Source organism: Euleptes europaea, chromosome 8 (assembly GCF_029931775.1).
Source record: "Euleptes europaea isolate rEulEur1 chromosome 8, rEulEur1.hap1, whole genome shotgun sequence".
In the NCBI taxonomy this organism is placed as follows: domain Eukaryota; kingdom Metazoa; phylum Chordata; class Lepidosauria; order Squamata; family Sphaerodactylidae; genus Euleptes; species Euleptes europaea.
In genome coordinates, this window is record NC_079319.1 from 37,503,503 (window position 1) to 37,791,860 (window position 288,358).

General features: G+C 42.1%; 2 protein-coding genes across 6 annotated transcripts; one reads left to right on the forward strand and one right to left on the reverse strand.

Moving 5' to 3' along the window:
* The first annotated feature begins 40,186 nt into the window (after positions 1–40,186).
* Positions 40,187–92,805, forward strand: SLCO5A1 (solute carrier organic anion transporter family member 5A1). Of its 2 annotated transcripts, XM_056854063.1 has the most exons (9): positions 40,187–41,148; positions 69,654–69,786; positions 72,131–72,354; positions 80,638–80,802; positions 83,359–83,557; positions 86,849–87,008; positions 89,221–89,462; positions 91,303–91,367; positions 92,351–92,805. In XM_056854063.1, the coding sequence occupies exons 1-9, from the start codon at positions 40,221–40,223 to the stop codon at positions 92,803–92,805; spliced, it is 2,571 nt and encodes an 856-aa protein (XP_056710041.1). In that variant the 5' UTR covers positions 40,187–40,220. The 2 variants fall into 2 exon arrangements, with proteins under 2 accessions (XP_056710041.1, XP_056710042.1); XM_056854064.1 differs by lacking the exon at positions 80,638–80,802.
* Positions 92,806–99,425: 6,620 nt separating this feature from the next.
* Positions 99,426–210,397, reverse strand: SULF1 (sulfatase 1). Of its 4 annotated transcripts, XM_056854062.1 has the most exons (21): positions 210,316–210,330; positions 188,791–189,064; positions 158,007–158,249; positions 155,006–155,245; positions 146,085–146,236; positions 140,759–140,928; positions 131,489–131,639; positions 130,234–130,409; positions 129,529–129,657; positions 129,189–129,245; positions 127,956–128,085; positions 114,455–114,671; positions 111,619–111,865; positions 111,318–111,414; positions 110,928–111,022; positions 110,156–110,221; positions 108,834–109,006; positions 108,281–108,423; positions 106,465–106,588; positions 105,279–105,312; positions 100,138–100,308 (listed from the first exon to the last, which is right to left on the reverse strand). In XM_056854062.1, the coding sequence occupies exons 3-21, from the start codon at positions 158,176–158,178 to the stop codon at positions 100,278–100,280; spliced, it is 2,604 nt and encodes an 867-aa protein (XP_056710040.1). In that variant the 5' UTR covers positions 158,179–158,249; positions 188,791–189,064; positions 210,316–210,330; the 3' UTR covers positions 100,138–100,277. The 4 variants fall into 4 exon arrangements, with proteins under 4 accessions (XP_056710037.1, XP_056710038.1, XP_056710039.1 ...); XM_056854059.1 differs by lacking the exon at positions 105,279–105,312 and having other exon boundaries at positions 99,426–100,308; XM_056854060.1 differs by lacking the exons at positions 105,279–105,312; positions 188,791–189,064 and having other exon boundaries at positions 99,426–100,308; positions 210,316–210,397.
* Positions 210,398–288,358: the final 77,961 nt, after the last annotated feature.

The following is a 288,358-nucleotide window of genomic DNA, read 5'->3' on the forward strand; positions in this document are numbered from 1 at the left end:
TTTTAGAAAGAATAGTTCAGCACAATATCTCTGCAGAAATTCTCTTCTTCCTGAGAGCACTGGACCTTTTTTAAGGCAATTGGGAATCTTCTTGAGACATGCAAGGCTGATGAAGCCTCGTTTGGTGAAACACAATAATTACCTGGGATTTGCGTCCTTTTCTACGCGGTCCTGAACATCCGACTTGTGGGTCCCACCAGGAATAAGAAGTTACCCTTTTCAAGTGATTTTTTTGACCTTGGTACCACTAGCGAAATGGAATACAACCGTCGCATTCGTGAGATTGTTCAAGCCGGTTTTGTGGTTTTTGGCTTTGGACTGTGTGTACCTATGATCACTATCAGTACATTGTGGGACCATTTTGACCATCTTGACCATTTTGGCTAATTTGGCCACGTTGTCTTTTGTATATATTGTACCTAGTTGCTGTTCAGTACCTCTTGTGTGTTTAGTCATATCTTTGCATGTTACCATATAGGTTAGTTAGTCATGTTCTATAGTATGATTCATTTTCTATAAACTGTGCATGTTTAAATATTGAGAGTGCTGTGATTTGTTTTGCTTTGAAGTTCCCATTACAGCACCGGGTGATTCTTATTTTGTACTTGTAACCTCCAGGTAATAGCAGAAGATCTCCTGCTATTACAACTTATCTCTAGCCGACAGAGATCAGTTTGCCTGGAGAAAATGGCTGCTTTGGCAATTTAACTCTATGGCATTTAAGTCCCTTCCCTCCCAAACCCCACCCTCCTTAGGCTCCATCCCCAAAATCTCCCACTGATGGCAAAGAGGGACCTGGCAGCCCTACTTAGCGAGCTTCATATCATATCATCACAACAGATGGGGATTTGAACATGGGTCTACCAGATCATAGTGTGGCACCCTAACATGAGAATCACACCGGCTCTTTTGTGCAAGCTCCTGTTTTGATGGTATACGAGCTCAAGCAAGAGTATTGGCCACTGTGTGATCAGACTGCTGGACTTGATGGGGCTTGGTCTGATCCAGCAGGGCCTTTCTTATGTTCTTATTGTGAAGATCTCCTGAACCTCAAGAGCAGCCTTTTGGGGAAAGCCAGGGGTCTCCAGAGGAAAGGGCAAAAATCCCTTCTGTGGACTCCAATCCACTGAGGAGGTCTGGGGATCCAGCACCCATGCAAATTCAGGGATCTCTTCCCCTATTGGAGTTGTATCATGGATGTAAGGGCTTTGTTTATAGTTCTTAGTGTCCAAAGCTGGTGATTCATTTAGGTGCCCACTTTAGTACTTGCCTGTATTGTACGGTGCTCCAACACAACAGTCAGCCGTGTGCCTTTTCTTCATGAAATCTGATTGGCTCACGCTGACTCGGACCAGATTGTTAGTGGGAGATAACATTCCAGGCTAATTTCAGCATTCTCTTCCTTTGAAACTATGATTTATATGCTGCTTTGAGCCTAGAGGAAAGGCAGGATATAACTGTTTTGATTCCTGCATTCTGCCCTTCGGAACAGATGCTCTCATTTGGCCTTGACCTGCTTCTTAGTTAAATCATTGTAATACTCAATGTTTGTTTGTGCAAGTTGCTGGGGGGACTGGTAGACGGTTTGTAACCTCTCCTCTCCACTGTTTGGTGCATTATTTCAGGCTTCTTTGCAACTGTTCCCCTTTAAGAGGCTATCCCAGAATACCTTAGTCCAAACAGGTTATAGTGTGAGAGCTGGAGGGGAACAGTTTCATTTGCTTGGTCCTTAATACCCTGTACTAAGCTGGGCTTACACAAAATCAAGCCAGGACTAACCTTGGACAGAGCAGCTTCTAGTTAAGTATCGTCATGTTTCCTTTTCAGACCAGTCATGGGTCAAAGTATGTGCGACCCATGATTGGATACCTGATTTTGTAGTTTAGCCTCTCAAAGCAGGTATTGGGGGGGGGGATCCAAACAGGGTTGCCAACCTCCAGGTACTAGCTGGAGATCTCCTGCTATTACAACTGATCTCCAGCCAATAGAGATGTTCACCTGGAGAAAATGGCCGCTTTGGCAATTGGACTCTATGGCATTGACGTCCCTCCCCAAACCCCACCCAAAAACCTCCAGCCAGTGGCGAAGAGGGACCTGGAAACCCTAAGTCCAAAGTTCTGGATGGTGGTGGCAGTGTTTAATATTTTGTTCCTGTGCCTCTCCCCAAATTAAAATGGACCCCTTTTGGCTTCTTTAAACACTGGAAGGGGAAAATAGACACACAGAACAGGCAACATTTGCAGGTCAGCTGTCAAAGTTGGTTAGGAGTGATGGCAGGAAAGTCTCGTTCACAGAGTACAGAAGGCAGAAAGGAGTGGGGAACATGTGGCCGGCATTGGATCATGCCCTGTGTGCAAGTGTGTGCGACACATCCTGTCTCAGATATTACATTTATTCTGTCAGCAGTACCAACTCATTGATATCAGCCAAGAAGTTGAATGTACAGTCCATTGTGGTACTCATGACCCACAGACCTGCAAATCATTAATATTGTCATTGTGAATGTCATTAGTGTTTTAGCCAAATGTTATAATTAGTCAAATGAGTGCTTCTAATTGAAGTAGGAGATGACTGTTTTGTGTTTATCAGTCGATAGAAGTGTAAACGCAGAGCCTATAAATCATGGATTTAATCATCATCAGTGTTTGACATGTGCAGTATGTTGGCCTAAGTGATACATTAGCATTCGGAAGAATCTGACATGTTTTATCCATAATGATGGGTTTATCACAGAGATCATTGATCATTTCGGCAGCCCTGCTTCTGCAGTCAAGCACAACATGTTGGTTTGATTCAGAATAATGAAGCGACCACAAAAATCCTTTCATATCTTTCCTTCTCATATCAGGTATGTCTTACGCTTTTAATGATAAACATTTTGCAAAATAATTCTGTCTTTGGAGACTACACCGTTGGTGACATTCATATTTCAGAGCTTTAGATTTTTTTAGTGGTAATGTAGAAGATGAAATATTCTGCTCCAATAGGGTATGTACACATAAAAATGTGTTCTCTATGTTAGAATCCAGCTATATCCAACATATCCCACAATATTCAATGTGCTTAATGGGAGTGGCTTCGCCCTACTTAACAAAATGTTTATAGCTCATGAAGGTTGTTGTCTTTAAAAACACACACACACAAAAGTGTCTTGAGAAAACCAAGTATGCTGATTCTTTCTGAAAACAAAGTAACAATTACCATCCAAGCCACTAACTAACATTCTTTATTTAGAGGCAGAAACAATACTTGGGAGACCACTGCACCTAATCAGCCTCCTTCAGTATTACCTAGGGGAAAATAATTTCTGATACACAAGAACTGAGATCATTTTGCTAATGACCCAACCAGATTGAGATGATGCTATTAGTAAAAATAGACTACCTATCCTCAAGCCCAGCCCAATCCCAATGGATGAATTAGATGTGGTTGCCAACCTCCAAGTGGAGCCTGGAGTTCTCCTGGAATTACAGTTGATCTCAGGACTGCAGAGATCCATCCCTCTGGAGAAAATGGCTGTTTGAGAAGGTGGGCTCTGGCATTGCACCCTGCTAAGGCCTTTTCCCTCCACAAAGCCCGCCCTCCCAAGCTCCACCCCTAAATCACAAGGTATTTCCTAATCTGGATTTGACAACCCTAGTTAGAGGAAACGTTGAGGGCAGCAGGAAAAGAGGAAGACCCAACAAGAGATGGATTGACTCAATAAAGGAAGCTATAGCCTTCAATTTGGAAGATCTGAGCAAGGATGTCAAAGATAGGACATTTTGGAGGACTTTCATTCATAGGGTCGCCATGAGTCAGAAGCGATGGCACTTAACACACAGTTAGAGGAAGGAGGGATGTGGGGTTGGGGGCAACTGGGGCATTGAGGGAAAGGGGTATGTTCATCCCTTTGATACCCTTACTCCCCCCACAATTCTAATTGGGAGTCTTTTTCCTGACATATACTCAACATCTACCATCCTAAAGATTCATTTGAGTAATATTGGACATCAGCTATATTATTTGGGGCATAGGTAGGTTAGCGAGTTTTGCTTCAGCTCCATTGGAAGTACATATCTCAAGTATAATAATGCTGACTACTGTAGTCCCAAAGCATTGTTTTAGGCAAGTTCACAAGCTTGTATGCATCTAGAAGGCTTAAAAAAAAAAAAAAAAACATTTGTTGTCCCGGAATAGATGAACCCACCCCCCTTTGAAACTCTGATATGTTTGCCAGGGAGCATTCATTGGTTGTTGCTAGTTGAGAAGAGGGGTGCAAATCTCCTTTCAGGCAAATGGAACCTGCTGCACATTTCTTTGGGACCCATCTTTAAGAGGCACTGATCTGGCCAAATTGAAGCAAGTTGAAGATCCTTCGATGTAAACTAGAGAATTAAACTCTTGCTCTCTTCTTTCCCTTTAAAACCACACCATTGCTCGGTTTGTTTGCTTGGAAGACCCACACCTCAATGACTGATGGAAACAATTATTGGGATGACATCTCAAAGACCAGTTTGTGGATTTTTTTCTTGATTTTCCCTGTATGCATTGATATATAATTAACTGTTATCAAGCAGGTATTTCAGTCCGTCAGTAAGACACATTTATTATATGGTGGTGAATTTCAAAAAGGAATCTTTTTGCCCTTAGGAATTGATGCTTATTAACCTTGGTCTAATTGTGCTCTTGAGCTGTCATTCATTTATTATTTATTGTCATACCCTCTAACCTAGTTCTCTATCTGTTTCAACAAAATGAGGCCTCCTTTCAAAATTCCTTATGGTTTAGAGACATTGATGGTTTAGAGACACTGATATCTCTAAACCTTGCCCAAATGGCCAAGGATGCTTCAGACCTTTGGACCGTTCTGGGAAAAGTTCAATTAGAAGCACAGCAGTTAAAAAAGGAGCCAAATGTTGTAGGTTTATGTCTGCCTGTTCATGCAGAAACTTCAAATCTGGTACTTTCTCTGCTATACACATGATTATATTGTGTCTGTGAAATAAGATAGGCACCATGTAAAGGTGCCCTTTTATTTTTAAAATGATGACATGTGGCTCCATGAGAAAGCGAGGAAATGTCTGTCTGTTGTCTACTTCTACAGTTAAAATTGACTTGAAATAATCTTTTGGTATAGGAGATTCAGTTGACTTGTTAACATGGGTACCAGGCCTTCATTTTTTCTTCACATTTTGGGCTGAAGTTAATTATCACAAAATTTTAAAGAATATTTTAATTAGAGTGGTCAGGTCTCCTGAGAAAAGATGGTTGATAGTACTGCTGGTTCTCAACAAATCTGGCGAGGCACATACTAACTACATAGTTATGTGGCTCATTCATCCATGGGATTGTCACTTCCATCTGCTTACTACCCTTTGAAATGTTTTTAACACAACTATTCCAAATTTCAGTTAGTAAGCTGCACGGCAAGGTTTCCCTTCATTTCTAGTAATAGTCTGCTTGTATTGTGTCATTTACTCCAACAGAGTCTTTGAGGCAGATTCATGCTAAAGGCCTGAAAGTCATAAAAGAGCAGCCCTTAAAAATGTACTTCTTGGTTAGTATCATTGAAATTGACTGAGTAACAGGTAGAATAATGAGCCCTGTGGTGCAGAGTGGTAAGCTGCAGTACTGCAGTCCAAGCTCTGCTCACAACCTGAGTTCGATCCCAATGGAAGTTGGTTTCAGGTAGCCGGCTCAAGGTTGAATCAGCCTTCCATCCTTCCGAGGTCGGTAAAATGAGTACCCAGCTTACTGGGGGTAAAGGGAAGATGACTGGGGAAGGCACTGGTAAACAAAAGTCTGCCTGGTAAACGTCAGGATGTGATGTCACCCCATGGGTCAGGAATGACCCAGTGCTTGCACAGGGGACCTTTACCTTTTTAATAGGTAGAATGGTGGTGGTGGGGAATTCACATACTGATGACACAAAGCGAGCAGAGGAGGGGTGGCTCTGCAAATTACACTCTTTGCAAGTGACAGCCTTATCCCATTCTCTATATTCTGACTACATCCTGACTATGTGGTATTTGCCCAATAGCATCTTATTTATATATATCCTGTGAGATACTCTAACCTCTACACCACATTTGCACTGATTTCCCTCCTTCCCCCCCCCCCCGCCAGCCTCTGCCTGGGGAAAGATTGGACAAGTGTGGTAGCAAGTTGCCACTGTTGGGCCCGACCATTTCACCCAAGTTGTGTGGAGGCTGCTGTGCCCAAGTGAACTGCCTGGCATCAAGTAATTTGGTAGCCACTGCCGCAACTGGGTCAATTGTGCAAATTGCATGGTAGCATGGACCCCCAGTGCATCCTTCCTCCAGAGCAGGAGGGAGGGGTGCAAAGGTAGACTGGCAGTCTAAAATAGCTGTGGAAAGGACCCTACCCGCCTTTTAATAACAGACTCCTAGGTTTGAAGGCTGGCAAGAATGCTGCAGTTGCCTAGTACCCCCCCCCCCACAATAGCCATTGAGACCTCAGAGGTCATCAATTTCTTAAAGGTACAGGTGCTTCTTCTATACTTTGAGGGGTGGGTTAACATCCAATTTTTTAATATATATTTCAGATTTTTCAGCAAACCTGGAGCCTTTTCAGGTTTGTAGAAAGATCTGTCATGTCTGTTTATAGCTCCAGTCTCTTCATTGACGTATTTACAGATGGGGCTATGTTTTAAATTGATGATGTCACCAGGACACAAGGCATCAAAAACAGGTTTGTATGATGACACCATCATTTTTCCATACAGATTCTCTTTACCACAGGGAGAGTCTCCCAGCACTGCTTGCTGCCAAGAATATATGTTACTGCCATAGAGAATCACTGTGCGATAGAGAGGATTAAGGTGCACAATAGAAATACATGGGGAGCTGCTAACATGCAGAAGTGTTTTTGAACATTCACATTATATAGATCCTTAAGATACAAAAAGTAAGAGTCTTGTCTTTATTACAGGTTCACTAATACCCATTAGACCAGGAGTCCCCAACCTTTTTGGGCCTATGGCCACATTTGGAATTTTGACAAGTCATGGTGGGCACAGCTTACAGCAACATGGTGGTCACAGCTTAACTTCTGTAATACAGTGTAGATCCTTGTGCTGTGGTGGCAGCTGCTGCCAAAGCAACTTAAAAAAAAATCTGCACAGCCAATCAAATTTTCAATACTCAATCAGAGGCCTTGCTGGGCAAAAGCCCTACCTGGCCCCACCCACTTCCTAAAAACACTTGGTGGGAGCCAGGAAAGGTATCAGCAGGTGCCATGGTGCCCATGGGTACTATGTTGGGGACTCTGCATTACTCTGTTCAGATACTTCTTATCATTTGTGGGGCAAAAAAAAAAAGAATGTTAGCACTGGAAGCTTTTAAATGGTCTGCTCTGCAAGAGGGGATGTTTGTGATCAAGCTGCTTGGTGTTAGAAGTGTTTTATCAGCTGGTAGTTATCAGTTGAGCCAATGACTGGAAACAAATGGATCAATTAGCCATTGATCCACTTGGTCCTATAGGGAGCTATTTGGAGAGTGAGTATCTGAATGATCCAATATTTTAAGGTAACCCAGCTTGGCTGACATTATGAGAGCTAATAAAACTCATTATCTTCCAGTTTTTAAGTTTCCTTCTGGCTACAAAGAGGGTGTTAATTTACCATTGTGGAATTCTTGTAATTAACTAATTCTGATTGTGGTCTAAGCTGATTGTACAAATACCCACAAAACGTAGAAAGAAGAGTAAGTGATACTTCCCATGATTTTACTGTGTCACAACAGTATTTAAATTTCAAACTAAGATGATTCAAAGCCATTCATGGGTTGTAGATAGTTTAGTACTGTAGACTGTCTTTCCGGTTATTCCTTCTATTGATACAACTATGGATTTATTGTCCATTGAGTGGAAATTAATTTTGTTTTAAATCCTTCTGCTTCTAGGGCTCACAATACAGTAGTGTCAAATAAAATATGTAATAAAACATTTAAACTACTGAATACTGAAGCCAACCCAACTAGAATGATTATATAATCCTTCTATCTAGATGACACCCTTGATTAGGCTTCAGAAAATTGAATTTCACAAATGTGGCATTATGTTCAAACATGGGCCAGACATTTTGCCTATTTCAAAGTTCTACCAGTCATTTAACTGCTGAGGAATGAGAAATTGAGAGTTTAAAACAGGAAGACCTTTTCTTATCAGAAACAAGTGTACGATGGTCTCCCATAACAGGGAAACATCTTTCAAATGCTCTTTGTTAGAGGAACCCTATATGAATCAAGGGCTAACTGTATTCCTCCCAAATGTTCACGCTTATCCTTCCATCTGTCAGAGAAGTGTGTCCACCTTGGTCCAAACCTAGGGTTTCTTGGTTACTGTTACTGTTACCCCTTCCTAGATGTTCTGTCTACATGACTCCATCTTAGCTCAATTCACCATGGCAGCCATTTTAGGAACTAGCAATGCCTTGCTTTTCAGAAGATAATGTCAAGGATCTGTTTGGGTTATGCTAACAAATGGCTGAAATCTTGGATTAACTGATGGGACATCTGCACGCCTCCCCATTGTCATAGGGGGCTTGGTCTATCAAGGTAATGTCATCAACAAATGGAAGTTTTCCTGAGTGCAAAATCTAATTACTGTCAAGTAGCCAGGTGAGCTTGATTACTTTTTCTGACCTTTCCTGAATCTCTTGCCAAACAGCCTCTGATATGATACCTAGCCTCCTGCACAATGCAGCTTGACTCTCTTTCACCTTCTCTTTATCTCCTAACTATTACATACATCCTTCTGAATGCAACAATTTCACTGTTCTAATGCTTAAGTACCTTTTCAATTCCTGTACCTCTATATTTCCCTAAACAAACTCTAAACCTTGTTTTGGAAGGTTGTTTCATGGTTACTGTTGGTAGCAGTGTCAGTTTTCCTTGCTAGCCAGGCTGTGAAAGTGGGAAGAGGTTTTCCCCTGACACCAAGCTTAATTTCCTCAAATTGGTTGTGGTTCTGGGTGAGTGTGGTTCTGTAATATAGCGTACATCAGGGGTGGGGAACCTTTTTCCTGCCAAGGGCCATTTGCGCATTTATAACATTATTTGGGGGCCATAACCAGGTGTAGATCTCCCGGGGGGGAGACTACGGTTTCCAGGTCTCCAGCCACCACCTGGAGGTTGGCAACCCCAGGGGAGACCACACAGAGAAGGCCTGGAGGGCACCCCCGCTCCCTTGTCCTCCCCCCCTCACAGGCGGGAGGGCAGCCAGCGGTAGGCCTGAGCAAACGAGGCGCCAGGAGGCAGCCGATCCACAGGGAAGGAAGGGAGGAAGGAAAGAAAACAGAGAAAGAGGAAAATGGAGGGAGGGGGAAAGAGAGAGAAAGGGAGAAAGAAATGGAGGGAGGGGGAGAAAGAAAGAAAAGGACGGAGGGAGACAGACAAAGAGACAGAAAAAGAGGGAGAGTGGGAGAGAAAGGAGAGTGACAGAAAAAGAAGAAAAGAAAGAAAAGCCTTCCCCCCCACACACACACCTGTGCACGCCGGCCCCACGCGACCAGGCCCCAACCTCCACGCCTCCCCCCCCACACCCCCGGCCCCAGAGCTCCCAAGGGCCGCAGAAAATGTCTTCGGGGGCCGCATATGGCCCCCGGGCCTGAGGTTCCCCATCCCTGGTGTATATAATCTAGTGATATAGTGCACGTAATGATTAATCCAGGCCTGGGCAAGGAACAAGGATTAAATCAGTGTTCAGGATAGCAGTATTGCTTAAGTAACTGCATGTGGACAATATGCTTTGTGAATTAAAAAAAGATCAAGTGGGCTATGAAAAATGCATCCCTCCCAACACTGCAGGCATGGCTTCCTATAACTAGGGCTACCAGGTCCCCCCTCTCCTCCGATGGAGGCTATGGGGCTGAGGTCGGGATTGCATGCATGTGTGCACATCACTTCCGGTTTACAACAGGAAGTGCTGCCTCGCGTGGGCCTTATACCTCTTAGTTTGAGTGGTAAAGTGGCCCTTTACCACTCAAACTAAGAATTTGGGTGATATCAGAACCCTCGCGAGGCGGCACTTCCGGTTGTAAACTGAAAGTGACGTGCGCGTGGTGTGTACGCGCATGTGCACGTTTGCCCACTGACCCTCAGGTGGTCGGCGGGCAGAGGGGTGAATTGCTGGGGGTTTGCCTGCCACCACCGGGCATCTGGCAACCCTACCTATAACACCAAAATAAACTTTAGAAAAACGAGTTGTCACCTTCAGCCATAATTTCCTTTGATTCTACTTAACGTGGTCTTGCAGTGAACTCTTCATTTTCATTAGGCCATATAATAAACAACATTGAAGCTAATTGAGGCCTGTAGCTGGGTTCCCAGAGGGGAACTGAAATAACTCTAGTGCTTGGGGATTATTTTTTATAACACATTTTCCTAGTGTAGACAGAGCATCTAAATTTACTTATAAAAAAAACAATTAACTGTGCTACAGTTGCACCAGCTTGCCCAGCAGAGAAAACCCTTGTGAATACAAGATGTGTTTCTCAGACTTTAAATAATGCTAAGTAGCAAAGCACGTAACAGACATTGAATATTACATGTAGATGCCTACTCCAGCAAGTGAGATCATGTGCTGAAACAAAACAGAGGTAGATGTGCCTCTGGCAATCAGTTGTAATCCCAGGAAATCTTCAGCTACCACCTGGAGGTTGGCAACCCTAGGTCTTCACCATTTGTGTCTGCAACCAGTAGATTTCATGTTTAACTGTTCCTTCCCATATAATACTCGCAGGTGTTGTTTATTTCATTTGTACCCTGCCTTTCTTTTTCAAAGGGGATCTAAAGCAGCATCATTCTCCTTTGTTCCATTTTTATTCTTACAACAACCCTGTGAGGTAGGTTAGGTTGAAACTGTGTGACTGTCCTGAGGTCACCCAGTGAGCTTTCATGGCAGAGTGAGAATTCAAACCTGGGTTCCCCGGATCCTAGCCTGACTCCGTTCATGAGAAACAGAAGACTAGCACAGCATAGGGAAGAATTCAGTCTCTCTCTCACACACACATGTGTGGTAATGCACAAAATGCAGAAGGGTAATTTTAAAAAAATACACTGGGTAAGGGGAGTGAATACGGTTGCCTATTCCTCTTAGCCACTGGCGGGAGGTTTTTTGGGGCGGAGCCTGATGAGGGCAGGTTTTGGGGAGGGGAGGGACTTCAATGCCATAGAGTCCAATTGCCAAAGCGGCCATTTTCTCCAGGGGAACTGATCTCTATTGGCTGGAGATCAGTTGTAATAGCAGGAGATATCCAGCTAGTACCTGGAGGTTGGCAACCCTAGGAGTGAAAGAGAACAAAACCAACAAAACCTCGGGAGGTGGTAAGTGCTCCTTCCCTGGAGGTTTTTAAACCTTCCCTGGAGGTTTTTAAGCAGAGGCTAGATGGCCATCTGTCAGCAATGCTGATTCTATCACCTTAGGCAGTTCATGAGAGGGAGGGCATCTTGGCCACCTTCTGGGCATGCAGTAGGGGTCGCTGGGGGTGTGTGGGGGAGGTAGTTGTGAATTTCCTGCATTTTGCAGGGGGTTGGACTAGATGACCCTGGTGGACCCTTCCAACTCTATGATTCTATGAAAACTGTGGAGGCAGCTGTCACTGGAACAATGTTTCTAATAATCTGCATAGTTGTATAGGTCTTATTTTAGCTGTATAATTATTCTTAATATTATTATCCTTTCCAAGCATGTACAAATATTGCAGGGGGAAAAACCCTCTGAAACCGTGTTATTTTTCTTGATAGTTGCAATCAGGTGGATTAAGAAAATATCCCAATAATGTGGAAGGTCTGAAACACTGCAATAGGTATACTGTTGCTTTCCCCCCTCATTTTTGTATAAAAGTAGCTGTCTTATTATAAGCTATTGTTTTATTAGTATCTAAAGACTGATATAACATTTGGAGAACTTTCATTCATAGGGTCGCCATGAGTTGGAAGTGACTTGACGGCACTTAACACACACACAAAGACTGATGTTAGTATTAATTTAGCAATAGATTGTGAAGTTATTATTAGGACTGTTGTTATTTCTTTTCTTCCTTTGCCACAATTTATCTCATTGCAAAAAATCATGAAACATACAATGAGAATAAGACACAGTAGTGACTAGTGACCTCAACAATTTCATATATGGGCTAGGATTTGTAGGTAGTATGCAGGGGAGTCCTAAGCAGGGTTATACCCTTCTAAACCATTGACTTCAATTGACTGAGAAGGGTGTAACTCTACTTAGGACTCCATTGCTTGTATCACAAAAGGTAAAGGTATTATATCAGTTTGTCTCCATTGATGTTCTGGTCACCTGATATTTGAATGTGTGCTTTAGCTACAAATGTTGGCTGTTGACATCAAATTTGCCTTAAAAATCACAACATTGGAAGAAGTGCATGCAGTTGCAAACTTTGGTCTCATGTAGGTATATTTTTAAAGCTTCCTTTGGGTTGCTCTCTTAAGCACATTTACCCAGATGTAAGTTTAACTGAAATCACTGGGATTTACTTTCCTGTAAATGTGTTTAGTATTGGGGTATAAGTCATTCTGTTAACTGGATGACTGATCTTCATTTATTCCTTGGGAGGTGTCTCATGAGGTTTAGCCCTTGCTATGACCTACAACTCCACTAATAAATCTAGTTCTCAGAGTGTGTTGCCTATACTACCTCTGTGAATGTCAGGCACTGTTCACAGAATAAAATTATTACCTAGCATATACACAGAGATTGGTATCTAATGACTTAGAATGAGTTTGTTAATCAAAACAAATCCAACAGACATTAGAGCCAGCATAGTGTAGTGGTTAACAGCAGTGGTTTGGAGCAGTAGATTCTAATCTGGAGAACCAGGTTTGATTCCTCACTCCTCCACATGAGCGGTGGATGTTAATCTGGTGAACCAGGTTTTTGTCTCCCCACTCCTACATATGAAGACAGCTGGGTGACCTTGGGCTAGTCACAGCTCTCTTAGAGCTCTCTCAGCCTCACCTACCTCACAGGGTGTCTGTTGTGGGGAGGGGAAGGGAAGGTGATTGTAAGCCGGGTTGATTCTTCCTTAAGTGGTGGAGAAAGTCGGCATATAAAATCCATCTCTTCTTTTTACATAGTTTTTCTGGGCTTTAACAAATCCCGATCAGTTTCAATTGCTCAGAGCAGTTTTTGTGAGTTGTGATTAGCCTATTTAGTACCTGCTATTGTCCAGGTTCTAGTTGAAGCAAAAAGTCTACATCTCTCTCTCTCTCTCTCTCTCTCTCTCTCTCTCTCTCTCTCTCTCTCTCTCTCTGTGATTTTGCCATCAAGTCACAGCTGATTTATGGCAATCCCGTAGGGTTTTCAAGGCAAAAAATGTTCAGAGGTGGTTTGCCATTGCCTGCCTCTGCATGGGCTAAGAGAGTTCTGAAAGAACTGTGACTGGATCAAGGTCACCCAGCAGGCTTCATGTGGAGTGGGGAATCCAGATTAGAGTCCACTCTTAACCACTATGCCATGCTGGCTGTCATCTACATACCTATCAGATCTTTAAAACAAAGCACTGTAGATCTAGCCCCATACCTTAACCTGCTGAGCTATTATCTGGTTTCAAGTACATCCTGTATTTACCTCTACCATTTTTGTTAGATCTATGCAAATGTAGCCTCCAGACTTTTTTTGTTAAGTAAATAGAGGAATCTAAAGAAGTCCATTTTACACAAAGCAATTTCATTACCATAACAAAAACTCCCACATCTCCTGTTTTTTCATTCCTGGTCTATACAATATACTTTTAAAATCTGTGTCAAGTTTCTAAGTGTTTAATCCTGACATCTTCTCTCTCCCCCTTTATCTATTTTATATATTCCACTACTACTTATTTTACTTCATTTTTATATTGGATATCCCTTCATTATGAGCATACAGGGTGATTGGTATGGCACGGAGTTGCTACTTGTCCATAGTAAGTTCCCATGCACTCTTTTTACAACACTGCTCCTGGGCCCTTAAATGTGAGAAACACTCATATCATCTAGCCATTTCATAGTCTCCTGTTCCAAAGCTGCCACCTGGAAATGATAATCATGTCACAATGGTAACATGACAAAACCCCAGAGAGTTTGATGTGTGTGTTAGTGATTCACATAGCTCTTTTATGTATGGAAGAGGATATGTGCTTTTGATGCTCATACAAATCTAATGGTTTACCGGGAGTTCATGTAATTGTTGAGTCTGTAATTGAGTGGAGCTAATTTACAAAAATTTGTCACATGGTTACCAGCAATTTTGCTCTGCGCCACTCATGTGCCACATATGAAGTCACATGTGTACAACGGCTCCCATCCTAACATTTCAAGATGTCTGTGTGACATCAGGCATACATCCTGTTTGTTTATTTGCTTCCATGTTCTCTATCAGTTTCCAACCTTCCTCCAGAGAGTTCAAAGCAGCGTAAATTGTATTTATTTCTTTATTTTACTATTCAGGTGCGCTGTTGACTGATTGAACTCTCAGGTTCCTGCTCCTTCTGAAGGAAGACAGTGTGTAAGTAATGAATCACAGGGGTAAAGGGGGAAAAGAGCAGTCTGCTTGCTTCCATGCCTTCTCCTTAAGGATGCCAGCCTCCAGGTGGGACCTGGAGATCCCCCAAAATTACAGCTCATCTCCCGGCTACAGAGATCAGTGTCTCTTGAGAAAATGGCTGCTTTGGAGAGTGGCATTGTACCCCACCGAAGTCCCTTTCCTCCCCAGGCTCCATCCACAAATTTCTAGGCATTTCCTAACCTGAATCTGGCAGCCCTACTTCTCCTTTTAGTGCCTGGGCCAAGGCTCAGCTTTCTCGCTGGAGTGGGTGAGTAAATGGTAGTGCAGTAAAGAGAACCAGCAGCTGCCTCCTGCTTGCTCACTTTCCTTCTCTCATTCTGAGCAGGGTCCCTATCCATTCTTTAGCTTCAACCCAGATGGAAAAGATGAACACATAAGCAGTGCCAGGGCAGTAAGAAGAAGGTGGGCACACAAAGGAAGAAGACTTGCTCTGATGAAGTAGGCCTCATGGAGTGTCCTGCCTGAGAGCCTCTCAAAACCTCAAGCCAGAACTGATGAAATGGGCAGTGAAGTTGATGGATATTGATGTGTTAATTGTATTATCTCACCCCTCCTATGAGAAACTCAGGTGCATGGTTCCTCACACCTCAAAACAACCTGTAAAATAGGTACCTTTTAAGGTAGGTTAGCCATGCACCAATGCATACATCTACACATTACTCACACAGATACACTGAATTTTGTTCAGCTTTCTCAGTAGAAAAAGCCATTTTTCTTTGGCAGAATAGCAGTCAGTGCCCAAGACATTGATAACTTTCTCTCATTTTCATTTGTTAACACCAGTACATTGTCAGAAAAACTATTTTGGAGGGAAGTCCTTCCTCCTAGCTGCCTAAAATGTAGTGCCAAGCCCTGTGTGCATGCTAAAATTAGTGAGATTCAGAAGTTGGATCATGATCCTGGTTCACAGCTTCATTCAACCTCCACCAGATATTCTCATCTTGCTGGCCGTGAAATATCCGACTGATAAATGCCCTTGCTGAGAAACACTATCTCTGTTCAATTAATGGACTGTGAAAAGACAAGCTTACCAAAGTGCCATCAGAAAACCCGATCAAAGAATGCGAATACTATCTGATTTCATAAAACTCATGGGTTTAAAAGGTTTAGGAAGTATCCAAGATTTAGAGGAAACTGGAAACCAGAGAAGGGAATGTGCTGTTAACGTAGACTACATGCACAAAATGAGTTTTTGCAAACATATATTGTCACATTCTCTCAGAGTTCTGAATTTTGCAGCTATTTATTTACAGAATTTGTGACCACCTTGCCACCCTTACAAGGGCCAACAAGGTGACTAACTTCCACCAGAGCTTGATAACATGTTATTGCCCACATAATAATAATAGAATTATGAAGAAATAAAAGACAATACGTCTGCCTTGACAAGAAGAAAGTATTTTTCTTTTAGAATTGATTTTTATTGACCTAAATAATTAGAAATATTATATCAGAAAACATTGCCCTGGCAATGTCGGGGGGGGGGGGGATGTGGCTCAGTGGTAGAGCATCTGCTTGGCATGCAGGAGGTCCCAGGTTCTATCCCCGGCCTCTCCAGTGAAAGGTACTTAGGCAAGTAGGTGATGTGAAAGTCCTCTGCCTGAGACCCTGGAGAGCCGCTGCCAGTCTGAGTAGACAATACTGACTTTGATGGACCAAGGGTCTGATTCAGTATAAGGCAGCTTCATGTGTTCATGTGGCATCCCTGACATAAGGTAAAAGTTTTCAAATGTTGTACATAAAAAAAGCTCTACTTTTAAGTTAAATTGGACTCTCTTTTATCTTGCCATTGCCTGTGTGAAAAGTGCCCAAACACCTCTGATTGTCTCTTGCCTAAAAAACCCTACAGGGTTGCCATAAATCAGCTGGAACTTGACAGTGTGTGCATGTGTGTGCGTACACACACACACACACAAAGTGCCCAACCCCAGTAGGGTTTTCAAGGCCAGAGATTACGAGAGGTGGTTTTCTATTGCCTTGCTCTGCACAACAATCCTAGCATTCCTTGGTGGCCTCCCATCCAATTACTAATCAGGGCTGCCATTGCCTAGAGCCAGCTTAAACCTCCACCAGAGCTTGATAACATGTTCATAAAGGTAGCCCTGTCTCTCTGTCTGTAGCAGCAGAAAACAGCAAGAGTCCAGTGGCACCTTAAAGACTAAATTTCTGGCAGGGTATGAGCTTTAGTGAGTCACAGCTCACTTCTTCAGATAAAGGTGATATGTGGTTGCCACCTGCTGGTCAGAAGAAAAATGACTGTTAAAACCATATATTTACATGAACCTGAAGTCCCAGCCATAATGGAGAGATGATATTTCTACTCAATAAACAACTCTGGTAGTAAATAACATTATTCTTCCCTATACACGTGCATTTGTGCTTCTATATATGACACGATGCCACAATTCTGCAGAGAAAAGGCAATTGTCAAGGAAGTCCAGATTTCTTTTTTGGGGAGCTATAGCATATGGAGGCCCCTGACCTGGATGGCCCAGGCTAGCCTGATCTCATCAGATCTCAGAAACTACACAGAGTTGGTCCTGGTTAGTAACTGGATAGGAGACCACCAAGGAATACCAGGGTTGCTATGCAGAGGAAGGCCATGGCAAACCACTTCTGTAAGTCTCTTGCCTTGAAAACCCTACCATAAGTCAGCTGTGACTTGATGGCACTTTACACACACATAGCATATGGAGAGACCCAGTGTGGCGTACTGGTTAAGGACCTGTTGGACTAGGACCTGGGAAACCCAGGTTCAAATCCCCACTTGAGCCATGGAAGCTGGGTGAACTTGGGCCAGTCACATACTCTCAGCTCTAACTCTGGCTAATATTTGGATGGGAGTCCTCCAAGGAATACCAGGGTTGTGACACAATGGCAAACACTTATGAACATCTCTTGCCTTGAAAACCCTATGGGGTCACCATAAGTCAGCTGTGACTCGACAGCAAAAAAACAAACATACATATGGGGTGTGTGGAATGGTATAGTATATCCCGAGATCTTGGAAGCTAAGCTGGGCTGACACTTGGATAGGGTTGCCAGGTCCCTCTTCGCCACCGGCGGGAGATTTTTGGGGCGGAGCCTGATAGGGTGGGGTTTGGGGAGGGGAGGGACTTCAATGCCATAGAGTTCAATTGCCAAAGCGGCCATGTTTCTCCAGGTGATGTGATCTCTCTCGGCTGGAGATAAGTTGAATTAGCAGGAGATCTCCTGCTACTACCTGGCAGTTGGCAACCCTACACTTGGGTGGGAGACCATCAAGGAAGACTTTGCATATGGGAGATCCACAGGACATCTCCCCTCACAGACATCCGAGATCCAATTCCAGTGTTACCTTTAGTGGTGTGGGAGCTACAGGGTAATGTTAGAAATCCAAGACCACATAACAAAAGTCCATGCTGTTGCTCCTTCCCACAAAAGCACTGGCTCTCTGGGGAACTGTGGTTATGCTGATGTGGAAGAACCTGAGGCACAGAGTTGTTCCACATAATACAGATGCCAGTGAATATTTCTCACATTACCAAGCATTGTGGGAAAGAGCTGTAGCCGCTCCCACACCACAAAATGTAACTTTGGAATGGGGACCTGAGACGATGGGAAGCTCATTGTTCCTGGACCATGCACATTGAAAATTGTTATGTTCACTCTCAAATATTACCAACTTTTGTCAAAGGCTTTCACGGTCAGAGTTCATTGGTTCTTGTAGGTTATCCGGGCTGTGTAACCATGATCTTGGAATTTTCCAAAATTCCAAGACCACGGTTACACAGCCCGGATAACCTACAAGAACCAATTACCAACTTTTATTTGTACATGTATTTTTTTAGTGAATGTAGGCCTCCAAGGAGAGACCATAATGGATTTGCCTAACTCTGGATTTATGCAACACTTTTTCTTTCACTATAATAAGTGGTGATTGTTTAAGGAGTGAGATTTTGCATAAACACAGACATGCAAGAATTTTTTTGATTTTGTCCTTTCAACCATGAACAGATTTGCTACCGTACTTCAAGAGACGGAACCTTCAGAAACAAGTTCAGTAATATTGCCCTCTTCTGGACAAATTGTAAAATAGCTCAGAAATGTCAATCCTCTGAAAATATCCTTCATGTATCTATGTTATTTTTAAAAATTATAACCAGCTCAGACTTACTTGTTTAATTATCTTCTTTCCAATAGCTCAGTTCAGCATACACATGTCGTCTCCCACCCCCCTTCCCAATCTGTATCATAACTATAAAGCAGGTTTAGGGTGTGAAAGAGTAACTGTCCCACAGTCACCAAGTAAACTTTATGATGTTTGAACCAGGGTGCCTCCAGCACTAACCACTATACACATTGGTTATTCTCCCATTTCCTGTGATCCATGGGATACAGCTTTGATGACTATGCAGACATCACAAATGAACCTCCATTTCCATGACAGGAATGTGCCAAGAAGTCCTTGATTTCATGCACTTACTCCTCTCACTTGCGGTGTGAAGGTGGAACAAACAGCAGTGTTTCCAGATTAGAGACAACAATTAATTGTGGGGTTTTTTCCTCTCTCTCCTATACATACGATTTTAAAGCACAATTTGATCTGGATTGGAATCCTGGTTTGCAGACAAGAAAATAAAGTGCGCCATTTTGCCAGATTCAGATGTTGTGATGGTTTGCATGTGCAAGAACTTGCTGGGTTGTTCCTGTTATGGACAAACTGAGGCTTGTTTGTCATGTCTGGATGTAGTATATGTTGTTTGAATAATTTGTATGTTTTATAGATCAAAATTGCAAGAAAAAGACTTTATGGAGATACTTTTCTAGTTAAAATTATTACATTATAAACACATCTGTTATAACTATTTACTCATTAACTAATATAATCTACATGTACATATAATTTCTAATCTTATAATCGGCAGAATGATTAACAGTTAATAAGAGGGGTATCATAATTCTCAAATGCCAGAATTGCTTGAGGTATCATGTTGTTCTAAGCACTTGTATGCAGGATAGGCATTGCAGGTGACTAATTCTTATGATTAGAGTGTAGATTTTATTTTATTAGTTTGCCATCTTTCATTTTCAGTAACTTTCTCAGGAGACTTACTGCATTCTCAGTTGTGGGTTCATTTCTGTCCCGATTATAGTGCATTATCCAGTATCCTCATTTCACACGTTCAGGTATAACTGTGGAGGTAAAGCAAAGTAAACCAGCAATAAGTACCAGAGACCAGAATCACTATATCTAATTCTCAACATGGCCAAATCTATGGATACTTAAATCCAGAGACTGGAGCCACTAACAGACAAGACTTTGCTCTACAAACCTGGAAAAAAGCTCCCGGTTTGCAGAAAAAACAACCCTGAAATATATTTAAAAAGTAATAGAAGCAGTGATTGTACCTTCAAGAAACAAATGCCCTCTATACTCATGATTGTGGGGGTTGCTAGGCAACCACAACAGTACTGCCAGACTTCAAGCATTTCTTTCTGTCAGTAAAAGGTTCTTTTAAGGGTGTTTTCACCTTTGAAGGAGGACATATCGAGGCCTGGCCTAGCAGGAACCAATGGACAACTTGATACCTCACAACTTGCATGACTCACCTAAAACTGGCTGCTCCTGCTGCTCAACAGCAGGCAGTCCATGAGGGGCAGTGCGGTGTAGTGGTTAGAGTTTTGAACTAGGTTCAGGGAGACCCAGTTTTGAATCACCACTCTGCCATGGAAGCTCACTGAGTAACCTTGTGTGTGTGTGTGTGTAAAGTGCCATCAAGTCGCAGCCGACTTATGGCGACCCCTTTTTGGGGTTTTCATGGCAAGAGAGTAAACTTGAGCCAGTTACAAATTCTCATCCTAACCTACTTCACAGTTTTGATGTAAGGATAAAATGGGGGAAAGGAGAATGATGTAAGCTTTTTGGGTTCCCATTGAGGAGAAAGGCACTGTATAGTTGAAATAAATAAATAAATAATAAATGTAGCTGAAGATGAGGAGCAGCTAAAAGGTTGCTTGGTGGGAAGGAGGAGATAGTGTGGGGAAGGGGATATGGGGTAATGAGGTACCCCCTCATAAGTCATTGCCATTTCTCCATTATGGAACTGGACTCGGCCCAACCACTGGCACTGCACAGCTAGCTTCAAGCTGGAGGCCAGCACTTTACAACTGAGCTATAGTTTTGCCAGGTAGAGGCTGCCGGGGTGGGGTGTGGGGAGAGGATAGTTAAAGACAGGGTTGGTTGGTGGGTGGAAAGGAGAGAAGGAAGCAGAAAAAGGGAAGAGGCTATGGGGGTTTTTAGGGAAGAAAAGAGGAAACAGTGGGGGAAGGGGAAATGAGATATACCCAGCAAGTCTTCACTTGTCAATATATCTAATTCTCAATGTGGCTCCATCTGTGGATATTTAAAAACAAAAACTGGGGCCATGGACAAACAAGACTGATCTTTCTATAAACCTGAGAAAGGTTTGCAGAAAAAGTCTGAAATTAAAAAGAAAAAAAAGGTGGGGGGAGAGAAAGAGAATGGGGAGTTAAAACCCTCCAAAATGATTGAAGCAATGCTTGTATCTTTAAGAAACAAATGCTCCCCAGGCACTTTGGTGACACCCCCCCCCCCAAAGGTGAAGCTGCTGGCTGGTGGGTCTCAGGCATGGCTTGAGTTCCTGAGCTGGAGGGCTGAGGGCATGGTGCCACAGCTTCTTCCCTGGGCTGGGACTGACCTCTTCTACCTCTTCTACCTCCTCCTCATCTGAGAAGATGTCAGCAGGCTGACCCATGACAGCCAGACTAGATGGGATGGTGTCCCTGGGGATGCAGCCACCATCTGAAAGCCTAATGAGGATGATTTTAAAATGCCATAAGTACCCTACCCTGATTGTGTCAGCAGCACAGCAGGATCAGGTGCTCTTGTTTCCTGAACCTTTTCAAGTGCCATAATGGTTGTGCCCGCACGGCTGTTTTGGCACTTGAAATGATGCAGGCGGGGAAAACAAGAGCTCCGTGTCTCACTGTGCTGTGGGCCTGATCAGGATTGGGCTCTCGCAGCATTTTTAAATCGCCTGCATTAAGCTTTAAAATTGTGATGGCATCCCCTGGTCAGATCTGGGGATGCCGTCATGTCTAGTTTGGCCCATAGAGATGCCAGGGATTGACCCGAATGCAAAATGCATACATTGCCACTTTGTTATTGGCTCCCTGCTATCTAATTCTGAATGTGGCTGACTGAGTGATTAGAATGCATATTTAACACCAATTATTTAATAATGATTAATCTAGCAATATTTTAGTCACAGAAGTCACAAAAAATTAATTTGCTCACATAAGCAAAATGTTGAGAACGCTCCCCGATTGTATGTATCTATCTGGTGAAATTTGCTGCAGAGTTATACATTTTCGGGGGCGGGGGGCAGAGAGAACTGATTTTCTGCTCTAGTTCAAAAGGCCATGATGTGCATTTTACCATGTTTTTGCTGAGTGGTAAGAAACAATGACAACCCACTTTACAGAGGAGCAAAGTGGTAGGATCCCATTAAAACACTTTCCCCTTCCCATGTACCCAGAGTGCCAGCAGTCTATGCCAAATGTATAAACAGTTTCTGACTCACAGGCACTTCAAAAGAAAGAAAGGGTGGGGGGGGAATATGATGGGCAAATTATCTGGCTGATTTCACTCTCTTCTTTATGCACTCAGATTGCCTGATGACCAAATGCATTTGTGAAATATTTGCAAATGTCAGATGTTTCACTGTTTAAAACAACAACAACAAAATCTGACTGGCCTTTCCCGTGATGAAAGAAAGGAAGGAGGGACACTTTTTGACAACTGACAAGGCTATTGCTGTGAATCATAGGACCACATGGACAAAAGCCATGTGGGATTGGGACAAACAATCCTTCATTCTGTGTTTCTGGAGTATTTCATCACAGTGGGGCAAAAATTCACAGCAGATGGGAGATCTGTAATTGGATCACCTGATATTTCTATTTTTTTTTTTTTTTTTAGAAGCATCTTCAAGGACTCCAGTTTGGAACAGTGTCACAGGAGCAGGAGGTTAGTTGTCCCTGCTCCCAGTAAGGAAAAAGACACAGGCTGAAAGATTTCTTCCTCCAACAGAGCCTGGGGGAAGGACATTTTAACTGGAAAAATGCCAGGAGGGGAAAAGTTAAACCACCTTCCTTTACTCTATGGCCTTGCTTTTTTTTTTTGGTGAAAGTTTACTTTGAGGTTTGATTCCACAAATTCCTCTACATTAAAAACCCACGAACCTTAATGGTAGTGATCTTTTAGTGATCTTTTTCAGGATGAGGTTTTCTAAGTAGCAATGTCTGTATATATTGCTAGAAAGGGTATTTTCATGTGTTTATTTATAGCAGATTATATAAGGAGTGGAGATGCAGAGTGTTGTTCCTTTGGATGATAAAAACATTCTTTTGTGGATATACAGCTAAAATGCAAATTAAATATAGCAGTCATCTAAATATGGAATTGTTTCCCAGAGAAGGCAGAAGATGGTTAAAATAGTTATATTTAATATTTGTTACATTTATATCCTGCCTCTTTCCATCATTGAGCTTAAACTAGCTTCCGTGGAATTCCCAGACTTGGACCCAGACCTATTTCATTTCAGCAAAGCTGTTGCATCAAGCTCTCGCAAACTAGTCCCTGAGACCAATTATGTTGGCATAGCAAGCAAAAGTTATGAAAATAATTGCAAGGACATTTAGATGATCTTGTGCAGGGAACTAATGTAAGTAAGGCATGTTCTCTCCTTAGGTTGGAAAAAAGCATCCATCACTTCTATACGCTTAAACTCAGCAGGGAATAATGATAACCTAGCACTCTCCAGTCCTAGTCTAACCACTACACGACTCTGATTTTCATTAGATTTCGCCTGCCCAGGGAGGTGGTATTCAGTACGTGCTACATTAAGTTATAGTACCCCTATCTGAAGATTCTGAAGTATCTGAAGTGAGCTGTGACTCACAAAAGCTCATACCCTGCCAGAAATTTTTGTCAGTCTTTAAGGTGCTACTGGACTCTTGCTCTTTTCTACTGCTACAGACAGATTAACACTGCTACCCACTGTGATCTATTCCCCTAAAGGATCAAGGACATAGCTTGGTGGTACTTTTAGATCTGTCCTTATCTTGAGATGCACAAGTAGCTTCTTTGGCTCAAAGCACCATTTACCCACTTCAGTTTTTACACCATTGTACCTCTTCTTGGAAAGGAATGATCTTGCCATGGTTATCCATGCTCTAGTCATGGCTTACCTAATCTAAGGCTATCTGTGAGTTCACAGCAGTGGTGAGGTTGATCTTAGGGACATTCTGATTTTATTTCAACTTGCTTGTCCAAATGTGCACTAAGCTCTTCTATTATTGATTTTCTGGCCTCCCAAAAAGGTGCTGATTCTCAGTACCGGTGAGTATCATCATAAAAATAAAAGCCTTGGACATACATATCTGGTTTGTCACCAGCTCCTATGTGAATCAGCCTGTCCACTCAGATCTTCATCAAAGGTCCTTCTCCAGCGAGTTTCCTGGGTTTCCAGTGTAGAGACAAGATTTGAATTGGAGACCACCCAAATCACAGTTCATTCTCTTAGCCACTACACACCAAGACCTTATATTATTTATATCCTGCATCCTAGACAAAAAAAAAAGCTCCTCAAGTAGCTTAGTTGCCAGCTGAAATGAAGTAGGGTTTTTTTTAGTCCACAAACACTGAAAACAGATTCGGAAGAAAAGTCATATGAGTCCATCCTTTGTTTTCTTTAGTCATAAAATGGCATGTGACAGCATCATTAGCTCATCTTTCATCTTCTGTCTCGTTCCGCTGAAGGTCAGCTGTGGTCAGAACCTGAGTGCCTTCTGGATATGATGTAAGATGTTATTTAGATGGGTCCAATTTACTGTGACATTATTTTAGCCACACCACTTATATTTTTAGTACCCGATGTATCTTTTAAAATCATTGTTAAGAGATGCATAGTGCTGTGCTCCTGAGGAATTAAGTAGTATACTTTTAATTTTATCAAGCAGCATAAATAATACCAGTTTTACTAGACTACTTGTCCTATGGCTGGTTGCATACAACTTTTCCTTTACTGATGAGTTTGTCTTGGCTTTTTCTCTTCTAGAGAGAGAGAATTGTAGGCATTACATGCCTCAGTTGTGAAATTTGACTCTAGCGTCATTTGTCTGTTTACATCTGCCTGTTTCACTTGTCACACGGCAGAAGACAATATGCAAAGAGCTCTGATGAATATAAGCATTCTGTAAACAGTGTGTGTAGAAAGTGTTATTTACAAATCCTGTTATTGTCACTTGTATCCACACATCCTTCTCAAGAGGCAGCAACTTAAAACATAGCCTTGTGTAAAAAACCTTCTACAGCACATGATTTATAGCGAAATGCATAAAATCCCCTTGATAGGATTAAACTACATTATTTGTTCCTCTAATCCCCCACCAATTAAAAAATCTAGATGTATCCTTTTGGCCATTAAATGAACAGACATATACAGATACAGTGATGTGCAAATTCATTCATAAATATTACTTGCTAAGTACAATTTGGGTGGTGCTAAAGGCATGACACCACTGCTGTTTTTTGGATTTTTTGTAATGGTCCCAAATGACTAGCTGAAACTTTTGGTCTATAGATGTAGTAGGTCCCCCCGCCAAAGCCTATAGAGGGGTGGGAGGGACTCTTAAGTATACTTTATTCCTGTGCATGCCAAAACTATCATGCTTGGGTTTTTAAAGTATACTTTCATCCTCTCTGAACATTATATGCAAATAAAACCGTTAGGTTTTTATTCTTTCAGGGTTGGGATTACACTCTTTTTCAATAGGTTTACCCAGATATTTTAATATGGATTTTCTGTCACATGCTGCAGTGAATATCTCCTTGGATGAGGGAAAGATATTATTTAGCATCACCTTTATTTGAATCAACCCAGGAATATTTTCTTTTCTCTAAAAATAACACAGCCATTGGTGACCAGATTTGTAAGTTTATTTTATATTTGTTTCCAGCAGTTAAGAGACTCAATATTCAGGAAAATCTTATAAAATGCATGAAACTGCATACCCAGTGTTACACAAAATGCATTTCCAAAGGGGTTAATCTCTTTGGCAACTAAATTTATTTTCTAGGAATCTTCAAACTTCTCCCCCTCCCTTTCACCTGCTTTCAATTTACATTGGAACATGTACATCGAGGAGCAGAAATGAGGTCAGCCCTCAGATATGAGGCGGGGGAAACATAATCCCTTGCTACTTGCTGATATGATGTTAAGGGATCCTTGCGCAGGCAAGACTACTGCCAGGTATACATGTGCTTTACTAAAATGTGTCAAAGCCTAACAGATCCAACAGTCTATAGAGGTAAATTAGACTCAAGTTAACATGTGTCTAATGAGCATGTGTGGATGGCAGAGTTGCTTCATTCTGGCCCATGTGCATTTCCAAACTCTTTTGGGGCGGGTAACTGATACCTTGGCTTCCAAGTGCAATATAGAACCACAAAAAAATAATAATCACAAAATCACACAATGTTGGAAGAGACCACAAGGGCCATCCAGTCCAACCCCCTGCCATGCAGGATCCCACAATCAAAGCACTCCCGACAGATGGCCAACAAAAAAATATTTTTACTTGTAGTAGTAAACTGTAATGCTCACTGCATACAAGGAACTACTCCACAGAAGATCTTATGAAGAAGAAGCAGAAGAAGAGTAGTAGTAGTAGTTGGTTTTTATATGCCGACTTTCTCTACCAGTTAAGGCAGAATCAAACCAGCTTACCAGTTTACAATCACCTTCCCTCCCCCTCCCCACAACAGACACCCTGTGGGGTAGGTGGGGCTGAAAGAGCTCTAAGAGAGCTGTGACTAGTCCAAGGTCACCCAGCTGGCTTCATGTGTAGGAGTGGGGAAACAAATCCAGTTCATCAGATTAGCCTTCACCGCTCATGTGGAGGAGTGGGGAATCAAACCCGGTTCTCCAGATCAGACTCCACCGCTCCAAACCACCACTCTTATCTACTACACCACACTGCCTCTGCGCTATTAGCACTGTTAACTTTGACAGCAGCAAGGAAGGATGACCTACCTGGCATCACTATTCCCCTGCCTCCCAGACTGTAGGGCAGTATAAGGGATGGGATAATTTCCCCCCTTAAATATGATTTTTAAAATTAGAATGTGGATGAATATTTCAGCAACAGATTTGCATCCAAAGCCAATGGGTTAAATTCAGCCAACTTTTTCATTCAATATCACCTAATCCCTACTCTTTATTAGTGGGATCCCATCCACTGAAAAGCCTTTTCCTACTATATTAACAATAGAAAGTGTTTGGTGGATGCTTCAGAAAAGACAATTGCTTCCACCCACAATCAGACACTCAATTCGCCTGGGCATTTCAATCTTTAGTTAAACATTTGAGGTTCTGAAAGCAAACTAGTCGTACCGCTCCCTCTCCTACTTATTAAGTGTACAAAGAATGAGGAGTTGTCATATGCCCATATGCAACAAGTAAATTTCTCTTAAGAAGAGATCTAGTGCTTTTTCTTCCATATTATGTGATCACATGATTCCCTGATTGGCACTCCTAATTACATTTCAGCCCAATCCTGATGGGAGGGAAGATGCGTGGAGGCTGGGAATGGTGCAGCCGCGCCTCCTTCTCAGAGGCTTCCTGGCCACTGCAGAGGCAAAAAAAGGCTTTTGTAAAAATAAAAATAGAGAAAAAGGTGGAAATCCTCCATTGCCTTCAAAGGAGCTGCACCACCAAAAAGGTGATGCAGCAGGGGGGCGTTCCAGGGGTGCACTAGCAGCAGGGGCTGGTGGTGCCCGGACACCGGCATGTTTGCCCCCATGCCGGCGCAGGTGCCACCTTATTCCATGAAAAGGTGGCACCTACGCCAGTGCGGGGTCACACTGGCTCCTAAAGAGCTCCCTCCCTTCAAGAATGGGCTCTTAGTGAGTTTCCTTAGATAGCTCTGAATGCATGCAGTGGCTTCTCTCACAATGCACATATTAAAGAAGATCAACAAAGAGGTATATTTTAAGAATAGCTTTAATCCTTACACTCAAAAGCTTTGATGTAGTTTGGAGGGTAATTTGGTACTCTTCTAAACAGAACACTGCTAGAGAATGAATAGACATCTTTCGACAGCAGAGGAAATTAGGCACAAATCTTGAAAAGCTGTCTAAGAATATATTTAACGGAAGGGTGAGAATAATTCAAATAACTATTTTTGTGATTATCATGTAAAATTATATGATCATTTTAAAGAGACAACCAGACTGTTTAAATGCTACCCCCTCCATGAGTTTCGAGCCTCTTAAACAATAAAGGCCCAGGGTACATTTCAGTGAAACCATGGAAACAGCAGGAATCATTTCTCATAAAGTGATGAAGCAACATGTGGAAACTTTTAGTTATGAATTACATTGATATTTTAGGTGAACACAGTCGTAGATTAGCATTTATAATGTCAATTAGGTAAAATATTCAAAAGTGTCCAACTGGTTTAGAATGGCAATGATGTGGGATGTTGAAACATTTAATGCTATTAGATTTTGTTTTCGTTTTGTTTTTAAATGTAGAAAAAAAGGGGGCTGCACCAAGGCAAAATGAAGGCAAGGAAACAAATGGTACAGAGGAAAATGAATTTTTAAATAATATTTATAACTCCAACGTGTTTCGTGTACAGCTTTGCCAGAAGAATCTTTCAGATTCTTTTTTGGAACGTCCCCATTCTTACATCAAGGCAAAAAAAATAATAAAAAAAAATGGGGACATTACAAAAAAGAATTTGAAAGATTCCTCCTGGCAAAGCTGTACACAAAACGTGTTGGAATTATAAATATTATTAAAGAATTTGTTTCCCTCTGCACCATTTGTTTCCTTGTCTTTGTTTTAAAATGTAACACTGGTTCTTTTCAATAGTTTTAATACAAAGGGAATATATAATTCATTTTCAGTAATAATGGTGATTTTTTTTTTTGCCCTGTTCCTATGTTATCAACATCTATGCAGTAGGAGCCAAAGGACAATTTACTGAATATGGCAACACCTGACAGTGGTTTAGCTTTAGAAATTTTTTTTAAAAAAAATTGTGTTCCCTCCTCTCAGTTCTTCTTTGTGATAGACCACATACATGAGAAAGTAGCAGGTGAGGATGAGTGGCATGCAAAAACAGTGGAAGTGACTCCAACCAAAATCAGGAATGGAAACAGCTCCTTTTTCTTCTGCCTTCCTTTATTGGTGAAATGATGATGGGCAAGCAGAACACCTGGCTTGTTACTCTTCCTCTCTCTATAACCAGATGTTGGGGCTAATCTCTTTTTTCTCTATTTATATCAAATCAATGGAAAAGAGGCTTTCCCACCTTTTGTCATTGGTTTGATTATTAAAGAAAGTAGTACCCCCTTCTCTAAAAAAATTAGGGTTTTTTGTCTTGCTTTATTGGTTTCAGCACTTACTTTAGTTGGCTGATCACAAGGAAGAGATACCAGCATTTTTCAGATGCAAGACTGGCTGTAGATAGGACAATGGCATTGGAATAAGGTGGGATGGATTTCCCAAAATGTTGTGTCCTGTGATACCAAAGAGGCAATCTCTGTCAAGAGGTTTTTAAAAAGAAAAAAATTGAAAATATGTTATTAGACCAATCTCCACCCCTTGCATTTTGACTCCCCAAAAGGTTATTTTCTGAGGTTGTAGAACCTGTGTGGACCCACTCGAGTTGCGGGGGTGGGTACAGCGAGGAGGAGGAAACACAATGCTCTACTGATGGAAGAAGGGGTGGATTCACTCCTCCCCCCTCATCACTTCCCCTGTTCCCCCGGACTCACACATCCATGCAGATCTTGCTTTCCCGGAAATAATAATTCCAGGCCTTGAAAGGAACTGCACAGTTGTAGAGGAATATAGGGGAAATCCATGCACGTTCCATGGACGTGGTTGGATTCAAGTCATAATTGTGGTGCCCCACAAGGGTTGTGGGGGGGGGGCCTCACAGGTCTACTCGTCAACCTCTACAGAGATGTGGGGCCTTTGTCTGCATATAATAGGCACCCAGCTGCCCAACGGAGCTCACCTTCTCACCAGCCCAGATAGTCTTTTTAATATGTCATGCAGGTGCTAAACCATCCCTTCCTATTGCATGTTAGTGAAACAGTATTAGCTTCCTTGCAAATTTTTCCAACCAAGGCCTGAAGACTTTATCTCCTCCACTATTGCCTACACCCATACAACTCGGAACGTCCCCATTCTTACATCACAGCTTTTCTCAAGGACCTTTTCTATACATGGGGGGGGGGAGGCATTTATCCACCTGGCTCTCATGGACTTGTGGGGGGTGATTTCAAAACCACTTGTTCCACTGTGTGTGTGTGTAAAGTGCCGTCAAGTCGCAGCCGACTTATGGCGACCCCTTATGGGGTTTTCAAGGCAAGAGACTAACAGAGGTGGTTTGCCAGTGCCTTCCTCTGTATAGCAACCCTGGACTTCCTTGGTGGTCTCCCATCCAAATACTAACCAGGGCTGACCCTGCTTAGCTTCTGAGATCTGACGAGATCAGGCTAGCCTGGGCCATCCAGGTCCACTAGAGAACCTCAATTGTTGAGATTCTCCCATCTTCGACATTTTGTATATATATTGAAATCATTGGATCCCCTTTGTTACTTTAGCTGTTGACTCTCACATTTTGTACTCACTGTTTTAATTTGTGTACCATCGTTTATTTCTTAGGTTGTTGTGATTAGATTTTTGTAGCTTATTGTTGTATTAGTTCCTGCTTTGCTTTGTAGTTAGATATTGCCATTAGATTTTTTTTAGACAGTTGGGTGTAATCAGGTAGCTCATTCCTTGCTGTATTTATTAGCATATAGTCCCCTTTATTTAGATTATGCATTTACTTGCCCCAAACAGCTTCCCAGTTAACTATTTGCATTCCCTTTTTTGGTTTAATAAATAATAATAATTTTTAAAAATTCAAAAATAATGAGGTACAACTTTATTTATTTAAATACTTATATCCTTTCTTTCCTTGTGGATCAAGGCAGCTTACACAGTTAAGACATTACAATTTACAACCAACAGAATAAAACCCAGTTACCCCTCCCCCCCATAAAGATGCCTGCAGTTTATACCACATTAAAAGCCCTGGCAAATAAAATGGACTTGCAGAGGTTCCTGAAGGTTTCTACTGATGGTGCTCCCCTCACCTCCTCAGGGAGTCCTTTCCACAGAGTGAGAGCTACAATGGAATATAAGATAATACATATAATAAACAGCGCAATAAACTACAGCCATATTCCCTTTCCTTGGTATGTCATTGTTGGAATAGGCAATGCCTGAAGACCCACAGAGAACAGCAAAAAGACAGATAGGATAGTGAGGTCAGCACCTTCTCTCCTGTTTAGTGTCATTTCTTGTCTGTCTCCAGATTGCTACTCCTAGGGCAATATCCTCCTTCTTGGAAGTTCCACTCAGTTTCTCTCTCTTTCTCACCTAGTGATGTAGTTAGGACCCTTTCTCTGACTCTTTACTATCAAGTATGTTAGTTCCTGAATAAAGCTTCATCTACACTTTAATCAGGTTGTGCATCTTTGCTGTGATAATTACTCCGCCAATAGTCATCACATTTGTACTTACCTATATACAGCACAACAAATATTGAATATTTTAGTTTAAAATGTTTCCAGTTATTACTTTTTTTCCTGAGTGCAACTCAAGAGTGTTGGTATTAACCTATAAAGTTCCTAAACTGTCTAACATGTTATTGTCAACACTCACTCAGTTAATCCACCAATTGAAAGCCCTTCTGGAAAAAAAATGTCTTCAGAAATCTCTTGCAGACCTGCAAAGATGGTGCCCCTTTCACTTGGTGTTCCACATACTGGGGGATGGTGTTCCACATTCTGGGAGTGGCAGGAGAAAAGGCCCTCCAATTAGTTCCTGACAACCTCACTTCCAACAAGGGAGGTTCATGCAAAAAAGCCCCCACCAATGATCTTAGCCATAGCCAGCTTTGTCCTTTATGGCTGTAGTTCTCTGTACATTTACAAAGAACTTTGGAGTTTCTGTGGAATTCAAACCTAGAAATAGAGAACAGGTGATCTGCCAAATTCCGTCTGATGTCATAATAACTACAATCTACTGATCTAACTGAATGTAGGTACATTTTAGGGGGGGGAAATCATACCTAAACCAATACAGCTTTGTATCCCTTTGATAGCTTTCTTGGGTATTTAATTTATCCACTACCAGTGTGGTTAACCTGTATCTAAGGCTGTATCACGGACTCAGCCTAATGTACTGTGTTTTTAAGCTGTCTCCATCTCTGCTCAACTTACAATATGCAGCAATACCAGAGACAGCGCTATCTCAACAAGGCTGAAGCATGCTGGGAGAAACCTCTGGAGTAGAAACCTCTGTGGAGCACTTGCTCACAAGTAGAAAACAGTGTTTCACTTACCTGTAACTGTTGTTTGTCCAAGGTCTTCTGTGCAGGCACACATTGGGGACTGCGCAGGCCTGCCGCCGGGAAGATTCTATAACTTCTAAAGGCTAGAATAGGGGGCGCCGCTCCCTTTGTGCATGTGTCCACTTTCCCGCCGAAACGGAGACCTCTAGGGGTGGCGCCCCCGTATTCCCTCAGTTCTTTCTCCTGCCAAGTGTATCTGTAAGCAAGCATAAAGACTAAGAAGCTCACCGCGGGGCAGGAGGGAGGGAATGTGTGCCTGCACAGAAGACCTTGGACGAACAACAGTTACAGGTAAGTGAAACACTGTTTTCGTCTACAGGCTTCTGTGCAGTCCCCGTGCTCAATCGTGACTGATTGGCCAGAAGAAGACCCTGCTTGGCCACCGATTGGCCGCAGGAGAATGCTGCTTACTAACTGACGGTTATGCTGCTGTGCCGAACCCCGAATTTGCTGAATTTATTCGCCGAACACCCCGAACTCGCCGAATTTGGCTCCCCGTTTTCCAGCCTTTTTTGAGTTCGGTTCCATCCGAACTAAAAACCACCGAATCGGGGGAAATTCAGCTGTTTTTCGGTTCGGGACAAACCGAATCGACAGCCCTAATTTAAAATATCTATAGCTAACTTTTGCTGCTAGTTAATGTGTAAAATTGACTAAAGAAACAGTTTGATCAGAAACATTTTAGTATAAGTAGTAGAGGGAACATTATTTCCTGATTAAAGCCCTCTTGGAAGCACATTTTGGGATGCAGTAACTGTAATCACAATAGTCCTGTCTGTAGCATATCAGAAAATAGCCTCAATCAACTTATTGACATAAATGGCTTCATGTAACTGGTTTTCAGAGACAGGGCACTTTATTTGTACAGCCTTTCCTAACAAAATTGTCATATCACAACTGAATTGGTTAGATCTACGTTGCCCCAGATTCTATGCTGGGTAAGTGGGTAAGGTTATGTTAGAGACAAAATCAAAAGTGGTAGAATAGTCCTGGTAGGATAATCATGGCTCCAGCCTCCAAGATATGTTATAGTTTATTAGACCCTCAAAAGTCATTGTCTCCGTGTATTAACACCTGAATAATGAGCTAAAATTCCAGCATAGTGGTTTTAAGGTAGCAGATCTTCTTTGGTGGAATTTCCTGGAATGTATTGCACTGAATGCAACATTTTCTAACTGTGGTCACTGAGACCATCTGTGGAAAACTGTGCAGTGTGGGAGATCCCCCCCCAGTGATCTGTGTATGTGCAAAGTTCCACCAAGTTGCAGCCAACATGGCAACCCAGTATGGTTTTCAAGGCAAGAGACTAACAGACGTGGTTTGCCATTGCCTTCCTCTGCATAATATTCATTGGTGGTCTCCCATCCAAGTACTGGTCAGGATCAACCCTGCTTAGCTTCTGAGGTCTGATGAGATCAGGCTAGCCTGGACCATACAGGTCAGGGCTAATGCATCAAAGAACTCCATGTGATACATTAGTATATAATAATCATATGAAAACGTTTGTGGGGACTGGCTTCTGCCATCTATATACCTCAAGACCAAAAACATAGACTTTGTGACATGCCAGACTTCCTTTCTTGTCTCTTGAGTCTAAAACTAATATCTGGCTGATCTACAAAACATGGAATTTATTAGTAATTCACTGGATGCCTGATGTTTCAAGGAATTTGTTGACCTACAGATTGGTTGAGACATCATTAAGTTGTATCATTCCTAGCATTTTGCTTTCCCAGGCTGTTAGTGAGGTGAGATGGATGAAGTAAGAGGACAGGTGAGCAGTACAGAAGTCATGCTAAAACTCTGCTGATGCTGACCAATGGCAGCATAGATCATTAGAACTATGTTACAGTAGGGGCTGTACTGGATATTTCCCCCTTTCTCATATATAGGTTCTCAGCTACATAGACACAATATTAAGAGGGAGTTCCTGCTCAATCTTAGGATGCAATCTTAGTATTCTCAGTTGCAACTCATCAGCTGTGGAACTCATCAACATCTGCAAGTAAGTACTTTATAGAAGTGCTGGAAGATCAAAGATAGTTTCAATGGGCATTCCACCTAACCATAGTAATGCTAATTAATATTAATACTCCCACTTTGTAAGCCACTTTGAGAACTTGTAAGGTTGAAAAAAGGTACAAATGAAATGATTAAATAAACAACCAGTTGGCTTGTCCCTGGTTATTTTGCAATATAGCCTTTGGGGTTAATATTTTAGCTGGGTTTATTGAATTGCTGTTTTAGACTGATTACCTGCAAGTCCCGAGAATAGGTTTCTAAATACACAAATGCCTGATTGTGAGGAGAAGCACACAGGACAATGATTAGCACATTACCTTTGATACTTTTTGCAGGACAATGATTCAGCTCAAACCCAACCCCTTTCTGACTATATATTACTCTTCCTACACACTTGACACTGAGAGACACTGCCCTTCAGTGTTACTCCTCTGAAGATGCCTGCCACAGCTGCTGGCGAAACGTCAGGAAAGAAAATACCAAGACCACGGTCTCACAGCCCGGATAACCTACAAGAACCAAAGAAGCACACATGTTTCTGTTTCTCAATGACAATCACATGACCAGCATAATGTCTGAAACTGGATCGTGCTTTAAAAAGTACAAGAAGACAGGTCCCTGCTTATATTCTAAAATTTTACGAAAGGGAGACAGTAAAGAGAAATGAGGGAGGTGGGGACAGGAATACATAGGGAAAGAATATGCATTCATCCCAGTCACACATACTTAGGCTTAGCTTCTGTAGAGCAAGAGGACTAAGGATTGGGCCAAAGGCATCACTGAAAAAGTGGCCTTTGAAGAGGGATTTGACGTGATATGAGGCCACATGGGGCCAGTTTCCAGCATCACAATGAAAGCTCACTGGCAGTAGGTCTTTGTTGCGGTAGAACCAGTTCTTGCCAACGATCCCCGCCTTTTTTTTTTCTCTTGTTGAAGTCCGTTTTATTCTTCAGGTGCTTTTTAGGGAAAACCCAATGCTGTTTCCTTTCTCCCAACCCCTTAACAAACTGCTTAAACCAGCTTTTAGTTATCTGATGCTGTTTTATTGCCCTGTACGAGCAACCTTCGCTTTTTATTATATTCTCCCAGGCGTCCCAAGGGCTACCTGACTGGAGAGGACAATGGCTGTTTTCATTACTTACTGCTTCTACCAAAACATGCCACAATCCCAAACCTGTTTCCTCAGTAGTAAGACCCACTAAACCGAATTGGGTGGTGGTGGAAATTATCCCCAGGAAAGTGTGCCCGGGGTTGCCCACTTTCCATTACCATGGAAAGAGCCAGCTTGGTGTAGTGGCTAAGAGTGGTGGTTTGGAGCGGCGGACTCTGATCCGGAGAACCGGGTTCGATTCTCAAGAAGAACAAATGGCGAAGCCCAATCCTAAACGGGGAAATAAATCTCCTTACGTTGCAATGGATGCTGCTTTGGAGTGCGGATCACGCCCTTTGGAGTGCGGATCATGCCCTTTCGAAGGCTTTATTGGGGCCTTTTAGCGCTGCCTAGCCGGCGTGCGTCTACTCACAAGTAAGCCCCAATATGATCAGTAGGACTTAGCCAGGTAAAGGCAGCACCCGAACCTAAGGGGAGAAGGCTGATGAGTGCAGTTTACCTGGGGGGGGGGGGCGACCTGAGCTGCAAGCCATAATACCTGTTACGTTTTCAAAAATAAGAGAGAGGTGTGCTGTTTTCCCCTGACTCCTGCCCTATGCATGGGATGGATTTGTGTCGGTCAACCCTTGCCACTATACAGTCCTAAAGCCAGCGTGGCATAGTGGTTAAGAGCAGTGGTTTGGAGCAGTGGACTCTGATCTGGAGGGCTGTGGCTTGGTGGTAGAGCATCTGCTTGGCATGCAGAAGGTCCCAAGTTCAATCCCTGGCATCTCCAGTTAAGGGACTAGGCAAGTAGGTGATGGTAAAGACCTCTGCCTGAGACCCTGGAGAGCCACTGCCGGTCTGAGTAGACAATACTGACTTTGAGGGACCAAGGGTCTGATTCAGTATAAGGCAGCTTCCTGTGTTCATGTATTCAACCGGGTTCGATTCCCCACTCCTCCACATGAGTGGCGGAGGCGAATCTGGCGAACTGGATTTGTTTCCCCGCTCCTCCACATGAAGCCAGCTGGGTGACTTTGGGCTAGTCACAGCTCTCTTCGAGCTCTCTCAGCCCCACCCACCTCACAGGGTGTCTGTTGCGGGGAGGTGATTGCAAGCTGGTTTGATTCGGCCTCAAGTGGCAGAGAAAGTCAGCATATAAAAACCAACTCTTCTTCTTCTTCCTCTTCTTCTTCTTCTTCTTCTATTCTCGTCATCCTCCCCATCTGCGGAGTAAACCCCGCTTGAATGTGTGAGGCATTTTGGGCTGCAAGCGAGAGGACGAAGAGCTCTGGGGCCAGTGTGAGGGAATTCTGTTGGTCGGTTGGGAGCAGTTTGTGATCCCTTCGGGCAAAACACACACACAAACTTTAGACGGAAGAGGGAGAGGGGAAGTCTTTATTTTGTTCATTACTTGTCTTTTTTATTATTATTATTAATTTTAGTATTGGATATTGTTTTTATGTTAACAGTAGAAAATAATTTTAAAAAACACACACACACAACAACTTTAGACGGAAGAGGGAGAGGGGGAAGTCATTATATTGTTAATTACTTGTCTTTTTATTATTATCATTTTAGTATTGGATATTGTTTTTATGTTGTTATGTTAACTGTAGAAAATATTTTTTTTAAAAACACACACACACACAACAACTTTAGACGGAAGAGGGAGAGGGGGAAGTCATTATATTGATAATTACTTGTTTTATTATTATTATTAATTTTAGTATTGGATATTGTTTTTATGTTGTTATGTTAACTGTAGAAAATAAAAAATATATTAAAAAACACATAACTTTAGACGGAAGAGGGAGAGGGGGAAGTCATTATATTTTTAATTACTTGTCTTTTTATTATTATTATTATTATTATTATTATTAACTTTAGTATTGGATATTGTTTTTATGTTGTTGTTAATTGTAGAAAATATTTAAAAAAAATATATATATTTTTTTAAAAACACACACAACTTTAGACGGGACAGGGGGAAGTCATTATATTGTTAATTACTTGTCTGTATTATTATTATTATTATTATTATTATTAATTTTAGTATTGGATATTGTTTTTATGTTGTTATGTTAACTGTAGAAAATAATAAAAAAATATTTTTTAAAGCACACACCCAACAACGCCCCCTCCCCCTCCTCCTTCTCCTGTGTTCCCAGCAGGCTCCTCTCTTGTCTCCCGAGCAGCCGCCCTGCGGCCGCCGGCGAGGCAGGGGCAGGTGGGAACCCCCTGCGGCGATTCGCGTCGCTTCCCCTCACAAAGGAGAGGGGGCCAGTGCGCCTGCGCGCCGCTCTCCGTCTCCAGGAGGGCGGCGGGGATCCCGCGGCGAGTGTCAGGCCGGGTGAGGAAGGCAAAATTGAAGGGGGCGGGGGAGCGGAGGGGTCGGCCGCTCGCTTTCCCTCCGCCCCAGCTCGGACGGGCGCCGCCGGCTCTCTGCCCCCTGCCGCCGTCCCGTCCTCCTTCCAGTCAGCAGAGTGAGTAAGAGGCTGTTATCTCCATCCCGGGAAGGGGCTGCTGCTCGTTGGGGTTCCTTCCCTCTCCCCCCCCCCCCCCACGCACCCCACTCCCCCCTCTCTCTCCTGGGTTTCCTTGGACTTCCAGACCGGCCTTCCCCGTGTAAAAGTTTTGGCTATTGGCGTTGCACCGGACACGTGTCTCCCCCTCGCCCCCTCCCCAGCCCCTGAAGGCGACAAAAGCAAAAACGAAGGCAGTTTTCTCATTGCTCCTCACGCAGCCAACAGTTTCTTGCGTAGGAATCGGCGGCTGCAGCTCAGGCAGAGAGGCGGGCTTGAGGCGACTGATATGATCACCATCTTCAAGTACTTGAGGGTCTGTCCCATAGAGGAGGGGGCCCGGTGGTTTTCTGTTGCCCCAGAAGGTCGGACCAGAACCAACGGGTTGACATTAAATCAAAAGAGTTTTCCGTCTAGACATTAGGAAGAATTTTCTGCCAGTTAGAGCGGTTCCTCAGTGGAACAGGCTTCCTCGGGAGGTGGTGAGCTCTCCTTCCCTGGAGGTTTTTAAGAAGAGGCTAGATGGCCATCTGTCAGCAATGCTGAGTCTATAACCTTAAGCAGATGATGAGAGGGAATGCATCTTGGTCATCTTCTGGGCATGTAGTAGGGGGTCACTGGGTGTGTGGTGGGGAGGTAGTTGTGAATTTCCTGCATTGTGCAGGGGGTTGGACTTGATGACCCTGGTGGTCCCTTCCAACTCTACGATTCTATGAGAGAAGTCCTCTGGGTGCTCTCTGTGGCTGCGGTTCCAGAAGCCTCTCCTACCAGTGAATTCAGTAGGACTCACCTTATGGGTAGAGATGCTTAGGGATTCTCCTGGAGGCATCAGATGCCTGGGGATCCGAGGTGCGCATGCAGGCTAACATATGCAGAGCTGTACGACAACCTGCTATTGAGATGCTTTTGGCTCTTTGGGGAGGCACTGCACATGCTGAGTATGTGAAACTTATTGAGCAGGCTGCTGCCTGCTACTGGCAGCTCTCTAGTTAATCTGGTCCACCCCCCCCACCTATTTTTCTCCCTTTCAGCATGTGGCAATGCCTTTATCAGTTTGCACAAAGCACAGGCAGACAGTCAACAAAGCCAATTGCTTCCAAAGAAATGCTCAGTCTAGTTACTCTTCCAGATGGAGAAGCAGATGGACATTCTTCTCTGTCTAAACACAGGGATGTAAGCAGATAGCAGCTGCAAATGCCCCCCGCCCAAAATATGTCTGCATTGAGTGTGTGGTGTGAACATGAATGAATTTATATGTGCTTGATGTTAATTGTATGTACCAAGTGCATCTAAGTAATGCCGTTGCGTCTTCTATGTATCTTGTCAGTTGCCATGTGTCCATCAAGATACATGTTAAGAGGCTCTTTGTTTCCTGTGTCTATTTGTTTCTTGTCTGGGGCGGGAGCTTCCTATGAAACTCCACTCTCTGTTATCAGGAAAGCAAACTGCATGAGGTCCAAACTGTCTGCAATATCCCTGCTATTTGTAGATGAATATTTATGCCTATTTATTTTTAGCCATGAAAATAAAGGAGTTGGTATGTTGACCTTTTACTATTGCATCGGGAGGAGTTATAATGTCTGCATACAGGACTTATGCCTTATGCATGTGCTCTTTTTGTGCATTCCTGTTTGCACAAAGAACAAATTGGAAAGGGATGTGTGTGCGCACTGCAAGGGACCTGGTCTTGTCTTCAGATATCTCATTTCTCTTTATAGGAGAAATTAAAACCGTGGAAGTGCTTTGATTGTTTCCTGTGTATTTAAATAAATGATATATCTGATGGGTTAGTGTTAAGATCATTAAAATTACTTCCGCCTTAGGGTGCACAGAAAGGGGAGGGGAGGCTTGTAGTGAAGGGCAAGAGGGATCCCAAGCATTCTGCTTTCCTTGTTCAAGGCAGAGAGCTGTATAATAGAGCGCCAGCCTTCTTTTCTAGCCCCAGGCAGCAGCAGCAGCTGTGTGAAGCAGGACAAAAGCAGTATGCTGACCTTCTTTGCTTGATCTCTCTCTCCCCCTGCATTACAGATTGGTAGAATTGCCATCAGGACGTTTTGAAGCAGAGGCTGGGGGACGTTCTCTCCCTGTCTGCAGCGGGGCTGCCAGTGATGTAGGCAGTGAAGGACTCTAGGTGGCTGGGCTTCAGTGAGAGCTCTGGCACTTCTCCGTTGCCAAACTTGGCTGACTAATCCACGTGGGAATGTTTCTGTAAAGGGGGAGAAGCCCAGCCCAGTCTGTTTATAAATTCTCCTGTTGGGTGAGCGGACAGGTCCCCAAGTGGCACGAAGAGTGATGGAGCCACCAAAGAAGCTGCTGGACATGTGCTCGGAAGCTTTGCTGTGACACTCTCCGGGATTATAGGCTCCTTATTCCAGAGAGGCTGCAATTGGCTCTGAAAGCCACAAGGAATGCTGGCACACTGTTGGGATGGAAAAGGCAGCTACGGCGGTGGTTTTCAACACGGCCATGCCTCTGAACTAGGAGCTGGTAGTTGAGCCCAAATCAGACTTGCTTTCAGAATGTTTTTGACAGGAATAACAAAGCACCAGCGCCCCTGTTCTCTTGAGGGACGGAAGCCAGAAAAGCAAGACGGGAGTTTAAGGTCTAAGAGTCTGCCGGTCCTGCATGGATCTTCTTTGCGGATTACCATCACCCAAAGTGCTCTCGTTACAACCAAGAAGTCCTTCTTGCAGAGTTTCCAGGGGGGCTCTGATCAGAAAGGTTGCCTTGATCCTGACCCTGCTGTTTCTGGGCCTGTGATGTCTTGTACACCTTCTAGCTTTTCAAGAATTGGAAGTTTAAATGAAAGAACAGATGTCAATAACTGTGCTAGCACTAGTCAAGGGGTTTCCCCAGCTTCCACGCTCCTAGTGATACCCGGTAGAAAATTTGTCAGCAAAGTATTGACAGATTCCCGGTTCTTCTTGGTTTGCATGAGCTTCCTGACGTTTATTCAGTCCCTCATGGTGTCTGGCTATCTGAGCAGTGTCATCACTACCATCGAGAGGAGGTACAGTCTGAAAAGCTCTGAGTCTGGGCTGCTGGTCAGTTGTTTTGATATCGGCAGCCTGATGGTGGTGGTGTTCATCAGTTACTTTGGGGGGCGAGGGCGAAGGCCTCTCTGGCTTGCTGTAGGCGGGTTCTTTATTGCTCTCGGGGCTGCCATATTTTCTTTACCTCATTTCATCTCTCCGCCATATCAGATCCAGGAACTGAACTCCTCTGTCTCTAATGATGGCTTGTGCATTACTGGCAATACAACAGGCAAAGACCAAGTGGAGTCACCAGCCTGTGCTGAGGATTCTGGGGGAAAAGACCACTCACTCTACGTATCTTTATTTATTTGTGCCCAAATTCTTATTGGCATGGGCTCCACACCCATCTATACCTTAGGACCAACCTACTTGGACGACAATGTCAAGAAAGAAAACTCTTCACTCTACTTAGGTAAGGTGGCTGTGTGGGGTGAAAGCGTTCCTGGGGTGTACCAGGAAATGACCATGACTCTTTTTAAAAACGTTTCGTAAGAACTGTGGCAGTTGTTACTAAATCCACTGAACATTTTAAGTGAAATATAGGTGCAATCTATCTAAAGTTAAGCTCTTTCAAACAGGCTTAAAAGCATTTAACTTCCATTCATTTTAGTATGAAACTTAAAAAGCTTCAGTTCAGTTGGATTGTGCCATAGTTCATATGTTTTTGATTTTCAAAATATAGTTACTAGGTTGTTAATGTTCTTGATAGTCTTGAGGCTGCAAACTTTAGTAAAGAATTCTACTAATTTGGTCACCTTACTTTAAAGATGTTTGAGCAGGGCTTATCCATGGTCCAGTATGATAATATTGGTGACATCTCTTGTGCATGCTAATTGCCCTTGGAACGTGTGGTGCCTCATTGCCATTGCTCCATAGAGCTGGAAACAACTGGGACATTTTATTGCATGTATAGACCTAAGTGTACATCTTCTATGCATACAGTAAAATGTCACAATCTTTATCCTGCAGCTATCGGGCTGATGCTTACTAGAATAAAGTTTAACCAAAAGTACGCCTTTTCCTGTTCCAGCAGTCTTCTGTAAGCATAGACTGATGTGCTTCTTAGTTGGCATTTAACTTAACATTTGTGTGTCGAAGACTATTTTTCACTCAACCTCAAAGTTTGTTGGCATGGTCTGAAAGTTGGACTGCCAACTTGAAAAATTAAATTCATCTTGAAATTCAGATGTTGATATTCGGAATTTTGGATATTTGTATTCTGTTTCTTAACATCTGTAACCTTCAAGAGCATACCTTAGAACAAGACCAGTTAAGGCATGTTTAGAGGTGAGGAAGAGAAGACTGTAGGTTTGCATCTTTTCTTTGTATTCCTTGCTCGATTGGTTGCTGTTTAGAGTATGTGCATGGACTCCCCACCCATAAATCCTTTTCTGTTTTAAATGCTAGGGGTTCATCTCCATACCAGGGGCAGCCCATTCCTGAAGGGGGGAGCAGATCCGTGGCGGCCGGGAGCGGTGTAGCTGCGCTGCCTCCTCAGAGGCTTCCCGGCCGCTGTGGAGAAAATAAAGGTATTTAATAAAAAAAGAAAAATGGAGAAAGGGGGGAAATGCCCCATTGTAAAAGTCGAGGCTGCACCACCCAAAAAAAAAAGGCAGCGTAGCCATTTCAAAGCTTGAGGGGGAGTTCCCAGGGTGAAAGGGGTTTGGAATCTGACTAATGTCTGCTCCACCCGCTGGAACGCTTTCACCCCACACTTATGCCTCTTCTGGGATTTCGTGCCTGGCTGGTGCCATTTTATTCTGTGATAAGGTGGCACCTACACCAGCACGGGGTCACGCTGGCACTTTGGTCCCCCTTCAGGATTGCATGGTTAGACCTCTACCATCTGAACACCCGATCCAAAATTGGCACCGGGGGAAGGGAGGCAGGCTGTTGGTTGCTAGATTGCTGTTTCACTGGGAGTGCGGAAGTGTAGTAAGTTGTCCCAGGGTAACCAGTCATTGGGTAGTGGAAGATGGAAGTTGAAGGCTCCACTAGGTGGAGCCTTCAAAGGGCAGTGGAATGGAAGCTAGAAGCGCTGGCCCTTCTGGTGGGAATTTCTGAGATTGACCAGCTGGTGGCAGAAGGAGAAGCATGCAAAAACCTCTCTAAGAGTTGGGCAGACTTGGGAGAGTGATGCGTCACCGGGTGGAGACTCAGGACAACAGCTCTTACACATCTTGGAGGGCTACATTCTGTGACGTTGGTATACCATTTATATTGGTGTGAAATAATTTGCAATGGCATGAAACATTTGGTTACCGATACCACTATGGTATCTCTATTTACTTATGGTATCCCTGTTTACTTAATGAACATTTGGGGGGGAAAATAGTTCAGTAATGTTCTTGAAAAGATTATTACTATAAGGAGTACACTTTAATATAGTAACAAAATTGAACATATATTTACAACTTTAATGTTTTAAACTGGAAGCTTGTTTTGTTGCTTTAAAAAGGGCAGGAGTTCTTGAGGATGGTGTAGCTATGTAATAGTTGAGAGCCAGCGTGGTGTAGTGGTTAAGAGCGGTGGTTTTGGGTGGTGGACTCTAATCTGGAGAACCGAGTTTGATTCCCCATCCCTCCACATGAGCAGTGGACGCAAATCTGGTGAACCGGGTTGGTTTCCCCACTCATATGAAGCCAGCTGGGTGACCTTGGGCTAGTCACAGCTCTCTCAGCCCCACCTACCTCACAGGGTGTGTGTTGTGAGCAGGGGATGAGAAGGTGATTGTAAGCTGGTTTGAGTCTCCCTTAAGTGGTGGAGAAAGTTGGCATATAAAAACCAACTCTTCTCCTCCATACCATAAGCAAAATGAGAAAGGGCTCTTGAATACAATTTTATCAGACCCTGTCATATCAAGATTTGTAGAAATAAAGACTGTTCATGATGACCATGTTTTGTTTTTTGCAAAGGAAGGTCACTGTGGTAACGTCTTACACATAAATAAGTAACAGTGAATTGGAGGCGAGTGGTTCTTCTTCCTTTATCCTCCCTCCCCAAGGCAGCACTTGCCTTATTCCTCTGTCATGTTTGTTACCTTTGTTAGTTTATTGCAGTGGGACTGACAGCTTTTCCCTTACAATGCATATTATGATACTGTAGTTAATATTCTTCAGGGTGAAAAGTTTGTGGTATAGCCATTTGCTTTGGTGTTTTTTTTAAGAAAACTGACATAGCATACCTTCTTTTTGTTTGTATACATACAATCTGTACAACTGTACCCAGTTAGGAGTATTGATTTTTGGCAACTGAAAGACACTAAGAAAATCACTTCATTGGAATGAAATAGTCAATGATGATTTGAAAGTAGTAATATTGCGGTTTAAGTTAAGGTAATTTTGCTTAAAACTGATACTCTGAAGAAAAACAGAATTAAAGTTTATAAATTTCAGGAGTGCTGACCATTTAAGTCACTCATTGAAAATGCCATGCCTTTAGACAAATGGTCTGTATGATTATGCTTATTCTTTACCTATCCTCTAAATGGTCAAATGTAGAACCTAAATCCCTGTAAGAAGGCAAAGATTTGGTGGGAAATCTAAGAGAGGCACGTCTGTTAGCAATAGATTAAGAATTCAAGAGCAAATGTACAGGGTCAGGCCAAGTGGGCCAGTATCCTGATTCACATAATGGTCAATCAGATTCCTCCACAAAGCTTACAAGCTGGACATGGAGACGAAAGCTGTCCTCCTGTTGTTACCTCACCCCCAAGATGGTATTCACAGGACTACTGCTGCTGAACTTGGGAATTCCATCTAGTTGCTGTAACTAATAGCCACTGAGGGACCTGTCCTCCACGAATTTGTCTAACCCCTTTTAAATCCACCTAAATATGTGGCCATGAATGTTAGGGAGTGTGTGCATGATAATTGTCCTGTTTCTGAGTTTTCCCCACTGTCAATATGCTCTTTCCCAAACTTGTTCTACTCTGCTCTTTTTGTTTTTGAAAGAATGCAGTCCAGGCACTTTAGTATGCCACCTGAAAGGAATAGTGTGCATTTTCTTGTTCTGCAAAGAACTTATATACATGTTCCCAGCTTCAGCCTGTTGGGGCGTAGGTTCAATTTTCCCCAACATTTTTTCCTACTATGCCACCAGGAGGCCTTTTGAGGGCCCTCAGTTATTGCTGTTGCACTGTACTTTTTATTTTTTATTTTACTTCATTTATAGGTTGTTTACGCATGGGTACTTTCACTCATGTTCACCCCGGTCTCACTTGGTTGTTCCTTGGAGTTATGCATGAGTTTTTTGTCCATTAGAGATGACCTTGCGGCCAGCCCTCACAAATCCTGGGTCTTCCCATGCCTGTAATAACCCGATTCTATGATCTCCTCTGAGATCAGCCCAGGTGAAATTTAGCATAAGGTAAAGCGTGTGATAAGGGAGTTGGGGGTGGTGATAAGGGAGTTGGGGTGTGTTTCTCTCAGAGAAAGCACTACAGCCAATTACAAAGCAGCGTTTCAAGGGGCGAGTCTCAAATGCCTACTGATTTCTCAGAGTTCTTTCTGAGCAGACTAGAAAGGATTTTAGAAGGATGCTTGGTTTTCTCTCCCCCCCACCCTGTTCCTTTTAGAGAGCTCTGTTTTTTGAAAAGGTTTGTAAAACGACACTTAGGCTTCGGACGGGGGTGGGGGGAGAGGAAATGGATGTTTCTCTCACAGAAAGTACTACAGCCAATTACAAAGCAGTGTTTCAAGGAGTGGAGACTCAAATGCCTCCTGATTAGAGCTTGGTGACTGCTGGAGCATAGATTTGCAACAGAAAAGTGTGGGTCGAGAGAACTTCAAGCCCCTGGTAAAACTCCCATGCATAAATGACTATAGTTCACTTTTGTTCCCATTTTATTCTCCTCCATTTTAGAAGAAGACGAAGAAGAAGAGTTGGTTTTTATATGCCGACTTTCTCTACCACTTAAGAGAGACTCAAACCAGCTTACAATCACCTTCCCTTCCCCTCCCCACAACAGACACCCTGTGAGGTAGGTGAGGCTGAGAGTGCTCTAACAGAGCTGTAACTTGCCCAAGGTCACCCAGCTGGCTTCGCGTGTAGGAGTGGGGAAACAAATCCAGTTCACCAGATTAGCCTCCACTGCTCATGTGGAGGGGTGGGGAATCAAACCCGGTTCTCCAGATCAGACTCCACCGCTCTTAACCACTATACCTTGCTGGCTGGGTTATTTTATTTGTGCTATAACGATCTTTTGCCACTTACCTATTTCCACTTCAAATTTTAATAGAATTGTTATAGCTCTATAGTGCATGTGCAAAGGAAAAAAGGAGCATTAAGCCCAAGAGCTAATATGGGGTGGCTGCAGAGCACATATGGAAGGCAGAATTGGGGGGAAAATGCACAGAAAACACCCATGTGTGAAAGCTCTGTTGCTACTACACATACTTTTAAATTAACAGCAGCCATAAAAACAACACAGAGAATCCTGACAGTAAAGAAGCAGCCTCTATCTACCTTTCCCACCCCATAAGAGGATAATTAAATGATCTAGTGGGCACTGTGTTTATAATCAAACTATACAGCTTTGAAAGAAAGTGTTTGTGAGATTGCATTATTAGATTTTCGAAATCAATCAATTGCCTTAAGAGCAGCCATTTTATAAGACAAGTTCTCACCTGCATATAATCAAACTAGGACAGTTGACCATCACTAATTTTTCTCACGCTACCAAAATGACTACTGAATATCGAATGTAATATTGGTTTTTAAACTACTGTTGTTAGCTGCATGGAGTTTATGAACGAGCGGGATATAATTTTTTAAAACATATAAATCATGTAGGCTGTTGCAGCAGGATAAACCCGTGGAAATGGGCTAGAGATCTTCCTTTACCCAGTGACTGGGTGAAAATTCTGTCTCTGCCCTTCAGTTCACCATCAGGGTCTCCCAGCCATATACCCTCACCTGTAGCCCGTCATCAGTTGCCCAGTTCTCCAAGCTCAGCCCTACTCATCTCTCACCTAGCAACAAGCTTGGATGACAGTCCTCACCTCCTCACAGTCAATCTAATAGTCAATAAGATCAGATTAAAACAGACTTTATTAAAACAGACTGTACTGGCTTTATTTCAGACACCAACATCCAGCTCAAATAAAAAAAGGTCTTTCAGTTTTTTAATTACACTTGAGGGTTATGTGAATCTTCCTCATGTTTGTGTGACTGAGCGATCTAGAGATTCTTCTGCTCTGAGGCTGTAATCTTTCAAGGGTGGCTTTTTCAACTTTTTGAGTATTTATACTCTTATTCTTTAAGGTCATGGTTTGAAAGCCAGGAGTGGCGATCCCCCTCCCCTTCCAATGATGGACAGATAGTTTCCATATTTGAAGGATGCCTCTCTCTGACAGATTGATTTCAGCAGGCCTGGCTGTCCGAAGCTGCTCAGGCAGATGGAACGTGAGAATAAGCCTTGCTGTAAATGGATTAGTCAAGTGAGCAGAGGGCAGCCGAGGCAGCCAAGGGCACCTGATAAATGCCATTTATCACATGGCTCTGCCATTGAGTCACATGGATGTTGCTGTCACTTATATGACATGCTGCCTAGTTTTTCAACCACAGAGAAACTGTTGCTCTCCAAACCTTTGCCATATATACATGATGCGGGCCAGTTTGTGGGACTAAAATGATCTAAGTCGAAATGCAACTACAGAAACATCCTGGGGGTGTGGGGAAGCACATGAGTGTTTCTAAAGCGTAAAGCGCATGCAGCTAGAAAGGAAGGGAAGGAGCTCCACAAATAGAGTTTAGGTTTTGAAATACGAGGGTGGTAAAAATGAGAAGGAGCTAAATTTTGTGACACATTGCTAGTGATGATCACCTTAGTTTATAGTCGAGTTCACAGAGTATAACAGTATGCTTGTGCCATTTTGTCTGTGTGCAACTCCTTTTATTTGAAAACGAATGTGTGCCTTGGTATATAGGTCATTTATGCATGGTCGCTTTAACATCCTTTATTCCCCATTTCAGCCAGGATCAAAGTAACCCGGGTTGGGGAAAACTGTATGCATTGGCTAGAATGATCAGGAATGAAACTGTGTGCTAATGGAGGCATGAATACAGAAAAGCAGTCTCCCAAGTTCAAATCAAGTCCCACCCCTTTAAATGCTGCTCTGTAATTGGCTGACTTCGCAGTACTCACCCTGAGAGAAGATTTCCTTCCCCCCAGACCCAACTGCTGCATAAAAGAGCATTTTAAGAACAAAAAACGGAGAAATCTGAAAGAAGGGGGGGAGGAGAAATCCAAGCCTCGTTTTAAAAAAGCATTTCTTTTACTCAGAATGAGCTCCTAGGTAGCAGAAAGCACTTGAATCCCTGCCTCTTTACACACTGCTTCATGATTGACTGTGAGAGAAGCCAATCTTCTGTGCTTCCCCTGTTTGGCTATCTGCATGCTGCTTGATGAGGGGTTTGGAAAAAGGTGGGGCAAAGCTCAACCCGAGAACAGAGTATGCATGCTCTATGACTCCGGAATGAGCCAGGATGAACGGTTTAGTTTGGGCCAGAGGAGGGATGGGAAAAGCCGGGTTCGTTTTGCATTGAAACAGCGTTGAGCTTCCAAGGAATGTGGTGACATGCATACTGAAAAACTTGATCCTGGCTGAAACAGGGAATAAAGGAGGGTAAAGCGACCATGCATAAATGACCATAGTGATGGCAAACTTTTATAGCTTCTTAGAACTCTGTCTCCAAAAGTGTTTTTAAGATCTGTCCATTTCTCAACTAACAGTAATTTTATGAAGTCTAGAGATCACTAATTCCGATCTTACAAAATTCGCCTTATGTAGCTGTGGGAGCTATTTTATTTATTTTTCAGGTTTAATCCAGCTCAGTGCTTGAGTGGCAACGGCATATCCTCTTAAATGTAGGCATGCAAGCTCAGGCTGGACAGCTGTTTTGACATTCCTGGCTGGATGTCCAGCATTTGATCAAAAAATGCATTTGATGCTTATACATAATCTCTTGGCTGCTATTACCCCAGTCCACCTGTCAGGATGGCGCTGGACCGGTTTACAAGGTGGAGTGTCATTCTTCTTCAGACTAAGCTATCAAGCAATTATATAATTACCAAGATGAGTCTGCTTTATAAGCCCTTCCTTATTTATTTATTATGAGGGAGACCTGAGAGAGGTCACAAGGGGGAGGCGATGCAATTTTCCCCACCCTTTCTCTTGTGCACTGTTGCCATTGTCTTAATTTTCCTTGCCTTTTTGCTGTAGCACTATCTTCCTCCTTCCTCCTTGTTCTGGCAGCTTCCAAGATACCTTGGCATGCATTCTGGCTGCTGTGGGAACCCACAAAGTCGGCCCAAATCTAACCAGGATTTTCCTGATGTCTGCGCATGCATGAATGTTGCAGCTAAACCTTTGGGGCTCTCTTACTTCCCTGTAATTATTAATTTTTTTTACAATTTTAATTGGTAGCTATGGCTAGCCTTTGCTATTTCCATGGGCAACATCCAGTATATATTAGACATAGAACTGGTAATAGATAAGTGGCACTCTCCCATTAAGGCACTGACTAGACCCCAGACCTGTTTAACTTCAGCAAGATGACTGCATCCGGACCATGTCCTGGAGCTGTGGTCTTCTCCCTCTCTGCCTTTCCCCTGCAGTGGGCTTTCTTGTAGATGGCAGTGCAACATGAGTGCATCGAGCCTCTTCTTGCTTGGTATAAAACAGATATTTAACAAGAAAAACCTGTAAATAACAGTAACAGTGACAGAAGGCTATATTTTGGACTTCCTTGATAAGCAAGTATGGCAGCCATGATGGTTGTTCAATTTCTGGAACCAGGTTGTATGGGACTTGGCACAAAAGATCTACAGGGGTGAGAACTGTGTGTGGATGAGAGCCAGCATGGTGTAATGATTAAGAGTGGAGGACTGTAATCTGGAGAATCGGGTTTGATTCCCCACTTCTCCACATGAAGCCTACTGGGTGACCTTGGGCTAGTTGTAGTTCTCTCTGAACTCTCTCAGCCCCACCTGCCTCACAAGTTGGCCAGTTGTAGGGAGAGGAAGGGATTGTGATTATAAGTCACTTTGAGACTCCTTAAGGTAGGGAAGAACAGGGCATAAAAACTATTTTTCTTCTAATTGACTACATGTCCATTATTTGGGAGAGTTGTCTGAAGGTGCAGGATGCTGTTCTACTGCTGAAGCTAGGCAAGTTTGGCCCTGTAAGCTGCCTGGATGGGGGATGGCTAGGAATCATGTGTAAGCTAAACTGAGCTCTTTGGAAGAAGAGTTGGGTATGTTTCATAAAGGCAAAAGATGAGTGGCTTCTCATGCTGCAGATACTTGCTTTGTATGCTTACAGCTCAATCCTGAGTGCGTCTGTGACAGTGATGGCCATCGGCCACAGTAATAGTCGGGGTACTGATTGGCCAATCTGCAGGTGGAAAAAAACAATGCATGCCCCTCCACTAGGTGCAGACCATAGAGAGAGTACTTGGGATTCCAATGTCAAACAATATAAGACAAAATAAGACAAAATGTATAATTTCTACAAAAGTCCCGAATATCAGGAATTCACAAACACAACGGATGAACGTCTATCACATTGCTCAATGAAACTTCATAGTACATTAAAGCAGAAGGCTAGTAGCCAATCTTGTGCGCGAGACCGGGCGTTTTTTTCAGAACCACCAGCTTGGGTAGATGTGCTCACCCGAAGCGTCTGAATTTACATCCTATGCTTCATGTCCTGTTATAGCTCAGAACTTCGGAAATTACACAGAATATTTATTCGGGACTTCTGTAGAAATTGTACATTTTGTCTTATTTTGTCTTATATTGTTTGACATTGCCTGTTATTTAATATATCACCAGTTAGCTATCAGTGCTGCTTTTCTGTTTTTGATAACCTCCAGGTACTAGCTGGAGATCTCCCGCTATTACAACTGATCTCCAGTCAATAGAGATCAGTTCACCTGGAGAAAATGGCTGCTTTGGCCATTGGACTCCATGACATTGAAGCCCCTCCCCTCCCTAAACCCCACCCTCCTCACGCTCCGCCCCAAAAATCTTCCACCGGTGGCGAAGAGGGACCTGGCAACCCTAACGATCCCTCCATCTGAAGTTATATAACCAGTTCCGTGGCCAGTATTGTGTTAATTTCAGTCCAACACCACCAAGGTGTTTTGGATGCTTGTGATATTGATTACAGAGTGAATGTGGATGGTGCTTATTAATTTTCTGCAGGTGTTTTAGTAGCCTTTCTAGATTCAGTACCTACTTTTAACTACCAGGCAGTGGCTTGGGAACCAGAGCTGCAAGCACATGACAGGAAGCAATGTGACATTAGAGTCCTGTGACAGGAAGACGAGGAGGCAGTGTTACGATATTACCAGTGACAAGGCTTGGACCATGCACAGTGAACTAGGAGAGCTGGGGACAGCAAATGCAACCCAAACACCACGTGGTGTATTGTAGTGAGTCAAACAGGAATCCTCTCTATCAGGGTGACCTCCCCTGACCCTCCCGTTCCTTCATTTAGTGTATGTAAGTGTGTGTAAACTAGAGAGACAGAATGCTTGGTGCCCTTGTTCTCAGTACGTGCATGATTGCAAGCTTGACATTCAGAACTTTTCATCAGGTGGGATGTTCGGTACAAACAAATGGAAGAGAAAAAAGATGGCTTGAAATAATTCTTTCCTCCTCCCTCCCCATTGATTTTTGTTATATATCCTTTTCTGAAGAATTCAAAAGCTTGCATTTTGTTTTGTGATATTTTGGTTGGTCTTAACAAGAGATATTTTATGCCTTCTTCTTCTTTTTTTTAACGGAAGAGATAGTTATAGTCTGTAATAAATTATTAAAAGCTGTAGATACTTAGAATATGATGGGCAGTTAGATCAACTTGATTTAGCACAGCTGTCTAGCAACGGAAGCATTGAGAGTATCCCTCTGGGAAATATGTTATCCAAGGGGAATGTAGATAATAACATGATCTTGAAGTCTGCAGTATGTTACTATAGATGCATCTGCTTCCCGTCCTCATAAAATTACCTGGCAGTTATGCAATAGGAATGTCTGATGTGAGAAAACAGCCAATGATGTCAATGAAATAGTAATTGGGTAGAGGCTGAAGCAAAAGATCTTTACAGATTAGTGCCAAGAATATTATACCTCATAATACCACAAAAGTGGGGTGATTAAAACCACAAAACAGATGGGAAGAATGGCATATGATAAGGTAAAGATGATTAGCTATGTTTTGCCTGTTTTTTTCTTTCCCCACTCTAATAGGTTTCTATTATGTCATGAGGGACCCTGTCTTAAGAAAACACAATTAATATGGAAAATTTGTCAGGGCCACTGCTGGTGTTTACTTCAGAGAAAGTTGCATACACCGATGTTTCCAAATAGGTGCAAATGCGATGTGAGTTAAAAATAAATACATTGTTAAATAAAACCCTAGTACGTAATTGAATAGATCTACTGTTATTGTATGTATCATTAATCCTCACAAAAAGCTGGTGAGGGGCCTGTTTTATGGCCCCTTTACATAGGAAGGTGGGGTATACTTTCCTTGTGTGTTCGTTTCTGAGAGAAGGTGATGTGTGTAGGGTTAAACGCTAATGTACTTTGGAAGACCAGGTTGCTGTCTGGATCAAGTATGTAGACACGAGCAAGACTCCAGTAGCACCTTAAAGGCTAAGAAAATTTTTGGCAGTGTATGAGCTTTCTTGAGCCACAGCTCACTTCGATAGTAAGTGTCCTTAAGTAGAGGAGAGTGAATTAGTCACACAATGGCAATGTAAATGTCAAAAGCAAGTAAATGACATTAGCAGGCGTGATTGGATTAGGTGTGATATGCAGAGGGGTAGTAGGCGTGGAGAAATTAGCATTGGTAATGAGACAGGAATCCCAGATCTCTATTCAGTCCAGAAGAATGCATTGTCTTGAGTTTCATTATTAGTTGTAATTCAGCAGTCTCTGTTTCTAATCTCCCTTTGAAATCCCTTTGTAAAACAACTTCTACTCCTTAAATCAGCAACTGAATGCCTGGAAGGTTAAAATTTCCCCCCTCTGATTTCTGAATGTTGTGATTTCTGATGTCAGACTTACGTCCATTTAATCTTTGTCGCAGGGACTGGCCTGTTTGTCCAGTATAGAGGGTGGAAGGGCATTGCTGGCATGTGATGGCATAAATCATGTTAGAAGATGAACAGGAGTATGAACCTGAGATAGTATGGCTGATGTTGCTGGGCCTGCTGATGGTGTTTCTAAGATCTATATGAGAGTAAATTTGACACCTTGGTTTGTTGCAGGCTTTGGTACCGGAGTCCATGCTACTGTTAAGTAGTTTATCATTGCGGGTGAGAAGTTGTTTTAGGTTAGCAGGCTTTCTGTAAGCAAGAAAGGGTCAAACCCGCCCCCCCCACCGTGCCTTAGCGAGGGAAGTGTCACAATCCAGCATTGGATCAAGTAAGGATTGACTGTTCCAAGAGAGCCATCTTGGCTTGTGCAGTGGAGCTTTTGAGTATGTGCATACTGTTCTCTCTTGGCCCATATTTGAGAGTTATTGGTGTGACATTGAATGAGAGTCCCGAGGAAACAATGAACTGTTGCCAGTCCCCAGGTGCAGAATAGGCATCTTTTGTGGACCTATGTCCAGTACATTGCGGTTCAAGACCATAAACGGTGTTTTGTGGCCCCAACTGGCACACTGCAAAAGCTTGGATTCCTGAGTTTGACAATGCTGAAGAGAAATCCAGGCATCTGGAAGGAAAAGGGTATATTAGGAGCTTTTGGTCTATAGCTCTGGTTTTTCCAGAATAAATAACAAAATAGAAATGAAAGGTAAAAGTTGCTCCCAGATACCTGACCTGATGATCTGCCACTCATTGAACTGTGTAGGTATTTCTGGTTACAAAGACTGTGGATTCTGTTTCAAAATGAACATTATCCTTTCCAGATAAAGTTTTACGTATGTTTGCATCTACAAATGCTAGGTTTAGCATTCTTCCTTTGTCTCTGGCATACTAGGTGTCCATATGCAGGGGGTTGTTGATTCCCCCCCCCCCAATCATGGAATATTAAGATTTGTGATTTGTCTGCCTAGAGTGAGTATATGCACCCTGTGATCCTGCTTGGTAAATGGTTGTTTGTATTCTGTGTTAAAATTGTTTTGAAGAATTGTGCTGTGACCTATTACCAGCCCTTTAAAATTGAAAAAAAATGTGTTCATTTCCCAAAACAGAATCCTTGTCTTTTAAGTTGATAACTGTTCATTTACTAGATGGTAGTCTTCCCTTCCTTACTGATTTTCCCAAGCTTTACATAACTTTTAGATTAACTGGTTGTTGGACCTTAGTAAGACATGTATTAAACTTCTTGTAGCAAAATCTGCCCCGACCTCGATGGCCCAGGCTAAGATGATCTCACCAGATCTTAGAAGCTAAGCAATGTTGGCCCTGGTAAGTATTTGGATGGGAGACTACCAAGGAAGTCCGGGGTTGCTTTGCGGAAGCAGGCAATGGCAAACCACCTCTTGCCTTGAAAACCCTACGAGGTTGCTGTAAGTCAGTTGCAACTTGACCGGAAAAAAAGTTAAACTTGCTTTGAACCTGTTAACATTTAACAACAATGTGTGCTTGAGCCTAAGAGAACATGGGTGGTACCAGCAGAAAGGAAAGGGCACAAAATAAGTTTATTTTGAATTGCTTGAGTGAGAGTTGCATAGATGATCCCATCACGTTCTGAAAGTGATCTAAATAATTGACTATTCTATGATTAACAACAAAGCCAAGGTTTGAGCAAGGTTGCTTGATTGTTGTACACTTGGGGATTTTGTCCTATTTAACCGTTCAACTCACTGTTAAATCATACACAGAAGCCATGGACAGGTGTACCAGTGGCTACTAGCCATGGTGACTGAAGAAGAAGAGTTGGTTTTTATATGCCGACTTTCTCTACCACTTAAGGGAGAATCAAACTGGCTTACAATCACCTTCACTTTCCTTCCCTTCCCCACAACAGACATCCTGAGAGGTAGGTGGGGCTGAGAGAACTCTGACAGAGCTGTGACTAGCCCAAGGTCACCCAGCTGGCTTCATGTGTAGGAGTGGGGAAACAAATCCAGTACACCAGATTAGCCTCCGTCACTCATGTGAAGGTATGAGGAATCAAACCCTGTTCTCCAAATTCGAGTCCACTACTCCAAACCACCACTTTTAACCACTGCACCACACTGCCTCCACATTCAGAGGCAGTCAACCTCTGAATCCCAGTGCCAGGAGGCAAAATCAGGGGAAGCCTTCGGCCTCTATGTCCTGTTGTTGGACCTCCAGAGGAACTAGTTGGCCACTGTGTGAGACAGGATGCTGAACTAGATGGACTACTGGTCTGATCAGCAGGGCTCTTCTGATGTTCTTATGCTGATGGATGGATTATGCTGGGAAGCTAAACTCAGCATTACAAACTCAGCACTATGCGTGGAAATCTCAAGAATGAAATGACCTTTTTGTTTCAGCAACACAGTAATAAGAATATGAATTTTCATTCTCTCTCGCATGTTGTTTAACATCTGCATGAAGCTTCTGGAAGAGCCCAAGTGAAAGTTTGGCATTTACTATAATAAATCAGCGATCTTTTGCTTTCCCTCATCAATGGTAAAATAATGAATTGTTAAGGTCTGGAGTTCACCAGGTGAAAGGTTAAAGTCAAATTTATGGTATAAGGCCATAGGCCATTACAATCTAAAACAATGTAACAGCAGATCTAAATCAGTAACTGCATTCCTAAGGAGAGTTACTCCAGTCTAAGCTCATTCATTTCAATGGGCTTAGACTGGAGTAACTCTCCTTAGGAATGCACTAATTCACCAGGTGAAGGTCCATAAACTTGAGGTCAATCAAGATGACAGAGAGTGTTGCTGGCTGGTGGACCTGTTGAGATGAGAGTTGGAGGATAACTTTTTTTGGAAGAGGTCACCTACCTCACAAGGTGTCTGTTGTGGGGAGAGGAAGGGAAGGTGATTCTAAGCTGGTTTGATTCTCTTTAAAAGATAAAGTCGGCATATAAAAAACAACTCTCCTTCTCTTCCTCCTCCTTTTATATAGCCTTGCAAAAATCCCTCTATTTCAGATTTGTTGCGTCTTTGTTCACTGTTCTGAATGTTATATAGTCAGTGGGATTGTAGCCATCTATAATCCAGGTAACAATTTAATAAACCCCAAGAATAACTTGCTGTAGAGGCTGGATAGCCATCCAGACAGTTTTACAGTAGACAGCTTTAGTAGATATTGAAGGTCTAGTATGGATGCTAAAAATGCTACATAAGGCATCTTAAAGTGTAAGCGTATTATTATGAAAGGAAAATATCTGGGTCTTATCTCAGAAATGCACAAAAATAGTCAGCAGTCTCTGTAGTCATTAGGTTCCATAAAAGAACATCATTTTAAAGATGGTATTTTGTCTTTAAAAATTTCTTCAGTTCAGCAGATGGTGACCTTAATGAATCTGATTTAACGAACAGAATGCAGTACTTTATGCATCTTTCTAGCTCAAAATATCTCAAAGGCATTTTGCAAAAGTAATGTGCAAAATATTGGCAATGCAGAGTTTTCAAATGTAGCAGACATAATTAGCTCAGCAATATTTTACACAGGCTTGCATGTTTGATTCTGATTTCTGATGAGGTATCGTCAGTTTAGTGTTCTATACACAAACGAATCCTGTCAGGATTGTATGTGATTGAAAAAATTAAGATAAGCAATATATAAGATGTAGATTTAGTGAGACATTTCAGCACCCATCTCCTTCAGTGAATGGAAATAAAGGTTAAATTTTAAGGCAGGAAATGAAAGACAAACTGATGGTACCGAGGACAGAGAAAGTCAGAGAGAATTCCCAAATGTTTGCACTTGCTGTATGAAAGGTGTATATTTCTTGAAGATTTATGGTTTTATTGTCAAAATTGAGCCTGTATGGTGTCTGCTTCCTCAGTATGTGTATACCATGGTTTTCCTTCAGGGTCACTTCCACACCTAGTGTTTGGTCCTGCTATGGTGTTCATGTGAAGCGGGTTTTCCCTCCACTTCTTCACAGCATTACGGTGCTCTCGTGCACCTTCTGGCATTTTCCTGGCATTCCTGTGATCTTCCTTAAGATTACTATGGTCTTTCTGGAAGGATCACAGAAGAGCTGGGGGGAGGGGCTGCCATGTAGATGAGAAGGTTTGGACCTTTTCTGGTACTGCCCACAATGGCCATCCCCTCCATGTTATAAGTGTGTGTGTCATTTTTAAAGAAATGTGGTATTGAGATATTGCTATAGTAAATTGTCAACTGCCGATTAAAAACCCCCACAGAAAATAGTATCTGGTGTGTGTGTGGAGGCTTGAATGTTTGCTAGAGGGGACTTTGGCTGGATTCAATAAGAAGCATTCCTGATGGTCAATTTGGATGGTTGGGAGGACTAGTTTTCATCACAATCTATAGTATGCTGTTAAATAGGATTTTCATATGTTGTGTCCAATCAAAATGTGAGCTTTTACTGGGTTCCCCCTTTGTTAACATTGCTATTGCCCTTGAGTTCTGTGATCATATGATTGTATGAACTAGAACCTGAATTGCTATTTGATTCCGAGGCCCATGCCTCATGGAGTATCCAAACGCCTGAGTAATAACCAAACTATAATAACTAGGGTAACATCAGAGGTACATGTTCCTACATTAACTTTATAGAAAAGACAGAACCCTGCTCCTAGAAATTTTACTTTAAATTTCGCCAGTTGAAGAGGCAGCAGAGGAAGAGTAAGGAAAAGATGGTCAAAGGTAATGACTATTTTAGGGAAGGAAGAAAAACTAGGTATGTATTACCAAATGCAGTTAAAAAACAATCTTTGTTTTGGTTACATTTTCTATGGAGCATTTACATTTTCATCTTGGCCTTTTCCCAAAGAGCACAAGATGGCATACCTTGTTCTGCTCTTCTCCATTTTATCCTAACAATCTCAAAACAAATGCTCTCGAATCAGTTTTACAGAGAAGCAAAGAAAGAAACCAGGAGTGGAAAATGAAGTTCTCTCGCATGCCCAGTACACAAATTTAAACAAACAGGTCCTGCGTCACCTTAAAAACTAACAAATACATCGTGTCATAAGCTTTGGCAACCAAGCATCTCCTTCATGGATGAATGTAGTGGCCAGGTAAGTAAATTGTATATTTGTATTAACTGAGGAAAATCTACACAGAGAAAAGGCAGAAAGACAACAGGACACAATATGACCAATGTGAGATCATGGGCTTGTCCCAGTTCTTCTGAGGCCTAAAAGTTGTATTTAATAAATTTGTATAGCACCTCTTGAAATCTGTTCGAGAGAGTGCCCAAAAAATCAGAACATAATAAAATAAAAGCAGAATACAAATAAGGATAAAACACAGCAGCATTCAGAACCAACTGAAGTTTCAGAAATGTATTCTTAAACAGCCTGGCATAGAACACTCTGCAGTATTCTAACCTGGAGGTGACCAGAGATAAATTCATGATTTAGAGTTTGCTGTGTCCAACTACAACTTTAGCCAAAGGGCACTGATTGTAGTCTGCACTGCCAATTAGTATTTAAAACTGCATTGCTGAAAAACTACAATTGTCAGAATTGTTTTCTTTCCTAAGAAAGCGTTCAATAACTACTTTTCAAGTCAAGGGAAAGCACATCAAACAAGGTGCATTGTTGATCTTTTTACGGGCTAGTGAGAAGTGAGCCTTCTTATTTGAAGTTCTTGTTTAGCCTGCTTTTTGATGAATAATGTGTTTGCGTGATAAATCAATAATAGTCATTAAGGAAAGATCTAAAATCTGGTGCAAGGCAGCTTAACCCTGCTGACCTGCAAGGTAGGGGCTGAAAGGCACAGTTTGTGTAGTTTTTGATACAAAAGAGAAGGACAGCAATCTGTTGTTGAGGGGTAAATTACAAGGATGTCATTGCTGCTTTGAGGGACTACTTTGAGCCTGTCTGCTTTACTGTATGCCTGTTTGGTTCCAGCAAGTATATTTATAAATAGATATTACAAAAATTCACAAGTCCTGCCCTCACAGGGAAACTGACCTGCTAAGAATGCCCTGTGACATTCCTCCTTACAAGGAAGTGGAAATGCAAGACAGGATTTATAGATGTTTCATGTTTGTCCTATTTCTTTTTGATGTGGCGTCTTCCATGCAAGAAAGAGACAAAATTAGAATACAGCCTATTAATATTTCTGCAAATAACATAGACAGAGGTATTTTTAGTAGGTGTAACAAAACAAACCTGTTGAATTACAGATTCTGTTTCACAGTGTAACATCTTGCTATATAGAACAAAATTAATTGGCAGTCTGTGTGCTTGGGACCCATTTAAGTTCTAAGAGATGAAACCTGGAAATAATGTCCTTTCTATTTCTTCCTTTCATAAGCTACTGTTGTACTCCTCAACATTCCTCCAATGCAACAACTTCCTCTACCATCAGCAGAAGGCTCCTCACGCTGGTGCCAATAGAATGAACTAGAAGGAGCCAGTCTAGTGTGTGAACTATATAGTGGTTTGATATGTCATGTTACTGCTTCAGAATTGTAAATGCAAATTTCTCCTTTCCAGCATACAGATTTGTCCAAGTTCTACTCCTTCACGCCAATGGTTTATGTGCTACAAAGATAAAAAACAAGAAAAAAATATAATTGTAATTTATCACAGTATGGGTTTCTTGAGGGGTTGGATGTGCATAATATCCATCAAGTTTACAGAATTCTTAATGACAAATATATTTTTAAAAGTGCAATGCAAGTAACAAGATGTATATATTAGACATTGCAGATAATTAAATTCAGTTTAGAATATAATCCATGGAAATCACAGCATCTGTATGATATAATATTCCTTCAGGAGTGAGTCTGGACTTCTTGCTACAGAAGGAGGATTACTTCCTAGATACTGAAAATCTAAGTTTAGGAACCTTCAGTTGTGCATTGTTTTGGCACTTTGATTATTTAAAGTCTTCAGGAGAAAAATCACGACTGGCGGAAGGAATACTCTGGTTTTGATAAAGTTGATCATTTATCTACATATTTTCCCCAGCACACTGATCATATAGTCAGGCTGGGGCGGATGTAGCTAAAATTATATCTTACATTTACAGCAGTGGTTCTCAAACTGTTTGAAGCTGGAGTCACTTCTAAAGCCCACAGAGGTGGGAAAAGGTATCCCCACTGGGGAAGCCGCAGCAAGTGGAGTAGAGGTGGGAGGGAATGTAGTCTGCATGTTCCATCCCTGAACCTTTTGTTGATGCCAGCAATCATACGGGGGGGGGGGGGGGCTTTAGCCTGGCAATCCCCTTTCCCCTCTCTTCCATTTTCCTGGATGAGCTGCAGAATAAAGCTACACTTTGGCTTAGCAGGGAAGTAAAAAAAGCCCTTAGAAGGGCCAAAAAGGGGGAAGAGGAAATGCTGATTTCAGCTCCAGCATTTTGAAAGCAGAGGTTAACTCTTCCCCCTTGCCATATTGACTGCATATGGAGCGTCCACATGGATACTCTGCTCCTTGTCACGTTGTAGTTCCTCTTTTGAGCTGGATCACCCTACAGTGTGACTAAGGGCACCTCCTTATGGTGGGACTTGTTCTGCTGCACACCTTTTTGTGCTTAGATCTGAAGAGCTGTGGGATAGAAACCCTTTCCTTACCTAAGATAGTGATACTGAGCAGGTTGAGAAGTGATCCTGTATGCTCAAAGAAATATAGCAATAATTTGTTCTGGGTAAAAGAAAAAGAAATTTATTTGGAGGCTAAACTTTAAAACATAAGAAGAACCCTGCTGGATCAGACTAGTGGTCCATTTAGTCCAGAATCTTGTCTTACACAGTGGCCAACCAGTTACTCTGGAGGGCAACAACAGGTAGGGTTGCCAAGACTAGCTTCATTGGGTGCCCCTGAGTTCTAATGTTTTGGGAGAGGTAGAAAAAGTTCTTTCTGTCCCCCCCGCCCCCGGTGCATAAACCTCTGTCGTGTCTCCAGTTAGTCAGCTTAGTACAGCAGTCACATGTTCAGTGCAGCCCCACCCATTGTGGAGATGCTCCAGTATAACCGTCCTGCCCACTTCTGATCACTGGGCTGCCATTGCAGTATCTCGCATGACTGGGCTAAAAATATATATTTTTAAAAGCTATAGCTACTAGGGTAGTATAGTTAGTTGGTCGGGCCACAAAGGGTGGTCCCACAGCATTTACTAGGGCATACTTGTGTGATCTTGGATAACATAATTTAATATTCCTTAATTCATTCATGCACATTGAAGTCGATATGATTAATGTGATTTTTCTTTCTTTCTAGAGGCAAAAAACAGCTTCATTAAAAATGTACAATTGTAATTACTTGGGCGGGGGCAGTAGGACATTAGCATACCGTTGTTAGGTGGATCACTATGTAAATTGAATATCAAAGTAATTATTGCTTCCACAAATGCACCCTAGAGCTTCTTCAGGGACCTTTAAATTATGAAAATACATAGTTGTGAATTTTTACTGGCATTTGAGAATGTTTGTAGAATACATGTGAGGAAACTAGTTAGGCTGAAGGCTTTTGGGTGATTTTTAATTGCTGCTTTAACATTCATTGTCATTCAGCAGTCTGAATGAAATATCTTTTGGTTGACTAGAAACACTATTGTGTAATATTACCTTTATTTTTTAGAAGTCTGCAGAAGACTTTTATAATACTACTCAATAAGAGAGCCAATGTGATTTATTCATTTACTTCTTTTATAACCTGCCTTTATCTCCAATATGGGTTACATCATAATGGTTACAATATCTCCAAAATGAGTTACATCGTAATGGTTAGAGAGTGTGATTAGGCTTGAGAAACTCAGGTTCAATTCCCACCTTCCTTTGAAACTTACTGTGTGGCCTTGGGCCAGTCACTATCCCCTTCTGCCAGTCTTTGGCCTTAAGAAAATATATTTTTTTACTTTTGTCCAGAGTTCTCTCCTTCCTGTCTTAGGTTTTAATTGCTGTCTATGGGCTCTGTATAATTTTGGTTTTTATTGGTTTTATAATGTATCTCTATAATGCTTTGTTTTAATTGTTAGCCATCTAAATGGCCTTGTTTGGGCAGAAAGATGGGATATAACTTTTGTAAACAATAATAAATCTCTCATCCTAACCTAACTGTGAGGATAGAATGGAGGAGCAGTAAACTATGGTTTTACTTCCCTCCCCCATATTTATTTATTTAAAACATTTTAATACTGCCTTTCTACCCAGTTTAGGGCTCTCAATGGAGGGGGGGGGCTTTAAAAACAAGCCTTTGAAATACCTAGGGCTCTCAGTGTGCGGGGGGGGGGGGGAGACTTTAAAAACAAGCCTTTGAAATACCTAGTATAAAACCCATTAAAAGCAACAATAAAAAAAAAACACAAGACACAATTAAAACATACACAGGAAGGAGGGAATGCCAAAAGAGTCTTGTTTTGCATAAGTTTGTTTAATCTTTTTTATCGTTGGCTCATGTCTTGCAGCAGTAGGGTTGCCAGCCTGCAGGTGATGGCTAGCGATCTCCTGGGATTACAACTGATCTCCAGGCAACATATATCAGTTGACCTGTAGAAAATGGCTGCTTTGGAAGGTGGACTCTATGGCATTATACTCCACTGAAGCCCCCTCCCCCAAATCCCACCCTCCACATGCTCCACCCCACAAATCTCCTGATATTTACCAACCAGAGCGGGCAATCCTATGTAGCAGTCAATTTCATATGTTAATAAGGTGTTATTCAAAGTAGTGGTTCCTGGTTTTTTTTGGGAGGGGGGTGTCTGAGTCTACTGTCAGTGGCCTTTGGGTAGCTCTGAGTTCTCTCTCTCCATCCTCTTCACCCTGTTGGTAATGTTTGATTGTCTTAACTTTTAAAATAATGGTTAGATTGTATGCTGTAGTATTCTAGAAGGTACTCTATTGTCCTAAGAGTGACACAGATTATTGCACATCCCTTCTACACAGCATGTAGTTTGTCTAATCTTTGGAGCAATGGAACAGTGATTTGATTAAAATCTGTTCAGATTCCTTAAATGGCCCAGGAAAATTAATATTGGCAAGCTAACATAGATTGAATTGGAAAATAGATTGCTCCCCCTTTTAAAAGCAGTCTCTTCCTTTGGAAGGACTCTCATTTATACTAATGTAAGTCTGAAGCATCCAAAATAGTACTACTAGCACAGGAAAGGAAATACAATTAATTTATTACATAGGGATTGTGATTGATTTAAAGATAACATGTGGCTATCATAATTGCCAAGAATACAATTATATGGATAGAACATTCTGCAGTTGTCATTTACCCTGTGGCTTTCTACCACCAATGACACTTGGCAGTAGACAATCTTTATTCCTCAGTAATTGAAACCAATGATGCTATGACATTATCAGCTGTGGTATCCTTAAGAATGTGCAGGCATAATAGAAGCCCCCCCCCCCATTGGAGAGCTGCACCAGTTACATACCTGAAAAACCAGGAGCTGTACTTGCATAGAACAACACCTATTGGAGACGCTAACACGTCATAACTGTAGCCATGGACTGCTGCAGGGCTTTTCTGTGGACACTAGCATGTTGAATGTGTGTGGAGGGTGTCTTAGTGGTTCTAGCAGGCAACCTTTTCATGTAGCAAGTTGTTTGATGATGGGAGTTTGAGCCACTGTCCGACTACGGTGGTAATAAATGGCTGAAAGTGAACAAATTGAAACTGAACCAAGACAAGATGGAAGCGATGCTGGTTGGGAAGGTGGAGATCTTGAAGGACACTGTGCTTCCCACTCTTGATGGGGTTCAGCTGATGCTTGTGAATTCAGTTAAGAGCCTAGAGGTTGTACTGGATCCATCACTGCTGCTGGAGAAGCCTTATTGCAACTGCAAAAACACATTCTTTCAGCTAAGTCTAGCCTACAAGATGGTCCCCTAGCTTGACACGGCTGATCTGATCACCCAGATCCACACCGTGGTAATATTGAGACTAGACTACTGTAATGTGCTCCACATAGTCATTACCTTGAAGTCAACTTGGAGATTCCAGTTAGTGCTAGGCAGAGCTTGCATATTACTCCCATTGTACAGCCACTCCATTGGCTGCCCATCAGTTAGTGGGTTTAATTACAGGGATTGGCTATCACATACAAAGCCCCTCATGACCATGGTCCTTCATATCTGCAGGACCTCCTCTTGTCCTGCACTCTGCCATGGCAGCTTTGCTCATCAGAGCAGGGCCTTCTGCAAGTGCCACTGTGCAAATGGGCAAAATCAACAACTGCTTGTACACATTCATTCTGGGTAGTGGTTAGGAAGGTTTCCACTCTCTTGTCTTTCCACAAACTATGCAAAGCTGAATTATTCAGGTGGGCTTTTTTATACAGGAAACAGGGCTGGACTGTAATGAAATTGTCTGTGCTGTGGTAAAGGAATAGGGATTGTGGACTATACTGCTGTGTACAGTCTAATGCTGTAAGTATGCTCATACTGTGTAACTTATGCATCATTTAATATGTCATGTTCAGTTGCTCATGCTTTGCTTCGCATTTGTTTCATCTGTGTTTCAGATTTCTGCTTGTTTTCAGATTTCTTCAATCCAAATCCTATTGCATTGTTTATTGGATGTTTCATTCTTGTTGATCATATTGATTTACACTGTGCAATCAGCCTTGAGCCTCAGTGAGAAAGGTAGACTATAAATAATGTGAATAAAAAATAAAATTTAATTTAAAAAGGTCCCAACAAGCTGAAATATTCGAGCCCTGGAAGTCTGTTTGCATTTGCATATTTTTGAACAGTTTCATTTGAAAATCTTTCTTCAGAGCAGTGTGTTGACCTACCTCCCAGTCATTATCATATATATAAAATATCCCCCCCCCCTCAGTCTTTGTTCATGCTGGATTCCCACTCTGGTACACTCTCCAGTCACTTAGGTAGTGCACATTCAGGTGCCAAGCATGATGAAGAAATGCAGGAAGAAAACATCCCTGTGCCCAGAAAACAACGTTTTTTCCCCCTTGTGTGGTCCTATGTCATTACTCTGAGGCAAGCCAAGGGAAGGCTTTGGGGTCTTATTCTGCACCACAGGAACCAAGATCAGTTTAATTACTTCCTCACTGCAGAGGAACGGCCTTGGATGTCCATAAGCTTTCTTATTCCACCTGTCATATGGATGAGCACTGCTAGTTTCCTAATAATAGTGGAAAATACAGTAAATAGCAGCAGCAGCAAGAAGCGTCCAAGGCATACTCAAATTTCATGGTGGAGTTGTACACAGATGCAATGTCAGTAGTGCGTGGCAGTGTCCTACTTCTTGGAGCAGAGACAGACCTACCTAGCAAACACATCAGGCAGAGAAGGATGGATTTCCCAAATCATTCTGGAAACCAAGAAGAGTATGTTTCTATAATATCTCTATTTCCATTCTTATTTCCATGCTCTGCAACTGAACCCCACCCCAAGCCTCAAAGCCATCTCTCAGTGATGGTAGCTAAATCAGTAGGCATGGGTGCTCTCACTTTCTCCTGAGAGAGTCCCATGTTGTACTTCATGGTTGCCTGTTAGTCGGGCCCATCCCACTCATTTAGAGCAGAGGCCAGTTTACAAGGGACACCACATGCACTATTGCTGTGGAATGTGAGTTTGTATTAGGGTGGCCAATCTTCAGGTGGTGGCTGGAGATCTCCCGCTAGTGTAGTTGATCTCCAGATGACAAAGATAAGTTCACCTGGAGAAAATGGCCACTTTGGAAAGTGGACTCTATGGCATTATACACCATTCAAATCCTTCCCCAAACCCTGCCCTCCTCAGGCTCCACCCCCAAATCTGCAGGTATTTCCTCATCCAGAGCTGGCAACCCTAGTTTGCATGATTTGTGTTTGTTTCTTGACTAGTCAAACTCCATTTCATCAGAAATATTTATGGTTCATCAGCAATTTAAGTGGTCATCCCATGCCTGGGTGTAAACTATTTGTTCTTCCTAATCCCAGTTTATGCACTAAAGAGTTAAGCATTAGGTCTGTCTTTTAAAGCGTCACAGTGTTTAATATTGATATTGCCAGTAAGGTATATTTACAGAAACTTGGAACCTTGAAAGCATACAGTACCTTTAAAATATTTTTAAGATTTTAGGCAGCATTCCCATCTCTAATGGAAAGGAGCCTGCATTTGTTATTTTTATCGCCACAGTACAGTAATTCTGCTTACTGTGAAACTAGTCTTCAAAGTCAGTAAGCATACATCAAATAAATGTTGCATTGTGTCTGCATGCGCTGAACAGCTGCTGCATGTTCTGGACTTAAATGCAGAAAGCTTATAGAAGCAACATCAGAAGAACTACTAAAATAGTTGTTCTGAGTTTTATTTTGTAATTCTTGTACACTTTTTGGGGGGAATTGAGCTCAAGTGGAATCAATGAGACATAGCTTCAAGTAAATGTTTAGGATGCCGTTAGTTCTTCCAGTGGCTTCACAGTTAATGAATGCTTTCCCTGGGGACAGAATATGTAGCCTCTTAGCTAAATTTCAGAAATGTATTGATGAAGGTGTCTTCATTCCACCGGCCATTTCCATATTAACACTGGTGCTGTTCATCATTGTGTGTGCACATGTTAAGTGCCATCAAGTCGCTTCCCACTCATGGTGACCCTATGAATCAATGCCCTCCAAAATGTCCTATTTCTAACAGCCTTACTCAGATCTTGCAAATTGAGGGCTGTGGCCTCTTTTTTAGAGTCAATCCATCTCTTGCTGGGTCTTCCTCTTTTCCTGCTGCCCTCAACTTTTCCAGCATGATTGTCTTTTCCAGTGACTCTTCTCATAATGTGACCAGAGTACGATAGCCTCAGTTTGTCATTGTAGATGTAATTAATTTCATTGGTTCCTGCTGACTACCTTTTTTATTGATTTTTCAGCTTTTAATGCTTAATGTTTTTGATAGTTTATGTTAGTTTTTGGTGATTTAGTTGATATAACATACCATTTTAAAAATCATATTTCATTCTTTTGGGCACCTGCATGATAGAAAGGAAACTTAAAAAGTCTGGAGCAAAATAAAATTGCCAGGTGAATGGGCACTGACATCACATCCTTTTTTGATCTGTGTAGCAGGTGTTGGGGAAGACTTTGAGATTTGTTTCACATTTGAGTGCAGCCCAGTTCTGCCTGAGACCCTAGAGAGCCACTGTCAGTAAGAGTAGACAAAACTGAGCTAGTTTGGCCAATGGTCTTATTCGGTATGAGTTAGCGTTAGCTGTTGCTATATGCTCAGTATGTAACTATAACAAGCAATTTGCCAACAAAATCTTTTTGATTGAACATGCACTATTTACTAATTCAAGAACTGTAATGCATAGTTAACATTCAGAATCAGTGCAGGGAAGCAGAAAGCCCTTTGGCCACCATGTCAGTCTCTCCACATTGGTTTATAGGCATAGTGTAGTTCGTTAGCAGAAGTCTGGAAAAGAATGAGTTTTAAATCATGTCTATACAAATGTTCTGCTTAATGAAAAGCATTAAGGAACATGAATAATTCCCTTAATCACTTTGTGTTTGGAGGTTAGACATCTTTTTTAAAATCTTCCCTGGCTTTAATCCACAGAAAAAAAATCTCTGGCATATTGAGAAATGAATAAAAATTGTGCATATGGAAATGAAGGCCTATTAAATTCAGTCGCTGATTCATCTATGTAATGATTAGTTTCTCACTTGAGAGGAGGCTGTCCTGACACTTGGGTATTCCCCTTCCCATAATTCCTGGAGGCAGGAAGCAGGTTGCAATTACCTGTTGTCTTCCGTTCTTCTTCCTGCTGCTTCTCTGAGAGCATTGGTCTGAATTCATTCCATGGGTGTTTCTCTGTAGAGCCTTTATTTCCCTTGTGGTGTGCCTTGAATTCATGTATTCTTTTCTTCAAGCTTTTCCTTCTATCCTCCTGTGCTTACAAAAAAAAAATAGGGCAAGGGTACATTCCTTAATCCTCCATTGGATGCTTCTCTCTTACCAGAGGCCTGTTGCCCTCAGCATCACTGGAGTGATCACACACACACATATATCAGGATGGGCAATACTACCATCAAAGGGAATAATAAGTCTGATGCCTTTCAACAAGCAGCGGTGAGTCTCTTCCTCCAAGCAGAAACACACCTGTGTTCATTGAAATAAATCACTTTAGTGTGTCCCAGAACAGTTATGCTATTTGCTAAATGTTTAGCATACAAGACCAAGGGAAATGGGCACTTAATCAGAAGGTTTTTCAGAAACTGATGTTGCACTTCAGTCAATTCCCAGGGTCTTTCTTGGAACTCAAAAAGCACTGTTTTGAGGAAATTCTCCTCCCACTACAATGGCTCAGAAGCAGAACAAACCGATCTTGATGGTCCTGTGGCCATATGGTGTTCCTGTACATCTTTACCATAAAATAAAAGGAGGTGGAGCTGCTCCATGCTCACCCAAGTGATTTGGTTTTCATGCATTGTGGGGTTGACTGAGTAATCTCTTTGGGAGTTTCTGGTCCCTCTGGACATGTTGACAGCCCAGTCCACTATCCAGACTTGGTCTGACTTTGTTCTGTTAAGTGCTCATGACCAAGGGGTTCTTGAAGTAAGTAATCAATACCATATTGTCATCTCATAGACTCCGCACAGCAAGGTTGTATGACTGTACTTAGAAGAGTATACAGCTGATGGGGTAAGAGGAAAGGTGTTGGATGAGAGCAGTGCGTTCAGCCAGACAGGCTATCAGGAGGTGTGAGGCTCTAATCCTTCCGACACAAGTAGCAGCTTTGACTGCTTTTTTACCTTTGTGGGGGGAGGAGTTGCGTCCAGACACTCATACATTAAGTGGTTTCCTAAATTGGGACTGATTCACCCCTTGTGACCCATCACTTCCTTTCCTGGAGGTTCCATGTGATGCTACGTGCTTCGATACAAGCAGCTCTGGAGGCGGTCTCAGTTAAGTTGGTACCCTACAGCTCCTCTTCCTAGTGTCAGTTATCTCTGCCCAGAAGTTTTCACAGATAGGAACTGTGAATCAGGAAGGACCTATGTGGTTTTCCTATATTCAACTAGTAAATCTGCCAAGCAGATATTAGATGTATAAAAATAGTCTTTTTATGCCTTTTTATGTACTTTGATGCTTCAACCCCATTGATTTCAGTTTATAATACTAATAATTAGTATCCTAAGTGCTCCAGCTGTTATTCATACAGCGTTTCATCAATTCAGTCTTTTCCAAAGCTCTAACGATGGTACTTACTCCAAGGCTCATGGAAAGCCACAAAATGCAATTACCACCAACCAAAAGGGCCACATGACTGAAGTACAAGCTGTGTACCACCCCAAACACACACATACAATAATATAGGATATAACTACTAATATTGAATATATTAATATTAATTATAACCAGATTACTTCTGAACATGTAGGGTTGTCACTCCCCACCATGGTTGCACTTTGTGTATCTGCAATAAGAGAAAGGATTTCCATCTTGGCCTTCTCTCAGTTATAAGGAACAGCAGCTTAGGCAAAATGGTGAGATTTCAATTTCCAGGTTTCTTGGAGGACAGCAAGCTTCCTGTTGAAAAAGGGGCAAGAAGTTGCAAAAGTTAAATGGTCATATAAAATGTTTATCTTTTTTTAGAATGCATCAGAAATTGAATTTGCTGCTTAAGAATTTTTTTCAATGTAGTTGCAAGGGAATGGATTCATGGGGGGCGGGGAAGGAAACTGGGAACTGCATAAAGGTAAAAGTTGTCCCTTTTTGGGATGTACACCATGGCCGTAACTCACTCATTTTCCTTTCTTCTGTTGTGTGAAATGTTGGTGGTGCTCTAGTCTGGTTCTCTGATCTTACTGTGTTTGTGATGTGGTACCATTGATGTGTTCTGGGTGTCCTTTCCTCTTTTGTTTTTACAGCCATAATGTATGTCATGGGAGCTCTTGGTCCTGCAGCAGGATATTTATTAGGAGGAGTTCTTATTGGGTTTTATGTTGATCCTAGAAGTCCTGTTCAAATCGACCAGAGTGACCCTCGATTCATTGGTAATTGGTAAGTTGCAATATTTTGTTTTTTAATGCATGAGATTAGCCATTGATGTAGGATTCATGGCTAGCTAACGAAAGTGAATAAGGCATGTTCAATTAATGTTGTGAACCATGGCGCTGGCACAGTGCTGGATCACACTTGTCATGATTGAAGGGGCATAGGAGCAACTGGAGATCCTTCGAAAAGGATTAGAGAAATTAATGGTAGATATTGACAGCTACGTCATGATAACTAAATGGAATTTCTGTGTTCAGAGCCAGAATGCTTCAGAGTACCAGATGCTAAGCGCAAGCATGAATGATTATCACCTTCATGCCCTGCTAGTAAGTTTCCAGAAGTATCTGGCTGGACACCATTGGAAATGACATATGGTGCTAGGTGCAGTGAAGTAAGCCAATTCTTACAATCTTCTAGAAAGCTGCTTTAAAGCTCTGGTCCACTGGCCAAGAATTTGATGCTGTTGTTCTAGTAGTCTCAGATTTTTGTTTAATCATTCTTATTAGTCTTTTGGAAAGCCCTCAGTGGCATTCTTGGAGCTCACAGGCAGTCTTTTTATCCAGGCACAGAGCAGGGTGTGGCCTGTTTACATTCAACAGTTTAATAGCCTCATGGACCATCGGGCAATTCAGAGCTTGTCAAGTACAGAAGCTCTGCCGGTCTTAACAGAAAGTGAGTTGGTAACAGCTGCAGCTACATAAAGGAGTAGCGATAATTATACAGAGTCACAGGGAAAGGAGGTACCAATTTAACTATGGTGAAAATAGTGGAAGTCTTAATATGTTGCAGACAAACTATAATCTGTTTGTTACAAAAAACAAGTCTGACCCAGTTGGGTTGTCATATTCCTTCCATCTCTGATCATGTGTAACTCAAATATTAGAACTTTCTGGTTCGTGAGAAACCACAATTCATTGTGACATCCCAATTAGGCAAAATGTCAAACTGTGCCTTGTTCTCTTGCTTACAAACCAGGATGCTAACCCATGGTTTGTAAACAATTGAACAGCCAAAACTTGTCATTTTTTAATGATTCTGATGGAAATAATTTACAGAATAATTACATTTTTGTAATGCAATCTTTTATTTCGTATGTATAAGATAAACTACAGATGTGACTGCTTGCTCTGCTCACCAGCCTGGTAGCTTGCTGTCCTCATGATATATAACAGTAGTTTGAATACTGAATGAGCAGTTTTGCTTCCTGCTAAAAGAGTTTCAGCAATTGTAGATGAAACAACGGCACGACAAATCATCCTTTTTTTGGCAAACTGTAGGCAAAATGCCATACTCTGCCTTTTTTCCCATTGAGGACCCAAAGTGACATACGTTGTTCTCCTCTCTTCCATTTTATCCTCACAACAGCCCCGTGAGGTGGGTTAGGCTGAGAATGTGCGACTGGACCCAAGGTCACCCAGCCAGCTGCTGTGAAAGAAGTGGGATTTGAACCTGGATCTCCTAAATCCTTGTCAAACACTCTAACCACTACACCACACAGGCTCTGCTAGGTTAGAGAAGTTGTTAAACTCCCTCTGTCTCCCCCTGAGAGGATATGTCCCACCATCCCTGTCTGTGCCATCCCTTTTTTGGCTTCTCTATGAGTAAACTTTTCCTTCCATTGTAAATAGCAGAGGAATGTACTGGAGCCAGTCTATGCCAGTATCTTCTGATCCCCTTCATGTTTGGCATTGCAACTCCAACAATCATCCTGAAGCTGGTAGCCAGCTTGACATTCCTAGCTTCATTTTCTGATGGACCTTGCCACAGACGGACGGACGGACGGAGAGACTCATCCTTTTATTGTTATTATAGAGACCAGACTAACACTGTTTTCTGTGATGCAAAAATTAGGGTGCCTCCCCCCAGTTTTTAAGTGCTTTCCTTGCAAATATTTGCTTGGCTCTGATTCTTATGTATTGATCTGGCATCAAAAACATGCTCGTTTCCAAGGGCATTTTGTATAGCTGGATTTTTAATAACCCAGTCTTATGCCACCATCTTTTACTACTGATATTATCTGGTGTTGTTATTAATGATGATACCCCTGCTGGTTTTAAGATATACTCCATTGTATTCATACTGTTTACAAATCTGTTTTATCATTTTACTCTGGCTCTAAGATTTTAAGATTCTTGTTTAATTTGGTTTTACTGTTTGTATATATTTGATTTTTTATTATATATTTTGAAATTTTGGTAAGCTGTGTTTTGAACACTCTTGAGAGTTGCATAGTAAAAATCTTTTAAAATAGATATAAGTTACAGAGTATGATAGCCATTTTGTTTTGTCCCATGGCTGTTTGCATTATACACAACATACAAGTTGCTTTTAAAAAATCTCCTTACTTTAGGTGGAGTGGATTCCTTCTTTGTGCCATTGCAATGCTCCTTGTGATACTCCCAATGTTTACTTTCCCAAAAAAACTTCCACCTCGCCATAAGAAAAAGAAGAAGAAAAAGATGAAGAACTCTGATATTTCAAGTGATGATGAAATTGTGAAAGAGAAAGCAAACAGCAAAAGCCAAACAGACAATGAAGTTCCTGCTTCAATGGGATTTGGAAAGAATGTTAAAGGTAAAATGTGTTTTGAATGGCATTTATTTTATTTTATTTATAGCCCACCTTTCTCACTGAGATGCAAGATGGATTACAGAGCATGTGCATGCACACACAGAATTTTTTTAAAGTTAAGTTATCATATAATATAGGACATTGGATGAATAATGCCGTAGGACTAGAAGTACAAAACTGAACAAAGTGAGCAACAAGGTGACCATGCAGTAAAAGATATATAATAAACAATGCAACTGAACAATGCACTAGCAGTTGGAATATACAGTTAAATGACAGTGCGACCAGCTGGCTGCTGAGGTCATCATAGTGCAAGCAATGCAGAATGTGATTATAAGGAATAGGCAATGCAGTACCCACTCCCATGTGAAGGCACCCTTCCAGACCATTCTGTCCTTCTACAGATCAATTCTACTGTAAGAATGCCCTCCTGAACATTTGTGTTTTGCGCATTTTGCAGAATGATAGAAGCTTGGGAGCCTTCCTGACCTCCTCAGGCAGGCTATTCCATAAAATGGGAGCCACCAGAGAATGTATGTGAGCGGGTGGTTGCTGATCTTATCATTCTGCTTGAAGTAAGCTTTAAAATAAGAGCCCCGTGGCGCAGAGTGGTAAGCTGCCCAATGGAAGTTGGTTTCAGGTAGCCAGCTCAAGGTTGACTCAGCCTTCCATCCTTCCGAGGTCAGTAAAATGTGTAGATGACTGGGGAAGGCAAGGGCAAACCACCCTGTAAACATAGTCTGCCTAGTAAACATCAGGATGTGACGGCACCCCATGGGTCAGGAATGACCCAGTGCTTGCACAGGGGATTACCTTTACCTTTAAGCTTTAAAATATTATGTTGATACGTTCTAAGCTCCCACTGTGGAGCATAGTAACAGAAGCAGTACTGCAAGTATGGGGGTCCAGGGCCATGAAGGCAGCCTTGTAGGTCATAAACACTTCCTTGAATGGAGCCCAGTTGCTGATCAGTACCCGATGGAGTGATTGCAGGATGAGTATGACTTGCACGGTCTGCCTAGTACTAATTGGGCTGCCGCATTTTGAACCATCTGGAGTTTCCGAGTTGACTTCTAGCGAAGTTTAGCCTTGATGTAATCATGGCATGTATCCTTGCGGCAAAATCAACTGAGTCAAGGTAGAGAGCCAACTGCCAAGACAGGTGAAACTGTGTATTATGTTCTCTACAGCTGCTCAGTTGTGTATGGACTTTTTGTGTGCATTAATATCCCTCTACACATTACCCTTCCCCTTGCCGTCAACACACCAAGACGAAAATGGTCACGATCCACTCCTTTTTTTTGCCGTCAACTCAACAGCTGACTTATGGCAACCCCGTGGGGTTTTCAAGGCAAGAGATGTTCAGAGGTGGTTTGCCATTGCCTGCCTCTGCGTCATGACCCTGGTAGTCCTTGGTGGTCTCTCTTCCAAATACTGACCAGGGTTGACCCTGCTTAGCTTCTGAGATCTGATGAGATTAGGCTAGTTTAGGCTATCCACTCCTACCTCTATGCAGTTACTGGGTTGTGAGCATGGTGTCTATATGTGAACGCTCCAGCCCCTCCCCTCTGAGACACGTGTATACACTCCCGCCCCGTGATACGGAATGTTTAGAAGACAGCATCCCCAATCACCAGGAGAGAGAGCTTACGTGCATACACTTCTTCTGTGTGTAGGTACCATCATCAGCTGGTAATCGGCTGTAGGTGGGAGGCAGAGCCACCACATTCATTCCCACTCTCCCACTTACTGCAGTGACCGAACAAGGGGAGGGGTCATGTGTAGCAGGTTATAGTATAGTTGGATCCCAGGCACCAAGAGAAAATGCAGAGAATGAGCTTTAACTGAGAAGACCTTCAAGTGGTGGCCACAAGGTATATGATGTACATCCATGGAGAATAAGCAAGCCAGAATGATAGTCCTCAGTGTTTAAGAAGCACTGGTGTAGATCTGTTTGTTCGTCTTGAGCCATAGGATAGTCCAGCAATTCCAAACTCATACAGAGGAGCATGCTGTGAATAAATTGCCAATGTGGATACCCATTTACCCAAATACCTGTCCACACACAAAAGGCTGCTGTCTGTGTCAGTATGATTTACTGCTTGCCTCCTTATGAGTGAGTGCTTTGATCCTCTGTCTGCATAATTAGTTAATTCATACTGCAACCCTGTGCAGAGCTGCTCTAGTCTAAGGCCAATAATTTCACTGTCAATAACCCTGATATGGTGGACTCTAATCTGGAGAACAGGGTTTGATTCCCCACTCCTCCACATGAAGCCTGCTGGGTGACCTTGGGCCAGTCACAGTTCTCTCAGAACTCTCTCAGCCCACACAGAGGCAGGCAATGGCAAACCACCTCTGAACATCTCTTGCCTTGAACATAAGAAAAGCCATGCTGGATCAGACCAAGGCTCATCAATTCCAGCAGTCTGTTCACACAGCGGCCAACCAGGTGCCTCTAGGAAGCCCACAAACAAGACCCTCTAGGAAGCCCACAAACAAGAAAAACCTACAGGGTTGCCATAAGTCAGCTGTGATTTGATGGCACACACACAACCCTGATATGGAGATTTAATAGGAAAACATTTTTATCAGAGAAGACTGCCTGTTACTTCTCTTTATGTCATTGCTCTGAGCTTCCTGTTAGGGACATGTACAGAACAATACAGACAAAAAGGAACCAGGCTCCTCTATAGATGAGTCATCCATGCTAAAAATGAACCTTTTGGGATAATATGTTTCTCCAATTTTAATTCAGAAAAAGTGTGCCTTGGGTATAAAACCTTGATTTAACAGCATTTATGACGGTTATTGTATTGAGGGTCCATGCAGCTGATATTGTCTCTTAGGCTTCCAGCTAAAAGATTTATTTAGGTGTATAACGATTAGTAATTTTATTGGAGCAAGGTTTAAGATTATACAGTTCCTATTAGCTTGTGCTGAAATTTCCGAAGGCAGCGGATGCTTGGTTATGACATTGAAGATTGGGTTGGTGGGAAAGCTGACGATTCTTATTTTTCAATCCACATGTGATTATGTCTCTGGAGTTCCAGTGATCTCTGGCCAACTCAAGCAGTTTTTCACATTGAGTGCTGTTTGGTAATCACTGCACATGCCATCTGCTCAAGCATAAGACCTGTTTAGGCATTACCGTTCTCACTGTCTTTTGCACAGCTGAAGAGTACAATGACGCTTCCCATCACCATGTTAGCACCGGTATCTGCTTCCTCATGTGGATGCTTTCCATGATAAACGCCCTGCATAAAAAGATAAAGATAAGTTTAGATAAAGATAAAGTTTAGTTCCTTTCAGATAAAGTTTATTTCCTAAAATGATATATGGGACAGCTGGTATCATGGCTAGCATCCAGACACTGTTATGAAACTGCCAGGTTCCTTCTAGCTTGAGGTCCAGGTGGAAATTACACAGCAGTTCTAGTTGGCCTTAATAGGTTAGCTTGCTCAGCATGAGAAGTGTGAGGTTTAGTAGCCCCAGTGTGGTTGCTGTCTCCTTTATTAATAGATATTAATGGATATAACATGAGTCCTTGCTTTACTGTTAGTAATAAATAGAAATTGAGCGGTACACTTCTATTCAGAGATTTGCCCAGTCTAGATGATATAGTTGTGAATTTGGCATTATCTGTAAATTGTTTAGAAGTGTTGTAAGATCCCATACCGTTAATTTAAAAATCAGGTGGTAAATAACTCATTCTTCTAGCTGCACTGAGGGTAGAAAGTATCTTCCTTCCTGGATTCCACTGATCTGGCCATATTTATCTGTGCATCTATAACTTCAAGACCATATTACTTTAATTAACTGCATGTGGGCCTGCCCTGATCTGGATGGCCTAAGCTAGCCCGATCTCATCAGATCTAGGATGCTAAGCAGGAACAGCCCTGGCTGGTACTTGGATGGGAGACCACAGAGGTAGTCCAGGGTGGCTATGCAGAGGTGGCTACCCAAGCTCAAGGGTGGCTACTCAAGTTCAAATCTGTACTCTGCTGTGGCAGGCAATGACAAACCACCTCTATTTGTCTCTTGTCTTGACAACCCTCTGAGGTGGCTGTAAATCAGCTGCAACTCAGCAGCATTTTCCACCACCAAGTTTGAGGCTGACCTTGAAGATGATGTTAGAGCTACAGTTGCTACATGTCTATTGAAAGCCCAAATGTGGGTGCATATTACTTCCATCATGAAATAACATTGGTTACTTGTATGCTTAAAGGTTCAATTTAGTGCTGCTGTCGACTTTCATATTCTACAAAATCTGGGCATGCTTGTTTGAAGGACTGTCATATAGCTATAATGCTATTTCAGGTCCTTTGAGTTCCCTCCCATCAGTGCCCTCCTACAGATTATGAGGGGTTTTGTTCTGTGGAGAACACAGACAGGGATATAAATTCTTTTATAAAATAAATTCATAATATGCAGCAAAATCTAAGTTCAGTGCCCCATGTGTTGTCAAGTTTTACTTATTGCTAGTTTAAAATTGGAAAAATTCAGAGAGGCGAGGAAGGCAAATGTTAATTTTTCTATGCTCTCTGTTTCTTTTACTATTGTCTGCTCTTGTGTTATACCTTTGGTTTATAATCAAATACCTTACTGTTCCTAAACACTGAATTTTAAGAGACTGATGCTGTTCTCATAGCTGCAAATATTGTAATTTGTTCCAAGAGCATTGGAAGAGATTTTAGCATTTTTCAATTTTATTTCTATTGTATCTCATCATTGTATTTTATCCCATCATTGTAAATATATATTGTAAATCATTGTAAATATTATTGTAAATATATATAAAATCTTCAATGTGGCCCCATCTGTGGATACTTGAATCCAGAGATTGGGGCCATAAACGGACAAGACAGGTATTTCCACAAACCTAAGGGCCAGTAATACATTCTTAGCCTGACTTACCACAAAGGGTTGTTGTGAGGATAAAATGGAAGAGAGGAGAATGATGTAAGCTTCTTTGGATCCCCACTGTGGAGAAAGACAAAGTATAAATGAAATAGTAAATGTAGCTGAAGATGGGGTGGTGGTGGTGGCAGATAATAGTGGATGGGAAGGCGAAAAGGAAACAAAAAGGTAAGGATATGGGGCCTGCCAGAAGGAGAGAAATAGTATGGGGAGGGGAATGTAGGGGAAATAAGGTGTTCCCTGCAAATCCGTGCAGGTTCCCCACTGTGCATCTTGGCCAAATGTTTCCCAGGGAGAGACTGCCAAGTGGAAGGAAGGAAGGAAAGCTGAAGATGGGGCAAATAAAGGTAGGTTGGCTGCTGGGTGAGAAGGAAGCAGGAAAAAGGGAGAGGCTATGGGGGCTTTCAGAAAAGGGAAAGAGGAAATAGTGGGGAAAAGGACAATGAGATGCCCCCCTCAAATTCTTGCGGGTCCCCCACTTGTTTTAATATATTTTTGAACTAGACATATAATCCATTGCGATCTTGAAGCTGCTTACCGCATAAATCACTTTTTTTTAAATTGTGACAAAGCTCATCTACAATAAAAACCTAAAACCAACAACCCGAGAATTCAGCAGTATAATAAAATCACTCTATCATCCATCCAGAGTTCCAGATGATCTCCAGGAAAGTTCACAAGTCTGCTGAGTGTCAGACAAGAACTGATAGGCAAGGCTCCCTGGGGAACAAATACCAAAGGCAGGGAGCAAGCCGAGAGAAAGCTGTTGATCTTGCTTCCATTGCTCACACCTGCAACCATGGGGCTACATAGAGCAAGGCCTTCTCTTTATATAATGGAGAACGTATGGAAGAAGGTGCTCCTTCAGGTAGAATATTTTTCCAGTGTGACTGTCCTATGGCATAAACAATTTTCCATTCAACCTTCATCATTGTAATTCCTGTGCTGTTTGTTATCCTAGTGTTGGCATTGGCATGAAACTACATCATCATTTTGCAGGCATATTGGTGCAGTTTCAGCTTTACCTCACAATGTCACCTTTTTGTTTTGACATTGCAGCATCATAATTGTTCAGTTAGCAATTCTGCAGATTTAGCTGCCTAAAAAATAATCTCTTTCTTGCTCCCTCTCCCCCCCCCACACCTTAGGGATGTGGTTTTGGCCTGCAGTGCATCTCCATTATTTTATACAAAACATTATTTCCCCATAGCCTAAGAGGAATTCTTGTCTACTGTTTCTCTGTGACAGCTCTCTTCCACAAACCGTACAGGAAACGTCACCAGTGTTTCTTTAGCTGATGTCTGGCTGATTTGCAAGTGATAAGGCTACACTTAACTGCACTTAACTGTCATAAGGCTGGGATATACAATTGAGTGATTTTCTCTTCTTTTTCTGTCTACTCCACCCACTGCTGTTCTCCATCAGGAGTTAGACTACCTCCTTCAAAAGGAGGTAGCAGAACCTATACCTCACTTCTAAAGGTGCCTGGGTTTCTACTATCAGCACTTCACTATCCTAAAGAAGGATGGAGGTCTCAACTCCATCCTTGATGTGAGGGACATCAACAAATTAATCAAGATGAAAAAGTTCTAGATAGTGACTCTAGCTGTGTTCCTGTCTCTTCTCCAAGCAGGAGCCTGGTTTACACCTGTTGACCTTAAGGGTGCCTATATTCATACATCTGATCTCAACATCATCGGTTTCTGCAGTTTACTGAGGGAGATGCCCACTACCAATACAAAGTGCTGTCCTTCAGCATCTCAGTGTGCCCAAGGGCTTTCACCAAGTTTTTGGCACTGGTTGCAGTATACCCTTGGTTAAAACGGATCACAGACTTCTCATACATTGATGACTGGCTCATGAGGGAGTTTTCTCAATCCCCTCTCCTCCACCACAAGTGAAAAATAGTTATCCAAATGGTCCTTTATGTCAGGACATGCACATGAAGAGGGTCTCCTACATGTGTAGAACTAGAACATGGATTCTGGAGTAGGGATCATTTGAGTCTAGTGTTTACACAGTTCCTAGAGGACATAAGTCTCCCATGGGGAAAAAAAAACTGTTGGAAGGGAGACATATCTGTAACCAGCAAATGACCCTGTTTCGCTATCAAGACACAGAGTGGAAAAAGGGGAGGTGAAATGGTGGTAGCCATTACAGCAAGACTGAATTTCTCAGTGGCAATAGTACAGTAGCAATTTATGTGTAGCAATCCAGGAAAAATATTCATGTTTGCACAGTCGTTGTGTTCATTTGTATTACTTTAATGCCCAAGTAAAGTTATGTTTTAATACAAATTGTGAACCTCCAATATGGCTAGTCCAGAGAAATGAACCCAGAGAGAAGATAGTGTGAGGTTGCCCTAAATGGGGCCAAAAAATACAAACGGATAAACAGGAAAGGGTTTTCAGGATAGGAAGGGAAGGATTCCATAGCCAGGTGTGGGGGAAACTTAAGGCTGTCTGGCCAAGAGTCAGCAAGGGAGACACTAAGAGATGATGAGCAGAAAAAGCATGCTCTACTCTCTTGATAAGGAGGTCCAGTGATCATAATTGTAATTAAGGCACACCTGTAAAAAACTGCTGAAATGAGAAGTAATTTATTTTCTGGATTCCATGAGCCATACAATGTACAGCCCTACATGTTCCACCAAATGTATCATCACTTTACTGGTGATGGTGCTGAAGTTGAGATAGTGATGTTTAATACCCTGGAGCTGCCATGACCTTTATTAGACATGGTTGCAGACTTACATGAAAAAGACACAGCCATTTCTCTCATTTTAGTTTTCAGTCTCAGAATGTTCCCAGAAGTAAAACTGTAACATGGAAAGTATTTTATTAATTGGTCTATCCAAAAGTTAGGGCACCTTATGATCTTACACAGTCCTTATGATCTTACACTGGTGGTATGTTCTCATGCTCAGGTAATATGAGAAGCCGTGGACTTTTGTGAGGAATCTGTACTGGGGTTCCTGCCCATGATAGCATTGCTTCTGTTTACCTGAAAGTAAAAGAAGGAGCCCCACTAGTGGCCCCCACACCCCCAGCATCACATCTTATCCTTTGACATCAATGTACTGCTGAACGGCATACCTATACCAGCCACATGTGTAGGTGTGTGTGTATATATGTATATATATATATCCATCTCATTTTATAGTTTTACTTATGAGACTTAACTTGTGTGAGCACACTGTGAATGTTGGAAGCATTACATACAAAAGCGAGTATCTTTTGTATCCAGGTATTGGAACCCATAAGAAGAATCATATCGTAACTGCGTGGGCAAGCCAGATTGGTTTCATTTCCCATTCATTAGGTATAACATTCATGTGGCATTTTTGTTGTTGTTGTCATTTTGTAGAACTCCCAAGAGCAGCTGTCAGGATCTTAAGCAACGTGACATTCCTTTTTGTGAGTTTGTCATACACAGCTGAGTGTGCCATTGTTACTGCTTTCATTACCTTCATTCCCAAGTTCATCGAGTCACAGTTTGGCATCCCAGCTTCCAATGCCAGCATCTACACTGGTAAGGCTTTGCCTGTTAAACAGGACATTTTGTAAGGATTATTTTACAGGAAGAACACCAGTGGAAGGGCTTTCAGCAATGCTGTTCCCAGCTTTTCTTTTTAAGTTTGCAATCACTCTGGCATAATTTGAAATAATGTTTTGGGATGTCTACAGCATGCTAAAGCTTTCTTACTAGGGAGTGGGGAGGGGATGAGGGAGGGAATGTGCAAGCAATGCCAACACTATTCAACACTGGCCATGAACGGATTATTAACTGCTTAAAAGTTGTGGTTTTTTTTTGTTTTTTTAGTATTCTAGCATATCTGACTCAATCAGTAGTCAAATGGTCCATCCATATCATACTTTTCATCTCAGCTCTGACTATAAGTTATTCTTATTGGCACTGCTGTTAAGGTTATTTAAACTGAAGATTGTAAGAACATAATTGCTGATCTACATAAGACAAAAGGGCCATCTAATCCAGTTTTCTGTCTTCAGCAGTGACCACTCAGATGCCCCTGGACAGTCACAAGCAAGGTCATCCCATAATGTTAGAGAGGTGCTTCCTCTGCATATGGAGGTCCCAGTATCAGCCATTGTAGTCTATAGCTATTTGTAGACTTTATTTTCATTCTCTTGTCTCATAGATATGAACTCAATTTACAAAAAGACCTAAATTTTATCATTGGAAAAACCATGAGCACACTTCCATAGGGCATGGAGGTTGTGCATTATGTAACGTAAATAAAGGCTTTTTTGATTGACAGACCAGTACAGAAGCTTCCCCAACCCAATGAATGATGTTAATAAGTTTTATGGTGTACCCAAGAGCCATGATGGCATCATTGCCTGCCATTATGTGCATACTTTAAAATATAAAAGTCAGGGTAGATAAAACATTATACTGATGAATTCTTGTTAATGTCAGTCCCAGGAATGAGGTAAAAACTGAAAAGTGGATGTATTCTCATGGGCCAACTTAGATCACTGAAAGAGTTCTTTGTCAGTAAGGATATAACAAAAATATTGTTGTTCTTGGTATCTCTTAAAATGTTGAAAATGTGTGACTGGAATGTTATGGTTATTGAAGCTATGCTGTCTAAAAGCATTTTGATTCCTCAGTAGAAAAGCCTTCTTCCACCGCTTGTTTGGTTTTGAGCCACGGCCATTGACCACAGCCAAGGTTTGGTGGCATTTGGCAGTAGAATAGTTTGTCATTCCTGAATTATTGGTGGCATTCCTTATGAAAACCAGCTGCTTGGTGCCAGTTCCAATAATACTTTTTATCAACATAAGTCATAAGACCTGTCATAGTCAGATACACTCTGGGCTTCAGTTATTGCAGCTGTCACTTTATGCTGAAATACACAAACCCATTTTGAAGGCATAATATACAAATAATATCTGACTCAAATTATTACACAGGAAAAGAATTAGGAAAGATACATAAGCCAATTTTCTAAGATGACAAAACCAACGGAAGCATGCTGTGAGTAGCTGAACTGGTCTTCTGATTCAAGCGGCATGTATTCAGGCAGCAAATCACAAAGTCCTGGAAAATTTTCCTGTGGCAAAAATGGGCAGGAGCACCTAATTCTGCTAAAACCTATTTTGCCTAAGTGGTGGATCCAGATGGGTATCTTTACTAACCCATACCTTAGCCCCTATCTCTACTTCCTTTCCTTTGACATCACTCGAACTTTAAGCTATAACTGAGTTATCATGCATTGCTGTTCTTAAGCTTATTATGAAGTCCCAGTCCCAGTTTAGGACCAATCAGTTCCTGACTTATGCCTGCTGCACAGTTAATAGGTCTGACAGTTAAAGAGTTTCTTTAACAAGAAGCAGTTTTTTGTGAAGAAAAACAGATACAATATTCCAAGTAATATTGTTATGAAAATCTTTATTAAAATATTTATTGACAAGGTGGATTTGTTAAAAAGTTAGTAACAGACTTTAAGGTAATTCTCAGTCATATAGATTAAATGCCCAGTTTGACACTAAACTGTCTTATTTCCCATCTGAATTTCACACATTTTTCCCACAACACTTGGAGCATGTTTCATTCTCAGGCTAGCGTAAAAACAAAGCAATATTTCTGTTTGTGCCTAACAATACTTTTATTTATAGTGTTTCTGCCGTCTCTGGGAAAATCATAAGGAGGCTTTTATTAATCCTTTGACATCATCGCAGGGTACTTAAAATTCTGACACTTGTTTGCCTGGAGAGAATTAGGCCTAGTTCTCAGAGATAGCAGATGAGCTGGTAAATTTGTGCCTTGGCCTATACCACTTTCAGTTGCAAGACACGGAGAAGGCTGGAGTAGAATCTTTGTCTGACCAAAGATAACATTTTACATGTAGGGAATTTTAATGTTTGCATGTAAAGTTTTGCTAGAATTTGTGCTTTTCTACCTGTGGTTTGAGTGCTGCACATTGTGCACTGTTTGCAAAAAGTGGGCTTTAATCAACATCGTTGATAGGGTGGAAATGTTATAGCATCACTGGTGGTGAAAATCTTTTTTTTTTCAGTGTTCACAGTAAATATTTTTATTCTATCCTTTCACCTAAACCAGGTGTGATCATTGTCCCAAGTGCTGGTGTTGGTATTGTCATTGGAGGGTACATTATTAAAAAACTCAAACTTGGTGCCAGAGAGTCTGCAAAACTGGCGATGATCTGCAGCGGTGTGTCTTTGCTGTGCTTTTCAACACTCTTCATTGTTGGATGTGAAAGTATTAATCTAGGGGGCATTAATATTCCATACACCACAGGGTAAGTGTCTTTTTGTCTTTTTTGTGTTGTGCATTTATAGAAAGGTAACAATGATTTTGTAGTGCTTTACAGGAGCGTCTTAAGAAGAGTTACTGACTTTTGTAGACTGCACCGCCTGCTGCCTCCGAGCCCATATGGACTCTGGAGGCAGCAGCAGCAGCACAGAGTTGAATATTGGGTCTGGCCAGCAGGTAAGTGAGGGGGACAGGGAGGGAGGAATTCCTCCCATCTTTTTTTTTTTAATGGCGGTGAGGCTGAAGCGACCTGACAAATGCTAAAAAAATTCAATATTATTCGGTATCTGCTTTTTGGCTCCCTTAAATCATTGCCATTTTTTTCTGGAGAACCCCCCCCCCCTGAAAAATACTCTGGGATTTTTTCCCAGTTTGGCTTTGCTGAATGCACACCCCTAGCTATGACAATTCTGGAAGCAGACCTTGTGATAATGGGAGATAGCCCAGGGAAACTGTACCATATGCCTCCCATTTATCTGTCTTGTGTTTTGGGCCTTACCAAAGAGACTGATTTTTCTTCTCATGGCTATAAGGGTCCTAGCATGTGTGTAGGTAGGGTTGCCAACTGCCAGGTAGTAGCAGGAGATCTCCTGTTATTACAACTGATATCCAGCCGAGAGATCAGATCACCTGGAGAAAAATGGCCGCTTTGGCAATTGAACTCTATGGCATTGAAGTCCCTCGCCTCCCCAAACCGCTCCCTCCTCAGGCTCTGCCCCAAAATTTTCCCATCAATGGTGAAGAGGGACCTGGCAAACCAATGTGTAGGTCTGTGGGCAGGTCTCTAGAAAGGCAACATATAAATTCCCTAAATAAATAGGTGTTCTATAAATGCCAAGTGGCTTTGTCCCTTATGTATGGGATCAAATGCAGATTTTTTATAAAAAAGCTATTATCTATTATCTAAGCGTAGCACAATAAATAGCCTTGCTTTTTGAGCAGCATGCATCCTAAGGCTGCATGGAGTGCCAGTACAGTGGGAAGAAGTGGGACAAATGGCTATGACATGATGGTATAAAATGCCACTTTCAGTATAAAATGCTACTTTCAGCTCTGGGTAATGGCTAACCTCCATCACTTTTTCTGATTTTCTTGTGCTTACTCTGAGTATTCACAATTGGCTGCAGAAAATGGAAAACTACTGCAAGCTTGAGGTTAAAAAGACGTTCTGCAAATATAAGTTGACACATTCAGCTTTGTGTTTGCTGATATGCTGTAATTTTCCTATGTCATCAGAAAGCACAAGGTCATTCTGTGCATTATATCTCAGCACCAGTACTGGGGACATTAGATTTTGAATAGCATGTGCTGTTGAGCAAACTGCATATTTATCCCATTAAATCAGAAAGTGAACTTCTTCAGTTATATTTGACAATTTCAAGAAGTTATTCAGCTGCTTCAGGAAGGGATAATTTTCTAGCTTGTTATAATTAAAGAAGGTTTTGTAAAGATGTGAAATAATGCAAGTTAGAGGTATGCAAGTTAGAGGTATGTATAATCTGTTATGATTTAACTTAATGGAAATTTCAGAACAACTCTAGATCTAATAAGACGCTAACTTGGAATAAAACATCTGAAGGGGTTCTGGCTTATAACTGGAAGATCTGGTTAAATATTAAAAATATTTGTACAAATGCTACATTGGCCTGAAATTTTTAATGTTATATATGTTTAGTATATTTGTACAAATTGTAATATTAAAAACATTGCATTGTACTTGAATATATGTTAAACAATTCTCATATAAAGAGATCAATATATATATATTATATAATTTTAGTTTAAGTGTATTTGTTCACCAGTGTATGCTAGCTTTTGTGGTTATTTGGTTTTATATACTGCTTTTGAGACAATATTGAACTTCTCATAAAATACATATGTAAATATACACAGTTTTTAAAATGCCCTTGAGGTTGGCAGCATGTCTTTTGTTGACTTGAAAGCAAACAATCTCAGTCACCTTTCGGTAAGTGATACAATCATGTGTATTCAACAGAATTTCTAAATAATTCCTGGAGGCATAAGAAGGAGCCATGAGGCTTTCATGTACAAGTAGCCAGGAATTAACAGTATCAGTATTTTGGCATAATAAAAACTATTTCATGGTCTCACAACTATGTTAAGTATAATGTTAACTAAAAGATGCAAAGTCACCAAACTCTCTGGGTTGAATCCAGACTAAATTTTCCAATGGCAGAATGGAATTTCCCTGCTTCCCCTACAGGACATTGATCTCTGTGAAATTCATCTCCTGGGAGATAGGGCACCCTGAGGAACGACAAGGGGAGTCTGCAGCAAGAAGGGGAAATTATTAGAAATTGCCAGTGCCTTCTACATCCACACCCCTGCCTAGTAGCCTACTTTTTGCTGTCTCCGTACATACCATATTTTTTCATAATCTGTTATGCATGTAGATGGTGCATACCAGGCTCATGAGTTTTTAAAACAAGAATGGATAGCTTGCCCAACCATATGCAGCCTATATGGTACCATCAGTGAATGAAAAAGATTGCTCAGTTCATGCATTTAAGCAAACTTATTAGTTCTAGAACAGGAATTGCTCTTCATAATGGTTGTGTGTATGATAAATTCCAGTGTGATGCTGAAGTCATTCTAAATTCATGCCAGTACATCCAGCACTAGTGATGTCTTCATCAGCATACTTTTTTCCCCCAAGGAAGGAAATGCAAGGAATTCTTGTAGTAGAATCTAAGAACTAATTCATGCTGAATTTCCCCAAATATAAGGGCACATGTGATTATGTGTAAGCACATTAACACACCTTGTACTGAATTAGACTATAGGTCCTTCATGGTTGGTATTGTCTACTTAGTGGCTCTCCAGGGCCTCCAGCAGAGGTCTTTCACATCACCTACCACTTGATTCTTTTAGCTGAAGATGCCAGGGATTGAATCTGAGACCTTCTGCTTGCAGAGCAGATGCTCTACTACTTAGCCACAGCTCCTCCCCAAACACAACATGTGAAGGGAAGATATGCATTAGCATATTTGCCAGCAAGTCTCAGTGATTGTGCAGCTGTTAATGTTTGCTGTCCGTCCCTCTTCTTCACACCTTAAGTACTATCCACACCAAGCATTGGTCTACTTGTGGGGCCACATAAAGTGTGAATTCACGAGGATAAAAGAGCATGGCCCCTTCATTTCTTTGTAACTCTAATATTTTTAAAAATCTGTAGGTTTCTGTGCTAGCTGGCAAGATGCTCACATATGTTTATCATTTTGTGCTTTTAATATGTACTTCACTTGCCTTTTTGTAGTCCTACTCTCACCATGGCGCATAGGAATCTGACTGGTAGCTGTAATGTCAACTGCGGCTGCAAAATCCATGAATATGAACCTGTCTGTGGGTCAGATGGAATCACATATTTCAACCCTTGCCTGGCCGGCTGCATCAACAGTGGAAATGGCACCGCAGGGGTGAGTTTGTCACTCAGCTACCCACACAATGGGTGTGTTTTGCTGTGAGGCAAGGAGGGTCCAGCTTGATGGTACTCCATCACGTTCTTCCAGGGTAAACAGTTCATTCTGGCATTGCTCCCTAAGCATGTTGGTTTATCAGAGCTTTATCTCATCTAAATAATTGTCCCAGCCTTAATCAATGACATTTTAGAACAAAATCCTAGATGTAGCATGTAGCTTTAAGCGAATGTATCCTTTTTATCAGAGCAGCCACCCATTTCTCCAGTAAATCCAGTGTTTCTGTTCTTACCAGCTTGTAAGAAAATGTTTCATGCTTTCAAAGAAGGCCCTTCTTAAACCTGTTCTTAATAACCATGGCTATTTCTCCTCTAATATCTGCTTTTCCCAAAACAGTGAACCTTTCCCTCCCATAAATATCTCAAAATATGATATCCTTCTCCAAGCATGGTATGAGGATGCTTCCTCCCCTCAGAGGACAGTACATTTGGATTTTGTGAGTTGTGAGGGGCAAGCACACAATGGCAAACTTTTCAAGTCAAGCTTCTGGATTCCTTAACCAGTTAGCTGGCTCCTGCTGTCATGGCATTGGTAGCTGGCTTAGTTGGGCAGTTATTGAGACCCAAACCCTGTTATTAGCAATTTAGCCCCACACTACTATGTTATCTTTCCCTGACACTAGATCTAATCTGTTGGAAGCAGTATGTTTTGTCTCCAACCTGGCCAGGTGCTGAACCTACAGGAACTGAGCTCTGAGTCTCCTCCAGTGATGGAAAAGACTTTAGAGTTCCTCAGTTCACTTACCTTACTCCTTTCTACTCCTCATTGTCTTCACTGTATCCTAGTGCTTTCCTATATCCTAGTGCTTTTCTAGATTAAGTTGTCCGAGTGTCCACCTCCTAAGCTGGAGCAAACCTCCCTGGTCTGCCTTAATGCAACCTCATTTCCCTTCTCATTAAGTGCTAGTCCATGAATACTCAAGGTGTTCTTGTTCTCTTACCCTGGTGAGTCCTCCAGTATCTCATGGCCCACCCAGTTCTAACAGTGTCTAACCCAGAGTTCCCCAAGGTGGTGCTCATGGGCAGCATGGCATCTGCAGGCACTTCCCCTGGTGCCCACTGAGCTTTTCAGAAACTGGGCAGGACCAATGAAAGGCAGGGCTTTGGCTGCTCTTATTCATAAGGTTTTCCATGGCTATAACAGCAGCCACAGGCATTGGAGGATCAGGATAACCGGGTTTGATTCCCTGCTCCTCCACATGAAGCCTCCTGGGTGACCTTGGGCTAGTCAGTTCTCTCAGAACTCTCTCAGCCCCACCTGTCTCACAAGGTACCTGGTATGTGTGTGTGTGTGGGGGGGGGAAAGAATGGCGATTGTAAGCTGCTTTGAGACTCCTTATGATAGAGAAAAGCGGGGTATAAAAACAAATTCTTCTTGGTTTGTGGTTTCATTCACCTTCAGGCTTTCCTTCCCCCTTCTTTATCCCCCAATCTCTTTCTCCCTCCCTGCTGGGCTTCTCTTCATTTCTTTTTATTCTCCTGTGAGGTTTTTTGCAAAGTGAGAAGGGAGGTTTGGGGTTTGGCTCCAACTCCTGTGGAAGTTGTTTGGGGTGGCGCTCACCACCCCTTTTCAAAACTCCCACAGGCTCAAACAGGTTGGGCCCCCCTGGTATAACTCTATACCTTCCTTTGAACCTCACCACCAAATCTGGAGCATTGTGTATCAGAAGATCTAAATTCCTTGGTTTTGATCTTCTGCTCTGAGTTATCCCTCTGACCACTCCTGTGAAAGACTCCTGTGGGTGAAGGGCTTTGACATAGGACAAAATTGCATGTGGCCTCAGCAAATATACATTCTCAAACATAGTTTCAGAGGGTAGCTGTGTTGGTCTGCAGTAAAACATCTAGATTCGAGTCCAGTAGCACCATAGAGTCCAACAAGATTTTCAGGTATAAACTTTCGAGTATCTGAAGCTTGGTCTCTAAGGTGCTCCTGGACTCAAATCTAGCTGTTCTCAAACATAACATGAAAATAGTGTGGGTGGGAAGGAGAAGGAGGAGTTTAGGCCTTTCTGTCAATTCCCCTCTGCATTATAAGACAAACACGGAACTGGGCAGCCCATGTCATTTTGCTTAAAGTCAGTATCGTTTCCTAGTAAAAATACAACGAAGAAATGCTGGGTGTTTGATGCTCCTTCTCTTGCATTTCACAGATAAGGAACTATACAGAATGTGCCTGTGTTCAAAGCCGACAAGTTATCACACCACCTACGGTGGGACAGCGCAGCCAGCTAAGAGTGGTGATTGTCAAAACGTATCTCAATGAGAATGGTTATGCTGTGTCTGGAAAGTGCGATCGAAACTGCAATACGCTCATCCCATTCCTTGTTTTTCTCTTCATAGTTACGCTTATCACAGCATGTGCCCAGCCATCTGCAATCATAGTAACACTCAGGTGAGAGGTGTCTGAATCATTAGCAATCACCTGCTACACACCCAGTGTCTGTATCATTATGTTTAACTCTCCTGAGTTAGGGCATTGTGGTTATTTGCGCACATTTTACAAGTGCATTTGGAGGCAAGATGGAAATGGGAAGTACAGTGGGAATGGGTTCACAGGAGGTGAATCCACACATACACATGAACACACATGAAGCTGCTTTATACTGAATCAGACCCTTGGCCATCAAGGTCAGCATTGTCTACACAGACCGGCAGCGGCTCTCCAGGGTCTCAGGCAGAGGTCTTTCACATCATCTGCTTGCCTAGTCCCTTTAACTGGAGATGCCAGGGATTGAACCTGGGACCTTCTGCATGCCGAGCAGATGTTCTACCACTGAGCCACAGCCCCTCCCCCACTGAACAAGTTGTCTGAAAAACCTCTTAAGATATTGGCATGAAAGATTCTTCGATTTGACTGCTGTACTTCAGCATGCATATCATAAATTGCTTTTCAAAAGAAGCATTCACATTTCCAAATTTCTTCCTCCTGGAAAGTTCTCACATATCATACAGAAGCCCTAAGCATTCGTCTCATGGCTGCTAAGCTTTTAGTTTAGAAAAGGGCAACTAAGAGGGGACATAGCAGGAGGTGTTGAAAAGGAACAGAGAGAACTTTTTATCCTTGTCCCATAATACTTGAACTTGGGAGCACCTAATAAAGTTGATTCTGTGTCATAGATTCAGGAAGGACGATAGGAAGTACAACTTGACTTAATGAGTAATTTGTGAAATTCACGGCCAGAGGATGTAATGATTTCTGTGAGCACAGATGACATTAAAAGGGGGTTAGGCAGATTCATGAAGGATAGGTCAATCAGTAGCTACTAACCACAGTGAATAAAGGAAAACCTTTGAATACTAGTTCTAGGAGGAGAACACCTTGGTCTCTATGCCCTGTTTGCTGGCCCTTCAGTGCAACTGGTTGGCTACTATGTGAAACAGCTTGCTTGACTGGGTTTACCACTGTTTTATGTTCTTATGACAAGTGTTTCATTGCTTTTTGGAAAGAAGCTATTCACAATCAGACATTTTTGTTGTACCAAGCAGAATCCCAGACTGCCTGAGAAAATTGGGAAATGTCAGATGTATACAAAATAACTTTCTTTTAAAGAGGGGAGGCAGTGATAAATCTATGTATTTATGGCCTCTCCTTCCTCTGAGGGGCTCAGAGTGGCATACATGGTTCTTTCCTCTAACCTAGGTTAGAGTGAGTCAGTGAGCGAGAGGCTCGCCCAAGGTCACCTAGTAAAGATTTAAACCTGGGCTTTCTCACTCCTAGCAACACCCTCATTACTACATGATAAGCTGACATATTATCTTTTCACTTATATGTTATGTAGAAGGGCTTCGCCTCTTTGACAATTGTATTAATCATGAGTTTTTTAAAACCTCAAAGTGGAGAGAGGGGGTCAGCCTTGTACATTTTATTGGACAGGGGGCTAGGAAGCTAATTTGTTAGCCTGCCCTGAATTCTTTGAAGATGGGGAAATAAATAAAAGGAATAGAAGATAAAGCAAGATGCACACATTTATTGAGTCAGGCTATACATGATGTTTTTCATGGCGGTTCTTCAGCTACAGGCACATTTCTTTCTGTCGGCTCAGAGATTGATTTTCTGTTGAACTGCCTTGGTGTCTCTTTTGCAATATCTGTGGCATTTGGGCAAATGGGTTCATCCTATTGGCTTATTCAAGATAGGCTGGTAAAGAAGTGCTTACAAACTGAAGATAGATACTTTACAGTTTTGTTATGCTAGTTTTAACTCTTTAAATTCTCTCCTGTGCCCTTTTCAGGTCAGTAGAAGATGGCGAGCGGCCTTTTGCCCTTGGGATGCAGTTTGTCTTGTTAAGAACCCTGGGTAAGTGCAGAAGTAGGTGCCACATTAAGCAATGTTGAAGACACAAAAGTACATGAAGGAAGAGCACAATTAGATGCAGTATTTAATTTAGCACCCATTCAGGTAAATTGCAGAGGCCTCTTTCTGATTACCATTCTAAACTGGATGTTATCTGTTGTTGGCCTGATTCTGAGTAAAGCAATACAGGGCCGGGCATTTCATATAGCTGATTTCAATCCATTAATGAGCCGTCTCTAAAGTGCTCTGAAGCACTCTAACCATTTCAAACAGTGCCATGCTTCCCCCCTGCCTTTTCGGGCTTTTTAAAAATGTTCTAAGATTAGTGCTATAGTACTGTATCCCCATAGCAATCCAATGCATCCAAATGGTGGTGATATAGCACAGAATTGCTATATCACCATTATTTGGATGTATTGGATTGCTATGGTGCTATAGCACTTACCTTAGAATGTTTTTTTTAAAAGCCAAAAAAGATGGTGCTGAGAAAAAAGGCGGGAAAAAGTGGTCCTTTTGGATGTGCCAAGCAGCACATGCAGTTATTCAGAAGCACAAAGCAGAACTGAAACAGGAAAAAGCAATTTTCATTAAAAAGGGCTGAGCCCCGGGATGCCAACAGGACACAAGCAGCTTTGTATGAAAAGGTAAAAAAAAAACCATTAGCAGCCAGGAGCCAAAACGGTTGTGTCTGAAATGACACAAAAAATCAGTTAGCAACTGGCTGCTCAAACGAATTATAAGGGCAGTATGAAAGGGGCCTTACTTAAAATTTGAATATCCTTGATTCCTGTGCCAAGTAGTTCATAAACAGCTCTCCAAGAGTGCCTCTTATTCCTTTTCTTTGTCATGTTGAAAGCTTTTTAATTTTCACAGTACTGGAATCACTTTACCAGGATAGACTCAGCTTATGATGCTGTTCTGTTGCCTGCATTCCTGATTTAATAGCCTCCTGTTGCTAACCCTTCTCCAATTCCAATTCATTTCAGCGTACATTCCTACGCCGATTTACTTTGGAGCCGTCATTGACACGACCTGCATGTTGTGGCAGCAGGAATGTGGTGTGCAAGGCTCGTGTTGGGAGTATGATGTGACGTCATTTCGCTTTGTCTATTTTGGGCTATCGGCTGGTCTCAAATGCCTAGGATTCTTGTTCATTTCCCTTGCTTGGTACTCGCTCAAGTATAAAGAGGAGAAATTGCAAAGGCATAGGTGGAGGGATTCACCTATCCACACAGTGAGCGAGTTGGTGGCTAACTCTGGACCTCAACAAAACTGTGCAAGGACTAGATCCTGCCCCACTTTTAGCTCTCGCAGCGAGCGTACTGAAGATCTTGGTCTGAGCAGCAGAATGCAGTATATAGCACAGACATATCCAGGACCCCTTTCGGAAGCAAGAAATGTCTCTGTTAACAAGACTGTGGAAGAAGCTGCTGCAATATAGTCCCATTTGGGCAACCTCAAATTGCTGTGTAGGTGATTTATGTATGGCGCCTTTTGAAACACCTGTGCCTTCTCTTTCCTAATCTCATCTGCAAAAGATGATATACCAACACAGCATAAAGCATGGAGCTGTGACTGATCTGAGGGCAGGCTCCCTCAGACCGACCTCAGGTCGCTCTTTCTTCTCTTGGAAAACTGAGTTTTAAAGTACGTTCATGAGGACTTCTGCTATGTCTGCTAGATCCTGACACGTTCACATCAAGTTTTACAGTGGGTAACTGCTCCTTAATTGAGAAATGCTAAAGACGACAGACAACAGTGCATTGGAGATGAGATAAAATGGTGTATCCATGACTTTTGTTTTCAAGCACAACTAAAACCTGTCTCTTACCTATGCATCTCAGAGTGGCTTTTCTTCTTGGGATTTTCCCCGAAATCTTTCATTCAACTGAACTGAAATATGGGCTATGATGAGTACAATTATCCCCCTAAGTCCTTTCACCCTGCAGTACTACTAGAAGCCATACAATAGTATATGTATATAGAGGGAAGGTCTGAAATGTTCCAGATGCAATAGCCTTAGTCTCACAATAATCATTTAATTTTAGTATGCTCCATTTTGGTTTAGCACTTGGTTACTAACAAATTAGCTTACAGGTTAAAAAACTGAAATGGTAAAGTATAACAAACTGATGTTTAAGGACAGGTTCGTTCTTTGCTTATTCTTACAACTATATATGGAGATTATTCCCCTTCTCTTTTCAAATCCATGCTTACGCTCTCAATTGAAAACAACCCTGGATGTGTGGCACCCCGAAGGGAACCCTGAGTATTACAGCTTCTTGTATGGTACACTGAGTTTTCATTTTTAAAGCACCTCAAAGGAAAAAAAGTATTGTACAACTGAGTGTGGATCCATCTGAAACCACCAAGAAAGCGGCTATTTCATTACATGCTTACATTTATTGTTTCTTTAAGGCCCATTGCAGAAAAAAATTTCTGACCCACTTTTAAGGGTGCAGTTTAGAGACCATATGTTTATCAATGAGATCACTCCCAACTGGCATGTCCTTTTGACCACTGCAAGATGGTTGCTTATTTCTTAGAAGTTCTACAGGTGCTAAATTGCTGTGCTGTTAGCTCTGCCAGCTGGCTGGTATACTGCATCAGGTACTTTTGAGTAGAGAAGGAATTCCCTTGCAATATCATTAGTTTTTCCTTCTTGCAATTAAAGGGCTTCCAAATGAATTCAATGCATGCAGTGGGGGCTTCTGTGACCAATTTAACAGAAGCAGCTTCTGCTGCCATGGCCATGCTGTTCCTGAAACTCACTGGATAGTCACATGGTCTTTGATGTACAGTTGCTGTCAGAAAAAAATGTTTATCTAGCATACACATTATGTATACCCTTCACAGAGTTTTGTGGATTGCATCAGCCCAGAACCAGTTCAGGGAGAAATGTTTACCTGTGTACTGGAAGAAAAATATTGTTAGATGCTGTCTCATAATAGAGAATGGGAAGTACATTAGACAATGGGTACTGTCAGAACTCAAGGCTGTATGGTATCCTATAAAACTAGGTTTTGCTGCAGTACATATGTAATACAAGGCCATAATTCACGCTGGAAAGTGGTGGTGGGGAGCAAAAAGGTGCAGCTGTTTGAAATTGGATGCCAGTCTTGCAAGCGCAGGGAGCCTGCAGTAGATCTGCATCAGGCTGGTTTGGGAAGGTACCTCACCGAGTCACCCTCTTGCAAACCAACAAATTGCAGACTTCTGAACTAAACAAGCGGCAAAATCTTCCTCTGTTCAATCAGAACAGGGCTCAGGCTTGTGTCGATTTAAGCCACATTTCTCGGGCAGGTCAGTTGCTGCGATTGCCAAAACAGCAGCGGCCGGTGTAGCTGGGCCTTTCATTGATTCCCTTGGAATGGTACTCACTGGCCCACTGATGGCATTTTTAGCTGTGGAAGAACTACTTGAAACATTCTTTTGGAGTAGCAAACAATACTTCAAAGGGTTGTTTTCCCCAGTACAGCCAACATTCAAGTCTTAACGTTTTGATATTGCAGGTATGTATATATAACGGATAGGGAAGTAGACAGCCATAAGTAGTAATGTAAATAAATGTTTATAATAGTATAAAGAACTAATACTACTATACAAGCCTAATATTGCTTGCATTTTTAAATAAAACGATTCTTCTGCCTGACTCCAGTCAATTCAGTGTTGGCTTCACCCTCACCATTTGAAACTTTATCCAAAGTTGCCTCCAGTGTTAACAGTGTGAGCTTATCTATAAATTTAAAAGCATTGTGTAGTTTACATATTTATAGTGCATCTTATTACTATCATTATACTCAGATGCATGGTTGTAAATTAATGAAAAGCCCAGCCTGGTGGCATTAGGATTCTAACCTCCCTTTTATGAGGTAGGGAAGAAAAATAGTCTCTTCAATGCAACGTATTCAACTGAATGCATTACATGTTAAGAGACATAATGGTTGGTCTGTCTGGTGCTAACAAAGTTTATCTTTCCGAGGGCACAAGAACTAATTTCAATAGCTGCATGTGCTGACCTTATACCATTCTAATTGTTTTCTAACAAAATAAATGTTCATACTCATAAGGTTGAGCACTGTTGCCCCCGCACATTGGTCATTTAGCTGTAATGGAGCAAAAATGAAACTAGTATATTGTGTGTTACATAATTGCTTACCTGAAGTCCTGATTTTGTTTTTAGCTCACAGCCAATCTGTGTATTCCTGGCCCTTGACAAAGCTGCAAGCATATAACATATTACTTCTGCGAGTTAACGATTCAAACATATTGTTGCACAGCTCTGCTCTTGAGACTTTCAGTGGAGCTAGACAAAACCACATTCTTGGAATTGTACAATTTAGACCATAATTGGGTTGGCACAAATCTTTTGTGCAGTAGGCAGTTACTAAATGTATGCTTGAGACTTGCTGAAAAGATGCAATACTTCTGGGTAAAATGAAAAAAAAATGAATTAAATGAATTAAAAGGAACTATTCCAAGAAATATGCAATTTTGAATGTGTTACTTTGCTTAGATGCTGCACACTCCCATTGAAGCAAAGGTTATTGACTTCAAATGAAACAGCAGTATCCTGTATATTATTACCAAATGTGATGCCTGAATGAGAAACGTTTTAGTATTAATCAAGGGGAAAGCTAGTTAAAAATGCCGTGTTGAATAAATACGTGAGTGCGGACAAAGGGAAGGCATTTGTATCAATTGTGCCTGTGATGATAAAAATACTGATTTAGTGAACATGTTTAATGTAAAGTAGGTTAGTTTAGTTTTTAAAAAAAACAATTCTCAGTGGAGCAACATTTTCAAAAACAATATGCAAGATATTGCAAAACCAACAACATGTACAGGCTTTATTGTGAACATGTATTTGCAAGTGAACCCTTAACACTTGATATTTTGAAATAAAAATGACTTCTCAGTAAACAAATATGCTTTTATTGTGTGATAAATCACTCCAAGGAGCAGAACTATATCATTCTGAGCATTATGTTTGTTTTGTAATCATGGAAAGGAGGGCAAAGAATAAAACTTTACAAGGAAGAACTGAAGATAGTGTCACTTAACCCTACCTATTACTGTTCATTCTGTATTGATGGCAAGTAAACATCTGAATACAGGTTCCAATTTACACTTGCAGATCCCTACCTGAAGTGGAGATCCCCTTCTCTGGATCAGGATATCAGTGTTTGAGTTGTTCTAGGAACCATGATTGTTCAGAAAATGTGCATTCAAAATGGGAATTTAAACCTGTGGGTTGTATTCTAAGTACTTCACCCAGCATCATGTTGGCACAGGATATTCCATTGGCAGAATACATATCCTGTAGCCATACAGAGTTCTGGGATACAATCCAGTGACTTAAAATTTGGTCTTTTGTCTTTGGTGACTTAAGGTACTGGTTTTAAATTGCCTCAACTCAAATAAATCTTGACTTTAAACAAAGTATATCTGCGAACAAAGTTAATATATCATTCAGGAGTACTACAAGCACACCAATCTTAGCCCTGTAGTGAAAGAGTTCTTGAATGACAAGGAAACCTAATCTTTCATGAAGACTGAAGATCAGCTGCTGCTGAGTATATCACCAAAACAGCTTTCAAAGGGCAGTTTTAACTCTTATAAGTACCATTGTCATAGAAGTCATTGTCATAAGTACCATTGTCATAGGAGGGATTGAACAAGCTGCTCCGGAGCAGACTTAAATGGTGTTACAGTGACATCCAATGGCTGATAAGGAACAGCACTGCATGTTCCTGTCACTGAGCAGTTTATGTGTCTTCAGAGAGGAGATGTCATACTCTTACTGATAACATGCTTCTGATAACATGTCAGAATCATTACAGAGGAGACTGAAATTCTGACTCGTCTCTTCAGTGCCTGTCTACCACACTTCCTTGCCCCTCCTAGTCAAGTTGTTGAACATGTTCTCAGTTCCTTGCCCCATTATTTAAAATCCCAGCTCTTACAAAAGAACAAATCTTTGAAAAGTAATAGCTGCACGCAACTCTACTTTCAGTAGCTTAACAATGGAATTTTGATTCAAATGTAGAGCTGAATGAAAATATAGCCGTTACTAATGAGTTCTTCAGTCCTAGTTCTTAAAAGAAAAACAGCCTCAATTGTCGATCACTAAATTATGCAGTAGTTAAAATAGTGCCAAAGAAAGATGACCCCAGGAATCTTATTGAGCTCCCAATTCAAATCTCAACTTCCACCACCACATTTATTATACGTGGCAATACTATTCACCTACCTTCAGACCACTGTAAAGCTTACTAAAATAAAGTGTTCAAAACTCTGCAAAGCATCATACATAAACATTAAGCATTATCAAAACATTTACTATTAGTTAATCATGAATGTTTCCACTCCTAACTTGTAATGCAGTGGTTGAGAATTAAATTCCTTTATTTTTTTAAAGGGTATCTTTCTATGACATGGTAATTTTGCAGGTTTCTTTATAATAGGTATAGTGGCTATTTCAAGAAATATAGCTTCCAGACTTTCCTGAAGTCAGAATTGTTCTATAAATGTATTGCAGAATATTTTATAAAAAAAAACAGAAGCCTAATAATATAAAAAAGTTATATATACAAGCATTCATGACCATAAATAAGTTTGTTTTGTCACTCAGCCCATAACACATACACAATAAACCACCTAGTTAATATTAAGTTTACAGAGTCACCAGCTTTTGGGGAAGTCATTAAATGCCTATGTAGAAGACACTGCTGCCTTTTTGAACATTTTTCAGAAACACCCTTTCCCCACATACATAGGGCATATCCTTATTTATCAATTAGATACTGGAAAAACATGATTTTGAGATGACTTGTGTTGCTGAATTTTTATGGTTTGGTCATTAAGGTTTGTTGTTGTTTTAGAAAAAAAGAACAACCTAATAACAGATAGATACCCTAAAAATTTCAAACTATTCAAGCAGTTGAAAGAAGAAAAAGTATGGCAAACTGCAGCAATGAACTTTAGGAGTTGTGTACTGAAACAAAGCGTTTAGTGCTTCGAACATGCATCATACATGATTTTTACCATTTCTCTCAGCTATTCAGTTCAAGTGTACTCCAGTGCTCAGGAATATACTAATTTAATTATTCACTTTGTCGGTTGATGGAGCCACATGAGGAGTTGCTTTTCTCTACTGAAATGAATGGCCAAAAGCCATTAAGCTCGCCATGCACTCTATGTGTACCCTGGAGATTTCACACATTGAAGGAGTCCCCTGCATAAGATACATGGATACAGTCAAGCATTATGAAATGGGGGCAGGGAGTAGCAGCCCTGCCATGCATTTCATGTCATAAAACAAGACACATATGCAGTTGTAGAATGCAGCAATAGTACAGGTACATTTCAGCTTGCTCAGATGCCTTCTTGGAATTGGGCTCCTTGGAAGATAATTGCATGATACTTCTCCAATGTCTTAAAATGACAGAAGTACTTCATTGAGCATGTCATGGCTCTCTCTTGATTAATGGAAATTAACATTCATTTGCAGTAAAAAATATATTAGAGAATGCAGAGCTTAATTAGTTATACTCCTACACAGTGAAGACTGAAGTCTCTGATTTAAACCATTGTCATAAACCAGTCTGAATGTCAAAGTTTAAAAATTATTTCTGATTTGGTTAGCTGATCTGTCATCCTATTTTATTGGATTGCTATTACACATTATTAGCAAAGAAAGAATGCAAGGGTATGGCACACATTATAAAAGTGCAATATAACTTTACTCTGACAGTATGAAATTCCAGTGGTTAATTTTTTTCAAATCAAAAATGTATTGTTCAGAGAACTTAAGTGGACAGAAATAGGGAACCATTGGTAGGGAACCATTCTCAGAACTGAGAAAATACAAAACTCCATACTCTTGTTTGAGGAAATCTTCATAGCAGTTTAGAAAATAGGGTTTGCACTGCAAAAATGACTTTGACACAGTCTCCTTCCACTACTGCTAAAAAATGGCAGGTTTCATGATGTATGTGAAACATCCATTTCAGATCTCATTAATTTGCTATGAAATATACCAATTATAAAATTTGGAATGTCAGTTGTCAAGGCTACTTTTATTTGCCAACTAATCCATAATAAGCAAGAATGGATATGGTTTGCATGACTTAATCTGAGGAAAGGGGGAATGAGGCACTGCCTTCCATAGCTATAAGCTGTGAAGATTCTTCTGGAAAATGTTCCCTTTTTTTCAACACCCTCTCAGTTTTATGTTCCACAATTAATGTGTTCAAAGCCCGATGAATTACTGCTTCATCTGAGTTTATGGAAAAGTAGATCTGTTCTTCAAAAATGTCTTCTGCAGAGTTACTGTCTGCGGCAGAATCTTTCTGAAGCATGCTAACTGGTTGTAAGATGAAGCTATGTCTAGACTCCAGCTCTGTCAAATCATTCCCACTAAAATCCATTTCGAAACTAACTGGTTCTTCGGCCTCTAGCAATGTTTCGCCTTGGTGACTATTCCAGTGCGTGGGATTTGGATTCCTTTTTTCAGGAATGTCATTGCTTAATTCAAGTGTGCTGTCCTGACGTAACATAACTGCTCTCATAGGCAGGGCCCCCAAATCCGTTGGCATGATAAGCTGTTCCTCTTGGTCTGTCAACCAACTCGAACCTTCGTCTGATCCAGCAGAGCTCATTTCCAGTAAGGACAATGATGTGGATGATTCATCCAAGTATCCACTGGGATGAGCAGTTGGAGTCTTTGCTCTTCCATTTTGCTCAGAGTAACTGTTCAGCAGTGCAAAGATTCTATCTATATCCTTCAAGTAATTTGTCCAGTCATCAGGAATAAGTTGGTAGTCATTCCTGGGTTCATATAAGCGTTCATTTACACTGTACAAATCTTCCAGTCCTTGCCAGTTGACATTTTCAGTGAAGTTTGGCAACTTAGCCTTCCCATCCATGCCATAACTGTCCTCTGTAAGAAAAGATGAAGAAATTGTTGACAACAGCCTAAAGTTTACTATCAAACACAATTGCTATCATCTTGATTTCAAGTAGCTGAGAATGTATGCAGCTCCTTGCATTTTGAAATCCCTCTTCACATTTTTAGCACAATGATATACCATGGAAAAAGGAAAGAACTTAAAAGTCATTATATATTAGAAAAAGGTGTGGGAGTAACCAATTAAAGTGAAATAAACTCTGTATAAGATTCAACTGTAGATGGAAAAAGCGCACATTTGAAAACGTTAACCAAGAATTAGTCAGATACAAGTAGATAAAAATGACAGGAGCAACCCATACCAAGATCAAAGTATGTGTGGAAGCAGATAAACTATCTGTTGAAGCATAACTTCTGGCTCAACCAAACCGTCCAAATCCTTTTTAAAATCAAAATGGAGGGAGACTCTCTTTGTTAACTTCAATCAGATTTTTGCCTGCCATTAATATATTCAGTTTAAAAAAATCAGGACAACAATGGCCTTGTTTTTCATGTTAAACTGGGCGGTTTAACACATGTTTGAGGCTTCACAATACTATTAAATGGTGGTGGTCCATTAGGAAAATAGCAGCACCTAGTGAGAGGGCTGGGTCCATTCCCATAACCTTCTCTATTATACCCTAGTAAATGGCCAAATTCTTAACTTCACAGCACAGGATGTTGGGAATACGAATAGACTTTTAAAGGATTTTTGTAATGTGCCTAACACAACATAGAGGCAAGCGGAAAACAAACAGGTATTATACAGAGTGCTATTCCTCCAGCAGCAAATTAGCCAACATTATGAGAACACCAACAAAAACCATTAATGATACAAGAGGGTTAAAGGCAAACTATATATATATATACTGACTTCATATCTTTTTCTCCTACGGTTGTTTTTTTTAAAATGAAAAGCAGCATTGGAAGGAAATGGTCAGGATACTGTGACACCGCAGGAGCAGTGTGGACTCCTCTTGTGCACTCCTTTTGGACTCAACAGCACCACTATTCTTCTTCTCGCTTCAGGAAAGATTAGTTCTGGTAGGGTAAAAAGGAGTACAAGAGAATTGTGCTTGTGCTCAGCTCATTTTGGAAAGAAATGAGAGATTGCCCCATAAGGTTTCTGTGACAATACAGGGAAAGTTGGGATAATCTCACATTTCCTAACAAGCCAATAACCCAGTAGCAGCCAAGCATGCTCCTTTTAACCTCAGGTATGGCAGTGGTTTCTGGGGTGACTGATCTCTCATTTCCTGATGTGAGAAGTATCTGCAGGTAGCAGGGAAACATACAGCCAGATTCGTTCACTGCCAGGAGTTCTCTCTATAACTGGGAAAGGAAATAGTAGATCATCTCAGTTTTTTCAGTCAGTGGATCTTGGTAAGACCCCAGGCATACCAACCGCTAGTAGTTGGGGCTTGATTTCAGTTTCATGGACTGTTAACGTGGCACGCCATTGTCAGACAACAATGTTACAGAAGGTAAAACACACTATCTTTTACATGCGTTCATCAGCCCTGATTCTGGTATTCCTGTAAAGAAACATTTCCCAATGGCACATTTAACTGTAATATGTTGTGATTTTCAGCCTAATTTATGGGTGAATTCAACAGCACAAAGCTGTGTATTTTGTGTCTATTACAAATCTTCGCAAATGGATAAATATAGACACTACCACATTTGCTAATTTGTAGATTGAAATCAAGCCCTGTCACATTCCTTAAATTAAAAACATTTTGAAAAGCTGACATTCAAGAGCTCTTCTGTGCAAAATTTCGAAGTGATCATCTTATGCCTGAGATATATGTGTTGGAGATCAAGGCTAACCTTTCTCTTGAGAGAGCTGACTTGCCTAGCTAGAGGGATTCTTTGAGAGAAGCTACAATCCAGTGGATATACAATTACCTGAAAGTAAGCCCCATTGAACACGATGGGATCTACATGTGAGAAAACATTAATGGGAATATATTCAATTACATTTTGTATTGGCAATTATGAGTAAACTGAATGGCCTTTGCTCATGTATCTTTACACCATATATTACAAAACAGAAACTAAGGGATCTGTATTAAGTCAAGGCTTCTTCCAGTACCTAAGTATACACCATACTACATCTGTCAAGACATAAGCATACTTCAAATCTTATGTACAAGGCCCCAAGATAGCCTAGCCTCAACAGATTTCAGAAGCTAAGCAGGGTCTACCCTAGTTAGTATTTGGATGGGCAACCTCCAAGGAATACCAGGGTCGTGACACAGAAGAAGGCAATGGCAAACCACCCCCAAACATCTCTTGTCTTGAAAACCCTACGGGGTCACCACAAGTCAGCTGTAACTTGACGGCACACACAAAAAAGGAGCACACCCAATGGCCAATGGTTCCTATATATGAAGGGTTTTCAGTCAAATGTTGCACATATGTAGGAGATGCCATTCCTTATGATCCACATAGAACAGCTAAAAAACTAGCTGGAAAGGTAAGTTTGGTATATAACTGAAACCTTTCAAATCCTTACTTTCTTGATTATAATATATGTACTTCCACCGGCAGTTTTACTGAAGAAACATCTTAATATATTTAACTATGGTTTTTTTGTATGTTTATATTTTGTAATCTGCCTTGAGCACTGTGGAAAGGCAGGATACAAATATTTCAAATGAATAAATGTATGAGAAGATAGTTAAACTGAACTGAGATGAGTCAGAGGGAATATGACTCTCTCTAAGTACACCAGAAGAGTCAAATGAATCAGCTTCTGATTTGGTTTTTGGGTTAAAAAAATCTTTGATATTACAATATTGATTGCAAATATGAACATCAATTTATTTATTAACCTGCTTTCTACTCAGTATTAGTATCATTTTTAATGTTTAAAAATTATTTATTAGATTCTGTGATGATTGGCTGAATTATCCCTACATTTCTAAGAAAAAATAATCATTCACACATCAGAAAAATGGAGAAATACACACTTAAAATGATGTATGCTTTCAGCACTAGCATGTCTCCCACTATGGAGTTTTGAAATGGGATTGGTTCTATAAAGCTGGCTTCAATGGAATTTTGGAGCTGCTCAGAGTCAGACAAATAAGCTGGAGAAAATAATGCAGCAAACTTTTACAACTAGACAGAAAAGTAAAAGCCATGGTAGGAATTAAAGTAGTAATTTCAAGCTACCTGCAGGGAACAGCAGAAAACCTATAGGATTTGTTTTTAGCATTAGACTTATGCTGTAAACAGGTTTGGGAAACACTATATCAGGGATGGGGAACCTCAGGCCCTGGGGCCGTATGCGGCCCCCAAGGACATTTTTTGTGGCCCTCAGGAGCTCCAGGGCCCTGCCACGGAGGCGCAGCACAGGGCGGCCCTCCCTGAGGGTGTTCCTGGGGCCATGGCTTCCAGGGGCGCTGCGGCGCCCTTTGGACCTCCTCTTGCCAACTGACGGCTGTTGGTCGCCAAGAGGAGGGGGAGGGATGCTTCCCCCAGGGCTGCCCCCTATAGCCACAGCATACAGGAACGCCGGGGCACACTGTAAGCCCCTCTTGCTGCCTGTCGGCTGTTGAGCAGCAAGAGGGAGGGGGGAAAGAGGCCCGCGGCTCCCGGCGGCAGAGCATGTGCGCAGGAGCCGATCAGGCTTCGGGGGGCCTTTTGTGGACTCTGGGGGTGGGAGGGCATGGAGCCTGGGGCCAGGTCGCATGGGGCAGGCGTGTGTGTGTGTGTGTGTGGGGGGGGGGGAAGGCTTTTCTCTCTCCTTCACTTTCTGTCTCTTTGTCTGCCTCCCTCCGTCCTTTTCTTTTCCCCCCTCTTTCCATTTCTTTCTCCCTTTTCTTCTTTCTCTGTTTTCCTTCCTTCCTTCCTTGCTGATCGACTGCGGGCTGCGCCCCCCTGGCGCCTCGTTTGCTCGGGCCCACCGCTGGCTGCCCTCCTGCCGGGGGGGGGGAGCGGGGCGCCCTCCAGGCCTTTGCGTGGCCTCTCCTGGGGTTGCCAACCTCCAGGTGGTGGCCGGAGACCTGGCAACCCTAGCCTCTCCCCCCCACCAGGAGATCTACACCTGGTGTGGCCCCCGAATGATGTTATAACTGTGCAAATGGCCCTTGGCAGGAAAAAGATTCCCCACCCCAGCACTATATGATTACACCTCTCCATTGTTTCACTCAAACAAGTATTGTCTGAAAGCAAGCCTTTTAAAGCCCACGGTGGTTTCTCATCCGAACCTGAAGCACATCAGTGCCCACAGACTTTCAAGAGTGCTACAGTATTCCATTCAATACAAACTTTTCATTTATGTTACACGCAAAAATTACAATTTACTTGTAAAAATGGGGCCATCCAAATATTCTGGCTCAGGTCCAAATCTTGGAGGTCAGTACCAGGATACCCACAGCTTTGAAAATACCAGTTCATACAGCACTTAGTCAACAGTTATGCAGTGGATTGTATGGCAGATGACATGCAGAGCTATTTCATTTGTTTAACTGCCATATGAGTCACAGTAGTTGCTAATAGTGACCATATTAACCAAGTACTTGTTTGTGAGCATATTTTAAAATGCAAGATATAGGGAAAGGTATATTACAGTAACAAAAACAGGCACTTCCACTTTTATAGGCAATAAAAAGAGCTGTGTGAAATAACGTACCTTTCAGAGAAGTGTGATATAATCCTCATGCCCCCCCCCAGTTTAATAAGATGGTGAATGAATTTCCTAACACAGCAGCAGGATTACTGTACAATGAGCTGATGAGGTTGCAGTGTGAGCAATGCAAAATGTAAAGTGGTAAGTGGCCAGGTGAACAACATTGGTAAAACCAATGGCTGGGTGAAGAACACTGTTAGGCACTCATATTCAGCAAAAGCTACGCAAGATGCAATGCGCAGAATGCAGACATTAGTCGAAATGGATTGGGCCATGCAATTATTTGGAAAGACGCTGCTGAGGAGAATAATAAAGGGTTGGATACCTGTGTGGATCATAGCTTCCTCCATCTTTATTTCCTGATATAGGAAAATACAAGAGTAACTTTTGTTAGTGTTTAGATTTGGTAAAAAATCATTCACAATGTAGCTTTCCATGCACAGCATCTAATTCCTAAAAAGAAATTTATTGTGTTATAAATAGGTAAAGTGAAAGTCCAACAAAGATACCAGGTAAGGAACGCTCTAGAATTATTCTAAAGCAGAAAATGTAAACGTAATCAATTATAAGAGAGGGGTTTTTTTGGGGGGGGGGGTAAAAGAAACAAAGTGAAAAATTTTGACAAATTGAGAGGTTTAAAAAAATCTGAGTCAACTGAAGAGAAGTTTAACATGAGATAAATACCACCTTGGGGAGGGGCTGCCGAAAAAGGATCCAGCTGTGTGGGGCTTGAGGCTCAGTAGTAAGAACTGATGCCCTTGGCAAATTCCTCTTTTGTCGTAGGCAAAACCCGGACTGTGTTGCTTACAAATAAATGCAAAAAAGATGGTCTCTGGTCTCACTCTTTCTTATGAGAATACCAGACCAACAGAGGTCTGGAAAAACAGTTCATAAAAACAGTGAGGGGCAACAGAGAGGTTGAAAAAGGATATGAAAAACCATCTGAACTGGAAGGCCTCACAGCGTTCTAAAAAGAGGAGATGAGCTCAAGCCTATCCAGAAGCCACTGCTTGTAGCCCTGTTTCCAGTTGTGCTTGGGTCAAATGGAGTTGTTTTATCAGTGGAGGAAAGAACTTTGCACCATGCTGAGGACCTGTGTTCTGGGTTATGATCTCACATGCCCCAGGTTGGCCCCCAACATTTGGAGGGAGGAGAATGCAGGTGGCCTATTGATTTCCAGCTCAATTAAGCCGTGTCAGACATGACATTTTACACAGAGGAAGCCACAGCACAATGTCAAAATATTTTATGGTCAGTAAAATCAGGTCTGCTTGCTTCTGTGGTGATCCAGCTATGATGCATTCATTTCTAGGTACAGTAAAGTGTTGTCTGTACTTTGGTTTTCAAGTTTGCCAAGCCTGTGCCTGAAAATATTACCAGCACCACATGCCAGTCATACTGAAAGCATGTTTTAGGAGGCATTTCATAAGGCACACTCTACCATACCTTTGTTGTAGTTGCCAAAAGAACCTTTAAGAAATTCAAAGCAGCTTAAAGGAATTTTTTGTTACCTGTGTTGAGTCCCTTTGGTCTTGGATTGCACTGCTTATAACCTTGGCAGCTTCGTAGCTCCATCAGTTGTATATGTAATTGGTTCAAAATGCCTCTTTCTATAGTATGTACGGTATTTGTCAGCTTGATACAGATAGGAAAAAAATATATGATTTTATTAGCGTCTACAATGACATTGGATACAATAGGTATGATCTTCAAGCTACCGTATTTTTTGCTCCATTAGATGCACCTGACCATAAGACCCCCCCAAAACTGGCCGTCGGGGCGGGGAAAGCCGGCTTGCGCTGGAACGACGCGAGCTGGCTCTGTGCGCCCCCCCGCCGCCCTGACTATAGAGTCTTGGGTTTTCACCAGAAGGGACAACAGTATGCCAGCGTGATGTCAGCTTGCCAGTCCCCATCCCCAAATCTCCCACAGTTGCCTGCTGCAGCCTGGCAACCCGAATTAGGGCACTTATCATTTCAGCATGTCAATCATATGCAAATCACTTCATTTAAAAAATGCAAAGAGGGTTTCACACACCCATAATGGGAACTATTCTTAAATGTTGTATATGGATCACAGTGATACATGATGTTCTTCACCATTCCTACAGAATCAGCTACAAGAAATCTCACATTTTGCACAGCTGCTACCAGCTGGCCGTCGGGGCGGGGAAAGCCGGCTTGCGCTGGAATGACGCAAGCTGGCTCTGTGCGCCCTGCCCGCCTCCCAGCTGGGAGGCGGGCGGGGCGCACAGAGCCGGCCAGCGTGCCCAGCCGGCTCTGTGCTCACATTCACTCCATAAGACGCACAGGCATTTCCCCTCACTTTTGAGAAGGAAAAAAGTGCGTCTTATGGAGCGAAAAATACGGTATTTATAAACGCACACACTTGCACTAAAGCCCATTTATGGCTGCTTAGTACATAACATTTGCATCATGGTATTTCCATACTAAATATATAAATCTTTCCCTGCTGCACTTGGCATCAGGACACAAGTACAAAATGTTTCACCAGAGAAGGAGAAGAAGAAGAGTTGGTTTTTATACCCCAATTTTCTCTACCTTTTTAAGGAGTCTCAAAGTGGCTTACAATCACCTTCCCCTCCCTTCTCCACAACAGACACTTTGTGAGATAGGTGGGGCTGAGAGAGTTCTGAGATAACTGTGACAAGCCCAAGGTGACCCAGCAGGCTTATGTGGCGGAATGGGCAGTTCACCATATTAGAGTCTGCCACTCATGTGGAGGAGTGGGGAATAAAGCCTGGTTCTCCAGATTAGAGTCCACTGTTCCTAACCACTATGACACGTTGCCATGGGTCAGTGAAAGTGCACATGCTTTGCATGCAGAAGGCCACATGTTCCAGCTCTAGTATGTCCTGTAAAAAGATCCCAGGTAGCAGGTTGTCGTATTTTGGTCACGTCATGAGACGACAAGAGTCACTGGAAAAGACAGTCATGCTAGGAAAAGTTGAGGGCAGCAGGAAAAGAGGAAGACCCAACAAGAGATGGATTGACTCAATAAAGGAAGCCACAGCCTTCAATTTGCAAGATCTGAGCAAGGCTGTCAAAGATAGGACATTTTGGAGGACTTTCATTCATAGGGACGCCATGAGTCGGAAGCGACTTGACAGCACTTAACACACACACACAGCAGGTTGTGAAAGACCTAAGGCCTGGGAGAGCCATTACCAATCAGAGTAGAAAATATTAAAATTCAACCAACCAATGGCAGCTTCATAGGTGACCCTTAGCCTTGTATTCAAGAACACAGGCTTAACTAACTTGAGAATGACACTTTGTTTCTGAATAGTTTTCAAAATGAATGTACCTGGTAGGGGTCAGTGTTCATGTCAAAATACTCCAAGAATCCAGTGGCAAACTCACAGAAGAGGAAGTTGTGTGTTTCATTAATTGTTCGCAAACACCAGTAAGTGTTGTTGTTTGAACTTGTGCAAGCACAAAAGGATCCCACTGTTGGAAAGGAAGAAGATAACTTTAAGCAGACTATAGCAGCACATGTCAATTCGGCCCCATTTAGAAAGGGCAATGCATACCCAGAAAAACAGATCTGCCTTCTGCATTTGGTCTCTGATGCGTTATTAGAGGATGATGCTTTGGGAGAAGTGCTTTTGCATCTGAAAGCACAGTCACACTCCTGCATTAATTCCCTCGTATGTATTTCTAGTTTGATTTGTAAGATCTTTTTTTTTAATCTGTTCTTTTTTAATCTGGTTTTTCTTCAAGTACAAGCTGTATTTGATAGGCTCATCGTATTTCTCCTATTAAGATGTGCTCCAGAACAAGCGAGTCTAGTGCCTTCCAAGCCCTCGAGCATTTATACCCTCCCCTATCCCCACACATCTGCTAGAAGTGGTCCTCACAATTCCAGAATGGAGCTGTCTGCCAGTGATTGTTATCATGCGTAAAGCAAGTGAGTCCAGGAAGGCTGCACTCATCTCCTTTCTTCTGGCGCCTTTTGCCTTTTCTTTCTTTCTTTCGCCTGCGGTTCTCTTTGAAGAGCTGAAGCTTGCCGTCCACCTCTTGGGCTGCTTCCCTAGTCAAATGCAAGCACATATAATAAATAACGGCATAATGCTAAATCTTCATCTAGTCCCTAATGGAACAAGTAAAAGCATGTTTCATTGCAGGAGGAAAAGCAAAACTGGTTTGTCTCTGAGTTCACCCTATACTTGTTTTCTTGAGCAGGCAATTCATACGGCAGATAGCAATGTTTAAATGCTGCTACTAGATACATGCCCTGACTTGGATGGTTCAGGCTAGCCTGATCTCGTCAGATCTTAGCTGCTAAGCAGGGTTGGCCCTGGTTAGTATTTGATAGGAGACCACCGAGGAAGTCCAGGGTTGCTACATAGAGGGAGGCAATGGCAAACCACCTCTGAACGTCTCTGGCCTTGAAAACCCTACTGAGTTGCCATAAGTTGGCTGTGACTTGATGGCACTTTCCACCAGCAGTAGATGCATTACCATTAATACGTGAAGCATTCACATTCCAGTATTATTTGTACACAGGCAATGCTGTTGTTCTGTGAAGCTTTGTGGAAAGTTTCATGAACTTTTAGCTTAAAAGAGAACGTAAAATCAACCAAAGAGACAGAGAGCCTGAAATGGTGCCCAAGAGTTTGCTGTACTGTTATCCATGCTTGTTCCTTAAAACCTGCCACTTATTTTTATACATATACACATGCTTTTATCATTTAAAAAAAAACACACAAAAAGGACGCAATGCTTCGGATCCTCTTTTTATTTTGTAGGAGAATAATCCAATTTGATGCATTCTCCCCCTTTTCTGGTGAACTAAAGGCTGTCAACCAAGGTTACTGGACAGCTTCCTAGACCCTGGCCTGACTAGCCTCCCCAAAGGAACGTCTGTGATATAAGCCCTGTTCACATTACAGTGAATGCTCATACAACCGGCATATATATGCATATACCTGTTGGTAAAAAAGAGCCAATGTGCATTCACTTTACAAATGAAACTGTGACCAGTACCTGGATAAATGTGTGGTTTCAATCACATGTTCAGCTGTACATGCACTGAATGTAACATGAGAATCACTCAATGCACATACAAATTAAAAATCAAGCGTACACCGTACATGGATTGTATGTATGTTTACTGTAACTTGTGAACAGGGCTGGTGATGCATGGCAGTAAGGGAGAAAAAGAAAGAGAGGGGCTTACTTGAAAGGATGAAGGTGACTCTTATGCTTCTCTTGAGACTTCACTCCCTTTTCTTTATTGTAATAGCTATAAGGAAACATTATGACCAAAATAAAAAATTTCCTAACATGAATACTTAAGATATATACATTTTGTTTAAATTCCTTGAAATGTCTGGAGAAAATCCAAGACACTAGTAGCTTCATAAAAAGCTTACATGGTAATAGGTACTAAACTATTTCAACCATTTATATCAAATGCTATTATACAAAGGAATTTAGTCTGTTTATACAAACAATCACATAAAAACAAAATATTGGGTAAGATCCCACTGACACATTCTGCTACCAATTGCACTTTCCTCTGGTGCAATGAATCCTCCCTGGTACAAGAGGATCTTGTGTTAAGGGAAGGCTCCCTACACCAGAGCAATGTACCACTGCCAGTGGAACATGTCCAACAGAAATATACTTCACAGCAATTAATACAGTCCAAACTCATTACATAAAAATGACTTTTTAGGAAGCCAGAAGCTCTATCCTGAATTTATTAGGATCATTTCCAGTTTCCCCCCACAAATATATATGTCTTCTGCATATGGTATTCCACAGTTGAAATTTATTAAATGGAGGGAAAAACAGGAATAGAAGTTGAGTAAAATGGTCTTTATAAATATGCTACAACACCTTAAACTACAAAAATCAGGACCATAACATTGCACACGGAGATTATTCATGTACCTATATATGTATGTCATGCAACCAATGTACATGAGAAAGACAATTGTCTTTACCTCTTTTTGCTGCAATCACATTCATCAGGTTTTCGTCTTTTTAGATGCCCTCTCACTTCTCTCAAATTCTTGATTTTATCTTGGAGAGCCTCAATCTGCCAAAAGCATTAATATGCAGGAATAATGATGAAGTTTTTCTGTCATACCATTAGCACTCCCAATGATAGATTTTGTACAATGTTTCCAAATTAAACCTGGTGCTTATTGCCATTAGTGGTTAATTCAGACCAAGAGATGATGACCCATTCATGGCCAACCCATTTGTTTCTGGACAAGCAGGAACCTAGATCTTTCATTTTCCAATTGAACATTTTAGCTGATTACTTTTGCTACATTTTTCCATGGTAAGGTATAAATACAGGTTCTCAATGAAGGAAACAGTCTTCTCACCTCTTTGTCAATGTAGGCTTTATGGTCTTTCCAAGCTCTGGCTGACTGGTAAAGTTCCCTCTCACAGTGAATGGAATCATTTGAAAGAATAAAGCACCTACAAAGACAAAATAGGTAGAAGAAAATTACCTGTGGAAATGTTGGTAGTAGATTATGGGCAAGATCTCTATGCAAGACCCTAGAGAACTACTGTCAGTCATATTAGGCAATATTGACCTTGACAGATTAACGGTCTCACTCTGTATCAGGCAGCTTTGTGTGCATATAAATAAAAAGCTAATACTAGAAAAAGCATTCCTACTTGTGTGTCACTCTGACAGAATCCGGTTGGCCAACAGTGTTGGTTCCATCTGCTAGCATTCCTGCATTGCCAGTGGTATCTTCTGCATGTTCCTCCTCCTCACTGTAACTTCCATGCCGCTTAACAATGCTTTTGGGCTGAAGAATGTGAAGCTCCTCCTCCTCCAGGTTAACATCATATATTTCCCCTTCAAATTCCACAGACAAGGAACGAGACTGGCGAGTGTGAACAAATCGAGGTTTGTATTCTATATTGCAAAAAGAACATAGCCATACCATTAGATAACTAAATAGCATATTATTTCAAAAGCAAAACAAAAAATAGAAAGCTGGACCTTGGACTGATGCATGATAACTGACCACAACACACCAACAATCCAAACAATCTAACAACAAATAATACTTCCCTGCATTGACATGGATAATTTCTCAGCCACCTGAGCTCTCACATATAAAAGCTAGCCTAAATAGAATCATGAACATATGAAGGGGACTTATTCTGACTCAGACCATCTGTTCCCATAGCTCAGTATTACCCGTTCTGACTAACATCCACTCTCCAGTCTTAGATAAACAAGGTCTTTCCCAACACTTACTAACATATTTTAACTGATATACAACTTTCTACAGTCAAAATGTGTGATCTACCACCACACCGTGACCTTCTGCTTCTGCAAGACTCTCAAAGTGGTGTGGAACAGAAAAGTGGAACACTGGCATACCACTTCACAAAAATCGAGGGACTCAAACAAGGGTGATCTGTTAAATGAGAACTGGCCCTTTGATGTTCTGCCAAGCAGTGAGAATTTTAACACACAGTTTGTCTGGATTTTTTAAAAAAAATCAAGTATGCATATGTTGTAAAATTCTCTCATGCATTTGGCAGCACATTAAAGACTTAGCAAGTGGTTACCTGCACACCATACTAAGTGGCTTCTTGGGAAATCATATCTTGTATTCTCCCTCTGTCTCGGTGTTCCATCACAACAGCTTTGTTCATCTGAGCAAAGCCTTCTGAGGGTGCCATCCTGCGAACGGGTATGATCAGCACCTGCCTGAACATACACATTCTCTGCTGTGGCTCCCACTTCTTGGAACGACCTGCCTTCTGCAGAATGTGCAGAACAGAAGTGTAATTATATAAAGGGATCTGAACTACACTATAATGGAACAGTCCAGGAGGGCATTTTTAAAATAGAATAGGAAGGTAGCCTAGTGAAATGTTTATTATATGTATCACCTTGTTTTTACTTTTACTTTTTACTGAATCTTTGTAATCCGCTCTTTGCATTGTTCATGGTATGTAATGAGTTTGACCGTTTTCCCCTAATTTCTATAATCCTAGTCCTATTGCATTGCTACTGGATGTTTTTTACATTTTGTAATTCTCCTTGAGTCTGTGTGAAAGGTGGACTATAAATGAAGTAAATAAATATAATGCAATAAAGAAAGCCATCTAAACAAGAACTAGCCCATATAAATAAAGATGGCTCCTAATCTGGTTATACATTTCAAAGCAATGTCTTTAGATACTTTGCTTTACAGATACATTTATGAAATACATACTTTTTGTTGAACCTTTAAAACATACTAGAAACGCTTATACCTCCCCCCTAAGTAAACATGTTCATAGTTGATGGCTCAGTTCAGTACTCTTTAAAGCTAACAAAGGACTCCCTGGAAGCACATTACTTAGCTAAATGAGACCACAGAGAGCAGATTACTCCACAGCCATGGTCACCCTGCATGATGAATCCCATACTGGGTAGGTTTCTTAGAATCCCAGTTTTTCTATCACTAGTCCCAAGGAATGATGAAAGTCAGTGGTCTCTTTCCCTGGAATTCCCATAACCATATCAGTGCTCTAACCTTAATTGTAGATATGAGTCAAATGCTTAATTTGTACTCCATATTTATAGGTTCCCGGGAACTTCTGCATCATTTTTATCAGACCTTGATACTCCCTTTATCTTATAGCCATGTCCTTATGGTTGTAACAGAAAGAGATATGGCAGCATTTGATAAAGGTTCTAATACTATAGAACAGGGGTCCCCAATGCAGTGCCCATGGGTGCCATGACACTTTTCTTGGTGTCTGCAAGTGGGTGGGGCCAGGTGAGGCTATTGCAAGGCTTCTGATTGGCTGTGCAGATTTTTTAAAAAAATTGCTTTGGCAGCAGCTGCCACCACAGCACAAGGATCTTCATCTTATAACTAAAGACAAGCTGTGTGTGTGTAAGAAAATATTTTATACAATATATTAATTTAGATAGGCATCCTGCTAAACAGAACATATGCTTGAAATGTTGAAGAGTTAATATTACAGTTATGCATGACCATACTCCCTGACATTTCTTGGTTGGCTCTGCCTCTTGTGGCTGACATTTTGTAGATTGTTCCACCACCCTGTATCAATATTCCAAAAATGTCTGCAGGCTGAAAAAGGTTGTGGGGGGTTCCTGTTACAGAAAGTCCCGAGGACTTTCCAGTGGTCACAATGAGGCCCTGCCCACGAACTCAATGGCAACTCCACAGCTGTCATCTCTCTACTGTACTGGCCAACATCTCACAAGTCCCTAAACTAACTCACTTTCTAATATTGTCCTCTTTTCCTAGGACACAACAGCACGCAATGTGTGCCTTCAGTCGTTACCATTCTACCAATGCTGGATGATGTTCATTACTATATACAACTTAATGCACTTAGATCAAATAGTCACATCATACCAGCATTATTTTTATTGATCAGTATCATGCATGCAAACTTGGCAGATATTAAATTTGCAGCAATGTTGCTTGACCTTTCTGAAAGCTCACGATCTGTTCCTGTCACCTACTTTGTACACTGGGATTTCTCAGAAAAGGTCTTTGATTTTTTCTTTGGGCTCTGCTGTTGCGGTACTCAGATTCACCACAGTCACATTCGTTTTCATTGCTGCTGTATCCCCGGGAGTGTATGCTTCGAGTTCTCTTTCTGATGGCAAGAATGTCACTGGACACCTTGCACTTGTGAATACGGAGTTTGCCAGATGTGTCTTCAATGCACTGCCATTTCTGCATGAAAACAAAACAAACCAGTTGTTCAACTGCACCTCCAGTTTTTTGGGGGGAAAGCAGAGAAGGTAATACTTTCCTAGTGATTATTAAATTTCTTTTCATCTTCTTGTTCAACATTCTAGGAAAACCCAAATGAGTATAAAACGATTTTTAAAAAATGCTAGCCAAAATAAATCTGACTAAATACATATTTTAAACACATGTTGAGATAAGGGAATCTACAACATACCAAACTTTAGAAGAAAAGCTTTCCCTCTTAGAAAATACCATTTTTCTTACTGTAGCTCTGATATATTTAATATGTATATTCTAGTAGAAAAGATTCTTCAGATACAGCTAGAATGTGATTCCATCTATCCTTAAGTAGAGAAGAGTGAATTAGACACAAAATTGCAATGTAAATGTCAAAAGCAAGTAAATGACAATAGAATGGGTGATTGGATTAGGTGTGATATTCTCAAGACAATGAATTCTCCTGGACTGAATAGAAATCTGGGATTCCTGTCTCAATGCTAATTTCTCCATGCCTACTACCCCTGGTTTCAGAAAAGGAAGAGGCACAAGAGATCATATTGCAAATATACGCTGGTTACTGGAGCATACGAGAGAATTTCAGAAGAAAATCAGCTTGTGTTTCATAGATTAAAGCAAAGCTTTTGACTGTGTAGATCATGAAAAGCTATGGCTGGTTTTAAAGGAAATGGGTGTGCCACTACATCTGATCATTTGATGCGCAACCTGTACTCTGGACAAGAGGCCACAGTTAGAACAGAATATGGAGAAACGGAATGGTTTCCAATTGGCAAAGGTGTCAGACAAGGATGTATTTTATCTCCCTATCTCTTCAATCTATATGTAGAACATATAATTAGGAAAGCTGGATTAGATTTAGATGAAGGTGGAGTGAAAATGGGAGGGAGGAACATTAATAATTTGAGATATGCTGATGACACTACATTATTGGCAGAAAATAGTGAAGATTTGAAATGACTACTGCTGAAAGTTAAAAGAGAAAGTGCCAAAGCAGGACTACAGCTGAACATCAAGAAAACAAAAGTAATGACTACAGGAGAATTACACAACTTTTAAGGTTGACAATGAGGAAATAGAAATTGTTGAAGACTTTCTATTCCTTGGCTCCACCATCAACCAAAAGGGAGACTGCAGCCAAGAAATCAGAAGGAGATTGAGACTGGGAAGGGCAGCCATGAAGGAGCTAGAAAAGATTTTGAAGTGTAAGCATGTGTCACTGGCCACCAAGACTAGATTAATCCATGCCATCATATTCCCTATTACTATGTATGGGTGTGAAAGCTGGACAGTGAAGAAAGCTGATAGGAAGAAAATAGATTCCTTTGAAATGTGGTGTTGGAGGAGGGTCTTACGGATTCCGAGGACTGCCAAAAAAACAAATCAGTGGGTTATAGATCAAATCAAGCCTGAACTGACCCTAGAAGCTAAAATGACTAAACTGAGGCTAAACTGAGGCTTGCAGAGATGCAAGGCTGTCAGATTAGTTTGACAGGTTGAACTGAGATCAAGTAGATCTGTAATGATGTCATAAGTCTGGAAAGTCCCTGGATAGCTTGTGGGATCTGGCCAGAACCGGTTTGGGCCAGATGGCTGATGCAATGTACTAGCAACAGGTGAATGACTTAGCATCTACTGTGATTGGTTGCCTGAGATGGCATATTGTATAAAGCTGTATAGAATGGAAGCTTATGTGTCGGGATGCTATGAGTGGAAGAGTGTAAGAGGAGTTTTTATTATACCTGTGCACTGTAAAATAAAGAAGCACTGCTTTTCTAGTAGCAAGGAGTTCTGGTGGTATTTTCCTGGACAACCTGCTTAATCCGCTAGCTCCTGCTTCAGTCATGTCATGAGACAACAAGAGTCACTGGAAAAGACAGTCATGCTAGGAAAAGTGGAGGGCAGCAGGAAAAGAGGAAGACCCAACAAGAGATGGATTGACTCAATAAAGGAAGCCACAGCCTTCAATATGCAAGATCTGAGCAAGGCTGTCAAAGATAGGACATTTTGGAGGACTTTCATTCATAGGGTCGCCATGAGTCAGAGGAGACCTGACGGCACTTAACACACACACTACCCCTCTGCATATAACACCTAATCTAATCATGCCTATTAATGGAATCACATTCTAGCTGTATCTGAAGAAGTGAGCTGTGGCTCACGAAAGCTCATAACCTGCCAGAAATTTTGTTAGTCTTTAATGTGCTACTGGACTCCTACTCTTTTCTACTGCTTTTGACAGACTAACCCGGCTACACATTGTGATTTATATTCTAGTCACTCCAAAAAGAACACATAAATGAAAAAGTAAACCAGTGCACAAAATAACTGAGGTAACAGTAAAATAATCTATTCAGGGCTTTTATTGTCTGCTGCATGCAACATGGGGGGGGGGGGGGGGAGAAAGTTAAGAGTCCAGAACAGTTAGAAAAACCATGAAAGAAATCTCAGGCTGCTAGTTTAAGAAACCACATTTTGAAGAATTTTTAATGGAAAAGCTAACAGAATGTGCTTCTAAGAAAATGTAAATAGTTAAGATTGATACACAGAGGTTATTCGAGAAGCTGTTTTCTCATCGAAGGAGGAAGAAATTAGTGCAGCTTGCTTCTTTATCCTGTCTAGTTTAGCCCTGTCCCGTTTCCCAATGGATATCAAGCTTCCAGACTTGCTATTTGCCCCACATGAGAAAACATACAAGAACCATAGAAGTACCTCTTTGTTTATTTTTCTGCGGGGCAGATTACAGCTCTGAGAGAGTTTGCAGCAAAGAAAACAAGCTGAGATCAATATTTGAACCCCCCCTTCTCCAGTAGTATGAGCCTGAACCAAATCAGTTGCCTTGCAACAATTTTTTGCCCTTAATAAAAAAGGGAGATTGCAAATTACAGATCTCTGGGACATGTCTGGTTTGGTTCTTTGGCAGGAGCTCACAAGAAGCAGCTAGGAAGAAGAAACTGGTCTAAGATTTCTCTCTGCACAGGTACTGCTGACCGGCCTCAGTAGAGCTTCCCTTTCTCACCTTGCAACCCAAACCATCTAGTCCTTGCTTAGCTAGAGTACCTCACCCAGGTGGCACAAGCCCCTTTGAGCCTTCGACATTCCCTTCCTGTCAGCTTATTACTTAGTGTCCAACCTGTCCAGATGAGTGCAAATGTTACCCAAGAGCTGGTCTTAGGGGTCCTCCCACTTCTCTGGCCCTGGAGAAGGCTCTGTGAGAAGTTTTACTTACATACATTTGTTTTGTATTTGTAAGCCTATTGGATACCCAGAAGACAAAAGGGGGGCAGAACTGGAGAATGGAGCCAGCAGTAAGTCTTTTTCTAAAGCTTCATAAAAGAAATATGTGAAAAATTTAAAACATCAGAATTGTAAAGCTACAAATCATGAATATATAGGGTTAAACATAGTGGCCACAAGATGGCACACATAGCTGCAAATAATTTGTGAGTGAGATGAACAAGCCCAGACCAATTTAGTATTCTGCAGCCAATTAGCTCACTAAAGCAGACCTCTGGAGTTGGTGTTAGAATTCCAGGGAGTTATGCAGTATGTTTTATTAAAGACTTAATTTGGTTAAAATTGTTAAGTATCTGTCATGCTGGAGAAAGGTGAATAAGAATCCAGTTTTAGCCGTTTCCCAATTATTTTAATATTCAGTGTAGGTGAAATTGGCTTTAGGGCAGAGGCACAATCTGAGATCCCTGGGTCCGATGTTAAGCTGACTGGCCTATAATTTCCTGGTTCCCCTCTGGACTGCTTTTTAAAAATCAGTGTAACATTTGCACTTTCCAGTCTTCCGGTACAATGGCTGAATTTAGTGATAACTTACATATACAGGCTAGTAGATCAACAATCTCACATTTGAGTTCCCTAAGGACCTGGACACCTAATGGTTTTTAATTTCCCCAGTAGGTCTAGAATTTCACATCAGAATGTGAATCCATCAACAGATAGAAGGCAAATCAACTGAGCAATACCACAGAAACCCAAAACTCACTGTTAAGTTGAATGTATTGAGAAATGGAGCAGTTATGTACATAAACTTTACAATGCTCATCTCATTTACATTCCCAGTTTATATATCCAATCCTACAAGGCTGCTTCACAGTTTTCACTATGATCTAGGGTGCCAAAAAGGCAAAAATCACACCAAAATAATCCATCATTAGTTCAGCTTCCTGCCAGCAAATACCTAATTTCACTGAGAGTGTTTAAAACAGAGACATGATTTCAGCCACTGCAAGCAAAAAGGAAGTTCTTTAGTTTATTTTGTAATGGACACTGGTTACTAGGTTAGCCATAATTTTAAGGAAAATTCCACTGCAAGAGCAGAGAACTCTGTGTAAATGATAGAGTTTAAACAGATTTTCAGTATTCTAAGAGCTTCCATTTGTAGTACACTTTATAAAGCTTTATATATTTTCCTTGTATAGAATTAAACATCTCTAGGAATGTATTTCAGGAACTTCAGGTGGGAAAGAACAAGTATCCAGGTTAGGTAATAGTTTACTGAGCACATCAAACAGGGTAAAATTAGTTCTTTTGTACTAAAAACTGCCATGTAAAAGACAACAAGATCTCATCCCAGCCATCCTAACCCAAAACCCAAGGGCTAATAAGAATGGAATAACAAAAAAGAGAAAAGTCCTTGATAAAGAAGTTCTCTAAAAATGGGCAAAAATGAAGTTAATCTTGCTCTGATGCTAACTAAACGGGCACTTTCCCATAGCTAGAAAAATGGATTGTGAGTGGAAGCAGACAAAAAATATGTGTCAGCAAAATACAGTTTCTTGCTAGATCGCACAATTGAAAAACGGCTGCTGCTTCTTCCTACTAGAAGTAAATTTAGTAAATAATTTAGACAGCCTGCAATGTCAGGGTGTTCTAATCCCATATAGTACTGGAGGAAAGCGCTATACTGTGAACACAGATAAAAAGTGCGTGATTCAAATACCAGAAGAGCTGGAGACAAAGATTCTGCAGGGCATGGCTGAACCACACGTAGGCTTAGTCTGCAGAGATCAATGAATTCTAGATGGGTAGACATGCTAGTCTGTTGCATCCAAATAAACAAAGAATATTTTAAAAGATTAACATAAAAGTGGCATACATTTTTGGGAGACGCATTTTGTCAGAGCCCCGTGACACAGAATGATAAGCTGCAGTACTTCAGTCAAAAGCTCTGCTCACAACCTGAGTTGATCCCAACAAAAGTTGGTTTCAGGTAGCCAGCTCAAGATTAACTCAGCCTTCTATCCTTCTGAAGTCGGTAAAATGAGCACTCAGCTTGCTGGGGGTAAAGTATAGATGACTGGGGAAGGCAATGACAAACCACCCCGTAAAACATAGTCTGCCTAGTAAACATGATGTAATGTCACCCCATGAGTCAGTAATGACCCGATGCTTGCACAGGGACTACCTTTAACTTTTACCAATTTGTCAGATGTACAAAAAGTTTATTTACTTCATTTACATTCTCCCCAGTGTGACCCAAAGTAGCTTATATTGTTATTCTCTCCTCCATTTCATTCTCACAACAACCCTGTAAATTAGGTTAGGCTGAGTGTGCGTGACTGGCCTAGGGTAACCCAGCAAACTTCCATGGCTGAGTGGGGATTTGAACCTGGATATACCAGTCCTATGCTCTGACCAGTACATCATGTTCAACTGGCAGATATATCTGTAGAAGGGTGCAAACAGAAAGAGGGTGTGTGTGAGTGTATGGGGGGCATAATTACAAAATGAGAAATCAGTAAATTGCACTGGACCTTATGTTATATGGAGAATTACTGATGTATATAGCCCAGCCGATCTTAAGCTTGGGCAAACAATAAAGGTAAAGGTGCAAGCACTGGGTCATTACTGACCCATGGGATGACATCACATCCCAACGTTTACTAGGCAGACTATGTTTATGGGGTTGTTTGCCATTTGTCATCCCAATCATCTACACTTTACCCTCAGCAAGCTGGGTATTCATTTTACTGAACTTGGAAGGATGGAAGTCTGAGTCAACCTTGAGCTGGCTACCTGAAACCGACTTCCGTGGGGATCGAACTGAGGCTATCAGCAGAGCTTTTGACTGCATTACTGCAGCTTACCACTCTGTGCCACAGGACACCTGGGCAAACTATATGATAAACTAAATTATTTTTTTATGGAAAATCACTGCAGAAGAAGGGATGCTATCGTTTACCCTAGATAAAAAATAAAGACTTTTTATGTTTATAGCACTCTGAAACTTCCAAGCACTTCACATACATTACTTCAGACCCAATCTATACATACAGTAGATTAGACCAGAGTGCAGATGGAGGGTCCTTTCTACAAAATATTCCCTGGACTCTACCTTTGGGCTTAAGAGAGAGACAGAGACAGAGAGAAGAATTCCACTTTCTCTCCTATGCTATTACATGTCTACATGTTGGGCTCGAGCTCTTTGTTTTATAAACTGCCTAGATTTATGCTTAAAAAAAAAAGGTAAAGGTCCCCTGTGCAAGCACCGGGTCATTCCTGACCCATAGGGTGATGTCACGTCCCGACATTTACGAGGCAGACTTTGTTTATGGGGTGGTTTGCCACTGCCTTCCCTAGTCAACTTCTCTTTACCCCCAGCAAGCTGGGTCTTCATTTAACCAACCTCGGAAGGATGGAAGGCTGAGTCAACCTTGAGCCGGATACCTGAAACCAACTTCCATCAGGATCGAACTCAGGTCGTGAGCAGAGCTTGGACTGCAGTACTGCAGCTTACCACTCTGTACCACGGGGCTCCTTATTTATGCTTAGATTTATGCTTTAGTAGATTTTAAAAATTCCTCCATAACCCCAACAGCTTGCTTTCAGACCAGTGTGTGTGTGTTAAGTGCCGTCAAGGCGCTTCCGACTCATGGCGACCCTATGAATGAAAGTCCTCCAAAATGTCCTATCAGGACATTATGCATTTGTGTCAAGCCAGGAGAACCTCATTTTTCACAGCCATGAAAAAAAAACTTAATATTTAAGCCTTTGTTTTAACCCCTAATTTTAGAAACAGAGCTTTGGGGGAGGGGGGTCTGTGCTTTAGTTAAATCAGATAAGAGTGATTTCTTTTAAAATGAGAGAATGGCTGTTTTTATTCATGAAGCTTATCACTGCAGTTCTTCTTGGTTGCCAAAAGGGGGCTGCAGAGCTCTGGCCACAATTTAACTCCACGAAATGTTCCTTTTTTCTGTCAAGTTCCTTCTGAGAGAAATATTATCACATAGCCTGTGTGAAACATCAACAAAAACATTTCAGGGCTAACTGCCACACAGACCAGGTCATGATTTGTTTATGTCAATGGCCTTGTCATGATATCTTCATCTATACGGCACCATTCAACTACCCAGCACAGGAAACACAGTCTGATGTCCTGACATGTATTGGCCCTTCTAGACACAGGTCGAGCTACCACTACCTTCTACACCTCAGAGAAGGATCCAGTACACAAACCGAATCCCTTGTTCTGTCGCTCTGGACCAAAAAACACCAAGTATAACTATTCAGTATAGGACATCTACCTCGCATGGAGACCGAGGTCATGGAGGATGTTCAGGTATTATGAATTACAGCTCGGAGCCAGCTAAACACAGTCTGGACAAGCTGTAAAGCTGACCCTGCAGTTAATCGGCAAGTGATTCCATATAGATTCTATTTAAAGGGTAGAAGCGTAGACACAACTAGGGCTGTCAATTCGGTTCGGCCCGAACTGAAAATCAGCCGAATTTCTCTTGATTCGGCGGTTTTTAGTTCGGGACGAACCGAACTCAAAACTGGCGGGCAACCGGGGGGGGGCCGAATTCAGCGAGTTCGGGAGTTCACGAATAAATTCAGCCAATTCGGGGCCGTCAGTAAGCAGCATAACCTTCAGTAAGCAGCATTCTCCTCCCCCGGCCAATCGGTGGCCAAGCTGGGTCTTCTTCTGGCCAATCAGTCAGGATTGAGTACTGGAGGAATCAGCTGATGTGCGGCCGGCCGGGGAAAGAGAGAGAGAGAGGGAAATCCTCATGTGTGTGTGAGGGGGTGCTTGTGCACATTCGCTCCTTTCCGTGGCTGCAGGGGGCGCATTTTTTGGGGTACTGACCCCAAACTTTCAGGGGATATTCAGACAGGTTTTTTTAAGAGACCACCCAAGTTTTGTAAACATTGGGTCAGGGGGTCCCGAGATATGGGCTCCCCCCCTTTTTCTTTCCATGGCTGCAGAGGGCGCATTTTTGGGTGTGCCGACCCCAAACTTTCAGCGGAGCATCAGACTAGGCTTCTTAAGATACCCCCCAAGTTTTGTAAACATTGGGTCAGGGGCCCCCGAGATATGGGCTCCACCCCTTTTTCCTCTCCCCCCTTTTCCATTTTCGTGGCTGCAGGGGGCGCTTTTTTGGGGGTGCAGCCACCAAACTTTTGTCATAGCTTCAGAGAATCCCTCTTAAGAGACCACCCATGTTTTGTAAAGATGGGTTCAGTGGGGGCTGAAATATTGGCTCCCCCCCTTTTCTCTTTCCATGGCTGCAGGGGGCGCATTTTTGGGTGTGCCGACCCCAGACTTTCAGCGGAGCTTCAGTCAAGGCTTTTTAAGATACCACCCAAGTTTTGTAAACATTGGGTCAGGGCCCCCCGAGATATGGGCTTTCCCCTTTCCCCTATTGGGATGAATGGATCACCCTCGAGAGATGCATACGTATGGATCTTATATTGGATACAAATGGAATCATATTGGATTACCCAGCCTCCCAGCCCCTCCTGCTGGAACAGAAGACAGTCACAGTAAGACCCCTTTGGGGGCTTTAATCTATATTTTTTCTTTTCTGTGTGTGTGTGTGGGGGAAAGCAGAGTCTGTGTGTGTGTGTGGGGAGGGAGCAGTTTCTGTGGGGGGGGGGAAGCCAAAGGGGGCTTTTGCCAGTTCTGCCTGGGGTGTGCGTTCCCCCTTCAGTCTCCCTCTCCCTGGTTTGAGGGGGGGCTTCATTTTTATTCTTCAGGTTTTTCCTCATTCATAAGATCAGTTAGGTTATTTTGATGCTTGCTCAAAACTGGTTTTCAAATGGTGACTTAAAGAATGCATCTGCCTGGTCCCAAGTCCAATGCAAAAGGAGAAATTCCACCCCCTCCTGCTCATTATGCATAGCTAGCTGCCTCTGTCCCTTTCCATGGTATGCAAACTCCCAGGCATCAGGTGTTGCTATGCACTGTTGCAAAGGTGTTGCATTGCGTGCTTGTGTTGCTTTGCAGTTGTATTGTTTTGCAAAATTCTTCACACCTGCCCCGCCCTTTGCATGTTTGCAAAGGGGTTGCTCTGCCGTTGTGTTGCTTTGCAAAGTTCTTAGCACCTGCCCCGCCCTTGCTCTCATCAGCTGTTTGTCGGGCCGGGAGCTTTGTGCGTGGGCCGCAAGCTCTGCGGAGAGATACACATTAAGGGTGGGAGGGACCCCTTTCAGGGCCCATATCTCAGCCCCCCCTGACCCAATCTTTACAAAACTTGGGGAGTCTTTCAATATACGTCCTTTGAAGCTCTGCTGAAAGTTTGGGACCTCTAAGCCCAAAAATGCCCCCCCCCAGAGCCGCGGAAAGGCGCTGTTGTGTTTTTAATGGCTTTATTCGGCCGAATTTTTTTTCCGAACTTTGAATTCCCGCCGAATTGAACGGATCCGAAGTGGGGGAGTTCGGACTTCGGCACGTACCGAACCCACAAGGGCCAAATTCGGCCGAATCCGAACTGTACCGAATTTTTTTTTTTTTGACAGCCCTAGACACAACTGCTAGTTGTCTAAAGGACACAAGTTGAACACTTCTAAAAGAGCTTCCAAGACCAGGAGTGTATGGGTGCTATAACTCTTGCTGTTGTCAGGACAAAATGCTGACCTTGAACAAGCGCATGAATTCTTCTGAAATATTATAATTTGGACATCACAAACTCTATAGTACCAACAGTTTATGGACCAATAAGACAGCAGTCACAAGCACACACGTAACACCATTTTTATTTTTTGTTGCACACAAAGAATTCCCAGCCTCATGAAGCTGCGTTATACTGATTCAGACCACTGGGCTGTCAAGTTCAGCATTGTCTGCTCAGACTGGCAGAAGCTCTCCAGTGTCTCAGGCAGAGGTCTTTCACATCATCTACTGCCTGGTATTAACTGCAGATGCTGGGGATTGAACCTGGGACCACACCAAGCAGATGCTCTAGCACTGAGCCACAACCCCTCCCCTTCTATCATTCTGCAGAATGTGTAATATAGAATTGTTCAGGAGGACATTGTCATAAATTGAATATGGCTGTAGTAACATGGAATTAAGAAAGGTGATTTTAGAAAGAGTGACTCTTTCATCCCTTCTCCTGTGAACTGTTATGTAAACCAACAGTCTCAGCATGAATTCTCTCTCTCACACACACACTCAATAAGGAGGTTGATATTTCCAAGCCCTCGGTCCCTTCTCTCCTTCTCATTCTCTCTCTCTATAAGCTTTATATATGGTTGCCTAAAAACTAACTTAAACAGTTACCTGAGAAATTCTAAATACCCTGATCATACGAATCTATTTAGCAACCATAGCCCAAATAAAGTTTGTATTGCAGCACTACAGCCAATAGGTTACAGTAGAAGTCTTTCACCAAACAAGGCATTTCAAAGCCTTTCCCCGTGATGACTTTATGGACTGGAAGAGCTGATTGAAATAGCAGTCCTCATGAACAACTGACTTCACTGTCTACAGTTTCATCATTAATATATTCCTAACAATGAAAACAAATTGCAGTGATAACACATTTCAAGGCACCATTTTAGCTTTTCCTTCTGCCACAGCCGGCAACTTATCTGGCTTCGAACAGTTACATTCATTCTCCTGTACTAGCAAGCTAAGGAATTCAACCAAGATTGGATCAGGACAAGCTATCCCAGAATTGATAGCCAAATGCCACAGAGCTCTACTTACAATCCTGTTCATGGATAAAAGGAGCTTCAGAGCCTTGATACAGCAGTGCAGGCAATCCTGCATATCACCTGCATTCCACACTTATATTTTTCCTTTCAATTAATGCAAGTCTTTCACTTGTACTTCCCAGGGCAAACCAGTAAGCAACCACAGTCCATCTCTCTGTTCCAGGCTCCCCAGGCCAAACTTTTCCACCTGAACAGAGCCCCATGGAATTCTTTCAAGAAACTACTAAGAGCAGCAATGGTGGGAGAGACCATCCTCAGACTTCCAACAAGCTTCCAGGGGCAAATCATGACACCTTCCTATTACTGAATTTGTGTGTTAATAGAAGTTTGCATTCAGTTCCCTTCAACTACAATAAAGTTCTCACTTAAGTATGTAAAATGAACACTGTTTACTTAATATGCAGCAATAGCTTTAGACAGCCATCAAACCTGTTCCTGTAATGAGGAATTAATTACAGAGGCTACAAAAGCTACCTCAATGGAAGGCATGTTTAGAGGTTACAGAAGACCTGGCAGCTTACAATTCTTCTCAACATGATCCTCTGGAGAAGCTATGCTTTTTCATTGTTTGTGCCTTAGCTACGAACTATCTTGAAACATGAAACATGTTGAGGGGAGGGGCCCGTTGCTCAGTGGAAGAGTCTCTGCTAGTGTACAATAAATAAAGCTTTATCTGAATAAAGCTTTATCTACAATTTAATCAGGTTGTGCACCTCTGCTGTGTTAATTACTCAGCCAACAGCTATTTACCAATAAGGAAGTTTCTTGTGGTCTCCAGTATAAAATTTCTTCCAGTCAAGTAGTAAGTTTGACTAGAACGTTTGTCAGGACTTTTGAATTGTGGCTCTGCAGAATCAGCAGGTTTCTGAGACCAGGCCCTGTAGGCCAAAAACATACAGTACCAACATTTTACTTGAAGTTGCTATTAACAGATATAGTTCAAAGCTGACATGATTCAACTTCTCGCTGTATTGTCTTACAGATGAGTGTTCTACAAGGCATGCACTGTTTACCTTTCATATTTTGAAAAGGTACACAACTGGCACTGATAAGGGAAGAAGGTGTCCATTAAATTTGTCTGGTATACAACTGGCACTGATAAGGGGAGAAGGTGTCCATTAAATTTGTTTAAAATCAAAATGGGTGTCCTTGAGTTGCTAAAGTTTGATAACTACTGCCTTAGAGTATATGTTCAAGAGAACTGCAGGGAACTTCCCAGTAGAAAATACTTAAGCTCCTATCCTCCTTTTCTTGGAAAGTAACACCTGTTCTATAACAGGGGCTCAGCGGCTCAACTAGACCTTGTTCAAACTCCTTTAAATTAAACAGGATAGAGTAATGGTGTTGGGGACTTTTTGGTCTCCAATCCTAGTTCAGCTCTGACCTGGATGGGCCAGGCTAGCCTTATCTTGTAGGATTTCAGAAGCTAAGCAGGGTCAGTTGTGGTTAGTACTTTGATAGGAGACCACCAAGGAAGCCAGGGGTGCTACGCAGAGACAGGCAATAGCAAACTACCTTTATTTGTCTCTTGTCTTGAAAACCCTAGTGGGTTGCCATCAATTGGCTGTAACTTGAGGGCACTTTTCACTGCCATTCCTAGTTCATCCTAGTTCATGGCTTATTCAAGCCCTTAGTTAAAACAAGCATCATTACAAAGATCTAGACAATATACAACCATACACAACATACAAAAATTGGGACATAAATAAAGCACTTCAGTGAACTTCCTATAAATATTTATGCTCTATGCTTATGAAAGAGAACTCAGATTACATTCAGTGAGATCCTTGTGCCTACTGGCCATCAGCTGTTAAGGTTGATTCTTTTTTGCTATGTGCCCCTGTTATAAAGGATTGGGGGAGAAATCTAGGTGCTGGGATTTTTATCCCTAGTGTGTGGTATTAATATAAAACAACTGTACTTCACTTACTATCAAAAGCCACTACAAGTGCAGAGAAGGGGCAGCCCAAATTCGTCAAAGTCGCCTAAGAAGTTCTGAATGCCTCCCCACATTTGTCAATCACCCCATTTGTAAATGGAACCCCAGATTTCAGAGGGAATGCATTCATGCATACCAAAGCTCTATGTGCATGGAAAATGCAAGTGTTACTTCACGCAAACAAACAACAACCACAGGTATCAGGAGGATTGTGCAGAGTATGCACACCCGTTACAAACATTTGGAACACATAAACTGTACATATGAAAAGGGTTTTATTCATTCACAAAACACATTGGGTCTCAAAGAGGCACATTTGGAAAAGGTATCAAGAAATATTGTAATCATCTGAAGCTTACCTGGCCTGGTTGCTCACAAGGTGTCTGATACCTTGCTTGCTGACACAACTCCTTTACTCTTTCATATTTTGGCAAGTGATTAGACTGCTGGACATTTTTGGTTGGCTCTTCCTTCTTGCGCAGAAATTTACTTCAGAAAGAGAAAGAAACAGCATTTTGGATTTCCCTCCTTTTTAGATCGCACACATGAAAAGACAATTGTTGGTCTGTCCCTAGGATCAGCAGGAAGTCATGGCACCCTCTTCATCAAACTAAGAGCACATGAACTACCAATAATTTATTAGAGAATTGTGCCCTATGCATTTTGAACTGGATGCTCTTGCTGAGGGCAAAATAAAGCCAGGGAAAAGCTCTGATCCCCAAATGACTTTCCAGATCTCGGCCAAAATAATGCCTTCCAGGACTTCTTTAATTATACAGGAGAGGGCAGTCTGTCTAGAAGCCATCCCTCTTCAGAGAAACTCCTTTCCTTAGTCACAAATAGGCTTGCCAGGCCCAGTAGCTCCGGGAGTTTTGTGGGGCTGTGGCGCGTAAAGCACGCACGTGCCTGGCGCAGCACACCCACACACCCCGCGCGACACACCTACATCACTTCCAGGTTTACCATAGAGTTTTAGCTTGGTCTGTTTCCATAGAGTTTTAGCTGAGGTTGCCAGAGCGTCCGCGTAGCTTCCGGGTAAACCTGGAAGTGACACGCGCACAGCGCGTATGCATGAACTACCAGCCGGCCCTCAGCTGGTCAGTGGGCAGCCTGGTGGATTGGCGGGATTTTACCCACCACCACCAGGCACTTGGCAACCCTAGTCACAAATGTGTGGGTTCCTATGACAACTTATTAACGGGAAGGTATTCTGCACACATTCAGAGGTATTCTATCTATTGCTGCAGATATTTCAAGGCAAGTACAAACACTTTTTAAAAAGTTTCCAGGTTTGAACCTGGGACAAAAATTAAACAGTAACAAAGGTTACTGAAGGGCTACAAATGCATGTGTCTTTGAAAGGATGGTTCTGAACAGAGAAGAAGTGAATGTTGAGGAACAAGAAAGTAACAGGGCCTCAAAAACTGCCACAAGAAGCTAGTTCATAGATTGTTCAAAATGACCAAGGTAAAGGCGATTGATGAGTTTGCAGATACGATGCAAGATTCTCTACTGCCCACTCAAAATGAAAAAAGGAGTGCAGTTGCTCAATAAGGCAACTTTCCCAGAGTTCTCGCAGCTTCCATAATTACCCTCTTTCCACTAGGAATGTGTCACGCCAGACTTTGGTTTTCTTGTTTGTTCGAAACCTGAAATCAAAATAATAATATTTACTGTTGGCATATGTGACTATGTTTGTCTAGACAATTAAAGGTGAAGAATTCATTTCCCCCCCTCAAACCAACCTAACCATCTTCTCATGCATTCCCACAGTTTTATAAATGTCCTCTTTAAAACGGTTTTGAATTAGGAAAAATGCAGAGCAGTAGCCAATTCCACTTATTTTTGCCCTAGTTCATTTTCTGTCTACTTTATTGATTTGCTCAGATAATAAAGGCCGACAACAGCCTTCAAGAAACAGTTTGCACCCACCTGTTTCCTGGTTTTTCAAGGTCCAGGAGTTTTAGAATAGATTTGCCATCCATATCTGGAGGCGTGTCAAGTCCTGCAATATCCAGAACAGTTGGAGCAAGGTCAATATTCAGCACTAGCTGAGATACTCTGCAAATTAACAGAAAAGGTCAGAGTTGTATTATGAGCATTAGACGTAACTTTTCGCATCCATGTGGAATCTGAATGCCAATTAATGCTTAACGGCACTTTGATTTAAAGCTGTATATAATGAGCTAAGGCTACAAGTTCCCCTTTCGGGATTGCAAGTTTACAACAGACACACTAAGCACATTACTTGATATAAAGACGAATCTTTAAGTTAAGCGGGGGGGGGGGGTGAAGCAGCTGCACAGCTCTCAACAAACTTGCAACAAAATCTATATTTATCCAAGTCAGGATGAGTAAAAGATGTCCTCACATGACCCCATTAACTCTTTAGCAGCAAGCACAAAGCAGAACTGCAATAGGCTATAAGATATGTGGGTGCTCATTTATGCTTTAACAAACTTTTAAAAATAACAATCAACTTATACATAGGGGGGGGGAAATCTTTTGTTCCTCTTAACCAATGTTTTGCAATAATCTTGATGAAATAAAACCAGCCACTAAGAAGGACAATCAAATGTGCTTACAAATATTTTACATTAGGTACAACAGCTGTGCTGCAGACTTAGGAGAACGTACACTGATCCCGGCTCTATACTTGGACCACGAATAAAGAAAGGGACACGAATATCAAAGTCATATGGCATTGACTTCCCCTTGACCAATCCAAATTGCCCGATATGGTAACCATGGTCAGCAGTGTAAATAATGTAGGTATTCTCCAGTTCTCCAGTCTCCGCTAGCATATGATATAACTGAAAGACAGCATATGAAAAAAATACTACCAGTAATAACAACACACACATAAGTACATACAGAAGCAATCATATGTAAACAATCTTATACAACTATTTAGTTCACTGGTAAAGTTACTAGAGCTCACAGTCACACTAAAGATTCATGCATGGAGAAGCAAGTATGATGTAGCAACTCTTAATGTAATTTACAAGGTATCTTGAGGGAATGTGTGACTTTTATGTAACACTGAAATATTCTGTTCAGTGAGTAAACACATTTCACAGCATGGAAATTCTATGCCTTTTTCCCCATCAGGGTGAATGGACAGCCTAGCCTGGCAAGATAAGTTACTATTCTTGGTGCTCATTCCCAGTTTAGGAAGTGAATAGTAGTAGCTAAGATCCACTGCCCAGAGAAAGAAAGGGGAGAAGTGGGAGAGGACATAGCTGCTACTTCTAGCTGCTGCCCTCCAAGGAGAGCAACTGAAGCAAATAGCAATGAACAGACACCCATTTACTGCTCACTCAATTAGCCTCTGGGCACCCTTCCCATCAGAAAGATCATTCAGAAGCTCCTATAATGGTGCAAGGTCTCTGGGGCAATGTCCTGACTGTAGAGCATGACTTTCACACTCTTTCAAGGCCTCACCCGTATTGGTGAGGCAGGAGAGATATGGGTTTGTATGCATGCACACACATAGCCATTGGGGAACATCTTGCTCAGCATGCACAGGAAGGGTGAAGAACAATGTAGACCCATCTTGCCATGATTCCTCCCCATGTGAAGATAGTCTGAAGGAGAGCTGTTGCAGGCTACATACTTGGTAACAATATTCCTTTCAGTTCTACATGATCCTACGGGTCTTCATATGTGCACGTTTTCCATATGATACAGAAAATGAATCCTTCCCTACCCACATTCTCTATAGAAAAAGGGAAGACAGTGCACTGACAGAAGACAAACAACCCACACGTGTGTGGAAAATATTAGAACCCTAGGATAGGGAGTTACTCTACTACCAGTTCAGATTAAAGTTACATTGCAGCAGCATTAAGAAAGGGTGGAAGAATCGTTTTCAGTGTTTCCATTAACTCACTCTTTCCATGGAATCATCAACCGATAGTAAGGTCTGAAGTCTTTTGCGCTGCAAGACATTTGTAAATTCCATGTGAATAGGAAGCATAGGGCCTGTATACTGCATAATCCAGTGTTTATCCATATTTGGTGCATAGTTGTAGCTGGGAGTTCTGGAAAACAAAATTATACTGAGGATTCAAAAGTTTAAAATCTCTTTGTCATATTTCAGGCTCGCACCTGTACCTGAGCATATGTTATATGAAATTTAACATAAGAGGGTTCTTTGTAGCTCTTTCCTTTTATCCCATTATCCTTCAGTAAGTAAAGCCAGCCAGAAAATCTATTGCAGTTCAAGATCTGAACCTTTAACCTCCCAATAACAATTCCAATATTCCATACACTAGACTTTATGGGGGCTTTTCTGAGGTCCTTAACCTCCATAATTTTGTTTCTAGGAATAATGCAGATGATCGCATAAAATGTTCATGAATCAGAACTTTAAAATAACCCTAATCTGAAACAAATAATTGTATGTCTAGCCTGGCCACTATCCCTGATTTTTCTCCTTAAAGAAAATTGATTATTGTCTTCACAAATGATTGTTTCAAGATTTAAAAGCATTTCTAGAGTCACTTGTGAAAAGTATCCAGTTAGGATCATGAACCCAGTCAGTTGTAGGATTTTACAAAGTTCCATGAGCCAAGTCAACCAACATTCCCCTCTCCCATTATCTTCAATGGGCTGGGCAGCCTCTCCCATTGCTTCCAATGGTCATTCGTTTTAGTACATCCCTTTTAATGGCTTTATTCCAATGGGCAGATGGGGGGACCCCTTCCGGGTTCCATAACTCGGGGGGCCCTGACCCAATCTTCACAAAACTTGGGGGTCCTTGCAAGAAGCATCCCCTCAAGATACACTGAAATTTTGTGATGTCTACCTCCAAACATGCCCCCCCCGAGCCATGGAAAGGCGCCAATGTGTTTTTAATGCCTTTATTCCTGTGGACGATTTGGGGGGGACCCCTTCCGGGCCCCATATCTCGGGACCCCCTGACCCAATATTTACAAAACTTGGGGATTCTTGCAAGAAGGGTTCTCTCAAGCTACGCTGAAATTTTGGGACCTCTACCTCCAAAAATGCCCCCCGGAGTAGCGGAAAGGCACAAATGTGTTTTTAAAGGCTTTATTCGGCCAAATTTTTTCCCGAGCTCGGAACTGGGCACCGAATTCCACGGATCCAAATTGGGGGAGTTCGGACTTTGGCATTTCCCAAATCAAAACGGGCTGAATTTTGCCAAATCCGAATTTTACCAAAAAAAATTTCAACAGCCCTAACACTGAACCATGCCCCCCAAAAGAAAGAAAGGCAGTCTTCTGTGTTTAATATCCCCCAAACAAGAAACTGTCTTCCCTTATTGAGTGCAGAAGGTTCAGGCAACAAAGAGTTCAACACAGTGTAGAATTGTAGGCTGCAGAATGACCACAGGGTCCAGTGCATCTTCCAGGATTTCCTCCAACTGCCTCCCTTCCTTCCTTGAGTGCACGAATGTGATGTTTAGATCATTCACTACAGTTAATTTTTTGGGTGGGACTTTCCAAGAAATGTTGTTCCTAAGGTAGGGAGAATAGTGTCTAATGATTAGGGTTGCCAGGTCCCTCTTCACCACCAGCGGGAGGTTTTTGGGGCAGAGCCTGAGGAGGGCGGGGTTTGGGGAGGGGAGGGACTCCAATGCCATAGAGACCAATTGCCAAAGCAGTCATTTTCTTCAGATGAACTGATCTCTATTGGCTGGAGATCAGTTATAACAGCAGGAGATCTCCAGCTACTACCTAGAGGTTGGCAACCCTATTAATGATCAACTGACCATGGGGGTGGGGTCACCTAACCACACAGAACTACTTATCTCAAGGCATCAGGCATCCTTAAGTGAAGTTGCACTCATTCTCTGCATTCCGCTACCCCGCCTGCAAAAAGTCCATCTATTACTCATCTATGAACTATTCTCAAGGGGGGGAAGAACTATAACAACTGTTATTCATATCGTTAACTTGATCCCCTTCCTTTAAAAAAAAAGGTAGAGAAAATCCAAAATGAAATTTCCCAGCATTAGCAATTCTTCAAATAAAGTACAGCCTGACCTTGATCTTCCACACTGAAGGGAACTTGTAGCTCTGGGATGCTATGCAGAGATCCAAGAACACTTGTTCTTCTGGAACAGGGCCTCACTGACTTCGACAGAATTGTGCCAACAAAAACTTTACTTAGGATTGCTGCCAGGACGTATATTATTTTAAATGATAATGTTTTTGTGGTTTTCCTATTGCTGTGTCTCATAACTTATCGTTACAGTTTATGGCATGATGCATGTCTTCCTTAGTGTCTTCTGAAAAATTACTTCAATGGTAAATTAAAAATGCTGTACGCAACATCTAACTAGATGCAATTTGTTCATATTGTGCACATTAGTAAAACGTTGTGGCACATTTATTAGTCATATCTAACACTAAATATTTCTCACATGGAAATTGCTAACATAGAAGGAAGTGCGCACAAAAATAACAGTTTTCTTCTTCAAAAGGAAAAAAGTCTAGTGGCTTTTTTGGCAACCCACAAGTTGTTCATTCAAAGACTAAAATTACAAATCGCATCCTTTCCCCATCAGCAAGATCCTTAAGTGGGAATATGACAGTAATCACTCAAATACAGTAACCCCCCTCCCAAAAAGCCTTTTTGACATTACAACAGCATTACTCATACCGGAAGCATTTCCAAAAAAAAAAGACTAACATCTCAGTAGGGCTGGGCAGGTTAAATGCTGCTACATCAATCAAACACATACACACACACATTTGTTTGAGGATGTTGATGGAGACTTGGTTCAGGCACAGACCCAACTACGTGTTAATGCTTTGCCTCCCCCCTTCCCTCTTTTTCTTTTTTATGTATCCTATAAAAACTCGATAAAAAACAATCAAACATAGAAGGATTCTGTCAAATTAAATGGCTGCCAGTGCAACTCTAAGCATGTTAGTTGAAACCAAGGCCTTGATATGGATTAAACTAAGGAAAATCTAGTGCAGCACTGAATTTTTGCATCCAAGCACCTTTAAAGCAAGAAATGGGCCTTTGAGGGATATGAAAAGAACCCTTGGAAAAACAAACAAACCCTGCCCCTCTGGCCTATCGCAGTTGTTCATGTCTCTTTGCTGCTTCAACAGCAATGCTATTGCAGCACATCCAAAACCATGTGCTCTACCTGATGACACCATAGCACCTTGGAGCCAATTCGATTTGGCCATTTTAGCCAATTGCGTTCCGTTACTCCAGTTACATCACTGAGGACAAAGCTCATGCACTACTTTCACTCGAAGTCCTCCTTCCCAGTTGCCAAAAGTCTTGCCATACTACATTGGTGGTTTATATTCTCAGCCAGCGCTATACAGCAAGACTTTCACTTGATCCAGTTCTAGCCTCCTAGGAAAACTGCAGCAGACCGTGAAAGGTGATGCACATCTTCGCCTATATGCTGGTGGTGGTGGTGTAAAGTGCCATCACATCACAGCTGACTTTTGGTGACCCCCATAGGGTTTTCAAGGTGAGAGACGTTCAGAGGTGGTTTGCCATTGCCCACCTTTGCATGGAATGAAAGAGGTCTGAGAGAACTGTGGCTGGCCCAAGGCCACCCAGCAGGCTTCATGTGGAGGAGTAGGGAATCGAACACGGTTCTCCAGATAAGAGTCCGCTGCTCTTAACCACTACACCACACTGGCTCTACATTCTGGTGCAGCTAATGTAGTCACTTCTAAGTGACTGCATTAGGGCAAGGAAGCAGTGATCCAGATGCTTCGGCAATAGGATGCATTCTTCTTCCCTCTACAAAAGCTCAAGGCAGCTTGAATAGTGGCTGGGGGCAGTGGCTCAGAAGAAGAACTCTGTTGTGCCCAAATTCTTCTGCATACAGAAAGCAGCACAGTGGCTCAGGTGGGTCATCTCTGATAGTATGAGACAGAAATATTCACTGGCTATCCCCTTCCTACTGCTCCCTTGGGTCACACTTTCCATTTCTAACTGTACTAAGTAAAAAATTACCAAAGAATCTTTATAACCATGTAACCAAAACAACCCCACATTTTAAAAGATGATAGAAGAGCCATGTTACAATTACCAAACCCTTTCCATCTCTACTGATTCAAAGCCACACTAAAAAGTCTTTCCTCACCTCTATAAAACACAAAAGGCCTATTCAACAGGTCTCCTCTTGTAGAGCACCACCAATATGAGGTGTCCACCAAGAATATGTGCCCTTATTCAAATATAGCACATAATGGTATACTCTCTCTGCTTTCTTTGTGGACACTTATTTTCAATTCGAAGTCTTCTCCACAACAAATTTTAATATTTGTTGTTTCTGTGAAATAGCTGAAAAAGTAAAATGATCTACTAAACAAGACCGGTGCTTCACAAATATGAACCCATAATAGCACAAGGACAACCTGTAAACAAATGTCATTACATTACATCATTACCTTTATTAGGCATTTACATCAGCATACAATAAACAGAGTTGTGAAAACGGTTAAAACAGGTTACATTAAAATGACAATACTTAGAAGTACGAACAAACTGCTCGCGAATCCTTTGTGCAGACAAGAGAAAACTAGCTACTTGTTGGGTGACAGAGGGGTTCCTATCAGATAAAAGGTACATCACCAACTGCTGATCTGAGAGACTCTGATCACTGGGCAGTAGGGGTTTGATACAGGTATTCCTCGGCCTCATGTAAAGCTGGCAGTACAACAGCACATTCAGGATCCCCAGTCTTACATGGACAATACCTATCAATAAAAGGGAGTCCTTTGAATCTTCCTTGTAGAATAGCTGAAGGAAGAATGTTAAGTCTAGTGAGCATAAAAACTCTGCAAATGTCCAGTGACTCCAAATAAGACAAGTAGGAAACTGTAGCTCCATAAGTCGGAGTAATACCATGAAACATGGGGGAACAGTGTCTATTAGCTAGGGAGGTTATGGTCTGCATTTCTATATCTAGTAGGCGCTGACGTATCAATCTAAATGCTTGCTTTTTCCCAAGCATCAAAAGAGAATCAAATGGAATACCGACAGACTTGATTTTCCTGATAATTAATTTTGACCACTGGCTTATGTAAGAATCTCCCAGGAGTGCAGGAATATAACCAGGATATTCAGTTAGAAAGTGCAGACGTAACCAGAACTTAATGGTCTGGATCCAAGCTCTGGTCTCCAAAACCCCCTGTCCCATCTCAAGTAAACAAATGTCTTTGATCCAACAGCGCTCAAAAGATGGACTTTCTACAGTCATCAGAATGCTACACAATTAATCATTAGCTTAAGAGTGCCTCTAATGTAAAAGGAATTTCACGTACACATGGTTCCTAGAGGACCCTGATTCTTCAGTGTTAATCATCACCTTCCACATAAGCCTGTAAAACCAGTGAACAGCATTGCTAAGGCTTCCCTGATATCACAACTTTTGCATTTTTAAAAACAACATCCAAGGTCAGCTGGCTGTAACTTAACATGGAGGAAAATGACACTTGACCACCAAGGGAGAAAATTCAAGGGTTAAATGTTCAAGTTACACATCCCCCCACAGGAGGATTGTGTTGCTGTCTGGACACGGATTTTTTTTTTTGGCGGGGGGGTATTTTCCACAAGACCTTGGATTCTTTTAATTCTTCGCTCAAGACAAGCTGACAACTTTCCTTGCCATAGAAGGCAGCTCTTTAGCAGATTTGCTGGCAGCTTGTATTCAATTTGTCGCACTTCTTTCAACAGAACTCTTAACCTGTTCACCGTTAATACAAAATAATCCACGTGGGTCTCTCTTTTTGCAGCCATTGAAGAAACAGGATGCCAAGAATATGAGACAACTAGATAGGCAGGGAGAGACATATTCAACTTGTGTTTTTTAACGTCAAGTTAGAAAGTTCAGTCATTTGTCTGAATACATTTCAGAGTATATACAAGTTTTCAGGTTCACTGTTGTCCTTCTCATGAAATAAAAATCCGGTGAGTTTGGGGGAGATGACACTGCAGAGGCAAATTCTACCCCTAACTTACATAAGCACATTTGAATGTGTGCAGCTACATGTATACAAATGTACACATGAAGGCACTCTCTGGTCTTTTATGCAGGGACATTTCCCCAAAGTCACCCTTCTGACTGCTTTGGGGCTTCCTTTTGATTATGCATGCCTTTTCCGCCCATCAGATGTTGCCTCACTCTCCCCACGCATTTTGCCCATGTTTTCCAGATGCCATTTTAGCCAGAATCTGGGAAATGTGGGCAAAATGTGCAGGGAGGGCGAGGTGACCTCTGAAGATGGAAAAGGCATGCATAATCAAAAGGAAGCCCCAAAGCAGTCAGTAGGGGTGACCTTGGGGAAACATCTGCATAAAAGGCCTCTGTGACCAGGAACCTGCTTTTTCAGCATTCCAAATCATGCAGGGAGGTGCCTATGCAGATATCTTTGTATGTGTGTGAGAAACCTTCACACACCTTTAAGTGAACAAGTTCAGTCTCCACAAAATGATTAAAGTTCTTTACACAATGTAAAAGGTTACATGTTCCATATGCTTCAACTTACTTTCTTTCCCCTTTTCATCATTATTTATGGCTTAATATTCTATGTGAACTGTTGAAAAAAAACCAGAGTTTCAGTCTCTGACTTGAAGCTAACTAGGGTTAAAACAAGCTCAGCTTGGTACAGGCTATAGTTAGTCCTGAGAAAGGTGAATTTGAGTGAACACATAGATTAGATAGATTGTTTATTTGCGGCCCTTGGCCAGATAAAACAAGATACATGGACTAAAATGGTCTTACCGACAAAGGTTTACAGTCCGAGTCTTAAATCACTTAAAAAATAATAATAATAACATCCAAGTTACATCTGCCATTTGGACTAAGAGACTACTCTTGCAACAAATTTTCATTGCAGCCGTACAAAATTTTGCTACCTGAGAGGTGATTGAGGGATTATCTCCTTGTAGGAGTTTTTCTATCTTTTCTCTTTCCCTGTCGGGTCCCATTCTCAGGATGAGGGGCTCAATAAACTTAGAACGGGGTATAGTGTAAAAGTTACAATTCAGGAGAAAATGTTCAGTGGTTTCTAAATCCCCGGATTTATAGGGACATAGTCTCTCTGCCCTGGGTATCTTCTTGAATTTCCCCTCTAACATAGCAGAGGGTAAGGCTGCGCACCTAGTCAAGGTAATATTTGTTATCTCTATCCTATATTTGTTTATCTCTAAGTAACGGAGATAGGCTACTGGTGCAAGGATAAATTTGGAGTGGGGGGGAGCCATAAATAGGGGCACTATTGCTAGATCTACATGTTGCTCTATATCTTTAACCCTTTGGTTCATAGTTGACTTAGCTTGATCCCACCCTAACTGAAGTAGTGCTAGGGGAGTAAAATCCAGGTTATTTAGTTTGTCTTCAATGGCTGTTATCCACTTTGACCTAAAGGTATCACAAAGAATCAGTGGAAGAAGACCTTTGGGGTTGAAATTAATTTTCAGCCTGAGATAAAGCGAGGACAAGACAACCCTTGCTTCCACCTTCATCATGCCAGTTTCTAAACGGATCATAGCATTTGATACACATCTTGGTAATTGCAGGGCAGCTCTAAGAAACTTGGATTGCACTCGTTCCATGGGAATAAGACATGAGGGTGGAGAGTCAAGTTGTGTTCCATATAACATTTGTGCTAGAATTTTTGCCTGAAAAAGTTTAAGGGCAGCTGGAATATAGTGTGCCGAGTGAACAAGTAAGGAGAAGCATGTGGCCCAAGGCAGGACATACAGGTGGGAAAGGAGGAGCACATGAGCCTGTGGGCCACTTCCAGTTTCTTAACCCCATTAAGAAATCAGGATAGGGATGCCAGCCTCCAGGTGAAACCTGGGGATCCCCCAGAATTATAGCTGATCTCCAGACTACATAGGTTAGTTCCCCTGGAGAAAATGGATATTTTAGTGGGTGGACTCTACAGAATCGTACCCCATTGAGGTCCTTGTCCTCCCTAGAACCCATCCCCAAATCTCCAGGAATTTCCCAACCTGGATCTGGCAACCCTACCAAAGCACCAAAAGGTATATGGTTTTACCATGGAGTTTTCAGCGTTTCTGAGACAAGCATGACATCACTTCCAGGATTTTTCTGGAAGTGATGTAATGCCATTGCTGATGGCTGCCCCCTATGTCACCTCCCCAGTCTCCCATTCATTGCCAGGCTGTGCCTGGCAACCACAAGAACCAAAATGTATTTGTAATTTCTGAATGCAGTCATCTCTGAAGAGGAAAATGTTACCCTAAGCCTACTACTATAGTGCTGTATTAATGAACCAGTGTGGTATATCAGGTCTCCTACTATGCTGGGAGACTTTCCTATTATAACCCTCTCTTCCCACCACTGCTCCTTTGAGTGGCAGGAGAAATGAAATGGCTGGCATCACGCATGGCATGACGCCACTTCCAGGGAATCCCTGGAAGTGATGTCACTTTGCTCTAGAAATTGCTGGAAACTCTGTAGTTTTACCAGAGTTTCCAGCAATTCCTAGAGCAATGTGACATCACTTTCAGTTTTCCCTGGAGGTGACAATGTGCTGCTCCTGGTGCCAGTCCCCCATGCTCCTCCACGTACTTACAGGTGCCAGCCATTGGCTGGCAATCCTTGTGGTATGGTATTTAGGTTGTCAGCATAGGATCTGGGAGACTCGGATTCAAATCCCCACTCTGCCATGAGTGGCCTTAGTAGGGTTGCCAATTGCCCGGTGGCAGCAGGTAACCTACCGCCCATCCATGGGCTAAGGGCCGGCAGGCACTGCGGGCACACGTGAGCAGACGCGGACGCTCTAGCACCCTTGGCTAAAACTCTATGGAAACCATAAAGTTTTGACTGGGATCACTAGAGCGACCCCGTCACTTCCAGGTTAAACCGGAAGTGACGTAGGTGCATTGCGCGCTAACGCCACGGCCTCGCGAAGCTCCCGCCGGTGGAGCTGCGGGGCCTGGCAAACCTAGACCTTAGGCATAGTTACATACAGTCAGTATGACCTACCTCACCTGCCATTGTGGTGATAAATGGAGGAGAGGAATGAGTAAGTTGTTTTGGGTTCCCATTGAGGAGAAAAAAGTAAAATAAAATACAAATAAAAATTCTCAATCTATGTAACAATGTCATTTTCTATGTAAAGAAGAATTAAGTAACAGCACAAATGATCAGTGTATCAGTAGTAAAAAATTAACTTACATGTGCTGAGATGCATTTGGGTAGAATTCAGCGAACTGTGGTGCCGAGTCTTCCGGGCCATGGGGAGCAGCATGGCTAATCACCATCATGATAGGTCTATGGGGGTATATCCTCTTAGACATTTTGAAATAATTAATGCTGTCATTAGTGATTAAGTCAGTGAAATAGTCCTGAAACAGAACATTCAACACAAAACAACATTTGCCAGCTGTGACATGTAGTAGGCCACATTATATTGCTTTGTTTTGCTGTGACAAATTATAAACTACTGTAATTTCAATCAGGCCCTAGTTGCAGTGTTTGGGCTGAAGGCAAAGACGCAATTCCAGATTGAGCCAGAATTGCAATCCTGTTCCAAATTCAGTTCTCTGCCCAGACGAACAGATGTGTTCTGGGAAAGACTGAATAAAAGGCAGCAACGCAAAAATCAGGCTAAAGGCAGACCATGACCAAAAGACAGATGGAAAGGTTGCTACTATAATAATTGAGGAACCAGTCCGAGAGGGTAGGATACCCTAAGGCACTGATTTGAGGGCTGAAATGGGATTAAAAAAAGTTTTTGGGTAGCACTGTCACCTCCAGGCAGGGAAATTCCTTGAGATTTGAAGGCAGAGCCTGAGAAGGGCAGAGTTTGGGGATGTAGCTCAGCAGGCTGTGATGCCATAGGTCATTTATGTATGGGAGTTTTACCTGAGGTTTGTTGCTCGCTGGGCCCACATTTTCCTGTTGGGAATCTATGCACCAGCAGTCTCCAAGCTCAAATCAATTCCCCGCCCCTTTAAATGCTGCTTTGTCATTGGCTTATTTTGTAGTGCTTACTGTGAGAGAAAATCCCCCCCAAACCCAATTGCCAAATAAAAAAGCATTTTAAGAAGAAAAAACAAAAAATGGAGCAATCTGAAAAGGGGGGGGGGAGAAATCCAAACCTCGTTTTTAAAAAGCTTTTCTTCTGCTCAGAAAGAGCTCAGAGGAAGCAGGAAGCATTTGAATCCCCACCTCTTTACATGCTGCTTTGTAATTGGCTGAATGCTTTCTGTGATAGAAACCAAGCTTGGGTGTCTGTGCTTTGCATTATGCACGGGAATTTCACCAGGGCTGAGCTCAGGGGAGAGGGAAGAATTGGGTTAACAGAGGCCCGGGAAGGTCTGGAATTTGTGAGGGCTGGCAGCAAGGTCATCTCTAATGGATGGGAAACTCATGCATAACTCCAAGGAACAACTGAAACGGACTGGGGGTGAATGTGAGTGAAAGCATCCATGGATAAATGACCATACCGTCCAACTTCTGAAGCTACCATTTTCTCCAGGGCAATTGATCTCTGTAGTCTGGAGATCAGTTATAATTCTGGGAGAACTCCAGGCCCTGCCTAGAGGTTGGTAACGTGGTGCCAGCCAGCATGGTATAGTGGTTAAGAGCAGTTGTTTGGGGTGGTGGATTCATGAGCAGTGAAGGCTAACCTGGTGAACTGGATTGGTTTCCCCTCTCCTACACATGAAGCCGGCTGGGTGACCTTGGGCCAGCCACACTCTCTCAGCCCCACCCACCTCACAGGGTTTCTGTTGTGGGGAGGGGGAGGGAAGGTGATTGTAAGCTGGTTTTAGTCTCCCTTAAGTGGCAGAGAAAGTCGGCATATAAGAACCAACTCTTCTTCTTCTGGGGTTCAAGCCCGACATGTCGTCTGCCGATAACATACACATAAAACAACACTCCCTTCCACACATATACACCTCAGAAGTCATTGCTATCTTTTTGGAAAATGTTATTGACTGAATACACAAGACACTGCTAACGCCTAAGTCATCTGCTTGTTTACTATATGTAATTCATCTAAGTCAGACTTATATTGTGTACTTAGAAAAAAAATTAAAAGGTATTTCAAATGGTTGTCTGAAAATTATAGTAAATAATGAATATTTGGGCATATAAATATTGAGGATTCCTTTCAAACAAAACATTTAAATCAATGCATCTGATGCACAAGTGAACTCTTGCCAACAAACTGGTTATATGTAGAGAACCAAGGGAGGAAATGGAAATCTGCAAGAGAAAGGAAAGTGGAGAGAACATGCAGAAAAATATAAAAAATTCAGAATTAAACTATCTTCCACTTTGCAGCATTAGTTTTGGCCCATAGAACTGGTGAGAGTGCCACTGAGCAGTCCCAAGACAATGGGTATAATTTAACATGCTTCAGGCACAACTAATCAATGCCATGATGTGGGTACAAGGCCTAAGCAGCTGCAAAAGCAATGCCTGAAAAGGACAGGGTTTGTTTCTCGCTTCTGTGTTTGGGGAATCATGTGAGTTAGAGCAAGGCGAACTATTCTTCAAACATCTTTTAAAATTTTTTTGGGGACTGGCATGAGGAATTGAAAAGAAGTTTAAAGAATTGCTTCAGGGCTTCCGGAAGGGGGAAAAAACCTGGCTAAAACCTCAGGTTTTTTCCCCCTTCCGGAAGCCCTGAAGCAATTGATTTAAAATATTCATATGCTGCCTTCCTGCCTGACAACACCTTGTAAGGCAGCTCACAAAACCAACATATAAAATAAGTGGCAGTGACAAAGAAAAGCATGGGGGAAATGAAAAATATATTCTCCCCGGGTCTTAGATGTTTCTGATGCTACTACTCCAACTTAGGGTTGCCAATCTCCACGTACTAGCTGGAGATCTCCTGCTATTACAACTGATCTCCAGCTGATAGAGATCAGTTCACCTAAAGAAAATGGCCGCTTTGGCAATTGGACTCTATGGCATTGAAGTCCCTCCACTCCCCAAACCCCGCTCCCTCAGGTGCCACCCCAAAAACCTCCCACCGGTGGTGAAGAGAGACCTGGAATCCCTACTCCAACTTCTTCTCTTTAAAGGTTTGCAATAGTCACTGAGGAAATAACTCCCGCCCCCAGACTAAGAAGTGTGCTATTGCCACCTAGTACCCAAGAGGATGGCCCAGGCTAGCCTGATCTCATCACATCTCAGAAGCTAAGCAGGATCAGCCCTGGTTAGTATTTGGATGGGGGACCACCAAGGAATACCAGGGTTGCTGTGCAGAGGAAGGCACTGGCAAACCACCTCTGTTAGTCTCTTGCCATGAAAACCCCAAAAGGGGTCGCCATAAGTTGGCTGTGACTTGATGGCAATTTACACACACACACATCCAAGAGTAGGAAGCACCTGATGCAATTTTCCAAAGAGATGAAATTTTTCCTCAACCAGGCAGATGCAGAGTAGGCAGCACTTGGTTCTTCCCAGCCTTTTGGTTACCAATGAATGCATTGGCAAGGACTAAAGGTGATGAACTGTCCATTTCCCAGGACTGAAATGTTTCTGCTGCTTCTTCTCTAACTGTTACGTACTGTTGTATGTTGCTATACTACCAATGTGCCACAAATGTAAGAGAGACACATGCATTGGAAGTTTTCCCTATAGCTTCCAAGGACAAATTAAAACCCAATTATGTTTTTACAAACACCTCAACAGATTCACCAAAAGCAGTCAGAGTTGCTTGATACTCTGCCAAGAAGATGCCAAGAAACGCCCAGAGCTACATCCATTTCTGCAATAAGTGGTGAAGATTCCAGATGAAGTGCTATATTAAACATCTGTGTGGCACTTTAAGATGTTTCCCCTAATTGGCAACAGAACTGGACCTTCCATTGGTCATCACTCCTTTCCATTTTTCCCACTTCAGGTTATGGGAAAACCCTGTGCTACACAAGGTTCTCCACATTATATAGCACACATACAAGACATGAGGGAATCCAAATCTTGGCAACCACAGAATCTTTACTTAACTTAAATGGTATGTTAATAATTAACATTGGTTTGCTAAGTAATACTAAGATAGTGCAATTGTTACAGGGGTTGGAATGAAAACCAGCTATTGTAATTTGCCAGTTAAAAGACTCATTGCATGGGTCAGAAAGTCCAGCTGCCGCATATGCAGAATCTTCCATGAACAACATCTGGAGGAAGTTTCTTACTGTACATATATGATTGCAAGGGTTGGGACTGAGAAATGCCAAGTATCTCACAGATAGCACAGTGAGCAGTTCTCCACAGCATATACTCCTAGCTGTGGGGGGAAAGCCAATAAAGTCAGACATTTCTGAAACATCGTTTCTGGGATATAACCACTTAACCTATCGGTTTCAGAGTTCGACACTAGGACTGCAACCAGACTGAATTTTGGACTAACGCAAGGTGAGGAGCAATCTCTCTTCCTTCCTGTTGCAGCCCCCTCCCCACGTAGTTCCTCAGGGTCCCCTGTACCAGCATTTAAGGGAGATCAAGGGGCTAAAGCCAGAGGGAGAAAGCAGAAAAGTTGTGTTCCACTGACAGAAGAGCCTGGCATGAGTGGAAAATTGAAGTCTGGATCCAACTCACTATATATTTCTGCTACACTAAAATGGAAGACTGAGACTTAAGCTTTTCTGCTGCCCGGTAGCTACATATTGTTTTGGATCCAGCACAGTGTTTCCACAGATGCTGAGATTTCCCCCTGCGGAGACTGGCTTTGCTTTTCCCCATCCTCCCACAACAGCCCAAAATGTGCTCTGAAAATCCTGTTCCTGGGGTTTCCCCTGCAAATGCACATTTAAAACCAAGCTGGGAGGGGAAAGACACATAAGAGGATGACCTGGAATGGAGAAAATGGGTTGAAGTCTCCTCTCAATAAACTCTTTTTTTCCTTTTTTTTAAAGCCTCAGAGGAGGAGGAGGAAGAGGAGGAGAGTTGGTTTTTATACCCTGCTTTTCTCTCTTTAGGGAGTCTCAAAGCAGCTTACAATCACCTTTCCTTCCCCTCCCCACAACAGACACCTTGTGAGGTAGGTGGGGCTGAGAGAGTTCAGAGAGAGCTGTGAGTGGCCCAGGGTCACCCAGCAGGCTTCATGTGGAGGAGTGGGGAAACCAACCCAGTTCACCAGATTAGAGTCCGCTGCTCATGTGAAGGACTGGGGAACAAACCTGGTTCTCCAGATTAAAGTCTACCGCTCCTAACCACTTCACCACACTGTATGCAATTTATAATTGTTTCCTGAGAAAGACTACTTAAGCATAAACTATACATGGCCTCTTGGAAAGTACTAGCAGTATTCCCTATTGGCAGCTGCCACAAAAATTGTGTTAGCAAGCTGCCACTGAAACAACACCTCTGATAGCCAATCAGAAGTCCTGCTGGGCAGGAGCCCCACCTGGCCCCACCCACTTTCTGAAAACACTCGGCAAGCACCAGGGAAGTTGTTGGTGGGTGCCATGGACACCACTCTGGGGACCCCTGCCTTGAATGGTTGACACCACCTGATACAATAGAAATATCTGCACAGTACCTTTGCATATTCAAATCCATGCTTCTCTTTGAGGCCATTGCGACAAATGGTGTAATTGTAGAAACGAGAGTTCTTGATTAATCCAACCCATTCTCGCCAACCAGGTGGAATGTAGCTGCCATTGTATTCATTGAGGTATTTTCCAAAAAAAGCTGTGAAAGAAGCAGTGCACGGTTTAGGTTATTTGACATCCCTCGATGTGGATCTTTGGTCTGGGTCATGATCACAGTTCCTAGATTAATAAACCTTTGTATTATAGAACAGTGGGACTTAAAAGCATGTGAATTTTCTACAGTTTCAGCTCACCTAAATTATGTATTTGGAATATATATCTGTTAAATATAGATGTATATATTTGGATGCCCTCTTCATCTGAGGCTAGGCAGGTGACAACCCAAGAAAGGGCCTTCTCAGATATGACAACAAATCTGTGGAATTCCCTCCCCAGGGACATCTGTTTGTCTCCATCTATCTTTGTCTTCCATCAATGGATGAATGGCATTCCCTTATAGCTCCTCCTCTTTGATTGTATTAATTGCTGTAGTTATATATGTACAGTTATAAATGTGGTTTTAAAAATGTCTTTTGAACCATTTGCTGCCTTGCAGGCCTTAATTGGGTGGAAATGCAAGATACCTGAAGTTTTATATAGATACATAAATAAATACATATTTCCTGTTGAAATATTTGTAGCCCACTTTTAGGTCAGAGTACCCCTCTTCCTACATCCCAATAAAATCTCAGTTACAAAACACTGAAATGTTCACCACCAAAATCACAATGAACAAGTCAAAGGTAACAGGCTAGCAACTGGGGGTGGGGGCAAGCAATTTAAAATTCAGTCAATCAAAACCAGTGAGATTGAGATTAATCCATATGACAAAAGAAAAAAAATTAATCTCATAAGCACATTAGTCTATACTCAAAAACTAACCAAAACCCTTCCAAGCAAAGAAAAGTTTTTAACCATCCTCCTAAAACATACAAGGAATAGCACCTAAAATATCTCATGAGGACAGAATGTCATAGCCACAATGCTGTCACCAAAAATACCCTGTCCTATATGGTCAACTGCCAAACTTCTAATAGTAGTGGCACACAAAGCTCCAAGTGAATTTTAAACTTAATATTCAGCTGTGTGATATTTAGATCAGGACCACGGCACATGGATAGGGAGAGTTTAGGCTTCTTCCTGCACCCTTTCCCTCAACTTGAAGTTGCCCGTATGAGCTATGGATATGCTCCAAAAAGCCATTAGCCTTGCAGTAGTGTTTAGTGTGTAGAAGTCTTTTCAGCATGGTGCCTTAGAGTTCACATGGATAAACCTAAGTACCCTACAGACAAAATATATCCACTTCCATTCCAAGGTTTAATTTCGAGTGTCTCTGGGAACCCTGAAGAATGACAACTCTAGCAATTCACAATATAGTTTTTAATATCCTCCCCCAATTCAGAAACATGGACAGTCCTGGAAAATATGGTGAGTTGGATCAAATGAAAGAATAGAAAGCCAGAGTGGTCTTAAAGGTAATTCACATGTGGGCTGTAATGTATGCCCACAGTTAGCAGGCTTTTCCACTGGCAAAAGGGAGAGGAGAGACTCAGTTCTGACCATCAATAAGGCTATTTTTGGGTTTGTAAAACATCTGTGCAAAGTTGCCAGCCCTTGGATGACAACTGGTGGGAGACTCAGAAGGGTGGAGACAGGTGGGAATGGCATTGTATGATGCCTTAACATCATTTCCAGCCAAAAACCTGGAAATGACATCACTGCATTGCATGATGGTCTACAGTCAGGAGGATTCTGAAAGAGATGACATGTGATGTCAATTCCAGTTTTCCAGCCAAAAATAAATAATGTTGTGGTATTGTCTGGTGCTATTTCCCCATCCTGATTTGCACCCACTGCTCATTAGAGTGGGGGGGGGGGGAGAGAGAGAGCAGAGATAAAGGTTGGGTTGCCTAGCAACCAGCAGGAGTGCTGTGGCCAGAAATATGGGAGGCTGCAACACTGGCTGCAGCATCACATCACATCTGGTAAAAAAAACAACAACTGGAAGTGACATAGGTAGGTCTAGGAGTCACCAGAAAGAGGTAACATGGCAGGCCGACCTATGAGACTAAAGTCATATGTGACAGTGGCTACAGTGAGTAGAAAAATCAGAAAAAGACAAAATGGAAACGCTAGTAGGATACAACCCATTTTATGTGTGGCCTGCCCATTCATTTAAACAGATACAGCTGATCCTTTGGAGAAAAGGAATACAATTAGTTCTGCTTCCATCCAGATGAGTGGAGTAGCCTTTGTAGATGCAGAGCTCTGTGTTCCAACCATTTTTTTAAAAAAGGATTGAGATGAAAAAGAACTGAGGTGATCACAGAAAGAGATTATTGTACCTTTTTGGAACAGCCAACGGCCTCTTCGTACTTATCAATTAATATATTACAAGTTAGTATACTGATAAAAAGAATATGGAAGTACACTTCTTAATCAACATAAGAACATAAGAAAGGCCCGGCTGGATCAGACCAAGGCCCATCACGTCCAACAGTCTGTTCATACAGTGGCCAACCAGGTGCCTCTAGGAAGCCACTAACAAGACGAGTGCAGCAGCACCATCCGGCCTGTGTTCCACCGCACCCAAAATAATAGGCATGCTCCTCTGATACTAGAGAGAATAGGTATGCAGCATGACTAATATCCATTCTAACTAACAGCCATGAATACCCCTCTCCTCCATGAATATGTCCACTCCCCTCTTAAAGCCCTCCAAGCTGGCAGCCATCACCACATCCAGGCTGCAAAGATGGCCAGTCTTTTAATATGACCAAGCTAGCCATTTTCAATCTTACAAACCATCTTACAAAGCTCAAAGGCAGACAGGGTTGGCTTTTGCCAAGAGGAGTCATGCCAAAAAATGATCGTAATGGGAAATACTATATTGAGCAGTGTCCAGTGTCTGGGGTGCAAACTAACATTCTGTACTAGATTTCAAGAGTTTCCTCCAGTGCTGCTATTTTAACAGTCCTCTCCACTTGTTTGATACTTGGCTCATAAAATCTACCTACATGTTCCAACTGGCTGCAGTTCTAAAGTTTTTGACTTGCTCGTGTCTGAGTACTATTCATGATGGCCTGCAGGCAACTTTATATATTTAGAAACAGAAGCAAGGAGAATTAGGAAGTCAGTTCTGTTTGTATAATTAATAAAAATACCAAGTACAGCTGAGTGGATAAAAATGCCATTAAAAAGTAATACCATTTCAGGGAACATCCTTTCATTATTGTCTCTAATGGAGCTCAAGGGGATAACACAGCAAAGATAAATGCAGATTTTTGCATTTTAATGAGACAGATTTTATCTGCATTCTGGCAGTTTTGCTAAGTGTTCCCAAGACACAGTTCCATTGTTTAAACACATGTAGCATACTTGGTTAGATCACAACAGCAGCAGCCTCTCTGAATATGCTCCATTAAGCTTGCATTAACAGCAACTCTTAGCAAGGTGAACAATTCTCACAGCTGATAACTAGCACAATTAAGAAGCACAAACGTGAACACTCTTCCTAAAACTTCTAACTGGCTTTATTTTTATTTTCCTAATAGTCGACCATTCAGTCTCATAGCAGAGAATAGGATGGCAAAATATCCACTGTTATTAATGCCCTGTCACAGCCCATAGTACCCTACCCCTGGAGGAGAAGGGGTGGAGGAGAGGCACAGTTGGAAAAAAGCAGCAGCCCAGTTGCACAGGAGAGGGAAGGACCAATGAGACAAGCAAGGGAGAAGCAGACAGGAGGAAGCAACCAGGACTAGATCCAGGGCTGCTAGTTCCCTGATGGTTTTACCACAGAATTTCTGGTAATACCTAGAGTGTTACAGGTTTCCCCTGGAAGTGACATCACACTGTCCTAGGGCGACCAAACTCTGGTTTGGAAAATTCCTGGAGATCTTTGGGGTGGTGACTGGGGATTGTGGAGTTTGGGGAGGGACCTCAGAGGGATATGTCATACACCCCCCCAAAGCAGACATTTTCTCCAGAGTACAAAATGTCCTCTGAGAGATCAGAAGTTAGCCTCAGTTTGAGGATAACAACCCTGCACTGTTGCCAACAGTGTCCTCATGTTCCTGCCCCCCTGGACTCCCGCTAGTTGCTAGCAACTACAATTGCCAACTTCAGATTGGGAACTACCGGGAGATTTTTGAGGTGGAGGCTGAATAGGGCGGGGTTTGGGGAGGGGAGGAGCTTCAATGGGGTATAATGCCATACAGTCCACCTTCCAAAGCAGCCATTTTCCCCAGGTGAACTGATCTCTGTAGCCTGGAGATCAGTTGTAATAGCGGGAGATCTCCAGCCACTACATGGAGGTTGGCAACCCTACTGGCAAACCAAACTAGCTCCCTATAGATCAAAGGCCTCCTCTAGGCTAAAGGCCTCCTTAAAAGAAAGGGCCTGCTCAGGAATAGGAGCAGGGAAGGAGGAAGTGGCCAGGTGAGGGATAAAAGGCTTCAGCTGATGGAGGTAAGGGAGACAGCTGGCTATCAGCTGAGAAGAAGCTGTGGACAGTCAGGCTTGGAGCCTCTGCAGCCTAAAGAGTACCAAGCTTCCTGGAGACTCAGAAGAAGACATTCTTGGCTCTGTGAGAAGCCAGAAGGAACTTTTCCCATCTCACCCAGCCAGACCAACTACACCCAGTTTAACCCTACAGAAAGGGCACAGCAACCAGGACAAGAGCTTAATGAACTAGGAAAAGGGCTCTGCCTGGGAAAGCATCCTCAGCACCGAAGTGTGAATAAGTAGAGATTATGAGAGATAAACTAGCTAGGCAATATAAATGTCAAAAGCAAGTGAATGACATTAGCATGCATGATTGGATTAGGTGTGATATGCAGAGGGGAAGTAGGCGTGGAGAAATTAGCATTGGTAATGAGACAGGAATCCAAGATCTCTATTCAATAGAGCAGGGGTGGGGAACCTCTGGCCCGTGAGGCCATTTTGTCCGGCCCCCAGCCCGCCTGCCAAGGCCTGGAGCTCCATGGCCCACCTGCTGAGAGCGGGAGCTAGCTATTGCTAGCCAGGCCCTTCTCCTGGCGCTTCGGGCTTTGCAGGGAGGCAGGAGAGCACGCTAACGAAACTAAAAGCTGATTGGGTGACTGTGGGGGCATTTCCCCCAAGTCTCCCTGCTTCCTGTTCCTGGAGAGAAAGTTATTGGGGGCACCCGAATCTCCTGCAGCTCTCCCCGGCCTGCGCCCTGGCTGCGGCGCATTTTAAAGTTGTTGGGGGCACCCGAATCTCCTGCCCCTCTCCCCCACTCTCATTGCCCTGCCGATGGCCGCGTAGCACCCTCCGCTGGCTCGGTGGGCTCCTACACAGCCTTCCCCTCACTCTCCCCCGAGGCCAATATACGCGCGCACAAAGGCGGGAGAAGCCACAGAGGCATCTCCCTGATGGCTCCCGGTCGCTTGCGCAGCCGGGGGCGTGCCTGTGTGTGTGTGAGGGGGGGGGGAAGCTGGGAACCCCTCCCTTTCTCTCTCTCTCTCCCTCTCTTTTCTTCCTTCCTTTCCCTCCTTCCCCTTCCTTCTCTGCATAGTTTCTCCAGGTGGTGGCTGGAGACCTGGCAACCCTAGCCTCTCCCCACCAGATACCTACAACTGGTATGGCCCTCGAATGATGTTATAAATATGGAAATGGCCCTTGGCATGAAAAAGGTTCCCCACCCCTGCAATAGAGACTGCATATCGATAAACCCAAACCAAAAATAAGCTGAAAAACAGCCATTTATCCACTGATAAATCAGACCAAAGATAACCCAATTTTCTACCGAAATTTATGGAAGTATTTTTGGAAACAAAAGCAAAAAAAAAAAAAAATCAGATAACTGTATGTATCAATTTTCATAACTGATGCACAAGTAAAACTTCTGGTAGCCAAGCCAAAAGCAAAATTAAAACTCAATACTGCTCCAGTAAATAGTATTTGCCACTGTTTACGCTCAGGACTGTTTCATGTGTTACACCAACTACCACAAGACATTAGTGGGTGCCTTTCCATGAAGGATGAGGTTTGCATAAAGAGGCTGTCCTGGAACGCATGCCAATTTAAATCACTAGAGCAATCCTCTCATGCCAAAAGTTTGTTGTATTTAAAACTGGCCTGAGCCATGTTATATTCTAATAACGAAGTCAGCCAAATCTAAGGCTACTTCAATCCGGTGACTGGAACTATGAATGGGCAAGACAGATCTCTCTACAAACCTGAAAAGGACCCCAGGTTTGCAGAAAAATGTGAAATCTAAAAAAAAAAAAAATACATTGGGAGATTTAAAAAAAAACACGAAAATGATAAAGGGAGTGCATGTGGTTTTAAGCAATGGATTCCCTCAGTGGCTGTTGCAAGTCAACCACAGTATTCCAAGATTTGGTTCTGTCAGTGAAAGCAAGGGGGAAGGGGGCAGAGCCCTTTCCTGGTCTATGTTAGCCTTTGAGGGAAGGCATCTTGGGGCCAAGCCTGACTAAAGTTGCCAGCTCCGGGTTCAGAAATTCCTGGAGATTTTGTGGTACAGTGTGAGGAGGGAAGGGTTTGGGGAAGGGGGGAAGCTTCAGCTGAATATATTGCCATAGAATCCACACTCCAAAGGCGTTATTTTCGCCATGATTTCAGTTGTAATTCTGGGAGATCTCCAGGTCCCACCTGGCTGCTTGTTACCGTTCAACAGTATGGTGTTCAGCAGTGTGGTGTAGCAGTTAGAGCTTCAGAATAGGGTCTGGGAGGCTCAAGTTCAATTCTCCATCTTCCTGTAGAAGCTCATTGGATGATTTTGGACCAGCTGCATACTTTCAGCTAACCTACCTTGCAGGGTTGTTGTGTGGATAAAAAGGAAGAGAGAATAATAAGATAAGCTGCTTTGGTCCCCATTGTGGAGAAAGTTGGGGTTAAAAAAGTAAATAAATAATAAATATAGCTGGAGATGGGAGGCAGATAAAAGGCAGGTTGGTGAATGGCTGAGAAGGAGAAACTGAGCAGGGAAAAAGGAGGGCCCGGGTAACTACCGACCCATCAGCTTGACGCCTTTACTGGGAAAAGTTTTCAAACAAATCATCCGTCAGTCCCTGAGCATTTAGAAAGGATGGATCTGATTATTAAGAGTCAGCACGGGCTTCTCAAGAGCAAGTCATGTCAGACTAATCTTATCTCCTTTTTTGAGAAAGTTACTACTTTGCTGAATCAGGGGAATGCTGTAGACATAGGTTCTTGTGGGTTATCCGGGCTGGTATTTTCTTTCCTGACGTTTCGCCAGCAGCTGTGGCAGGCATCTTCAGAGGAGTAACACTGAAGGACAGTGTCTCTCAGTGTCAAGTGTGTAGGAAGAGTAATATATAGTCAGAAAGGGGTTGGGTTGAGCTGAATCATTGTCCTGCAAAAAGTATCAAAGGTAATGTGCTATTACAATTGATCTCCAGCTGATAGAGATCAGTTACCCTGGAGAAAATGGCTGTTTGAGAGGGTGAACTCTATGGCATTATACCCTGCTGACTTCACTTCCTTCCTCAAACCTTGCCCTGCCAAGGCTCCACCCCCAAATCTCCAGGAATTTCCCAACCTGGAGCTGGCAATCCTAAGGGGGAACTGATCAATGTAGTTGGGAGATCTGTTGTGATTCCAGGAGATCTCCAGACCCCACCTGGGGATTGGCAACCCTAGAAGGAAAGAGGGAAGCAGGAAAGGAGAGAGGCTATGGGGTCTTGCAGAAAAGAGAAAGAGGAAATAGTGGGGGAGGGGGAAATGAGATGCCTCCCGCAGGTCCTTCGGGTTCCCTTGTGTAAGATCGAATTTGCCAATGGCTACCTATGTGAAAAGCTTGTGACAACAAGCAGCCAGATAGACAGTACACAATGTGTAAATCAGATCTTAGTGTCAAAGTGAAGAACGTGCTTATTGCCACTTTCACCACCATGATAACTCTACTGCAAAACAGAGAAATTGTAATGCATACCCATAAATCCTCTTGATAATCCAAAGGCACACAAACTCATCTAGGAAAATTAGTTTTTATTCACACAGGACAGGTGAGAAAAATGGGCCAATGTAAAAAATTCCAATACCCAACAAAGCACAGAAAAAGACTAGAGGCCCTGTTAAACAAGTCATCATTAAGCAAATATAGAGATCACAATCAGAGCCTCGAGTATTATTCACTGTTAGAAAAAGTATTATGACAAGATTTTTCTAACCCTTTCACATCTTTTTATTATAGAATTGCTTGTTAATAATCACACTTTTTGTTCACCTTATCTAAAACTGTAAAAGAGAATCTTTAATAGATCAGAGTTTCAGTGCAACCCTAAACAGAATTACACCCTTCTAAGAATTGTACCATAAAGGTCCAAATAGGGCAGCAACCTACTCCCAACAGCAGCCCCCTAGATGCCTCCACAAAGGTCACAGACCTGAAGGCAGCGACACTTCCTAGAATGTGATACGGTCAGATATACCACCTCTAAATATGGAAGTTCCATCAAGCTACAGTGGCTAATAGCCATTGACAGACCTACCCTATATGAATATGTAATATATTTTTATGGGTAAGACATTTAATTGTACTCCCTCTAGTATCCAGAGCATAGAGCCCACTTCTAGTTACCTATTTTTAGGAAGTATTAATAGATTTGGACATGAAAGAACAATCTGTAGTCTTCACAGAGTAGGACATTCCCACTTCTCTTTTCTGCTTCAGCCCAATGACCTCTCTGGGGCTCAGCAGACCTCTAGAAACAGCAGATAACAATGCACCTAGGGAGAATTGTTGCAAATCAGTGCCCTCTTATCTGCAAACAAATGCCATTTGTCGGAGAAACTGTGTGGCTGGATAAAGAAAACTTTTTTAAAAAATCAATGCGTTAAAGGTAATGTGCTGTCTTACCAGTCCTATACCCAGTGTTGTTGAGATACACTGCAAATGTTCGCGGTTCATGAGTTGCTTGCCAAGAAGGGGAAGAGCAATTCTCATTGTTAGTGTAGACATTGTGGTTATGAACATATTTTCCCGTCAACATTGAGGATCGAGATGGACAGCACATTGGGGTAGTTACAAAAGCATTGACAAAGGTGGCACCTCCATTCTCCATTATCTTCCTGGTTTTATTCATCACTTGCAAGGAGCCTGAAAGAAACACAAAGGACCATATCAAGAATTACATAGTTGCTAACAGAGAGCAAACTCAGAACACTGTACAAGAACTTTAAGCCTGCCAGATTTGTATGGGATGCACGCTATAGATGCAGGTGGGAATGATTGCATTTCTCTGTCTACAATACTGAATATTTCTGGTCCTAGAATTATGGGATTACAATAGAAACAACCCTAAAAAGTATTAAAAGGCTGATTTGACTGATTTAATGACTTCAGCAGAAATTAGAGCTGTCATAATAAATCCCTAATATTAGCATTATCTCTTGCAGAAGAGATAATAGCTTCAGTGAGTCAGCAGCTTGAGCACCTGTTTAAATAGTTCTATAACTCATCCTCAAAGGCCCTGCTTCAATTGTCCCCACCAGCTGCTTCGAGCTGTTATGGCCCTCCAATTCCTCCCTAGGCCTTAAGTGTGGTGTTCTTGGACATATACACCTATGGAACAGCAGGTGCACAGAAATTTTACCCTACAACTGGCCCAATCTAGTATCTTTGTGAGTTGCTCATGTAGCCTAGCAGCTCAAAATAATAATGGTTTCTACTTGTATTTATAGGCTGTAATAAACCATGGCAATTGGACAGTTGTATCTATTAAAACACTTAACATAAATGAGGTACTGTTTTCTAGAAATTTTTCATTCCTTTTGACATCAACAACATCCCAAGGATGGGGAAGGATACATTTCCAACCTGCAGCACGAGAGATCGGAGGACGTACCACAATATGCAAAGCTTAAGATGACCTCAGGAGGGAGGGCAGCATGGTATAGCCTGATCTTGTCAGATCTCATAAGCTAAGCAAGGTCACAACTGGGAAGGGAGACCTCCAAGGAAGGCAATGGCAAACCATCTCTGCTTCTCACTTGCCTTGAAAGCCCCTTGCTGGGGTCGCCATAACTCAGCTGGAACTTGATGGCACTTTACACACATACACCTCAAGGGCTGATGTGCAACATGAGGGAGTGGCAAATGTATATCCAATCTGTCTTTGCTTTAAGCTGGGCGTGCAGTTCCATGTTGCAAGCTTCCAATAGTGGGCACCCTGCCAGGGAACTTCCTTATACAGCAACCTAGGGTGCATATTTGCCATTTCCACAAATCTCATCATATGAAAGCCTGAATTATTTGGTATCCTGAGTCAGGGCAATCAATATCTCTTATTCTCAACATGGCCTCTTCTGTAGATACTTAAATATAGAGATTGGAGCTATGAACAGACCAGACAAATGTCTTTCTACAAACCTGAAGAAAGCCCTAGGTTTGCAGAAGAATCTGAAGTCTGTTTTTAAAAAATGGGGTTTTAAAGTCTCTCCTCCCCTCCCAAAATAGAAGCCATGCCTGTTGCTTTAAGCAATTAATGCCTTCTCAGTGGCTGATGTGGGGTTGCTGAACAACAGTATTGCCAGTCTTTAAGCTTTGGTTTCTGTCAATAAAAGGCAGGAAGATGGGGAAGGCCTGTCCAGGCCTGTTTTGGCCTTTGAGAGAGCACTCATCAGGGCCAGGACTAGCAGCAGCTAACACACGAAATCCAGTATGGTACAATGGTTAGTTTCAAAGCAGAATCTGGTCAAATCCCCTCTCTGACATGGAAGCTCACTAGGTACTCTTGGCCCACTCACACACTTTCAGCCTGTCGTGTCTCACATAATTGTTATGAGGATAAAATGGAGGAAAGGAATACAACGTAAGCTGCTTTGGATCCCCATTGTGCAGAAAAGTGGGCATAACTGAATTAAATAAATAAATAATAAATGTAGCTGAAGATGAGGGGCAGATAAAAGGCTGGCTGGTGGATGGGTGGGAAGGAGAGAAGGAAACAGTGAAAGGTGAGGATATGGGGGTTTGCCAGGAGGAGAGAAAGAGCAAACTATGTGGGAAAAGAGATACCGAGGAAAGTGAGGTGCCCCCTGAAGTCCTTAAAGATTCCCCACTTGTCATAAATAATCAGAATAAAAATCAGCTATAATCTTTAAGATAGCAGTATGTATAAGATTAATACTATATATAAAAAGAACCAACCACCATATTTGTATCCCGCCTTTCCTCAAAGGAGCTCAGGACAGCATGCACTGGTTGTCCCTTCCTCTATTGTATCCTCAAAAAATGCAGGTCTGGATATACCTGACCACAGGTAACTTTGTGAGCTTTAGGACTAAGGATCTGAACCTAGATCTCCCCAATCCTCTTCCAATACTTTAGCCACCAATACATCATACTTGCAGTAAACTTACTGTTAAAATGTGAACAGAAATTTGAATACACATGATACAATATGTATCAGGTGTTTCAAATGCTTAAACCTTATAGGAAAATGGACCATTAGCCACAAAATTAAATACTGCTGACAGGCAGCTTCCTGATTTTCCATTTCATTAGAAGTAGCTAAACATTAACATGTATTGATTCAGTAATGTATCTTTCAATCATCTAAGATGTATTAACTGAAGGGAGAAAGTTGATATAACACCTTCCCCACCCAAACAGGATTCCCAAATCTGTCACGTGTGATACTGTGGTGGAAAGATAAATATGCCAAGTATCAGTTATGGAGCAGAAAGTGACTGGGGAGGGAGAATCCAACACAAGATTTTCTAGTATCATCACACAGGGAAAACATGGCAGCCCCTGCATCACTGTGTATGCGGGCCACACTGTTTCCCCTCAGGTCTCAACGTGATGCTTCTCTATACGACTGCGTGGAATTATCTTGCGATACGTAATAAAGACTCACCAAGTTCCACATCCTGGTCATCTGTGAGTACAAGGATAATGTTTGGTCTAATGTTTTTTCGTTCTTGCAGCACACGTCCTCTGAACCTTGGGGATTTGACAGTAGTACTGAGACTCTGTAGCAGTTCAGTGCCAAGCACAGTCCATATAAGTGCAATGAAATACTGATTCATTGTAGTTATCCCAATACTGAAGTTAAACAACCACCTTGTGCAAATGTTTCTGGTCCTTAAAATTTCAAACTCTGTAAAAAGAAAGAGATTCCATTTAAAACTTGACTTGTAGTAAAAGTACCAGGTCAAAAACACCCCCTCGATTCTGTTTACATTAAAAAAAAAACCTCTTTTGTGAGGAATACTGGCATCTGTCCTCAGTAACACTGAAAGAGAGAGACCAATTAAGTTCCCTTCTGCTTACATGTAGACTCTAACTATAGAAGTTTGCATAGTAATATAATCATGTGCTCACCCTTCTTCACCTCCATACATTTTATTACATTTCTACAAATCTAAGTCAATTGGGTGCTCCTTTGAGCTCCAGGGCACCTGAAAACTACAGAGCTATTTAAGGTAAACTCACCTGCACTTCTGAAGCATGGATGTCAGTTGCAATTGGCACGGTAACATTATTTGCTGCTATTTCAGTTCCTGTTTGCAGCTGGATAGAGAGCTCATCCTAAGTGACAGTCCAGATTATTTTACCCAGCACGGTGAAACCCTGCATGCCTAACCCTGCTCAGTCAGCAATGAGATGGAGCACATCATGTTTAATGCACATCAGCCCCAAGCAAGCCCTTGCTTCCAAGACTCTGTTTTCATTTTTAGCTCTCTGAGCCTATCAAACCCCTTCCTTGGGGTCAGTTAGTCAACCAGCGGCACAATCCTAAGCCCCAATGCAACCTCTAGAGAGAATATCTCTGGGCTGTGGGCTGTGCAAAATGATTGATTGGCTTCACAGCTAAAAGGTTGGCCTCCTTTGTGTTAGCATTTCTTTGCTCTGTAGACAGGACACCTCCCTGAGGAAGAAGCTTGTGATGATGCTAACTTAATTTAGAGGTTTGCTTTCTGTTTTTTTATTATTAAAAAAAACATAGTTTGGATGGCAGACAAAATTATAGGAGACTACTTCCATGGGAAAGTTGGCTTGGAAAAGATGCGACACCAGCCTTAATGAGAATAGAATACAACTCATCAGAAGATCAGTACTCCCACACCTGAGACTTCATATTTAGACATGCAACATTAACTAGTAGGAGATAAATCAGCAGAACTAATTAAGTGGAAGCATAGCAGAGAATGAAGAAAAAAGGTCCCATCACTCATCGAAAAATGCAACAAAGGAGAGATGCTGACTGGGGAGGGCCTTGACGCAGCTCACCAGCAACCTACATTATATACATTTATTTTAAATTGCAGATTCCATTTTCTTTTCACACCCACCCCATTCCTTGAAGCCTCACAAGAGATTCTATAAACAGTTCCCTGCACCTCACTCTTCGGGTGACAATTTCACTGGGAGAGTGCAAAGGCATTTCAAGAACAAAAATCCAAGTGTCTGCAAGCAGAGAAATCCTGTCTCCATTGTCTGTGTACAAACATTCCAGTCTCTGATTGACATGACTGTAACCTAAAGGCAGGATGCCGGAGGAATCAGCAGTTTAAGTTAAATACCATTGCCCTGACTACATGACATTCAGATAAGTAGACTGGAAGTCCGTAATTAGACTGAGTGGGTTTCTTTTTTTCCCCCTTTTTCTTTTAAAGAATACTTTGGTTTCTATCTATTTGCACTAGCTAAAGACAGAAGACACTGGAGAAGCAGATTATGAGCCAAGTAAGTATTTTCCTGTCTGGTACAGCCACCACCACCTGCACTTAGTGTAAAGGCTAAACAGAAATTTCTCGGATTGTTTGCTAAACAGCCAGACTTAGATTCCTTACACAAAAGCCAAGAAAAAGGGAACTAAGGGGTGAGGGTGAGAATTAGCATTTTCTGGGTCAGTCGATGCTGCAAAGAAAAAAGTTTCACACAATGTCATTCCAGTAAAGGACAGTCACTCAAAATTCACTAAGCAGAACACTGGAAGGCATAGCTGAATAATCCTGCCCCGCTATGGAATAGCAGTCGAGGACATTTGAAGCCAAGGTTTCTTGTGTTCAGTGGTGGCCGAACAATGGGTACCACACAAGGCCGATGCCACCCTTCCTCTCACCACACTCAGCATCTAACACTCCTTTCCTTCTCATTCCAGAGTAAGGTTGCCAACACGTTGGGAAAATCCTGGCAATTTGGGGGCGGAGCCTGAGGAGGAGAGGGACCTCGGCGGGGTATAACGCAATAGAGTCTACACTCCAAAGGAGCCATTTTCTCCAGGGGGAGCTGATCTCTCTCATCTGGGAACAGGGCTGCTAGCTCTGGGTTGGGAAATACCTGGAGATTTTGCGGGTGTGGTTTGGGGGAGAGAGGGACTTCAATGGGGTTTAATGCCATAGAGACCACCTTCCAAAGAGGCCGTTTTCTCCTGGTGAAGTGATCTCTGTCACCTGAAGATCAGTTGTTTTCTTCGGGTTTCTGTCCCCAGGTGGGAGATTGAGTGGTAAATCATCCCGTTGCACTGCAGCCCTTCCGGAAATAAACCAGAAGTGACAGGATCGCATTGTTCACGGCTGCACGTGTGCGATCCCCACCCCAAAAATCTCCCGTTGGAGGAGAAGGGGGACCTGGCAGCCCTACTCATTAAACAGCTGCCCCAATTGCTCTAGGATTGCTGTTGTGGTTACTCAATGGCTAGAAACAGTTCAGAGAACTTTCTCAAAATTAACCTAGTCATTCTAAAAGGGAGTACTTCATTTTAAAGAAAATTGCATCCCCCCACACTAAAACTGCAGATAACGGTAATACTTCCTTTGCAACTAGGAACACTAGATTGTGTAATGTTGTTTAATCTCCTGCTATTACAACTGATCTCCTGGAGAAAATGGCCACTTTGACAATTGGACTCTATGGCACTGAAGCCCCTCCCCTCCCCAAACCCCACCCCTCTCAGGCTCAGCCCCAAAAACCTCCTGCCGGTGGTGAAGAAGGACCTGGCAACCCTAAACATCATTAGTACATTTTAATACATTTCTCACCCAACAAAACATTTCTGAAGTCTTCCCACTACTGTTTATTTCCATTACTGCACACCATTCAGCTATATTTCCAGGCCTTTTCTTAAAGTAGCTGGCAAATTTGAGAAAAATAGGAGCGCCTCTTTTTGTCTATGATGAGGTACACATATTCATTGTAAGAACACAGTAAATTGCTCTTAATCTACATCAAGTTAGCACTGCTTCCCTCAGTTGTTACTAGAACCGGTGATCACCAATATTTATAACCCTTTGTCTATTCACTCTCTCAAAAGCTTTAGTTATTTTCAGATATTAATTTCCATGAAGGCTGTATGTGATCAGGGTTGTGTTCAAAGCCTCCCTGCAAGCTCCAGAGGTTCAAAAGTTTGCCTGATTGCCTGCTTCTCATCGGTTCTTTTTCTCAAATTATACTCAGAGAAGGCATTTTGATCTTATGGCAGGTTTCCTACCTCAAGCAGCAAACAGATTGTGCTTTTCTCCAAGCGAAACACAAGGCAAACCAACGACAACTTCACCAAGGTGTGAAGATAAACTAAAACAACGGGAAAAGAATGCAGTATGATATGCTTTCAGACTTCCAAGAAAAAAATTGGAAACGAACATGTGCAAAGAAAAAAAAGAAAAGCTGTGATAGATGTGCTTGGGACCAATACATAACCATAATCAGGAGACACACTGCTGGTTTCAGTACTGGCAGAGGATTATGAAAAGACTCAAGAATGTCTAACTTCTGGTACAATCAACTCAAAAGCTGGAGCTAAGATGGATCAAAGATCTCTTCTACTAACTCCTCATTGTCTCTATCATGTTTTGAGAATTCAAGCTGAATCCATTTTGCAGGAGCTTCTTTTTTTTAATCACTTTAAATTAATGACTTCATTAAATCACCATCTCCCGGATGAAATCCATACATTGATTTTCAAAGCATTAATTTCCTTTACGAGAAGGGAGGACAATGCTTTAAATCAGTGGTTCCCAATCTTTTTTTGACCAGGGACAACTAGGACTTTTTTGTTCGGTGCAGGGACCCCAAGGTTCAAAATAAAAATTCTGAGAATTTGAAAATAAACTTTAATCATAACTGTTAGTTAAACATTAAACTTAATATAATATTTGAATATATATTTTATAATAGAGAACTTTTAATTGAAAATATCAATTTATTATGGGTTTATAACTTTGTTTCGCGGACCTTAATTTAGTTCTCGCGAACCCCTGGGGGTCCACGGACCCCTGGTTGGGAACCAGTGCTTTAAATGAATAGAACCTCAAAGTAAGGCTTGGGGACAGCCTTAAAAACAGCATGAAAGACAGAGTTGATAGTGCTCAGAGAGACTTTGCTGACATGACAGAGAACACATCTATTCCGTTTGCTCCCTGTCACCGCTATCCAGACACATTTCACAGGTTTTTGAACAATGCTAAAGCCAGCAAAAACTGCTTACTAGAAGAAAAAGTGAGATGTTGTGAGCACCATGAACAGCGATTCCTCTTTTAAATCATCTTGGGGTGGGGTAGTGGGGGGAACCTGTTTGTTTAACTATCATCTGTCTCCAGCATCTAACAATAAACTCTGTTTCAAAAGCATTTATTGCAATAAGTCCTGGCCTCACACAGTTGCACAGGGTTTGACATTTCCCAAAACTCAGTGTGTATGTATTACAGTATCTTATTTGCACGAGCCCTTCTTTCCTCCAAAGTGACCTTCTTTAAAAACCAGCAGTCTTCTCACAGCCTAGCTTTTAAAGCCCAAAGGAAATGAAGCAAAAGTACCACCCCTACAAAGTGTGGGGCTTCATGGGAGGACAAGAACACAGTGCTTGTCTTGGCTCCTTCTCACTAGCCTACAAGTGTCCTCAGAGACACTGCAATTTGTCTTGAGAAACAGTCAAAAGCAGGAAAAATTAAAAGAGCAGCCTTGTTCTTCACACATGGCTAAAGAACATACAACATTGTGCAGTGTCCAAGAATCGAGACGCGACTACAAGTTGCCTTTCTTCTCCAAGGTAAATGCAAACATATTGACTGCAACTCAAAAATACGCTATGTGGAAAATATAAAGAGTTTTTTTGTACAGGCATGTATATATATCAGCAGATCTCAGAGATGGAATCACAGCAGATGAAGTCAGAGAAGCCTTTCGAATCAGCAGTTAGCCCTTTCCCGTTTACATCCTAGTCCTTAGGGACTACGACTACGAAGCAAGACCTATTTCAGCACACTGACTTGTACTTAGCAGTATCTTTAAAAATAAACACCAGTCTGGTTGATTTTATTGCAGAAATAATTGTACAAGGGGTGGCTCTTTTAACCACTCTGCATTCTGTGATCTATTTCTATTAAATGTCTGTAGTCTCACCTTCTGTTTTGTCTCCCTTCTAAAGTTATACTTCCCTCACTTGAAAGACAACATCCTCCATGTTATTGGTGATTTCTTAGTTCTTCAGCTGGCGGAGATTTGATGGTCAGAGGCTGCCCTGTATTGTATCATTGCAACCCACAGCAGCTTCTCCAGGGCACATCCATACCCCTCCTCCCCAACTGAAGAAATGGGTCTACATAATTAGGACTATCTAGGAGTCTCCAGAGCTGATCTGTGACCTCGTGCTCCATGGCCATCATGCCCAAGTACAACAATTGAGACTAACCAATAACTTCCAAGATATCCTGCATCCTGTAGGGTGTGGGGAGGGACTGTGGCTCAGAGGTAGAGCATCTGCTTGGCATGCAGAAGGTCCCAGGTTCAATCTCTGGCATCTCCAGTTAAAGGGACTAGGCAAGTAGGTGATGTGAAACACCTCTGCCTGAGACCCTGGAGTTGCTGCTGGTCTGAGTAGACAATACTGACTTTTATGGACCAAGGGTCTGATTCAGTATAAGGTAGCTTCATGTGCTCATGTGTTCAGTTCTCACTATGTTCCATTTTTAGGAGCCAGAGACCACTTAATTACGATTTTAGCCTGGATGGAGTTGAACAGCTCCCCCTCAACAACCTTAAACTGACCAGAGCTAGAGGAATATGAAACACTGCATCAATCAAAATAACCTCATCCACACATTGGGGCTGCAATAACTAGAAGTCATCTAAAGAACTGAAAGAAGAAAAATCCCAGACACCTCTGATTCTGGAAAGACTCCCAAAATGGAATCTGACATAGCAGATACAAATGATTTTGTCTGTAAAGCGATGTCCAGACATGTCCGTTTTGCTTACCACTGCCTTTTCTATCATGAGCGAATGGATAACACTGCACATTCCAAGTACATGCTTGTGGAACACTTGTGAAAAGAGAACTGGGGCCTTTAATCTGAAGTTGGCAGTGAATATTGCTAGTGAAAATAGGATGCCCAGGTTCTGAGTTCTACAGCTACTTTAAATTTGCAAAAAGAAAATGTTTGCCCTTCCTGCTTTAACCCTACATATCTACCAAGTTCCTTTTTCACACATTATGAGTAATGTAAAATAATATGGATGCACATACAGACAAGTGAATGTATCCTTGCACATCCAGTTGTCAGTATTTTATGTAATACACAAAGAGGACCCTGAAGATCCAGCACAGCTTGCTAGTAGCTAGAGCAAAGGCTAAGATACAGTTATCATTCAGCATGCATTACAATATATAATGTTTTATTGTGAAACTGCCATGTTTCTCATAGCATATAAACATGTTACATTGCTATGATATCTAACCGGTTGTGAATTTTGCACCACAGAGCTTGACAGAAAACTCAATGTTTGATGAATAATCAGTAGACTCCTATTGCTATAAGGTTTAGCAATGTCTTTTTTTATGCTTAACAATGTAACCTTCCAACTTTGGGATTGGGTTCCATGGATCTGTTCCATTAATGGTGGTGCCTTCCTCCAGTGCAAGGCACCTCTCTTCACAGAGCTGATTTGTGGGTCTGCTTAGTTTTCTTTGAGTGAAGGTGACTATTTCAGACATGAAATGAGCTGCCAATTATTCTCAAATGAGATGCCTAAGATCCTTTGTCATGGATAGGTCTTGTTGCTTAGTCCTGCGGTCATTTGGAAGGCTGTCACAAATCAATGCCACCAAAGCTTAAACAAAACTTGGTGACAACACGTATAGCTGAATTCTGTTCTGTCAGTACTGGACCAATATGAGTTGCAAAAGATCCATCACTCCTCTTTAGTGGTTAATGTGGGGTTTAGACTAAAACAATGAAAAGAGTTGTATTAAACTCACTGCTCTGTGGATTCCAACTAGTTAATAATAGATTAATTGGCAGAGGCCAACATTACTTAACTAAACATTTAGTTGACCAATGTATAGAATCTCGGAGCTCTAATAATTGCTATCTCTAGTTAAGTGTGCATAAAAACGATTTTTGAAGTTCTTTATATTAAATATGTTCTGATGTAAGATTGTATACATCCTAGCTCTTCAGAATTAATGTGACCAGTGAACAGTTTAATTTTTCTGCTCTACTCACATGCTTGGCTTCGATGAATGTACCATGGAAAGAAGGAACCTTTCAGTATTTGAACAGGTGCATGGTTAGGGGAGCCTGGTAATTTTATGAGCTAGCTAATTTAGAATGTATAAGATTACATAATTAAAAGTTCAAGTAAGGTTTGCTGCTGAATGTGGTCAGATCAAATCTGATGTATAGATGATTTTAATGTCTTTTTGAAATATTGCGCTGTTGCAACCAAGAGTTCTACTCAAGAACAAAAGTTTCCAGCGTTGTATTAAAATCCCTGAGAATTAAAGAAGAAAAAAGTAATTTTACACAGCATCTTTGACAAACAAGCATAATAATCACATATGCAATCATGAATAACCCGGTAAACCTGCAGATCAATTTCCTGTGGGATATCAAGCCTCTTGCCATGGAAAATGCATTTACAGTACAACAAGTCAGCAGGATCTACTGCCTCTCCTTAAAGGTTAATCCATTAATCTTAGTTGTAAAGCACTGGATTTATACCAAAGACAAAGAATATAGTTTTTTAAAAAGTAGGTCTAGCATTTATCTGTCTGGTCTACAACTTATTTACCAGTCAATCAGAATTATTTCTCACCTCCAAAATATAATCTGCCTATAATTATGATGTTTAAACCATGCCTAAGGTTAAATATACCCACCAACTATAATTTAGATTAACTGGAGGTACAGAGATTTTTAACCCCGTAATAAGTACATTGTAATTTCACAAACAACTACAACCAGTGAATTGCCGCACAAGCTGTTTTGACAACAAGAATTCTTGCACAGACATGAAAATGTAGCATGCATGTTTTAATCCACTCTAACAACATCAACATACATGCTAAGCAACTTCTTAAGTCAAGAAGACTGCTTATTGTTTCATATAAGCCGCTCAAAGTTCTCATCTACTTTCTGTACAGCCTGGCTCACAATACTTTGCAGAGATGCTCAGTCTAGGCCTTCTTCTGAGACAGTCACATACAGAAGCAACTGATATACTTGAAATTGAGGGGATATACAAGGACTATCAGAGATAAGGCAATCCCTTTCTTCTCCAAGGCAATCTTCTTCTCTGAGAGCCAGTGGGGTGTAGTGTTTAAGAGCAGTGGTTTGGAGCAGTGGAGTCTGATCTGGAGAACCGGGTTTGATTCTCCACTCCTCCACATGAGCGATGGAGGCTAATCTGGTGAACTGGATTTGTTTCCCACGCCTACACACGAAACCAGCTGGGTGACCTTGGGCAAGTTACAGTTCTCTCAGCCTCACCTATCTCACAGGGTATCTGTTGTGGGGAGGGGAAGGGAGGTGATTGTAAGCTGGTTTGATTCTCCCTTAAGTGGCAGAAAAATTCAGCATATAAAAACTAACTTTTTTTGTTCTTCCAACAGACTCTTCTTCTTCCAACAAATTCTAATTGTCATGATCCTGGAAATGGCTGCAGGCCATTTCCATGACCACATGGTTACTTGAGACCATGTGAGCATGCACTTTGTCTAAAGTAACCATGTGGTCATGGAAATGGCCTGCAAACTAAGCGAGTGTGCACTTAGTAATAGTAAAGTTTACGTGGTAAAAAAATGAATCCACCCTTTGAAAGATCTTTGATTTTAGTCTGCTTGCATCATCTGGATGTAATTCAGTTCAGGAAATCTGCTTTGCACCTAGAAAGCCTTCAATGGCCTTATTTACATATACAAGAGAATGAGGTGGCATCATGCTGTGGTGGGGGTAGAATGCACCTGGGGCACACAATAGCGTGATGCTGTCCAATCACAACCTCACCCCCTCCTGCACAGCTAAACCAGGTCAATGTAGTGATATCAGAATGATGTGTCCTGTCCATGTGTTTCCATTATTTGCAGCAGAAATATAACTGATTTTCATTTTAAGCAGGCCCACAGCTAACAATTATGGAAGTGAATACAGGACAGGCCAAAGGCTGGTGCATGAGTCTCTCTCCCCTATTTTACCCTAACAACCGTCTTTGAGAAACCAACTGGTACAAGTATGGTTGCCAGTTCTGGCTTGGGAAATTCTTGGGGATTTGGGGGGGGTAGAAGAACAGGAGTTGGTATTTTACATCCCACTTTTCTCTACCAAAAGGAGCCTCAAAGTGGCTTACAATCACCTTCCTCCCCCTCACCCAAGAGGCACCTTGTGAGGTAGGCAAGGCTGAGAGGGTTCTGAGGGAACTGTGACTGGCCCAGGGTCACCCAGCAGGCTGCATGTGGAGGAGTGGGGAATCAAACCCGGCTCTTCAGATTAGAATTTGCCCCTTTTAACCACTACACCACACTGGGGAGGGACTAGTATTTCTCCCAGACTCTATGGTATACCATCTAAAGCGGCCACTTTCTCCAGGGGAACTTAACTCTCCTTCTGGAGATCAATTGTAATTCCAGGAAAACTCCAGCGCCATCTGGTGGCTGGCAGCACTACGTACAAGGTCACCCAATGAGCTTCACAGCAAAGTAGGAACCAGAACCAGTTCCACCCTCTAGTACCGTGTTGGCAAACCTATGGCACGCGTGCTGACTCCGGCACGCGTAGCCCTCTCTGCCAGCACACGCGGCTCAGCTGGGCGGCGGGGGCTTTGAAGGGCTTCGCACTGCCTTGAAAGCCCCCGCCCCCTTCCCTGGACGCGTGGAGCCCTTCAAAGCCCCCACGGCCAGGGGGCGGGTCGCCTCGCCTGGCTAGGCGGCGCAGCCTCCCTCCTGCAGTGCTGCAAAGGCAGGCAGGCAAGCAAAAGCAAGAGGCAGGCAGGAGCACGTCAGGCTGGAGCTCCGCCGAGCGCCTTGGGGAGCGAGCGAGCCCCTCCAGTGCCCCCCAGGATGAGAGCCAGATAGTGTGTAGAAGCCTCTTCCTCCGATGGTGCACCTCATGTGGTCGGAGCGGCCGCAGCTCAGGGCGCCGCTCGCCTCTCCCGCTCTGCGCTGGAAGACCGGGCCCCCGGGGGAAAGACAGCGAGAGAGAAGCGAGCCCTGCTCCGGGAGGCCAGGTCATCCGAGATGGTAGACCTGGCCTCTGGGAAAAGCCATCCGGGCTGGTAGACCTGGCCCCTGGGAGAGGAGGAGAGAGGCAAGCGATCCCTGCTCCCCCCTACCCCCGGGGAGAAATGGAGCCATCCCTCCTTTCAATAAAAAGTTGTTTGTATAATTGAAAGCTCTGTTATTGTTTTTTTTTTAAGATGTTAAACTATGAGTTGTTTTTTCTAAACCAAAACCTCAGTATTCAGGTTAAATTGCCATGTTGGCACTTGGAGATAAATAAGTGGGTTTTGGGTTGCAGTTTGGGCACTCGGTCTCTAAAAGGTTCGCCATCACTGCTCTAGTATATGTAGTGAAATTACAAGATTGGAACAGGGGAGGAGCAACTAACAGGAAACAGGAAGTTGCAAGGAGACAGAGAGAAAAGAGCAAGCAGGCACTAGGGAGTAACTGTTGACTTTCCTTTGTATTATTGAAGTTCAAGAAACACCTTGTTATACAAATACCTGAAGTCCCTGGCATTAATAAGACAGTATACTCACAATATTAGAAGTTGATTTTAAAGAGATCTCTTTAATGAAAGGTGCTGTTTAAATTATTCTATGCCATTTAACCTTTTAGACAAAGTGAAGTATCAAGAAACACAGTCTGCAGCCACAACACTTAAAATCTCACTGAAATGCCGAATCTGAAACGAGTCATTTTGTTGTGGGAGCAAAAAGAAAGGTTCAAAGGAGTAGGGGTGGGTGAAGAAGAATGCTCCCATGCGCCAGTTAGCTACAGGCCTGATCAAAAAGTAAAAATGTGGCAAGCTTTTTAGGTTTATATTAACCATATGTGACATGAAAACAATCTAAGAGAAAGCTATACTGTATCTTTCAGCAAAAAAAAAAAAAAAAAAGGAGGGGGAGCTTTTCCAAACAACCCTGACTCAAGCTTTTAATACGCTCTTTCCTAACTTTGTTTTCTCACCGTCTAATTTGCTTTGTTTTAAAGCTTCATATTTCAGCTCACAAAGAATTGCACTTGTCACACAAAGGATGTTGATATAATTAAGCCAGATGACGTGCCCCGCAAGTAAAATCAACCATTCATGAAAGCTGGTCACCAGAGGCCATTTCAAACAATGCATATTTCAGGGTAATCTAAAGTAATCCCTTCTCTCTGCTGATTTGGTTTCCAGGCAGTCTTAAGCACATGTGTGCAGCAAACAGGGGGCTTATTAAAACCTGATGTTATATTGGAGATTATAAAGCAGGGGACTTATTATTGAACTCAGTGTCTATAAGCCTTCAAAGCAAAATTTCACCTCTACGTATTAAATGGAGAAGTGGGAGGGAGATATACCCCATAAGAGTGCTAGTTAATTCATTATGGAATAGGAACTATTTCAGCTTCAAAATTTCCAAAACGCTGATGATCATAATTTGATTTCAGGAGCTACAAAAAAATATGTGGAAAAAATTGCCAGGTCCTTTTCAGCTATAAACAATGACCTTTGTGTTTAGAGGAATTTAGGCTATTTTTTACATCCCCTTTATAAGCTGCATACCTTTGCTGTGCCTTTGCACTGCCCAGCAGTGTAAAACTATTAGGAAAAGGGAACTGTAAAATTACCTGCCCAGGATTCAGTGATTCATTAAAGGAATTTTAAGTCTGCTAACAAAACTTGAAACAAGGAAGCTGGATGTGTGTGTATAGTAGATTTTTTTGCCGTCAAATCACATCTTATGGTGACCCCTGGTAGGGTTTTCAAGGCGAGAGACTAACAGAAGTGGTTTGCCGTTGCCTTCCTCTGCATAGCAACCCTGGTATTTCTTGGAGGTCTCCCATCCAAATACTTGACAGAGTTGACCCTGCTTAGCTTCTGAGATCTGGCAAGATCAGATGGCCTGGGCTATCAGGATCAGGATATATGTATTTAGTATATAATATAGTATATACTATGACAGACACATATTTAGGAAGATTTTTATACTGTCTCTCCAGGGAACGTGCCTGAAGCGACTTACAAAATAAGACATTACAAAAACAGAAAAACATTAAAAGTTGCTTAAATAATTCAGCATGAAAAACCCAACTGGAGCAAAAGACACCGAGCAGCATAAAATGAATTTAACAGTTTCCAGTCTAAAATTACACTATAAAAATTGAGCTAAAAACCCCAACCCCTTAATTAAAGGTCTGGGTAAACATTTTGCCCTACCACCAAGAATAAAGCACTGAAGGTGCCAGGTTCACCTTGAGGAGAAGGGCATTCTGTAGGCATGGTGAGACCCTGTTTCTGGTTGCTACCCGCCTTTACACAAACTCTTCCCTTTCCGGCCACTGTGCAAAACAGGATACTGGATTAGAAAGATCATTGGCATGATTCGCCATGGTTACTATTATGTGCTTAAAATGTATTTTTTTTAATGAAAGCTTAAAAGGCTTGTAAACAGGACTCATTTTCTATGTTGAAAACACCGGTACAGCATCTTATGAAGATTTTCCTTAAAAAACAAACAAACACAGATTTGTCAAACAGTTCATTTTCATACACTGGATGAACTTCATTCTCACTGTGCTGAATTGCATTCTAACAACGTGTGGTACAAAACCAAGGCACACATAATGATACGTAATATATGGGCCATATGTCAAAAACAGAACTACAAGATAAATATTAAGTCATCCAACACCCAAGTTATGCGGTCGGTTTTCCCCCTTTCACATTTTGCCCAGAAATGCTCCATCACTTTGATGGCTTTGTTTGCAAGCTGTCTGTCAAATGTTTGGCTGTGCTGATTTTACAAACTCTTCATTTGTATGAAAACAGTTCACAAATGTTCTTAATTGAGAATAAAAGCTCATGTGTGCATGCTGACACTGCTTTCCCATGACTTTCCCCATCCACGGCTACCACCTCCCCTCTCTGCCTGCTGTTTGCGCCATAAAACAGTTACATATTGCAGTGAGTGACTTACTTGTCTCTCACAGCTGCTTGACCTAGCGTTTAAAAGGAAAGGCAGGTAAACGGCCCAGGTCAGGAATAATCTGGACATGTGCATTCTTATAATGCCTCGCCACAGGTGTCCTTCCCCAAAAGCCGCTTTCCGCCTGAAGGGGAAAAATGTTTACAGGTTGTCACTTCATTAGGGATGAACTCTCCACAGCCAGAGCCTATTCCTTCAGATGTTGGTGGTTCTTTATATTTCCTAAAGGTGTATGCTTTCATGGCTAAGAAAACCTTGGTCAACTTCATGTCAGGATTCTAGGTGCAGAGTTTATGCTTCTCCAAACTTTAACAATGACAGGACGATCTTATGTAGAGTTCCCCCAGTCATTGCACCCTAAATCAATTGGATAGGCTGGAAAACTCTGAACAGGATTGCACTATTAGAGTGCTATCGCAGAAGCAGGCAATGTGAGCAGGCTTGGTGTATTCGCTTTGGGGAGAGCAGCTTTGTGCCTAGGAACCTGAAATGAAATTAGGCAAAGCAGTCATAGCCACAGGGATGCATGCCTTTGAGGAACATAAATCCTACTCTAAAAGGAAAGAGTCTTGGCTAAGAAGAACAAGGAGAGAAGGATGGGGAGGAAAGTTGCCAAATGCACAGGCACAAAAGCAGCACATGCAACCTAATGTAGCTGCTTTTAAAAGAGTCCTCCCATGCTGACCTAAGGCATAGTAATCAACCATCCATGATTAGCAGTTACCAGGTCACCATAATAAATTCTGGCACTGTGAAGACGAAACACCACCTTATAATAGTGTTTATGAAAAATTGCTGAGGCAACAAAGAGGTTCAACTTGACAAAAAAAAAACATTTTTCAATTCCAGCAAGGTAAGTTAAAATGGCAATTGTGATTTTTGTCACTTCTCAGCATTCCTGTTTTTGCCAAGTGAATATTATCCAGTGTATGTTCCAAAACCCATGTTTCTAATACCTTCCTGGATGTTCTAACTTGCAATCCTACCACCTCAAGGTCTATGCTGAAAAGCGTTGTAGAAGTAGTTTCATGGCAACTCTTTTTCATAAAAGAAAATGGGGGGCGGGAACTGTCCAAAAGCCTAAATGTGTTGACTCTAGAAAGCCAGCACGGACACAGCCCTGCTTCCTGTCTCTTCTGGAGAAGGTCACTGTTAATCTTCTTAGTCTTTAAAGCCTGAGGGCAGTGGGTTTGCAATAATTTAGTTTATCTTTTGCCTCCTGGAGTTTTAGAAAGTTACTGCTAAATGTCAAGAAACCTTTAAAGGCCGACATGTACCTAAGTGCTTTAAACACCAACTTTTCAGAAATGTCCAGCATTTGCCACCTTTGAAAAATCATGGAGATTATGGAGGGATTAATTCCATCCAGTGTACAAAATCATCCGCTTCAGCCCATCTGTTCCAGCCTAGATGGTGGAGGGTAGCTTGGTAGTATAGAATTAGACTGGGATAGACCAAATCTGTGGAGTAACAAGCCGACTACGTTTGCCCAAAGGCAAGTATGGAAAATGAATGTCTCGTGCCTAAAGCAGTTGGGCTCAAGGTCAAAAAGGAAACACCAAACTGCATTGCAAACACTGGACAGAGAATGGCTCAACTTCTTCCACTTTCCACCAATATCAGGGTTTAAGGGTTGTATGTTGCAATCAACCTAGATGACAGGCCTCTGCATGAAGCGCGATCCTCTTGGTATAAGCCAAAGGGTGAAAGCACAAGGGGCCCTGGCGCATGGCTCTTTGCCTGGGGTGCACAGCTAGGGATGAGCCATTTCACAAAAGTGTAAGAAGCTCCACTACTATAAGAGAGGAAAAGAGATACCACCCACTCACCTGCAACCCAAGATGAGCCCTGGTGGTCAGCACTAAAGTCAACTCTCCAAGATTGTAACCCTGGATTGCTGCACGGCTTCACTGGATGGTAGCATGCTGAGTGTGTGTGTGTGTGTGTGTGTGTGTGTGTGTGTGGAGTCTTAGTGATGCATGAGGCAATCTTCGCTTGAGGCAGGATGGTTGATGAATGCACTGTTATAGCGCAGATGGGAGCTGGTAGATACAGGAGTGGGATCTTTCAAAGATAGTATTGGTTAATATTTGGATGGGAGACCACAATTCCTGGGTTGCTATGCAGAGGAAAGCAATGGCAAACCATCTTTGATAGTTTCTTGCCTTGAAAACCTTACGGGGTCACCATAAAATGGCTCCGATTTGATGGCACTTTACACACACAAATCAAGGTACAACAGGACTAAAAAGAAGGATCTCCCCTGTGAACCTAGGGTGCAAGGAAGACTAAAGCCAGGAATGCACTGTTAGGATATATGAGAACCAGCAATGCTTAAACTACATGCTCACAAAAATGAACTTAACATGTTCACAGCGCTGCTTCACCCTCGAGGGAAGTACCCCATGAAGTCATACTGATTGCTCCAATTGCAATATATAATGAGCTGTAGTCCAAGTGTATTTGTGTTTACACCATTGATGGTGTTCATTAGCAGCCTGTGTATTTGTTTTGGAAGTGAATCAACAAATGAACACCATTTGTTTCATTTTATTTCTACAACAGAAATAAATAAGCTGCAAAGGAATTAAACAAATGAAAAAACCCATTCATTTTGACAACACAAATCCCAGCACTTAGAAGAGATTCTGGTGTATAGAAGAAGAGGTGGTTTTTATATGCCGACTTTCTCTACCATTTAAGGGAGACTAAAACCGGCTTACAATCACCTTCCCTTTCCTTCCCTCCAACAGACACCGTGTGAGTTAGGTGGGGCTGAGAGTGTGTGACTAGTCCAAGCTCACCCAGCTGGCTTCATGTGTAGGAGTGGGGAAACAAATAACAGTTCACCAGATTAGCCTCTGCTGTTCATGTGGAGGAGTGGGGAATCAAACCTGGTTCTCCACATTAGAGTCCACCACTCTGAACCACTGCATTTAACCACTATACCTGGCTGGCTCATAAGACAATATTCATATTTTACTGCTTTGACATTCATGATTCAAAATCCCAGATTAATTATTTTTTTTATAGTACCCCTCTTAGACATTACCCTGCTCACATAAAATGGCGGCCACTATGTGTGATATCCCCTTATGCATGGTTGGCTGTAATGACTAAAAAGGGCTAAGGACTTTAGTCCTTTGAAGGCACCCAAGGAAAATTAACCAGGGGCTCCTCCACAAGGCTGGCGTATAAGCTTTTCATTAAGTGCCCACCCAGCTCAGCCAGTGATGCCTTGTGCTATATTTTAGTTAATGGGGCTGGCACATCTATAACAATGGCACAGGAACAGCCTTGAATTTTCTGAACAAATTATCTGTGTTTTTTTTTTCAGTTGTCTGTATATTCGGTTTGACTGCTGAATGAATGGTCACAAAGCTAGAACCTCACTTTCATGTCCTCATGATACTCCATTAATTTCCAAACATTATCTTCCCACCTGCAAAACAGTACCTGTATCCCAGTCCCTAAAGTGTCCGCAGTACCAAACTCCACTCTTACTCCATCCAATGACTGACATAATTGTCCATCCAGTGACTGAAACAGACTGTCAGTGACCTATAATTGACCTGCTGCAAGGAAACCAAGAATGCTGTTTCCAAAATATTCATGGTCTGATGCCAGGAGAAATAGCAGCATTCCAGAATCTGCATACCAGAATAATCATGCCAGGTGAAAAAACAGCATGTTTTTCCATTTAAATATTCTAATAAATACAGCTGGCAAATGAAGGTGTATTAAACAGGGTACCAGAACTTACATGGGACTCAGTTCTGCATTCTGATTTGAAAAGAAGAAGAATTGGTTTTTATATGCCGACTTTCACTTAAGGAAGAATCAAACCAGCTTACAATCACCTTCCCTTCCCCACAGACACCCTGTGAGGTAGGTGGGGCTGAGAGAGTGTGACTAGCCCAAGGTCACCCAGCTGGCTTCATGTGTAGGAGTGGGGAAACAAATTCAGTTCACCAGATTAGCATCTTCCGCTCATGTGGAGGAGTGAGGAATCAAACCTGGCTTTCCAGATCAGAGTCCACCGCTCCAAACCACCACTCTTAAGCACTACACCATGCTGGTTCTCTTTGGAGAAGAAAATACTCTCCTAAGAAGGTTAGCCCTGCCAAAAGACCCTATTTCGATTTAAACAAGGTACCATGGAATTATAACTGTTTGGTTTTAAGAGTTTCTGTGGAAATAAATTATGATGTTAGAGGTTTTGCCACACAGTTATCTCACAGATCAAGCATTTAGATGCAGGTTGAAAAATTGTAAAGAAGTTATATAAAAACTATGCATTTCAAATTTAAGACCCATTAAAAACACACGATGATGCTCTCTACCAAGTTCAATCTCTGGTTCACCTAAACTAGTAACAGTGCCACATCAAAGGGCAAAAACACATGGTCGCTTTAGCCTCCTTTATTCCGTTTCAGCTAGGATTCAGCCAGGATCGAACACATGAGTTTCGCTGAACGTCCCCTGTATCCCCCACATTACCTCCTCTTCCTTGTCTCTTGGCAACCCCCATAAGCTCTCTTCTTTCCCTGCTTCCTTCTCTCATTCCCACCCACCAACCTACCTTTTATCTACTCCCCTCCATGGTCCACCAAATCATTTATTTACTTCATTTATAAGTCACCTTTCTCCACAATGAATACTGTCCACTGGGTTGCTGTTATCTACATGTTTGTTCACGTTCTCAAAAAATGAAACAAAAACTTAATTAGAACCCATTAAATTTGTTCCCATCGAACTCATTTTTACCGTTGCTCATCTGGCAGCATTCGCCACTATTACAAGCATTTGAAGCCGACACATTTTACGTGATGACCATGAGCTTAAGCTCTGAGAGTATCTAACCATCTTGCTCATTTGGCAACCCAGGGATTTTTAATTTTTTTTTACATTCTATGAAGTATTTTAATGTGAGTGACTGCCACAGCAATGTGGACAATGGCATGCTACACTGCTTGCTAATTATGCATGACATCAATTGTAGCCAGTACAGCACAATGACCTCCAAAAGGACCGTAAAATCAGTACCAATCATGCTAGCATATCAGATTGCTGAAACAGTGTTTAGTTTTTATTACTATTCTGGGTCTTTGTTCTCAGTCTCTCTGAAGGGGAGGGGAATTCTCATGGAAAGCACTCTTCATCATTCCAAAACAGAACTTGGTTGGCTCTACCAGCATTTTCCACCTGTCAGTCACTGATATAGAACAGACACGAGCAAGAGCCAAAGACTTTGTCAAGTAAGAAGAATGGCTAAGGATGCTTTCATAGCCAATACTGAAATGCTTTTTGTCTAACACACTTAAAAATAAAACTTGAATATGCTACACAGATAATGAAAAACGGCTATTTAATTCAAACGATATCCTCTGTATTTAAACTATCAGAACACCATAGCAGTTCATGTGTTGTGTGGCAGTGTACAGCTGCGGCCTTCAAAATGGGCGGTACCAGATGTTGCCATTTTTTGCAAGAAAGTAATACAGTACCTGGACTAAGCTTCCTTCTGGGGTATGGCTTTTGCCATACTGAAGCTGGACAATCTATTAATAAAATCTGTATGCCGCCTCTCCAATAGGGTTGCCAGGTGCCCGCTGGTGGTGGGCAAACCCCCTGTAAGGTGCCCCTTTGCTCGCCGACCAGCTGAGGGCCGGCGGGCAATAATGCACGCGCGCGCTGACATGGCACTTCTGGTTTACAACTGGAAGTGCCACCTCGCAAGGAGCTTTAGACCACTCAGACTCTTAGTTTGAGAGGTAAAGGGTCACTGCGAGTTTGAGTGGTTTAAAGCTCCTTGCAAGGCGGCACTCCCGGTTGTAAACCGGAAGTATCGTGTCGGCGTGCGCGCGCACACGCACACACACAAGATATGCCAACAAACCTCCCGCCGAAGGTGAGTGGGGACCTGGCAACCCTACTCTCCAAACCTGCTTCAGGTGGCTCACAGTTAAAACGGTAAACACAATAAAAACCATAATCAACAAGAATAAATAAATTAATACATTTGACCATGCATAATTCAGATCGATGTGATATATACCATCGTACAGATATTAGAAAGTCAACTGCCAGCTTGTTCCTTGAGCCTGTGTTTGTATGCACAATCAACGTTTTTACTTTTATGCTAAGGCAAAACACACACACAGCAGTATCTTCCAAGTTAATTCCACACTAAGCACTATACAAACTAAGCCCTATCCACAGCCTCAGAACATAGAACATAACTTCCCCCAAATCCTTGCTTTCCCACTTTGTTTCCTTGCTGCCTCATATCAAGTATAATAAACATTCTGGACAACTCACAGAATGCTATTACTGTCTGCTGTTGGGACATTGATGCCTTATCCAAGAACTATTCACTAATTTTGGCAACCAGCATGGTGCGGTGGTTTGGAGCAGTGGACTCTGATCTGGAGAACCGGGTTTGATTCCCCACTCCTCCACATGAGCGGTGGACGCTATTCTTGTGAACTGGATTTATTTCCCCACTTCTACACATGAAGCCAGCTGGGTGACCTTGGGCTAGTCACAGCTCTCTCAGCCCCACCTACCTCACAGGGTGTCTGTTGTGGGTAGGGGAAGGGAAGGTGATTGTAAGCCAGTTTGAGTCTCCCTTAAGTGGTAGAGAAAGTCGGCATATAAAAACCAACTCTTCTTCTTTAAAAGGGATCTTTTACTAAGGACTTTGCCAGCTATTACAAGATTTTTAAATATATATATACATATTTTAAATATATATACATACATACACATACACACCTTCACAGAAGAGCTGGGCAAATTTTATGCAACATGGCAATTAGGCATTCAATATCATCTATTTCCTTCTCCCAATAAAAGTATATCACACTAGCAATCCAAAGCTTCCTGCAATAAGAAAAGTGCTTTAACAAGGAAAGCCAGTCCATGGTAGGCTTCTTGCCTTACATATTCTACTGCCAAGGCAATAAGGCAGATGGCTTCCTAGATCTGGGATTGCGTTCCTTTGTCCCTTGCTACTGATGTAGTAAAAAAGAACTGCAGGATTAGGAAGGAAGCAATCTAAATGTCCACTGGTTTTCAGTCTTCATGTAAGGTCTTTGATGTTTAACCTCCTGACATAAGAAGGTGTCTTTCAGATAGACAATTAGTCTCATTCTCACTTTGCTAAAGGCAGCTACAAAATCCCTAGACATCATTTCAGCACTACTTTGTACTTCCACTAAGATTTATTAAGCTGCATTAACCATGTGCTCCAGGTTCTCATCTCAGCGACCAATCACCAATACTGCTGCAAAGAAACGAAGCATTACAGTTTTAAAAATAAATTAGGATTAGGGAGTTGTACTGTGACATAAAGATCTCTTCTATTTAGGGAGTCCAAAACTTTCAATTGCTATTACATTTAAACAGCATTATAAAATTCAGGTTAACAGAACATTTCTTTTGCAGGCATAACAGTTAACCATACTGGAAAAAAGGAACACAAAACATGAGCAGAAGTAGACGGAGAGCTTGCATTGTAGTTAGGATGTTTAAAATGCATTTGTACTCAATGCCAGTATTGTGTAGTGGTTAGACCACTGGCCCAGGATACAGGAGATCCAGGTAAGAATCCCCACTCTGCCATGGAAGCTTACTGGGTGACCCTTGGATAGGGTTGCCATGCCCCGCTTTACCACCAGTGGGAGGTTTTTGGGGCGGCCTGAGGAAGGTGGGGCTTGGGGAGAGGAGGGACTTCAATGCCACAGAGTCCAATTGCCAAAGCGGCCATTTCCTCTAGGGAAACTGATCTCTATCGGCTGGAGATCAGTTGTAATAGCAGGAAATCTCAAGCTAGTACCTGGAAGTTGGCAACCAGCCATTTTCTTTCAGCCTAACCCACCTCACAGGGTTGTTACTGTGAGGATAAAATGGAGGGGGAAATTTTATGACATAAGACACTTTGCAAGATAATGTGCTAATGAGGGTGTGGTATGTTAATATGGAACCATTGTATCCCGAAGTGATCTGTTAATGTGTGAAATCCAAAGCTAATCTGCATGGTTATTGTGGACTGTAGTCTTTGTTAGTCTGGAGGTTTTCAGGACAGGAAGCCAAGCCTGAAAGACTACATTATCTTGATACTTACAGGACAATGATTAGCACATTACCTTTGATACTTTTTGCAGGACAATGATTCAGCTTAAACCCAACCCCTTTCTGACTATATATTACTCTTCCTACACACTTGACACTGAGAGACACTGCCTTCATTGTTACTCCTCTGAAGATGCCTGCCACAGCTGCTGGCGAAACGTCAGGAAAGAAAATACCAAGACCACGGTTACACAGCCCGGATAACCCACAAGAACCAGTGAACTCTGACAGTGAAAGCCTTCAACAATACATTAAGGACAGTACATAAATCAAGTCAGCCTTATGTATGTTCACCATTAGGGATGAGATGTCAGCCAATGAAAATCCGAAACAGATCTCCTCTTTTGATATATATTTGATATTCCACAGACAGATATTAAAGTTAACAATTATCAGTAGTGTCTGGAAATCTTTAGAATGGCCATTATTCTCAAGCTTTTTACAGACACATGAGGAGAGGTAGCTTTAGGGGCAACAAGTGGTAACAGATGGGGAACCTTCCAAACAGGACAGTCAGCTTGTCCAGACAGGTATTTTTGTCCACAGTGTTTCTCCTTTCCTTTCTCGCAATCACTGTATTGTCTCCATAGGGCTACTGGGAGGGTGTGTGTGGAAGAGTCTCCTTGATTCTATGTTAGCTGTGTGGTTCTGTTCTCTGCTCTTAAGCTGCACCTGTCCTGTCTGCCAGGAGCAAATATTTTACTTGCACAGTCTGAGGCCGGCACTGCGGATTGCGGAAGGAGAAGAATACAAAGGCAAGAGACTACATTCTCTCTCCCCATGCCTGAAGGGGAGATGGGAAAACATTTTTTTTGTTCTGTTTGAAATCCAGGCACTCAGGGGAAACAGAGGCAGAAGCTAGATGTTGCTATTCTGGTGGGCCTGCCACTACAAAATAGATTTGGGGAGGGGGGCATTTAAGAAGCAAACTAGCCCCCATTCTCCACCTGGAGACCTGGTGAAAGGAAAATCTCAAGCACACTAATGTAGTCACAACTTCCTGTGAGAATTTTAACAGGGACCTTTCTCCTATCTGCCTGAAATGAGGTGACGTCACTTCTTGACGTTTACTAGGCAGACTATGTTTACGGGGTGGTTTACCATTGCCTTCCCTAGTCATCTGCACTTTACCCCTAGCAAGCTGGGTGCTCATTTTACTGACCTTGGATGGTTGGAAGGCTGAATCAACATTGGGCCGGCTTCCCGAAACCAACTTCTGTCAGGATCAAACTTAGGTCATGAGCAGAGCTTCTGATTGCAGTACTGCAGCTTACCACTCTGCGCCACGGGGCTCTAAATATCTCCTTAGGTAATTAAAATAAGCTCAAAATCCCTCACTGTCTAGCTAAAAGTTCATGAATTCCTTTGGGCAGGGGGTGTCCAAACTAAATGAAGCCACAGATTACAGATTTATAGAGATTTCATAATTCCCTCAGCTGTACACTGAACAGGCACACAGGCTCTCCTCTCAGGCCGACACTGCAGCATGCCAGCTTCCCCGGATTCATGTTTAAAAAGACCCTGAAACAGACTTGGACTCAGAAGCAGCCTGTCCTTACTTGCACGGTCTGTACCTGGAAGCATGACCTTTCCTGCTGCAGAAGGGCACTATCTTGCCCAAAGGTATGTTTAATGAGCATCCTTTAGATCAGTTTTGACACTACTGTTAATCCGTGGTTTGTGAATTTACTAGAACCACATAATTTTCTTTGAAACTCCCAGCATTTCACAGATAAGCAACCTTTAAAAAGAAAAAGTGCTGTCCCGACTTTTTACATAGAAGTAAAGAATAGATGCCAATAAAAAACACCATCTTAAATCGCCTAATTCTACTGGCAGTCATAAAGCTCACAGTCAAGAAAGAGATTTTAAAAAAATGATTAGACCAGGGTGGTAAATTTGATCAAAATAGTGGACAGTTTTTTAAGTTTTGTGATAGAACATTCACATTGTTTTGTTTAAATACAACTCCAGTTGCATAAATGTGAATTCATATTCAGTGGGCACCAGGCTACTGCATAGGGCATGTTGGGGCAGTATCATTGATACCATATTTAGTAGAAAACTACAATTGTCAGCTCTTAGGAACCTTTACAGGTCATTGTTACTTTACTGTGGTGATCCCTGGCGTGACGTATGGACAATACTCTGGAAAAATCTACCTCCTCTGGGACCCCTCTCCCACAAAATGGGCCAAAAGGCACAGAGCGTAAGCATCTTATCAATGTGTGAGAGATGGGCAAACTCATAATATGTGGCTTCTAAAGCAGCTTACATAATTAAAATCCCAAACGTTTAAGATCAAAATAACATTACACAACATTTCACAAATCAATTGCAATGGCTAAAATAATGTCTGCAAGCAACCATATATATATAAAAAAATCAACAGTTTAACCAAACTCTGAAAGCACAGATAAGTTTTCACCCAGCATTTAACCCTAAAAATGCTAGTTGGTAGGCTAGTAGATCTTGAGAGGGAATGCCATAGTCAAGATACCACTGCAAATAATCTCTGGCAAGTACACACTACAGCTATAAGGTTGGGGCACGCAGAGGAAGACCTTTGCTAGAACTTCATTAGGAGATAGGTTCACTTAAATGTTTCTTTCAGTATCCTGGGATCCAGTTAGAGTACTAAGAGGTAATAAGCACGCTGAATTGTGTCTAGAAATTAAGACACAGCCACTGAAGTTCGTTAAAAACATGCACAGTACATTCTTTATAAGTTGTGTGGGTCAGCAACCTCACAGATGCATTTTGGGGTAGTCAAAGTTTTTGAACAGTCTCCAAAGCCAGCCCTACATAAAGCACATTAAGATAGTCAAGCCAGACAATCAGTAACCGATCAGATCATGTTTATCCAGCAAAGGTCATAAGTATCAAAGTTGAACAAAGGCCCTTGCCTAGGGTTGTCAGCCTCCAGGTGGTGGCTGGAGATCTCCCGCTATTGCAACTGATCTCCAGGTGACAGAGATCAGTTCCCCTGGAGAAAATGGCTGCTTTGGCAATTGGACTCTATGGCATTGAAGTCCCTCCCTCAGGGAGCCCTTCTCAGGCTCCACCTCCAAAATCTCCAGGTATTTCACAACCTGGAGCTGGCAAGCCTACCCATGCCACTCAATAGACCTGCACTTCCTTCTCTAAGCACAGATTTAACTACAGAGTGCTACTTTCGTGCAAGTGCAGTGCTATCAAGAACAGGCTGATTTCGTAATCACTGGTTGCAATGCGAAGCAATAGTACATCACCATATTGTGCTTCAGCTTATTGGTTGTCATCCTGCCTAGTCATGGGTTCAGAACACACACTGAATCAGCTGAAAAGGAGAGTTGTGTGCTATATGACAGATACTTCACCCCAAGATCTAGGAGAATCAACAGGACTGAACTCTCCCAGTGAAGACTGTCAGCCATGGAAACCAATCCATTTTTCAAAAACCAGATCTGAAGCCAGAGAATCAATTTCATCCAAGATATCCTGAAGTCAGCAGCCAAACACTTGAGGCACCGTGCCCCAAAAGAGTTCTCACATACCAGCTACAACTGCCTGTTCATGGACATTCCCTGTGGTGGGCTCCCACCTGGTAGAATGGCCTGCCTGAAGTGGTCAGGAAGACCCCCACACTTTTGTCATTTTGCAGAAGATGCAAAACATAAATGTTCAAGAGAGCATTTTATAAAGTTTCAGAGTATGAGCTTTTGAGAGTCAAAGCTCATTTTGTCAGACATGAGTGGTCAAGAAATCCTTGAAAACATGTGTAAGCAATATCTTCTAAATATTAAAATATAGTAGACAACACAGAATACATGGTCTGTCAGGTGTTCTGTGCTGCCCACCATTTTATCTCCTGTCCTTGAGTCCTTTTTCAGCGGTCCCATCTATTACCTTACCACCAGGGATCTTTCCTCTCCATTAAACGCTTACTGTTTAACAGTGCAAATGGAATCAATTAGAAAAATTCAGTACATTACCGGTCATTTTCTGGCATGCTTCTTATTGCAGAATGACTTTTCTTGTTGCATAACTTTAGTGAAATGCTTTTAAAAAGTAGGTGAAAGTTCTAAAGCGACTAAAAATCCAGGTAAATTAATCTCTTCTAGGATGTGCTTTCATAATCAGAAGTATCAGAAGGATACGAACACTAAGCCTTTATTTGCTTAAGCAATTGCCTGAAAACAGAGCCATATTCCAACAAACAATGTACTCCATGCAGAAATGTTAGTACATAAACATATAATCCTTCCCCTTCTACTTTACAATAATGAACATTATTTGCATTCTGAATTCTTAAGTTCCAAGCATCACCAGTGTGTTATTGTAGGCCCTGTATTGTTTGGCTGGATACTGATGTGGTTGATTATTTCCATTCTGGGTTTATGCCAGGAAAGGGATTTCATTCTCAGAATTTTTTCCATGCCCTGAATACATAGCTGTAATCTTAATGATGCTATAGGGTTCCCTCAACATTAGACAGCTTGAAATACAACAGTGCCACTGGGATCAGATTACTGGTAGGAGAACATGTGGTTGACCAAAACATTTTTCATGATCTCAAACTCAAATACATGGATAGAAGGAAGCAGAGAAATGTATGTGATCACCTTGTGGAATAACATGTTTTAAACAACTAACAAAAGCAACTATTTTGAAAAGTTTGTTCCTGGCATTTCATTAACCAAAGCAATTCACTATGAAAAGTACAATAATACATCCAATTCAAGTCAGATAAAATAGCCTCTGCTATATTAGGGCTGTTGAATTAAAAAAAATTCGGTATAGTTCGGATTCGGCTGAATTCGGCCTGTTTAGATTCGGGATATGCCGAAGTCCGAACTCCCCCACTTCGGGTCCATTCAATTCGGCGGGAATTCAAAGTTCGGGAAACAAATTCGGCCAAATAAAGCCATTAAAAACACAGCCGCGCCTTTCCGCGGCTCTGGGTGGGCATTTTTGGGGGTAGAAGTCCCAAACTTTCAGCGGAGCTTCAAAGGACCCTTCTTGCCAGACCCCCCAAGTTTTGTAAAGATTGGGTCAGGGGGGGCTGAGATATGGGCCCCGAAAGGGGTCCCCCACCCTTAATGTGCATCTCTGAGCAGAGCTTGCCGCCCACTCCCAGCCCCAACAAACAGCTGATGAGAGCAAGGGCAGGGCAGGTGCAAAGAAGTCTGCAAAGCAACACAACTGCAAAGCAACACTGCAAAGCAACACAACGGCAAAGCAACACCTTTGCAAACATGCAAAGGGAGGGGCAGGTGCTAAGAAGTTTGCAAAGCAACACAACTGCAAAGCAACACAACTGCAAAGCAACACCTTTGCAAACATGCAAAGGGCGGGGCAGGTGCTAAGAAGTTTGCAAAGCAACACAACTGCAAAGCAACACTGCAAAGCAACACAATTGCAAAGCAACACCTTTGCAAACATGCAAAGCACACCTGACACCTGGGAGTTTGAGAACCATGGAAAGGGACAGAGGCAGCTAGCTATGCATAATGAGCAGGAGGGGGTGGAATTTCCCCTTTTGCATGGGACTCGGGACCAGGCAAATACATTCTTTAAGTCACCATTTGAAAACCAGTTTTAGCAAGCATCAAAATAGACCTAACCATCGTATGAATGAGGGAAAACCTGAAGACATACAACTGAAGCCCCCCCTCAAACCAGGGAGATAGAGACTCGAGGGGGCACACCCCCCCAGGCAGAACGGGCGAAAGCCCCCTTTGGCTTCCCCCACCCACAAGAACTGCTCCCTCCCCACACACACATGCAGACTCTGCTTTCCCCCCACACACACACACACAGGAGAAAAAGTATAGATTAAAGCCCCCAAAGGGGTCTTACTGTGGCTATCTTCTGTTCCATCAAGAGGGGCTGGGAGGAGGACTGGGTAATCCAAGACGATTCCACTTAAGCATGGGACGTTTTGCTCTGGAGATGCATACAGGATCGGGTGATCCATTCATCCCAATAGGGAAAAGGGGAAAGGGGAAAGCCCATATCTCGGGGTCCCCTAACCCAATGTTTACAAAACTTGGGGGGTCTCTTAAGAAGGCTCGTCTAAAGATATCCTGAAGGTTTGGGGGCTGCACCCCCAAAAAAGTGCCCCCTGCAGCCACGGAAATGGAAAAGGGGGGAGGGAAAAGGGGTGAAGCCCATATCTTGGGACCGCCCTGACCCAAAGTCTACAAAACTTGGTGGGTCTCTTAACAAGGCTCGTCTAAAGCTCCTCTGAATGTTTGTGGTCTGTACCCCCAAAAATGCGCCCCCTGCAGCCACGGAAAGAGAATAGGGGTGAGCCCATATCTTGGGACCCCCTGACCCAATGTTTACAAAACTTCGGGGGTCTCTTAAGAAGGCTTGTCTGAAGCTCCACTGAAAGTTTGGGGTCTGTACCCCCAAAAATGCACCCCCTGCAGCCACGGAAAGGAGCGAATGTGCACAAGCACCCCCCCACACACACACACGAGGATTTCTCTCACTCTCTCTCTCTCCCTGGCCTGGCCGCGCAGCAGCTGATTCCTCCCGTACTCAATCCTGACTGATTGGGCAGAAGAAGACCCAGCTTGGCCACCGATTGGCCAGGGGAGGAGAATGCTGCTTACTGACGGCCCCGAATTTGCCGGATTTATTCGTGAACTCCCGAACTCGCTGAATTCGGCCCCCCCGGTTGCCCGCCATTTTTGAGTTCAGTTCATCCCGAACTAAAAACTGCCGAATCAGGGGAAATTCGGCTGTTTTTCAGTTCGGGCCGAACTGAATCGACAGCCCTATGCTATATAGAATCAACAACCTAAACAGAAAATGTTTAAATGCTTCCAAGATTAGATCTTCTTGCCTAGAGGCAATGAAAGAGTTTTTCATTACAGCTAGGACTTCCACCATCATTGTATTACTAACCTATATTTCCAGGTTGCCTTGCACCTACCACCCGAGCAATGGGGGATAGAAGGAAGAGAGGCAACAATTGGCTGATCAGTAGCTCACAGCTGGTTCCTGGAAACTCAGAGAAACTCAGACCCTGGAAGCATTTGACAGATAGTGAACTTATCCAACAGAAAGAATTTCAGGGTAAACATGATCCACATGGACACATGAAGCTGCCTTATTCTGAACCAGACCTCTGGTCCATCAATATCAGTACTGTCTGCTCAGACTGGTTAATGCAGCTCTCATCAATCTTTGCTACGGTTGGCTCCAGCCTCAGATTGGCAGCAACTGTCCAGGGTCTTACAGGGTTTTTTTCATCACCTACTAAGTGATCCCTTTATTTGGGAAGACTAAGGATTGGATCTGGGACCTTCTGCATGCCAAGCAGATGCTCTGCCACTGAGCCACAGCCATTAAGATTTCAACCTTATCATTCTAATTACCTAAAACCAGGAGTATCAGCAAATACAGGCATATGAACATGTACACCCTGTATAGTCTCTGGAGTCATGTTCACTTATATATCAACTAACAAGTTTGTAGAGAATAAGTTAGATGCCCAGAACATATATTCCCAAGTAGGAGAAACTGACGGGCAGTTAAGTACCTCTTTACTATTCCTTTCATGATCCCTTTGTACTGTTACTGCAGTATTATTTCAATAGCCAAAACAGACAGATGGGCCACACACTTCCCAGATACAGTGATTTAAAAAATGAAAGCTGTCCAGAAATTTTGATCTACCCAAACTTTTAAGTGGATCAACATGATTAACCCCATATGTGACAATGAATGTTCAAATTAGAGTTGCCAACTGCCAGGTACTAGCAGGAGATCTCCGGCTAATTCAACTGATCTCCAGCCGATAGAGATCAGATCACCTGGAGAAAAATGGCTGCTTTGAACTCTATGGCATTGAAGTCCCTCCCCTCCCCAAACCCCGCCCTCTTCAGGCTCCGTCCCCAAAATCTCCCGCCAATTGAGAAGAGGGACCTGGCAACCCTAGTTAAAATGCAGCTCTCATCAATCTTTGCTAGGGTTGGCTCCAGCCTAAATTGGCAATTTCCACTCATTCCCCCCTTCTTACTGCAGACCCCCCCTTATGTCATTCTTCAGGGATTTCTCAGGAAGTAGCATTTCATGGAGACCATGGTAGGGAAAAGGAAGAAACATTCCTTTCCACTGATGGAAAAATTTCTCTGAACTAACTACGAGTTGAGGAAAAACCGGCAGTATTTTCCATAGATACACAAATACATAACCGTGCTCCAAAGGTGTAGTCAGTATAATTTCATGAACTTTTCCAGCACACCTCTAAACTCCTTCTCCCTAAAACAGCACCTCTGCCCTGAAAAGTTGTTTGTAATTGATTATATGTAATGCATTCAACTTTTCAGAGCTGCAGGGTTGGTCTTTTGGGTGTTGCAAGATATGCACAACATCTGTGTTATCATCTTGAAGATACCAAAAGCCATTTACTCTCATGATCCCAAAGAGCTGTTAGTTGCTGCAGTTTCCATTCAAAGTAGGTTAGCTGCACAAAATGCCAAAATACCCTTGGTCCTCTAGGAAGCATTCCCTGAAGTACAGGAAGCATTCCCTGAAGTAGAACTACAAATTAAGGGATGTGCTTCAGTCATAAGTCACAAATGTTTGCTTTATTTCTTTTGACAGCCATCAAAAGAATAAATGGTATTTTATATGTTCTTTTTTAACTTCTGTGATTTAAAAAAAAATAGTCGAGCTTTTCGTTGATACATCAAAATGAACACTGCGATAGCAAATATTTCTTTTAAGACACACATTAAATAAAGTTTGGATTGTTGCCAATAACTTCCTTTTAAATACAGCACTGGGTAACCGTACCTTTCACCAAGAGCACCTAAGAAGGACCAGCAGTGGAAACAGATATGCACCTGTGCTGCTGTAAATGGAGCATATTTATGGAAATGACTTTTCCTGCCTCCTCACCACCCCTTCCCAAAGCTGTTCCTTGGGATCTTGGGAAGATGGACTTCAGAGGGAGGGAAGAGTTGCAGTAAGAAAGGGAAAGCAGAAGAAATCATCTCCTCCTCTGGCAAGAGCTACAGTAGTATACATTTACAACTCATCACTGTGCTGAACCTCATGCTGTCAAGATTTAACTAGTTTCGTTATTACTGACTCACCAGAGTATGGATGGTCTGCTGATCATGGAGAACTTAATGTTTGACAGGATGTGAATCATCTCAAGAAGATTTACTGCTGGATGATTTAATTATTGACTCGGTTTCTTATCCAGGTGATGCAGATCAGGCCCGTGGCTTATTTGGTCCAATTCATCCACCAACACAATGCTGGAATTCTGTGCCTTGATGTTTTTTTATACACCCAAAGTGTCTGCACCAGCTGCCCAGTACTGAGAATAATCAGTTTACCCAGTTGGATTACTACAATACAGACCTACAAAAAGAATGAAAAAAAAAAGAGTTACTGTTATACAACTGTTACACACCACATCCTTTTTGGCCCAGTCAATCACTAGTTCTTAACAACAACAAGGTATTTATGTATCATTGATAGTGCTTGAATACGTTAGAGTTATATTGGACTATGCATTCCACTCCAAGCAAGGCAGTGCTGATATACAGCATCTGCATTCTTGTAGACACTCACCCAGTTAACACCTGAGGCTCCTAATCAACAAGTGATACCTACAAAAACCTGATTTTACTCTCCTTGCACCCAGGGCAAGTGTCCCCACCAGACCCTCCCCCCAAGATCTGACCCTGTGAAGGCATACATCTAAAAAGTCATTAAGAAACTAGTCCTTGATGATAAATGAATGAGCAATGGCAGTATAAGTTAACGGATATGTTCAAAGAAATTCCCTCCCACCACCAAGTATTTCTATTCCTCAGCCTGGTAGTCAGAGAGATCTCTTTGTGGTATAGTGATGTCTTGGTATGTAGCCTATTTCTTGCTATTCAGTATTACACCCTCTTCTTACCTTATGCTGGTAGCATGAAAGACACTGCAGCCCAACTATTTCATGGCTGTCTAAGACAATATGAAACTTAGGTACAGGGGACAAGCCCTGTAGCTTGCAGCTCCTTCTCATGGTATGGGGAAGAGAAGAGCTGCATCAGGGGTTCCCACATGCTGCTTATCACTTTATCCCAGAGACATAGGATGTAGCCATGCCGCAGTAACTAGTGTGAGACTAGGAAGTAGCATCAGAAATACTGGAAATGAAGATCTGGCCAAGCTGCCTGAGAGTACCTTGCTAATAACAGTCTCTATCTTTCCATAATCAAAACACACAAGGTTTTATTAGAAATAAAACAAACTCCAGGAAATATTTCCCCCCGCATCTGGTAGTCTTGCTATAGAGCTGTACTTCAGATGTATAACATAGTTGCATATAATGCAACCCAAGATCCAACAGATCATCATTTCAGTTTTGATACCACTGGTAACGTAACTAAATATGCATTGAAACTAGGGTTCCATGATTAAATAGGGAATTTGAGCATGCCATCCATTGGTAATTGCTAAAAGTGGAAAATGAAAAACAGTGCCAACACTTGATTAAACAATACAGAAATAGTAACAGAAACAGACAAGTAAACTCGTCGTGTGTGATCACAAGACAAAAAGTCAAGACCACAAAAATAATTTGGGAACCCGTATTTTTACATCCATGCAAAGACATGATACATTTTCATAAACAATGTTAGTGAGAGGGAAGCCTTATTATTTTAAAAGAACGTTAAAAATTTGAGGCATTGTTAAGCTAGTATATACTGGGAGAAAAGCAAGAATGCAGCAATAAAAACAATGACTTCCAGTTCCTCATCGTTTATCATTACATTGGAAAATGTGTTGGAATTTGAAGTTGCAATTCAGATATAGAATTTTCACCAGACTCCACAAAAACACATGAAGCTACCAGACAGAGAACATTGATGATGTTTAGGGCTGCCAGGTCCCTCTTCACCACGGGCGGGATATTTTTGGGGGCGGAGCCTGAGGAGAGTGGGGTTTGTGGAGGTGAGGGACTTCAATGCCATAGAGTCCAATTGCCAAAGTGGCCATTTTTCTCCAGGTGAACTGATCTCTATTGGCTGGAGATCAGTTGAATTAGCAGGAGATCTCCTGCTACTACCTGGCAGCTGGCAACCCTAATGATGTTGGTGACACCTCCATATACACTTCTCCCAGACACCAAAGTAACTTTCCTCAATATTGCAGTTAATGGGAAAATCTGTGTGTACATTGGAACAGAGCCTAAGAGTGTTGGATCAAACTCTTTCCTTCAAAACAAAAAACAAACAAGCAAGAACTTCGCTTGTCTAAGGTGCCACTGACCATTAGGCATTATTATTTTGTGCTTTTGTCCTGTTATTTTATTTTTTATTTTATAATTTGGTTTATAAACTGCTTTGTTAATTACTTTTATTGAAAAGTAACATATTTAAAATAAAAATAACAGAATACAACAAATACTTTAAGCCTCAGCTCTGTAACCCACTGCAAAAGTCATTTTTAAAAAGTTGAGTGTGCTTGATTTCCCCCCATTTAAAAAACATTGTTTATTTTCATATGCAGGCATTATACATACATGCTGATATACTAGGTACATTGGTGGGGAAATGCCAGAAGAAACTTCAGTGGAAGTGGCACTACATTGCCAACCTACAGGTAAGCGCTGGAGATCTCCTGCTATTACAACTGATCTCCAGCTGGTAGAGATCAGTTCACCTGGAGAAAATGGCCTGTTTGGCAATTGGACTCTATGGCATCAAAGTCCCTGCCCTCCCCAAACCCCATCCTCCTCAGGCTCCGCCCCCAAAACCTCCTGCCAGTGGCAAAGAGGGACCTGGCAACCCTAGGTGGCACAGTGCCAGCCTACTCGAACTTGCAGCAAGTTATCATGCCTGGCCTGTCTGTCTTTGCCATGCAGTGACTGAAGAAGAGCACCTGGCAGCTGGGAATGGTGAGAACATGACACTTGCTCCAATCCCAGATGAGCAGTGGGATGATACCTTGCCGAACTAGGAATTCAGTCTCTTAGCAAGGGCAGTTTTCACCTTCCATTCTCTTACAAGCAGTCCTTTGAGTTCAAGGTGTACTCCTGACATTCCTTTGAGCTTACAACAAAGTTCCTGTTGGTTATATACCTGCTAAAGTTGCCAGACTTCCAGCACAATCTGGAAGTGATGTCACTGCGCAGGGACTGACACTCTAGCATCCCACCCCCAAAAAAACCTATGGTTTGACCATAGAATTTTGGGCAAATGCTAGACTCTCATCCAATGTGATGTCAATTCCAGGTCATGCCAGAAGAAACGCCTCTAGTGCTGCTGATTGTCCCCCTTTCCCCCCATCACCCAACTGAGTATTTGTGGGGAGAGCAAGAAACCTGCCCCCCAGTACCTGCTGTGTGGATTCTCTTCATAATACTTAGGAGTGGTACAGCAGCAGTGGCTTACAGAGGTCAGACCTCTAAGCAGAGAGAGGGTATGTGGCCTGGCCCAAAGGCCTTAGATTTCTGGCAGAAACTTTAGCAGAGGATGCCTCAGACCTGATGCTCTGTGAATCTATTCTAAGGTGCTAAAATTTTGTCTGTGTACAGTTAGAGCGGTTGGCCTTTCAGTACTGACTTCTGTCAGCTCCTGACTCGGGCCTGGCACCTCTCCATTCCTCTCCCCCCATTCTACACAAATGTACTGTTTGCCAAGACCACAATCTTACAGGGACAGGTCACGACAGCAAAATGTGTCACAGTATCTTATGCTGAGAAAGTTTCTCCCAACTGATGTACTTTACTATCTGCTCTTGAACAGTCATTTTGATGTAATCATGTTATTGGTGTCATGATATTATTTCGATGCCATATTATAACATTCATGGAGAAAATGCATTTGTAAGAACTCAGAATACACTGTGCTGGTTGGCTTATGCTGGATCATCTCTTGCCAGATGAACAGCACCATTATGAAACTGCTGTGGCTTACTAATAATAGTACAATCTACCTGCCACACACACACACACACTCACCCTGAGCATACCAGGGAGCTTGCATCCTATTACCAGTTTTTAGAAGTAACGTTACTTGGGTCCTGCTCCTACAGAGAGATGTTAGCAACCTTTGCTAAATTGAAATAATGTATTTGTGCTATGTCAATATAGGCAAAGGAAAAAACATGCCACAATTTGCATTTAAAAGATGATATCTCTCAATAATGCAGGCTTCTTACCACCAAGATGGGGAGGGGAGTCTTAAAGCAGAGAAAGGAACACCTACTAAAGGTGCGTTGACACCTTTAGCTACGATATGATAGACGCTAATGAGCATTATTATGTTTGTCAATGTGCTTTCTCAGTTCTAACACATCTTTTTTTTTTTTTTGTCAGTCCCTGCCTTTATTTTTGGCAGATGGTTCCCTTTCCCAAGCAGTCAAGAGCAGGATTTGTGTTGCAAAATAATGCTAACTAGACATGGTGAGTACTGAGGAAGAATTAATAAAGCAGGTTTCCTGGATTTTAACATAACCTTCAAAACAAAGACAGCGAGACCTGCAAACTCATGCCTTTATATTCATCATCTGCCCTCATTTTGCCAGCTCTCAGATTCCTGGAGATTTAAGTATGGAGACTGGTACAGGCAGGTTTTGAGGAGGGACCACAGCAGGGTATAATGCCATGGAATCCACACTCCAAAGCAGCCATTTTCGCCAGACCTCTGTAGTCTGGAGATCAGTGGTAATTCCAGGAGATCTCCAGGCCGCACCTGGAGGTTGGCAGTCCTCATCTGCCCTCCAAACATAGAAGCTTAATTCACACATAAAAATGTGTTTTCAAAAGCCTCTACAAGGAACAGTCCAACTGCAATTTAAGTACTGAATGGAAGAGAAATCTATTGACTAGCAAGATAGCCTACCTGATTTATTTGATATTTTTTTAAAAAATCCCAGCCTCCCTCAGAGTTGCACATTCCTCATAGTTGCACATTCCTTAGTTTTCACAAGAACTTGTGAAATACGTTAGTCTAGGAAATGGCTGTTCTATGGTCATCCTGTAAGCTTCATGGCAAGAGTGAGTACTGCAAAGTATTACATGTGGCTACATGAAATTATTGCTTCTTCTGGTAGATTTTAGTAAGACTCCAAGCAAAATGCTGTTAAAGTATTACCAACTAGACACATTTTTTAAAAAGCTGCAAATTGCTCTCATAACACAGAAGGTTGAATCCAAAGGTCCTTATCCACCAGCAGAAGAGCGGGGACAGGGACATTTTCAGCAATGCCCTTTTCCCATTGTAGACCCCCCCCCCGCATTAGGACCTAGGGTTGCCAGGTATCCCCTGGCCACCAGTAGGGGTGGTGGACCTCATGCAGCTCAAAAGGAGCAACAATTCAGTGGCATCAGTGAGTAGCAGCAAGAAATTGTTGAAAATCATCTCCCTTTCACTGGCAGAACTGATTTATGCTAGTGGAGAATGACCTTTTGGATTCAACTCACAATGCTTTAGGGCTGTCGATTCGGTTCATCCCGAACTAAAAAACAGCCGAATTTCCCGATTCAGTGTTTTTTAGTTCAGATGGAACCGAACTCAAAAAAGGCGGGGAAACGAGGAGCCGAATTCAGCAAGTTCTGGCTGTTCGGCAATTAAATTCAGCAAATTTGGGGTTCGGCGCAGCAGCATAACCATCAGTTAGTAAGCAGCATTCTCCCACGGCCAATCAGTGGCCAAGCTGGGTGGTCTTCTGGCCAATCAGTCATGATTGAGTGCATGAACCCAGCTGCTGCGCAGCCCTGGGAGAGAAAGAGAGAGTATCTGTGTGCGTGAGAGAGAGATCACCCTTGGGGGGGGGGTGCGTGTGCACATTCGAGCCATTCTGTGGCATAGCTTCAGAGGACCCTTCTTGCAAGAACCCCCAAGTTTTGTAAAGATTGGATATGGGGGGGCGAAATATGGGGCCAGGAAGGGGTCCCCCCCACCCTTAATGTGCATCTCTGACAATGGGGGTTTGCAATTAGCAGAGCTTGCCTCCCACGCCCAAAGCTCCCAGCCCCAACAAACAGCTGAGCTGCGGGGAGCAAGGGTGGGGCAGGTGCGAAGAAGATGGAACAGAAGACATCCACAGTAAGACCCATTTGGGGGCTTTTCTCTATAATTTTTCTCCTGTGTGTGTGTGTGGGGGGGAAGCAGAGTCTGTGTGTGTGTGGGGAGGGAGCAGTTTCTGTGGGGGGGAGCCAAAGGGGGCTTTCGCCCATTCTGCCTGGGGGGGTATGCCCCCTCAAGTCTCTATCCCCCTGGTTTGAGGGGGAGGGCTTCAGTTGTGTGTCCTCAGGTTTTCCCTCATTCATAAGATCGGTTAGGTCTATTTTGATGCTTGCTCAAAACTGGTTTTCAAATTGTGACTTAAAAGAATGCATTTGCCCGGTCCCGGTTTGCCTGGTCCCATGGTTTGCAAACTCCCAGGCATCACATGTTGCTTTGCATGGTTGCAAACTTGTTGCTAACTTCTTTGCACCTGTCCCACCCTTGCTTCCCCCAGCTCAGCTGTTTGTCTGGGCTGGGAGCTGGGCCGCAAGCTCTGCTAATTGCAAACCCCCATTGTCAGAGATGCACATTAAGAAGGGCGGACCCCTTTCAGGGCCCATATCTCAGCCCCCCCGACCCAATCTTCACAAAACATGGGGGTTCTTGCAAGAAGGGTCCCCTCAAGCTACGCTGAAAGTTTGGGACCTCTACTCCCAAAAATGCCCCCCCCCCGGAGCCACAGAAAGGCGCTATTGTGTTTTTAATGGCTTTATTCGGCCGAATTTCCCCCCGAACCCCAGATCTCATGCCGAATTGCACGGACCCGAAGCGGGGGAGTTCGGACTTTGGCATTTCCCGAATAAAAACGGGTCGAATTTTGCCGAATCTGAATTTTACCTAATTTTTTTTTTCAACAGCCCTACAATGCTTTGGAAACTCTGGTGAATCATTTGAAGCTGCACATTTGAACAAAACCATTGAGGGTTTTTTATTTTTTATTGAGATTTAAATACATATATATATATTCTGAAATTGAGGTTTTTTTATTTTTATTGAGATTTAAATATATATATATATATATATATATATATATATATATATATATATATATATATATATATATATATATATATATATTCTGAAATGGAAAACCTACTTTAAAATAACTTCCTTTAACATGTATCCATTTAGATTAATTAAGAGTGCTGCTTTTATGTTAACATAATAACAGAGGAACATTGGCAACATATTTGAGGTCTAAACAGTTAGAAACAAATTCATGCAACAATGGTGGTAGCCATAAGCAAATGTCTTAATAATCAGTTGTTAGGTAACACAGAATAAGTGGCTTAGAAGGATAATTAGATACATGTTTAGGAGTCTTAATTTAATTTACTGCCCCACAAATATTTTCCCAGCAGTTTAATTATTACAGCTATTGAAAGCTAAATGGGGACAAATTGAATATAGAATGATTTAGACATATAGCTAGGGTATACAATTTGTTCCAGCATGATAGCATTTCATTAGCATCTCGCAAAACTTGAGAGGCACTATTTTACAAGGGAAGATTTTGTCTAACTGGGAGAAATAAATCCCCACTTCATACAAATTAATGTTTTCTTAGGCCACCCAAGACTCAGGTTGCTTAGAGACATTTTGTTCTTTTCCTCAGTACAGAATGATGGTCAAAGCAGCCCTCACATCAAGGTCCTCTTCCACCACACCCTTTTCATCTGTAGTCACTCAATTACATGCATTACACCAGCCACTAGAAAGTGTTATTCCAAGCATTAAAAAACCAATGCCCTTTGCTTCAGTATCATAACCAACACTTTGTCAGACACAAAGCTTTAAAATTAACAGCTCAAAAGGCTTCTAAACATTGTTGGTTCTTGTAAAGCCAAGTGAGCTCTCTCTAAGCTTTGTATGAGAACACACTATCACCCCATTTAGGCTCTAATATTCAATGTCCAAAACAATGTGTGTGTGTGTGTGTGTGTGTGTGTGTAAGTGCTGTCAAGTCGCTTCGGATTTAAGGTGACTTCATGAATCAATGATCTCCAAAATGTCCTGTTGTTAGTAGCCTTGCTCAGGTCTTGCAAACAGAGGACTGTGACGCCCTTGAGGGAGTCAATCCATCTTATGTGGGATCTTCCTCTTTTCCTGCTGCCTTCAACTTTTCCTGGCATTATTGTATTTTCCAGTGACTCCAGTCATCTCATAATGTGAAGAAAGTATGATAGCGTCAGTTTAATTATTTTTGTTTCTACAGAGAATTCAGGCTTGATCTAACCCACTACTTAGTCTTTTTGGCAGTCCACGGTATCTGTAAAACTATCCTCCAACTCCACATTTGAAATGAATCAATTTTTTTCTTCGTTGTCAACTTTCACCCCCATACATAAGGGAATTATCTTGATCTTTTTTCCCAGCTGCACATCCTTACACTTAAGAATCTTTTCTGACTCCTTCATGGCTGCCCTTCAATCTACCTCTGATTTCTTGGTTGCAGAAATGGTGATAATGGAGCCAAGCAATAGAAAATCTTGAACAATTTCAGTTGCTTTATTGTCAACCTTAAAGTTGTGTAATTGCCCAACAGTCATTACTTTTGTCTTTTTGATGTTCAGCTGTAATCCTGCTTTGGCACTTTCTACTTTAACCTTCATCAGGAGTTGTTTCAAGTCTTCAACTATTTTCTGCCAATAAAGTGATGTCACCTGCATATCTCAAATTGTTAATGTTCTTTACTCCAATTTTAACTCCACCTTCGTCTAAATCTAATCCAGCTTCCTTTATATGTTCTGCATACAGACTGACCAAAACAATAAAAAAATTAAGCCTTCAGTTTTCTATTTATCATGCCAGTATTCTGTATGTCAAGAAAATAATAAGTTGGACCAGGTAAGAGAAGCTAGTTACACTACCCACAAAGCCAATTCAAAAAGTATGCTGGTTTCATTAACCCCTATATTTACAAAGCCTGAGGGCAGAACCAAATAGGACCGTCAAGCCCCTGGTGGGAGCAGGGCATTCTCCACCTCCAGGTCCTTTTACTTGCCACCACTTTGAGCAGTAGCAGGAGAAACTGTTTTTAACCAAAAAGGCAGCATTATGTTTTCAACAGAAGTTCTTACTTGAAGTGACAAACGGTAGTTATGGGTATTGCTGGAAACTCTATAGCAGGGGTGTTGAACTCATTTATTACAAGGGTGGGATATGACACTTGGCTGGGCCGGGCCATGCCCCGCCAGTCCAGATGGGGACTGGAGGGGGTAGCTGCCTCAGCTGGCTTCCGGGCCCGATAACAAATCTCAAGGGGCCGGATCCAGCCCCCGGGCCTTATGCTTGACACCCCTGCTCTATAGTTTCCTATGGCTACTCTTTGTTACTTCTGGTGTAATTACCAGAAGTGATGCAGCACCACATGCAATGCTGTGGCCCCCATGGCCCCACCCACAACTCTTGCTGGTTGACAAGCAGTGCCTGGCAAGCAACCCTAGTCAACCAAACTCTGTGTGTGTCTAAAATTCACCAGACAACTGATTGGCCATCTTGGAGGAATAGGGTTGCCGGGTCCCTCTTCACCACCAGCAGGAGGTGTTTGGGGCACAGCCTGAGGAAGGTGGGGTTTGGGGAAAGGGGAGACTTCAATGCCATAGAGTCCAATTGCCAAAGCAGCCATTTTCTCCAGGTGAACTGATCTCTATCATCTGGAGATCAGTTGTAATAGGAGATCTCCAGCTAATACCTGGCTACAGGCAATTAACTGCAGTTCATCAGAACATCATTGCCTGACTATGATTCAACTTAAGTGGCAATTCAGAATCATGAGTAGCGAAAATAAAGGCAACACATTACCTAGACCAAGGCTGGCCCACTGGGAACTCTCAATTTGTATCCATCCTTCAGGCATACAATTTATTGGCCTTCCTGAGCTTGAAACCTGGCATGTTTCCCCAACCCACACCCAGCTGGAGCCTAGCCATGTCTCCAATCCTGCTATTATTTCACGCAGGATTTCCCGAGAATTGAAAATAATGCTTGTAGTGTGTCAACTTCCAGTTTCCATTCACTGGGCCCTCCAAGTAAAAAAAGATATCACTGAGACAACAATGCCAAGACCTCTGGGCCTCCCAGTACTTCATGTGGGGAGGCCCTCAAGTTGGAGTAAGTGCTCCTTCATTCAGTGCTTCCAGCATCAAAAGACACTATGACCAACCAAAAAAAAAAAAAAAACCCACCAGGTGTAATATAATGGACAGTCACTGCCCAAGTCCACGTAGTTTGGTGTTTTCATTCTCAAAAATGGTATAACACCCTTGCTTTAGAGAATCTTAAATTATGAAACAGAAGACCAGTGGCACCTTATTTTGTTCTGCCTTGGCTTCCTTACAGCAGCACTGTTTTCATGAGTTCTGACTCGTGAAAGCTTATGCTGGAATAAATCCAGTTAGTCTCTAAAGTGCCACTGGGCTCCTGTTTTATTCTGCTGCTCAAGAGTAATATGGCTACCCATCTGGAATTAAATCTACATTGTTTCCAACAGTCTTCTCAGGACCTAAGAAGTCTTACATTTGATACAAAGCTAGACCGTATACAAAATATATTTTAAGTTTTTACTAAACATTACACATCAAAGCTGGCAGCACATAAGATAATAAAACATGGTTACTGTGAGGCAGTTTTGAGACTGAAGGATCACTATAGATTTACAAATTGACAACAAGAGGTCTGAGTCAGCAAAAATTAATTCAGATTGCAGAAACTTGTGGGCACTGAGAAATCAAGAAAATCCTCTTTAGAATAACGGGTTACTTAGGCAAGTTAGCAAAAAGATAAATGTCTTAAGATTGTGCAGAAGCATTATTATATATTGGTTTAAGTATACGGTATGCTCAGAAATCATTCAGAGAACATTTCTAGGAAATGAGCCAAGTATAACTTGGAGCATAACTGTAAAAAAAGAGAATCTAGGGAGTGTGTAGATACAAGAACTTAACACATTCAAGAAATAAATTATACTTCAGACTGTTCACAAAATGGTTTGACTGAAGGCTAATTGAAAGTAATTATTTCTAAAAATCAAGAATGATTTGATGACCACACCCTACAAAATTTCCAGTACCCCATTAACATTCTTTGATATTTTATATTTATCAGGGATGAACTAAAAAGCTCCCCAAATGGTTAGCCTCTAATTTTTTTATTGAAATTGAGAAAATAAGGGGGCAGTTTGCCCAAGGATTATTTGAACATACCTGAATTGAAGCTTAATGTCCCTTCAACTAGCAGAAAGTATTTCCACTGCTGATACCACAACCATATCTATTCCTCGGTTCCTTCCCTGCTTTTATTTCCAAGTATATTTAATATCCTTTCATTCAGGCTCATGGACTTCTACATGCTGTTCATCAGAAACCTGGATGAACTGGTCAAATCTCCCACAGGTTGTTACACTGTTGTACCCTATGGTACAGGAACTGAGCTGATACCTGACAAACTGCCCACGTATACCAACTGCTGCAGTATATAACTCATGGGATTTTAAGCATGCCCCCTTCCCCAACACAACATGCTCTATTTGGTTGTATAAAACAAGAAAGTTTTCCTCATATAATAAAGTAAGGCCAGCTGGACCAGACCAAGACCACCACCTCAGGTTAAAAAGCTTCCCCAAAATGGCACTTTTGTGAAGGGAGCATGATTGTAGTCTATTCCACTGTTTATTGCATTATTACATTTATCTTACTACATTACATTTTACTTTTGCAATGCTATTCTTTTTTGCACTGTTTACGACATAGGATCACAAAAATTAGAAAATGCAAAAAACTGTCGAAGGCTTTCACGGTCAGAGTTCATTGGTTCTTGTAGGTTATCCGGGCTGTGTAACCGTGGTCTTGGAATTTTCTTTCCTGACGTTTCGCCAGCAACTGTGGCAGGCATCTTCAGAGTAGTAACACTGAAGGACAGAGACACTGTCCTTCAGTGTTACTACTCTGAAGATGCCTGCCACAGTTGCTGGCGAAACGTCAGGAAAGAAAATTCCAAGACCACGGTTACACAGCCCGGATAACCTACAAGAACCAATGCAAAAAACTATTTGCCTTGTTTGTTGGAAGTCTCACACTACTCGACTGCATTTTTTTTTACCCGTGTAATCGGCCTTTATAATAAATAAATCCATGAAAGATTGAGTTTGTTCCGGAGAGCCAATGCAGAATGGAGTCAACATGGATCACAATGTGGTAAACTTCATCCAGCAGGAGAACCCAACGGATGGAAAGCTAGAGATGAATGCTGTTAGTTGTGTCTGCCCTACCACCATGAAGGAGTCAACCTCCTTTCTCCAGGTTTTAGGAACAGGTCACCTTGAAGTTTGTTGTGACTTGGTTTAAACCCAAACCTGATGTGTCATGTCATCTTTCCAGGGATCCAGGAGCAAGTATGCCAAAATAAGTAGTTTTCATCCATTTCATAAGTAGTTTAATTCTTGCATGATTAACATCAGTCACATGTTGAGTCTTGTCTAAAGGGAGCAGCAGAAGAGGAAGCCAGGATGATGATGCTGGCAGCCAAGCTAGCAGCAGTAGAGTTCTATCTGGGCTGATTTTGTTTCCCTTTTTCCTTTCAGATAATTAGTCCAGGAAGGGTGAGAGACACACACCCTTGCACATAAGCCAAAGGACCCTTAGCTCTTAGCCCATTGCTTGCAGCCCAAGATGGTCCAAATATGTTTGTGTTTTCTTTGTCTTATTTGTTTAGACAGTTTTATTATCTAGAATTTTCCATAAACTGCTTTGGGTCCCTTATCTAGAGACAAATCTCGCAAAAAGGTTTGGATAGACTTTGTAAGCCTCTGAAGAAGTCCACTTGCATAACTCTTGCACGGCTAGTTACCCAAAAAAGTACAAGAGCCCTGCTGGATCAGACCAAGAGCTCTTTAAGTTCAGCATCCTGTGTCCATCAGTGGCCAACCAGATTCCCTGAGACTCTGACCAGGGCATGAAGGCAACAGCCTGCTTAATCGCTTCCTAGCACTCTGATACTCAGTGGCTCAAGAGCCATCTGTGGTTCTTCTGGGTCCTGTTCCCTACAGAACCTACCCCATGTTCAGGGGAAGTGAGCAATTTCTTTAGAAATTGGAATGCCAGTACTATGGACCCAATATAAAATTGCTTTATTTTTTAAATGCAGCACAACATGCTCACGGTGATATCAAGGTTGTGTAGATGTAAGGGTTCTGCCTATGAAGCTGGGTCAACATACACAACTGAATGAGGTGGTAGAATGGCACATACCATTGTTGAATGCTGATTCAGAAAACAAAATTCCCAGTACAGGGGAAAGACAACTGTACATGTTCAGATGTACTCCAGTGACATAAAAGTTATGTAGTTATATATTATTGTTTGCTTGGAATGTGTGTGTGTGTAAAGTGCTGTCAAGTCGCAGCCGACTTATGGCGACCCCTTTTAAGGTTTTCATGGCAAGAGACTAACAGAGGTGGTTTGCCAGTGCCTTCCTCTGCACAGCAACCCTGGTATTCCTTGGTGGTCTCCCATCCAAATACTAACCAGGGCTGACCCTGCTTAGCTTCTGAGATCTGATGAGATCAGGGCAGGCTAGCCTGGGCCATCTAGGTCAGGGCTTGGAGTGGAGTACAGGAGCTGAATGAGGGCAGAAGCAGGTGAGGCCTCTGTGTGTGCAGGGAAGCCGGCACTGAGTGGATCACCCAGTTCCGGCCTCCAGGAGGCCTGCCCCCTGGGAGCCTCAAGCCTGATTGGCTCATTCAAAGAGAGGCTCCCAGCACCCAGGTGAACACACAGTGAAGCACATGGCATTTCTGGTGGTCCCTTCCAACTCTATGATTCTATGGGGGAGGTAGTTGTGAAATTCCTGCATTGTGCAGGGGGTTGGTCTAGATGACCCTCAAAGTACGAATATTAAATCATGTGTCTTTGCAAAAGTAAACTGATCACTTCAGTCAAAGTCACCTTATTCTTCCAGACTTTACAACATAAGCATTTCCTCCCAATCATAAAGCTTTTGGAAATACTGGATCGCATTACATTTCCCCAGAAAAATTCACACACAAGAATTCAACATCTTATGCACTGGTGAACAGTTTTTATCTTCCTGTATTTCTAAATCACCTTTTATCTTGTACTTTTTCTTAGATATATTTGACAAGTCTGCATCAACATTTTCTATGTGCATACCTCAGTGGGATTCATCCCAGAAATCACTCCCAAGAGCAAACTATTCTAGATATGTTTGGGTACCATGTTATAAATATTCTTGCTACCATTCATATCACTTTAAAGTGTACTATATAAATATTTCATACATAGTACTACAGGGATACTAATGAATTACAAGTATGTTTGTTGGCCTCCTTGCAAAAGCTATGTGATTGAATGCCTAGGACACTAACCTGTAGCCTCAAAGAACCTGTATTCCCTGTAGATTTTCAACATGTCACTGAAGAGAGCTACATAAGACTGTTAGTCTCTATATGATCCAAGTACAAAAACTACAAACTCCCTTTGGGTTGGTGGCTCTTACATTAAGGGATTGCAATGTTTGTCTTTCTGCCTTAGTTCTATCAAATGTTGCCCTACTCAGCCTACATATCCACTGTATTTTCTTGCTATTTGCACCATAAAGAAAGCACAACTTTTTACAATTTGCATTAAACAGTTGCAGCCTTTACAAGGGACTGACTGGTGTTGAAAAGTGCTAATATGTTTCAAAAGAACCTGTGCTATTTGATCTAGACAGCCTTAACTGAGGACATGCAAAGGTGGAATTTCAAAGAGGAAGGAAGGGCGGTACTTTTTTTAAAATGTAAAAATCTTCCTTGTCAAAACAGAAGGTTTGCTTTTTGGTGACAGCAGACTTGCCCAACAGAATTCTGTGATAAAAATACAACTGGCTATTGTAGCCATAGGTTCAACTATTCACTATATTAAAAACATTAGCGTAACTCATACCATGGACAGTTCATTCACTGAAATGAAGTTTTGGCAGTTCCTTGCTCATGACAGTGATTGAAATCTAGTCTCCATTTAGGTTTACTTATAGTTTGCGAATACTAACTTTTTAAAAGCATACCCTGATTTTTTTTTTTAAAGGAATAACCAACTGTAATATTATTAATATTATTCAGTGTCTTGAAACAAAATGGTCTCTAATCACCTCCTGCAGTGCTAGTGAATTAGTTTAATTAAATGGCACGAGACATTTATGTTTATGCCATACTAAAGTTCCGCAATACTAATGTATTTTATTGAATTTTATGTTTTTATTATCATAAGCCATACCAGGCATATTTTATGGAGTTGTGGCTAAGAAATAACTCAAATAAATACATAGAGCGTTTTATGGAAGGGAATCCCAAAGTCCCATCAGAGACTGGCCCTGGCCCATCTTCAACATTTCTGTAGTTAGCTTGAACTAAATAAATTTTTCAGCCTGTGCCTTTTACAGAAGAGTGACAAGTGATAACTATATAGCAAGAAAGCATGCCAGTACAAATCTAATTAAATGTTTGTAGCATTTAATTAATATAACATTTATATAAAGTTAACACACTTTTGTTGCAAGTTGTAAAGGTTTGCCAAGTAGAACGGCGCCTATTTGTTTACCCATCCCATTTCATTTCTAACCCAGCCAGAAAGCTTCCTTCTTATTACTCTTGGCTGCTGTACCAGGCCAATCAGCAGCTCCCATAATGGGTCCAAGAAAGGATCCCCTTTTAGTGCCATAGGATGAACCCATGACACAACACCAGAAGAATGTGTCATCAGGTTGCAGTAGACTCATGGAAACCCCCTTCCAAAAATCTAAAAAGAAGATGACACAACATTGTGAATCATGCAATGCTTCCAGTCGGGAATCCTTTACAGAGGTTAAGATAAGGGCTTCATGACCATCAGCTGTTGGCTTAAATCCTTAAAAGTTTCAGTGTCCATCCAACAATTTGCAGACCTCGCACGGCAGGTCTTTCCCACTTCCTTCTCCTGCCACAGACCACTAACCTCCACAAATGTTCCTGTGGGTTCAAGAGACCCTCAGAAATAGCAAAGGGGACAAAGTAATAGGGACATATATCCATGATTGCTTGATATAGAGCAACATGTCCACCATGTCCCCAGTCTGACATTTCTCCATCTTGGGGAAATCTAAGTGGGCAACCATTTACGACCACACAATTAATATCACTAGACACTCCTCCATCTTACTCATTTTTTAAATTCATACAATCAGAGTGGCTAAGAAGAATAGTAAAATGGTGTATTTTTTCACACTTACAATAACTAATGCTTATGGGTAAAGTGGAGATGCTGCTCTGTATTAAGAAATCCACAGAACAGAATTACATGGTGCCTATTCAATTTTTCACTAATGTAGTTTTTTTCCAAAGGAAATGAGATCATATTTTAAGATAGCTAATGGGCAAGTCATAGCACTTATTGTGTTATGCACTCAGTGACCCACACAGGGCCAAACATGATGCAATTTGCTATTGGGCAACAAGTCTGATTTATAACTCTGAACCAGTTACCTCTCAAACAGCCTCAGTAGTTCCCTATCTCACATAAAAAGATAACCAAAGAAAAGAGATGATAAACAAGAGCCACCACCCATCCCTATAAACAGGGGGGATTTGAAGAAACCTGCCTATTAATCAGTAAGTATGGTGTTGGGAAAGAAGCTGCTTCCTGCCTGGACAGGGTAACTAATGCCATTGTAAATCAAAATTAGTGCCTGGATATGAAAGCTAGATAGAATAGGGAACAATCCTAAGCAAGTTTATTCAGAAGTCTCATTTTTTTTCAGTGGGGCTTACTCCCAGGAAAAAGTTCTTAGGATTGCAATACCCATAATAAGTACTCATCTAATTGTGAAACAAGCAGTAAAGGAAAGTGCAAAGAGGGAAAAAATCTATGATACTGGTTTATTTTAATTCTCTTAGTAAGCTTCTCATGCCTATGTACACTAAGGAACAGTTGTATGCTTTTCAAACATTAATCTTCTGAACCTCAAAGACACTTGTGCTGAGCCTGTTGCATGAAAATGGCATTCTCACTGCAAAAAAATTGTAATTCTTCCCTTCCTGTTCAAGCTTGGTGAAGTTCTTTCCATTGCAGCAATATTATGACACAGCATATGGGGTAACAATGGTGGTTACCACTGGCGTTTTACGATTACCACCATTAAACACCATATCATCTAGGCTTACTTTGAAGGAATTTAAACATTCTAGTTAAAAATATCAAAGCTATGTACATTAGTGCCTCCCCCGCCCCCATGGATGACTACAGAAAAGCTGGGAAATTCAGAGATGACAAAATCAGTTCTGAGCCAACCCGCCCCATCCAATAATTTTGGGATCTTGGCCGGAAACCTGTGGTAACACAAGAACAGACTTTTTGTTTTCAGGTTGTACAGCTCCCACAACACTTAGTCAGCTTTGTGAAACTGTTAGCAGTAAATCCATCTCTACGTGCACAAATCCCTGGATGTCAAGAAGTCATCCTTACATATTCAAAGCTATGAAAAATCACAACCAGGAATCCAGCTTCATATGGTTGTAATAAGCCCTGTCAATATACAGAAACACTGTTTTTTTTCCAAGCCTGATATGCCTAGACAGCTATACGATTGTCTGGTGTTTGACTCAAAAGCTTGATAATAAACTATCCAGAAGAATCTCTGGCAATAAATGACCTAGTCAGAACGGTATTTGAAAATCATATTTAAAAACCATTCTTTCCATATATGCCTAACTTCCTGAGAGTGTTGGTTTATAATACCTTCCATATTTGGAAATGCTGCCTCAATACTATCTCAGCCTTTCACAACCTTTTTCCATTGGTCTTTGCTCAGGGTGAACATTTTGATAAAACAAATCTATCTACTATCCTGGTACCTACTACTAGGAAACCTGTTGAAGGACCCAATAATTGACTTTCAGGTGTCACAGAATGAATTTCACTGTATTTCAGAAGTCATGCATTCAAAACCTGCTACATATCTTCCAAGAAACTTATCCATTCCATCTTTAAAAAAAATCGAATAGTGTTTTAAAAGATACACCCTTCTGCATTGTTCTATACAAAGCATTAAGAGTTCAAAATGCTAAGCAACAACCTTAATATGTCACTATTTGAGCAAAGTCACCTACCTTGACTAGAAGTGCCAAAAGGAGGAAACCCCTGCCAAGTAATAAACTCACACACAATTAAGCCAATCTACATCAAAGTAGGTTCAGTCTCCAACAAGTTATTGCATTCCTTGCCATTTGTTTGACCAAAAAAGGCTGAAAAATAATGCAACTATTCAATAAAACTGCATTCCTCTGCATGGAAACCCAGGCAAACAAACACACACATGGTTTTCAGTCCAGCTCTTTTTGAACACAGCCACTTTCAGTTCATCCCCACAACAACCCTGCAAGACATGTTCAGTGGAGTGATAGGAATTTACCCAAAGCTGCCTGTTTGCTTTGGATAAAAAGGCAGGATAATAATGTTTTAAATACATAAATAAATAGGAAATGTCAGGGATATGAATGTTTTCTGGTCCAATTTCAAAACTATAGCCATTGCACCAGCTTGCTTCTGGACAGATCTGGTATGTCTGGTGTTTCTTAAAGAAGTCACCAAGGCCAGAAAGAGGCAAACCAAAGGAGGGGTCATGCATCTTGAATACAAATAGTAAGGTACTTCTGCAGCCTGTTATGACTTGCTGAAGCCACAGTGGTTCTCCAAGATCTCAGAATGAATTGTCCTTGTCCTTCAGGTAACCTGACTGCCCAACATCTCTTGAGCTCTGAACAGTTTTACAGCTGTTGTGTTGCTAATGGGAAATTCGTGTGTGCAGGCGTGTGTGTGTGTATGTACCCAGGACAAATACTGTCAAGAAGAAACCAAATGTCAACTTGAGGTATGCAGCAGTAGCCATAAATTTTTCCTTTGAACATTTACCATCTGGAACAGTGGATTATGTTTTGACAAAAACAACACCAAACAAAACCCTCCACCAGTTTAAGGGCACTGTTTTTTTTTCCTTTTAAAGGCAGGCCCATCAGGTCAAGCAGCTTTGCTTCTGCAGCCTGCCAGACCTCTTGAAGCCACAGCGGTTCTCCTACCTCAGCTTTTCAAATAGAAGGGGGGAAAATGGGCACTTGGTTTTGCCTGAACTTTTCAGGAATATTCACATCATTCGGTTAGTCAGCTGAAATGCAGCTGCCTCCTCACTGTGGCAGAAGCCCTGTTGGCATGTTTACATTCTTGACACCACCGCTGCACCTTGGCTGCGTTATAAGGTTACCGGCTCCTATAACTTCAGAGGCAAGCTGCCTGTGGGGACCTGGCTTTGTTTCTGTCCCTTTTTCTGCTGATGTAAAGAAGTGCAACTCGAGGCGTTTAGTCCAAACACCAGTCCTTCACAATTTGCAAGTGGCACTTTTCTGGCTTAAAGTATCTGGGAAATTTTCCACATCTCCTTTGCAAGCGTTTGGGGGGGGGGGAGAAACCCCTTCTATTTAGTCACCTAACTCCCAGACTAATTAGGAGTCTGCTAATGCTCTTATTTGATATTGCTGGAGGGATTAGTTATAAGGATTCCCTCCCTGCACAGAGGTATGTTTGAGAATTAAAGCAGAGCATAATCTGTCAAGCAGCCAAACAGAATGCTTGGGTGAAGGGAGGGGAGTATCCTGAAAGGTGCTATACAGTTTTATGAGCATTGCTTTTTGGTGTAGCCAAGTGTCAGGTTCACAGCACACCCATCACAGACCCACGCAACCTACACCTACTCCAATCTCATTTCAGAAAGGATTGTGCACAGTATCCTTTATAGAAGCTCTCACCTGCAAAGACTGAGGACAGTACTGGAGTTTTGCCCCTCCACCTACCCACAGGAGAGGCAAAATCTCCCTCATGTCCCATAAGGTATGCAAGAATGACTGTGCATGTCTATCTTTGACATAAGGCAACAGAGTACTTATTTTAAAGCAGGACACAGTGATTTAGGTACACTTTTTAAAAATACAAAGCCAAAAAGTTAAAGCAAATGTTGAGCTTCAGAACATCTCAAGCCACATATTATAAGCAGTCGGAGAAACAACTTCATTCTAAGATACCTGGGTGGCAAAATTAAACCATCTATTTTAATTGGTGAGTAGCACTCTCAACCCTTTGAAGGACAGCAACAGCCATCCCCATCCTATTCTGTTTTACTCCAAAGTCAATCCCATGGAGTTCACATGAACACACGGTGCTGCCTTATACTGAATCGGACCCTTGGTCCATCGAAGTCAGTATCGTCTAAGACCGGCAGCGGCTCTCCGGGGTCTCAGGCGGAGGTCTTTCACAATCACCTACCTGCCTGGCCCCTTTAACTGGAGATGCCAGGGATGGAGTTCAATGGGCTGACTCTCAAGTTCTATGATCCCACTGCAAGCCAAAGCCCATTCTACAGGGGCACCATCCCACTGAGGGATCTGGGAAAGTTTTCTGCTGGGGGCTCGACAGCACCGGTCACACCAACCCTCAAAGAAGCAAGGACCAAGCCCCAGTCAAGCCTCCACTTCTGTGCCTTCCCCAAACATTTTTATATATATCCCCCTTTCAATTTAATTAACACTTCACACAGCCTGCACATAATCTACAAATGCAGCTAGACTTTAATGATCCGTTATGGCGATGCTACTTAGTTTTCAGCGACTCGTAAAACTTTCGCAAACAGACCTGCAAATGAATTACATCCATCTGCTCCGCCGCAGCTGCAAAAGGCAGCTCCCCGTATTGCTGCCCTGTGGCTCGCTGCTGCCTCTCCCTCCACGCGAGGAAGCTTCGCCAAGCCCAGCAGCGCCAAAAGTTCTCCAAAACGCGCAGCCCTCTCCAAAGGCATTCCCCCCCCCCAAGCATCTGGCTTGCTTTGCAACCCAACGCAGAGCAAGCCGCATCCTCCCCGGGACATCAGATCCTACGCCAGGGTTGCATTTAAAAGCGAGTTCTCTTAAAACTTGGGGATGGGGAGAGGATACAGAAGCATTTTCGACACCAACTTGGAAGCGCCGCCGCCCCCGGCGCCCCTGTCAAGTCCCCAAAGTTTGCGACCCCCCGAAAGCTGGGGAGGGGAAAACGGTCCAGCGCGGGGCTCCCCCTCCTCGACACCTTGGGCGAAGCGTGACCTCGAAAGGCATCCAGAGGCTCGGCGCGCCGCGGACGGGCAGGCATCAAGCGATGCCCACTGTTATCTGTCAGCTATACAATAGCAGCATTGATAAGGCAGCAGCAACTGGCTTTGACAAGTGTGCTGGAGCAGCAGTCCATTCAAAGCCGGGAGAGAGGGGAGAAAGGGGGGGGGGAGAGAAAGCAGGGGCGAGGAAGCCCCTTTACCTGAACAAGCGGCTGCTCCCTTGCTGGAGGAGAAGAAAAGGCACCCTCATTGCCCCCTCCCCTCCAAAAAAAGAAAAAAAAAAGAAAGAAAAGAAAAGCCCCTAAACCTGAAAGGCACCTGGGGTTTTTTAGGAGGTCTTTGCTCCACTTGGGAGCACAAGACCGCAACCAGCTCCGGCGAGGCAGCCCTGGCTGGGCTTCCCCTAATCCCCACTCGAACGTGATGACACACACTAACCCCAACCATCTGTTGCGGCGCGTCCTGGAGGAGCCCCCGGCGCGGTGCTGTGTCAAGGCGGGCTGCCCAACCCGAGCGGCGGGGAGAGAGAGCGAGAGCGGCGGGGCTGGGCGGCCGGAGCCCGCGCTTCGCCAAGTAACCTGAGAGTCGCCGGCGGAGAGGGGCGGCTATTAAAAAAGAGCGAGCGCGCCTGGGAGGGGGCGGGGCCGGAGGGGAGGGGAGGCTGCCTCTCGCGGGGGGCGGCCTCGCCTCGCCCGACTCCTTGCATTCCCGAAGGACCCGGGTGGAGATGCTCCAGAGGGAATCAATCGATTATTATTTTCTTAAAGCAACAAGGCTTTGGGGGGGGGGGGGAGAGAGAGAGCGTCTTTCGAGAGACGTTTCCCAGCCTGGATCAAAAAAAGAGAACTTGAGCAAGTGTGAATGGGGCTCGTTGGCGCTGGAATGGGACATTTGAGTCTTCTTGCAGTCCTAACACCCACCTCTCCCGGATTACCATGTGGTCTCTTTGAGCTCTCCGGGAGAGGTCGAGAGTGAATGACCATGTGTGCTGGAGACTCCAGAGTCTTTCTTATGTTAATGAAGTGTGTGTGTATCCGCTTAACTCAGAAACGTTTTCACCTGCACTTTCTTCCACTAAAAGGGTGCAATATTTTAAAGGCAGCTTTTCAAATACGTGGCTATACAGATGGATGCAAACAGTACCAAGGGGCCGAAGTAAACCTCATCTAAACATTTCTACAAAATAAACTCTATTTAAGTATTCATCTTTAAGTATTGACCCTATAAAGGAAGCCACAGCCCTCAGCTTGCAAGGTCTGAGTAAGGCTGTTAAGGATAGGACGTTTAGGAGGACGTTGATTCATAGGGTCACCATGAGTTGGAAGCAACTTGACAGTACTTAACACACTCAAGTGCTCTGCTCATCATTTTTTGGCAAAGATGTTTAAGATGCCAAGTCTATGCAGTTATTTGGGAGAGAGCCCAAACTCAGTGAAACGTACTTCCAAGTTAACAAGCATAGGATAAAGTAAACTCAAGCAATTCGTTTGCTTACTTTAAAAATTACAATAAGTCCAAAGTTGCAAACTTTTCTGATTATTGATCAAGACACACAATAGGTCTTTGAATTACACCTTCCTAGGCATTTGGAAGAAGTCACAGTATGAAGAGATTCCATGAAAAAAGTGTGCCAATGCACAGATGCTGGATGGGAATCTCAAATATATCTTAAGTTTTCTATTCCAGGACTCATATCTCAGTGTCCTATTTGTAAAGCAGAACTGCTAATGGCTAAAATCAGTGGTAATGGGGATAAATAACTGCTAAAGCCAATAAGGAAACAGAATACTCCTTGCTTGTTCTCTGAAATAAGCAAGTGTGGAAAGAAGAATGAAAATGTTTTTGTTTTTTTTAAAGGACTGTGGATTTCTAAAAATTCATTCCGAAGTGTCTCACTTGACACTTCTGTTAAATCTACATTTTACATGATGACAGATGTTGAATTTCTTTGAACTGGGAAAGGAATTCTAAAAGGAGAACTGTCATTAAAAGTTAAAGTGAAAAGATCCAATGTGAAGAAAGGCTTGTAAATGTGATTTGCTTTAAGTGCTAGGCACATTACCTAAAATGATCTCCAAGCCTAGAAACGCTGATTTAACATCCTTGCTTTTAAAAAACACACACCTCAATGCAGGTTACTGGAAGGTATGTTAGGCTCACTGATGGCGAAAGGATATTTCATAAAGTATTAATTAAGGGAGGTGTATTTTTGTACCCGTTTAGTAAACAACCTGTAAATGGGAAAAATGACTCGTTCCCAATTCATTTGCTTTAGTGTCCTCCCAGAAGTGATTATATGGTGTCTGTTTCAGCTTATTAAACTTAAACTGCTTTCACAGATGCGGCTTATTCTCTGACATACAACTCCCTAATCTTCTAAATCTAGATAAACAAACAACAGGACAATATTTTCTATAATGGTAAGTGGCAAGACCTTGATGGAACTATTATCCCTTGGGCATCATAAGATTTTAAACAGTGCCAATTAATGCTACAGGGCAGGCTTTGTTTTTCTTTATTTCCTTTTTCGACCAGACTGTGGTCTGGAAAGACTCTGGGTAACCTCATCGATTTTGGAAAACCCTGGAGGCATTCTCAAAAGTAGTTTGCTTTACATGCTCTTTAACTGTACGCTGAGTACCAGAGTAAAACCCAAGAAGCTGTGAAAGTGTAGACTTAACAATTTTACCAGTATTGTGTCAGTAACACCACATCAGAAGTGCACACCAGTCAGAGACATGGGAAATCCAAAATATTGCAAACAGCTGTTAGGATATTCAGTCCTGAATTAGGCTACAGTGACAAAGCAGGTAAAAAAAAGTGCTTGCTTCAATCAAGTAGCTTGTCAAATAGCCACTGAGTTAATTTACGATCTGATTGAGAGACCTTTTGGGGACTCCAAGATGCCAGTGACATTTTTGGAAGCCATCTAGAGTCCATAGTCATAATGAATTGTTCATAAAATGGTCCCGTAAGTACAAAAGCAATATGTTCCTATAATTGGTATACACAAATTGTGATTATTGATACATGAAAAGAATATTGCACGCACACACCCATGGGTTGCCCAGTAAGAACCTAAATTTGATAGCTTTTTAATGGCAGTCTATGTGTAGACATGTCCCTACAACCACATAACACTTGCAAGCTGTCCATTAAAGCATGGCTATGTACAGAAATATAGAAGGAATTGGTGTGAGCATGCATCATGTGCTGTTTTCTCCTCTTCCATGACCACCCCTTCTGCTGTCCGTGGCCCTTGGACAGAGATGGTATTAACTTATGAAAATGTATATATCAGGTCGGATCCCATGGCTGCCTTCCATCAAATCTTCCTTCAATGGAGAATTTCTTTTTCTGACAGAGAAAAACTTCCTCGGATGGAGAAAAATTCTTCATTGTTGAAGGAAAATTTGGTAGAAGGGAGTGATCGGATCCTGCTTAGTTGAAGGAAATCATAAGATCCAAATGTGTTACCCGATAGGGTCATGACAGAAGAAGAAGAAGAAGAAGAGTTGGTTTTTATATGCCAGCTTTCTCTACCACATAAGGGAGACTCAAACCGGTTTACAAATCACCTTCCCCTCCCCACAACAGACACCCTGTGAGGTAGGTGGAGCTGAGAGAGTGAGACTAGCCCAAGGTCACCCAGCTGGCTTTGTGTGTACAAGTGGGGAAACAAATCCAGTTCACCAGATTAGCATCCGCCGCTCATGTGGAGGAGTAGGGAATCAAACCCAGTTCTCCAGATCAGAGTCCACTGCTCCAAATCACCAGTCTTAACCACTACACCACGCTGGCGCTCCCAGTTTACAGCTTACATTGTATTATACTGAATCCTGTATCTGTAGAGAATGCAAGAGAAGGCAATAGGTATGAATGGCCCAGAGGGAGGTGTGTGATGATTTATGCCTCATCCCTACCAGATAGCTGCTGCCTTTTCATATGAACACATGAAGCTGCCTTATACTGAATCAGACCCTTGGCCATTGAAGTCAGAACTGTCTACTCAGACTGGTGGTGGTTCAAAGGAGAGGTCTTTCACATCACCTACTCCCTGGTAATTTTATCAGGAGATGCCAGGGGTTGAACCTGGGACCTTCTGCATGCAAAGCAGAGGCTCTTCTCCTGAGCCGCAGCCCCCTTCCATTTCCCTGTCTCAAACCCACTGCTGTCTTTCCCACTCACTTGTGTGGTCTCTCAAGATATTTTCCAGTCCTCTCCATATAATTTGTGTCTGACAAAGATACATGTCTTTACTTGGCTCACAGTTAGCATGGGCACACCTTGAGGTGGGGCAGCTGAAGGGGCCCAGGGCTTCTGGCAGGACATGGCTGCTGCAGACCCGACTGCCTTGCCCTGCCCACTTGTGAGTGCTCCACAGTCTGCACTCCCCACTGCACATGTTTCCCAGGTAAGGATGTGCAGGTGGTGGCACAGTGGTGGTGCTCCCAGCTGTACACAACACACTGCATCATTGAGGGGAGTGGGAAAGCTCCCAAATGGGCAGGGGAAGGATGCACAGGCAGGTGGGACATGAAAGTGAGCCTCCCAAAACCTGGAACTGGCCCTGACTCAATTCTTTGGCCCCTTCATGCCTATTGCTGCCTTTCCCCCTTCCTTACAAGTACAAAATTCAGTATAATTTAGGCTGTCATGATTCTATAACATATACACTTTAGTTAATTTAATGTCTAACCAGCCCTGCTTAAGTCCTCTAGAAAAAAGGGCAGAGACCCTGCAGATTTAGACATAAATCAGGCCAATGCTGATATTCCCACTCAATTACATGCGTCAGTTTTTGCTCCCTTAGGCATACCACCCATTACCTTTCTTGACCTCAACTTTTTAATGTTACTTTTCCCACCCACATTAGCAAAGATATTTAGGAAGAGAATATGGACAGATTTATAAAATATGTATAGCCAAGGTGGCCATGAGATTCCAATGTTGCCTCTTTGTTTAAAACGAACATGACCGAGCCAATGGGAAGGCTGATATCATAGAAAAGCTCACCACATGGTGCAATTTTGAGTACAGAGAATTCATTCTCCTGCTAGGAAAAAGAAGACTTCTCCTTCTGTCATGACAAGAGCTGTACAAGTATATCAGACTTGCATTCAGCAGTAACGTATGGATCTTATTAGTGAGAAATTAGCAAAACTCCGTAAAGGGTGCCAATTGCCTGCTTAACTACCTATGTTTGTGTGTCTGTATGGGTCCTGGCACAAGACAGTGTGGATACAGGCTCAGAGTTATAAGCAGTCCTAGAACACAAAAGCAGGATATGATCCCCAAGGGTTTCCCCCTTGTTTAGTGGTAAACATGTAGTACAAGGGTCAACAAATGAAAGATATGAACACATAAGAAGATGACAGGGAGAACATGTAAACTGGGTGGACTAGTTTGGAATGGTAGGAAGCTCTCAGTGCCCCTGGATCCCTCTCTGAGATGGACAGAGAGGCCAAAAATAGTGGAACCTGCAATTGGCATGAGATGTGCCTTATTTTTGCAAGGGGTATACTTCCAAATCATTCTGATCACTGGTGCACTCCCCAAACACTCCCTGATTCAAAGGAAAATGTCTGCCAACATGATCCATGCCCTCAAGTTTGCATGGAGAAAACAGTATATGAATACTGTAACTATGCCCACTCAGGTATCAGTGCTGAGTATGTGCTTCAGGGCCATATATGAATAGGAACTTGAGGAACACACAGCATCAACTGCTCACTAGTTTGGGTATTAAAGTACCATCAAAATTTAAGGCTGTTATATAAAACATTACTTACCATATCGCTGCTTTTCAACAGAGTTGATGCATACAGCCAGTTAACCATCGTTGTGGGGAGAAAGAAAAGAAACTTTGTATCTAGGGACCTTTTGTGAAGGATAGAGAAGCAACATAACATGCTGCTATAGGGGAAAAAAATCTTCTTTTTGGGAAGTTCAAAATAAAGTTTTTGCAACAGACACACTATTGCACTGTTTAAACTCTGGTAATCCCCAAATCCTGGTTATCTAAAGCAGCCATGTGCCTCTGATATGGGCATTCTGGTTAGATTCCCCATTATCTGAAAATGATTCTCTTAAGCTTTGCCTGTCCCCCAAGGCCCTTAGATATACAAGGTTCAACCTCACATGAATTGAAACTTCCCAAACATCAATGACTTAAAAAAAAAAAAAAAAGTCACAGCTTTCAGTTCCATGGAATAAAATCTTCATGTACACTTTAACCAAGGAGTCATTTAATGTTATTTTGGGGTAATTTGCCTGCAATGCTCCAGATTTAGTTTTCTGTATTTTAAAAAATATCTATAACAACCCCCCTTCACGTTCTCTTTTTTCTCTCTGTCCCACTTCAGAAATTTACTAAACAAAACTGAAGGGCAACTACTAATTACAAAATCTTAAATGTCAGCTACACTTTTTTCTTTCAAACACTTATCCACACACTTGTTTGCACAGACTTTAGGGAGAATAATGTCCATTCAGCTCAATGGAAGTTTCTCTGCTGGCAATTGTGTGTTAATATTGCATGTTTTACACTGTATTTAATTTGGAACTTGGCTCACCTTTCCAAGCTGGAAAAAAAGGCTGTTTAATCTGGCAATGTACATCTGTACATTGCATCCTAACTCACTTTGCTTTTTTAGAGGTCATAAAGGGGTGGCTGTAGTATTCTACTCTAACTACCTGCCGTCAAAGATGCATTTTTCAAAAAGCTGAGAGGAAAATGGAAGTCCTGGCCAGGTCAGAATGACCTCACTTAGATAAAGTTTATAACATAATAAATAATGTGTTACTGGAAAGTAACTCATGACAATCCTAACATGCAAGATCAATTGTTGGTAAAATATTGTAAATACTGAAAAATATGAATTTCTACTTGGCGTCCACAGTTTACACATGTCTGAAACATGTAAATGTAATATGTGACTGTGATAAGAGGGACTACTGCTCTGGTAGAGCACAGACATTGCATGCAGAAGGTCCCAGATTCAATCCTTGCCATCTCCACTTAAAGGATCGCAAGCATAAAGTATTGGGAAAGATCTTTCTGTGCCTTAAACTTTGGGCAGCCTCTGACAATCAGAGTAGAAAACAGCAAGTTAGATCAATAATCTGACTCTGGATAAGGCAGTTTTGTACATTCATATTTGCTCTCCATTCATCTGGTCTAACCTGAACTCCCCACTTCTCTTTCCCTCTCCATTCAGCTGCTTCCATTACTCATGATTTTAAATGTAGCCAGTGTGGTGTAGTAGTTAAGGTGTCAGACTAGGATATGGGAAACCCAGGTTCAAATCCTCACCTCTGCCATGGAAACTTGCTGAGTAAACGTGGGTCAGCCGCACACTCTCAGCCTTGACCCTGACAAGTATTTGGATGGGAGACATCCAAGGAATACCAGGGGTGTGCCGCAGAGGCAGGCAATGACAAACCACCTCTGTACATCTCTTACCTTGAAAACCCTATGGGGTTGTGATAAGTCAACTGTGACTTGATGGCAAAGAAAGAAACGAAAAGAAAGTTACTAGGTGTTATGCAGATATAGTTAGAAACTGTTAGTTCAAGAATTTGAATGTAAGAAGTACTGAACTTCCAGTGAAGCCCTTTTCTTCAGGAACAGGATTCTGGCGACAGAGGACATTTCAGGGTTCCATTGGAGCGGGAGCTGAAAAAGATGATGATGCTTTGCTGGCAGACATCCTTGCTAGATCTAACCCATAACTGAGTGAGGTTAAAGATAGGGTTGCCAACTGCCAGATAGTAGCAGGAGATCTTCTGCTAATTCAACTGATCTCCAGCCGATAGAGATCAGATCACCTGGAGAAAAATGGCCGCTTTGGCAATTGAACTCTATGGCATTGAAGTCCCTCCCCTCCCCAAAGCCTGCCCTCTTCAGGCTCCGCCCCCAAAATCTCCCGCTGGTTGCGAAGAGGGACCTGGCAACCCTAGTTAAAGAACATGTGCAACGGTGGTCAATCCTATTTTTGCCTTACTTCTTAAATATATCAACAATACATTTTTCAACGCCTGTGTTCACACATGACAAACAAAGCTGAGTTTGTTTATGACAAGGATGAATTAATCTCATTTTAAATATCTGAAAGTATCTGATTTTTTTCTCAAGCCTAGGCAGCTGTCAGGAAAACAATATATTTCTTCTTCCTAGATGACCAAAAATTCAACACTAGATGTGGCACAATAGGTTAGGAAGAGCCTTAAAGGAAATCTGGGCTAATAAGATTACCCTGAAAACCCAGAAAACAGTGTACTAAACTGAAGGAAATCACACTTTCAAGTTACAGTGCCATCCTAAACAGAGTTATACCCTTCTAAGCCTGTTAACTTCAAGGGCTTAGGGTGTAAATTTGTGTAGGATTGAGCCTTTTCAAGTGCTGAAGCCACACATGTGCATACACACACCCTGTGGCTATTTTGGCACTTAAACAGTGGAGAGGGGGGAGGAAGATAGCCCGCCACACTGCTGGCCCCGGTCATGACTGGGCCTTGACAGCATTCACTTTAAAATGGTGGCGGTGTCCTTGTGACAGACATAAGGATGCCATCATGTCTAGTTTGGCCCACAGTTCATGGCCTTCTAGAGAATCTGCATTACAGAGATCAAAAACTTTCTAGAATAGCCACCCCAAGACAGCTGTGTTGACAATTTTTACAGTTTTAATTTGCAGTTTCAAACAGGCCTGTAAGAATCGAGGGAATTATGTTGCTGGGTTTTAATAAAGGAAGTTTTCTGGAACAGTGCAAGAACAGCTGCTGTTATGTGATTTTAAGTTTTTGTTCTTTGCTTGGTGCTCCCTAGAGCACCTTTCTTCCATACAATCACTTGTAAAACACTAAGTTTCCTACTATCAGTTACTATCATTACCCATTCCTATCCACCCCTAATTGAATTATCTATTGAAGAGGGTCAGGGGAAAGGTTTTCTTCAAGGCTGTCCTTCACATTGCATGCAGCTGTGTGCATCTTTTCTCCATCATTTTCTTTTTATTACTAAAAACAGCCTGAAGATTTAAGCAGAGGAATGGCAAAGGCAGTATCTACATAATCCTTTGCCTTCCAGCTGTTTTAAAACTTGAAATTACCTAAGAGCTGCTATTTTCCCCCATAGGAAAAACATATGGGAGCCTGAACAGGGATTGAAATCCTAAGACCCATTAAATCCATAGGAACTGCTGGGAAAGCATGCAAAGGATTTCATTATAGATGTACTTCAAGTCTATCCCAAGCTTCCTATATGCACCATTTAGTGGTATCCACAGGGCAAGGATTCTTTGTTTCCCTGCCATAGCCACTGTGAACACAGAGAAAGTAGGTGCATGGTTCCCTTCGTTGCTATTTCTCCTGCACCCCTGGATGGCTTTTTCAGACTTGCAGGCGGCGGTGGGGAAGGGTAATTGATAGATTCAGAGGAACTAATAGGTCATAGCGAAAGATTGTTATAATGCTACAATGATCTAGCAATTACTGATTTTACAATCTCCCTCCAGCTTGAAGATCGTTATGAGAATGTGTTAGGCTGCTTGATGTTTTCTGCTCAGGGTTTTAACATGATTTTTATTTTATTTTTGAACTGCCTTGAGTGACATATAAATGTTTTAAGTAAATAAATCTACAGCAAGAGGTGAGCATTAGTGAAAATTCCCCGCTCCTTAACATAAGTGAACGCATGTTTAAACTAGTTAAAATGTATGTTATATGTAATGCACACATTTAAATTTTTTTTTATTGTTATTCAAGTTAAAAATATTGGAGTAAGCCATCCAAATCAACATAATTTGCCATAATGCATCAGTTGGTTTAGGAACCCACGAGCTTATGAAATCCAAGTGTTAGCATTCTACAAACTGATCAGAATGAAATCTCTCCATTTAACGAGATCTCACATCTGAATTCCTTCCCAGCTTGGAAACTTGACAGTAAACCGGCTTCGCAATGTGATAGACAAGGAGTGATATGAGTAATCCACCAGCTTTAATATTTCCCCCTGAACTAGTTTCTGTTATTACACAGGAGAGGAAGTACTACTTTCCTTATAAAATCAATAAGAAGAGCAGCAGCAGTTCTCTCAACAGACATGGGAATGGACACAGTTTAAGGGTTAGATCTTTCTTCATAGCAGTTAGGGGAAATGAACATTGTTCATGGCATTTTTAGATTTAGGACATTTGTTGTTGTCTTTTCCACTGGTCGGTGACCGTATTAATAATTATTATTAACACTGTTCATGGTGACAACTGATCATTTAAATCCCACACTTCATAAAAGTAATACAAGTAATCCTTAGAGTGCCACCTTGAAATACGGTACTATGTGGAGACATAGCAAGGAGAGTAAGAAGGCATGGTGTATTGGTAATCTATTACCAATTTGACAATTTAATTCCCTAACCTATCAATGCTGAAGGGTCTAGATTCCAGGAATTTGTCATATGATCATTCCATCTGCTATCAGTACTTAAAGGTGCCAAAGGACCAGAAAGCAAGTTGCTGCTCACAATATACTCTCTCACACACTTGAAAAACCCCTATGCACAATGGCAGCAAAGCAAAGCAAATAAAAGAGATCACCCACATATAAGCAACAGAATAAACATGCCTGAATCTTTTCTGAAGTCATTTCTGTGACCTAGTGAGTGAAGTATAGGAACTGTGTGTGAGAGAGTATGCCATCCTTCCTCCATAGGGTTGCCAACCTCGAAGTGGTGGCTGGAGATCTCCTGCTATTACAACTGATCTCCAGCTGACAGAGATCGGTTCCCCTGGAGAAAATGGCCCCTTTGGCAATTGGACTCTATGGCATTGAAGTCCCTCCACTCTCCAAACCCAAACTGAGAAGTCCCTCCTCAGGCTCCACCCCCAAAATGTCCAGGTATTTCCCAACCCAGAGCTGGCAACCGTATTCCTCCAAGAAGACCAGAGTGGTACAGATGATCCCCTCCACTTATCTTCATAACAGAGTAAGAGACTGCTAAAGATCATCCAATGAGCTTCTTAGCTGAGTTCCAGGGTACACATGACTCTCAGGAATCTTTTGGATTTCTTCTCCATTTATTTTAAGAAGGTGAAAATCCACTATGGGGAGGAGGGTAGTACCCTGGAGGCAGGGTAGGTTTCCTAACACAAATTGACCCCTGCCTAAGCTGTTCTTTGTATCAGAAGAAAAAACATCAACTAATGTTTTCCCCTTACTGGCTGACACAGGAAGCAAAGGTTGGGGAAATGATACAGTACTATGGACTGAATCCACATAGCCAGCTGCTTTGGGCAGGAGTTTCCAGATCCAGTCTAGTTTGCCCCCAGTCTTAGTCCAACCTTCTATACGTAAACATAAACACACATGCAAAGACACCCACAAAACTTTAGTTCTGCAAACACAGTGATGATTACATTATTCACTGGGATTTAATTATGTGAAGTCCGTTGACATACGCACAAGACCATTTGCTGAGTCTCCAATCATGAAAATTCCAAACTGGAGAAGAAGAGGGGAGAGGCTGGCAGATGGGAGACTAGTTCAGAGCACAGAGGAACTATGCAACTCATTGAAATGTTATGGCAACTGGAAGCCTTGCTGAGACTCTAGTTAGATTTCCAGACTCTGCATATATTTACTCCCCAATGAGAACTAGCACTTATTTTAAACAATGAAAATAAGACAGGACACTAAAATCAGGATACTATTCAGCCTGGGACTGAGGCAGACTCCTATTTGAAAACATCAGAAGTCATTATTTCGAGTTGCACTTTTAGGCTACAGTCCATTTCTGTCTCAAGCAGACACTGGGTTACACCCTTATCTAAAGAAAACAAGATTCTGTTAAGTAGGGTTGCCAACCTCCAGGTACTAGCTGGAGATCTCCTGCTATTACAACTGATCTCCAGCCAATAGAGATCAGTTCACCTGGAGAAAATGGCCACTTTGGCAATTGGACTCTATGGCATTGAAGTCCCTCCCCTCCCCAAACCCTGCCTTCCTCAGGCTTCACCCCAAAAATCTCCCACCGATGGCAAAGAGGGACCTGGCAACCCTAAGAGTATGAGAAGTATAATCTTCCTTCTTTTTTAGCTCAAGGACCTGACACTGAAAACTAAGAACCAGCCAGATAATGTTTAGCAGATGCTTTCTTAGTTAATAACATGTAAAATTTTCAGATTATTTTTACTGTCCACTGATCAAAATTCATGAACAATTTTCAGTGACCCAAGCACTGACCTAATAGATTTACCAACAACATAAATGCAATATAAGAGCTAGATTTGAATCCAGTAGCACATGATATCCCAACAGATTTTCGGGGTAGGAGATTTTGAGAGTGAAAGCTTCCTTCCCCAGGTACTCCAGTATGTTGAGATAAGGCAAAATTTTAGTCAATTGATCTCCAAAACTATTTTCCTAGGATCATGGAATATTTTAGAGGATGGATGGTGATAGAGCTTAAGATGTTAGTGATGCATCTGAGTTCCAGTACCTTACAGCTGTAAATATTTTGGTTCCAGACAGTACCCTTAAGGCATGATTCTATGCATCTTGAGCCTCCAAGTTAATGGAATTTGCAGTCATGTAAGTGGGTGTAGGGTTGCAGCCTTGGTGACCTTTGGTAGCGTGTGCATATATACTTGTTCCTCTGGCCTTTACAGAAGCCTATTTGATGACTGACTGCTGGGCCTCAAACCACACACACTTTTGGCAGGAATGAGCACTTCAGAGTTATGTCTTTCATACAGAAATCTAGGCAGTAGTAGTACATTTATTGCGGCATTGCGCCAATAAAGATTAAGAACATTACAGCAATGTTACCACGGGTACATTGATATTATTTAAAAGTTATGTCATATTAAATTGAAAGAGTATATATAATTAAAATAATTTACAGTTAGGTTAAAAAAACATTTTGACACATATTTAAAAAGAGAGACTTTCTCTCTCTCTCTTCTTCGTTTTCCGTAATTTCTTTGAATTTTATCGTAAAAGACTTTGACGAAGTTTATAGATTGCTGCACAGAATTTGGCGACCTAACTAATTTGGTGGGGATTTTCCTCTGAGAGGAGCTTCCTAACCTGAAATTTATCAGAATATCCTGAAATTTTCTCAGATATGGATCGAGTAAGCTTAGAACGGGCAACCTTGTAGAATGGGCATCTAAGAAACATGTGATCCAGTGTTTCAACTTCCCCAGAATTGCATGGACAAAATCTCTCTGAGCTTGGGATCTTATTATACCTTCCCTGTAAGACCGCAGAAGGTAGGGCTGAACACCTGGCTAGAGTGAATGCCCTTCTATGGGTGTGGATTTCCAAAATGGAAAGGTAGGCAGCTGGGGCCGGAATGTATCTGGTCATAGTGTGTGTAAAGTGCCTTCAAGTCGCAGCCGACTTATGGCGACCCCTTTTGGGGGTTTTCATGGCAAGAGACTAACAGAGGTGGTTTGCCAGTGCCTTCCTCTGCATAGCAGCCCTGGTATTCCTTGGTGGAATCCCATCCAAATACTAACCAGGGCTGACCCTGCTTAGCTTCTGAGATCTGACGAGATCAGGCTAACCTGGGCCATCCAGGTCAGGGGTATCTGGTCATGGGGCAGACATAAATCCGGGTGCCCTCAGCAAGTCAGACTGCCTTTCAATATCATTAACTCTCTGGGTTATAATTTTCTTTGCTTGATCTCTACCCATCTTCAGCAAAGCCTGGGTGGAGAGACCCAGACTCTCCAACTTGCTTCAGAAATCTAGGCAATAATTTCTTCTCACATCCAGATTTCAGACAATGCCTTTCCAGAGCTACTTTCCGGCCTTTAGCCCGTCTTGGATGATAGCTGCATGTAGTAGATTCACAGAGTAGTATTTCTGCTCTCCAGTCAACAGGATTGTCATTTATTTTCTGAACCTTCCCTTGTGTCTTTCACACCACCCTGTCTCAGAACTGTGGAAGGTGACACTTTTCTTGGGTTGGAGAAAAATGGTGGGAAAAGCATCTCCTGTTATGTACTTCCACCTCAGCCTGCTGATAGTCAGAGAAGCAGACTCAGTTTAAAAAGGGAAGATTAGGGTAGGTCACCTATATCTTCCCCCCCTCCAAATTTCCTCACAGTGAAATCCACACAGAAGACTTCTCACATGTTCTGGAATTATGGACCAGTAAGAATGGATCAAAGCAGGAAACACTTGCATGTGTAGTCACGTCTAATTGAGATATTTTTGCACCAAGCTAACCTCTGTCTATTTTGTTAGTTTAATGTAGAGAACTCCACAAATGGCTTTCCTCAAAGCATTTTCTGAACTCCAGAGGCAAACTGTGCTATGAGTGACCCTTGAACTGTCTTTTCTTTGTGGCAAAAGTAGCACAATGCTACTTCAACACACAGGCCTACTGCAAAACATGTCTTAAGAGAGAGATCTGTGAGAATCAGATTGGAAGCAGCTCCATGAATACACTCACTGATCCTGTAACCGTGTTAAACAGAGCTAAAATATTTTCCTTTCTTCAGAAAACCATGAAAAAAATCATTTAGACATGCATAGAATGTCTGGTGACTACAGAGACTCCTCTTTTTAATGAAGATGTGTGACTTCAGTTAAGATAAAATTGTGTCTTTTCACAAACATTTTTAATGTTGTATTGCACTAGACTATGATTTGCCTTGCTCAGAGATTCTGAAAAGTGAAACCCTGTCATGATTTCATGCAGGCTAAACCAGTGCCCTTCGGCACAGAATCCAAATGCAGCAAGGATGAAATAGGGTCTGGTAAGACCCTGGGAGGGCTCATAAATCTTTAAAACTACAAACCTAAACACACTTAATAGAGAGCATAAAATTCCCATTGAACTCCATGGAACTATGCACATTTCATACTATGCATTTCACAGAAAGAGCAAAGGTTTTGCTTTTATCCTCAAATTGCTTCAGTGGCTACAGGTTTCTCTTGTATGAAGACTTTAAAAGTTCAGTAGCCTTCTCTCATCCTGGATCTAGCAACCCTAGAAGTAGCCCGTAAATTGATCTTCCAACTACAACATTCTTTCATTGACAGCACTCAGTTTGTCAGTAAGTGAAACAACAGAGTGCTGGTTATCATATGGCGAGTTTATCTTCCCTTAATATGAACTAACCATGAATGACCATATATGTAGGATTGAGGGAGCAGTGGGTACCAGGTATATTGGAGTTCTTCTAGTATCTCCCGCTCACCCCATGTCCTTCGTTGAAAATCAAGTGATTGTTCCTGGTATCTATTATTCATAGCAAAAAAGACCTAAAATCTCCCAACAGTTTTGTTAGAAAGAAACCTATAATCAGATTAGAATCTTTCTCAGAAGACGTCCTTTCAGTTTTGTTCATCTAACCCCAATGGCACTTTTCACTTTGCCTGGCTAACATTCCCTTTCAGCATCTTATCAAAAGCAAAGTGCAGTCAAGTTAATCATCACACGTCAGCAGTGATACCATTGTTCTTAATGCATGATGTCAAATAGATGTACATCTGCAAGATAGCTCCCCTCCCCCTGTAACAAAGGCTCGATCCTAATGCAAAGCATGGGAAGGAAGCAAGGATAGGGCCTAACTCAAGTGTGCTGCATGAACCAGTGGAAAGGGCCTGGAAGCACCAGTTGCCTAGGCTCCAGTGTACCATGGCCGTCTTGCACAACGCACAGAAATCAGTTGTAAAACTGATAAAACAAAACACAAATTATATTTTAGCACCTTGGTTGTGGTTTATCCGGAAAACAAAAGTAGTCACAAAATACTTTTCCACCTGAACTATGAGAGATGTGGAACTGCTGCTGTTCTTCATGGCTGATGAAAATTATACAAGATATGTCATCACACTACTTCTCTCACAATCTTTATTTGTTTATGTTATTTATAGTTCACCTTTCTCACTGAGACTCAAGGTAGATTACACAGCGTAAACAAATGCCATCAGAGAATCATAGAGTTGGAAGGGACCACCAGGGTCACCTAGTCCAACCCCCTGCACAATGCACAATAGGATGAAGCATCTAATGAGCAATGTAATAGGGCTAGGAATTGTGGAACTTTGAAATGGAGTGGTTGTTTTTAACAAAGGATCAGTATCAAATATGACACATTAACCCAGAACCTGGTTTTACATCAGTAGAAACACAGTGCAATTTCTTGGGCCAGTCTGTTACGATGTAGCCCTCTTTCCTTTATAAAAAATGCCCTCCTGGAAAGGTAGTAGGGTTGCCAAATTCCACGTGGGGCCTGGAGATCTCCCAGAATTACAGTTGATCACAGTACAGAGATCAGTTCCCCTGGAGAACATGGTGGCTTTGTAGGGTGGCCTGTATGGCATTATACCCTGCTGAGATCCCACTCCTCCCCAAACTCTGTCATCCTGAGAGTCCACTCCCAAATCTCCAGGAATTTCCCAACCTGAAGGCCATGAAGGGCTTTGTATGTGATAGCCAATACCTTGAACTGAACTTGGTATCTGATGGGCAGCCTATAGTGATTCTAGAATGGGTGTAATATGCATGCTCCACCTAGCTCCCAATAATAACCAAGCTACACCAACTGCAGTCTCTGTGTTGATTTCAAGGAGAGATCCATGTAGAGTGCATTTCAGTAGTCTAGTTTCAATGTTACTGTGACATGAATCAAGGTGGATCGATTGGCTAAGTCAAGGTAGGGAGCCGTCTCCTGGGCTTCACTAGACTTCCCATTACACAGTGTTTGTATTAGATATCTAGGGTTGCCAGGTCCCTTTTTGCCACTGGTGGGAGATTTTTGCGGCGGAGCCTGAGGAGGGTGGGGTTTGGGGAGGGGAGGGACTTCAACGCCATAGAGTTCAATTGCCACAGTGGCCATTTTTCTCCAGGTGATCTGATCTCTATCAGCTGGAGGTCAGTTGAATTAGCAGGAGATCTCCTGCTACTACCTGGCAGTTGGCAACCTTATAGATATCACAGCAGAGACAAGGGTAAAGAGACTTGGAGCGCTGGCAGCTCCTTGATTTAAAAGACATCTAGCTTGGCCCTTTGGGGTTCTCAGCCCCATGGCGCAGAGTGGTAAGCTGCAGTACTGCAATCCAAGCTCTGCTCACGACCTGAGTTCGATCCCAACGGAAGTTGGTTTCAGGTAGCCAACTCAAGGTTGACTCAGCCTTCCATCCTTCCGAGGTCGGTAAAATGAGGACCCAGCTTGCTGGGGGTAAAGGGAAGATGACTGGGGAAGGCACTGGCAAACAACCCTGTAAACAAAGTCTGCCTAGAAAACGTCAGGATGTGACATCACCCCATGGGTCAGGAATGACCCGGTGCTTGCACAGGGGACCTTTACCTTTTTTTAAAGACAATGAAAAACATGGGTCTCCATCTGAAGCATTCGTAACTCCCATATTCCAAACTATGAACTTGTCTGTTAAATTGTCCATTCGCTGAAGTTTGCAAAGATGCCTCTAGCTAATGCCAGCCCTTTTTTAGAAATTGTAACCCAAAGCAGTTTGTATTATTTCTCTCTCTTTTTTTTAATGCAAAAGAGCCCTTGTTAGTTTAAGGGCACAAAAGCTTTGTTTGTGAATGTAAATACACATGAGAATATAGTCAGTGGGCAAGTTCTGAATAACTTGTGCATCAGTGCAGGTTACCAAATAAAGAATTAATTGGATCAACGAGCAGCAATTATAATATCAAAGCATTGGATTTAAAACACACACAGAGAGAAGGTTCATGCACAATGACTGTTTTGCAGTGGGTTTTGAAAACAGGCTAAATGCAATTATCAGCTCTTCAAAGCAGCTTAAAGAAGAGTAACACAGCAGTTTGGTTTTAAAAGACCAACTTGAAACACAGTCACATCTATCTTATCTGAATTCTGCTCCTATGAACATCTGTGAAAAAGGAGTAGAATGCCAAAAATAAATCGCCATGAATTGAGGGCAAAATTTAAAGAGCTTTGTAGCATTCACATCCAAGTAATTAAAAGCTAATAAACAGGGACGATAGTTAATAGCCAAAATTTGGTAGATTCCCAAAGATTAACAATGGATCGAAAATGTCTTCTATGGCTACTTTAAGTCTACTTTAAGGCTTTTTAGTCTTTTTCCCCCTCCCCTAGCCAGGGAGCCATTTCTAACAAGGAGAAAAAAATGGGTTGTGGGGGGGGACTTAAATTTTAACTTCCCCAGCACCACAGCACTAATCCAGATGGAGTTTCCATGCCTGCTTTTCAGGATGAAATTACACATCGATTCCAATTGCAGAATGCTGGACTACATATAATTCGGCCTTTTGTATATACGTAAAATGGTTTTCAAGTTGCTTCTGGGGCAGGAAGCAAGCAATGGCTCTTCTCCCTCACAAAAGCTAGCACTGACTTACATGTGCCTCTAACGTTGATCAGAATACACAGGACCCTTGCAAAACAGAAAGACTACTAGTGGAAGGTCTATTAACAAAGGTGAAAAATTAATGATATACAATTAGGGTTGCCAAACTCCAGGGGGTTACAACAAAACAATTACCTGTGCCAGAGTTAGAGTAGCTAAAGAAAATGGCAGCACGAGGGCTCAAATATAAAAAAGGCAAATTCCAAAGTATATAAGTTAGACCTTCATTTCATGCTAACTAGAAAAAAGCAATGTGGTATATACAGTGAATAAACAATATTAGAAGTGCAATATATACAGTGAGGCAACGGTAAAACGCAACCATATATACAAACAGAGGCCAGTAGCCTTGAAGTACAACAATGCCCCACCCTCAGTTCCAAACCGGAAAAGTTCAATCACAGGGAAAGAGCAAAGTCTGACATGCCCAAAGACACGGGTAGTCGGGTACTCGCCCGAAGACGAGGGTCCAAATTACTATCAGCTGCAGTACGTGTGGCTAGTCATACATCCACCTTTCAAGAGGCTTCTTCAGCTCAATGTGATATTCAAATTAACCAGCAACACTTCAAAACTAATTGTATTCCGTGTGTCCGGTGTGTGTCCGGTGTGGACTGTCATGCTAGGAGAAACAGCATCCTGGGTACGTACCCAGGATGCTGTTTCTCCTAGCGTGACGGTCCACACCGGACACATGGAATACAATTAGTTTTGAAGTGTTGCCGGTTAATTTGAATGCCACATTGAGCTGAAGAAGCCTCTCGAAATGTGGATGTATGACTAGCCACACGTACTCCAGCTGCTAGTAATTTGGACCCTCATCTTCGGGCAAGTACCCGTGTTTTCAGGCACGTCAGACTTTGCTCTAACCTCCAGGTAGTGGCTGGAGATCTCCTGCTATTACAACTGATCTCTGGCCGATAGAGAGCAGTTCACCTGGAGAAAATGGCCGCTTTGGAAATTGGACTCTATGGCATTGAAGGCTCTCCCCTTCTCAAACTCTGCCCTCCTCAGGCTCCGCCCCAAAAATCTCCAGGTATTTCCCAACCGGGAGTTGGCAACCCTATATACAATACATTTGGAAAAAGTCAAGAAAAATACCCCCTGACTAAGTTAGAGCCTCTCTTCCTTTGTTATTCCACACAACTTTTTTTTGGTAAAGTTTTTATTGTATTTTAAGGAATACAAAAGGGAAAGAAAGGGAAGGGGGGAAGATTTGCATCTGTTTGCAATAAACGATATTGTCTCAATCAATAATATACACAAGTAATACAGAGATTATACTTGCTACAACTGATTCAGAATATTGGTTTCTATTCTATTTTTGCTCGATAAAAAAGTAATCGAATATATTTTTAAACATATTAGACAGCCACTAACATGAGAAAAAAAGAGAGGTAGAAAATAAGATAGTATTAAAAATAAACTGTTCCACACAACTTTTAAGAAAATGAATTAAAGATGTTCGAAGCACTGGTAAATAATGGTGATTTCTAATCTCCATCTCCGCATTTACCTACAATATGAAACTAAACTGAAGACAGGTTGCCTAAAAGACAATGGGTTTGGCTCCAGGCAGATTTCTGCAGGAAGCAAGCTTTGGTGCTACAGCCCAAAAGGCCTTGTCCCCAACACAAGAAAGGGGCACACAAAGCAGTGATCTGAAATTAATCTAAACTGTATGATAGGTTTATATGGGAGAAGGCAATCCGTCATAACAATATTACTGTTGTTATATCTGCTGCATAAATGTTACAATACTATTAATGATGCTTTATATACACAAAAATACTAGTTTGACAAAAGATCCCCACCTGTAAGGGGCCCAGAGGACTGAAGTTGCCAGCCACCATTATGGGGCCTGGAGATCTCCCGTAATTATAACTGACCGCCAGACGACAGAGATGAGTCTCCTGGAGAAAACAGCTGCTTTGGAGGGTGAACTCTATGGCATTATACTCCACCGAGGTCCCTGCCCTCCTCAGGCTCTGCCTCCAAAGTCTCCAACAATTTCCCAACTTGGAGTTGGCAACCTGGGGTTTTTCTCTTATAAGCATGGGAACGTTGAAACAAGTTGAAGGTTCATTTTTTAAAAAAGGAAAATGGAGAGGTGGGGGGAGAGATTGGCCTGAGTTTACAGTATCCTGGAGTGGACGTGGGAAATTAGGATTGGAAGAAGCATGGCATAAAACAATTGCTCTAAATCCCCATGTTGTAAACTTTAAAGGACTCTGGCTATTTGAAATGAAAAGAACTTGGGGTTGGGGAAGATAATTAGGATCAAAGAAAAAGTGCAAGTCAATTCCGTAAGTTTATTAGTTCTTCCATGAAGAATTTTTTTTTTTTTACCCTGAACCTACTGCCAGACAATTTCATTGGATAAACTACAGAGGGGAAAATTCTTTCTATCCAATATTTCCACACAATTCATGATTTATGGAATCCCTCTTCAAATGTTTTTTTTTTAAAGTTGCAAATCCATTAGTATTTTTTTATATGGAACTTCTCCAATCCCAAGTCAGTTTTACTTGTTCTTTTGTTTTACCTTTTCCAATGTTCATCTTTTATTACAGACAGTGATCATTCTGCTGAAATGCAGTAACAAGATTGTAATCAAAGTCACATCCCTGGTAATGTGATGCAGTGATCATAGATCTGGTCCCATTGCTGATGCACAACTGTTAACAGCAACCAGAAAGGATAATTACTGGGTAATAGACTATTTCCATAATCAAAAGCATTCATATACTATTAGCCAGTAGCAATAGAACTAAGATGGATAACCTATTCAATGAACAGAGATGGAATGGATGTGGCTTGCTTAGTTTAGGGGGGGAAAAGAGAGCAGGGAATATGAAAGCACTTAATTATATCATAGAGGGAAGTATAATACAAAGGCAAATGATGTTTTAGGCTGAAGACGAACATTTCATAAATCAAGAGTACATGCCAATTTTGTACTTGTATCGTTCTCATTCTTCAGACTAGACCGGAAAAGGCAGTGGCTGTGCTGGTACAAATTCATAGACTGCTAGAGTAGAGTTTTCTTTTTAAGCATGGTCTTTTATGCACTTTGACTTACTTTCTCTGCCAGTTCAACTCAGTTTTTTGTTGGGTTTATACATAAGTTTTCTGTTCCTCAGAGATGACTTCACACCCAACCCATGCAATGTCTGAGTCTTCCTGATCCTGTTGTAAAATTATTCTTCAGTCTCCCCCAGGTCAAATTGTCCCCATTTCCACACATAAGCCAAAGTGCGGGAGAGGGGAGCTGGGTGGGGGTGACATTTTTTCTCACAGTAAACACTATAGCCAATTAAAAAGCATTGTTTTCAAGAGGCGGGGACTCAGATGCTTCCGGATTTTTGATGCTGATTCTACAGTACTCTGGAAACCCCAGGATTTCTCCAGGGCAAACAACAACATGCATAGCCTTTTAAGGATTTGGAACAGAAAAGTGTGAGTCAAGAGAACCTTGAACACCAGATAAAACTCCCATGCATAAAAGACCTGTGTATAATGTGGAGAACATCCTGGCTCTTAAGTCATATAACGTGAACAATCAACATGACTGATAATTCCATATACAACTCATGGGCCAGGCATGCATCACAGAAATGTGTTTTTAAAAAGCAATTAACAAGTTCTGCTGCAAAATCAAAAAAACCCCCGAAGTATGACCACAAGAATCTCTTGTCTCATAAATAAGAACCCAATTAAAAATCAACTGAACAAGCCCAATAAAAATTGACATTTCCTGCAATGCAACTACAGTAAAATCTAGCTAGCAAAAAATAAATATCAGTGTAGCAACCTAGCAAAATTCAGCAGCCTTTCCAGCTCAGTGCCTGCACTTCAACTCCCGAGTCACTGTGCAAAAAACAACACATATACACAAAATCATGTGATCCAATTTAGAGCAAAAGCAACCAATTTTTACTTGCATGAACAGATGCCATTCACAATTGGTGAGTCATTTACAATTTAAGCTGAGTTCAGAGTTTCACTAGTCATTAAGGCAGAACTTATTTCCTAAAAAAAGAAAGAAAAGAATCTGTGGCCCAGATCATACTATATTTATCACATTCTGATCTAGAAGCCCTTCTCCTGCTAATGTGTGGAGACAGTTTAACATTAATCATTACACATGACAATACACAGCAAACATCTGAATGGGAAAACAAGATGCTTCCCTTTCCCCAGGCCCTGTAAATTCAGCCCACAGTCTAAACAGTGTATAAACTAGGGCTGTTGAAAAAAAAATTCGGTAAAATTCGGATTTGGCAAAATTCGGCCCATTTTGATTCGGGAAATGCTGAAGTCCGAACTCCCCCGATTCAGATCCATGGAATTCAGCACCAAGTTCGGAGTTCGGGAAAAATTCAGCTGGATAAAGCCATTAAAAACACATTCGCGCCTTTCTGCAGCTCCGGGGAGGCATTTTTGGAGGTAGAGGTCCCAAAATTTCAGTGTAGCTTGAGGGGACCCTTCTTGCAAGAACCCCCACGTTTTGTGATGATTGGGGCAGGGGGCCCCAAGTTATGGGGCCCAGAAGGGGTCCCCCCATGATCATCCCATTGGAATGAATAGAAATAAATAGACCGTTTGGACTCAGAGTTTGCAAAACCATGCAAAGCAACACGTGACGCGACCTTGGAAGTTTGCAAACCATGGAAAGGGACAGAGGCACGCTAGCTATGCATAAGGAGCAGGTGGGGGTGGAATTTCCCCTTTTGCATCAGCCTCGGGATTCGGGAGACTCGGCACCGGGCAAATGCATTGTTTAAGTCACAATTTGAAAACCAGTTTTGAGCAAGCATCAAAATAGACCTAACCAATCTTATGAATGAGGGAAAACCTGAGGACACACTACTGAAGCCCAAAAAAACCAGGGAGAGATTGACGCGAGTGGGCACACACACACCCAGGCAGAACGGGCGAAACTCCGCCTCTCAAACCAGTATGGCTCAGCCCCAAATGGGAAAAAAACCAAGGAGGAGGAGGCGCGGCCCAGGTGCCAAGCGGAGAGAGACTCGCTAGCCACCACACAGACTCAACTTTACACTTTAAAACTTTAAAAGCAGAACACACTCCTGCAGAGGCGAGCGGGCACACACCCTTTGGCAGAACGGGCAAAAGCCCCCTTTGGCTTCCCCACCCACCCACAGAAACTGCTCCCCCCCCACAGACTCTGCTTTCCCCCCCCACACAGGAAAAAATTATAGAGAAAAGCCGCAAAATGGGTCTTACTATGGATGTCTTCTCAGGAGTAATCCAATACAATTCCATTTATGCACGGGAGGTTTTGCCTTGGATTTGCCGCTCTCTAGATGCACAGGATCGCAGTGGTTGGATGGGGGGAATGCATAACTCGGGACCCCCTGCCCCAATCGTTACCAAACTTGGGGGTTCTTGCAAGAAGGCCCCCCTGAAGCTACACTGAAATTTTGGGACTTCTACCTTCAAAAATGCCCCCTGGAGCCGTGGAAAGCCGCGAATGTGCACACGCACCCCCCCCACATGGGGATCTCTCTCACACACAAGCAGACACTTTCTCTTTCTCTCCCCGGGCCGCACAGCAGCTGGGCTCACACACTCAACCACAACTGATTGGCCAGAAGAAGACACAACTTGGCCACCGATTGGCCATGGGAGAATGCTGCTTACTAACTGACGGTTATGCTGCTGATTCAGAGCCCCCGAATTTGCTGAATTTATTCAGCGATCACCCCAAACTCGCCAAATTCGGCTCGCCGTTTTCCCGCCTTTTTTTGAATTTGGTTCCATCTGAACTGAAAACCGCTGAATCGGGGACCTCTACCTTCAAAAATGCCCCCCAGGAGCCTTGGAAAGCCATGAATGTGCACATACACATTCCTGCCTTTTTTTGAATTCGGTTCCATCTGAACTGAAAACCGCTGAATCGGGGAAAATTCGGCTGTTTTTCGGTTTGGGACGAACCGAATTGACAGCCCTAGTATACACACATGAAATTCTACACGCAAAGGCTCTGCAGACTTCCTGACTGTGATGTGCCTACAAGCATGTAGTCTCTATTTATACCTTCATTTGAACACATGGAGATGTGGTCACTGACCTAGGTCGTTTATGCATGGGTAGTTTCACTCACGTTCACTCCTCGGTCTGTCTCAGTTGTTCCTTGGAGTTCTGAATGAGTTTTCCTGCCATTAGAGATGACCTCACTTCCAGCCCTCACAAATCCCAGACCTTCCCGTTCCTCCATTAACCTGATTCTTCCCTCTCCCCGAGCTCAGCCCAGGTGAAATCTCCGTACATAAGACAAAGTGCGGGACATGCAAGCTTAGTTTTGCTCACAGCCAATTACAAAGCAGCACGTTCTGAGGCGGGGATTCAAATACTTCCTGCTTCATTGGAGCTCTTTCAGAGCAGAAGAAAGGCCTTTTAAATCCAAGGCTTGGATTTCTCCCCCCCTCTTTTCAGATCGCTCTGTTTTTTGTTCTTAAAATGCTTTTTTATGTGGCAATTGGGTTTGAGGGGAGGGAACTTTTCTCTTACTATAGGCAATTATGAAGCAGCATTTCAAGAGGCGGGGATTCAAATGCTTCCTAATTTGAGCTTGGAGACTGTTGGTGCATAGATCCAACAGGAAAGTGTGAGTCCAATGAGCAACGAACCTTGGGTAAAACTCCCATGTATAAATGACCCTAGCCAACTGCTACAGTCATCTTCTGAGACCTTGTTTTGGGTGCCCCCACCTTCTGAGATTAGGTGGGTGGCAACCCAGGAAAGGGATTTCTCAGCTGCAGCAACAAAATTGGAACCCCAGGCAGATTTGTCTGTACCCTTCTGTTATCATCTTCCGCCAGTGGATGAACACTTTTTTTTTGTTTCATTTGGCATTCCCTCAATGATCCTTCCTGCCCTATGTTTTCATTGCAATTTTAAAGATTTTAATTTTAGCCTTTGTTTTAATGATGTGCTTTTGTTTGGTTTTAATGGTTTTTGGTTTAACGGTTTTTAAAACACAGTTGTACTGTGTATGTTTTTAATCTGTCAGCCACCTTGATGAGGGTAGAAACGCAGGGTACAAATGTTGAAACAAATTAACAAGCAAACACACAAAAAATATGCTATTTATTCTAGGGCCAGTGAGGTATAGGGATTAGAGTGCTGGGTTAGGACAGCTGTGCCCAACATGGTGCCTGTGGGTGCCATGACACTCATAAACACCTTTTCTGGCACCCATTAAGTGTTTTGTGAAAGTGTTCTGGGCCAGGTGGGTCTTTTGCCTGGCAGGGTTCCTGACTGGCCACTGGAGATATGACTGGCTGTGCACATTAAAAAAAAAATTGCTTCAGGAGCAGCTGCCTCCACAGCACAAGAATCTTCACTGTGTGACTGCAGGTTAATTGCAGCAGCCATTTTGTGGCTGGCTCCGCCACCTGTGGCAGCCATTTTGTGACTGTGCCTACCATACTGTTTCAGAATTCCAAAGGTGCTCCCAGGTGCAAAATGTTGTGGGTGGGGAGAATCTGGTAGACCAAGCTTTGAACCCCCTCTCGGCTGTAAACTTACATAGGCCCTCTTGAGACTCTCTTAGTTTAACCTACCTCACAGGATTGTTGTGATGGGAATATGCATGAGGAGAGACCCATGGTCACTGCCCTGAGTTTCTTGAAGAAAGGGAAGAAGAACAATGTACTAAATAAATAATATTGGTTCTTGTAGGTTATCCGGGCTGTGTGACCATGGTCTTGGTATTTTCTTTCCTGATGTTTCGCCAGCAGCTGTGGCAGGCAGCTTCAGAGGAGTAACACTGAAGGATGCCGGCCACAGCTGCTGGTGAAACGTCAGGAAAGAAAATACCAAGACCACAGTCACACAGCCCGGATAACCTACAAGAACCAGTGAATTCTGACCGTGAAAGCCTTCGAAAATAAATAATAGTTGCAGTGTTCTGTGTTGGCATAGAATTTGAAGTTTTAAAATATGTTTTGGTTACATAAGCCTGTTTGTACTATATGTTGGTGCAGGTTTTTGAGATGGAGCAGGGAATGAATTCCAAACTCAGAAAACAAATCTGTAGGGAAGGGTGTTTAACCTACCTTGTACACAGGCGGAGGCTGAACATACCCCTCCCTGTTGTTCCTGCCTGAACTGAACACATGAACACATGAAGCTGCCTTCTACTGAATCAGATCCTTGGTCCATCAAAGCTAATATTGTCTACTCAGACCGGCAGCAGCTCTCCAGGGCCTCAGGCAGAGGTCTCTCACATCACCTACTTGCCTAGTTCCTTTAACTGGAGATGCTGGGGATTGAACCTGGAGGCTTTTGCATGCCAAGCAGATGCTCTACCACTGAGCCACAGCCCCTCCCCAAACTGGGTCTTCACATGCCTGAAAAGTAAACTTAAAAATTCCCAGCACATGTCTGGTTTGGCCCTCAGACTTCAGTTTCATTTTCATAATTAAGCACGCACCTGTCACGGCTGCCTTTGGTTGTTGTTAATGTGTAGCCCTGTAAACTGAACTTTTGGGACAGCCTAAATTGTTTACAAACATATCTGAGAAGGTTAATGTATTTTAATCACCCTCTTATGGTGAGCATTTGATATAATCATTATGTAATCAGTAATCAAATTAAAACTATCCAGAAATTAAGCCTAATTTAAAAATCACCAAGGAATGCACTAGGGAATTAAGGGATTAGAAACTAGAAATAAGAAGGTAGCCAAAGGGGCATGTCTAAAGACAGTAAAACTTTAACAGCTTCGTGATGCTCACAGAGAACTGTGTGTGTGTGGCATGCTAATGTCCTTGTTGAAAGTCATGATTGTTAAACTATCACCTGAATCTATACATGCCTATCCTACTTTAATGTTGACTGGAATACAGTATAGCAAGGCCAACTATGTAACAGAGGATTCTACAGTGCACATTTCAGCAAAAAGAGAACCATGGTAAATGCAAGGCAAGAATAAAGAAGAACCAGTACAGAGTACATACAAGTTCAAGCATATGGTACTTACCATGGAGTTTTGGGGGGCAGCTACTTGATGTTCTTACATCACACACAGGTTTTTGGATGGAAGTGATGTAACACATTGCGTGATGGCATTTCTGCCTGTCCAGAGAATGAGGGTGAGCTCATTAGTGGGAGCTCTCCCTCCAGTAGTGGGCACCTGGCGACCCTAGCCAACATTAGACTAGTGTTAGCGTAGCATTAGCTCTCATACATTGCAATTGGCCATTGTTTTGTGTGAAGTGCCTTCAAGTCACTTCCAACTCATGGCGAACCTATGAGTCAATGTCCTCCAAAACGTCCTATCCTTAACAGCCTTGCTCAGATCTTGCAAATTGAAGGCCATGGGTTCTTGTAGGTTATCCGGGCTGTGTAACCGTGGTCTTGGAATTTTCTTTCCTGACGTTTCGCCAGCAGCTGTGGCAGGCATCTTCAGAGGTCATGGCTTCCTCTATAGAGTCAATCTATCTTTTGTTGGATCTTCCTTTTTTTCCTGCTGCCTTCAACTTTTCCTAGCATTATTGTCTTTTCCAGTGACTCTTGTCTTCTCATAATGTGACCAAATTACAACAGCCTCAGTTTAGTCATTTTAGCTTCTAGGATCAGTTCAGGCTTGATTTGATCTTTAACCCACTGATTGGTTTTTTTTGGCAGTCCATGATATCTGTAAAACATTCCCCTCCAACACCACATTTCAAAGGAATCTACTGTCTTCCTATCAGCTTTCTTCATTGTCCAGCTTTCACACCCATACATAGTAATAGGGAATACGATGGCATGAATTAACTTGATCTTAGTCGCCAGTGACACTCTGTGACACAGTTGCCTATTATCCATGGCTCATTGAAAAATCACACATGTCAACCACAAAAAATATCTCTTGCAGAAGGTTAATCTGTAACAACACTTTTGGAAGACAAACAGGCCAGTGGCCATTTTGTCCAAAAAAAAAAAATTGCTAACACCTACCTCTGCACTCTGTGAATGGGAAGCCCCATCCCGCAATAGACAGCAAAGCTGGCTGTAAAGTTAAGGACACACTACACACTCTACAACATACTGCTGTGTTTATATCTCAAAGTTTAGAGAGGAAGAGTAAATAAATTCCAAGCTGAGGCTCATGCATTCCCAAGCAGAGTTCAGAAAAGGTTCCAAGAGGCTTCCTGGAATTGCCTGATGGCAGAGGGTGCAGCACTGCAACAAAGACTCCTTCACATCTCAGACAGATGAGTGGCCTAAATGCTCAGGAAGCCAACCAAATTGTAGGCAACCTAGACCAGGACATGGTGCCAAAGTCCCTTCCTTTCTGGTCAGCCTCAGAGAACTGTCCATTCCGATGGGCACTTGCATTGGCATCAGCTACAATTTTAATCACTAGAGCACTCTTTGGGGACCCAAAGCAGCGGTACCACATGCACTGACACCCTTCTAGTTGTCCCTGGCACCATAATGCACCAGCAACCATACCTGCAGCAGAACAAGAGGTTTTTGAAGGTGGGACAGATGCAGTGTTGATCAACTCCTTTCACTAATTAAAGCAGAAGACATACTTAGGTTATTGACAACAGTTGTAGGAATACCAGTACTGGAATGCTATGTAACTTTTTAAAAGGAGGCTAACAGCAGTGGAACTGGTCACACTTTACATCCATTTTGTCAATCAAAGGCAGATACACATGATAAAAACAATTGTAGGTAGGGCAGAAAGATGGAGTTATGCACTGGCTATTCTTTGATGAGGAGTACATGGTAACAATGAGTTTTCAGCAACTGCGTTGGAACCCTTAAAAAAAACTACAATTAGGATTACTGACTGTCAGGAGGGGAGAAAAAATCCTTAATGGGATGTTATTTGCACCCACACCATGACAAGCTTCAGCTGCCCATTTTCACACAGTAAGCCTCTGTTAAAGGGCCAGGACATTTTTATCCAGGCCTGTTGGCAACCTTAACTATAAATAACTTTTTTAAAAAAGGTCCAAAACAGAGAAAACACAGAAATGCAATACTCTGAGATTCTCAGTGATAAATGAGTGGGGAAAGGGGAAAATGGCTAGCTAGTGTTATGGTTTGGGTCCCTTTCAACTTCCCAATTTTCTACTTGGAGGCACCTGGCACAAGGAAATTCAGCTCATTCCACAGATACTGCTAAGAACATGAGTCAGAAAGCATGTTATTTTTGGATAGCCTAGATCAGTCACAGATTTACAAGGAGATGTTAAGAGCACTCAGCCTTAGGCTGCGATCCTGTGCAGATTTACTTGGGGGTAAATCCCACTGACCTCCACGGCAACAGGTCAATTTCCAGGCTGTTTCATGGCTTTATAATAAACAGAAATAGGTAATGGAGAAGACCCATACATACCACCTTTGATGCTTCCTAGCGACCTCTCACAAGACATTTGCATGATATTTATTAAGGCTTAGACTTGTGCATACCTTCCAGACATGGTGCTGATCAGTTAATTCTACAGTAAAGAAATTACCCAAATGCACTCTAAATGTACTTTAAATGATAGTCTCGGAGCCTGGAACCTTCAGCGTCTGCATTTTAAAGCATCTCAGGTAGCAGATATTGAGAAGATCTTTCTCTGCTTGAGGCTCTAGAAAGCTGCTGTTATACAGAGCAGACATTACTGACTGACTCAGTAAAAACTTTCTCCATGTGCCTGTTCAATTGTGGAAGCAGCCTCTAGACTGAATAGGAAAAAAATCAAGAGGATTAAATTACCTAATCTACATATTGATTTGTCTCTTCCAGACTTCACCCTTATTTATAACCTTAATGGTACCTTGTCTTATGTCAGGGAGAAACCTGCTACCTGTCTTTTTCTGATTACAAAATAACTTAATCAAAGACCGAGGAATTATAGTAATTGAGCACTTAAATATACTTGTATGTAATTTACAGAAGAGCCAAATGTAACGCCTAAATCACTTTCTACTTATTCTAAAGTTAAGAATCTTATATTTGGTTTCTAATTCCACACTTGGGGTGTGTGTGTCAAGATACTATATCTGCATAAATCCTCTTTGGGGAGAAAATGTTTAAATGTATGCCCATGAACAGAAATTAAATAATGGCAAAAGACACAACCTATTACAGTGACAAATGTTATATACTTGCAATTAGAGTCTGTGAATGCTTGGAGCAAGGGAACTAAGTACAAAGAGGTGCTAATCACACATTTAGTAAGTTGCATATTCAGCATGGTCATAAATGAATTTGCCATCACTCTTAGAACAGGGACTATAACCTTGCATTGTGGCTGGCAACTGATACACAGGTTCAGTTCTAACAAGGCTAATCTATAAAACTTGTACAAAAACTCTTGTGCGGCTCTCTTTATGCCCAGTTTTCCTTTCCTGTTTCCTTTGCTCCAAGGGCACATCTCCCAGGAAACAGTGATCCCACTCTTTACCATAGACAAACAGTAGCTATGAGGACCAAGATTGGTTTTGAGTGTTTTCCCCCTGTGATTTATATATTTAAAATCCTGCATTGGAGTGTGGATTTAGTTTTACACAGTACAGATTTCAAATGTTTTTATATGAAAACCTGCTAGGTAGGGAAAGTTAGGTGGGAGCAAGATGCATTGTTTAGTGTTGGTACCCTTGGAAGCACACTATGTAAGTAGCATAAACAGGCAGAAAGAGTAAGAATATTTTAAATCAATCAATCAATCAACTACATGTCAGATTTTGTTCACAGCTAAAAGCTGTTCAAACGCCCAATTTAATCAAGTTGTGAATGATACTGAACTGATACAGTTTAATGAAAGTGTTCACCTATTGACTAAAGCATGTATATATGAAATAAGTCTTCAGATGAGTTGGCAAGTCAGGAAGCTAGCAAATGAAAACATTTTTCCTCTTGAGAAGTTTTCATTTATTTAACTTCTTTTATACCCTGCCTTTCTTCACCCAAAGTGGCTTACATTGTTCTTCTCACCTCCATTTTATCCTCACAACAACCCTGTGAGGCAGGCTAGGCTGAGAGGGCTGCCTGGCCCGAGGTCACCCAGCGAGCTTTCATGACAGAGTGGGGATTCAAATCTGGGTCTCCCAGATCCTAGTCTGACAGTGTAACCACTATAACCACACTGGCTCCAAGTGACAGCAATATGTTATAACCAGACTAGGTTACCCCTGCGGTAGAACTGAAGATCTGTTTAGACTGTTTTTACCATACGTAAATTTGCACAGGGAATTCATTTCTTGCCCTTTAAAATGACATCTCCTTTCTCCTTGTCAATTGAACACATCTTCCCGGGCATTCAGAAGTGGTGGCCCTCATTTCCCTGCCATTGTAATGGCTCTTCTCTCTTCTAGCTCCCACCCCCCTTGCATTCTGTCACCTTTGCCCTTTCATTCTATCGGAGCCAAACGCTACCTTTAGAGAACTAATGTACCAGAGAGAATGGAAGTATGTGGCTGTGTATCTCAACATGCCCATTATTCAGTTCATTCAGTTTCCAACCAAACCATGTTTCTTTGGAGCAAGTTTTCATCAGCTTTAAAATCATTTAACACGTCAGCCTTATTTGCCAAATGGAACCAAAGGTGGAGGCTTGGTTTCCCCAAAGCATCGTAACTTTTAAAAAGCTGACTCATTCTAGAATGAATCTTTGATGGGAAGAAAGACTGCCACCCTGAGTGCTTTACTTCACCAAGAGTCCCTTCTTGCAGCTGCTTGGGAATGGTGTTTCTGTCGAGCTCCTGCCTGACACAAGAGCTTCACCTTCTTTTTGGTCCCACAAGTGAAGCCATGTGGAAACAACTGAGAGTGACGTCACTCTCAGCATTATGATTTAAATTCAGGATTCAGAGAAAGAGTGGAGGAGGATGTTTCCAGTTGTGATGGCCGAGACCTGCTGCTATGCACAACTGTGGACTCTTAGTCACAACCGTGACAAGGCAAATTATGAAGGTTTACTGAATTACTGTACATGTTCAGCTCTATTAGGAGCGAGCATAAAAATGAAGCTGTTCCTCTCTCTTTTCCTTTCTGTGTGAGCATAAAAGCTAATGTATCTTTCCAATTAATAATTCCTTGACAAACTAGTGCATTCATTTATTGAATGTATTTTGGCTCTGGGCTGTTAGCTAAAACTGCACAAGGCAATTTACAAAAATTAAAAACAATAGATTATATTAGGAATATAAATTCAACACAAAACCACAGATTCAAAGCCACAATATAAAAATCATTTCCAAAACCCAAAGCAGTAAAACAATGCCCACGATGCTAAATATCAAAGAGGAGAAACCAGAAAAATTAAATACAAATAAGATTAGTAGAACCAAAAACTAACCACCCAGCCACCTTCTGTATCTGTCCACAAATGGCCAGGAGAATAAGATATCCAGAGTTTAACAACTGTAGTGCTATGGAAAGAGTTCGTGAAGTGAGGGGCCATAGCGGGAAAATCCCGGTCTTGGTGGCCACCTACTACGCTTCTGGATTGGAGGGCAGAGTCTCTGAAGATAATCTTAACTGTTGGGAAGATTTACATAGCCACAGGCAGTCTTTTGGATATTCTGCTCCCAACCCATTCAGGGTTTTATAGGTAAGAATCAGAATTCTGCTGGAAATCAGTAGATAGCTAGTGAAATTCCTTCCCTGTGATATATACTGCTGATGCATTTTGAACCAATTGAAGTTTTTTTTTTCAATCTTCAAAGACAGTCCTTTGTAGAGTGTATTGCTATAATGTAACCTCAGTGTGATCGGAGGGAATAACTGTGGCATCTCAAGGAAGAATTGCAGTTGGTTCACCTGCTGAAGCTGGTTAAAAGCCCTATATGTTATATAAATGCTACTCAAGCATCCATCTTGTAAACATGGATTTGCTTGTGCCATCAAGCTGCAAACTTGGTGTTTAGAGGGGCTATGCAACCCCATCTATAACAGCCTGAATCCTCATTTCCTGATTAGTTGTGTTAGAAACCAACAGCAGCTTATTCTTATCTGCACTAAATGGGAGACTAGGCACAGCGGAGGGGGAGACAAGAGCACCTAGTTCCACTTTGTTGTGGGTCTGACTAGGATTGGGCCTTCGCTACATTTTTAAATGGCCCAATTTCTAGTTGTATCCTCAGTTTTCCAACACTGTGAACAAACCCAGAGAGGCAGCTATTTGGCTAAGGCAACACTGACTTCGTAGCCCAGACGTGTACTGAAATATTGCCAGATCCAAGTTTACCTAGTTTTTATGCTAGTCTTGCTAGGTTTTATGGTACAATCTTGTGCTCCAGTTATTTCTAGAGAGCCACAGAATGGCAACCGACAGTTCAATACCAAACAGAGTAACACATTAAATCTGCTGGCTTCAATGGACTTTAGGAGACATTCTGTGTTGGGACCGGTGCTTTTCAACCTGTTCATCAATGACCTGGAGTTGGGGTTAAACAGTGAAGTAGCCAAGTTTGCAGATGACACCAAATTATTTAGGGTGGTTAAAACAAAATCGGACTGTGAAGAGCTCCAGAAGGATCTCTGCGTACTGGAAGAATGGGCATTAAAATGGCAAATGAGATTCAATGTGGCAAGTGTAAAATGATGCACATTGGGGCAAAAAATCCCAACTTCACATATACACTGATGGGATCTGTGCTGGCAGTGGGGTGGTAGTGGATCTGGGGTGGTAGTGGATAGCTCAATGAAGATGTCAACCCAGTGTGTGGCTGCTGTAAAAAAGGCAAATTCCATGCTGGCCATAATTAGACAAGGAATAGAGAATAAAACTGCTGATATCATACTGCCAAATCTTTGGTGAGACCACACTTGGAATACTGTGTACAGTTCTGGTCACCACACCTAAAAAAGGATATCACAGAGCTTGAGAAGGTGCAGAAAAGAGCAACCAAAATGATTAGGGGACTAGAGCAACTATCCTATGGGGAGCGGTTAGGATGCTTAGGGCTGTTTAGCTTGGAAAGAAGGCGGCAAAGGGGAGACATGATAGAGGTCTATAAAATTATGCATGGTTTGGAGAGAGTGGACAGGGAGAAGTTTTTCTCCCTCTCCCATAATACTAGAACACAGGGTCATCTGCTAAAGCTGGAGAGCGAGAGATTCAAAACAGATAAAAGGAAATATTTTTTCACACAACACATAGTTAAATTGTGGAACTCCCTGCCCCAGGATGTGGTGATGGCTGCCAGCTTGGAGGGCTTTAAGAGGGGAGTGGACATATTCATGGAGGAGAGGGGTATTCATGGTTATTAGTTAGAATGGATACTGGTCATGCTGCATACCTATTCTTTCTAGTATCAGAGGAGCATGCCTATTATTTTGGGTGCGGTAGAACACAGGCAGGATGGTGCTGCTGCACTCGTCTTGTTTGTGGCTTCCTAAAGGCACCTGGTTGGCCACTGTGTGAACAGACTGCTGGACTTGATGGGCCTTGGTCTGATCCAACAGGGCCTTTCTTCTGTTCTTCTGTTCTTATGTAGGAGGGTATCACCATGCTAAGGATAACACTGTAAATCCCCTATAATGGCATATCTTGAAGATATGCTGGGGATGGGATTTCTTCACTAGCAAAGCAGCACAAAAGCATTGGCAAGGGGACTGGCAGCAAGGGGACTGGCAGCAACAGGGGCGTAGGAAGGAGCAGGATTTAGTGGATCTTAGTCTTCTTCAGAGTTTACAACCAATCATAACTCACCTACAGCATATCAGCCCATGATAACATACCCATATATCAGATGACAGTTCACAATGTATAAAGCTAAATGTTTCTGGCCTCACACTGTACACATTCAGAACTCACAGGTGAAAACTTTGGTGACAGGAACTCTGGAGAAAATGTTTTGCATGAAAAGGGAGCAATGTGCAAATACAGCCAGAGCTGGTAAACATTCTGCCTGTCATGCCTGTCATGTAGACAGGATCTCTGCTAGAATAAGAAGTTTGTTAACTCCATTCATGGGACTTTCTTTTGGATCTCCATTTGAATCAAAGTGTGGATAGTTTCACAGTTGTCTCTCTGTGTTTATGATGCATAGCAGCTAAAGATTATTATTTTTTTACCACCTCACTGTTCATAATTCACGTCAATGGCCTTCAGGATAATATTCTCACTGGTTGGGGCTGGTGTGTGTGTGTGTGCACTTTCTGACTACTTTTTCCCTGGCAAAGAAGAATACAAAGTGTCCTCTGAGTTAACATTCTTCCTGATCTCTGATATAGAGTATGTGTGAAGAATAAAGGCTACAGGCAGGAGTCACTAACCTGATGAACATTTTTGTCTTCCACGTTCTGCTCTGTGTATAGACATCCATGACAGTGTCACAGATACATGCCAGTATCACCATGTGACGACTGCCTTTTTCTGTGTAGAACTAATGCTGTTGGCATGCTGCTTCATGAAAGATGGTGTTGGGATTTGAACCACAGCTTCTCTAGTCTTACCACACTGATTCTATGGTTTAGTGCATGTAGAAGTGGAACCTTCTAATCCTATAGAATTACTTTATCTGAGGCATCCACCTTATCCTGTAAGAAAGGACAGGAAAGCTCTCCTGCTCTTGCCTCCATCTTAAGACTGAGTTATGAGACCAATATGGAAGATCAGTTGCTCCACTGCTATCTCATTTCTGGTACATATGCCCTTATGTGCCTTACAGGACAATCCTAAAAAGAGTTACTCCAGTCTAAGCCCATTCATTTCAATGAGCTTAGACTGGAATAAGTCTGCATAGCATTGCACTGTTAGATGTGTTATCCTAGAGTGGTTTCTGCAGAAGTTATGCCTGTACAATGTCACCAGCCGTAGCATCTAATTCTGCATCACACACTGCAAGGCTGACATTGAACATCATAAACTCAGTAAACGTTTCTATGTTGTCCTTAATTCCCAACTATTTCTAAATCTGAGAATACATTTATTTGCCTAGAAGCTGCTCTTCCGAGCGCAAAGCCTAAAGGTTATGCTGCTATTTTGAGCACAAAGTCTAAAGACTATCTAATTTTCTAAATAGGATAGATTTTGTACAATTAAACATACAGTGTAGATGAAAAATGTGTCTCATATCTAGTCACTGGGGCTTTATACACATATAAAAGCTTTAACAAATACCATCCCGTTGTTCTAATGATTATGTGGCCCCAATTTTATGTATCTGTTAATTGAATTGATTTTGCCTCTCAATTGCACTACATAAAATTTAATTGGGTGGCAGATATTCCAGTTATATTTAATGGCATGGAGAAAAGATATCATAATTGCTAATGCAATTATATGAACAAAAGCAAAGAATAGGTCATAAAAATAATAGAACCAATCCATTAGCTTTATTAGGCTAACATGAGCCACTGAGGGATCTGCTTTCTATAATTAAAATTTGGTAGTATATTATTCTACACTAGGCATACCTGAAATTTAAATCTGTAAAAATATTGATTAAAGAAGCAGCAAAGTATTTCTGGGACAATTCACACAACTATGTTTATTATATAATAATTGCCAATAAACACATTAATGTCTCAATAAAACGAATTGTTGCAAATTATCTGTCATGGACAGATTTCAGATCACATAAATACAGTACTTGCCAATGGTGGCAGACTGATCAGATGCCAACATTTTCATCGGGTAAATTATCATTTCAGCTTACTCTTTCTTATCAGCTCTTTGTGTGGAAATAAATGCTGTATGAACTCTTCAAAGGCTTGGCAGAAAAGAGACTGCAACTTTCATTAACCTGAAAATGTGTGGTTCACATCCAACCTAGAACATGCATCTGGAGAGAGAATCCGTATTATTCCTACTATTAAATGGCACTGTTAATGGAAGCTAGAAGTGAGAGCACAATAGCCACCACTGCGAGATTTTCATTACACATAAAGCAATCAAGAAAATCCTGATACATCTTTATATTTATAGCCAACATTAAACCTTGAAGCTGACTTAATAAGGCTGCTACCCTGACACCACTAACTGAAAGAGTTATATGAGCAGTTAACAAGCTCAGGAAATGTCACATTCACCATTGCAGCTGAATAGCTGCATTAGAAAACAACAGCTACTATTGAAGCTAGAAAATGGAAGTTTCATCTTCAGTATCTCACTGTATTCTGTTCTCTTTGACAAAGTGTAGTATGAAAACATTAGTTATTAGAGCTGGTTATGTTGAATTTAGGCAAAGGTGTCAGACAAGGATGTATTTTATCTCGCTGTCTGTTCAATCTATATGTAGAACATATCATAAGGAAAGCTGTATTAGATTTAAATGAAGTTGAAGTGAACAATGATGGAAGGATAATTAACCATTTAAGATATTCAGAAGACACCACTTTACTGGCAGAAAATAGTGAAGAGTTGAAACCACTACTAATGAAGGTTAAAGCAGAAAGTACCAAAGCAGGATTACAGCAAAACATCAGCCATTTATGCAGGGGTATTTACTTTGCCATGAAAACCCCAAAAGGGGGCACCATAAGTTGGCTGCGACTTGAAGGCACTTTACATACACACACATTTACTTTGCAGTCCCTGCTGAACTGCTTTGAGGCTTCCTTTGCTATATTCATGATTTTACCGACCTTCAGATGTGACTTCGCTCTGCCATTGTTCTTCCCCCGCAGTTCTAGGATCTTGTTTTAGAACAAATTTAAATTCTGTGATTCTAAGTAGGTAAAACAGCAGAGGGGAAGGCTTTCCTTGTGTGTGATGGTCCTACTATAAATTTGGTCAAGGGCAAGGCTATCTCTGTCCTCGACTGTACACAGCTGTTACATCAGTCTAAGCTTCCTGGGCTTCCCAAATAAAGGCCAGATTAAACAGCACTCCCACGTTGCAACCCTGCTCTTTAAGGGGAAACAACCATTCAGGGAAAGCTAAATGCAAACTCCTGGCATGGTTGAACCACTTAACAATTGGAGTATATTAGCACCTGTTCAGCACTTCCACTGCCTCTTCTGATTTAGATGTAAAAGAGAAGTAGATATTCTCCCTCATGTCCTCACCAATTATCTCCACCCAGTCGTGGCTGGGTAATGATAAAATGTCAATGATTGGTCCAGCCCATGTAGTGGCAGGCCTTCAAATATTATAGCAGCACTATGGGCTGAACCTGTGGAAAAATGATTTTCATACCACTCCTGTATTGCCTAAGGAGCACCACAATCAAATTTGCAATTGAATGTATTTTATGTGTATTGGACACAACATAAGGCAAAAGGTTACAAATATACTTCAGTTAGGACTGAAATCCTTGAACAATAAATATCAGTAGGACAAATAAAGGCATTAGCAATTGATACTTGGAATCATTTGAACACACAAACCTCTACCTCTCCTGACAAATATAGCATACACTAATGCAACATATGAACATTCAGTAATGTATTAATGTGTTATACAGGTTCTAGAGCCCAAAGTTTCTTTGTTTGCATCAGCCAGCTATCGAAGTATCTGGCACAGTACAAATTTAACAAAACAAAAATTTATAACCAGTAAATCACTGATTGTAAAATGCAGGGCAACACAAATGACTGCTAGTAAAAAGGTTATATCCCCCCTCTACACAAAGCAGCATATGTTCTGTATTTGTAGCTCTCTTATTTTAACAAAAGAACCAATATAAAATGTTTTAGGGATCTTTTAAAATTTTTACTGATGCATTTTCGTATTCTATCCATCTGTAAAGCTAGGCTACCTTAATGACTATGGGCCCCAAGTGCAGTCAAAAAAGAAATCTCTATGAAATGTTGGAAACTTTAGTCTATTGTATTTTTAATTGCAGTGTGTTAAACCAATTGGTCAGATGTATCAGACAGATGGTTCATAAAGCAGAGATACCATTTTCAGGGGGAATGATGCTTTCATCAGAAATCCAAGCTAACAGTACCTATTTACTGGGAAGAATTTTTGCTTTTATTCTATTCTATTTACAGTGCAGCCCCTGAACACTGGCAAAATCTTTGTTCAAGAAGCTCAGGGCAACATATATGGTTCTTCTCCCAGCTGGGGATTTGAACTCTGGTTTCTCCAGACCTATTCTGATACTCAGTTTTCTATGGGGCCTATGATATAGATAGGTTTATTCTCCCCCCCTCCCCCATGTACTTTTTAGTTTCCAGAATAGTAATCAATGGTGGCAAATTTCAAATGGTAAAGAATTAATAAAAGGGGCATGTAGGGACTTACTTCTGAGGATTGTGTAAGGGGCTTGCGGTGGCCCAGGACATTTTTTGGTGTTTTTTCTCCTTTGAATGGTTACTCTCTTCCTGTATGACATGCAGTGAATTACTATTGCCGTAAACTCCTCCATTTGAAACACAATGACCCATAAAGCCTTGAGAAACTGAAAAGTCGCCTCAAGCTCATGAAAGGCTCAGTTCTTTGGAATCTGACCATGGCGCCCATTCATCTTTACATAAGCTGCAGCTAATTTTCCTAGAATTATGCAATAGATACTGTGGGACAACTGCCCAATTCTCCATCTTAATTGAGGTACCACATCTGAAAACTTTTACTATTGCCAAACGGTGTCATTACATTAAATAAAGTAACCCCAATAATCACTGTTGCTGCAGACAGCAGTCATAGAGATGAATCCAGACGGGCAGCCCATTCCTGAGCCTTTGGCGGCCAGGGATGGCATGGCTGAGGCACCTCCAAAGTTGTTCTCCGGCTGCTGAAAGGCTTTAAAAAGCCTTTGGAAGATTTTTTTTTTAAAAATGGGGCATTTTGCCCCATTGAAAAGAGTGAGGCTGCACCAGCAAAAAACTGGTGCAGCAACACTGTTCTTTTGTCAGTGTACCTGGGGCGAAAGGGGTCAGGAAGCTGCCTACTGGAGGCTCCACCCCCCCCCCCCCAGCATGCCCCGGGAATGCCCCCTGGGATGCCAGTGTGAGGCTTTATGCCGGTGGGATGCTGGCGGAAATGCCAGCTGGCATCCCTGGGCGGCGCTGCTATGGCAGCACCGGGAGGATGGTGTCTGTGTCCCTCCGCCAGCGTCCGTACCACCCTGGATGTAAGTGGCACAGGCGTAAGTGGCACAGGCACCAGCGCAGGGGAGGGGGCACAAATGCTGTCATAGTCCCTTCCTGGTTGCCTAAGGACTTTCATCCTTTCGGGTCAGGAATGGTCTGTAAATCTGCAGTTTCAACCAGCTCTGCCTTCCCACTGCAGACGCACTCCTGTCATACCTGAGGAGCAGCATTTCATGGAGATCAGTGGGCTGCAGTGGTTCCATTCTGCCATTGGAAAAATTAGTTTGGATCCAACCCGGGCAGCCCATTCCTGAGGGGAGGGGTTGGATACATGGCAGCCAGGAGTGGCACAACCGTACCACCTCCTCAAAGGATTCCCAGCCACAAAACAAAAATAAAAGGTGGGGGAGATGGAAAAGGCAAAAAATACCCCATAGATAAAAAATGGGGCTGTGCCCCCAAAGAGGGGGCCGTGACAATGCTACAGTGGCAAGGGCGTTCCCAAGCTGAAAGGGGTCTGGAAACTAACATCAGTTCCGCACCTGGGAACACCCCGAAGTGCCCCCCCATGCCAGTGCAGGCTTGTCTTCTGGGAATTCCCTGCCAGCATGGATGAACTGGGGGTGGAGGTGGGTGTAGCTCCGTAGCTCCCCAGAGCTAGTGTTTTTGCTCCCACGCTGACGTAGGTCCCACTTTGCGCCTTGGTAAAATGGCACAGATGCTGGCGAGGGGTCACGTAAATTCCTAAGGTGCATCAGCCCCCCCTTTAGGACTGCAGCCATAATCTTCCAAAAATATTGGGTGATATGAAGGCAATATTCTCTCTAGCTTTCCATCACAAAATAAAGAATAAAAGCTATTCCCTTTCCCACACTAAATGCCATCTTCAATAAAAATAAAGTACTGGATTCTTGAGAAAAAGTTATATTTCTTGAGTTCTATAGGTTAGGTTTTTGAGGGGAACGTAACACTCTAAACCCCCTTAGGTATTTTTTTAAAAAATAAACTTCTTTTTGCACTTAGAATTTATTGCCTTATTGTGCATAACTTTGGCATTTGCTTTTCACTTTGTCAAAGAGCCAGAATTAGATTAGGGAATCATTGTGGCAGACCAAACGATGCAGGGCTTAAAGAGGCTAACCTTCTCTTGTTCCGTGATGTTAGCCAATTACTCAGGATAAAAAAGCAGGAATCAGAACAGTGAAATAGACATTTGCCAATATGAATATAGGCAGGGCTATAATTTACAACTTGACTTAATCTGGGTTTTGGCTAGAGCAAATGCTTGCTCTGGAAATAAAGACTCTGCAAATAAAAGAAATATCCAGAAACAACAACCCCAAATGCTGCAGGCCCCAAGCGATGGTGGTGGTGTGGGCCCAAGGGGCAACATGCCTCTTGCTACATGTAGCCACCAGCGGGGAGTCAGGTGGACCCCAGTGGCCCTGAAGGACTCATATCTGATGGAGCTTCTTTTTAAAGGGTAGTTTATTTCTGGGAATCTAATGGAACACAAGCCCTGACCTGGATGGCCCAGGCTAGCCTGATCTCGTCAGATCTCAGAAGCTAAGCAGAGTCAGCCCTGGTTAGTATTTGGATGGGAGACCACCAAGGAATACCAGGGTTGCTGTGCAGAGGAAGGCACTGGCAAACCACCTCTGTTAGTCTCTTGCCATGAAAAACCCAAAAAGGGGTCGCCATGAGTCGGCTGCGACTTGACGGCACTTTACACACACACACACACACACACACACACACACACACACTGCAACAAAATTCTATGAAAGTGTGAATGACTGACCTACCTGTAACCCTGAACCTGTCAGAGAGAGGTTATGGAGAGCAGTAGGCACTCTGTGTGAATGAAAAAGGTGCATCACATCGATCTACTTTATAAAAGAATAATAAGCAACCATATATGAACAAACAAAAAGCATTTATCATTTAATTGCTACAATACTGCCCTAATATTTTGTCATCAATAACACTTTATATGTTGGCCAAAGGAAGATAAGACACTGAAGAAACATTATAAGACAGGCATTCAAGAAGGTATCTGAGAGTCACCTTCTACAGGACAAGCACAGCAGAGAAAACAAAAGAAACCTACTGGTTGTCATCTACACATACTTAAAACCTCTCTAGGATTTCATCAAGCATCTACGAATGGTCCTGGAGAATGATCCTTCCTTCTCACAGGTTTTGGCTGTGTAGGCTGGTCCTTGTTTACAGAAGTCCTCCAACCTGAAACAACATCTCACCAGCAAAAATGGACCATTCAACAGAATGAATATTCAGGGGTTATCTCCTGCAACAACACATGGTGCCAAATCTGTTTTCATATTTAAAGTGACTCTATCATAGGATCCAACAAACTTATTTATTTATTTAGAATATTTCTATCTGGGAACTTGCCCAAGAGCCTTGAAAAAATAAAATGCCATAAAAGTTAACAATTAAAACCCAATATTAAAACCCACCCAGAGCATAAAACCAAACAAAACATGGGGTAGCAAGAAGCAGGCATGAAGCAGACTACAAAATGTTGAAAAACCAACCTCCTTACTTAAAAGCCTGGGTAGAAAGAAATCAATGTGGGAACATTTCAACTTCCTTGGACATTCAGCAATAATTTTAAGGGCTCCAGAAGTTTCACATGTTTCAAAGAAAATTTTTAGAAAGAAGTTGTTGAGTTGGAATTCATAAACAGGTCTGATACTATCAAATTTGGACTCAGTAGGGACACGGGATAGTTAGCTCACAATAAAAAATACAGATTTATGTTCACTGTTCAGATACATCCTACTTTGCCAATTAACAGTTAGGAATGGTCCACATCCACTCAGAGTTGATTGTTTACTTTTTTGATCTGATCTTGTTTTAACTTGTGCTTTCCAATATCACATAACCTAAACTTGCAATACTGAGATAATTCCTTACGCTAAGGCGATGTGTTAAACTTGTGTTTACCCAGATGTAAGAGTACTGGACACCATTGACTGACAAAGCTTTATGCTCAAAAGGAGGAAGTAATATCCGGAAATTCCGTCTCCTGATTCTTGATATTTATACTTACCGGTGATCCAAAGCTGATCTCCCAAGAGCATATACCTGTGGTTGAAAAGGAAAAGATTCCTTATCAATTGGAGGAAACAATGAGAACAGTAGCCTCCCTGCTCTTCTCAGCCTCCCTTATGCGAGGATGGTGTGACTCGTCTGTTCTCCTCACCTTATTTGCAGGGTCATAAAAGAGACAGAAGCTGACAGGAACCACATGTATTGCATGTATTGTGTGATGTTTAATGAGACCCTTAGAAATGTCAATGAAATATTAAGAAGGCAATGATACCAAAATAGAATTTGACACTGTTTGCAAAGGCTTGCCAGTTACCTGGTGTGTGATTTTTACCATCAATGCTGTGCACTGTATTAGGTTCACATTAGTGCTGAAACTTCTCTACCTGTCAAAAGACAGAATCAGGTGCTCAGAGCTACTTGAGGGTCCTGCTTTTAATGTTCAAGAGAGAAAATGTAAGTGGCATCACAAAAAGTTGAAATGATCATTTTATAATTTTGGGACAATAATATAATTTGACCCAGTTGTACTTTGGTGTTGCACAAACATTCTGTAAGAACACATCCATAACCTGTACAGCAGCATGTAAATAGATCCAGTAAAATCCTTCCCAGACACATGAAAAATTCTTATTTTGTAAGTACACCATTTATTGACTTTCAATAAAGTGAATCAGTTTGAGATTGTATACCGATGTTTAACATTATATGTGACTAGGGCTGCCAGCTTCCAGGTACTAGCTGGAGATCTCCTGCTATTACAACTGATCTCCAGCCAGAGAGATCAGTTCATTGGGAGATAATGGCTGCTTTGCCAATTGGACTCTATGGCACTGAAGACCCTTTTCTCCCCAAACCCCACCCTCCTCAGGCTCCGCCCCAAAAATCTCCAGGTATTTCCCAACCCGGAGCTGGTAACCCTATATGTGACTGAAGAACACAAATCAGTTTATCATATTGAAATATAGCTTGTATATATCATTGTATCACTGATCCTCTATAAATCCAGGTTGCTATCCTAAGCACATCTATTAGGCAGTAAGTCCCATTGATCTCAAAGGGAATAATTTCTGAGTAAACATGTTTAGGATTGCAGTGCTAATTACAGACAGGCATAAAAATATTACTGAAAATTGTATTCATGAACAAGACAGTGGTGCCTTGAAAATTTAAATAATAATTAAATTCTTTCAACAGGTGCAGAGAGAATTGTTCTGTCAAGCAAAGAAGTAGTTCATGTAATAATCTGCCATTGTCTGGCAGGTTGCCCTTCTAACAGATTTTTAATGTAATACTGATATCAGCAAACATAACTGGCAGCAGCAGTTCCAATCATTATTTTCCCTCCTTTTTGGAAAAGGACACTCTCTAGTTCTGTTTCTCTTTGCTCTGTCATTAAAATGCATACATTTTCCATACCTATCGGAAATTGTCAAAGAGTTCTGAGTAAACCAGACCATAGGATCTATGTATGTTATAATCCAAAGCACTGAATTGATAGGATTTGGAACCTTAAATTCATTCATGTCACAAACTTCCTTTAGGCAAGTATTTCCTTTTTACACAAATAGACTATGGCATACTAAATCCATACTAATAATCTGTCTCCTTTGCAAAATCTATGATTGAAGCAGAAATTTTCAGAAACTCAGATTATAATTACCTGGCAATCTTTTCCAAACATTTTAAAAATATTTCTTCTGTATCAGTAACTATGAATTCCAGTTATGCTCTGAATTAAATATTTGGTAGACCCTATATTAATTTTTTTTTGCCCTGACCCGGGTAGCTCAGGCCAGCCTGATTTTGTCAGATCTTGAAAGTCACCAGGGTCAGCCCTGGTTAGTACTTGGATGAGAGACAGCCATGGAAGTCCAGGGTCACTATGCAGAGTACCGTATATACTCGGGTATAAGCCGACCCCCCAAATTAGAGGCCAGAAAAGGGAATTTCTTATTGACCCGCGTATAAGCCGAGGGGCAATAAGAATTTTTTTTTACCCGCAATGCTGCGCTCTAAAATGGCGGCCGCCATTTTAGAGCGCAGGGCCCCTGCCCCAGGTTGCCCTCCCGCCGCCTCCCAGGCCCTCCCGACCCACCCCGACCCCACTGCCATCCAAGGGGGGGAGGGGGAAAAGCCCCTGAACCCACTACTTACCTGGAGAGGCGGCGAAGCGGCGGCGGCGCGTCCTTCCTGGGCCGGCAGGAGGCCCCTCCAGGCCGCTGCCGGCCGGAGGAAGGCGCCCAGGTGCGTGGACGGTAGCGGCGCGATGGGCAGGGGCCTCCCATGGCCCCTCCTGGCGGGGAAAATGCGGCGGGGGCTGGGGAGGGCCGGGGAGGGCCGGGGCAGCCTTCCTGCGGCTGCAGAGAGGCTGCCCAGGGCCCCTCCCGGCGGGAGAAAATGGCGGCGGGGGCCGGGGGGGCCAGGGCAGCTTCCCTGCGGCTGCAGAGAGGCTGCCCAGGGCCCCTCCCGGTGGGAGAAAATGGCGGCGGGGGCCTGGGGGGGCCAGGGCAGTCTCTCTGCGGCTGCAGAGAGGCTGCCCAGGGCCCCTCCCAGTGGGAGAAAATGGCGGCGGGGGCCGGGGGGGCCAGGGCAGTCTCTCTGCGGCTGCAGAGAGGCTGCCCAAGACCCCTCCCGGCGGGAGAAAATGGCGGTGGCTCGGCGGCGGCGGTAAGTTCCCTCCTCCCTCCTCCCCCCTTCTACCGTATTGACCCGTGTATAAGCCGAGGCCGGCTTTTCCAGCCCTTTTTTTGGGCTGAAAAACTCGGCTTATACACGAGTATATATGGTAAGATTGCCAATTCCAGATTTAGAAATACCTGGAAAATTGAGGGTGGAGCCTGGGAGAGCAGATTTTAGGGAGAAGAAAGACCTTGGTAGGGCATAATGTCACATTGTCCACCTTCTAAAGCCGCCATTTTCTCCAGGAGAAGTGGAATTAATGCTATAAATAAATAAATAATAAGGGATTTATGTAGTCTGTAGATCAGTTTCAGTTGCAGGAGATCTCCACCCCCTCACCTGGAGGTTGGCAACCCTAACAAAGAGGCAGGCAATGGCCAACCACCTTTGTTCGTCTCTTGCCTTGAAAACCTTATGGGCCACAACCTGATACATACATGTATAATTTTTTTCCAGTGGCACTGTCTGCATCTCCTCTTTCCCCTAAAACATATTTTAAACTGTACTGATGCCACTACATTACTCTGGCTGTTCTGACATCAGATGAGGATCTCTCAGAATTTCTACCAAAGAAAGCATTTGCCAAAATCAAAGTCAAAACCCAAATGTTAGGAGTTTTTCAGTTGAACTAGGAACCCTACATTGTGGTCCACATCATAAGGGTGGGGAGAAGGAAGCTGCCCACACAAACACAGGAACAAGCTGTATTTACACACAATCTCAGTTTAATTGTGTTGTGATGTCTCAGCCCTGGTACTGTTTCATTCCTAGTGCATGGAGGTGTTCTGCAAATCTGCTGTCTTTTATGTAATTTAAATATTGGCTTAATAAAAGGACTGTTTTTCAAATAACCAGTGACAAGAATGGTATATAGTTGGAGCTGGTGACATATATCAGACATTTCTACCAAGTAAAAGAAATTTTCCTCAAAAAAGATTTCTCGTTGCTAAGTCTTCTAACTGCCAATGTTATGAGAACAGTTTTTGGAGCCGCTGATGCTTCATCCCAGTTAATCTGTTGATACCATATTATTTGGTTGGATTTCCTTCTTCCGTGCATCAGTTATCATCCGTAACTATGGCTGCCAACCTCCAGGTGGTTAGCATGGGTGAATGATACACAAATGCACAGAGCCAAGTTACAACAAACAAGTATATAATAAGTGATAAAGCCAGAGGTATTTCCCAACTCTGAGCTGGCAACCCTATCTGTAACAGGCCTTTCTTGGTATGCTCCACCTTTAGAAGATAGCTGACAAAGACCAGAGACAGCGGCCTCCACTGAATGATTTGCCGCCAAATTTTAGGCACCAGGCAAAAATACTTTTATTTATCTCGTTTGTAATTTTTTTTCCCATTTTTCTTCCTCTTTTTCTTTGGTCTGGATTCATCTTTTATGCTGAAGGGCAGTTTTGCTCGGTTCTGTCTTAATAGGACTTTTGTTTTAATGTTGGTTTAGTAACTAAATATATATTGCTGGTGATCTTGGTTGAAATTTTATTACTTCTTTCTGTCACTTATTTATTGTTATTTGTTTTTATGCGTAATGTTTTATGTGTTTAATTACTGTTGTGTTCTAAATAGAGGCTGGGATCCTGCACTGTGCAAGTGGAAACATAAACAGATGTAATGCAGTTCTGCTTGCACAAGATCATGTACAAAACCTAGTGTTTTCTTCCCTATATTGGTTATTTTATCCTGGATTATATTACTCCCTTTCTATGATTTCCTGTCATTGTTATTTATTTATGCTGGTTATGGTTGAGGGTGCCTGGTTTTCCAGTTTAAATTATGAAATCAATTTTAATTGTAAATTATGACTCTTTAAAATGTATCTGAAGTGTTGTGAGCCACTCAGAGCCTGACTTAGTCAGAAATGGACAGCATACAAATCCAATAAACAAACAAATTACAGCGCCCAGAAATTGATTGCACAAGATCTTGTGCAAGTGGAAACGCAAGTGGGGATACCATAAGTCTGACTGAGTGCAAATGGCTACCACTTCCCCCCTTACATTTCCACTTATGCAAGAACTAGTACAAGTGGAACAGTGAGTACAACATACAAATCAAATAAAGCTTTTTTCCTTCAGCACTACTGATGATGATGGGTTTTTTGTTATCATAACTGGCAATTTTAAATGATTTGGTACCGTTCTTGTTCTTTTTAGCAATATTGTTAACGTTTTAGCTCAAACTACAAAACTACATTTCATTCCATGCCCAGGCAATATATGAAGCACAGTTTGATTAAAGTTTTTCGACAGCCCCCAGAACATCTACAATATGCTTCTGCTTTACTGCCATTGCATGAAGGACTGCCTCAATTACTTCTTGTTACTTTGGACTTGGCTGTTCTGTGCCATTATATCCCCTCACCAACAAACATTCATTGTACCAGATGAGCAGTATGTGGTGCTCAGTCCAGTGGCAGAAGTGACTGGTTGCCTTGTTACCTTAACAGAGGCAATGCCTGTGTTTTGGTGTGTGCAAATTAGGGTTGCCAGCAGCCAGGTCCTCCATGGCCACCAGTTGGGAGGTGAGAGTAGGGTTGCCAGATCCAGGTTGGGAAACTCCTGGAGACTTGGGGATGGAGCCTGAGGAGGACAGGGACCTCAGTGGGGTACATTGCCAGGGAGCCCACCCTCCAAAGCATCCATTTTCTCCTCGGGAACGGATCTCTGTAGTCTAGAGATGAGCTGTAATTCTGGGGGATCCCCAGGTCCCACCTGGAGGCTGGCATCCCTAGTGCAAACTGACCACTGGATTTTCCATGGTTTGGTTCACGAGTACTGAAGCTGCTGTTCACAAATGCAAACTATGCATATTTCCCTGGTTCACAGAACTCAGGACACAATTGGTTCTCGTTGGTTATCCGGGCTGTGTAACAGTGGTCTTGGTATTTTCTTTCCTGACGTTTCGCCAGCAGCTGTGGCCGGCATCTTCAGAGGAGTAACACTGAAGGACAGTGTCTCTGGAGAGTAGGGCTGTTGAATTAAAAAAAATTCGGTATAGTTCGGATTCAGCTGAATTTGGCCCGTTTAGATTTGGCATATGCCGAAGTCCGAACTCCCCCCCTTCGGGTCCGTGCAATTCGGCGGGAATTCAAAGTTCGGGAAAAAAATTCGGCCGAATAAAGCCATTAAAAACACAACCACGCCTTTCCGCGGCTCTGGGGGGGCATTTTGGGGGATAGAGGTCCCAAACTTTCAGCAGAGCTTCAAAGGACGTTTCTTGAAATACCCCCCAAGTTTTGTAAAGATTGGGTCAGGGGGGGCTGAGATATGGGCCCCGAAAGGGGTCCCCCCACCCTTAATGTGCATCTCTGAGCAGAGCTTGCCACCCACGTACAAAGCTCCCAGCCCCGACAAACAGCTGAGAAGTTTTTTATGAATGAGGGAAAACCTGAAGACACACAACTGAAACCCCCCCTCAAACCAGGGAGAGAGAGACTCGAGGGGGAACACACACCCCAGGCAGAACCGGCAAAAGCCCCCTTTGGCTTCCCCCCACCCACAGAAACTGCTCCCTCCCCACACACACACAGACTCTGCTTCCCCCCCCCACACACACACACAGGAGAAAAATTATAGATTAAAGCCCCCAAAGGGGTCTTACTGTGGCTGTCTTCTGTTCCATCAGGAGGGGCTGGGGAGGACTGGGTAATCCAAGATGTTTCCATTTAGGCACGAGACGTTTTGCTCTGGAGGAGATGCATACAGGATCCCATTCATCCCAATAGGGGAAAGGGGAAAGGGGAAAGCCCATATCTCGGGACCCCCTGACCCAATGTTTACAAAACTTGGGCGGTCTCTTAAGAAGGCTTGCCTGAAGCTCCGCTCAAAGTTTGGGATCTGCACCCCCAAAAATGTGCCCCCAGCAGCCACGGAAAGAGAAAAGGGGGGAGCCAATATTTCTGCCCCCACTGAACCCATCTTTACAAAGCTTGGGTGGTATCTTTAGAAGGATTGTCTGAAGCTATGCTGAAAGTTTGGGGCTGCATCCCCCAAAAAGCGCCCCCTGCAGCCACGGAAATGGAAAAGGGGGGAGGTAAAAAGGGTGGAGCCCATATCTTGAGACCCCCTGACCCAATATTTACAAAACTTGGGGGGACTCTTAAGAAGGCTCATCTGAAGCTCCGTTGAAAGTTTGGGGTCTGTACCCCCAAAAATGCACCCCCTGCAGCCATGGAAAGAAAAAGGGGGGAGCCCATATCTCGGGACCCCCTGACCCAATGTTTACAAAACTTGGGTGGTCTCTTAAGAAGGCTTGTCTGAATCTCTGCTGAAAGTTTTGTGTCTGTACCCCAAAAAATATGCTCCCTGCAGCCACAGAAAGGAGCGAATGTGCACAAGCACTCCCCCCCACACACGAAGATTTCCCTCTCTCTCTCTCTCTCTCTCCCCGACCGGGCCGCACATCAGCTGATTCCTCCAGTACTCAGTCCTGACTGATTGGCCAGAAGAAGACCCAGCTTGGCCACCGATTGGCCGGGGGAGGAGAATGCTGCTTACTGACGGTTATGCTGCTTACTGACGGCCGAATTTGCTGGATTTATTCGTGAACTCCCGAACTCGCTGAATTCGGCCCCCCCGGTTGCCCTCCATTTTTGAGTTCGGTTCGTCCCGAACTAAAAACCACAGAATCAGGGGAAATTCGGCTGTTTTTCAGTTCAGGCCGAACCGAATCAACAGCCCTACTGGAGAGACACTGTCCTTCAGTGTTACTCCTCTGAAGATGCCGGCCACAGCTGCTGGCGAAACGTCAGGAAAGAAAATACCAAGACCACGGTTACACAGCCCGGATAACCTACGAGAACCAATGAACTCTGACCGTGAAAGCCTTCGACAATATTCAGGACATAATGTCTGAAAAGGGCTATAAACAACACCATCAATAGCTAACTTAGTTTGGCCATTCTATTTCCGCCCTGTGTATTCCAAAGAGGGATTCAAAGTGATCACATAGTTATCCAAATATGCTAACTGCTCCACACCTGAATTTTCCCCTCTTTCTCATTAGGTCAATAAGAAATCTAGTAAACTCATAAATGCAGTGATGGGATTAAAAAGCGAATGCTAAAGTCTCCAAACAATGCCTATTTAATATATGGAGAGCGGCTGTTTCCAGAGCTTAAATTGCGACTTGCTTTAATCAGGTACTTTAGAAATAAGCCGCACACTGCCATGCCAGGGTTTTAATAAAGGGTTTAAGTCTTATCAATGAAAAAAGAAACAGCTCCTCAACCTTGGCCGTGTCACTTGAAACAATAAAGAACAGACAAATAATTCTTGAAAGGGCCCGTTGCTTGTAAAGAGGAAACACTGAGTGAGCAAGTACTAGTTTGCAATCACTGTGAGCATTGCTCTCTTCTCTATAGTCTCCTTTAAAATGCCATCTTTTCTGCACCTGGCACTTCAGTGAAATGGCTGCTGAAAGAGGATGCAGCAACTTGTCGATAATAGGGTTGCTCCCTTCCTCCAGGACCAAGTGGCCATTTCAATGGCTGCAGATGTGAAAGGAAGAATGGCTACTCCTAGGTACCATTCTTCATTTGGTAATTCTAGGGTCCTTGTTGTAGTCAACAGCTTGAGCTCTTTTAATTTATACCACTGCCTCCTGATAAAAGGTCTCAAGGCAGCTTTGATAGCCAACTCCCCCTCCCCTTAAGACTGTGAACATGTGAAATGGAAATTCATGGCTTTTGAATATATGTTTACTTTAAAGACTTTTTTTTAAAACGAAGGTTTTCTCCCCAGTGCTTTTCTGTATAAAAAGATATGCCTAGTCAGATCTGCAGTTTGCTGAATTAATGCAAAAATCCCCGTTAGAACTCTGGTTCTCATTAAAGTGTTAAAACGGGAACACTGAAGGGTAGCTTAAAAATCAGGTGCATTTAATAAAACTCTGTTTGAATTGGCACACACGCAGCTCCCATGTGCTTTCTAGTTAGCTAGTGTTGCAAGTTTATCATCTCTGTTACTGATGGTTAAATTTTACTTCAGTCCAATAAAAATAGGCATCACTTACCATTTTTATCAAATGTTGTTTCAGTAAATCCACGGCTAGATTCATTAAGTAAATGTTAGGAGGCAAAAACAACACACCTATTACATTTAGGGTATCTGGAAGAACAATTTCATGCCTGTTGATCAGATAAGGGTGTGGAGAGAGAAAAAGCAGTTTAAAAGGAAATGTGTACTGCAATGTTTACCTAAGGCTGTTAATTCATTTTGCAAAATGGAGGGGACCCATGTGCAGAAATACTAAGAATTTTGCTAAGTGTGATTGCCTGGCATGTTACAAATTCAAAATAACCATGTCTCATATACTTATGCTGTTAATGGAGAAGTAAACTTTTTATGAGTTTCCATTACAAAAAGACGCTTTCCCCCACATCTGAATATAGATTGTCCAAACCCACTGATGTAAGTGCACACACTAAGGGTCCCAACCTGCAGGTGGTGGCCCCTGCTATTGCAACTGATCTCCAGGTGATAGAAATCAGTTCCCCTGGAGAAAATGGCCACTTTGGCAATTAGACTCTATGGCATTGAAGTCCCTCAACCTCTCCAAACCCCACCTTCCTCAATCTCCACCCTCAAAATTTCCAGGTATTTACCAACTTTGAGCTGGAATCCCTAGCACACACAGTGTAAGATCCTGGCTTCAATCCCACTGTTTCTGTTTGAAGGATCTCAGGTAGCAGAGCTAGGGTAACTGAGACACTGGAGAACTGCTGCTCGGCAAAGTATTTTATAAGGTGGGTCACCAACCTGACTCAGTATTGGGCAGTTGCGTATGCTATTCAGTGGGTGATCGTAACAAGTACAACATGGGTGCCTTCCATGCAGTCGTAGGTGTCACTTCTACTAATTCAAACCAAATCAACAAAATGTTTGGTATGAACCAAATTATTTATTCTACTTCCTCCCTTCCTAATAAAATGTTGGTCCATAACTTGACCATTAGACATCGCCGAAAAGGAAATGGAGAAATTCCAATATTATATATCTTTTAAATAGTGTCACATTCCTGCTTTACACTATGAGGTATATGCCTAAAGACATGTTTGAAGGGGCCCTCTGTGTTCTTATAGTCTGATTCCTTCATATGCTAGCTTGTTTACCAGCTATGGTACATAGTATTGTTTTTGCTCATGGTATTTCCATTCCCACAGTTCCCCTGGGACAACTACCCCAGAGTGCTAGATGGAAAATTAATATCAGTGAAACTCTGAGGTTCTATTAATATAATGTAGCAGCTTGAAAAACAGAAGACTCATATATGCCAAGTCAGTTTGGCAAGATTTTTTTAAAAAATAACTAATAGAACTAGAATTGTATTTTTCATTCATTCAAACTAAATTATGGAAAACAATTCATATCCCTTGTTCAGATAAAGATCATCTCTATTATTAGAGTTGGCTGTTGGAAAGTGGTAATTATGCTTGAAAATGGTACTACAGATTTTTTTTATATAAAGGTGGCAGAATTCAATGTATTTCTGTATTATCTTTGCTGCTGTTGATATTTGGTTTGTCCTTCAAACTAAACTTTTCTGAAATTCAGTGCACAAAGTTTGCCAGAGAAATAGACAATCCAATTCACTTCATCTCATAACATTGAGTCTGGAGTCATGGGAATATCAAGAAATGAAAGTCATCATTGCAAGAGTTTAGATTTAACAAAACTAGATTTTTTTTGGAAGCAAGACATTTGTGGCTCAGTAGCAGCATGGTAACACAACAAAGCTCCAAAAGGTTACCCAAATACTTCGGAAAACTTTAAAAATTGCATTCAAACCAAAAAGAAAACATCAAATGAAGTGCATGAGTCATAAGCAAACCACTAAACTATCATGTTGCATAGCTCTCCACCTGCCAAAGAGACAATTCCGGTGGAACAATCCAAAAGGAAAGCATTCCCCCATTAAGATTGCCCTAAGCAAGGCCTGCAAGGCTTGCCCAAACAAATATTCAAGAAAAGAAAAGCTTAAAATGAAAAGGGATTTTCTTACAGCTATATAATATTATAGGTTGATTACATGTTGGTTCCTCAGATTCTACACTTCTTTAGCCTCTTTTAGGGCCAGTTAGTACTTCTGTTGAACAAAGCAAGCTGTATCTGGTTACAATATTTTTGCTATATTTGGAAGCCCTGCCTGGGATGTTGCTAATGAGCCTCACTCAAAGCCAGTTGGGGAGCGGAAAAAGATACAACTAGCAACGGTAAGCTCATGTACACCTGTCTTTGGGAAATGGTTTTTACAAGGCAGTGCTAGCTGGTAAAGTACATTTACCGCTGGAAGACAGCTGGCTTAAATTGTCCCTGAACAATCAGCTGTTTGCATGTAGAAGAGACGTGCTGCAGATTCTGGGGAGGATTCTGCTGAGTCAACCTGCGTTATTGCTCCTGCTGCCAGCACTAGAGTGCTTGAATAGGGTTGCCAACTGCCAGGTAGTAGCAGGAGATCTCCTGCTAATTCAACCTATCTCCAGCAGATAGAGATCAGATCACCTGGAGAAAAATGGCCGCTTTGGCAATTGAATACTATGGCATTGAAGTCCCTCCCCTCCCCAAACTCGCCCTCTTTAGGCTCTGCCTCCAAAATCTCCCGCCGGTTGTGAAGAGGGACCTGGCAACCCTATGCTTGAAAGTGAAAAGCCGGTGGTTGCGAGGGAAGGGAATGAGCAGTGGAGGCAATGACCCCAATGTGTCATATATACAACAGCAACAGAATTTGCAAGGAATTGAGTGGATGAGAGAGAGAGTCGTGCATATAGGAAATATGCACATTAATGAGTGGGGGATTCTGATATATATATATAGTCATGTGGTGTTGCATTTGACAATCAGAAGGGGAAAATCAGAGGAGGTTAGCACAAACGCTGTGCCATTAGTGCTTTTTCTCTCAGAATGGTACTGCCTGTTTAGTTTGATGGCAAGATGCTCTTTTAAGAGTTGCTTTAGCTTTGGTTTTCTTCCAATCCATTGGTATAAAAGTCTCAGGGCCTTGTATCCCTCACCCAAGAGATCCTCACATACACATTCAAGACAGGAGAATTGGTTCATAATTTTTTTACAGAGTCAGACATGAAAACATTAACAGCTGAAAGGAAAATGCTTCAAGCATCAGGGTAAGGTACCTCTTGCTCACATGCTGATTTTGCTTAAACATAGACCTTGTTCACCCCAGTTATGTGGTATATGAAGAGAAGATTGCCTTTTCCCCTCTGCCGGTACTACTGCCAGTGCCTTTTTATGAAATTAAAGATGTTGAGACAGCGCAGAAATGTGATCCTCACTGATTCTCATGTAGTATGTAGAGAGATCTGATCTTTCTTCTTCACGGATCTCTTGTATTTCATCTGGTGCGGTCCTGCCTTTCATATGAGTAGAAACATTTGCCCCTATCTCCTTCAGTTTTCAGCAGTTTAGCTGCCTGTTTTCCAGAGGGTAAAGGTAAAACGTTAGCCTTCCTCCATTCTGGACATATTGTACATCATTGGGGGGGGGGAATGACACATGTAGCCTCTACTCCATCCCCCAACCAATCTGCAGCATGTTTTTTATTTATATTTAGATGTTTATACCCTGTTTTTCTCCCCAAGGGAGATCCAAAGTGGCTTTCATCATTCATCTCTCCTTCATTTTGTCCTCACAACAAGAAGTCTGTGATGCAGATTAGGCTGAGAGAGAGTGACTGGCCCAAGGATCATCTGTCAAGCTTCTACTATAGGGTGGAGGTTCATGCCTGGGCCTCGCAGATCCTAGTCTGACACTCTAACCACCATGCAATGCTGACTTTTTTCAGACAGTAGAAGCAAATATTTGCTTCTGGCAGACAGACGAGCACCAGAACAGAGATTGGAATAGCAAGCAAATAGAACCCACTTCTGCTTATCTACTCTAAAAATCCAGAAATAACCAAGTACAATTATTAGTGGAAAGCACTGCACAGAACTGTCTAGGGGGACAATCTTCTTTAGAGGAAACATCTGCTTACTCTTCTAGTTCATAGAAGCCACAATCAATTAGATTATCTGCTAAGTAACTTTCTCCTCTTGCTGCTCCTTGTGCTTCCTTTTCTTGCCATGCAACTATGAACATCAGAGGAAAAGGTGCATATTTGAAGATTTTCAGAGATTAGGTAGTAATGGCTTTTAGTGATCAGTTTACTGACATTTAAAATATTAAAAATATAGTGGATCTCATTTGGATTTTGTTGCATTAATTTTCAAATGCACAAACCTAATTTACGTTGCAGCATATTTTGTGCTGTTTCAAAGGGATGTGCTGTTACTTAATTTTTAATGTCCATTTTCATTTCAAAAGCTTCATTTGTTTTCATTATATTCATTATTACAGATGTTCATTTTTGTAACTATATTTTTGTTTTCATTGAAACCAATGGAAACACATTTCTTCCTGTCCCTCCTTTGTTTTCCATCCAATTTGTATGAAATTGGCAGATTAAATTCTTTACCCGAGGATCATTCCTGCCAAATTTCAGATAGATGGGGGGGGGGGGGGTGAATCCTAGTTTCAAAGGCATTTGGCAAAATACTTAGTTGTAACTTTTTGTTTCCTTCCAACATGGATGAGATGCTCAATTGTATTCCTTTCACCCAAGGGATTATCCCTCCCAAATTTCAAAGAGAACATTCTCCATTTTATAGGCAATTAAAATAAAGGCATGACAATCTTTTTTTTTTTTTTTAAAGAGTTGAACTCTTTTAGAAAGTTATGCATTCAATTGCCATGAAATTTGGGGAGACGTACTCTCAAGCGAATTCACAGATGGAAGAATAGGCAAAGACAAACCTTTGGTACCCCCAAAGGCAACTAGCATTTCAGAATAGGCGCAATAAAGACTTTAGTTGCCCTATAAAGGAAGGCAGTGTTACAGATCAGGTACCGGAAGGTGTCTAGCTGCCCAAAGAATGCTGACAGAATTACAAAGCAGTCAGAGAAAGGCATTTGGCCAGCCCAATAAAAACAGGCAGAATTACAGAGCAGGTAGGAGAAGGCATTTGGCAACCCCAAAATGACAAGTGGGGTTATAGATCTGGTGGTAGGTTGCATTTGGCTTCCTTAGGCTGTAGTTACACAGGAAGAACAGAGACAGATGTTTATTTATTATTTCAAAGCCAGGCTCAGAGTGGCTTACAAAGGGGTAAAACGTCCCAATTAAGTAGATAAAACCTTAAAACAATATTTAAAATAGCCCTATAAAACAGTCATACAAAACAGAAATGTCCTAAATTATCTAAGGCACTTCTGAGGTGTAACATAAAGCTACATCCAGGTGAGCAGATGGATAAGATCCCAAGTTGGATATAGGGGAAAAAGTAATAGCAGTGGAGGTTAGAGGAGGTCAGCATTTATATATAAGGGAACTGTATTTTGTTTGTACCCCAGGGAAAATTACAGAGGTGTCACAGAGCAGATGTTTTGCTTGCAAGAACGCCAGGCAGAAGTTTAGCTTCCAAGAATGCCAGGCAGATAGCAGGGAAGAGAGGGTGGGTGCCATGTAATCAGTATTAGTAACAAATGCAGATACACTCACCCTCTGTAATAATCAGTAACTCATGACTAATACAATCACTGATTTTGAAATGCAGCTTCATACTAGAAACTGAAAGGGCTGTCCATTAATACATCAAATGTAATGTTTCTGAACCTGTTTGATATATTTATTATCCATGCACTGATTATTAATCTGTTTCTATTTTGAGGAGGGAATTAAAAAACAGATTTTTTTTAAAAAAAACTTGGCTTTACTGCAAACACCTTTCTTCTCTGCACTGCCGTACAAAATTTTAAACTAAACAGTAGAAAATGTGTACATTCCCCTTGGGTTTATGAAATTACATTCATGCCTGGCTTTCCAAAAGACATTGTAAATGAAATGAATACATACTTATGGTACGTTTGTGTTGCCAATCTAAACATTGGTTGCCAAGTGTCATGAGCACTTCCTGTTGCAAGTGGAAAAAATTAAACATGAAGAAAGAAATGACAACAAATGCTTCCCATTTCTACTTAAAGTCTTGGGGATTTTGCTCTTTCTTTTCCAAAGAGAGGTGATTCATACCACATTTCTTTAAATATACCAGAGCAGCCAAACTAGAAGTGGAAAAGTTACATCTAGACTGGATTGTGCTCACCATATTAAAACATTTCCATCTGAATAAACTTGGACATTTATAATGCAAAATTGCTCATCTCAATAGGCAATTTGTCACTAAAATCAGCTTTCTTTCCAAATGATTTTAAAAAATGATGGACGGATGAGCACCTTCCCTACACAGAAAAGATAAGGAATTTGAGGCGTTTAGTTTATAGAAAAGACTTTGGGGGTGGAAAAAGACATTATAAGAGGTTTATAAATGGGGTGCATGGTATGAAGAAAATGGATAGAAAGAATATTCTCTCTCTCTCTCTCTCTCTCTCTCTCTCTCTCTCTCTCTCTCTCTCTCTCCCCCCCCCCCCCCCCAAATACTAGAACTCATTGAAATTAATGGGTAATATACTGAGGACAGACAAAAGGACATTATTAGCCCGTGAGTTGCAAAGAATAGTTATCTCATTAAATTCACGTCCACATGATGTAAGTAATGACCACTAGTTTAGTTTGCTTTAAAAGGGGATAGCTTTATCAATGGCTATTAGCCAAAATGATTGAAAAGAACTTTCATATTCAGAGGCAGTAATTCCACAAATCCCAGTACTGAGGGATAACAATATGGGGAGGCTTTGGTCTCTATGCACTGTTTGTTGGTGTTCTGTGGGCACCTGGTTGGCCACCATGTGAAACAGAACACTGGACTAGATGGATCATTGGTCTGATTCAGCATGGCTGCTTGTACATTTTAGGTGTGCATGCATAATACATCCACACATTATATGTTTACTGTGATACATCTCTAGAGCAAGTCATCAAGTGCAGAATGGCCCTTAGTTCTTTGATGGAAGAGGTTCATACTTCTAGAGCCAAATGCCTTAACAGTGATTCTAGATTGCCAAGCTGCCTCATTTCAGATTGTACATTTACATTAATTGTTATGGACATTGGCCAGCACAATTTCAATTTGTAATTTTTGCTCAATTCCACTTTACCTGCTGCCTAGGTATGTGGGAAGGGAAAATTTGGTTTACTTGTGTGTAGTATAAAGGAAGACCCAACAAGAGATGGATTGACTCTATAAAGGAAGCCACAGCCCTCAGTTTGTAAAACCTCATCAAGGCTGTTAAAGATAGGTCATTTTGGAGGACATTGATTCATAGGGTTGCCATGAGTCGGAAGCGACTCAACGGCATTTTACACACACAGTTGTTGTTTTTTAATTAGCATTTTTTTTCAATATAGGAGTTAAACCTAATTGCATTAACCAATTGACCAACCATTCCCATTGGTTTCAACTAGAAATATTTCTAGATGTAATTACTCCTCCCGGAATGAAATTATCATGGGCTGTATTCCTTACCTAAGAGTTCCTCAGTGCCAAATTGCAGACAGATAGGAGAAGGCATTCATGTTCTAGCATTTAGCATTTTGCTTGCAGATCAGGCAATGAGCTTTTTCTCTTTCTGGGATGCTCAAGCAGGGGTGGACCCTGGAACAGACTCCTTATCTGAGAGGCAATAGTATGGCTTGGCAGCAGATGTTCTTAAATAACCCCTGTCTGGGCTCCCCTAGTACCTGAGCACCTAGTTTCAGAGGTCTCAGCAAAGGAAACTACAAGAGAAACCACATCAGAGGTTCTGATGACCTTCCAGCTTCTTGGTGAGTCATCCATTGGCTACAAAGGCCAGAACCAGGACAAGCCAGTCCCATGTGCCCCTCCTGTCCAATCACAGGAGACAGAAGATTTGTAAGGAGATAGCCCAGTGTAGGATGACTGCCCAGCATGCAGCCCATGATAATGCCACCATTCAAGTCTGCTGCTCTGGCATCTATAGAAGACATCTAGAAAAGGTGAGAGAGTTTTCTCCCAGCGCAGTGGTTCCTAGGGCTACCTACTGCAGCCTCAATCCTGACTATGATCAATCCTGACTCTGCCAGACTAGCTCTTGGATACCTGTTCTTGCCAAATTCCTGATTGAATGACCAGACATAATGCTCTGCCCTGTATAACCAAAGCCTTTTCCTATGTTGTTTTAGGAGCTTAGGAACTCCTAAGGGGCTTAGGAGTCATAGGCCTTCATCGGTTTCTCCTAATCTGTTCTGCTTGCAGGTACAAGCCAGGCTTTGGCCCCTTCCTAAGAGGCACAACCTGGGAGAATGAACTCTCAGATAAAACTCATGTATATAATAGAATCAGATGCCCTCCCAGAAGTGGTTATGCTGCTAACAGGCCCAACCAGGGCACTTATGTTTGGTGGAAACATCAGTTAACAGTTCCAGTTGGACAGTGACACAAGCAGGCACTAGCTGCCTTGAGTTTGCAGGGATAAGGTGAAACATAAATATTTTAAATTAATTAAATAAATATCTACCCAGAATAACTGTCAGATAGAAAGGTTTCCAGTATCTGAATGTCAGGATTTGTTTGGATTTGGAGCATTTTAAAATCTACGAACAGTCATGGTTTGTACTGGATTTTGGTTGGTAAAAGCTGTAAACTGCACTTTGCTGGTAAAGGTCTAAACTGCATATCTCTGCCGATTTCCTCCTGGATTATTCAGTGCAGTCTGCTATTTAATTCTGAGTCCTAGTTTCTATGGTTTTATCAATTCATGTTTCATGATGAATATTTCATTTCCAAACATACAGTCCTGTAAAATGTTGCCCATCTCATCTTTGCAAACCTTCTTCTCCAGATCAGAGTCCACCGTATCTGTATTGATAGGAATTAGTAAATAAGTGTATTTTTATCAATCTTTTCTTCTGGATCTTCAAGAGGCCATTATAGTAAGCTAATGGGTTCCAGCCTCACCTGGAGCCCAATTTGTCAGTGCCAAACCACACACATTCAGTATTTGACTCTCTTTAGGTGAAAAATGAGAGTAAACATTTATTCTATACATCTTAGAGTACTGTTGGTGTGTTCATGAGATTGTAACAAGCCATATTTTTGGCATAGCAGAAGGAAGGAGAAATGTACAACTATACAAATGATAGATTAAAAAATAATGATATTCTTCTGCCTCTTAAATCTCTGGCTGTTGTCTCACTTGGTTTTGATTCTATCACCCATACTCAGTATTACTTGAGAAGAAATGGGGCAATAGAATTAAAACGACTTCTGCTTTTTTGACAGTCACCAATATTCCTAACTGAACACTTAAACAAATGGTTAAGTAAATTACATTCTGGCTGCAATCCTAAGAACACTTTCTTGGAAGGGAACATCGTTGAATAAAATCAAATCTCTGTCATGTTTTGAATATATTCTTTTTTAAAAAAATCACCTCTCTCTCCCTTTCACATAAACTTTGTTTCTTCATTGATATTTTGTGTGATATAAAATGAATTTTAAACCTTTAAAATAGAGATACAATCTGAAAGCATGAAAGAGTTCTCAGTATAAAAAAATGCATTTGCAAATGGGGCCGTTAACATCTCACTGAAACAAATCCATTTGCTTGTGCTTCAAACACCAGTGCACCCCCTCCTTAGCAACTCTATCACTTAGCACTCTATCACTTAGCACTGCTTGAGGCTGATGAGGTATCTAGTCCCTTCCCACCACTCTCCTGCATCTCCCAGCATTTTGCTAGATTGGTTGATTGGCATCACCAGCTTTGCAAGCACGTTTTGATCCACTGAGCCTAACCTTCCATTAAGGCAAGCTCGCAAGGAGGCCTTCTATGGAATACAAATGTGAATTAGCCATGAACTATACAACTGCAGATATTTAACCCAGAATTTTACTTGATTTGTGGTAAGCACGGTCTCCATGTGCTAGAGACTGTTTCTTAACTCTTAGTTACTATTTCTAGGCAATTATTTGTTCCTGTTTTAAAGCAGAGTGTTCATTTTAGAAACTGCCTATATTCAACAAATACTGAAGTTCCTACATCCTATATCAATTAGTATCTATAGTATTTATGAATATGGCTAGTTGCATCAAACATAGATAGAAATATGCTTGGATAAGTGACTTCATTCCTATATTTACATACAATTAGAGACTTGCAAGCAGTTTTTAAAAACAATGTACCGTTATTTGCCTCAGCAGTTCCTGATTACTTCTCTTCTCTGTTCCTTCTTGTTCCCAGATCTCTTTTGCCTTTCTTTCCTTCATTTATCTAGACCACTCTCTCTTCCAAGCCCCAATATTTATTTCCTGAGGCTAACTGTTTCTCTTGGCTTTCTTTCTCTGGTGCAACACTCCATGAATGAATGCAGCGACAGATGTATTATAGCTCAAAATAAGCAGACAAAGCAGCTGAAAGGTCCTTTTGGGCCACTAATGGCCTTTTATAAAGGGAATTATAATTAACAAATAAACAAGCCTTAGGGAGCATGAGTACAAAATTTAAAATCTGCCACAGTGTGTTACAATTACAATAAAAGTACATTTCTCCCACATTGAAACATTAGCAATACAATGAGTAAAAATATTTAAATATTAACAAGTCTACACAGCAAGACCCATAAGTTATAAGACTCCATAAATATGTCTTAGTCATAACATTTTAAGAGCTGTTGAGAGGTAAATTTTAGAGAAAAATACAGATTTATCTAAATCTAAACATTTCTTTATGTATAATCCTCAAAGATTATAAATAAAGCTCAGCCCAGTAAAGTTAAGTACGTTTGAATCTCATTTATTTCAAAAGTATATGCTTAACTTTCTCATTAAAATTGATAAAATTTAAGATATGTAATTTGGCTGAATCATGCCCCAAATAGATAGATACCTGAATATGTACACAAAGTGCTTTGAACACTGAAAGTACTGATTACATGTTGCTGTTGTAGTTGTGGTGGTGGTAGTGGTGGTTATAATCCAGCATTTAGTATGTGCTATAAGAAAATATAGGCTTTGAAATTTTCTTTTTTTCCATGGATACTCTAATATTGGAAGTCAATTTAAAAAAAAACTTCAAAAATACATAGTACAATTAAGACTACAAGAGTAGACCTGCCAAACATTTTGTGACTTCCACATCTAAATGTATGCACTCCACCAAAGGCAACATAGAGCAGTAATACAGTATGGCTGGTACTGAGACTCTCTGTAACTCGGGGACAAGTTTACAGCTGAAGCTAGGGACTTGGAAGCAGATGGGCAGAACCTTTGTTATTAAGCTTAATTTCTAAGCAGACCTGTGAGGTAAGGTTGATCAGAAGACCGTAATAATGTTAACAAACTTTGGATTTATCTGGTCAGAATACAAATGCCTCCAATTTATAATACTCAGCTGCAGAATGAATTGAATGCTATTTCCCCAAGAAATTATTTTGTGTGTTCTCTGGTCAGCAAGAAGTCCTGAGATGTGTAATACTCCAAGTTGCCTGATTATTCATTAGGGCTGTTGGGCTCCTTAGAATCTACATGTTATAGGTCTTCTTGCTTTCCCAGGGGATGCTGTCCTGAGCATGTGCAGTAGTTTCCTACATAGAGGAGACATGAGGCTTCCAGGACACCTGATGCCACTGCTGAATAGTCAGGAGCCTTGGAAAACAGTACATCCCAGTGTCCATAGTACCTGGGATGCTACTGTTTTAGCATTTCAGAAGCCTGGGTGGACAGCTGGACTTGCAGAGAAGGAGAACCAGTTGTTGACGTTGTAGCTCAGTTTGGGTAAAGGAAATGGGCAGCTTGAAAAGCTCAGGACCTCATTGGTGGAAGATGTGGAGTACTTGCAAGGTTGGAAGAAGCCCTCAGGCAACCCTAGTTGGCAACCCTAGTGAAGGGGGCAATCAAGAAAAATCATACCTCAACTTGTATACCAATGACAAAGCTCCATGAATGGAGCAAACACATACACAAGATTAGATGGATAATTTCTGCTGATCCCCACCCATTCTTGCTGCACCCTCCCAGGCTTCACCTGATGCTGTTCCTATGGGGAACATAACATTCAGGAACCCTTTTTCAGATATTTGTGGAGGGGGTTGCAGTGGCAAAGAAAAGAAGGAAAGGTCCTTTCTATGAAATTGTTCTCCTCATGGAAGAGTAAGATCCAACCCTTAGTTTTTAACAGTGCAAGTCCCTTGAGGTCAGTTGACTTAGGTGGGGTATAACTGAAGAGAATAAATAAATAGGCTTAAACTATACATCTACCGCATGCTCACCATGGGAACATGCAGCCATATGAATGGCCCCAGGAGGCATGATTTGCCCCATCAAAGGACTGTGCATGCATTGAATGCTCGCACATGCAGCCCACGGGGCCAACAATGTCCCCCTAGAGACATTTTGGGTCAGGAAAACATGGAGGGGGAGGCAAGAGCCCCTCCTCCCCCATGCTGCTGTCCTGATCTGAATTGGACCCCTGCAGCACTTCTGACTTTAAATTCCCACAGGGAGCTTGTAGCTGACATCCTGCTGCGAGTCCTCATGGCGATAATGTGGGAGATATAGTTTGGCTTGTAGGAGCTGTAACTTTGTTTAGGACTGCACTGTAAGATTCTTAATATCAAATGTAAAAAACTGATTCAAATTCACCACATTTTCAAGTAATCCTGACAAAAGACTACTTGCTGTTGAATGAACAACAATAAAAGATCCATCACTTCAGTTTAATAGGAAATGGAAAATAAATTTAAAGATGGAAACAAAGATTTTATTAGTAAGAAATCCAGACACCATAGAGCTGGCATGTTCAGATGCACCTGCTTATTGGTAGATGATCTAGTAAATGCTTTTGAAGATGCAGATTTCTACTGGTTGTTGACATTTTATTTCATCCACTAAGTGGAAAACACCCCATTAAAAAGAAGCCAGCCTAGACCTCCCCTGCATTGCCAGCACTAACAACACATTAATACATAATTAATATCCTACGTGCAACCATAAAAATGCTTTTCTTTTTATCTTTCTGTTTATGATAGTGATGTACCAAACTGCAAGTGAAGCTGAAAAGCTATAAATTCTTATTTTAGTTTACAGTAGAAGAAGGCAATTTAAAATAGGCATTACATTCCTTCAAACTCACTTATCAAAGTCAGCTTTAGTTGCTGAGGCAAGCAAAGCATTTGCTTAAAGTACCAGAATTGAGAATGTAAAAATAGAAGCAGAAAGAAAACATGAAATGAGAACTAATATCATGGAACAAACACATGAAACAATAAGGGATGATAGTCAGGACAGAAACAAGTTCCAGAGCTAGAGACAGGCCACATTTCTTAAGATCTTCCTTAATCTTACAAAAATGGCCAAGATTCATGGCTAAAGTAACTGAAAGACTGTCTGCAGGAAGGGTTTCCTCACTATTGTAACACTTTCAACTCAGTTATTACTATGGTTGAACACATGAAGCTGCCTTCTACTGAATCAGACCCTTGGTCCATCAAAGACAGTATTGTCTACTCAGACCGGCAGCATCTTTCCAGGGTCTCAGGTAGAGGTCTTTCACATCAGTGTGGTGAGAGCCAGCGTGGCGTAGTGGTTAAGACCGGTGGTTTGGAGCAGTGGACTCTGATCTGGAGAAACGGGTTTGATTCCCCACTCTTCCACATGAGCGGCGGAGGCTAATCTGGTGAACTGGATTTGTTTCCTCACTCCTACTCATGAATCCTGCTGGGTGACCTTGGGCCAGTCACACTCTCTCAGCCCCACCTACCTCACAGGGTGTCTATTGTGGGGAGGGGAAGGGAAGGTGATTGTAAGCTGGTTTGATTCTTCCTTAAGTGGTAGAGAAAGTCGGCAAATAAAAACCAACTCTTCTTCTTCTTCTTCATCATCATCATCATCACCTACTTGCTTAGTCCCTTTAACTGGAGATGCCGGGGATTGAACGTGGGACCTTCTGCATGCCAAGCAGATGCTCTACCACTGAGCTACAGTCCCTCCTCCATGAGGCACCTGTGTATCTCCTGGAATTACAACTGATTGCCAAATGGCAGAGATTGGTTCCTCTGAAGAAAATGGCTGCTTTGGAGGGCAGACTGTATGGCATCACTCAGCAGGGATGTGATGCCATACAGAGTTCCCTCCCCTGACTGAACTCCACCCTCCCCAGACTCCGCCCCCAAATAGTCAGGAATTTCTCAGCTTGGAGTTGGCAACCCTAGTTATTACTCACAACCTGGATGATTTGTCCCAACACATTGCTCTCCTTATTTCTTGTTTAGTTGTCACAATTTAGTTATTTAAAAAGCTATTGTGGTGTGTATAAAGACTGCTTATCCAGCCAGATGGAGGGTTTTGTGGCAGGTTAGAAATGACCCCAGGAAACTGTTTTCCTCTGCTCATGATCTTTGTGTCCACATTGCCACAAATTTCTGACCAAGCTCTCTCTCGCTAGCCCTGTGCCTTTTCTCAGGGAGCTCCTGGACCTCCAGCAAGTTCTTTCTGCCCTTAACTTCTCCAAGTCCAAAGTGGGGAATTAAAAAAAAAACAAAATTATTGGTTTATACCTTTGATGAAATGCACTGTCAGTGCTCACAGGGCACCTGTGAACCAGTGTCTTGTTCTCTCATTCAGTAATTTGGTTGTCTCATTGCCTTGCCACAATAATCACCTGTTCAAGCAGACTGGGGTGAATAGTGGGCATGGAGGCATGAAGGCAATCTGGATATGTTGTGTGTGCCAGAAGTGATGTCACCATGTTGCCGGAGAGGCCTAGGCCTCCTTGTGTTGCCAGCTGATTGGTGCCGGGGGAGGGCCCCAGAGCAAGGGATCCCCCGTACCCGGCAGGTGCGGCTTGATGGCACTTACCATTACCACAGGCTTCTAGGAGATAATGGGTTGACAGAACCCCCAATAAACATGATGCTCATTCCACCCACATATGCCATTGGATACCACAAAATCCACAAAGCAAAACCTCATTTGGGATGTCAGTGGGACATATAATGCAGAATCACTTCCAGCATGAATTTCCTTAGGGAAACCTGCTTTTGTGTGAAAGTGGGATAAACCCCACAGGAGTAGAAGAAACAGTAGTACAGATTGTTCCCAGACCACCAGAGCAAACATTTTAAAACACCATTTGCTGAAATACAGTGTCAAGAATGCCAATCCATTTGGCAAACAGGAATGCTTGGGAGTTAATCTCATGAACTTAAACAGAGACTTTGAAAATGCACGTCAGTTCAATACATTAGCAATCCCTGTGTGCACAACATAAGCATATGTTATAATCCATCTCAAGCGATGTTTTGTGTTCTACCATCCCATTTAATCTTACGCATAAAGCCAAGAAAAGACCCCATGGCATTCCATCACTGATAGCTGAACCATTTCCAGGGACTGGTAAATGTTGTGAATAAAGACAAAATTTCTTTTCCTAACCTGTCTTTCCTTGCCTCTCTGGTATCCACCCAAAATAATTTATCATTTTAAAGCCAGAAAATAAGCTTCTTTATCTAGCTTTCAATTTTCATTTTATAGGAGTCTCCATCTCAGAAGTTCAAAAGAATCTTACATACTATATAATTTAAGGCTGTACAGTTTGCCAAAATTCTGTTCTTGTGAGAAAACAAGCTCTCAGTCATTGCTATGTGAGAAGCCTTACCATCTTAAAACACCTATAATTTCCACTTTAATTTCTGATATGGAAGTCTATGGCTAGATCTAACTCTGCTAATTACTTCCAATTTCCTGCTTGTTTTGACTTGTCCCAAAACATTAGAACACAGAATGTTGGACAGGTTTGGGTGAAATGGCAGACACAACTTGTTTCTTTCTCTCATCCTGTCCTCCAGTATTCATAGAATAGAATTATAGAGTTGGAAGGTACCACCAGGGTCATCTAGTCCAACCCCCTGCACAATGCAGGAAATTCACAACTACCTCCCCCCACATCCCCAGTGACCTCTACCCCATGCCCAGAAGATGGCCAAGATCTCCTCTCTCTCATCATCTCCCTAAGGTCATAGAATCAGCACTGCTGACAGGTGGCCATCTAGTTTCTGCTTAAAAACCTCCAGGGAAGGAGAGCTCACCACCTCCCGAGGAAGCCTGTTCCACTGAGGAACTGCTCTGTTAAAATATTCTTCCTAATGTCTAGATGGAAACTCTATAGGGATTTTATTGGCTGGGATCCAAAGAACTGCAGATCTAGTTCCATGTAACTTGGAAGATTGGAGTGTGTGCTTCTCAGACAGGAACCCTTGGTGTCACATGGCAAATTGTTCTTGAAACTGGACTTTTAAAAGCAGTTTGTGATGGAATTATTCAAAGGGAACATTAAACAAGAAGTACCTTTTTGATAGAGTTGCCAGCCATTGGCAATGGCATCAAGTCATTGGCTAGCAACTGGTGGAAGAGGGACAGGGTGGAGATGGGGGGTTGGCAGCAAGGGGAAAATGTGGGAAGCATCATGCTGTTGTGGTGACATAATTTCCAGTTTTGCACTGGAGGTGAGGCAACAACTGTTCCCCCCTCTGGCCTGCTCACAGTGGAAGTAGGGACATCTGGTGGAGGGCAGGAGGTTTTCTGGCACAGCAGGAGACCTGGTAAGTCTACTTTTGGATCCCAAGCAATACATTTTCTTTCATCCTAGAGGGGTATGCATGGGGGAGTCATTTCCATGCACACAACCCGAAAGTAGTTTTGGTTTTCTTTGGGCAAGGGAGTTTATAATGGAAAGGGTAATGCTCCAGCCCCTTTTCTCTTAAGTAACTAACAGCGCATTCCTGAAAGGTATGTCTGAGCCTGGCTTAGGAGGCAACCCAGCGGTGTTGCCTCCTAAGGAGGTTTCGGCACCACCAAAACCTCTACCCGGTACAAAAAAACCATTCAACCCTCATAGGGGCATAAAAAAGGGGTGTTTCCAAGCCAAAACGGTCAGGAGGCCAACGAACGTCACCCCGGCCGGCACTGGAACGACCTGGGAACGCCTCCTGGGGCGCCGTCATGCCTCCCGGCTCGCCGCTGCGGCCTGTGCGAGCAGCCAGAGGCTAGCAGGAGGCTGCGGCAGCGTCCAGCCCCAGCGCTGCCAAGGTGGTGGCCAGGGACCGGCGCCTGGGCCTGCACACCGGCACTGGGGCCACTCACGCCAGCGTGCGCCCTCCAGGCACCGGTGGTGTGGGCCCCTGTGCAGGCGGAGGCCGACAGAGGCCTCCTAAGGCCTTTCGGCCCAAATTTCAGGAATGGGCTGTAAGTGTACTGGTGTGGATAGCCACAGTTCAAAGGGGACAAAAGCCCTCTCCCTCTGCAGGGATGGACTTGTTTGCTTGCAGTGCTGATAGGGTTGCCAACTCTGGGTTGGGAAATTCATGAACATTTGAGGGTAAAGCCTGGATAGGGTGGGGTTGCTGAGGGACCTCAGCAGGGTATAATGCCATAGAGTCTACACTTCAAACAAGCCATTTTCTCCAGGGGAACTGATCTCTGTACTCTGGAGATCCGTTGTAATTCCAAGGGATCTCCAGGCCCCGCCTGAAGGTTGGCAACCCTAACTGTTGTTACATAATGACAGATTGGTTTAGCTAATAGTCTCCCACCATCTGGACTGTGTGGTAATTGCAATTAGGAGACAGGTAGGAAGAGAGAGAGGGCAGTTTAGGGTTGCCAGCAGCAGTTGGCAACCTGCAGGAGTTGGGGGATGTGGTTGTGGGGGCACCACAGAGCTTCCAGCAATTCCCAGAGATGCATGATGTCACATTGATAGCAATTTTGTTCTTTATTTTTTGCCCCACTGGTTTCCAGAGCAACAGCAGATAACAGGAGCTTGAGGCAGGAGACTTCCCATCCCCAGTGGGTAACTGGAACCCTATGGCAGCTTGAGTTGCCTCATTTGGCATAATGGACCAACCTCTATTGCCCCCAATACACCATTTCAGCCTCAACTCTCATTTCCTATCTAGTGGGAACAATGTTGAGTGTTCCTTGATTGCTAAGAGAGTGTTGGTTTTCGGCCAAAAGTAGGCCTGTCTTCCATAAATCTGATAAGACTCCTTTAATATTTTATTTTCAGTACCATCCTGATCACCTTTTCAGAGTGTTTTAGTAGAAAGTATCATATCCTGCCAAACAGTCCTGTACAATTAAAGGAATTTACGAGGTGCAAAGACAGCCCATAGGCAAGACAGTCACACACAATAAAATAGGCCCTGTTATTTTCTAGTTTGCTGCTTTTCAGAGAAAATAGTCAAAATGATGTGCCTATGAGATATTAAAAGTTAAAGATGTTACATATTTTCTAACAGAGACGGTGCGGGGATAAATATTGAACCTAAGGGTCTATGAAGAACAGACAGCTCACAGCTCAATATTCACCTCTATATTATTGATTCTACTAACACAGTTTCCTTAGTTTATGATAAAAAATCAAGACATAACCCTACATGTGATACCATAAAATAAAACATGAAAATTATACATAAGTTTATCTAATACAAACATTTGTTGCAAATTTTGTTTTATCTGATTATACTGTTTGAGATGCTTAGTGCTGAAGAACATTCCCTGCTCATAATCCTCCTTGGCCAATTCAGTACTAAATGATTTTCATTGGGTACAGCAATAGTACTGTTGGAATGGTTGGCAATTGCAAACTCTTCTGTGGTGACCGAAAATATTTTCCCCCTTAATCCCCTGACCAGGAACCTGTCATAACATAAACAGCAACCATCTCATCTCTCTTAGCACTTTGCTGGCAAAAATAAAAATGGAGCCATTCCACTTTACGATGCTTATATCACTTTTATGGTACAGTTCACACATTCACCACAATGGAGAAACAAGTACAAATCCCTTTCCTCTAGTCATACAGAGCCCCTTGCTTAGAGACCCAGTTCACCTGATTTTCCCATCTCCGGAAAGTGAAAGATCACATGAAGCAGGTTTCTATACAAGCAGGCACTCAAGGGTTCAGTTCACATTAGAAGCCATGTGTGTGGCAGAACCAGGTAGCCCTACCACAATGGGGTACAGCCCTGATGAATGTATGAATCAGGAGTATAGGGTGGTCAACCTTCAGATGGGGCCTGGAGATCTCCCAGAATATCATACAATCTCCAGATGACAGAGCTTAGTTTGTCCGGAGGGTGGACTCGATGGGATCGTATCCTGCTGAGGTCCATCCCTAACCCTCCCCAAGCTCCTCCCCTCAAATCCTCAGGAATTTCCCAACCCAGAGGTTGCAACGCTAAGTTTTAAGGGACTGCTGGCACCAGTATTGTTAAATATTTTTATATATACTTGTTATGTTGCATTCGTGTTTAATAAAAAAAAACCCACTAAACAATTTCTTGTCATCTTGAGAAATCAAAGATTTTTGGGACTCTTTTAGACTGTAACTGCCATGACACTAAAGAGCTATTCTCAAGCCACTTAACATTAGAACAGGTTCCCAAAGATTATTTGTTAGGGACGCAAGGTTACGTCACTTTTCAGGTGTGGTCAGTTGGGGATTGCAGCAGTTTAATTGTGTTTGGCAATAACAGTTTAAATCATTTTAGTTGCTCCTCCCATTGTCTGTTCTGCACTAGTAGTAATCTGGCATTCCTTTCCATTCCACCACTTCATATCCCATTGGATAAGCAATTTTTTTTATAGTCTCTGATGGGGGATGAAATCAAGGTGAATGCCTGGTTTAAACAACTTTAAATAAAAGCAGGTCCTTCAGTACTCCTCTTGTAGGTGTGGAATGCCAGCATATGGAGCTTGGTGGCTGACATTTAGGAACCATTTGACACAGACAGCATATGCCCGTGGAAGCCTTAAACATGCCTGGAAAGGCTTGGTTACAATTTTGGGGAAGACATGTTAAAAAAAATAACATTTTTATTATTTTAATACTGACAGTGGGCTTTTAAAATAATATAAAATGTTGCTGTTTTACTCAAATACTGTCACTATTTAAAGGTAAAGGTAAAGGTCCCCTGTGCAAGCACTTGGTCATTCCTGACCCATGGGGTGACGTCACATCCTGACATTTCCAAGGCAGACTTTTTTTGTAGGGTGGTTTGCCATTGCCTTCCCCAGTTATCTTCCCTTTACCCCCAGCAAGCTGGGTACTCATTTCACCGATCTCGGAAGGATGGAAGTCAACCTTGACTCAACCTTGAGCCAGCTATTTGAAACTATTTACAGATCCTCAGTATAAAAGTCTAAAATGCAATTACTCCTGTCAAAGAAGCCCTTGATTAGACTTGCCAGAGCAGAGCACAAGTCTGGCTGCTGTGGTTCAGAATCAGGTTTCTTCACCCAGTCAGATAAGCTTGCACAACTCTCTCTTCTTAACCCACTGGGGAAAAAAAATCTGTTTCTATTAATCTGAAAAGTGATTACAACTGACAAATATTAATCATATTAATCATTTAGAAAGGAAGGAACAGCACGAGGTTAAAAACTGTGTTAATAGATGCAGGGCTGATAGAGTTACATTACTTCGCAAGTGCAGTCTTAAGCACAAGGAGCAGCTGTGTTCAGGCATTCAATATCACCAACACTGTGCATGCCTAGAGGAGAACAGGATTGGTGCCTGCTGGCTCTGCCTCCAGATTTCCATGGCTTTAGCCAAACATCTGCAGCCAGCCCTGGATGCGTACAAGTGCCGCATAAAACAAGGTCCCAATTGTACTTTCAAAATCTAGGCACATACCCTTGTAAAGGTGTCATGCTCCTTGCAGATATTTTGACTTTATGTACTGCTGTCCAGGAGCAGGGCTAAGGAGTGGAATCCTGTTCCAATCTGTGTACATACAGTATCCATAACATTTCAAAACAGAAGCCCAGCTGTACCTTAAAGACTAACAACATTCATTTCAGCAGGAGCTTTCATGAGTCAGATCTCACTCCCAAAGGTGACATGAAAAGGAAACCAGTAATCATTTCATTAATTATTAATTAATCATTAATAAGCTAGTGATTTATTCTTCATAGCATCTGAAGAAGTGAGAACTGACCAACGAAAGATCATGCTGAAATAAATGTTGTTAGTTTTTAAGGTACACTGTCAGTACTGAGACAAAAAAAAGTTATTTTTAACATTTTATTTTGCTACAACAGGCAAACACAGAATGTGTGTTAAGTGCCGTCAAGTCGCTTCTGACTCATGGCGACCCTATGAATCAATGTCCTCCAAAATGTCCTATCTTTGACAGCCTCACTCAGGTCTTACAAATTGAGGGCTGTGGCTTCCTTTATTGAGTCAATCCATCTCCTGTTGGGTCTTCCTCTTTTCCTGCTGCCCTCAACTTTTCCTAGCATGACTGTCTTTTCTAGAGACTCTTGCCTTCTCATAATGTGACCAAAATGCGATAGCCTCAGTTTAGTCATTTTAGCTTCTAGGGTCAGTTCAGGCTTGATTTGATCTATAACCCACTGATTTGTTTTTTTGGCAGTCCATGGTATCCGTAACACAGATACCGCTCCACAATTATCATAAAAAAATGAACATCTGAATATGGCTACTGTGTTAGGATGGAATTCCTACGTATAAATCTGGGCTTATTACCTTTGAGTCATTATGGACTATCTGTCAGTCATCTACTTCTGAGCGTTAGAGTGAGAATCTATGATGCAGAAAAAGTAAAACATACTGTTGACAAAATGTTGTATAGAAATGGCAGACCTTATCGTTCTTATCTCAAGATGTTGGAAAATCTGGGACAGTATTAATATGGTAATTCTTGTGTTAATTCTTGGATTTTTTTTTTTTGTCATACATTTCTGCCCCTCATCCAGATCTAAAGCCATCGTTTAAAAAAATGTTTATTTTGGAAAGGAGGGTAGTGATTGAATTTCCAAGCAGCTCTTCACTATGCTCAGAAACTATCATTCCCAGGAAGCAATATAACAAGGCAAATGTGTATGGCAACATCTGCCATATATATATGACAAGTTCGGAGCAATGTCTCTGAAAACAAAAAGTGTTTTCAGAATGCTTCCCATTTCCCTTTGCTCCTTCAGAATTACCAAACCAAGAAGATTTCTCCTTTAAAGAATTACAACCAGGGAGAGGCATACAGTGTATGGCAAGAAGATTTTTGTAGAAGACTTTCCCACAGAATGGGAAAGAAGATTTTCACTGGGGCGATATCATTTACAAGTTCATAAAGCTTGATGAATGCCTATGAGTGTTCTTCATCCAAGTTGTCTTGGTCATCAATGCAAAAATTGATGTAATAGTTCTGGGAAACGCTATTAGATGATACATTTTGTGTAGGAAAACTATTTGTAATTCCTTCAGGGAAAAGAAAATTAAAGTTAATTGCCAAATGATGGTGTGCTCTTAATTTTGTTATTACCTTTAATGTCGAATCATATACAGCTGCTTGCTGAAGAAGCAAATTCTACTAAGTATGTCACTGAGTGATTTCAGATGTTGCATACTTTTGTGTATTAGCAGAATGTTATCATCTGGCAGGCCAACCCTATGATTACAGCAGCAGCTAGTATGCAAGTGCAGATGATGCTATAATAATAGTCCCTTTACAGACATTACAATCACATGTACCAAGAGACTACTAACCATGTGTACCAGGAGAGTGCACTACCCTCCATCATCCTGATATGCATAGTCACCATTTTGTGTGAACAGGGGCATTTACATGGTTCACATGAATGCAAACCTTGGAAAAGTCAATGGTGAGTTAGTGAATACCAAAGCTGTATGGGGAGGAACATACGTGCACTGCCCCTGTTCACACAACATGGTGACCACATGTATTGGGGGAATTGCAGGTAGCACATGCTCCTGTTATGTGCAGCTGGTAGGCTCCCAGTATGTGTGATTGTAATATATTAAACAATCTATAGTCACAGTCTTATACACTTGGAACAGAAAAGCAGAAGTCAAAATAATAACTTTAGAAACATGCAATAACCTGGTAACATTGAAGCCCCTGGCAACTCTGCAGACACTCATTGGCCAGCAGTGATGCCTCCACACTACCCATCAATTCCAACCAAAGGACAAGTTAAATGATGAACTAATAACATGTTTCACCTGCCTGTCTCATGTGAAGAATTCAAGGCAGCTAAATAATGATAGCAAACCCTCCCATAAATTTCAAATCCCTTTAAAAACAATGAGAACACCAGCCACTACCAGAACACAACACATGTGACATTAGTGGGATTGTAACAGTGGTATCACCCAGAACAATCCACACTGTTACAGGTGACACAAAATTTTACAGCATCTTCCATAGCCCAGTGGTTAGGAAAGCAGCAGTAAACTCCTGCAGCTAAAAGCCACAGGACTTCCTTCATATGTGTGTGTGTGTGTTGGTGGTTGGGGGGAGTTGAATATCCTGGCAGTCTAACAGTGTGCAAACAAGTAATTCTGCTTTTCTGCTGATGAAAAAGGGTGTAAGGGTTACCCTTTGACCACAAGAAAGTTATACTGGAGACCATGAGACATGCACAGACAAAAGACATGTGCAGTGAGGGCTGGAGTAAGATTAGGTAAGACTGAGTAAAAAACAACAGCTGGCTGGATCCAACCCAAGCTTACATTCTTAAAAATCAGCATCACATAGTAACGAGAACTAGAGGTGTGCTGCAAAACAAATGAACGAACAAACACACAAATAAATAAATTAATATTTTTCAGATCTGGATATATTGCAGCTGGAAAATATTGGTATCCTTGGTTCCTGGGTTCCAAATATTGGTATGGTATTCGGATCCAGCTTTGTTTCAGGTTTCTGGTATCTTTTGGCTCCTTTATTCCCAACAGAGAATCTTTCTGGGAGTCTGGGGGTGTTTTAAAAGGTACTGGCACCATAATGGCAGAGGAACTGCTGGTGCCTGCCCTTTAAATAACCCCCAAATTTCAAGTCAATTGGACCACAGAGTCCAATTCAATGACTCCTTTAACAAGAAGCCTCCCAGCCATCCTCCACTGGTTCCAATGAAGGGAAAAAAACCCTATGAGAAATGTAAAACTCAAGAATCCCCCATAGGAATGCTATTGGGAGGTATTGCTAAGCCTAATCAATGTAAAATAGGAGAATCTGAACCTGTCAAATGCAAGAATTTGAACCTATGCAAAACACAAGAATCTAAACCTACATAAAACAAGAGAATCTGAACCCACATAAAAGTACCACAGCTCTCCCCATTCAAATGCGAAAGGAATGCAATGACACTGGGATATTTTGTAAGAGATCTGCAATTAAACTCATAAGAAATCTGTAAACCAAATGTCATTCTCAATTCAGTTCTACTGAACACAAGAGCACGAAGCAAGGCCTCAAAGAAATGCTTTCTTCTTCAGCTAAATCCATTTGCACTAATATGCCTTTAGTATTGCCATGTGCTCATGCAAATGAAAGTTCTGAGACAAGTATTTGAGACTGAGAATGTATTTTACTAGCAGGTGTTTGAACCATAGGGTTATAAAGTTGCCTGTACTTGTGCAGACAAACTGCAACTGATATCGTGGGATTTGGTGAGATTACATGAAATGGTTTGGAGGGGGAAAGTACAACTTCAAGAATAATGATGTTTTGAAAGTACAGCATTTTTATAGGAACACTATATAAACTGCCCAATTGCAGCTTTGATGTAAGTAAAATAGATTACTGTAAATCTGGAAGTCGTATTTTGTTCATTGGATGAACCTTCAAACTTTAAACTAAAATGTTGTTTCAGTGTGAAATAGGCACAGATAACAGATTATTCCAAACACCATTCTGAACTTTGGCAAACTCCATTTCACTTTGTTGCTGACAATGCATTTCTAAACAGAATTAACATTTTTAAGCCCATTGGCTTCAATGGATTTAGAAGGGCATAATGCTGCTCAGAACTGCACTGTAAATTTGCCTTTTTGATCTGTGCTGCATTTCTTATTTTATTTATTTCAGAAAGAAAATAATTCAAGTTGCATCTATGAAAGGAGAACAGTAGTGTCAGTAGGAACTTTTAAAGCAAAGTTTCAATTTGCTTAAAAAGGAGACTAATGAAATACAAACCCATCACTCCAAGATGGGTATCTATATTTGTCAATAGAACATTGCCCTTCCTCTATGGTGTAAGTAAACAGTGGACAAATGAGTTATATTCTCCTTGATCTGAGCCAACACAGCTGTCATGCTGAGAAAAGTTCTATCAAGGTCATCCTCTCATTTTGACCAACAGCCACAGCTAGCTATTTTAGAATGAGCCAGATCATACATCTACTGTATGGACAAGACATACAGAATACTAATTTATTCCTCATCCCAGAAAAAATAGATATAAAAATAGGAGACTCAGTTATCCTGGCTGCAGTATCAACCATGCAATTGAAACATAACATTTACCAGAGCAAACATGATCAGAACATCTGAGCATAGGATACAAGTTTTAGTCATGGTCCAAATTCTAATGAGAAGAAAAAGAGGCCAATACCACTATCTTAAGCAGAGTTATACCCTTCTTTGACTTCAAGACTAGACATCAGGCATACCTCATGATATTTTGGCTTCTTTCCAGTCTGTCCCCCAAACTTGACCATCCAGTCTCTTCTCCCAGACACCATGTGTGTGTGTGTGGGGGGGGGGGGGCTTCAGCTGGTCTCATCTGATATCCAGGCAAATTATTGAGCTGCAGCTGTCTTCTGCTATACTATTTAGGTTGTGATGGGCCCCAAAGAAAAAGGCATGAGATACCCACAATATAGGGTTGCCATCCTCCAGATGGGGAGTTCCTCCAGAATTACAGTTGATGTCAATATCCCGGGAGAAAATAGGCATTTCAGACAGGGAACTCGAGGGAAATCCCATTGAGGTCCCTCCTCAAACTCTCCCCACTGTGACTGCTAAGGCAGTTCCTGGTGCCAATATGAGCTTATTGATTTTAATTAGGGGTTTATCTTATTAGCTTTTTAATGGTCTGCTCTTTTTTATGGATAGTTTTTATGCTGCTTTTGTCCAATGGCTTGTGTTTTACACTGTGGTCTTTAATTGAACAGGACTCTGAAGAGGAGGCATAGAAACAGAGGTGTATAATCTTTATTTATTTATTTATAAATAAATATTATACATCTCTGTTACTTCCAGGCCAAATGTTTCATGTGCGGCACCGAAAGTTGTCCCTAGCTTGTTTACTTTAGTCCTGTTACTTTGTGTGGTCATTCTGTCATTGGCCTTTATCGCTCACATGTCTTGCACACAAAGCACAAATAAATTAAAGAAAGGAAGACTCCAAGCAGTATGGGACTCATTGTCTCATTGCAACAGGAAGAATTTCATAAATGATGGTTCTTCTGTCAAGAAGCATCCTTTATACATTAGGTCTGAGAGGGGCCTGATTTCATTTGATCTTTTTTCATAGCACAGATGAAGCAAAAGTATTTTTACCTCCTCCAATATGTCCCACGATTCC

Coding starts and splice junctions, on each gene's coding strand:
- SULF1 (XM_056854060.1), bottom strand. CDS start 158,178: ATGAATCAGTATTTCATTGCACTTATATGGACTGTGCTTGGCACTGAA. Junction 129,246..129,528: donor CTTGAAAAACCAGGAAACAG/GTGGGTGCAAAC, acceptor TTTTGATTTCAG/GTTTCGAACAAACAAGAAAA. Junction 100,309..106,464: donor ACCAAAGGGACTCAACACAG/GTAACAAAAAAT, acceptor CTTTTCTTACAG/AGGACAGTTATGGCATGGAT.
- SLCO5A1 (XM_056854063.1), top strand. CDS start 40,221: ATGTTTTTGACAGGAATAACAAAGCACCAGCGCCCCTGTTCTCTTGAG. Junction 80,803..83,358: donor CAATGCCAGCATCTACACTG/GTAAGGCTTTGC, acceptor CACCTAAACCAG/GTGTGATCATTGTCCCAAGT. Junction 91,368..92,350: donor TGTCTTGTTAAGAACCCTGG/GTAAGTGCAGAA, acceptor AATTCATTTCAG/CGTACATTCCTACGCCGATT.